The sequence below is a fragment of the Stegostoma tigrinum genome, unplaced genomic scaffold (genome assembly GCF_030684315.1).
Source record: "Stegostoma tigrinum isolate sSteTig4 unplaced genomic scaffold, sSteTig4.hap1 scaffold_55, whole genome shotgun sequence".
In the NCBI taxonomy this organism is placed as follows: domain Eukaryota; kingdom Metazoa; phylum Chordata; class Chondrichthyes; order Orectolobiformes; family Stegostomatidae; genus Stegostoma; species Stegostoma tigrinum.
Window position 1 is genome coordinate 751,524 of NW_026728483.1, and position 288,358 is coordinate 1,039,881.

The 288,358-nt window shown below is 44.8% G+C and overlaps 1 protein-coding gene, 1 long non-coding RNA gene and 1 pseudogene across 3 annotated transcripts; all 3 read right to left on the reverse strand.

The window, feature by feature from the left end:
* Positions 1 to 55,902: 55,902 nt before the first annotated feature.
* On the reverse strand, positions 55,903 to 199,311 carry LOC132208860 (utrophin-like; annotated as a pseudogene).
* A 4,352-nt stretch (positions 199,312 to 203,663) lies between these two features.
* Positions 203,664 to 217,900, reverse strand: LOC132208862 (uncharacterized). The gene is made up of 3 exons (XR_009444965.1): positions 217,259 to 217,900; positions 207,229 to 207,497; positions 203,664 to 204,001 (listed from the first exon to the last, which is right to left on the reverse strand). It is a non-coding gene; the product is annotated as an uncharacterized LOC132208862 (long non-coding RNA).
* Positions 217,901 to 262,417: 44,517 nt separating this feature from the next.
* LOC132208861 (utrophin-like) lies at positions 262,418 to 265,744 on the reverse strand. Of its 2 annotated transcripts, XM_059644175.1 has the most exons (3): positions 265,644 to 265,744; positions 264,441 to 264,697; positions 262,418 to 264,204 (listed from the first exon to the last, which is right to left on the reverse strand). In XM_059644175.1, the coding sequence occupies exons 1-3, from the start codon at positions 265,738 to 265,740 to the stop codon at positions 264,199 to 264,201; spliced, it is 360 nt and encodes a 119-aa protein (XP_059500158.1). In that variant the 5' UTR covers positions 265,741 to 265,744; the 3' UTR covers positions 262,418 to 264,198. The 2 variants fall into 2 exon arrangements, with proteins under 2 accessions (XP_059500158.1, XP_059500157.1); XM_059644174.1 differs by lacking the exon at positions 262,418 to 264,204 and having other exon boundaries at positions 264,285 to 264,697.
* Between the last annotated feature and the right edge of the window lie 22,614 nt (positions 265,745 to 288,358).

The window sequence follows — 288,358 nt, forward strand, 5'->3', positions numbered from 1 at the left end:
TATGTTGTCCAAGGAAGTCATTTGGTCAATTTCTTTCTTGATTGTAAATCTCAAACCTCTCGAATATCTCCTCATTCGTTTCACAGAGATGTACAGTTTGTGTGGACCTGGAAAACATGGGCACTGCCCTCAATGAATATTTTGTGTCAATCTTTACAATGGAAAAGGACACTGCAAGTATAGATATCAGGGCAGAGGGCCTAGGAACATCAGAGGTAAAGACACAGGGAGACGCAGCTGGTTTAGCAACTTTACAAGTGGATACATCCGCAGGCCTAACTGAAATGTATACCAGCTCGCAAGGGAAGTGAGGGAGGAGATATCTGGGCCCCTGGCAGCAATTTTCAAACCCTTGCCAATCAGAAATGAAGTGATGAAGGTCTATGAACATTGTTCTACTATTAACAAACAGAGAGAGGAACAGACCAGCAAATTAAAGGCCAGTCAGAATAATCTCAGCACTGGAGAAGCTACAAAGAGGCATTCTTAGGGGTAGAATGTACTTGCATGAATTAATCAGGGATAGTCAGGATGGATTTGTTAAGATGAGGTCATATTTCAGAAATTTGATCCTTTTTTGAGGAGATGTTGGAAAGCTGATGAGCTTATGCATTCGATGTGGACTTAGTAAAGACCCCTTGGCAGACTGATCAAGAAAACAACAGTCAACGAATCAAAGGCAAAGAGGCACACTGGAGCCAAAACTGGCTGAGGCAGAGAGCACAGGGTGATTGATGGTAGAGGGATATCTATGTGACAGGATGTGTGCTTTGATTGGGCTTGTGCAGTGCTTGCCACAAGGACCCTTGAAATTTGTCAACTCGATTCATCGTTTGGGCTTAAACACAGTGTGTATGACCGCGTCGCTAGCGAATGACTAATTTAGTGAGGAGGATATCGATGGAATGGTCATGTAAATAACAGCCATGGGATCAAAGGCAAAGTGGCACACTGGATCCAAAATTGGTTGACAGACAGGAAGGATGAACTTCAGGAGGAGATCAACAGACTGGTCAGCTGGGCACAGCAATTGGAACTCAACCAGGAAAAGTGTGATCTAACCAACTTGGGAGGGCTAACAAGGCAGGGGATCACACTATGAAGGGTGTGATCCTGGAGATTACTGAAAAACCAAGATGCTGCCTGGGCTGGGGGTTCTCATGGAATCATATAGTACAGAAGAGGTCCCACGGCCCACTAAGGATGTACCTCTGAAAATACACTGCGACATATACTAGTCCCATTTTTACACACTGGACCATTCTCTTAAATATTACAACATTTCAAGTGCTCATCCAAGTACTTTTCAAAAGTTGTGAGGTTTCCTGTTTCAACTTCCCTCCCAGGCAATGCATTCCAGACCTTCACCACACTCTGGATGAAAACGATTTTCCTCAAACCTCCTCTAAATTTCCAGTCTTTCTCTTGAAAATTATGCCCTACCGTTATTGATGCTTTAACTAAGGGGAACAATGCTTTCTGCTCAACCTATCTATACCTCTCATATTCTTATATGCCTCTATCAGGACCTCCACTCAACCCGCAAACCTTCTCTGCTTCACAGAAAATAATCTGACTTTTTCCAGCCTTTCTTCACAGCTAAAATGCTCCAACACTAGCAAAATACTTTTCATTCCCTCCAGTGAAATCACATCCTTCCTAATGGGTGGTGACCAAAACGCCACTCACGACTCCAGCTGTGGCCTAACCAAACTTTGAAACAGCTCCAAAGTGGCCTCCCCGTTGTTACAATCAATGCCATGAATGATAAAGGGAGATGTCCCATATGTCTTTGTAACAACCCTTACTAGCCTGACCTGACCTCTTCAGGAATTTATGAACAATCACCCCAGGATCCCTTTTCTCCTCTAAGCTTCCCAGTGTCCTGCTATGCATTAGATTTAGATTTAGGTTTTATTATCACATGTATTCAATACAGCGTACAAGAGTACAATGCCACCTCAGACGGTGCCACCTCAGGGACAAAGTACCGAGGTACGAAATTTTAGTTGCAGAAGTAGAAAATTTATCCATCTTTCTTTAATCAGAGTCTTAGGGGAGTGGAATGCAATGCCGGAGAGGGTCGTGGAGTCAGCCTCATTAGGGGCATTTCATCGGCTATTAGACAAGCACATGGATGACATTATAAGGTAGGGGTGGAGGTTAGATAGACCTTAGGATGAGGGTAAAAGTTCGGTACAACATCGTGGGCTGAAGGGCCTGTACTGTGCTGTGCTCTATGTTCTAAAAATAAATGAATAAGTTTAAAAGTTCAGCACTACAGTCTTCTTAGTATAACAGTAGAAAAATAAAAACAAAAGTTTAAAAAGTCAAACATTACAGTCCTTTCTGAAGCCACGAATGGTGGCTTAAGATTTTGAAGGGCATAGAAAGGATAACTGGAAGCTGCTTTTTCCATTCGTAGACATGTCAATAAACAGGGGACACAGATTGAAGTTCACAGGTAAAAGGCGAGGAGGGGAGTTGAGGAGAACCTATTTTCCGAGTGTGGTGGGAGTCCTGAGCTCACTGACTGAAAAAGTGTGACTGATTCAGAAAGTGTCTGAATATTTAAGCAGTATTTAAATGTTCACTTGTGTTGCCGTAGGCTCCAGGGCTATGGGCCAAACAATCAAAAAGGAAATCAATGTACTGTGAGTTCAATGTACACAGATCTTTGTTGAGCAGTGCACTAACGACAGACCGCATGGCCTCCTCCTTTGCAAAAAATATCCTTGAGTCTATAATTACACAGCTTTTCTTGGAGGCATTTCTCCACTTGACTGATTCTTTGTAAATGCAAGGTTGATAAAATAAATCCTTTTATTAGAAGCTTCCACCTCATTGAGAAAGCTTCAGGCCAATTTGATAATCTGCTCTCAAAAATCTGCTCATATTTTGATAGTTATGACAAATTCTACTATCAGGGCTGACACAATCCACAACATTCTAAATCAATCAACAATATTCTAGAAAGATGATCATTTGCCTATCCGACCAATTTTAACTGATGATTTAAAAAATAGAGAAATAAATCTGGATCTGGCATAAACTAATCAGTTCTTCCTTGGACCATATCTGTATGTACCAGCTTTCAATAAAATATGCCCATTAGTTGTGAGATACATTGTTGACAAACAGCACAACAAATGGGCAAAAACATGACCTCACATTAAGTGTTATCACTGCTGCAAGTGAGCAGTAGAGTCATACAGCACTTCTGAATATTTTTCCCAGTATTCTAATGACGAAAACATTATTGGTAACAAAAACAGCAGCTAAGGTTAGTGCCTTTGAGAAACAATAGCATCATACATATGTAGCGCATCCTTTATCTTGCAGGAATGTACTGTGCACGATCTGCACAGACCAAGTTATGACTTAACATTCATAGTGGCAGTGACTAAATACAGAAACATACTAATCCAGCAAACCTTTTGTTAAACAGCACCTGTGGTACCAAGAATGTGCTGAATAATCAACAATTCCATTTGATCAATCGGTCCACACACACAAAAAACACACACTCAATAATAGGAACATGATGCATGGGATATACGCATCATTGTTATACTTCATCTGCAGCATAAATAACTTGAGTAATGATGCAACTTTGCCTTAACTAAAACTTACTGGCAGAGAGCCTTCTCACTTGCACCCTCACCAGACATCACAGAGATTATGAGAATACAGTAAACATCTGGTATATAATTTTTGTCAGTTTATTGAGTGTGCCAGTTTGTTAAACAAAGTTTACCTCCAGTTAAACCTACAGTTTACATGTGTATCAGCAATGACAGATTTAGAACTGACACTTGTATATTTCCTCCAGATGACCCTTGGATCGACACATCAAGACAAATTTTCAAAGAAAGCACTCTGATTCTTCCACTCATACGCCTGGAAAAGGAAGTTGCAGAATGTCACTGACTGACTTGACTCATTTGAACACAGCATAAGATACATAGAACATCGAACAGTACAGGCCCTTCAGCCCACGATGGTGTGCCGAACCTTTATCCGAAACCTCAGGTCCATCTAACCTCCACCCCTATCTTATATTACCATCCATATGCCTGTCTAATAGTCACTTAAATGCCCCTAATGAGGCCGACTCCACTACCCACTCCAGCTGAAACAAAGATCTCTTTGAATTGTCATTTGTCAGACATGTATTGAATCAAAAAACAAATTTCTCACTTCCATAGATTTCTTTCGCATCTTAATATGATGTGAAGATTATACTTCACCCTATCATTTTATAAATACAACTTTGAACAAAATGCCATGATATAGAACTTGTAAGTTGGTATTTGTGCATATGCCATTTCAGTTTGTGTGATCTGTTTCGATGCAACGAGTAATAAACACTTCGATTGAAATGGTTGAAAGCAGTATATGTGGGATTTAATACCACGTCTAATCTACAGATAGTCCATCTGCAGGTTGTTATTCATGAGGCTCAACTGACATCATGTCTCAGGGGAGCTTGTGGCCTCTGGGTTAGGTACTGTTTGACCATTGCCTACTGGTCAGTGGTTGAGAGGAAAGAGAACTACTAGCTGCTATCCATTTTCAACAAGTGATCACGATAATCTACCTGTGTTTCAACGTCCCATCAACATTCAAGAATTGTTGCTCGAAGAGGCTTCTGTGTAACAAATAGGAGCAGAATCAAGATCAACCATGTTGTTTTCCCTCTCTGAACAAGCTGCCAACACCAGAAATATGGGACTGTCTTAATCATTCTTATACAATTAACTTTTACAATAGACAACAGGTGCAGGATAAGGCCATTCAGCCCTTCGAGCCAGCACCACCATTCATTATAATCATGGCTGATCATCCACAATCAGTATCCTGTCCCTGCCTTATCCCCATAAAGATAGTGGAATCAACGGTTAAGAGCTCTATCCATCTCTTTCTTGAAACTGTCCAGAGACCTGGCCTCCACTGCCTTCTGGGGCAGAGCATTCCACATATCCACCACTCTCTGGGTGAAGAAGATTTCCCTCAACTCTGTTCTAAATGGCCTACCCCTTATTTTTAAACTGTGTCCTCTGGTTCTGGACTCAACCATCAGCAGAAACATGCTTCCTGCCTCCAGAGTGTCCAATCCTTTAATAATCTTATACGTCTCAATCAGACTTCCTCTCATCTTTCTAAGCCATTAGCTTTCTTCACTGCCTGCTGTACCTGCATGCTCGCTTTCATTGACTCATGTACAAGAATACCTAGATTGCGTTTTACTTCCCCTTTACCAACTTGACTCTATTTAGATAGTAATCTGCCTTCCTGTTCTTGCCAGCAAAGTGGATCACCACACATTTGTCCACATGAAACTGCATCTGCCATGCATCCATCCACTCACCGAGCCTGTCCAAGTCACCCTGCATTCACATAACATCCTCCTCACATTTCACACTGCCTCCCAGCTGTGTGTCAGGAGCAAATTTGCGAATATTACTTTTAGTGCCTTCATCTATATCATTAATGTATATTGTAAATAGCTGCGGTCCCAGCTCCGAACCTGGCGGTCCCCCACTGATCACCGCCTGCCATTCCGAAAGGGACCCATTTATCACTACTCTTTGCTTCCTGTCAGCCAGCCAATTTTCAATCCAACTCAGTATTTGGCTCCCAATAACATGTGCCCTAATTTTGCTCAATAATCTCCTGTGTGGGACTTTATCAACGGCTTTCTGAAAGTCCAGGTACACGACATCCATTGGTTCTCCCTTGTCCATCTTCATAGTTATGTCCTCAAAAAATTCCAGAAGATTAGTCAAGCATGATTGCCCCTTTGTAAATCCATGCTGACTCTGACCTATCCGTTACTGCTATCCAAATGGTAGTAATTTCATCTTTTATAATTGACTCCAGCATCTTTCCCACTACTGACGTCCCGCTAACCGGTCTATAATTTCTTGTTTTCGCTCTCCCTCCTTTCTTGAAAAGTGGGACAACATTAGCCACCCTCCAATTCCCAGGAACTGATGCTGAATCTACAGAACATTGGAAAATGATTACCAATGTGTTCACGATTTCTAGAGCCACCTCCTTAAGTACCCTGGATTGCAGACCATCAGGTCCCGGGGACTTATCAGCCTTCAGACCCAACCGTCTATCCAACACCATTTCCTGCCTCATGTAAATACCCTTCAGTTCATCCATTACCCTACGTCCTTCAGCCACTATTACATCTGGGAGATTGCTTCTGTCTTCTCGAGTGAAGACAGATCCAAGGTACCTATTCGACTCTTCTGCCATTTCCTTGTTCCCATTAAATAAATTCACTCGTTTCTGTCTTCAAGGGCCAATTCTCGTCTTAACCATTTTTTTTCCACATACCTAAAAAAAGCTTTTACTATCCTCCTTTATATTTTTCGCCAGTTTTCCTTGGTACCTCATTTTATTCTCTGCGTATTGCCTTTTTAGTTATCTTCTGTGGCTCTTTAAAAGCTTCCCAGTCCTCCGGCTTCCCCACTCATCTTTGCTCTGTTATACTTCTTCTCTTTTATCTTTATAGAGTCCTTAACTTCCCTCGTCAACCACAGCCACCCCTGCCTCCCCTTCGGTTCTTTTTTCTTCTTTGGAATGAACTGATCCTGCACCTTTTGCATTATATCCAGAAATACCTGCCATTGTTGTTCCACTGCCATCCCTGCTACGGTATTGAACCATTGAACTTTGGCCAGCTCCTCCCTCATTGCTCCATAGTTCCTACAATACTGACACTTCCGATTCTCCCTTCTCCCTCTCAAATTGCTGATTAAAAATGATCATATTACGGTCACTACCTTTACTAATGGCTCCTTTACTTTGAGGTCCCTGATCAAATCCGGTTTATTGCACAACACCAGATCCAGAATTGCCTCCTCCCTGATAGGCTCCATACTGACTCTACATCTCCTGATTCTATGTCTCCACTCGCAAGGGACTGAAGATTTTATATTTCTTCATATTCATAATTTCATTTTTTTAACTATTTATGATTTCTTCATTTCATATTTCTTTACTTCTGACTATTTTAAACACTACACATTTTCTTATGCTGCATCAATGACGGCATTTCAAAAGTAGTTTAGCTGCCTATAGAGTACTTTTTATGCCTTAGACCATAAAATGTGCTACATAAATGCAGTTCTTTCTTTTATTAACTGCGGTAGTTGTGTGTTTACGCAGAGTAGCATAAGTGAAATACATTTCCATGACAAAATTCCAAACCTAAGTTACTAAATTAGAATAATAAAATATTGGCTGTTTGCAACCGAACACTGTAGATGAGCGAAGGTCACTTAGTCAGTAAAGTACCAATTAAGTATGTTCCCGAAATGGAGAATACAAATGAAAACTGCAGTAATGCTCTTAGGAAATTGGACAATGTTCTATTTTATGATCACAGAAATGCCATATCATCAACACTTGTTGCAAAAGATAATAAGTCACTGTGCGATATTTATTCATTTGTTTTATATCCTCAAGATCATCTTCGCAAATCCTGTGAACAGGGACCAGTGAACAGCCTACTTTGCCTTTTTTTTACACCTATAATAGGCATGTTTTATCCCTCTCCCCTCGATGTTTGTCTGCAGCAAGATGAGTTTACAGGGGGTTTGACAGCTTTAATTCGTACAGATATGTGTCCAATCTTTGTAAATATCTGTCTGATGCTAGAATCTACGCAGTTGTCATAAACAGGCATTCTTGTGAACAACAGAAATCTGGACCGTGGTGTCTATCAGTTTGGATTGCAAAGACAGGTAAATTAGGGAAATTTACATACTTTTCAAAATCTTCCACATTGGGATTACTCTGCAAACAGCAGGCTAGAATTGCAGCATGGTACCCTTCTGAATGTAACACCTGAAATCACGAAAGTAATAACTTCCTTGAAAATGAACATGGACTCTATACGTTAAGGTTACACAAGTCCACGAGCTACAACATGGGGAAAAATACAGTGGATGTTATTTTTAATGAACAGTGTGTCAACATCAACTGTTCTGTCTGAGAGTGAAATCTGAGAAATGAAAAATGAAAACGCCAGGTTAGAAAGTTCCAGCTATGTACTTACCTGATGGAAATGCATTGATTGTGATATTAATATATATATATATAATTGTTAAATGAGAGGACTGATGAATTTTTCTTATTGTTTCTGTGATGATCTAAACAATCCATTTGTCAACACAATAAAGTAGATATTGTTATTGTAAAACACCCCTGAAAATCCAAAGGAAATTTCAAGAGGGGCCAAATAAGTAGTGTTGGGAAACAAAGAAATGGCAGAGGAACTGAACAAATATTTTGCATCAGTCTTCAGGTTGGAAGGCACCAGTATTAGACCTTTAAGGGAGTCTGAAGCAGAAGTGAGTGTGGTGGCCATCACTAAGGAGAAGGTACAGGGGAAGCTGAAGGGTCTGTGTGGAATTTGTACATTCTCTCCATGTCTGCACGGGTCTCGGACAGGTGCTCTGATTTCCATCCACAGTCCAAAGATGTGCAGGCAAGATGGATCAGCCATGGCAAATGTGAGCTTGCGGGGAAACAGTACAGGGCTGGGTCTTGGTGGGATGTTCTTTGCGGAGGTGGTGCAGACCCAATGGTTTCTTTCCGCACTGTAGGAATTGTATAATTCCGAGAAGATGGTAAATTACATGGACCGGATGGACTGCCTCCAAGAGTTCTGAAGGAGATAAGTGAGAAGACCATGCAGGCATTGGTGATCTTTCAGGAATTACTGGAGTCAGGGTGGGTCCCAAGGAGTGCAAAATGGCAAACATAACACCCCTGTTTAAAATGGAGGGTGGCAAAAGACGAGAAATTATAGACCTGTTAGCCTGGCACTGGTCAGTGGGTCAGATTTTAGAGTCTATTATGAAGGATGAGACCGGAGAATACGTGGAAGTACATGGTAAACTGGGCTGAGAAAACACTACTTTGTCAAGGGAAGGTCTCTGTTAGATCCTTTGGGAATGTAACCAGTGAGTTAAAACCAAAGAGAGCCATTGAACTTTACCTATTTGGAATTCCAGAAAGCCTTTGGCAAGGTGACACACAGGAGGCTTCAAAATAAAAAATGAGCTTATGGTGTTCGAGAATAAGTACTGGCATGGATAGCGGATTGGCTAACTGGCAGAATGCAGAAAGTGGGAATAAAAGGGTCTTTTTCAGGATGGCAGCCAGCAACTACAGGAGTTCCGCAGTCATCAGAGTTCAGACGACAGCCATTCACGTTATACATTAGCAATCCGGACAAAGAAACTAATGGTATTGTCGTCCAAAGGGGGTTGCTGCTAAGTTTGCAGATGACATTTCAATAGAACAAGTCTCACATCTGTCGTGTGCAAGGTGTTAGAAAGGATTCTGAGGGATAGGATTTAAGACCATCTGGAAGAGCATGGCTTGATTAAATGCAGTCAACACAGCTTTGTGAGGGGCAGGTCATGCCTCACAAACCTTATCAAGTTCTTTGAGGATGTGACTAGAAAAGTTGATGAGGGTTGAGCTGTGGATGTGGTGTATATGGACTTCAGCAAGGCATTTGAGAATGTTCCCCATGGTAGGCTCATTCAGAAGGTCAGGAGGAATGGGATACAGGGGAACTTAGCTGTCTGGATACAGAATTGGCTGGCCAACAGAAGACAGCGAGTGGTAGTAGAAGGAAAATATTCTGCCTGGAAGTCAGCGGTGAGTGGTGTTCCACAGGGCTCTGTCCTTGGGCCTCTACTGTTGGTAATTTTTATTAATGACTTGGATGAGGGGATTGAAGGATGGGTCAGCAAGTTTGCAGACGACACAAAGGTTGGAGGTGTCGTTGACAGTATAGAGGGCTGTTGTAGGCTGCAGCGGGACATTGACAGGATGTAGAGATGGGCTGAGAGGTGGCAGATGGAGTTCAACCTGGATAAATGTGAGGTGATGCATTTTGGAAGGACGAACTTGAAAGCTGAGTACAGGATTAAGGATAGGATTCTTGGCAGTGTGGAGGAACAGAGGGATCTTGGTGTGCAGATACATAGATCCCTTAAACTGGCCACCCATGTGGACAGGGTTGTTAAGAAAGCACATGGTGTTTTGGCTTTCATTAACAGGGGGATTGAGTTTAAGCGTCGTGAGATCTTGTTGCAGCTCTATAAAACTTTGGTTAGACCGCACTTGGAATACTGCGTCCAGTTATGGTCGCCCTATTATAGGAAAGATATGGATGCTTTGGAGAGGGTTCAGGAGGAGGTTTACCAGGATGCTGCCTGGACTGGAGGGCTTTTATGAAGAGAGGTTGACTGAGCTCGGACTCTTCTCATTGGAGAAAAGGAGGAGGAGAGGGGACCTAATTGAGGTATACAAGATAATGAGAGGCATAGATAGCGTTGATAGCCAGAGACTATTTTCCAGGGCAGAAAAAGTTAACACGAGGGGTCATAGTTTTAAGCTGGTTGGAGGAAAGTAGAGAGGGGATGTCAGAGGCGGGTTCTTTACACAGAGTTGTGAGGACATGGAATGCGTTGCCAGCAGCAGTTGTGGAAGCAAGGTCATTGGGGTCATTTAAGAGACTGCTGGACATGCATATGGTCACAGAAATTTGCGGGTGCATACATGAGGATCAATGGTCGGCACAACATCGTGGGCTGAAGGGCCTGTTCTGTGCTGTACTGTTCTATTTTCTGTGTTCTATGTTCTATGATAGGTGGAGAGGCAAGTAGTGTTGAGGAAGTGGGGAGGTCACAGAGAGTCTGTGGAGAAGTGGAAGTACAGGCATAGACTATTTTCTAAATTGGGAAAGGCTTCAGAAATCTGAAGCACAAAGATGACCCAATTCAGGATTCTTTTAACATGCAGTTTCAGTTGGCAGTTGGGAAGGCAAATGCAATGTCAGCATTCATTTCAAGGCGGCAAAAATACAAGAGCAGAGATGTATTGCTGAGGCTGTGTAAGGCTCTGGTCATATTGCATTTGGAATATTAAGAGCAGTTTTTGGCCATCTATCTAAGGAAGGATGTGCTGGCCTTTGTCAGGGTCTAGATGAGGTTCTCAAACATAATCCTGGGGATGAAGTGAGGAGTGGCTGAGAACTCTGGGCCTGTACTTGAAGGAGTTTAGAAGGATGAAGGGGGTCACACTGAAGGTAATTCAGGCCTGGATAGAGTGGACATGGAGATGATGTTTCCACAAGTAGGAGAGACCAGGACCTGAGGGCACAGCCTCAGAGTCAAAGGGACCACCCTTCAGGATGGAGTTGAGGAAGAATTTCTTCAGTCAGAAAGTTGTGAATCTGTGGAACTCATTGATGCAGAAAGCTGTGGAAGCCAAGTCAGAGTTGATTTCAGGCATAGATAGACATGTTCTTGCTTAGTAAGGACACAGGAGGTTGAGAATGATAGATCCCACTCAATGGGCTGAATGGTCTAATTCTGTTCTGAAATCTGAAGGTCCAAAACACTGGAGTGAATCAGTTCAGTGTTATTTTTATTGCACTGCAAGGACAGTATCTCTCCAAAACACCTAACAAATTTTCTCACTCTGTTGTTGCAAACCTTTTCAATAACTAGCAACAATGCTCCTGTTGTGCCTCTCTCAGCCGACGCTCGTTAGTTTTCCACTCATCGTAACTGCAAGTGTTTGCCACCACTGAAACATCCCGGTATTACTGGCACTAGTGCCATGTTTAAAGGCTATTGTGAACCAGTAAAATGCCCAGAATCCAGAACTGCCTTATACAGTTCATAGCATTTGTCCCAGACAGGGCAGGAAAGGGGAAATTAGCACCTTACTTTACAGTTGGAGACCTGGAAATCCTGGTGGATGGATTGGTGCAGTGGAGGACTGTCCTCTTTCCCAAAGACAAGCACAGGAGGCCACGACACAAGACTCGGCCAGACTCATCTGAGTCTGTCCAGTGTCAATGCAGTCTCAACCACCAAAAGAGCCATACAGCAGTGCTGCAAGATCAGTGACTTCTGCTCCAACAGAAGAGGAGCCTCATTGGAGATAATGGGAACTGCAGATGCTGGAGAATTCCAAGATAATAAAATGTGAGGCTGGATGAACACAGCAGACCAAGCAGCATCTCAGGAGCACAAAAGCTGACGTTTTGGGCCTAGACCCTTCATCGGAGAGGGGGATGGGGAGAGGGAACTGGAATAAATAGGGAGAGAGGGGGAGGCGGACCGAAGATGGAGGGTAAAGAAGATAGGTGGAGAGAGTATAGGTGGGGAGGTAGGGAGGGGATAGGTCAGTCCAGGGAAGACAGACAGGTCAAGGAGGTGGGATGAGGTTAGTAGGTAGATGGGGGTGCGGCTTGGGGTGGGAGGAAGGGACGGGTGAGAGGAAGAACTGGTTAGGGAGGCAGAGACAGGTTGGACTGGTTTTGGGATGCAGTGGGTGGGGGGGGGGGCAAGAGCTGGGCTGGTTGTGTGGTGCAGTGGGGGGAGGGGAGATTTTGAAACTGGTGAAGTCCACATTGATACCATATGGCTGCAGGGTTCCCAGGCGGAATATGAGTTGCTGTTCCTGCAACCTTCGGGTGGCATCATTGTGGCAGTGCAGGAGGCCCATGATGGACATGTCATCTAGAGAATGGGAGGGGGAGTGGAAATGGTTTGCGACCGGGAGGTGCAGTTGTTTGTTCGGAACTGAGCGGAGGTGTTCTGCAAAGCGGTCTCCAAGCCTCCGCTTGGTTTCCCCAATGTAGAGGTAGCCACACCGGGTACAGTGGATGCAGTATACCACATTGGCAGATGTGCAGGTGAATCTCTGCTTGATGTGGAATGTCATCTTGGGGCCTGGGATAGGGGTGAGGGAGGAGGTGTGGGGGCAAGTGTAGCATTTCCTGCGGTTGCAGGGGAAGGTGCCGGGTGTGGTGGGGTTGCAGGGCAGTGTGGAGCGAAAAAGGGAGTCACGGAGAGATTGGTCTCTCCGGAAAGCAGACAGGGGTGGGGATGGAAAAATGTCTTGGGTGGTGGGGTCGGATTGTAAATGGCGAAAGTGTCGAAGGATGATGCGTTGTATCCGGAGGTTGGTAGGGTGGAGTGTGAGAACGAGGGGGATCCTCTTAGGGCGGTTGTGGCGGGGGCGGGGTGTGAGGGATGTGTTGCGGGAAATACGGGAGACGCGGTCAAGGGCGTTCTCGATCACTGTGGGGGGAAAGTTGCTGTCCTAGAAGAACTTGGACATCTGGGATGTGCGGGAGTGCCATGTTTTATTGTGGGAGCAGATGCGGCGGAGGCGGAGGAATTGAGAATAGGGAATGGAATTTTTGCAGGAGGGTGGGTGGGAGGAGGTGTATTCTAGGTAGCTGTGGGAATCGGTGGGCTTGAAATGGACATCAGTTACAAGCTGGTTGCCTGAGATGGAGACTGAGAGGTCCAGGAAGGTGAGGGATGTGCTGGAGATGGCCCAGGTGAACTGAAGGTTGCGGTGGAAGGTGTTGGTGAAGTGGATGAACTGTTCGAGCTCCTCTGGGGAGCAAGAGGCGGCGCCGATACAGTCATCAATGTACCGGAGGAAGAGGTGCGGTTTGGGGCCTGTGTAGGTACGGAAGAGGGACTGTTCCATGTAACCTACAAAGAGGCAGGCATAGCTGGGGCCCATGCGGGTGCCCATGGCCACCCCCTTAGTCTGTAGGAAGTGGGAGGAGTCAAAAGAGAAGTTGTTGAGGGTGAGGACGAGTTCAGCTAGGCGGATGAGAGCGTCGGTGGAGGGGGACTGGTCGGGCCTGCGGGACAGGAAGAAGCAGAGGGCTTTGAGGCCATCTGCATGCGGAATGCAGGTGTTTCGGGACTGGATGTCCATGGTGAATATGAGGTGTTGTGGGCCAGGGAATTGGAAGTCCTGGAGGAGGTGGAGGGCATGGGTGGTGTCACGGACGTAGGTGGGGAGCTCCTGGACTAAAGGGGAGAAAATGGAGTCCAGATAGGTGGAGATGAGTTCGGTGGGGCAGGAGCAGGCTGAGACGATGGGTCGACCAGGGCAGGCAGGTTTGTGGATTTTGGGAAGGAGATAGAAACGGCCGTGCGGGTTTGGGGAACAATGAGGTTGGAGGATGTGGGTGGGAGGTCCCCTGAGGTGATGAGGTCGTGAATGGTGTTGGAGATGATGGTTTGGTCATGTGGGTGTGGGGTCATGATCGAGAGTTGGCGTCTGGCCTCAGCGATGTAGAGGTCAGTGCGCCATACTACCACTGCGCCACCCTTGTCTGCGGGTTTGATGGTGAGGTTGGTTTTGGAGCGGAGGGAGCGGAGGGCTGCCCGTTCTGCGGGGGAGAGGTTGGAGTGGGCGAGAGGGGTGGAGAGGTTGAGGTGGTTAACGTCTCGACGGCAGTTGGAGATGAAGAGGTCGAGGGAGGGTAGGAGGCCTAGGGGTGGTGTCCAGGAGGAGGACTTGTGTTCGAAGCGGGTGAAGGGGTCAGTGGAAGGAGGGTTAGGTTCCCGGTTGAAGAAGTAGGCATGGAGGCGAAGACGGCGGAAAAACTGCTCTATGTCCAACCGTGACTGGTATCATTGGTCTGTGCTACCTCACATTCACACTCTCTCTAATTCTGCACCACCCTTCAGCACAGCTCATGTAATACCATTCTCACCAAAGCATTCAATGTCTGTCTTCACTTGCTCTCGCCTACTTGAGGGCCCAAGGCGATTAATCCTCTATGTTCTCTGTGCCTCTTGCTCTCACCCAGGAGACCTCACCTCCCTTCCCAAACATACATGAGCACTAACAAATGCACCAGCTCATTTCATCTCACTCAATCACTCCCTTTGTTTCATTCCAGGAAAAACAGCCCACCGTAGGGCAGAAAGAGCCAACACAGGTAGTGAGGTGTCTAACGTTTGACTTCTCACAACCTATGAGGACAGTGTCCTGACCATGATCATCCTGAGCAGCCAACTGATTGCATCCAAGCCCCTCGAGTGATATCAGACAATGCCCTGGAGTTACCTCGATCTGCTGCCTGGAACTGCCTCCCTTGACTACAGACCATTCCCCTCAGAACCTGAAGAACGACCATGTGGTTGGAGACAATGCAACGCGTTCTGTGCTTCTGCAGCTGGCACATGCTGCAGGTGTGAGATCAACATATCACGGTGCTGAACGGCAACACACCCACTCCTTTGATTGATGACTGCTGACAAACATGACAAGCTGTCTGGCTTTGTCTCGATGCCAAAAGGTTAATCAACATACTAGTGTTATGAGTCTGAGAGATGTGGCGGAGGGGGCAACCCATAAAAAGACAAAGCAAATGAAGACAAGGCAGAGGAGCTGTTAGCATTCATGCAGGGACAAAATGAGAGTGGAGAGCTCAAGCAAGGTGTCCTGATGTGTAACGTGGCCCAATACACGAATGGGTGCCTGTCCCTGCATATAAAAGTGCCCTGGCAGTAGCACTGCAATGAGGGGGGGCTGCTGCAATCCAAAATGCAGCAATGAAGTACAGAAGAGTACTGAAAGCAGATCTGAGATGTGCCATGATGTGCTGAGGCTGGAACATGCCACATGTCAAAACTGTGGACATGGGGTGCTACTGATGGGTGTGGCTGCAGATGCTGGTGACTACTGCCCAAGTTGGAGGTCCAGAGGAGCATTGAGCAATGTGCAAGCATCACACACCCACTCAGAATTTCATTTCGCTAATTCTGAGCGCCTAGTTTCTGTCTGGCAGGTACAAAAATGGAATAAGTATTAATGAGGGCGGTACTCAGAAATAATGCATGCCGTTCAGTGCTCCCTCGTGAGAATTTCAGCTCAATGTCTACAATTTCACTGGAAAATGCAACATTTTGGTTTTGACACCCTGAAGCACCTTGAGCCGCTATCAATATGAAGGGTACGTACCTAATGAAGAATGTCAAAATTTACAGTCGCAATAACGATTTAATATTGGAACACACCTCATGCAAACAAAGCTCAATTTTATATAAATGGAAAATTGGAGGTGATTTGGGGTTGATAGAAGGACACCGGAGGTTTAACCCTGGACGTTCATCTCCAAATCCTAGAATTATATCCAGCTTGGACTGAAAGAAAATAAAAATCTCTCCACTTGCAAGGATTCCCCAATATACTGTCACAGTCTTAATACATTTCCAAGTGAAGTGCATAACATTATTCCTAAATGGAGCTTACTAAACAATCTGACTGAGATAAGCTGAACGACAATTAGTCTGGAAAATACCACAATGGCACAGTTAATGCTCTTCAAGATACTGGCTAGATTAAAAAGTCTCAGTTACGAGATAGACTGGTATGCTGGATTTGTGTTTCTTATAGCAGAGGAAGCTGAGGTGGGGGTTGGGATATGATTGAGGCAGAAAAAATTATGACAGGCCCTGGCAGAATACATTGTGAGAATCCTTTCCCCATGGCACATGTGTCTAAGACCAGATGGCACAAGTTTAAGGTGAGGATTAAATGCTTTGGAGGAAGTCTGAGGAAAAGCTTTTTCATCAACAAAGTGGACATATGGAGCACACTGCCTGAGAGGGTAGTTGAGGCAGGTATTCTCAACATTTAAAAAGCATCTGGGATGAGCATTTAAAATGCTAGGTCAAAGTAGGCTAGGGACCAAGTGTAGATAAATGAGATTAGTGTAGTTTGGTGTTTGTTGGGAGGCATAGACATGGTGTTTCTATGCTGTATGACTCTACGAGATTGAGGGTCACATAAAAACTTATTCTGCATCTGGCTGTTTATTCCTTGACATTAACTGGATGATGTTCATATTGTGTACTTTATACACGTCTTTCTCCAGCACTCACATTTGTCACCGTGAAGAGCATTACAATCAGAGTGTCAAGATGTCTCCATGATCCTGTACAGATTTGACCAAATGGAATCAAAAGTATATGGTCGGCACAACATCGTGGGCTGAAGGGCCTGTTCTGTGCTGTACTGTTCTACGTTCTACGTTCTATATCAGTTTCAATTTTGTGATTTAAAACAAAAGTCGCTAAAACTTTCAACTACTTTATCACTTGCACTGAAATGAAATTAGAACATACTGAAACCTTATGTCAACAATACTAGGATTGATTTTAATCAGTTGACAATCTTCACATTTACTTAACTGATCAAAATCCAAAATGTAGGATGCAGTTTAATGCACCTTAGGACAATCTAAACATACTACATTCAAGTGTAAATCATACATACGTATCAAAGACGTTCAGCAGCCAGTTCAGACACATGTTGACACAGAGTGACACATTGACCTAGTCTTTGTGATTTTGTTCCAAACCATCATAAATGGACGTTAAACAGTTGATTACTTCAGTTACATTTAGAAGTTGCTCGTTTTGTGTCAATTTGTGTCGATCAAAGACGTGTTGTGCTGTGTGCAACTCCAACAGATCCACTACAAAGGAGGAAGAAAACTAACTTCAATTACAGTTTTAACTTATTGAGCTATCAAATAAAATTAATTCCTTTATTGGGCCGACAAATAAATACAATGATTAAGAAAAGTACTCTGGAATGATGGAAACAGGCCATTTCCTTCTCAAATGCAATATGTCAAATCTAACTAGGGAACCATCAGTGATAATGTATGGTTTAGAAGGGGTGGACGCTAGGAAGTTGTTTCCGTTAGGCGGGGAGAGTAGGACCCGTGGGCACAGCCTTAAAATTAGAGGGGGTAAATTTAAAACTGAAACGAGACGACACGTCTTCAGCCAGAGAGTGGTGGGCTTGTGAATTCATTGCCGCAGAGTGCAGTGGAGGCCGGGACGTTGGATGCCTTCCAGGCAGAGATCAACAAATTCTTGATCTCAAAAGGAGTCAAGGGCTACAGGGAGAGTTGAGGGAAGTGTCGTTGAAATGCCCATCAGCCATGATTTAAATGGCGGAGTGGACTTGATTGGCCGAATGGCCTTACTTCTACTCCTATCTTATGATGCTGGTCATATTCTGTCGTTTGATTCAGTAATTTCTGCAGAACAATGGTGGAGGAACAGCAGCTTTATAAATTATGAAGCCCTCCTTTATATTTATGAAGCAGGACTCAGAACAGTTTAAACTAAAACATCAATCTCTTTCAACCGACGTGCATTCTCATTACACCCAAATCCAAAGTACAATCGAATTGGCTCTTTACTCGTTTCAAATAGTGGATCTTACAACCCCTATTTAACTTCTAGTAATCAGCATTCTTTTAAATCACACTCGGTCGCAGCTATTAAGTGTGTTAATCACATGTTCTTGTTAATTTTAAAAAGGTCTCTGTCTGCCTGTCTGTCTCTGCCTGCCTGCCTCTGACTGTCTGTCTGTCTGCGTCTGTCTGTCTCCGACTGCCTGCCTGTCTATCTGTCTCTGTCTGCCTCCCTCTGTCTGTCTGTCTCTGTCTGCCTGCCTACCTCTGCCTGCCTGCCTCTGTCTGTCTGCCTGCCTGTCTGCCTGCCTGCCTGGCGCCGCCTGCCTGTCTGTCTCTGTCTGACTGTCGGCCTGTCTCTGTCTGACTGTTTGCCTGCCTGTCTCTGTCTGACTGTCGGCCTGTCTCTGTCTGACTGTTTGCCTGCCTGTCTCTGTCTGACTGTCTCTGCCTGCCTGCCTGTCTCTGTCTGACTGTCTGTCTGTCTGTGTCTGCCTCCCTCTGTCTGTCTGTCTCTGTCTGTCTGTCTGCCTGCCTGCCTGTCTCTGTCTGCCTGCCTGCCTGTCTGTGTCTGACTGTCTCTGCCTGCCTGCCTGGTGCCGCCTGCCTGTCTGTCTCTCTGTCTCTGTCTGACTGGGTGTCTGTGTCTGACTGCCTCTGCTTGCCTGCCTGTTTCTGTCTGACTGTCGGCCTGTCTCTGTCTGACTGTTTGCCTGCCTGTCTCTGTCTGTTTGTCTCTGTCTGACTGTCTCTGCCTGCCTGCCTGCCTGTCTCTGTCTGACTGTCTGTCTGTCTGTCTCTGCCTGCCTCTGTCTGACTGACTGTCTGCCTGCCTTCTGACTGTCTCTGTCTGCCTGTCTCTCTCTGCCTTGGCCTGTCTGTCTGCCTGCCTGCCTCTTTCTGTCTGACTGTCTTTCTATCTGACTGTCTTTCTGTCTGACTGTCTCTGCCTACCTATCTCGGTCTGACTGTCTCTGCCTGCCTCTGTCTGCCTGCCTGTCTCTCTGTGACTGTCTCTGCCTGCCTGACTGTCTCTGTCTGTCTGCCTGACTGACTGTCTCTGTCTGTCTGTCTGTCTGTCTGCCTGACTGACTGTCTCTGTCTGTCTGTCTATCTGACTGTCCGTGTCTGCCTGCCTCTGTCTGTCTTCTGACTGTCTCTGCCTGCCTGCCTGACTGTCTCTGTCTGTCTGTCTATCTGACTGTCTGTGTCTGCCAGCCTCTGTCTGTCTTCTGACTGTCTCTGCCTGCCTGTCTCGGTCTGACTGTCTGTCTATCTGCCTGTCTCTGCCTGTCTGACTGTCTGGCGGCCTGTCTCTGTCTGGCTGCCTGTCTGCCTTCTGCCTGTCTCTGTCTGACTGTCTCTCTCTGCCTGCCTGACTGACTGCGTGTCTGCCTGCCTGCACGTCTGTCTGACTCTCTGCGTGTGTGCCTGACTCTCTATCTCTGTCTGCCTCTGCCTGTCTAACTGTCTGTCTCTGTCTGACTGTCTCTGCCTGCCTGACTGGCGGTCTCTGTCTGACTGTCTGTCTGTCTCTGTCTGTCTGACTGTCTCTGCCTGCCTCTGTCTGACTGACTGCCTTCTGACTGTCTCTGTCTGCCCGCCTGCCTCTGTCTGCCTCGGCCTGACTGCCTCTGTCTGCCTGCCTGCCTCTCTGCCTCTGTTTATCTGACTGACTGTCTCTGTCTGTCTGTCTGTCTGCCTGACTGACTGTCTCTGTCTGTCTCTCTGTCTGTCTATCTGACTGTCCGTGTCTGCCTGCCTCTGTCTGTCTTCTGACTGTCTCTGCCTGCTTGCCTGCCTGACTGTCTCTGTCTGTCTGTCTGTCTGTCTATCTGACTGTCCGTGTCTGCCTGCCTCTGTCTGTCTTCTGACTGTCTCTGCCTGCCTGTCTCTGTCTGACTGTCTGTCTATCTGCCTGTCTCTGCCTGTCTGACTGTCTGGCGGCCTGTCTCTGTCTGGCTGCCTGTCTGCCTTCTGCCTGTCTCTGTCTGACTGTCTCTCTCTGCCTGCCTGACTGACTGCGTGTCTGCCTGCCTGCACGTCTGTCTGACTCTCTGCGTGTGTGCTTGACTCTCTGCCTGCCTCTGTCTGCCTGCCTCTCTATCTCTGTCTGCCTCTGCCTGTCTAACTGTCTGTCTCTGTCTGACTGTCTCTGCCTGCCTGACTGGCGGTCTCTGTCTGACTGTCTGTCTGTCTCTGTCTGTCTGACTGTCTCTGCCTGCCTCTGTCTGACTGACTGCCTTCTGACTGTCTCTGTCTGCCCGCCTCCCTCTGTCTGCCTCGGCCTGACTGTCTCTGTCTGCCTGCCTGCCTGCCTGACTCTCTGCCTCTGTTTATCTGACTGCCTGCGTCTCTGCCTGACTCTCTGTGTCTCTGCCTGACTCTCTGCGTCTCTGTCTGCCTGCCGGTCTCTGTCTGCCTCTGTCTGCCTGCCTCTCTGTCTCTGTCTGCCTCTGCGTGCCTGCCTGCCTGTCTCTGCCTGTCGGTGTCTGCCTGCCTCTCTGCCTGTCTGTGTCTGACTGTCTGTCTGCCTGCCTCCATCTGCCTGTCTGCCTCCGCCTGCCTGACTGTCTCTGCCTGTCCCTGTCTTCCTGCCTCTGTCTGCCGCGGCCTGCCTGCCTCTGTCTGTCTGCCTGTCAGACTGTCTCACTGCCTGCCTGTCTTTGTCTGTCTGACCGTCTCTGCCTGTCTGTCTATCTGTCTGCCTGCCTGCCTCTGTCTGCCTCTGTCTGTTTGTCTCTGCCTATCTCCGTCTGCGCCTCTGCCTGTGTCTGACTGTCTCTGTCTGCCTGCCTGCCTCCACCTGCATCTGCCTGCATCCGTCTGCCTGTCTGTCTCTGCCTGTATCGGTTTGACTGTCTGTCTGTATCTGACTGCCTCTGCCTGCCTGCCTGTCTCTGCATGCCTGTCTCTGACTGTCTCTCTCTGTCTGTCTCCGCCTTCCTGCCTCCGCGTGCCTGTCTCCGTCTGACAGTCTGCCTGTGTCTGACTGCCTGTCTCTGTCTGTCTGCCTGCCTCCGTCTGCCCGTGTTGGTTTGATTGTCTGTCTGTGTCTGACTGCCTCTGTCTGCCTGCCTGTATCTGTCTGATAGCCTGTCTCTGCCTGCCAGCCTGTCTCTGTCTGCTTGTGTCTGTGTGTCTGCCTGTCTCTGTTTGTCTGTGCCTGACTGTCTCTGCCTGTCTGCCTGACTGTCTCTGCCTGTCTGTCTCCGCCTGCCTGCCTGTGCCTGTTTGCCTGACTGTCTCTGCCTGCCAGTCTGTCCCTGCCTGCCAGTCTGTCTCTGCCTGCCTGACTGCTCTGTCTGACTGTCTCTGCCTGACTGTCCGTCTCCGCCTGTCTGCCTGACTGTCTGTCTCTCCGCCTGTCTCTGCCTGACTGTCTCCGCCTGCCTGCCTGCCTGTCTCTGTTTGCCTGTCTGCCTCGCCCTGTCTCTGTCTGCCTGCCTGCCTGTCTGTCTGTCACTGCCTGACTGCCTCTGCCTGTGCCTGTCTGCCTGTCTCTACCTGACTGTGTCTGCCTGTCTGCCTGCCTGTGCCTGACTGTCTCGGCCTGTCTCTGTCTGCCTGCCTGCCTCTGCCTGTCCGCCTGACTGTCTCTGCCTGTCTGCCTGTCTCTACCTGTCTGTATGCCTGTCTCTGTCTGCCTGCCTGACTGTCTCCGTCTGTCTCCGCCTGACTGTCTCCGCCTGCCTGCCTGTCTCTGTCTGACTGTCTCTGTCTGCCTGCCTGTCTCTGCTTGACTGCTTGTCTGCCTGTCTGCCTGCCTGTCTCTGCTTGACTGCTTGTCTGCCTGCCTGCCTGACTGTCTCTGCCTGCCTGCCTGACTGTCTCCGTCTGCCTATATCTGTCTGACAGTCTGTGTCTGACTGCCTGTCTCCGTCTTCCTATATTTGTCTGACAGTCTGTGTCTGCCTGCCTGCCGTCGGTCTCTGCCTGCCTGTCTCTGTCTGACTCTGACTCTGTCTCTCTGTGTCTGACTGTCTGTCTGTCTGTATGCCTGTCTCTGCCTGCCTGCCTGTCTCTGTCTGACTCCGTCTGACTGTCTCTGCCTGTCTGTCTGCCTGCCTACCTGTCTCTGCTTGACTGTGTCTGCCTGACTGCCTGTCTGACTGTCTCCGCCTGTGTGCCTGCCTGTCTGACTGTCTCCGCCTGTGTGCCTGCCTGTCTCCGTCTGCCTGTATCTGTCTGACAGTCTATGCCTGACTGCCTGTCGGTTTGCCTGCCTGTCTCTGCCTGACTGTCTCCACCTGTCCGTCTGCCTGACTGTCTCTGTCTCTCTGCCTGACTGCCTGTCTGTCTCTCTGCCTGTCTCTGCCTGACTGTCTCTGCCTGTGCCTGCCTCTGTCTGTCTGACTGTCTGCCTGTGCCTGCCTGTCTCTGTCTGCCTGCCTGCCTGACTGTCTCCGACTGCCTGTCTCGGCCTGTCTCTGCCTGCCTGCCTCTGCCTGTGCGACTGTCTGCCTGTGCCTGCCTGTCTCTGTCTGCTTGCCTGACTGTCTCTGTCTGCCTGTCTGTCGCTGCCTGACTGCCTCTGCCTGTCCACCTGACTGTCTCTGCCTGTCTGTCTGTCTCTACCTGCCTGCCTGTCCGCCTGACTGTCTCTGCCTGTCTGTCCCTGTCTGCCTGCCTGCCTGTGCCTGACTGTCTCGGCCTGTCTCTGTCTGCCTGCCTGCCTGTCCGCCTGACTGTCTCTGCCGGTCTGCCTGTGCCTGTCTGCCTGTCTGTCCCTGTCTGCCTGTCTCTACCTGCCTGACTGTCTCTGCCTGTCTGTATGCCTGTGTCTGTCTGCCTGCCTGCCTGACTGTCTCTGCCTGCCTGCCTGACTGTCTCTGTCTGCCTGCCTGTCTGCCTGACTGTCTCTGCCTGCCTGCCTGTCTGTCTGTCTGCCTGACTGTCTCCGTCTGCCTATATCTGTCTGACAGTCTGTGTCTGCCTGCCAGTCTCTGTCTGACTCTGACTCTGTCTCTCTGTGTCTGACTGTCTCTGACTGTCTGTATGCCTGTCTCTGCCTGCCTGCCTGACTGTCTCTGTCTGACTCCGTCTGACTGTCTCTGCCTGCCTGTCTGACTGCCTGTGCCTGACTGTCTGTCTGCCTGCCTGCCTGCCTGCCTGACTGTCTCTGCTTGACTGTGTATGCCTGACTGCCTGACTGTCTCTGCCTGTGTGCCTGCCTGTCTCCGTCTGCCTGCATCTGTGTCTGACAGTCTGTGTCTGACTGCCTGTCGGCTTGCCTGCCTGGCTCTGCCTCTCTGCCTGACTGTCTCGGCCTGTCTGCCTGACTGTCTCTGTCTCTCTGCCTGTGCCTGCCTGACTGTCTGTGTTAAACTGTCAGCCTGTGCCTGCCTGTCTCTGTCTGCCTGCCTGCCTGTGCCTGAAAGAAGCATTTCAGTGAAATCAGCATCACAAGTTGAGATGTTTAGTGAAGTTTAGATTTTGGCCTTCTGAAGTGCTTATCTCACTGAAATAAGCAATTCAGTGAAACCAGCATCAAAAGTTGAGTCGTTTGGTGAGGTTGGGATTTTGGCGTAGTGAAGTGCTTATCTCTCTGAAATAAGCACTTCAGTGAACCAAGCGTCGAAAGTTGAGTGGTTTGGTGAAGTTTAGATTTTGGTCTTCTGAAGTGCTTAACTCACTGAAATAAGCATTTGGGTAAATCCAGGATCGTAAATTGCGTGGTTTGTTGATGTTGAGATTTTGGACATCTGATGTGCATATCTGACTGAAAGAAGCATTTCAGTCAAATCAGCACCAAAAATTGAGTCGTTTAGTGAACTTTAGATTTTGGTCTTCTGAAGTGCTTATCTAACTGAAATAAGCCCTTCAGTGAAACCAGCATCATAAGTTTTGTGGTTTAGTGAAGTTGGGATTTTGGACTTCTGAAGTGCTTATCTCACTGAAATAAGCACTTCAGTGAACCCAGCATAGAAAGTTGAGTGGTTTGGTCAAGTTTAGATTTTGGTTTTCTGAAGTCCTTATCTCACTGAAATAAGCATTTGGGTAAATCCAGGATCGAAAGTTGGGTGGTTTGGTGAAGTTGAGATTTTGGCCTTCTGAAGTGCTTATCTGACTGAAAGAAGCATTTCAGTGAAACCAGCATCAAAAGTTGAGTCGTTTAGTGAAGTTTAGATATTGGCCTTCTGAAGTGCTTATCTCACGGAAATAAGTAATTCAGTGAAACCAGCATCAAAAGTTGAGTCGTTTGGTGAGGTTGGGATTTTGGCGTCGTGAAGTGCTTATCTCTCTGAAATAAGCACTTCCGTGAACCCAGCATCGAAAGTTGAGTGGTCAAGTGAACTATAGATTTTGGTCTTCTGAAGTGCTTATCTCACTGAAATAAGCATTTGGGAAAATCCAGGATCGAAAGTTGGGTGGTTTGGTGAAGTTGAGATTTTGGCCTTCTGATGTGCATATCTGACTCAAAGAAGCATTTCAGTGAAACCAGCATCAAAAGTTGAGTCGTTTGGTGAGGTTGGGATTTTGGCATTCTGAAGTGCTTATCTCGCTGAAAAAATCAATTCAGTGAACTCAGCATCGAAAGATGTGTGGTTTTGTGAAGTTGTGATTTTTGCCTTCTGAAGAGCTTATCTGACTGAAATACGCTCTTCAGTGAACCCAGCATCAGAAGTTTTGTGGTTTGGTGAAGTTGGGATTTTGGACTTCTGAAGTGCTTATCTCACTGAAATAAGCAATTCAGTGAACCCAGCATCGAAAGCTGGGTGGTTTTATGAAGTTGAGATTTTGGCCTTCTGAAGTGCTCATCTGACTGAAAGAAGCATTTCAGTGAAATCAGCATCAAAAGTTGAGTCATTTGGTGAGGTTGGGATTTTGGCATTCTGAAGTGCTTATCTCGCTGAAATAAGCACTGCAGTGAGCCCAGCATCGAAGTTGAATGGTTTCGTGAAGCTGAGATTTTGGCCATCTGAAGTGCTTATCTCACTGAAATAAGCAATTCAGTGAAAGCAGCATCAAAAGATGAGTCGTTTGGTGAGGTTGGGATTTTGGCATAGTGAAGTGCTTATCTCTCTGAAATAAGCACTTCAGTGAACCCAGCATCGAAAGTTGAGTGGTTTGGTGAAGTTTAGATTTTGGTCTTCTGAAGTGCTTAACTCACTGAAATAAGCATTTGGGTAAATAAGCATTTGGGTTGATGTTGAGATTTTGGACTTCTGATGTGCATATCTGACTGAAAGAAGCATTTCAGTGAAATCAGCACCAAAAGTTGAGTCGTTTAGTGAAGTTTAGATTTTGGCCTTCTGAAGTGCTTATCTCGCTGAAATAAGCAATTCAGTGAACTCAGCATCGAAAGATGTGTGGTTTTGTGAAGTTGTGAATTTGGCCTTCTGAAGTGCTTATCTGACTGAAATAAGCTTTTCAGTGACACCAGCATCATAAGTTTTGTGGTTTGGTGAAGTTGGGATTTTGGACTTCTGAAGTGCTTATCTCACTGAAATAAGTACTTCAGTGAACCCAGCATAGAAAGTTGAGCGGTTTGGTCAAGTTTAGATTTTGGTTTTCTGAAGTGCTTATCTCACTGAAATAAGCATTTGGGTAAATCCAGGATCGAAAGTTGGGTGGTTTGGTGAAGTTTAGATTTTGGCCTTCTGAAGTGCTTATATCACTGAAACAAGCAATTCAGTGAAACCAGTATCAAAAGTTGAGTCGTTTGGTGAGGTTGGGATTTTGGCGTCGTGAAGTGCTTATCTCTCTGAAATAAGCACTTCAGTGAACCCAGCATCGAAAGTTCAGTGGTTTGGTGAAGTTTACATTTTGGTCTTCTGATGTGCTTATCTCACTGAAAGAAGCATTTGGGTAAATCCAGGATCGAAAGTTGGGTGGTTTGGTGAAGTTGAGATTTTGGCCTGCTGATGTGCATATCTGACTGAAAGAAGCATTTCAGTGAAACCAGCATCAAAAGTTGAGTCGTTGGGTGAGGTTGGGATTTTGGCATTCTGAAGTGCTTATCTCGCTGAAATAAGCATTTGTGTAAATCCAGGATCGAAAGTTGGGTGTTTTGGTGAAGTTAGGATTTTGGCCAGCTGATGTGCATATTTGACTCAAAGAATCATTTCAGTGAAACCAGTATCAAAATTTGAGTCGTTTGGTGAGGTTGAGGTTTTGGCATTCTGAAGTGCTTATCTCACTGAAATAAGCACTTCAGTGAACCCAGCATCGAAAGTTGAGTGGTTTGGTGAAGTTTAGATTTTGGTCTTCTGAAGTGCTTAACTCACTGAAATAAGCAATTCAGTGAAAGCAGCGTCAAAAGATGAGTCGTTTGGTGAGGTTGGGATTTTGGCATAGTGAAGTGCTTATCTCTCTGAAATAAGCACTTCAGTGAACCCAGCATCGAAAGTTGAGTGGTTTGGTGAAGTTTAGATTTTGGTCTTCTGAAGTGCTTAACTCACTGAAATAAGCATTTGGGTAAATCCAGGATCGTAAGTTGCGTGGTTTGTTGATGTTGAGATTTTGGACTTCTGATGTGCATATCTGACTGAAAGAAGCATTTCAGTGAATTCAGCATCACAAGTTGAGTCGTTTACTGAAGTTTAGATTTTGGCCTTCTGAAGTGCTTATCTCACTGAAATAAGCAATTCAGTGAAACCAGCATCCAAAGTTGAGTCGTTTGGTGAGTTTGGGATTTTGGCGTACTGAAGTGCTTATATCACTGATATAAGCACTTCAGTGAACCCAGCATCGAAAGTTGAGTGGTTTCGTGAAGTTCAGATTTTGGTCTTCTGAAGTGCTTATCTCACTGAAATAAGCATTTGGGTAAATCCAGGATCGAAAGTTGGGTGGTTTGGTGAAGTTTAGATTTTGGTCTTCTGAAGTGCTTATCTCACTGAAATAAGCAATTCAGTGAAACCAGCATCAAAAGTTGAGTCGTTTGGTGAGGTTAGGATTTTGGCATCGTGAAGTGCTTATCTCACTGAAATAAGCACTTCAGTGAACCCAGCATCGAAAGTTGAGTGGTTTCGTGAAGTTTAGATTTTGGTCTTCTCAAGTGCTTTTCTCACTGAAATAAGCATTTGGGTAAATCCAGGATCGAAAGTCGGGTGGTTTTGTGAAGTTGAGATTTTGGCCTTCTGAAGTGCTCATCTGACTGAAAGAAGCATTTCAGTGAAACCAGCATCAAAAGTTGAGTCGTTTGGTGATGTTGAGATCTTGGACTTCTGATGTGCATATCTGACTGAAAGAAGCATTTCAGTGAAATCAGCATCAAAAATTGAGTCGTTTAGTGAAGTTTAGATTTTGGCCTTCTGACGTGCTTATCTGACTGAAATAAGCTCTTCAGTGAAACCAGCATCATTTGTTTTGTGGTTTGGTGAAGTTGGGATTTTGCACTTCTGAAGTGCTTATTCACTGAAATAAGCACTTCAGTGAACCCAGCATCATAAGTTTTGTGGTTTGGTGAAGTTGGGATTTTGGACTTCTGAAGTGCTTATCTCACTGAAATAAGCATTTGTGTAAATCCAGGATCGAAAGTTGGGTGGTTTGGTGAAGTTTAGGATTTTGGCCTTCTGATGTGCACATCTGACTGAAATAAGCAATTCAGTGAAACCAGCATCAATACATGAGACGATTGCTGGGGTTGGGATTTTGGCCTTCTGAAGTGCTTATCTGACTGACATAAGCATTTGGGTAATTCAAGCATCAAAAGTTGAGTCGTTTAGTGAAGATTTGATATCGGTCTTCTGAAGTGCTTATCTCACTGAAATAAGCAATTCAGTGAAACCAGCATCAAAAGTTGAGTCATTTGGTGAGGTTGGGATTTTGGCTTTCTGAAGTGCTTATCTCTCAGAAATAAGCACTTCAGTGAAACCAGCATGGAAAGTTGAGTGGTTTGGTGAAGTTTAGATTTTGGTCTTCTGAAGTGCTTAACTCACTGAAATAAGCAATTCAGTGAAAGCAGCGTCAAAAGATGAGTCGTTTGGTGAGGTTGGGATTTTGGCATAGTGAAGTGCTTATCTCTCTGAAATAAGCACTTCAGTGAACCCAGCATCGAAAGTTGAGTGGTTTGGTGAAGTTTAGATTTTGGTCTTCTGAAGTGCTTAACTCACTGAAATAAGCATTTGGGTAAATCCAGGATCGTAAGTTGCGTGGTTTGTTGATGTTGAGATTTTGGACTTCTGATGTGCATATCTGACTGAAAGAAGCATTTCAGTGAATTCAGCATCACAAGTTGAGTCGTTTACTGAAGTTTAGATTTTGGCCTTCTGAAGTGCTTATCTCACTGAAATAAGCAATTCAGTGAAACCAGCATCCAAAGTTGAGTCGTTTGGTGAGTTTGGGATTTTGGCGTACTGAAGTGCTTATATCACTGATATAAGCACTTCAGTGAACCCAGCATCGAAAGTTGAGTGGTTTCGTGAAGTTCAGATTTTGGTCTTCTGAAGTGCTTATCTCACTGAAATAAGCATTTGGGTAAATCCAGGATCGAAAGTTGGGTGGTTTGGTGAAGTTTAGATTTTGGTCTTCTGAAGTGCTTATCTCACTGAAATAAGCAATTCAGTGAAACCAGCATCAAAAGTTGAGTCTTTTGGTGAGGTTAGGATTTTGGCATCGTGAAGTGCTTATCTCACTGAAATAAGCACTTCAGTGAACCCAGCATCGAAAGTTGAGTGGTTTCGTGAAGTTTAGATTTTGGTCTTCTCAAGTGCTTTTCTCACTGAAATAAGCATTTGGGTAAATCCAGGATCGAAAGTCGGGTGGTTTTGTGAAGTTGAGATTTTGGCCTTCTGAAGTGCTCATCTGACTGAAAGAAGCATTTCAGTGAAACCAGCATCAAAAGTTGAGTCGTTTGGTGATGTTGAGATCTTGGACTTCTGATGTGCATATCTGACTGAAAGAAGCATTTCAGTGAAATCAGCATCAAAAATTGAGTCGTTTAGTGAAGTTTAGATTTTGGCCTTCTGACGTGCTTATCTGACTGAAATAAGCTCTTCAGTGAAACCAGCATCATTTGTTTTGTGGTTTGGTGAAGTTGGGATTTTGCTCTTCTGAAGTGCTTATTCACTGAAATAAGCACTTCAGTGAACCCAGCATCATAAGTTTTGTGGTTTGGTGAAGTTGGGATTTTGGACTTCTGAAGTGCTTATCTCACTGAAATAAGCATTTGTGTAAATCCAGGATCGAAAGTTGGGTGGTTTGGTGAAGTTTAGGATTTTGGCCTTCTGATGTGCACATCTGACTGAAATAAGCAATTCAGTGAAACCAGCATCAATACATGAGACGATTGCTGGGGTTGGGATTTTGGCCTTCTGAAGTGCTTATCTGACTGACATAAGCATTTGGGTAATTCAAGCATCAAAAGTTGAGTCGTTTAGTGAAGATTTGATATCGGTCTTCTGAAGTGCTTATCTCACTGAAATAAGCAATTCAGTGAAACCAGCATCAAAAGTTGAGTCGTTTGGTGAGGTTGGGATTTTGGCTTTCTGAAGTGCTTATCTCTCAGAAATAAGCACTTCAGTGAAACCAGCATGGAAAGTTGAGTGGTTTGGTGAAGTTTAGATTTTGGTCTTCTGAAGTGCTTATCTCAATGAAATAAGCACTTCAGTGAACCCAGCATCGAAAGTTGGGTGGTTTGGTGAAGTTGAGATTTTGGCCTTCTGAAGTGCTTATCTGGCTCTAAGAAGCATTTCAGTGAAACCAGCATCAAAAGTTGAGTCGTTTGGTGAGGTTCGGATTTTGGCCCTCTGAAGAGCCTATCTCACAAAGATAAGCACTTCATTCAAAACAACATCGAAATTTGAGTGGTTTGGTGAAGCTTAGATTTTGGTCTTCTGAAAAGCTTATCTCACGGAAATAAGCATTTGGGTAAATCAAGCATCAAAAGTTGAGTCGTTTAGTGAAGATTTGATATCGGTCTTCTGAAGTGCTTATCTCACTGAAATAAGCAATTCAGTGAAACCAGCATCAAAAGTTGAGTCGTTTGGTGAGGTTGGGATTTTGGCGTCGTGAAGTGTTTATCTCTCTGAAATAAGCACCTCAGTGAACCCAGCATCGAAAGATGTGTGGTTTTGTGAAGTTGTAATTTTTGCCTTCTGAAGTGCTTATCTGACAGAAATACGCTCTTCAGTGAACCCAGCATCATAAGTTCTGTGGTTTGGTGAAGTTGAGATTTTGGCCTTCTGAAGTGCTTATCTGACTGAAAGAAGCATTTCAGTGAAACCAGCATCAAAAGTTGAGTCGTTTAGTGAAGTTTAGATTTTGGCCTTCTGAAGTGCTTATCTCACTGAAATAAGCACTTCAGTGAACCCAGCATCAAAAGTTGAGTGGATGGTGAAGTTTAGATTTCGGTCTTCTGACGTGCTTATCTCACTGAAATAAGCATTTGTGTAAATCCAGGATCCAAAGTTGGGTGGTTTGGTGAAGTTGAGATTTTGGCCTTCTGATGTGCATTTCTGACTGAAAGAAGCATTTCAGTGAATTCAGCATCACAAGTTGAGTCGTTTAGTGAAGTTTAGATTTTGGCCTTCTGAAGTGCTTATCTCACTGAAATAAGCAATTCAGTGAAACCAGCATCAAAATTTGAGTCGTTTGGTGAGTTTGGGATTTTGGCGTAGTGAAGTGCTTATCTCTATGAAATAAGCACTTCAGTGAACCCAGCATCGAAAGTTGAGTGGTCAAGTGAACTTTAGATTTTGGTCTTCTGAAGTGCTTATCTCACTGAAATAAGCATTTGGGAAAATCCAGGATCGAAAGTTGGTTGGTTTGGTGAAGTTGAGATTTTGGCCTTCTGATGTGCATATCTGACTCACAGAAGCATTTCAGTGTAACCAGCATCCAAAGTTGAGTCGTTTGGTAAGGTTGGGATTTTGGCATTCTGAAGTGCTTATCTCGCTGAAATAAGCAGTTCAGTGAACTCAGCATCGAAAGATGTGTGGTTTTGTGAAGTTGTGATTTTGGCCTTCTGAAGTGCTTATCTGACTGAAATAAGCTCTTAAGTGTTTCCAGCATCATAAGTTTTGTGGTTTGGTGAGGTTAGGATTTTGGCGTCGTGAAGTGCTTATCTCACTGAAATAAGCACTTCAGTGAACCCAGCATCGAAAGTTGAGTGGTTTCGTGAAGTTTAGATTTTGGTCTTCTGAAGTGCTTTTCTGACTGAAAGAAGCATTTCAGTGAAACCAGCATCAAAAGTTGAGTCGTTTGGTGAGGTTGGGATTTTGGCATTCTGAAGTGCTTATCTGACTGAAATAAGCAATTCAGTCAACTCAGCATCGAAAGAAGTGTGGTTTTGTGAAGTTGTGATTTTGGCCTTCTCAAGTGCTTATCTGACTGAAATAAGCTCTTCAGGGAAACCAGCATCCTAAGTTTTGTGGTTTGGTGAAGTTTGGAATTTGGACTTCTGAAGTGCTTATCTCACTGAAATAAGCATTTGGGTAAAACCAGGATCGAAAGTTGGGTGGTTTGGTGATGTTGAGATTTTGGCCTTCTGATGTGCATATCTGACTGAAAGAAGCATTTCAGTGAAACCAGCATCAAAAGTTGAGTCGTTTGGTGAGGTTCTGATTTTGGCATTCTGATGTGCTTATCTGACTGAAATAATCTCTTCAGTGAAACCAGCATCATAAGTTTTGTGGTTTGGTGAAGTTGGGATATTGGACTTCTGAAGTGCTTATCTCACTGAAATAAGCACTTCAGTGAACCCAGCATCGCAAGTTGAGTGGTTAGGTGAAGTTTAGATTTTGGTCTTCTGAAGTGCTTATCTCACTGAAATAAGCACTTCAGTGAACCCAGCATCAAAAGTTGAGTGGATGGTGAAGTTTAGATTTTCGTCTTCTGAAGTGCTTATCTCACTGAAAGAAGCATTTGTGTAAATCCAGGATCGAAAGTTGGGTGGTTTGGTGAAGTTTAGATTTTGGCCATCTGATGTGCATATCTAAATGAAAGAAGCATTTCAGTGAAATCAGCATCCAAAGTTGAGTCGTTTAGCGAAGTTTAGATTTTGGCATTCTGAAGTGCTTATCTCACTGAAATAAGCAATTCAGTGAACCCAGCATCGAAAGTTGAGTGGTTGGGTGAAGTTTAGATTTTGGTCTTCTGAAGTGCCTATCTCACTGAAATAAGCATTTGGGTAAATCCAGGATCGAAAGTTGGGTGGTTTGGTGAAGTTGAGAATTTGGCCTTCTGATGTGCATTTCTGACTGAAAGAAGCATTTCAGTGAATTCAGCATCACAGTTGAGTCGTTTACTGAAGTTTAGATTTTGGCCTTCTGAAGTGCTTATCTCACTGAAATAAGCAATTCAGTGAACCCAGCATCGAAAGTTGAGTGGTTGGGTGAAGTTTAGATTTTGGTCTTCTGAAGTGCCTATCTCACTGAAATAAGCATTTGGGTAAATCCAGGATCGAAAGTTGGGTGGTTTGGTGAAGTTGAGAATTTGGCCTTCTGATGTGCATTTCTGACTGAAAGAAGCATTTCAGTGAATTCAGCATCACAGTTGAGTCGTTTACTGAAGTTTAGATTTTGGCCTTCTGAAGTGCTTATCTCACTGAAATAAGTAATTCAGTGAAACCAGCGTCAAAAGTTTAGTCGTTTGGTGAGTTTGGGATTTTGGCGTACTGAAGTGCTTATATCACTGAAATAAGCACTTCAGTGAACCCAGCATCGAAAGTTGAGTGGTCAAGTGAACTTTAGATTTTGGTCTTCTGAAGTGCTTATCTCACTGAAATAAGCATTTGGGTAAATCCAGGATCGAAAGTTGGGTGGTTTTGTGAAGTTGAGATTTTGGCCTTCTGAAGTGCTTATCTGACTGAAAGAAGCATTTCAGTGAAACCAGCATCAAAAGTTGAGTCGTTTGGTGAGGTTGGGATTTTGGCATTCTGTCGTGCTTATCTCGCTGAAATAAGCAATTCAGTGAACTCAGCAACGAAAGATGTGTGGTTTTGTGAAGTTGTGATTTTAGCCTTCTGAAGTGCTTATCTGACTGAAATAAGCTCTTCAGTGAAACCAGCATTATAAGTTTTGTGGTTTGGACAAGTTTAGATTTTGGTTTTCTGAAGTGCTTATCTCACTGAAATAAGCATTTGGGTAAATCCAGGATCGAAAGTTGGGTGGTTTGGTGAAGTTGAGATTATGGCCTTCTGAAGTGCTTATCTGACTGAAAGAAGCATTTCAGTGAAACCAGCATCAAAAGTTGAGTCGTTTAGTGAAGTTGGGATTTTGGACTTCTGACGTGCTTATCTGACTGAAATAAGCTCTTCAGTGAAACCAGCATCATTTGTTTTGTGGTTTGGTGAAGTTGGGATTTTGCACTTCTGAAGTGCTTATTCACTGAAATAAGCACTTCAGTGAACCCAGCATCATAAGTTTTGTGGTTTGGTGAAGTTGGGATTTTGGACTTCTGAAGTGCTTATCTCACTGAAATAAGCATTTGTGTAAATCCAGGATCGAAAGTTGGGTGGTTTGGTGAAGTTTAGGATTTTGGCCTTCTGATGTGCACATCTGACTGAAATAAGCAATTCAGTGAAACCAGCATCAAAAGTTGAGTCGTTTAGTGAAGTTGGGATTTTGGACTTCTGAAGTGCTTATCTCACTGAAATAAGCACTTCAGTGAACCCAGCATCGCAAGTTGAGTGGTTTGGTGAAGTTTAGATTTTGGTCTTCTGAAGTGCTTATCTCACTGAAATAAGCAATTCAGTGAAACCAGCATCAAAAGTTGAGTCGTTTGGTGAGGTTAGGATTTTGGCATCGTGAAGTGCTTATCTCACTGAAATCAGCACTTCAGTGAACCCAGCATCGAAAGTTGAGTGGTTTCGTGAAGTTTAGATTTTGGTCTTCTCAAGTGCTTTTCTCACTGAAATAAGCATTTGGGTAAATCCAGGATCGAAAGTGGGTGGTTTTGTGAAGTTGAGATTTTGGCATTCTGAAGTGCTTATCTGACTGAAAGAAGCATTTCAGTGAAACCAGCATCAAAAGTTGAGTCATTTGGTGATGTTGAGATCTTGGACTTCTGATGTGCATATCTGACTGAAAGAAGCATTTCAGTGAAATCAGCATCAAAAATTGAGTCGTTTAGTGAAGTTTAGATTTTGGCCTTCTGACGTGCTTATCTGACTGAAATAAGCTCTTCAGTGAAACCAGCATCATTTGTTTTGTGGTTTGGTGAAGTTGGGATTTTGCACTTCTGAAGTGCTTATTCACTGAAATAAGCACTTCAGTGAACCCAGCATCATAAGTTTTGTGGTTTGGTGAAGTTGGGATTTTGGACTTCTGAAGTGCTTATCTCACTGAAAGAAGCATTTGTGTAAATCCAGGATCGAAAGTTGGGTGGTTTGGTGAAGTTTAGATTTTGGCCATCTGATGTGCATATCTAAATGAAAGAAGCATTTCAGTGAAATCAGCATCCAAAGTTGAGTCGTTTAGCGAAGTTTAGATTTTGGCATTCTGAAGTGCTTATCTCACTGAAATAAGCAATTCAGTGAACCCAGCATCGAAAGTTGAGTGGTTGGGTGAAGTTTAGATTTTGGTCTTCTGAAGTGCCTATCTCACTGAAATAAGCATTTGGGTAAATCCAGGATCGAAAGTTGGGTGGTTTGGTGAAGTTGAGAATTTGGCCTTCTGATGTGCATTTCTGACTGAAAGAAGCATTTCAGTGAATTCAGCATCACAGTTGAGTCGTTTACTGAAGTTTAGATTTTGGCCTTCTGAAGTGCTTATCTCACTGAAATAAGCAATTCAGTGAACCCAGCATCGAAAGTTGAGTGGTTGGGTGAAGTTTAGATTTTGGTCTTCTGAAGTGCCTATCTCACTGAAATAAGCATTTGGGTAAATCCAGGATCGAAAGTTGGGTGGTTTGGTGAAGTTGAGAATTTGGCCTTCTGATGTGCATTTCTGACTGAAAGAAGCATTTCAGTGAATTCAGCATCACAGTTGAGTCGTTTACTGAAGTTTAGATTTTGGCCTTCTGAAGTGCTTATCTCACTGAAATAAGTAATTCAGTGAAACCAGCATCAAAAGTTTAGTCGTTTGGTGAGTTTGGGATTTTGGCGTAGTGAAGTGCTTATCTCTATGAAATAAGCACTTCAGTGAACCCAGCATCGAAAGTTGAGTGGTCAAGTGAACTTTAGATTTTGGTCTTCTGAAGTGCTTATCTCACTGAAATAAGCATTTGGGAAAATCCAGGATCGAAAGTTGGGTGGTTTGGTGAAGTTGAGATTTTGGCCTTCTGATGTGCTTATCTGACTGAAAGAAGCATTTCAGTGAAACCAGCATCAAAAGTTGAGTCATTTGGTGATGTTGAGATCTTGGACTTCTGATGTGCATATCTGACTGAAAGAAGCATTTCAGTGAAATCAGCATCAAAAATTGAGTCGTTTAGTGAAGTTTAGATTTTGGCCTTCTAACGTGCTTATCTGACTGAAATGAGCTCTTCAGTGTTTCCAGCATCATTTGTTTTGTGGTTTGGTGAAGTTGGGATTTTGCACTTCTGAAGTGCTTATTCACTGAAATAAGCACTTCAGTGAACCCAGCATCATAAGTTTTGTGGTTTGGTGAAGTTGGGATTTTGGACTTCTGAAGTGCTTATCTCACTGAAATAAGCATTTGTGTAAATCCAGGATCGAAAGTTGGGTGGTTTGGTGAAGTTTAGGATTTTGGCCTTCTGATGTGCACATCTGACTGAAGTAAGCAATTCAGTGAAACCAGCATCAAAAGTTGAGTCGTTTGGTGAGGTTCGGATTTTGGCCCTCTGAAGAGCCTATCTCACAAAGATAAGCACTTCATTCAAAACAGCATTGAAATTTGAGTGGTTTGGTGAAGTTTAGATTTTGGTCTTCTGAAAAGCTTATCTCACTGAAATAAGCATTTGGGTAAATCAAGCATCAAAAGTTGAGTCGTTTAGTGAAGATTTGATATCGGTCTTCTGAAGTGCTTATCTCACTGAAATAAGCAATTCAGTGAAACCACAATCAATAGGTGAGACGATTGCTGAGGTTGGGATTTTGGCATTCTGAAGTGCTTATCTCACTGAAATAAGCTCTTCAGTGAACTCAGCATCGAAAGATGTGTGGTTTTGTGAAGTTGTGATTTTGGCCTTCTGAAGTGCTTAACTGACTGAAATAAGCTCTTCAGTGAACCCAGCATCATAAGTTTTGTGTTTTGGTGTAGTTGGGATTTTGGACTTCTGAAGTGCTTATCTGACTGAAAGAAGCATTCCAATAAAACCTGCATCAAAAGTTGAGTCGTTCGATGAGGTTGGGATTTTAGCATCCTGAAGAGATTATCTCACAGAGATAAGCAATTCATTCAAAATAACATCAAAATTTGAGTGGTTGGGTGAAGTTTAGATTTTGGTCTTCTCAAGTGCTTATCTCACTGAAATAAGCATTTGGGTAAATCCAGGATCGAAAGTTGGGTGGTTTGGTGAAGTTGAGATTTTGGCCTTCTGAAGTGCTTATCTGACTGAAAGAAACATTTCAGTGAAACCAGCATCAAAAGTTGAGTCGTTTGGTGAGGTTGTGATTTTGGCTTTCTGAAGTGCTTATCTCTCTGAAATAAGCACTTCAGTGAACCCAGCATCGAAAGTTGGGTGGTTTGGTGAAGTTGAGATTTTGGCCTTCTGATGTGCATATCTGACTGAAAGAAGCATTTCAGTGAAACCAGCATCAGAAGTTGAGTCGTTTGGTGACGTTCGGATTTTGGCATTCTGAAGTGGTCATCACTCTCAAATAAGCTCTTCAGTGAACCCAGCATCATAAGTTTAGGGGTTTGATGAAGTTGCGATTTTGGCCTTCTGAAGTGCTTATCTGACGGAAACTCGTATTTCAGTGAAACCAGCATCAAAAGTTGAGTGGTTTGGTGAGGTTGGGATTTTGGCCTTCTGAAGAGCTTATCTCACAGAGATGAGCACGTCATTCAAAACAATATCGAAATTTGAGTGGTTTGGTGAAGTTTAGATTTTGGCCTTCTGAAGTCCTTATCTCACTGAAATAAGCAATTCAGTGAAACCAGCATCAAAAGTTGGGTGGTTTTGTGAAGTTGAGATTTTGGCCTTCCAAAGTGCTTATCTGACTGGAAAAAGCATTTCAGTGAAACCAGCATCAATAGTTGAGTCGTTTGGTGAGGTTCGGATTTTGGCATTCTGAAGTGGTTATCACTCTGAAACAAGCACTTCAGACAACCCAGCATGGAAAGTTGAGTGGTTTGGTGAAGTTTAGATTTTGGTCTTCTGCAAAGCTTATCTCACTGAATTATGCATTTGGGAAAATCCAGCATCAAAAGTTGAGTCGTTTAGTGAAGATTTGATATTGGTCTTCTGAAGTGCTTATCTCACTGAAATAAGCAATTCAGTGAAACCAGCATCAAAAGTTGAGTCGATTGCTGAGGTTGGGATTTTGTCCTTCTGAAGAGCTTATCTCACTGAAATAAGCTCTTCAGTGAACCCAGCATCATAAGTTTAGTGGTTTGGTGAAGGTGGGATTTTGGACTTCTGATGTGCTTATCTGAATGAAATAAGCATTTCAGTGCAACCAGCATCTAAAGTCGAGTCGTTTGGTGAGGTTGGGATTTTGGCCTTCTGAAGAGCTTATCTCACAAAGATAAGCACTTCATTGAAAACAACATCGAAATTTGAGTGGTTTGTATGAAGTTTTGATTTTTGTCTTCTGATGTGCATATCTCACTGAAATAAGCATTTGGGTAATTCCAACATCAAAAGTTGAGTCGTATAGTGAAGTTCAGATTTTGGTCTTCTGAAGGGCTTATCTCACTGAAATAAGCAATTCAGTGAAACCAGCGACAAAAGTTGAGTCGTTTGGTGAAGTTGGGACTTTGTCCTTTTGAAGTGCTTATCTCGCTGAAATAAGCACTTGAGTGAACCCAGCATCGAAAGTTGGGTGGTTTTGTGAAGTTGAGATTTTGTCCTTCCGAAGTGCTTATCTGACTGAAAAAAGCATTTCAGTGAAACCAGCATCAATAGTTGAGTCGTTTGGTGACGTTCGGATTTTGGCATTCTGAAGTGGTTATCACTCTGAAATAAGCTCTTCAGTGAACCCAGCATCATAAGTTTAGGGGTTTGATGAAGTTGCGATTTTGGCCTTCTGAAGTGCTTATCTGACGGAAACTCGTATTTCAGTGAAACCAGCATCAAAAGTTGAGTGGTTTGGTGAGGTTGGGATTTTGGCCTTCTGAAGAGCTTATCTCACAGAGATGAGCACGTCATTCAAAACAATATCGAAATTTGAGTGGTTTGGTGAAGTTTAGATTTTGGTATTCTGAAGTTCTTATCTGACTGAAAGAAGCACTTCAGTGAACCCAGCATTGAAAGTTGAGTCGTTTGGTGAGGTTGGGATTTTGGCCTTCTGAAGTGCTTATCTCGCTGAAATAAGCACTTCATTTAACCCAGCTTCGAAATTTGAGTGGTTTGGTGAAGTTGAGAATTTGGTCTTCTGAATTGCTTATCTGACTGAAAGAAACATTTCAGTGAAACCAGCATGAAAAGTTGAGTCGTTTGGTGAGGTTGGGAGTTTGTCCTTTTGAAGTGCTTATCTCGCTGATATAAGCACTTGAGTGAACCCAGCATCGGAAGTTGGGTGGTTTGGTGAAGTTGAGATTTTGGCATTCTGAAGTACTTATCTCGCTGAAATAAGCACTTCATTTAACCCAGCTTCGAAAGTTGAGTCGTTTGGTGAACTTGAAATTTTGGTCTTCAAAAAGTGCTTATCTCACTGAAATCAGCATTTCAGTGAAACGAGCATCAGAGATGGAGTCGTTCGGTGTTGTTGTCATTTTGGTCTTCTGAAGTGCTTATCTCACTGAAATAAGCACTTCAGTAAACCCAGCATCGAAAGTTGAGTGGTTTGGTGAAGTTTAGATTTTGGTATTCTGATGGGCTTATCTCACTGAAATAAGCACTTCAGTGAACCCAGCATCGACAGTTGAATCGTTTGGTGAAGTTGAGATTTTAATCTTCTGAACTGCTTATCTCACTGAAATACGCACTTCAGTGAACGCAGCATCACAAGTTGAGTGGTTTGGTGAAGTTGATATTTTTGTCTTCTGAATTGCTTATCTCACTGAAATAAGCATTTCAGTGAAGCCAGCATCAAAAGTTTATTTGTTTGGTCAAGTTGAGATTTTTGTCTTCTGAAGCGCTTCTCTCACTGAAATAAGCATTGCAGTGAACTCACCGTCATAAGTTGAGAGGGAGGGCAGTGTGGAGCGAACAAGGGAGTCACGGAGAGAGTGGTCTCTCCGGAAAGCAGACAGGGGTGGGGATGGAAAAATGTCTTGGGTGGTGGGGTCGGATTGTAAATGGCGGAATTGTCGGAGGATGATGCGTTGTATCCGGAGGTTGGTAGGGGGGTGTGTGAGAATGAGGGGGATCTTCTTAGGGCGGTTGTGGTGGGGGCGGGGTGTGAGGGATGAGTAGCGGGAAATACGGGAGACGCGGTCAAGGGCGTTCTCGATCACTGTGGGGGGAAAGTTGCGGTCCTTGAAGAACTTGGACATCTGGGATGTGCGGGAGTGGAATGTCTTATCATGGGAGCAGATGCGGCGGAGGCGGAGGAATTGGGAATAGGGGATGGAATTTTTGCAGGAGGGTGGGTGGGAGGAGGTGTATTCTAGGTAGCTGTGGGAGTCGGTGGGCTTGAAATGGACATCAGTTACAAGCTGGTTGCCTGAGATGGAGACTGAGAGGTCCAGGAAGGTGAGGGATGTGCTGGAGATGGCACAGGTGAACTGAAGGTTGCAGTGGAAGGTGTTGGTGAAGTGGATGAACTGTTCGAGCTCCTCTGGGGAGCAAGAGGCGGCGCCGATACAGTCATCAATGTACCGGAGGAAGAGGTGGGGTTTGGGGCCTGTGTAGGTGCGCAAGAGGGACTGTTCCACGTAACCTACAAAGAGGCAGGCATAGCTGGGGCCCACGCAGGTGCCCATGGCCACCCCCTTAGTCTGTAGGAAGTGGGAGGAGTCAAAAGAGAAGTTGTTGAGGGTGAGGACGAGTTCAGCTCGGCGGATGAGAGTGTCGGTGGAGGGGGATTGGTCGGGCCTGCGGGACAGGAAGAAGCGGGGGCCTTGAGGCCATCTGCATGCGGAATGCAGGTGTATCGGGACTGGACGTCCATGGTGAATATGAGGTGTTGGGGGCCAGGGAATTGGAAGTCCTGGAGGAGGTGGAGGGCGTGGGTGGTGTCATGGACGTAGGTGGGGAGTTCCTGGACCAAAGGGGAGAAAATGGAGTCCAGATAGGTGGAGATGAGTTCGGTGGGGCAGGAGCAGGCTGAGACGATGGGTCGACCAGGGCAGGCAGGTTTGTGGATTTTGGGAAGGAGATAGAAACGGGCCGTGCGGGGTTGGGGAACAATGAGGTTGGAGGCTGTGGGTGGGAGGTCCCCTGAGGTGATGAGGTCGTGAATGGTGTTGGAGATGATGGTTTGGTGCTCGGGTGTGGGGTCATGATCGAGGGGGCGGTAGGAGGTGGTGTCGGAGAGTTGGCGTCTGGCCTCGGCGATGTAGAGGTCAGTGTGCCATCCTACCACTGCGCCACCCTTGTCTGCGGGTTTGATGGTGAGGTTGGGGTTGGAGCGGAGGGAGCGGAGGGCTGCCCATTCTGCGGGGGAGAGGTTGGAGTGGGTGAGAGGGGTGGAGAGGTTGAGGCGGTTAATGTCTCGACGGCAGTTGGAAATGAAGAGGTCGAGGGAGGGTAGGAGGCCTGGGGGTGGTGTCCAGGAGGAGGACTTGTGTTGGAAGCGGGTGAAGGGGTCAGTGGAGGGAGGGTTAGTTTCCCGGTTGAAGAAGTAGGCATGGAGGCGAAGACGGCGGTAAAACTGCTCTATGTCCAACTGTGACTAGTATTCGTTGATGTGTGGTTGTAGGGGGACAAAGGTGAGCCCCTTACTGAGGACTGACCGTTCGTCCTCAGTCAGTGGGAGGTCTGGGGGGAAGGTGAAGATGCGGCAGGGCTCGGTGTGGCTGTCTCCTCTGGGGTTGCTGGCTGTGGAGGTTGTGGGCGGAGCAATGAGGTCGTCGGCCATGGGCGGGGTTCCATCGGCCGTGGGCGGGGTTCCGAAGTTTGGTCTGAGGAGCATTTGTTTTACTGCAAGAAGTGTGTAGTGAGCTATCAACGCAAGGTAGCTCAACTGTGGGGTCCTTACAAAAGTAATGTCAAAACTGAACAAGTTGAACTGCTGGGACAGGAGAGATTTAGCAAATATCATGTGTGGCACAGCACAATTTTTGACAAAAAAATCTGAATTCTCAGATAAAGATGCATGAAAACTGATGCTATAATAAATCATGAACTATATTCAGAATTTTCATAAAGCTCAATGATAAACTGTATTCATCAAGAACTACAGTAATATTTATATTTTATTATCGACAATTTGACAATTTCACAAACAATGAAAATGCATTTTTTTTTCACATTTTTCATTTCAATGGTTCAGCCAATTATTTTCTAACCACCATCTTTATCAGGCCGGAAAGCCATAACTAGTGGAGTGCCACACGGATCAGTCCTAGGACTACAATTATTTACTATCTACATTCATAACTTAGAGGAGGGGACAAGGCATAAATCCATCCAAATTTGCTGATGCTACAAAAATAGTGGGAGGGAATGTTCTCATGAGGACAAAGAATCTGCAAGGGGATAGACAGGTTGAGCAAGTCGGAAAAAGTTGGCAGATAGAGTTTAATGTAGGAAAGTACACTTTGGTAGGGAGTATCAAAAGATAGACTATTACTTAAATAGGGGGAAGACTCTAAAAAATTGCAGGGTAGGGGACTTGGATGCTGTAGTCCATGAAACACATACTAGCATGCAGGTGACTGATTGATTTATTGCTGTCTCATGTACTCAGATACTGTGAAAAGTGTTGATTTGCATGCTGTAGAGGCAAATCATACCGTACAACGTGCAGAATACAGTGTTACAGCCACAGAGAAGATGCTGAGAGAGAGAGGTCAGAATTAACATTTGAGAGGTCCGTTCAAAAGTCACAACAGAATAGAGGCTGTTCTTAAATCTATTTGTACGCGTTTTCAAACTGATGTCCTCTGCCTGACAGAAGAGGACGGAAGAGAGTATAACCAGAGTGAGGGGGTATTTTGATTATGTTGGTTGCTTTCCCAAGGCAGTGGGAAGTGTGGATGGAGTCAATGGATGGAACGCTAGTTTGCGTGATGGATTGGGCTGTGCTCATGATTCTCTTCAGCTTCTTGCAGTCTTGGGAACAACAACTGCCATACCACACAGTGATGCATCCAGATAGGATGCATCTACAAAAATAGGTAGGTTCCTCATGGACATGCTGAATTTCCTTAGCCACCTTGACCATTGCGTCGACATGGGTAGACCAGGACAGATTGTTGGTGAGCAACATTCCCAGGAACTTGACACTGTCAACCATCTCCACTTCAGCACCATTGCTGCAGACACAAGCTTCCTGAAATCAATGACCAGCTCCTTCATTTTGCTTATGTTGATGGAGAGAGAGACTGTTATCTTTCCATCATGCCAGCAAGCACTCAATTGCTTTTCCTGTAATCTGACTTATTGTTGTTTGAGGTCCGACCTACAATGGAAGCGTCATCAGCAAAATTATAAATAGAGTTGGGACCACACAGTCATGATTGCATAAGGAGTATAGAGTAGGGGCCTGAGTATGCAGCTTTGCTGGGCACCGGCGTTGAGGCTTACGGTGGAGGAAGTGTTGTCACCTATCCTTACTGATTGCGGCCTCTGGGTCAGGCAGTCGAGAATCCTGTTACAGAGAGGGATGCTGAGGCCGAGGTCTCAGAGTTCAGAGAGGAGTTTGTTTGGAATTACAGTGTGGAAGGTGGAGCTCTGATCAATAAGTAACAGCCTGATGTAGGTATCCTTGTTATCCAGACATTCCAAGGATGACTGTCAGGCCAGGGATCAGCTGTAGACCTGTTGCAGTGGTAGGTGAATTGCAGAGGATCAAAGCACTTTGGTAGGTTGGAGTTGATGTGAGCCATGATTATGGTGATGCAAGTAATTAAGAAGGCAAATGGAATTTTGGCCTTTATTGTAAGGAGGTTTTAGTTCAAAAAAGGGGAAGCTTTTTTGCAACTGATCAGGCTATTGAGGAGGTCACACTTGGAGAAATACAAGAAAGAATACACAGCCATGGGAAGCAGTTCAAAAGAGATTCACCGGGCTGATTCATCGGATCATGATTTATCAAGAATGGTTACACAGAACGTCTTTATTCATTCAAGTTTAGGAGAATGAGGGGTGATCTTACTGAAACACAAAATTTTGAGAGGGCTTGACAGGCTAGATGTGAAGACAATGTTTCCATTAGTGTGGAAATCTCAAACTCAGCGACATAGTTACAGAAGAAGGGAACATTTATTGAAACCTGAGATGCAAAGGAATTTCTTCTTTCAGCAGGTAGTGATTGTTTAGAATACAAGAGAATTGTGAAAGGTAGATCACTGAAAGTATTTAAAGAAGGTGGTAGATAAGATTTTTGAAATAGAGAAGTTGAGGGCTCTGAGAAGCTGGTATGGAAGAGGAGTTGAGTCCTGGGGCGGTCAGCCATGTTCTGGATGGTGAGTCAGGGTCGAGAGGTCGAACATCCAGATCCTGGTGCTATTTTTTATGTTTTTGTCTGCTTCCTAGAACCAGTAAGGAGTTTTATTGTGCTACATGGCCAAGCGAGCTACTGACACAGAACAAGACTGAAATAATTTGCTCAATAAAACATTTCATGAGGCTTTTTGGGATAAAGGAAATTTTCATGTACTACTTTGCTGACATCAATCAAAATCTGCTCAATTGAAAGAAATACATGCAGTTCATAAAATTTTATGTTGTTCTTCCCTTCAATGCATCAAGTATATCTTTGTTGTAATTCATTCAAGTTTGTCTTTCTCAGGGACTTAAAATATATGAAACAATACATAATACTGAAGTGCACAGCAGTTATCACAATGGTCCAATTCCAGATTCTTTTGGATGGATCGGGAAAAATATCTGCTACCTGCAGCTTCATTATGAATATATTCAAATTGTCCAGTCCTGAACCATTTCAGACTGTGGTTTGGATGCTCACATCTCTCACTATTTGGATTTTGTTTTGCGAATACATTCTAAAGTGCAGACTGCAGACCAGAACATTGTATTTTTGAAAAAGAAATATTATAAAATTGAATAACTTTATAAACCATGATAATAAAATATTAATTGCTTGCTTAAATTGAAAGGGTTCTTTATCTTGCTCATCTGTTTGAAGCCAAATTATTTGTACATGCTTTCTACAACAGATTGGCTGGCTTTGAAAATGTTTTCACCATTACCTGTATAAATTTCCACCTCATATTTCGGTCATCAAGCTGGTGAGAAATCCTTGGAGATAAAGAGACATCAAGTGGAGATAACTGATTGGGCAGGTCATTTAATATTTTGACTTCTTGTTTCACTGGGGCAATTTCTTCTTTAAAAGCCTAATGGAGAGGAAGCATATAAAATCTGAGAAACGTCCTGAAATTAATGATTAAATGTTAATAAGAAATTAAGTTAAAACTAACATCCTAATATTAAATACAAAATACAAAAGCATCTGCTGGAAATGACATTCAATTAATGAAGATTTCGAGCTCAAAGTAACAGTGTCGATGAAACTATCACAAATTGTTGTAACAGAAAACTGAATTCACTAATCTATTCTTGAGGGAAGGGAATCTGCTTTCCTGAGCAATTCTGGTATCTGACTTCAAATTCACAGGAATATGGCTGACTCTCTACTGACTTCCAAAATGGCCCACCAAGCCATTCCTGGATGGGAAACAAATGTTAGCCTTGCCAGCAGTGCCCTCATCCTGTGAAAGAATGCTTTAAAAAAAGTGGATTTAATAAATGTAGAAGTAAGTAACAAAACAGGGCAAATCAACTCAACAAGGCTTTGAAGGATAATTCTACTTAGTCCTGTTCTTCTTACGTTATGCTATCTATATGCAGAACTGTATTTGAAAATACAATTTGACACCTGCCTGAGGCACAGCATATATAAAGACATCCTGAGGCATCCCAAAACTCAATCTGTTAACCAGTTCCAATTCAAGCCATTAGGAAATCAACCTCTGGATGTCGGGTATGGGTTGCCTGAACAAGCAGAAACTGTTCCCTTTTTTTATATACCACCAAGCAAATAGCAGACAATTAGGTTTAATGTGGAAAGGGTTTTCGGTTTTGGTTGGGCACATCAGGGCAGAACTTATACACTTAATGGTAAGGTCCTCGGCAGTGTCGCCAAACAAACTTGGGGTGCAGGTTCAGAGTTCCTTGAAAGTGGAGTTGCAGGTAGTGAAGAAGGCGTTTAATATGCTTGCTTTTGTTGGTCACAGCACTCAATATAGAAGTTGGGAAGTCACGTTGCAGCTACAAAGGACATTGGTTTGGCCATTTTTGGAATACTGCACTCAATTCAGGTTTCCTTGCTTTTGCAAAGTTGTCGTGAAATTTGAAAGGGTTCAGAAAAGATTTACAAGAACATTGCCAGGGTTGGAGAGTCTGACTGTAGGGAGAGGCTGAATGGGTTGGGGCTGCCTTCTCTGAAGTACCTGCTTCAAAATCTTCCCACCACCAGCCTCATCTCATATCCAGCCCGACTGATCACAAGGTAAGAATGTAACCACCTCTGAATGGCACTTCTCACAAGACATTGGAAGAAAGTCGCTTAGCCACATAATTTCTTTTTCTGGCAATAGGAGTTTTTAATGCAATAAATTGCAAAGAATTCATGAAAAGAAAAGCATGCTGCCGTTTGACTCTTCAGAAATATGGCAAATCCCAAATTTCCACTGTTAAATCTTGGTAAAAATGGAGTGATGAAAATCATCTGCACACAACAAGGTGGCCAGCTTTTGAATCGATAGTATTTATGTAGCTGATCTTGTTCAGTTTCTGGTCAACAGTAACACCCGTGGTGTTGATGGTGGGGGATTCAGCGGTGGTAACAGCATTAAATGTCGAGAGATGATGGCTAAATTCTCCCTTGTTGGAGATGGCCATTGCTTGGCACTTGTGTGGTGCAAATGTTACCTAGCACTGTATCAGCCTAAGCCTGGATAATATATTTGGTCTTGCCACATTTGAACATGGACTGCTTTATTGTCTACGGAGTTGGAAATGGTCCTGAACATTGTGCAGTCATCAGCAAACATTCCCACTTCTGACTTTATAGAAGGAAGCTGAAGCAGCACAGATGTTTGGCCCTGGACACTGCCCTGAGGAACTCCTACAGAGATGTCCTGGAGGTGAGATGACTATGTCTAACAACCACAAAAGTTTTCCTTTGTGCTTGGTATGACTACAACTAATAGAGGCCTTTTCCCTGCCTTACAAGAATCGAAGTCCACCTTAAAATATTCAATGACCCCAACTCTATCATCTTAGGAGGCAGCTACTTCCAATGTCATACAACTATCAGAGAAAAAATGCTCTGCTCATCTGTCCTTGAGTGGCAACTTCAAATTTTGCATGTGTCCCTCGTTCTGCGCTCGCCAAAGTATAGGAAAAATCTTTCTACATATTCCTTGTGAAGACCATTCAGAATCATATATAGTTCAAGGAAATCACCTCCTTACTCTTCTCAATTTCAGCAAAAACAAGTCCAGTCCTTCTAAGATAACAAAGTGTGGAGCTGGATGAACACAGCAGGCCAAGCAGCATCTCAGGAGCACAAAAGCTGATGTCTCGGGCCTAGACCCTTCATCAGAGAGGGGGATGGGGGGAGGGAACTGGAATAAATAGGGAGAGAGGGGGAGGCAGACTGAAGATAGAGAGAAAAGAAGATAGGTAGAGAGGAGAGTATAGGTGAGGAGGTCCATCTAATCCTTCCAAGTCCTTCTGATCTTACTTCATAAGACAACCCATTAATTACAAGTATTGTTCTTGTAAACCTAAATCTGAACTGCCTCCTTAAATGAGGCAACTTATATTATATGCCATAATTGAGGTACGGCTTCAATGCTATGTATAACTGTGGCATAAAATCCTTACTTGTATGTTCATTTCCTTTTGTAATAACATATAGCATCCATTAGCATCCTTAATCACTTGCAGTTAATCAGAAAGCCTGGTACAAACACCAGATAACATGACAGTCCTAACAGGATGCATTTTCCAATGCTTTCAATATATAGTCATGTGTGTCTCAGTGAATAAAAATCCTCCTCATTTTACCCCAATTAAATCTCACAATAAAGGAAGTACGTCTGAAAGTCATCTCATCCTGAGGAAAACAGACTTGCTCCAGGAAAGCTGCTAAAATATATCAAGAAAAATATATATGAAATGGTTCTAGAAATTTCTGCAACACAAGTATCAAAGGAAACAATAGTTTGATGAACACACTGTTAAGTGTTGCACTTGCACATCACATTTTGGAAAACAAACAACACTGATTTTCTGCTTTTTTAAAAAAAGAATGTTGAATGTCTTCATTATGCAGCACTGCAGTGAACTGAAAAAGGTGTAGACTTTTAACCTGCAAAGAAAGTATGTGCAGAAGTTAAAACAAACAAAAAAAAAAGCCACTTCTGCCCTAAAAAGACAATATTACATCACAAAAAGACAGGGAAGTTGGAGAATGCAGCATCATGCTACCTGCAGAGATCAAGTTTTGTCTGTGTCATAAAAAACAAAAGAACTGTGGGCACTGTAAATCAGAAACAAAAGCAGAAGTTGCTGGAAAAGCTCAGCAGGTCTGGCAGCATCAGTGAAGAGTGAGATCTGAGGAAGGGTCACAGGACCCGAAACGTTATCTCTGGCATTGTCTACGTCAGAGTGAGTTATGTCTATTGCTTCAGCAAAATCCAACCAACTTTGAATGAAAATCAATGCTTAAGAAACATCCAAAACATCCGCTGTACCCGTTGTGGCTTCCTCTGCATTGGGGAAACGATGCGGAGGCTTGGGGACTGCATTGCAGAACACCTATGCTCAGTTTGCAAGAAACAACTGCACCTCCCAGTCACGAACCATTTCAACTCCCCCTCCCAATCCTTAGATGACATGTCCATCCTGGGCCTCCTGCAGTGCCATAATGATGCCACCCGAAGGTTGCAGGAACAGCAACTCATCGTCCGCTTGGGAACCCTGCAGCCCAATGGTATCAATGTGGATTTCACAAGCTTCAAAATCTCCGGTCCTCCCACTGCATCCCAAAACCAGCCCAGCTCGTCCCTGCCTCCCTCACCTATTCTTCCTCTCACGTATCCGCGCCCCCCACCTCATGCTGCACCCCCATTTCTTACCTACTAACCTCATCCCGCCCCCTTGACCTGTCCGGCCTCCCCAGACTGACCTAACCCCTCCCTACCTCCCCACCCATACTCTCCTCTCCACCATCTTCTCCTCTATCCATCTTCAATTCGCCTCCCCCCTCTCCCTATTTATTTCAGAACCCTCTCCACCTCCCCCTTTTCTGATGAAGGGTCGAGGCCCGAAACGTCAGATTTTGTGCTCCTGAGATGCTGCTTGGTCTGCTGTGTTCATCCAGCTCCACACGTTGTTATCTCACATTCTCGAGCATCTGCAGTTCGCATTATCTCACTAAAATAAAGGCTGATGTCTTTCAAAACCCAATGTCAGATTTTGCAGGTCGTCCTTACCCTGAAAAAATACCAAATAGGCATAAAGAAGAAAACTGGAGGTGAAACCATTCAAAAAATTTTCATTAGCATAATAAATGTTCAAACTGTAAAAGCAGGTTAAGCACCTGTACATAAGGAAACTGTACTCAAACTTTACACAGACACTTAGAGCTAACAAATGCGAGAAACCAATATCCATTTCTTTCTGGATTGCCAATTTTGCTGTTGGGAAAATAGGCCTCTACTGAGCAATGTAAATTCAAACAAGATAGCAACCTCTCAGAACTCAACACTCACAGTCGTAGAGTTCTGTTTTCACAGGTTGGAGTATAATAGGGTAAAGTACAATACACCAAATCTTCTTTGGCACCTTATCCTTCCATAAAGCTGCTTTTAGTAGATGCGCACAGAATTCATTTTATACACATTTAAATGTTTCTAAGTTCAAGAGGCCAGTTCCAGCACTTTGACTTGCATCTTCTTCATCATCACAACAGAACAAAATAAAAACTCACTCTTTGTAAGTCACGTTTTCAATTTTTATTGACAAGGTGAAGTGCGAGAACTGCTCACTTGATGTTAAAATGTCCTAAGTATGTACCTATATATTTCAATTCTGTGAAATAGGTGGAATGAGTTCGAGAAAAGGATTAATTTTGTTGCTCTGGGAGAGCGCTGGTACAGATAAAATAGGCTGAATGGCCTCCTCCCAGGCTAAAAATGTCCATAACTGTTCTTGGCCCTGCTAAATTGAAGTGGCCATCCTTTCATTATGAATGTGAGACGCAGCATGTTACGATAGATGGCATAATGGAGAAATCCTTTGTTATTAATGAACTTTTCAGCACTAGGCATCCTTTCGAAGTCAAATGTTCGACATATACCTGTTGCACTGACTTGGTTCCAAACACTTACAATATGGAGGTGCTGGTGTTGGACTGGGATGGACAAAGTCAGAAGCCACATGGCATCAGGTTATAATCTGACAGGTTTATTTGAAATCACACAAGCTTTTGGGATGCAGTCCCTTCATCAGGTGCAGTCAGAGAGGAAAACACACAGACACACAATTTATAAGCAGACAGATCAAAAGATCATACAACTGGTGTGAGTGGAGTGTCAGATAATAAGTCTTCATCCAGGCTGTCTGTTTATTTGCAGATGTTTTGTTGAAGAAACACACAACTTGTAGTTACAGTCAGTGTGGTATCTTATAAATTCCTGCTTTGGAAATAAAGCTTAAAACTCTAAGACAGATTCTGAACACAAGCCTCTAAACTACAAGTCAGAGTCTGACCCGAGATGTCACCTTTTGTGCATTCCTGTTGCGCTGCCTGATTATCATGACAGCACAGCACTGACATTGACTTTATAAACACTTTACTTGCCTCTAACACTCTTGGTCACCTGTAGAGAGTTATTATCTGACACTCCACTCAGGCCAATTCTATGATCTTTTGATCTTTCTGCTTATAAACTGTGTGTCTGTGTGGTCACCTCACTAACTGCACCTGATGAAGGGGCTGCACTCCAAAAGCTTGTGTGACTTGAAATGAGCCTGTTGGACTACAAGCTCGTGTCATGTGACTTCTGACTTCAAACAGTTATAGAATATGTTTTCAATCCTACCTTGACTTGATAATAAGACAACTTCCTAAAATTTATAAAATGAGAAATATGTCTAACCCTGAGCCTTTTAAAAAGGAAATATTACAACCATAGTACAGTCAGACAGTAAAGACAGAAGGAATGATTTAGTCAACTGTGTCTGACACCACACAATTAATCCCCCTGATGGAAGAAAGGTTGGCTGCGTTCTCTTTCTTCAGGAACATCCAGCTAATACCACCTTACTACTGCTTGTTTTATTCAGCTGGTGTTCCATCTAATTCCTTTCGGTCTTGGTCAACCCCTCATGTAATTTATTTAAATTTTCAATAAAATAAATTTAACTTTATATTCCACAATTTGAACATTTCCTTTTAAGGTTTGAATGGTTCACTTTGTACAGTGCACATGTGGTGTTCATAATTGGAGAACATGGTGGGAAAATCAAGATATATTGACAAGCTAACTTCTGCGTTCTTGTCAGTAATGCCCTTTGAACAGAATATGAAGTTGCGGAACTATGTGGAGACAACAATTTAAAACTGGGAAGACCACTGTTTGTGGTCCGACCACACATTCATGCAATCCCTAAAGCTGTCTCTTTACATCTTTTTAATACTGCCTACCTGTCTCTTGTCTTGGCTCATTAGCAGTGAAACCTTCATCTGGAACTACTTCACTTCTGGACCTGACAATTCCAATGCATTCCCTGCTGGAGTCCCACATTTGCCCATGGCATCTAAAACACTCTAAGGCTCAGGGTTAGACATACTTCTCATTTTATAAATTTTAGGAAGATGTCTTATTATCAAGTCAAGGTAGGATTGAAAACATATTCTATAACTGTTTGAAGTCAGAAGTCACATGACACCAGCTTGTAGTCCAACTGGTTCATTTGAAATCACACAAGCTTTTGGAGTGCAGCCACCTTCACCAGGTGCATTTTGTGAGGTGACCACACAGACACACAATTTATAAGCAGAAAGATCAAAAGATCATAGAATTGGCCTGAGTGGAGTGTCAGATAATAACTCTCTACAGGTGACCAAGAGTGTTATGAGGTCATCTAAAACTCCACTGCCTGAGTCTCATCTTGAAACAAATCCTATTCTCCGTACTTTCTAACTCACTGATACTATTAACAGTAATTTTATTAAATTCTCATTTTTGTTTACACATCGTTCCTTGGCTACGCCTATCGCTATTTTGGTAATCTCCACCAGTCCAACCATACTTCAGGATATCTGCACTCGTCTAATTATGTCCTCTTGCCCACTCTTGATTTTAAATGGCCCACGACTGGTTGTCAAACATTTAATTGTGTAGGCGTCAAACCCAACAAGAGACTTCCTCCACCTCTTAGCCGCTGTACCTTTCCTCTTTTAAGGCACTTTTTAAAACAATCCTCTTTGATCAAGCTCTTGATCATCAGAACTAAGAACTTAATAAGGCTCAGTTGTATTCTGGGATCGTTAATACTCCTTTCAGATGCCTTCAAAACTTTGCCTCCATTAAAGAGATATAAAGTGGTTGAAGACATTGCACAGCAGACGGGGATGAATTGGGGAGTTATTTCAAAGAGCTGTGATATGCCAGAAGACCTCCTTCCACACGCCAACTCTGATTCTACGTAACAAAAATGATTTTCAGACTTGGGAAGAGCCTTCAAAAATGTCACTGGTAACCAGCTTTTGGGCAGAGTAGAGCTGCTGAGATGATAGACCAGGAAAGAGGGGTACCAGTACTGATAATATGCTGAACACAATCAAATTTTGAGGTTGTAGAATGATGTGGTCTTCAGCATTTTTGAAACTTTGACCCTTTTCCTTCCTCTTCACGGAGCAAGTCAAATAGCGGCAGCACAATGTTGCATGGCTGCTCAAGCCTGCTCCACCGTTGATGATGATTGTGGCTGGTCTTCTCCATCAATTAAACTTTTGCTCGTATCTCATCCTCTTTTCAAAACATCGGTCTATTCACGTGTAGTATCCCTCTCGTTAATTTAATGAGAATTCATTCCAATCACTGAACTCCTAACGCTGACCCACCCCAGATCAAAAAATTCAGCTGAGATCAGGAACTTATCTAACCTGTATGGCTGAGCTGGCTTTTAAAAAGTTTGCCAGTGAGAGAGTCCCAGTTAGAAACATTCATTCAAAAAAATACAATTGCATGGATTACTCTACAATCCTAAACTCCATTCAAATTCAGTTGGCTGAACGGTTGGTTTGTGATGCAAAGTGATGCCCTGCAGAGAGGGCTCAATTGCCACACCAGTGAGCTGACCACAAAGGATCTTTGCCTCAACCCCTCTACTTGCCCGAGGCATGGTGATCTTCAGGTTAAATCATAACCAGTTGTCTCTCTCTAAGGAGTGGCCAAATGGCGTGCTAAGACTTTACCTTTAATCCTGATAACATAGCAACAAGCAGATAACTCAGCTGATGTCACTGACTAATAGAATCCTCAATTATACTAATATTACCGATGTGATATCATCAGAAGGCATGCTCAACTAAGTTTTAATTTTCAAATTAAGTTAACAACCATTCAATCAATATTACTTAAGTACTCATATTACTGATCGTCTCGATACAACATTGCGGTTACATCTGTTCATAAGTGAAGTGTAATGTAATTGCACTTAGTCTGGTTTTATCAATGTGATCCTGCAATGAGTCAATAAGCAGGTCACCCACAGGTTGCCAATCAGTGTGGACCCCCTCAGCTGTTATCACGAGCCTCAAGATCATCCAGAGCTTTCTGCAGTTCTTGAAGTTTCTCCAATGCCTTTTCCACCTGTTTCTGCCAGTTGCTTGCATGGGTTTTCAATTGCTCCCAATTTTCCTTCACTTTTATTGACTGTTTGAGGACAGCTTTGGCAATTCTCTGGGCTCTCTCTTCCGGGTTAGGTTCTGGAAATATGAAATGCAAATAATTTATCAACTATTCATGACTTTGATCGATGGAACTGAAGTTTTCTTTCGAAACCCCTTTCCTTTAAAAGGTCTCTCTGGACTTTATCCTGAAATTGGGAATATATAGTATTCGACTAAAGATTTTGTTACAGGCACATCAATGATAAATTCTGTAATGAGCTAGCAGGTCACGGAGCCATTAACAGAGAATCTCAGAGAACCAATACAAAGCCAAATAAAATTGTGCAGATATTTGAAATTTATGACTACCAAGGAAACTTTAAAAAAGGAAAAAGATTAGAGTGACTAAATGGGTTAAATTCTCAACAAAAGATTTGACATATCCTTTCAGGATATCTTTCATAGCTATTAAAACAAACATCCAACACAAACCAAGTTTCATCTTTCAGGACTGGCAAGTTAGAATGATAAACCCGAAGTCTACCCTGCACAATTCGCTCTAGAACTCACTCAATGAGGTTGTTACGTGATATAGAGATAACAAAGTGTGCAGCTGGATGAACGCAGCAGGCCAAGCAGCATCTTAGGAGCACAAAAGCTTACATGTTGGGCCGAGACCCCTCATCAGAAAAGGGGGAGGGGGAGAGGATTCTGAAATAAATAGGGAGAGAGGGGGAGGTGGATCGAAGATGGATAGAGGGGAAGATAGTTGGAGAGGAGACAGACAAGTTGAAGAGGTGGAGCTAGTAGAGGTGAGTGTGGGTGGGGTGGTAGGGAGGGGGTAGGACAGTTCAGGGAGGACGGACAGGTCAAGGGGTGAGGTTAGTAGGAAGGAAATGGGGGTGTGGTTTGAGGTGGGAGGAGGGGATAGGTGGGAGAAAGAACAGGTGAGGGAGGCGGGGACGAGCTGGGCTTGTTTTGGGATGCAGTAGGGGGAGGGGAGATTTTGAAGCTTGTGAAATCCACATTGATATTATTGGGCTGCAGGGTTCCCAAGCAGAATATGAGTTGCTGTTGCTGCAACCTTCGGGTGGCATTGTTGTGGCACTGCAGGAGGCCCAGGATGGACATGTCGTCGAAGGAATAGGAGGGGAAGTTGAAATTGTTCGCGACTGGGAGGTGCAGTTGTTTGTTGTGAACCGAGCATAGGGACTGCTTTGCAGAACACTTAAGTCTCTCCTTGGTTTCCCCGATGTTGAGGAGTCCACAGCGGGTACAGCGGATGCAGTATACCACATTGGTAGATGTGCAGTTGAACATCTGCTTGATGTGGAAAGTCTTCTTGGGGCCTGGGATGGGGGTGAGGGAGGAGGTATGGGGGCACGTGTAGCACTTCCTGCAGTTGCAGGGAAAATGTCGGGTGTGGTGGGGTTGGAGGGAAGCGTGGAGCCGACAAGGGAGTCATGGAGAGAGTGGTCTCTCCAGAAAGTAGACAAGGGTGGGGATGGAAAAATGTCTTTGGTGGTGAGGTCAGATTGCAGATGGTGGAAGTGTTGGAGGATGATGCGTTGTATCCAGAGGTTGGTAGGGTGGTATGAGAGGATGAGGGGGTTCTCTTTTGGTGCTTATTGCGGGGATGGGGTGTGAGGGATGAGTTGCAGGAAATGTGGGAGACATGGTTCTTGACCACTGTGTGTGGTTGGGTGGGGGGTGGGGGGTTGCGGTCGTTGAAAAACGAGGACATCTGACGTGTACGGGAATGGAATGCCTCATCCTGGGAGCAGATGAGGCGGAGGTGAAGGAATTGGGAATAGGGGATGGAATTTTTGCAGGAAGGTGGGTGGGAGGTGGTGTATTCTAGGTAGCTGTGGGAGTCGGTGGGCTTGAAATGGATATCGGTTTCTGGGTGGTTACCTGAGATGGAGACAGAGAGGTCCAGGAAGGTGACAGAGGTGTTGTAGATAGTCCAGGTGAACTTGAGGTGGGTGCCTGAGATGGGGACATATATAGCTCCATTCATATTCACAAATCTCTGTTTCAAATCTAATCTTCTTAAGCACGTACGTAATTTTTCATTGTCAATGAATGTTGTTATGTTGATTGCAGAGAGAAAGTGTTTCAAGAGACTGATTGGCCTCATACTTTTCATCCAATTGTATTTGGCAAGTTGACGTTCAGCACTTCTGTAACAAGTCCAATTCCAGTAAGTGGAGCAAATGGCATGGTCAACATTTCAATATATATACAAGAGAGAAAAATTAAGACAATGGCCTGAGTGTTTCGCCCGATTACAGCAGAGGCATTAACACATACTAGTTTACATTAATTTATCTCTGAATCTACCAAGCAATGAATTCTTTGACAATGTCACGACAACATTGAGACATTTGGCAAGCTCAGGGGCAAGGGGACTGGTTCAGAACTGTACACAGAAACGTAATGAACAGAAACACTGTATGGTGAGAATGGTACTAAAAAGGAAATGGTACAATTTCATCTGTATCAATCTGTAGTTGGAATACACATGGTTTGAACCGGCACCAATGCAAAATTGAATTGCCATTGCATGACATACCATGTGTTCAGAATGAGGAAGAGATGAAGCTTAGTTATGATTCATTTCATTAAAATGAATCTTAACTATCTAATCTAATTAAACGAAGCAGTTTTACATACAGAACGCTGGTTTACAAACAAAATCTGCACTGATTGACTTCCAGATAGTAAAATGAAAGCTGTTGATCTCAGACTTTGATTATACACAGAATTGAAAGATGAAGTGACAATCTTGGATTCAGGATTGCAAACTGACATCGGGGATTAAGCAACTGATAGAGACCATCCATGTAGTTAATCTTGAATTGGCAGCATTACAAGTGACCAGGACAATACCTGCTCTATAAAAATAAGAAAAAGTAGAAACAGAAGACAACTAAGATACAAAAATGCGACATTCAATTTGAATTACAAAATACTTTAAGCAAACAATTTTATTTAATTCACATATATTATCTGCAATAATATCCATTTAATATTGGTTCTTCCAAACTGTTGCAGCATTTTGACATTAAAAGAATATTCCATCACAAGTATTGCTTGCTATAAAAATCCCAGCATGTTCTGAAATTCTTAGAATAAAAGTATTTCAATCCGATGGTGCTCCTGCATTATTCATCAGTTCCCCACTCAATGGGTATGTTCTGATATGCAGGAAACTTCTATTGTTCGATATGGGGACGGGTATTTACTTGGCATTGTTCTAATAGAGGCAGCACTGACAGATTATAATTTTCTTCCTGTGGGCTCTGTAGTCCAGATTTTTCTCTCCTCCATTATATTGCATTAAAGATCAACAACATTCACCATTTCCTCAGTCTGAGAACCTACCATGTTAAAAAGTGACCAATTAAAGTGTTGCATTGCCTTCAATTTCACAAGGACTGAACTAATCTGCTGCTTACGACACTGATTGCAAAATTAAAAACCATGAATTGATAACAAAAACAGCGGGATTTTGTACTTTCCCTTGTGGCAAGTTTGAAAATAGAGGACATTTAATCAGGTGGAAGGATGGCACCACCTACAATTCTGCTTAGAGCCAGATTAAATCCATGGTGAGAAGACTTGTGCACAACTTCCCAACTTCATTGCGAGTTAAAGTCCCCAATTGAGCAACTGACGTACACATACATCATCCCACAACAACTGGTATTGACTCAACAGTGGGCAGGGGTGTCACCATTAAGAAATGTAACAGGCTTTCAAAGGCATTCAATGTGCAACATCAAGAAGGGGAAGTGGCGTGCTAATGGTGTTTCACTCAATCCTGGCCCGAGATCGAGCAATAATCGTAGGTTGGTTGCCAATGGTAACAGAGATCATCACCTCCCAAGTGACACTGCTGCTTACTACACCTGCTGGGTTCTGGTTAGCCAACCGCTCATGGAAAGTGGCATCCCACCAGGTTTGCCGCCGGTCTATTATGTGCCAGAGGGGAGAAAGATGTAGCTGCCTACGCATGAGAGGAGCAAGGTCAGGATGACGTACCCCTTGAGGGGAGCGACCTGAGGCTGGCGCTCCCCTGAAGGGAAGCTGGTTGGGGCAAGCCGTTCCCTCATCAGTTCTCGAGTCAATGGCCTAGACCCTCGTCGCTTCCACAGGATTACATCCAGAGGCTAAATAGCTGCCTATTCATCAGTGCTTGCAACTACTTCAACTCCGATTCACAGCTGGACCTGCAGGTAAATCTGCAAAACCACTGTCCCAGAGTACAGTTTCTTTGCATAAAAGGCACATTTTCAAGCTAGGAAGTCAAGGTAAACCAATCTCTTCCAACATTTAGAACTTTTGATGTTGGAAATCAGTCAAGTACAAAGTCGCAGCTCATCAGGAACTAAAACAAAGTTGCTGGAATAGCTCACCGGGTCTGGCAACATCTGTGACGGAAAACAAAAACAGCGTTAACGTTTCGGGTGCGGTGACCGTTCCGCAGCTCATCAGGGATGTTTATTACTGGAATATTAATTAAGTAGAAACTAAACAAAATTGGATAAAAGGCAGGAGATGGAGAGTGGTGATGCAAGGAAGTTTTCCATACTGGAGGCCTGTTGCCAGCGGTGTCCCACAGGGATCATTGCTGGGTCTGCTTTTGGTTGTCGTTTATATAAATGATTTAGATGAGAATATAGAAGGCCTGGTTAGTAAGTTTGCAGATGATACCAAAATCGGTGGTACAGTGCACAGCAAAGAGGGGAAATGCCAGTTATGAGGAAAGGTCACCGGACCTGAAACGTTAACTTTGTTTTTTCCTTCAAAGAAGCTGCCAGACTTCCTGAGATTTGACAGCAACTTTGTTTTTGTTCGTGATTTACAGCATCTGTAGTTCTTTCGGTAGTTAAGAAGGTGTTTCATGACTCAGACCTTTGAGGAGAAGAGTTGGAATGCCATGTTGAAGTTGTACAGGATATTGGTGAGGCCTCTTCTACACTGTTGTGTCCAATTCTGGTCGGTGTTCAAGGAAGGATATTATTAAGCTGGAGAGGGTTCAGAAAAGAATTACCAGGATGTTGCCAGAAATGGAGGTTTTGAGATTTAAGGTGAGAATAGACTGGGGCTTTTTTCACTGGATCTTAGGAGGTTTCGGGGTCACCCGATGAATGTTTATAAAATAATGAGGGATCTAGATAAGGTGAACGCCAAATGTCTTTTCCCTACTGTGGAGGATTTCAAAACTATGGGGCATAGTTTTAAGATGAGAGGAAAAAGATTTAAAAAGGAAATGAGGGGCAATATTTTTATACAGAAGATTGTTCATATGTGGAATGAACTTCCAGAAGAATTGGTGGATGCGGGTACAGTTTCACTATTTAAAAGACATCCAGGTAAGTACATGAATGGAGGGATATGGCCGAGCGCAGGAGGCAGGCAGGACTACTTTAGTTTGGGATTATGGTCAGCATGGACTAATTGGACTGAAAGGTCTGTTTCGTGTTGTATCACTCTATGACTCTATAAATACAATTTTATTTAAATGCTAGTCTATCTTCTTTAGCATTGATCAAGGGTAGGTTATGGACAAAATAGAGCTTTGTAATTAGTCTGATCTCAGCTGTTTAAGGAGACTGGTGAAGTCTTTGTTGTCAGAAAAGTGGCCTAAAAAGGAAACAAATACAAGATTGGGTTGCCTCTTGAGGTTAACCACAGATCTATGTAAATGTCTGGCTCACATTCAGGAGGACTTTGCAATGTGTGACTTACTAGTGTTTTATACCACTACAACAATCGAATATGATGGATTTGCTTTACAAGAAAAATGGTGAAGGGCTATTTTGTTTCACTTTATAATTTACAACACACTATCAAGGTCATTCATGTATGACAATTGAATGAATCAAATTCCATTTTAGTTGAGGAATCGAGTGGTAATATCAGGTTTGGCCTTTGAAATGACAAGTGTTATGATCCCAGTTGATGGTGATACTGGACAATTCAGATTCCAGGGTGAGATAAATTTTCATTCTCTTTACTGTGGTATTCAATTACTGAAAATGCTCACAAGCGGATGCCTATGTATATTTATAACAGAAGAACACAGAAAATTATTAGATTAAAACCCACGTCTTGTCCTTCTCACTACACACGGTATAGGTGTACAATTCAAACTTAAAACTTGCGCAGCATTCATAGAACATAGAACATAGAACATAGAACAGTACAGCACAGAACAGGCCCTTCAGCCCACAATGTTGTGCCGACCATTGATCCTCATTGATGCACCCTCAAATTTCTGTGACCATATGCATGTCCAACAGTCTCTTAAATGACCCCAATGACCTTGCTTCCACAACTGCTGCTGGCAACGCATTCCATGCTCTCACAACTCTCTGCGTAAAGAACCTGCCTCTGACATCCCCTCTATACTTTCCACCAACCAGCTTAAAACTATGACCCGTCGTGCTAGCCATTTCTGCCCTGGGAAATAGTCTCTGGCTATCGACTCTATCTATGCCTCTCATTATCTTGTATACCTCAATTAGGTCCCCTCTCCTCCTCCTTTTCTCCAATGAAAAGAGACCGAGCTCAGTCAACCTCTCTTCATAAGATAAGCCCTCCAGTCCAGGCAGCATCCTGGTAAACCTCCTCTGAACCCTCTCCAAAGCATCCACATCTTTCCTATAATAGGGCGCCCAGAACTGGACGCAGTATTCCAAGTGCGGTCTAACCAAAGTTTTATAGAGCTGCAACAAGATCTCACGACTCTTAAACTCAATCCCCCTGTTAATGAAAGCCAAAACACCATATGCTTTCTTAACAACCCTGTCCACTTGGGTGGCCATTTTAAGGGATCTATGTATCTGCACACCAAGATCCCTCTGTTCCTCCACTCTGCCAAGAATCCTATCCTTAATCCTGTACTCAGCTTTCAAATTCGACCTTCCAAAATGCATCACCTCGCATTTATCCAGGTTGAACTCCATCTGCCACCTCTCAGCCCATCTCTGCATCCTGTCAATGTCCCGCTGCAGCCTACAACAGCCCTCTACACTGTCAACGACACCTCCGACCTTTGTGTCGTCTGCAAACTTGCTGACCCATCCTTCAATTCCCTCGTCCAAGTCATTAATAAAAATTACAAACAGTAGAGGCCCAAGGACAGAGCCCTGTGGAACTCCACTCACCACTGACTTCCAGGCAGAATATTTTCCTTCTACTACCACTCGCTGTCTTCTGTTGGCCAGCCAGTATTCCTCCAGTATAGAATCCAAGCTCACAAATAACATTATTATGTGAAGCCTGTTCAATATTGCTCTCCAGAGAGAGAAAAATGTTTTCATTTTCTATTAATGTCCTCTTATCATTATTTTAATTTTACTTGGATGGATTTCATTTTAACAGCATTGAAGCCTTCATTTTTTTTAGTTTTATGAATCACAGAAACTCAGTAAGCAGGTACAGCAGGTATTAAGGCAGGGAAATGGAATTTTGGCATTTGTTGCTCAAGAAAGAGAGTATACAAATACAAAAGAAGGTTGCTGCAACTATGCAAGGCATTAGTGAGTCCACACCTGGAGCCCTGTGTACAGTTCTGGTCTCCTTACTTAAGGAGAGGTGTCATTGTATTGGAGGCAGTCCAGTGGAGGTTCACCAGGATGATTCCAGAGACGAGAATGCGTCTTAAGACAGACAGAGTAGTTTCGGCCTACATTCTCAGGTGTTCAGAACAATGAGAAGGGATCTAATTGAGGGATATAATATGTTCAAGCAGATTGATAAAGTTGACGTGGAAAGGATGGTTCCTCATGTGGGCAATAGAGCAAGAGGTCATAGTTTTAGCACAGGGAAAGAAGGTTTAAAGGGATGATGAAAAATTTCTACACCGGAAGGGTCATGAATCTCTGGAATTCACTCCCTGAGAAGGCATTGGAGGGCTGTGACATTGAGCAAATTTGAAGAGGAGATAGAACGATTTTTGAGTTCATAATGGGTTCAAGAATTATGGAGAGCAGGTAGGAAACTAAAGTTGCAGCAGAGATAAGATCAACCACAATCATATCAAACAGCGGGGCTCGAGGAGCTGAATTGTCTTACTCCTCCTAGTACTTAAGTTCATTATCATTTTTGGTTTGGAGCTGTGAACTGTGAGCTGAGAGTGACCTTTGGACTGTGAGCAGCAGCTTATGTGAAAAAAGAAGAAACAATTTGATATTTGTTTCTGAGGCTAGGTCTGGAGGTTAATTGCAGGTCAATTCTTCTTCCAAGAAAACTCTGTTGATGAGTCACTAGCAAAGAGAAACCAATATTGAACTGTCTTTAAATCAGAAGGATTGTCCCTGCAAAAGCTACAGGACAGACGTTTGATTGCCAACTGGTTGTCCTCCCATTATCAACTTATTCTAAGTTAAGAGGTCCTCTGTTACAAGTAATAATTAAATATCCCCCAAAGCCTACTGAAAGGTATTTGCATAGCTCAATGTTTTCAGAAACCAAGACAGAAGCTCAGAAATTACTGGAAATGCTCAGCGAGTCTGGCAGCATCTATGGACAGAAGTTAGAATTAACATTTCAGATCCTGTGACACTTAGAAATAAGGAATTCTGAGGAAAGGTAATACGACCCAAAATGTTAACTCTGTTTTCTCTCCATAGATGCTGCCAGATCTGCTGGTTTTTTACAGCAACTTCTGTTTTTGTTTCTGATTTACAGCATCTGTAGATTGTTCAGATTTTAACTTAACATACAATCTCATCTGACTGTGAGATTTTAGATGATGGACAAAAACAAAATTTCTGGAAAAGCTCAGCAGGTCTGAAAACATCTGTGAAGGCAAAAAAGAGGTACGATGTCAGACCTGGTGGCCCTTCCTCAGAGCTGATCAGAAGAAGGGTTGACAGATCTGAAATCTTACTTCTTTTTTTCCTTCACAGATGCTGCTGGACCTGCTGAGCTTTTCCAGCAGCTTTGTTTTTGTTCCTGATTTACAGCATCCACAGTTCTTTCCATTTTAAAGATCATGCAGTCTGGTTAAGTAAACTGGCCAGTTACACTTGATTTAGTTTTTTCCCTTTGATACATTCCTTAATTATATCTGTTTGTGTGTCTTTCTGTCTTTGCTAGAATTGGGGCTAGAATCAAAGAAGATGATGTTTAAGTCATAGGCGTTCGTCAGAATACCTTTTTGCTTAACTTTTTTTAAAAAAGATACTATATTGTTCATAAACTGTAAAATCTTTTGTTTTAGCTATAAACCTGGTGTCAGGTATTGTTATTCACAAAGTCTGGCACTGGCTTTTCAAAAAATCTGATTAGGAAACATTGGGATCAATTTTGAACGTCACTAAATACTTTATATCAATGAGTTGCAAATATAGACAGGGAAGCTGATTGAATACGGCTGTGACTTCAGGTCATAAAATCAGTCATAACATACTTATATTAAATAAATAAAGACATTCCATCACATTCTCTTACTAATCAAGTTCACTTTGATTGTGACATTAATTTCTCTCCGTATTTGTTCTTGATAAAGCAACCACATTGATATTATCTCTAATTCAGATAAGTGGGCAAGGTAAGGGCACTGTGACAGTCAGCCAGTGTCACTCAGAACAGCGGATGAGGGCTCTGTGACAGGCAGTGTTACTGAGAGGAGGGAGTGAGAGGCCTGTGACAGTCAGTCAGTGATTCTGAGAGGAGGGGTTTAGGGCCGGGAGATAGTCAGAGTTACCAAGAGGAGCAGTTGAGGGCCCTGTGACGGGCCGTGTTACTGAGAGGAGTGGGTGAGGGCCCTGCGACAGGCAGTCTTACTCAGAGGAACGGCTAAGGTCCCTGTGACGGGCAGTGTTACTGAGAGGAGCGGGTGACGGCCCTGTGATGGGCAGTGTTACTGAGAGGAGCGGGTGAGGGCCCTGTGACAGTCTGTCAGTGTTACTGAGGGCAACGGGTGAGCACCCTGTGACAGGCAGTCAGTGTTACTGAGAGGAGGGGGTGAGGGCCCTGTGCAGTCAGTCAATGTTACTGAGAGGAGCGGGTGAGGATCCTGTGACTGGCAGTGTTACTGAAAGGAGGGGGTGAGGGCACGGTGGCGGAGTGTGTTAAAGAGAGGAGGGGGTGAGGGCCCTGTGACAGTCAGTCAGTGTAACGGAGAGGAGCAGGTGAGGGCCCTGTGGCAGACAGTATTACTGAGAGGAGTGGGTGAGGGCCCTGTGATGGACAGTGTTACTGAGAGGATCGCGTGAGGGTTCTGTGACAGGCAGTGTTACTGAGAGGAGCGCGTGAGGGCCCTGTAACTGGCAGTGTGACTGAGCGGAGCGGTGAGCGCTCTGTGACAGTCTGAGGGCACTGTGACGGAGTGTGTTACTGAGGGGAGGGGGTGAGGGCCCTGTGACAGTCAGTCAGTGCATAACTGAGAGGAGCAGGTGAGGGCCCTGTGGCAAGCAGTATTACTGAGAGGAGTGGGTGATGTCCCTGTGACGGGCAGTGTTACTGAGAGGAGGGGGCGAGGGCCCTGTGACGGGCAGTATTACTGAGAGGAGGGGGTGAGGGCCCTGTGACGGGCAGACAGTGTTACTGAGAGCAGAGGGTTGGCCCAGTGACAGTCAGAGAATGTTATTGAGAGGAGTGGGTGAGATAAGGCTCTCCCTGAAAAGCAGGCATACCAGCAGAGACCTGAGAGTGAACACCGGTTTTTGTCCCCGACAATTAAGCAGGAGAATGAGTAAATTAAAAGCAAAGATCCGTGTTCTGTTGAGTTAAGGTATGCCTGGAATTAAGATCTGACCCATGATTGGTGCATCCTACGCTACATGTCAAATGCTGAGTGCTCCTGCTGGTTTGCATGACCATGTGTACAGCAGGTGCCTCTTATTGGAGCAATTTGAGCAACAAGTTGGAGCATTAGAGAGCATTGATGAGTCTGACAGGTTTAGTGATAAAAACCACAAGAACTGCGGATGCTGTAAACGACGAACAAAAACAAAGTTGCTGGAAAAGCTCAGCAGGTGTGGCAACATATGTTGGAGGAAAAAACAGAGTTTACATTTCCAGTCCGGTGACCCTTCCTCAGAACTGATGGTGGCTGGGAAAACATCAGTTTCTATGCCGAAAATAGGGAGGAGGGTGGGGAGGGAGTAAACAATAGGATAGAGCCCAAAGAGAGAGAAAGACAGGTGGACAGATAAAGGAGTTGCTAACGATCAGGCTGGGAAGTTGTCAATGGGGACTGTTAGTCACTAACAACAGGGAGTGTGTAGTGGCAGGCTGCGTGGTAACAAAGCCTGGTGTGTGGGGTGGGGGCGCTGGGATATGGGAGAGTTTAGGCCCTAAAATTGCAGAACTCAATATTAAGTCTGGAGGGCTGTCAGGTCCCCAAGTAGAAAATGAGGTGTTGTTCTGTCTGCTTGTGCTGGGCTTCACTGGAACACTGTAGCAAGCCGGAGACAGAGATGTTGGCCTGGTTGGTTGATAGTATATGTTTCAGGGTGTTGTTTTGTGATTGAATGCAAGTTTTATGAGGAGAAACTGGTAGGCTAAGTGCGTTTTCCATGCAGCAGAGGAGGCTGAGGGGAAATCTGATCGACGTATACAAAATTATGAGGAGGCATAGATTGATTGTGAGAACCAGTAGACGAGTTTAAGTCAGGGGGCATAGATTTCAGGTGAACTGTCAGCTATTTAGAGGGGATCTGAGGCAAGTGTTTTCACCAAAAGTGATACAAACATGTAATATGCTGCCTGACAAGGTGGAGAAGGCAGATACGCTTGCAATATTAAAGAAGCAACAGATGAGCATTTAAAGGGCCAGGGTATGGTAGGTAATGACTCAGTGCAGGTAAATGGGATCAGTAGTTTGATGTTTGTTAGTTGGCATTGATGTTGATCAAGTGAGCCTGTTTCTATACTGCATGACTTTATGAAGCAGGGGAGGAGATATCAAAGGTCCTGGCAAAGATTTTTCAAGTCATTTCTGGCCACAGCTAAGGTGCCAGAGGACCGCTCATACTTTTATATAAAAGAAGAAAGGACAGATCCAGAAGTTACAAGCCAGTCTAACCTTGGTGGTAGGGAAGTTATCAGAAAGAATTTTAAGGGACAAAATGTCGCTGCACTTGGAGAAACATGGAATGTTCGGGGATAGTCAGCATGGCTTTGTTGAGGTAATGCCATGGTTTGCAAATTTTATCTAATTTTTATTGAGGAGATATCAGAAGTGTTGAAGAGGGAAATTCATCTGATGTGGTCTATATGTTTTTGATAAGGTCAGTGATAGCAGACTGGTCAACAAAACAAGAGCTCATGGGATCTAAGGCTCAGTGGAGTGTTGGATCCAACATTGCCTGAAAGGCCAGAAGCAGAAGGCATGAACTCTTGCTTTTGGACATCAAGGTCCCTTTGTTTCTCAGTGCTCTCTAGGGATCTACTAGTCATTGTGAACATCTTTCACTTACCAGAGCTCCCAAAATGCATCACTACACATTTGCACTCTATCAATTGAGATTACCAGATCAAATTGTTATCCATTCAGATGCCACAAAGCTGTCAGATCAGAAAATAACTGGATTCATGAATGATTCTCCATTTCCCCAAAGTCATTTCATCTTCCCTGTCTCAGGCAAAGGCAGCATTTTGGTATGGCTGATATACATCTAGTGGCACGCAGAAAAGTGTCCTCTGAAAATGAGACACATCAATACATCACCAAAATATGGTAGGACAGTAAACACATGCTTTTTGCTTTTGAATATGGTAATTAAGAACACATTGCAGAACGTAAAGTCATGTAACGTTTTGTGAAAATGAAAAAAAAACATATTTCAAGATGCTGATCTATAAATTTTCTAATAATTTGAAGTTACCATAATCACTAGGTGAGTGGAAACATTTTCAATTGTTCCCACAACATACAATTCTAAGTAACTGTCACAGAATCTTCTGTCATGCGCTGTAACATGTTTCTTTAAATAACATACGAGTCCCTGCATTATTTCTCACTCTCCAGTTTAGCATTACTTGATTTCTAATCTCTTACTGCTCTATAAAGCCAAGTGTTCTGCAGAAAAGTGGTTGTTCCTGCAATAGATTAAGTGGCTGACCTGTTTAAACATGAAGGTGTCAGCGCGACTCCTCTGGCCCTTCTATGGGCTGAATCCAAAGCAGTTATGATTGTCTCCTCCTTATCCATTAGTTCATGTCTGAGTGCCTGCACGTGAAATTCCATTAAGAAATTATCACCATTTGAAAGCAACACTGTACATTTCCATTTAATAAATCCAATCAATCAGCACTGTCAAAAAAAAGAACACTGATAATTGTATTAGGTTCCAATGAAGTAGTCAATCACTTAAGTTTCTAATATTGAAAGTATATTTAATGCAGAAAGACTAATTACCACCGCAACCTTAAGCATCAGTCAAGCAATGCTGACACAACATGTTAATGCCCATTAGAAGGCCTCTATTTATCAGCTATCAGAAGTGTTGAAGAGGGAAATTCATCTGATGTGGTTTATATGTTTTTCATATTATGTTCTTCATATTAAATGTGCTAATCTGTGGATGGGGACAAAGGATGAAGATGGGCATATTTACAGAAAAACACCGTGACTGACAAATCACATCACTGGTTGGAAATGAGAATTGAGAGGAAGATACAAAGATGCTTCAAGAGGATTTGGAGTGACTAAGAGAGAGGGCAAAAAAAATTGTTTGATTCACGTTTTTTTTGAGCAGCTCATGCTGGGTTCATCCTCACCTTCACCAGCTCTCACCTGTGGCTCCAAATAGTTACTAGCATCTGACAGAAGCCACATAATTGTAAAAAAAATTTCAATAGTAAGGTCAAATGCAGGGAAGGTAAACACTGCATCTCTTACAATTGGTGACTTTATGATTGGTCTATTCTAGCAGGCAAAGGCTGATTCTCCAATACTGGACAGATGAGACCAATCTCAAGGCCAATGGTCACTAGTACAGAACCATGTTGTGGAACATCTGGTTACCGGGACAATTCACTCTAGATCTCCCAAACATACTGAAGAACTTGCAGCTTCTAATGTTGCTGTTCCAGTTTCAGAAAAACAGAGCTTGATTTTTGTTTTTTCATGAGGTAAGACCCCTAACAAACAAAAAAAAATTCTGAAGAGACACAGTTTGTTTCTTGTGATTCAGGCCAGGATTTGTTCACACAACAATGATGGGAAAGTTAGAGGAAAAGTTTCCATATAATGGAATAGGGAATGCTTTTACTGCAAGTGACTATTCAAGCAAAATCTAGTGCTTCACTTAAAAGGGAACTGGGTGAAATATTTACAAGAAAAGAAAATTAAAACAAAGGAAACAAGTAGGGAATTTGGATGAAAAGTCCCCCTTCCTCCATTAGGAGGGTAGCACCAGCACATGCAAGACTAAACTAATCATCCTCAGGGCAAATTTTGTTTTAAATCAATTAGAGAAGGAATATAAATGTGGTTCCATTGTTTATAAAGGGTACGAAGGAAATGCCAAACAATTAAAAGCCTGCTTGTCTTATGTTAGTGGTGGGAAAATTTTAAAATCGATCTGAGAGATCAAATAAACTAACTGAGAAAGGCATGGACTAGTCATGGATAGTCAGCACGGCTTTGTCAAGGTAAGGTCATTACTTACAAATTTAGTTGAATTCTTTAAGAAAGTGGCAAGGAGGATCGATGAGGGTTGCGCAATGAATTTGTCGACATGGATTTTAGCAAAGCAAATGATAACGTCCCACCTGAGAAGTGCAAAAAAGTGAAAGCTCATGGGTCATGGGATACGGAGTAATGTGTTGACTAATCGGCTTAGTGGCAGGAAACAAGGGTAATTGTTCATGGCTGTGCTTATGAACGGAAAGCAATTTCCATTGGTGTTTCACAGGGCTTGATTTTGGGGCCCCTTTAATTTATTTTATAGATGAACGATTCAGACTTGAACATGGGGGGCACAATTGGTAAATTGGCAGACAACTGAAAAATTGGATGTAAGGTGGATAGGACAGAGGATAGCTCCAAGTTCCAAAATGATATTAGATGGGTTGGCGGAGAAGGCAGGAAAGCGACAGATGGAGCACAACTCTGACAAGTGTGATGCATTTCTTTTCATGAGGACATAAAGGGAATACACAATAAATAGGAACATACTGAGAGGGGTAGATGAAGTGGGGGATCTAAGCATGGAAGTGAACAGGTTCCTAAAGGTAGCACTACAGGTCAGTAATGTTCTGAGGAAGGCACAGGGAATGCTTTGCCTCATTGGGAAAAGTGTAGATTACCAAAGTAAGGACATCATGATAAAACTGTACAGGATACTGATGATGCCACAACTGGAGTAGTGTGTGCAGTTGTGTTCATCACAATCCAGGAAGTATATAATAACTCTGGAGACAGTGCAGAAAAGATTTACTCAAATATTGCCAAAGCTGGAGAATTGTAAATCTGAGGCTGTTTTCCTTGGAACAGAAAAGTCTGAGGGATGACATGATTGAGGTATACAAAACAGTGAAGGGCAGAGATAGGGTAGAGTTAGTGTAGACAGGAGGAAGCTGCTTCCCTTGGCAGGGAATTCAAAAATCAGCAGTTACAGAGTCAAGCTAAGTGGCAGAAGGGTTAGAGGGGATGTGGGAAAATCCGTTTTATGCAGAGGGTGATGGGTGTCAGGAATTTGCTGCCTGAATTGGTGGTGGACTAAGAGATTCTAAACTCTTTTAAGAAGTACCTGGATCTGCACTTTAAGTGCTGCAGGTCCATGTACGTTTGTAACAATTTGGGATTAAAAAAGGCATCAGATGTCTATGGGTCAGCATGGACAAAGATCGCTGAATGGCTCCCTTCTGGTTTATATCATTTGTATGGCTCTATGTTGGTCCTGCGCAAGGCCAGCATACATTGGTCACACATTATCACTGTTGCAAAGGCACTGAACTAACTTCATGGACCGCAAGTGTTCATCTGGGATAGATACCCTGCACAAGGCTGATAGATAGGGATGGCCAGGATTCTGGCCCAGCATTTGATCTGATTTATTTGATTTATTGTAGTCACACGTACCCAATACAGGTGAACTACCCTTGTTTTTCTAGTGGGAACTGCTGTCAGATGAGTTATTGCAGTGCATTTTGTAGATGGTACACAATGCCCCCATTGTCTATCAGCAGTAGACAAACATCAATGTTGAGGTGATGGAAATGGTGCCAATCAAGCATGGATGGCATCAAGCTTCTTGAGTGTTACTGGAGCTGCGGCATCCAGGCAATCATATTCCATCACACTCCCAACTTTGCCTTGTCAGAGATGGACAAGCTTTGGGGAGAAAGGAGAGGAGATACTAACCACATGATTCCCAGACGTGCTCTTGTAGCCACAGTATTTATATGGCTTATCTCATGCAGGTTCAAGTCAGTAGTAACACCCATGAAGTTGATAACAGAATTTCAGTGTTGAAACTCAACAAAGGAAGATGGTGAGATTCTCTCTTGTTAGAGATGATCATTGCCTGGCACCTCTGTGGTGCAAACATTATTTGGCACTCATCAGTCCAAGCCCGAGTATTATCGACATCTTCCTGTTGATGCTAAACACTGTGCAATTATTAGTAAACATCCCCAAGATTCATCCTTGAGTTGACCATTTTGCCATCCTTCCACTGTGTCCTTCCACTGTGAAACAGTGAATAAATATAACTTAGATACATAAATGGAACTGTCCTGTTCAAAGGTCAAATCCAAAACTTCCAAAATATACAGCTTCTGTCTCACTGAGCTGAACCAGACACTTCATTCTTCCTCCTTGTAACCATGCAGCCAATGCACAGGAAGGGTCATGTGCTGGCTGATTGGTGACCTCAGTACAATTGTTTCACTTATTTAATTTTGATCAGCAAACAAGCAAGCATACAAGCATCCAAAGTTGGTGTATCATGTGATTTTATGAAGGGAAGGTTGTGCCTCAGAAACCTTATTGAGTTCTTTGAGAAGGTGACCAAACAGGTAGATGAGAGTAAACCGTTTGATGTGGTGTATATGGATTTCGGCAAGGTTCGATAAGGTTCCCCACGATAGGCTATTGTACAAAATGTGGAGGAAGGGAATTGTGGGAGATATAGCAGTTTGGATTGGAAATTGGCTTGCTGAAAGAAGACAGAAGGTGGTAGTTGATGGGAAATGTTCATCCTGGAGACCAGTTACTAGTGGTGTACCGCAAGGGTCGGTGTTGGGTCCACTGCTGTTTGTCATTTTTAGAAATGACCTGGATGAGGGCGTAGAAGGATGGGTTAGTAAATTTGCAGATGACACTAAGGTCGGTGGAGTTGTGGATAGTGATGAAGGATGCTGTAGGTTGCAGAGAGACATAGATAAGCTGCAGAGCTGGGCTGAGAGGTGGCAAATGGAGTTTAATGCAGACAAGTGTGAGGTGATGCACTTTGGTAGGAGTAACCGGAAGGCAAAGTACAGGGCTAATGGTAAGATTCTTAGCAGTGTAGATGGGCAGAGAGATCTCGGTGTCCATATACACAGATCCTTGAAAGTTGCCACCCAGGTTGACAGGGCTGTTAAGAAGGCGTACAGTGTTTTAGCTTTTATTAATAGAGGGATCGAGTTCCGGAACCAAGAGGTTATGGTGAAGCTGTACAAAACTCTGGTGTGGCCGCACTTGGAGTATTGCGTACATTTCTGGTCACCACATTATAAGAAGGATGTGGAAGCTTTGGAAAGGGTGCAGAGGAGATTTACGAGGAGGTTGCGTGGTATGGAGGGAAGGTCTTACGAGGAAAGGCTGAGGGACTTGAGGCTGTTTTCATTAGAGAGAAGAAGGTTGAGAGGTGACTTAATTGAAACATATCAAATAATCAGAGGGTTAGATAGGGTGGATAGGGAGAGCCTTTTTCCTAGGATGGTGACAGCGAGCACGAGGGGGCACAGCTTTAAATTGAGGGGTGAAAGATATAGGACAGATGTCAGAGGTAGTTTCTTTACTCAGAGAGTAGTAAGGGAATGGAACGCTTTGCCTGCAACGGTGGTAGATTCGCCAACTTTAGGAGCATTTAAGTCGTCATTGGACAAGCATATGGACGCACATGGAATAGTGTAGGTTAGATGGGCTTAAGATCGGTATGACAGGTCGGCACAACATCAAGGTCCGAAGGGCCTGTACTATGCTGTAATGTTCTATAAAAACTCTGTATTGCAAGAAAAGACAAATAAAACATTGTATCGTATTATCCTACATGACAAGGCAAAGGGATCCTTTTATCAAATGGAAAGAAAGAATAGATATAATGTTGCAAAGATTAATCACAAGCCAGAGGATCGAGAAATTCTTAAAAGGCAGAAAACAACCAAAAAAAGAAGGGGATTAGGTAAACTTTGAGGATGGACTTGCAAATAATATCAGGACAGGCAACTGGAACTTTGTTAAATATATAGAAAGGAGGACAGACCAAAGTTAATACAAGCCCCTAAGAGAATGAGGTTGGAGAAATAATATTGGGGAACCAGGAAATGGCTGAAGAGTTAAATAAATTCTTTGCATGAGTCCTCAAGGCCTACTGGTATTATCATTAACCTATTAATCCAGAAACCCAGAAAATGTTCTGGGGACCTGGGTTCGATGGTGGAAGTTTAATTTTAAAAAGAAGTCTGGACTTAAGAATCTACCGATCACCATGAATCCATTGTCACTAATGTCCTTCAAGGGAGGAAATCTGCCAACCTCACCTGGTCTGGCCCACATATGACTCCAGACCACAGCAATGAGCTTGACTCTCAACTGCCCTCTAAAATGGCCTCGCAAGCCACTCAGTTGGACCAACCACTACTTAGACTCAAAGAAATGAAACTGGATAAATCACACAGCATTGACCTAGGCACCAGAAAAGACAATGGCAGAAACTGCCCTGTCGACCATGCAAAGTCCTCCTCACTAACATCTGGGGGTTAGTGCCAAAATTGGGAGAACTGTCTCACAGATTAGTTAATCAACAGTCTGACACAGTCATAATATCTTTCACACAATGTCCCAGACTCCACCATCACCATCCCTGGATATGTCCTCTCTCACCGGCAGGACAGACCCAGCAGAGGTGGTGGCACAGTGGTGTGCAGTCAGGACAGTGTTGCTCTAGGAGGCCTCAGCATTGACTCTGGACCCCATGAAGCCTCATGGCTTCAAGTTAAACATGGCCAAGGAAAGCTCTTGCCGATTACCACGTACCGTCCTCCCTCAGCTGCTGAATCAGTACTCTGCAATGTTGAACAACACTTAGAGGAAGCACTGAGGATGGCAAGGGCACAAAATGTATTCTGGGTGGGGGATTTCAATATCCACTGCTAAGAGTAGCTCAGCACCAGTGCTACTGATCGAGCTGGTCAGATCCTAAAGGACACAGCTGCCAGACTGGGTTTGCGGCACGTGGTGAGGGAGCCAACAAGAGGGAAAAACATACTTGACCTCATCCTTACTAATCTGCCAGCTGCAGTTGCATCTGTCCATGTCAGTATCAGTAAGAGTGACCATCGCACAGTCCTTGTGGAACAACGTCCCGCCGTCACATTGAGAACAACCTCCATCATGTGTGTGGCACTATCACTGCAGTAAATGGGACAGACTTCACATAGATCTAGCAACACAAGGCTGGGCATCCATGAGGTGCTGTGGGCCATCAACAGCAGCAGAATTGAACTCTAGCACAATCTACAACCTTCGTGGCTCAGTATGTCCCTCACTCAACCGTTACCATCAATCCTGGTTTAATGGAGAGTGCAGGAGGGCATGCCAGGAGCAGCACCAGGCTTACCTGAAGATGAGGAATCAACTTGGTGAAGCCACCAAACAGGACTACTTGCATGCCAAATAGCGAAAGCAGCAAGTGATAGGCAGAGCTAATCAATCTCACCATGGATCTGATCTAAGTTCTGCAGCCCTGCCACATCCAGTCATGAATGGCAATGGACAATTAAACAACTCACTGGAGGAGGAGGAGGAGGCACCACAAATGTCCCCATCCTCAACGATGGAAGAACCAAGCACATCAGTGCAAAACATAAGGCTGAAGCATTTGCAGAAATCTTTAGCCACAAGCGCTGAATGGGTGATCAAACTCGGCCTCCTCCAGTGATCCCCACTATTGCAGATACCAGTCTTCTGTCAATTCAATTCACTCCATGTGATATCAAGAAATGGTTAGGGACACTGGATACCGCAAAGGCTATGGGCCCTGGCAACATTCCAGCAACAGTACTGAAGATTTGTGCTCCAGAACTTGCTGCTGCCCGAGCCAAGCTGTTCTAGTTTGTTTCAACACTGGTATCTACCCGACAATGTAGAAAATTGCCCCAGTATGTCCTGTACAGAAAAAGCAGGACAAAACCAGGCCAGCCAATTACTGCTCCATTAGTCTACTCTCAATCATCAGTAAAGTGATGGAAGGTGTCATCAACGGTGCTATCAGGCAGCACCTGCTCAGAAATAACCTACTCAGTTACGCCCAGTTTGGGTTCTGCCGTGGCCACTCAGCTCCTGACCCCATCACAGCCTTGGTTCAAACGTGGACAAAAGAGCTGAATTCCAGAGCTGAAGTGAGAGCGACAACCCTTCACATCAAGGCTGCATCTGACCGAGTGTGGCATCAAGGTGCCCTAGCAAAATGGGAATCAATGAGTTTCACAGGCAAACTCACCGGTGGTTGGACTTATACCTGACACATGGGAAGGTGGTTGTGGTTGCTGGCAGTCAATCATTTCAGCTCCAGAAGATCTCTGCAGGAGTTCCTCAGGGTAGTGTCCTCGGCCCAACCATCTTCGGCTACTTCATCAATGACCTTCCCGCCATCATAAGGTCAGAACTGGGGATGTTCGCTGATGTTTGCACAATGTTCAGCACCATTTGACTTCTCAGACACTGAAGCAGTCCAAGTTCACGTGCAACAAGATCTGGACAATATCCAGGCTTGGGTTGACAAGTACCAAGTGACATTTGCGCCACACAAATGCCAGGCTCTGACCATCTCTTGACATTCAATAGTGTTACCATCAATGAATCCCTCACTCTCAGCTGGGCGTTACCATTGACCAGAAACTCAACTGGTCATCACATTAAGATAGTGGCCACATGAGGAGGCCAGATGCTGGGAATATCACATCAAATAACTCACCCCCTGACTCCTCAAAGCCTGTCCGCCATCTAAAAGGCACAAGTCAGGAATGCGATGGAACACTCCCCCACTTGCCTGGATGAGTGCAGCTCCAACAACACTCAAGAAGCTTGACACCATCCAGGACAAAGCAGCCAGTACAACATCTACAAGTATCCACTCCCTCCATCTGCAATGCTCAGTAGCAGCGGTGGGTACTAACTACAAGATGCACTGCAGAAATTCACCAACGCTCCTCAGACAGCACCTTCTAAACCCAAGACCACTTCCATCCAGAAGGACAAGGGCAGCAGACATATGGGAACACCACCGCCTCCAAGTCCCTCACCATCTTGACTTGGAAATACATTGCCATTCCTTCCCCTCAAAATCCCAGAATTCCCTCCCTAATAGCGCTGCGGGTCAACCCACAGCAGGAAGAATGCAGTGGTTCAAGAAGGCAGCTCACCATCACCTTCTCAAGAGGCAACTCAGGATGGGCAAGAAATACTGGCCAGGCAGTGACACACATGTCCCACAAATGAATACAGTCACAGTAAAAGACACTGACAGTGTTCCAAAATTCCTGCATCATCAAAGGGCAAATGATAGGACAGGATATAAAACAACAACTATCCCTAAAGAAAAGATATGAGGGAAACTAACTGGGTTAAAGACCATTAGGTCCCCTGGGCCCGAAGTGCTGCATCCTAGGATATTAAAAGTAATAGCTATAGTGATAGTTGATGCACTGATCACAATCTCTCCAGTATCCTTGGCTTTTCAAAAAGTCCCAGTGCCCCACAGGGCAGTATGGTGGCTCAGTGGGTAGCATGCTGTTTCACAGTGGCAGGGACCTGGATTCAATCCCATCCACAGGTGACTTTCTGTGAGGAATCTGAACCTTATCCCCGTGTCTGTGTGGGTTTCTTCCAGCTGCTCTGGTCTCTTCCCACAATCCAAACATGCACAGATTAGGTGGATTAGCCATGGGAAATGCAAGGTTGCAGGGGCTGGGCAGCTGGTTGAATCTGGGTGCCATGCTCTTCCGAGAGTCAGTTTGGACACAATGGGCCAAGTGGCCTGCTCTCATGCTGCAGGGATTCTATGACTAGTACCTTTATTTTAGAAAGGAAAGGAGACAAAAAAGATAACTACTGGCCAGTTAGCTTAATGTCTGTTATTGGAAAATGCAACAGCCTATCAGAAAAGATGTAATTGCAGAGCACTTAAAATACATAATACAATCACAGTCACTACGGCTTGATAAACAGGAAATTGTGCATGACAGATTTATAAGAATTCCATGAGGAGATTACAAGTAGTACAAATAAAAGGGTGTAACATTCAAAAAGGTATTTGTAAAAATAATCACACTTCAAGCAGATAAGACTTTTAATAAGACCACATAGTTTTGGGGAAATATATTAACATGGATAGGGGATTGACCAAATAATAGAGAACAGACATTTGGTACAGGGGGAGTCATTTCCAGGTCGGCAAGCTGTAAACAGTGAACTGCCATACGGATCAATGCCACGGCCATTCTTGTTGCGAATAAATATTAATGACATAGTGATGAAAGTGAATGTACTATTACCGAGCTTACAGAAAACACAAAAATAGGTATGGAAGACAAGTGATGAGACTGCCAGACTGCCTGCAGAGGGATGTACAAAAGTTAAGACGCTCAGACTGGAGTATTTTTAACAGTATGAGAATCAAACGCTATAGGGAAACGGCAGGAAAGTGGTATCGAGGAATATCAGTATTTTATGATCTCATTGAGTGGCAGACTCAATGGACTGAATAGCCTTCTGCTCATTGATCATATTTCAAGAGTAAAACCTAGAGTCAATGAAATTCTAATTGAATTAAATATGGAAAATCAGCAAGGACATGTTACATTGCTTAACCCAAAGTCAAAGCACAAAAGCAGATTCCACAAAAGCACAGATAGCACATTCTTTGAGATGCCTCTTACTTCCAGACCAAAACGTTGCAACAAAAACTCACTAATGTAGAACCAAGAATACAAATATTCATGCAGCTACTTTCATGATGTGAAATGTCAATGTGATCTGTCACCCGCCAGTGACACAATAAGCAATGCTGCAGTAAGGTCAAGACAGACAATTAGGATGATTATTATTGATCAGTTTGGGTATTCAGAGACAGTGAGGGGGTTCTCAGACAATGTTGAAGCTCAAAGCACTTACAATCTGGGATTATGGTTTCCCTCCAGCACTACATTACAAAAGAAGAAGAAATGCTGAGAAATCAAAGGTCGAAAAACATGGTAACACAGGAAGAAACCAGAGTGTGTCCAAATTCTGTGACAGAATATAATTTTCATACAACGCTTTCCTTAACATTTGGAAATGAGAAAGTATCTTTCATCAATGTTGTGAATATGGCTGCATTATTTTCTCTCAAACTGTGTTCTGTCACTGCTGTGAACAAAACAAAAACAGTGTTCTGGAGAGATAGCAGGAACTGCACATGCTGGAGAATCGGAGTTAACGAGGTGTACAACTGGATGAACACAGCAGGCCAAGCAGCATCAGAGGAGTAGGAAAGCTGACGTTTCGGGCCTAGACCCTTCTTCAGAAACATCAGCTTTCCTACTCCTCTGATGCTGCTTGTCCTGCTGTGTCCATCCAGCTCTCCACCTTGTTGTCTCAGAAACAGTGTTACAGTGATTAGTATGGGTCCTAGCTCTGACCAACTTTTTGTGCGAAAGGTTGAATATTCATCATTCTAGTTCTTGTACTCATTTTGCAGGACCTAAATGCCACAGCACAGTGGCTGAGTGGTTAGCACCACTGCCTTACAGTGACAGGGCCCCAGGATCGATTCCAGTTGTGGACAACTGTCTGTGTGGAGTTTGCACATTCTCCCCATGACTGTTTGAATTTCCTCCAGTTACTCCCATTTCTTCCCACACTCTAAAAGATATTGCTGCTACGGGATTGTACGACATAATAAATGTGTTAGTGAGAATGGGGGGAAAAGAGTCCCTTAAGACACAAGGGTAGCCTTGGAGAAAGTCTCAAGGGCAACAAGGTGGTGCAGTGGTTGGCACTACTGCCTCACAGTACCAGGGACCTGGGCTCAATTCCACCCTTGGGTGACTCTTCGTTTACACATTCTCCCCATGTCTGTGAGGGTTTTCGCTAGGTGCTCCAGTTTCCTACCACAGTCCAAAGATGTGCAAATTAGGTGGATTGACCACACTAAATTGTCCATAGCTACCAGGTTTGTTAGCCTTGCAGGGGTAGGTGCGGACCTGTTGGGCTGAATGTTTCTACACTGTAGGGATTCAGTGAACCCTCTTTCTACCGATGTTGTTGGCAGCAATGTGCACAATGAGCTATGTAGGAATCCTGCTCATTGACTGCAGCTCCACCTTCAACACTATTATCCCCTCCAGACTGATCTCAAAACTCTATGACCTAGGTCTCTGCTCTGCCCTCTGCTACTGGATCCTCAACTTTCTGACCCAAAACCACAGTGAAGATAGGTAACTGCCCCTCCTCCACAATAACACTAGTGCCCTCTAAGGATGTTTTCTCAGCCCCCTACTGCACTCCTTGTGCACCCATGACTGTGTTGCCAAATTCCAAATTAACGCCACCTGCAAGTTAACTGACGACACCACTGCAGTGGGATGGATATCTAACAATGAATCAAAATACAGAAGGGAGGCAAAGGGTTTGGTGACGTGGTGCAGAGAACAACCTCTCTCTCGATGTCGGCAAAACTAAAGAACTGATCACTGATTTCAAAAGACAGGAGGAGAACACGCCCTGATGTATATCAATGGAACTGAGGTTGAGAGGGTGGAGCGTGTCATGTTCCCCGGTATGACGATAATCAACAACCCGTCCTGGACTTGCCACGAAAATACGTTGGTCAAGGCGGCACAACAATGCCTCTCCTTCCTCAGGCGGCTCAGGAAATTTGGCCTGGCCAATTTCTACAGATGCACCATTAAAAGCACATTGTCCAAGTGTATAATGGCCTGGTATGGCAACTATTCTGCCCAGGACTGTGAGAAACTACAGAAGCGGGTGTGCACAGCCCAGATCATCACGGAAGCCAACCTCTCATCCAAGGACTCCATTTACATGGCTCACTGCTGCGGAAAGGTAGCCAGCATCACCAAAGACCCATCGCACCTACGTAATGATCTCCTACATCCTCTTCCATCAGGCACCAGGTACAGAAGCCTGAACACACACACACCAACAGTTTTAGGAACAGCTTCTTCCCAGTTGTTATCAGACTGATGAATAGACTCTCTAGCCTGAAATAACGCTGATCTTGCTAACATTGATCTCACTGAGCGCATACTCTGTTCAGTGTAACCTGCATGCCTCTGTCATTTTCATCTGTATATCCTTCGCTTACTATGATCTGCCTGTACCACTCATAAATAAAGATTTTCACTCTACTTTGGTACACGTGACAATAAATCAATCAATTAGTCAACAACCTTAATATAAGTTTGAGGAACAAGACTTCATCATCTGTCTTGTCACTTTCTAGCCTTCTGGTCCAATATTAAGTTCAACCAATTTAGATCAGAACCTACGCTTCCATCTTGCTCCTGTATCCCTTTTTGCATTCAGATGCCTATGTAGCTATTCACACCTCTTCTGGACACAACCTTTGATTTTTTTTAAAAAAATTACCATTGTGTTACCAAGCTTTTGCAAAAAATAATGTTTCGTAACATAATTTCTTCTCCCCTCTACCTCATCACAAGCATTCCCTTGAGAATTTTTGGGAGTTTTCCGACCTCCTGTCTACCAGCCGGAAATACCTTACATTTGTGTCTTTCATTTCAGAGAGACTTTTATTACCAAAGCATTTTTGTCTTACACCCAATGGAACAAACGCAAGAACATGATATTTCAAACAACTGGAATAATTTATACGAGAAGAAAAACATGTCGTGTGGTTGATAAGTCCACTCTGAATGGTCGAGCTGTCAATAGAATCCCTGGCGGTGTGGAAACAGGCCATTTGGCCCTAGACGTCCACATCGACCCTCCAAAGAGCACGTCACCCAGACTCACCCCTTGCTTTAGCCCTGTAACCCTACATTTCTCATGGCTAATCCACCGAATACACACATCTTTAGGCTGTGGGACGGAATCAGAGACCTGTTGTAAACTCACGCAGAACCTCGTGGAAACCCACACAGGCACAGAGAGAATGTGCAACCTCCAGACAGACAGTTCCCCGAGAATGGAATTGAACCTGGGTCCCTGACAGGCAGCAGTGCTAACCATTGAGCCTCTGTGCCAATAAGGAGAAAGGAACAGGGAATACAGGCTGTACAATCTTCTGGCTAATTCAAAGAAGGTGGAAGTTTTAAAACATTTCTGTTTACAGAGAACAGGTCATTGAGTGTCAATGTATGTCACTTCTAGCAGGTGCAAATGAGCCCCGTTAAAAGTTCAACTGTTTATCTTAAACTGGTCATGACTGAACAGCCCCTGCTAATAGCAGGTGTTTCACTTTGGACTTCTGCAAGTGAAGGCTTGTTTGTTTGTCAGGGCAGATGTGATAGAGGCCAAGAATCAGGGAAGATGGAAGGGAGACCTTACAAGAAACAATATGTGTGGTAGTGTGGTTGAGGTAGCTTTGGGAATTTGGAGAATGTAGTGAATATTCATGAAATTGCATGAAATTCTTCAGGGGAAGGATGAACAGCCAAGGTCCAAGTGGGAGCAAAATAGAAAATGAAAACAGCAAGGAACAGGAACTGAGGTCATGCTTGTGGACTGAATGAGGGTGTACCGCAGGATAATCACCTAATCAATGTATCATTTCCCCTTTGCAGAGAAAACACTGGAAAAATTGAATATACCTGTATGTTTGAACAGATGAAGTACGGGTAAATCGCTGTTTCACTTTACAAGTGTATTTGGGACCTTGCTTGGTGACTGAGGAGTGGACTACAGAGGGAATGGTCACTTTGGAATGCTGAAAGGGGATACTGGTGAAGATGCTGGAAGATAATCTGCTGAACGCAGAGGTTGATGGAGGGACAAGCTGAGAATAAGGAGAATTTATGATTCTGGGATAGGTGGAATGGATGAGGGCCGAATTTTGTGAAATGGATCAAAGTGAAAGTTCTGCGAACCATGTTGGGGTCCTTGGTTGTGGAAAAGAGAAAGTATCTCACACGTGCCGGTGCGGTGTGCTCTGCTCATTACAAACAAGCAGTTTTCAGTCGGCCAATCATGATCACATATGACCTATATGTCTGGCATAATACTGGCTGCAAATTTCATAGACAATGTTGGTCAATGCAATGAGAATTATTTTTGGACTGACAACAGCATCCTGCTAGGGGAAAATACCATTCACATAACCACTATACAGCAGCAGCATGATTTACTTGCTTAAGCTCAAACTTTTGAGAAGCTTTGGTTTTCCATGGCAATTTGAGGTAGACCAGGCACTTTTCAGTTCTAAAATTTGAACCATTTGACAATGCACACTATACACATCAGTCATCTACTTGTGATATCCATTATAGAACATAGAACATAGAACAATACAGCACAGAACAGGCCCTTCGGCCCTCGACGTTGCGCCGACCTGTGAACTAATCTAAGCCCCTCCCCTGACACGATCCCATCATTATCCATATGCTTATCCAAGGACTGTTGAAATGCCCCTAATGTGGCTGAGTTAACTACTTTGGCATGCGGGGCATTCCGCGCCCATAGCACTCTCTGAGTAAAGAACCTGCCTCTGACATCTGTCTTAAATCTATCACCCCTCAATTTGTAGCTATGCCCCCTTGTACAAGCTGAAATCATCATCCTCTGAAAAAGACTCTCACTGTCCACAATATCTAATTTTCTGATCATCTTATATGTCTCTATTAAATCCCCCCTTTTCTCCAATGAGAACAAACCCAAGTCTCTCAGCCTTTCTTCATAGGGCCTGTGCTCCAGACCAGGCGGCATCCTGGTAAATCTCCTCTGCACCTTTTCCAATGCTTCAACATCTTTCCTGTCATGGGGCGACCAGAACTGCACGCAATATTCCAAATGAGGCCGCACTAGCATTTTGTACAGTTGGAGCATGACATCATGGCTCCGGAAGTCAATCCCTATAAATCCCGTGACTGTACAAAACGCTAGTCGAGTAGCCTGTATCTCAGTATTCTCCTCGACAACATTGTCGTTTTCCAGAGTGAATACTGTCAAAAAATATTCAATTAGTGCTTCCCCTATCTCCTCTGACTCCACACACAACTTCCCACTACTGTCCTTGATTGGCCCTCATCTTACTCTCGTCATTCTTTTATCTTTTATCTTACTTATCTTCATGATGTACTTTATGAACAATACCACACATCCCCACATCACTTTAAACCTTTGGAACCTTAACAAGTTGTAGATATCTCCAATTAGCTCACTTCTTCGCTTGAAGCAGAGCAAGGACTAAGTCCTACACGGTGAAAATGTTAGAAACAACAATGAGCACTGTCCTGCTGAGCCTTACCTAACTTCGTTACTGACCAAACTACCAGCACCCAGTTCAAAGTTGCACAATTGCTCAAGCTTTGCATTTCAGACAGTGACTATTGTAAACATGGAAGCTAGGAGCAGGGAGGAGGCCAAATGGCTCTTTGAGCCTGCTCCACCATTCTTCATGATCATGACTGTTCATCCAACTCAACAGCCTAATCCTGCTTTCTCTCCATAACTCTTGATCCCATTCACCCCAAGTGTTATATCTAGCCATATCTTGAATACGTTCAATGTTTTGACATGAACTGCTTGCTTTGGTAATGATTTCCACGGACTCACCATTCTTTGGGTGAAGAAATACCTCCGAAATCGTCTATCCTGAATCCTCATACTGTGACCCCTGGTTCTGGACACACCCACCACTGGGAACTGCATCTATCCTGTCCAGTCCTGTTCGAATTTTATAAGTCACCTCATTCATTTGAATTCCAGCGAAAACAATCTTAACCGAGTCAATCTCTGATCATACATCAGACCTGCCATTCCCGGAAACAGGCTGATAAACATGCGCTGCACTGATCAACTATGACAGCAACAGCATCCTTCCGCAGAAAAGGAGCACAAAACTGCACACACTATTTTAGGTGCGGCTTCACCAAGGTGCTGCGTAACTGCAACACCACATTCCGGCTTCTGTACTCGAAACCTCTCGGAACGAAGGCCAACAGACCATTTCAGAGATGGGAGGAACTGCCAATGCTCGAGAATCTGAGATAACAAGGTGTGGAGCCCGATGAACACAGCTGGCCAAGCGGTATCAGAGGAGCAGGAAAGATGACGTTTCGGGTTTGGGCCCTTTTTCAGAAATGGGGGAGGGGAAGGGGATTCTGAAATAAATAAAGAGAGAAGGGGAGGTGGATAGAAGATGGATAGAGGAGAAGATAGGTGGAGACAGATCAAAGAGGCGGCGCTGGAGCCAGTAAAGGTGAGTGTTGTTGGGGAGTTATGATGGAGGTTCGTCAGTCAAGGGAAGACAGACAGGTCAAGGAGGAGGGGATGATGCTGGTAGGTAGGAGGTGGGGTGGAGATTAGGGTGAGAGTTCGGGTTAGGGTTACACCCTAACCCCACCCCACCTCCTACCTACCAGCGTCAGCCCTGCCTCCTTGACCTGTCTGTCTTCCCTTGACTGGTCAACCCCCTTCCTAACATTTGTCTTTACCAGTCTCTTTCTCTTCACGTATCTATAGAAACGCTGTGTCAGTCTTTATGTTCCCTGTATGCTTACTTTACTGCATTTACCCCTTCTTAATCAATCCCTTGGTCCTTCTTTGCTAAATTCTACTATGCTGCCAATCCTCAAATGTTGTTTCCATGGATCAGATACTATCGCTAATTGCCTTTGTTAAGTCATGGATTGGTCCTCTTACCCATTTTGCTTTCATGCCAGACAGGAATAAACAGTTGTTGCAGTCCGCCCACGTGCTCCTTAAATGTTTGCCATTGCCTATCCACTGTCATCCCTTTAAGCAACTCTTTGTGATCTATCAAGGCTAATTTCATGCCTCATATCTTCAGCTTTCATTATTAAGATGCAGCACCCTGGTCTCCAAATCAACTCTCACACTCTCCATCTTGATTGAAAAAATTCTATCACGTTGCGGCCACTCATCTCGAAGAAATCTTGCACAGCTAGATTGGCAATGATTCCCTTCTCATTACACAGCACCCAGTCTTAGATGCACTGCTTTCCAGTTGGTTCCTCAACATATTGCTCAAGAAAACCATCCCGTCTCCATTCCAGGTCTGTTCTAGTTCTGTCATAAACTAGTAGAGCTCTCAACAATAAATTAGAAGGCTATGGCTTCAAGCTGTAATTTATATTTAAGCATAATTTTTAGGGTAATACTTCAATGAAGTACTGAGGAATTTGGATTGTCGGAGATGCCAGCATTCAGAAGAGGCATTAACTAGAGGCTCCATCTGCTGATAAGAGCTCAGATCAACTGAAGTCGTGACACACTTTGCCTGGGTCATAAATTCTAGTGACAAACCAGTCCATATCAATAGTGCAAGATAACAAAGTGTGGAGCTGGATGAACACAGCAGGCCAAGCAGCATCTCAGGAGCACAAAAGCTGACATTTCGGGCCTAGACCCTTCATCAGAGAGGGGCATGGGGAGAGGGAACTGGAATAAATAAGGAGAGAGGGGGAGGCGGACCGAAGATGGATAAAAAAGAAGATAGGTAGACAGGAGTGTACAGGTGGGGAGGTAGGGAGGGGATAGGTCAGTCCAGGGAAGACAGACTGGTCAAGGAGGTGGGATGAGGTTAGTAGGTAGGAAAAGGAGGTGCAGCTTGAGATGGGAGGACGGGATGGGTGGGAGGAAGAACAAGTTAGGGAAGCAGAAACAGGCTGGGCTGGTTTTGAGATGCAGTGGGGGAGGGGAAGAACTGGGCTGGTTTTGGGATGCAGTGGGGGAAGGGGAGATTTTGAAGCTTGTGAAGTCCACATTGATACCATTGGGCTGCAGGGTTTCCAAGCGGAATATGAGTTGCTGTTCCAGCAACCTTCGGGTGGCATCATTGTGGCACTGCAGGAGGCCCATGATGGACATGTCGTCTGAGGAATGAGAGGGGGAGTTGAAATGGTTCGCGACTGGGAGGTGCAGTTGTTTGTTGCGAACCAAGCGGAGGTGTTCTGCAAAGTGGTTCCCAAGCCTCTGCTTGGTTTCCCCAATGTAGCGGAGGCCACACCGGGTGCAATGGATACGATATACCACATTGGCACATGTGCAACTGAACAAAACGAAAATGAGCTCAAAATTCATACTGGCAAGTAGACCCGCTTGACATTATGAATTGGTGCAGAGCACACTTAGATGTTGGAAGCAACTGCGGACACTTGGTTCAATGGTGCTGCCTCCAAATGAAGCTACCTCACCCAGCTGCCGAGGGATCTGGACTGCATCGTGAAGCAAAAGGCTCAGGCTTCGTTGGTCACATAAATCTGTGGGTTCAGCTACTTGTTTGAAGATATCTGCAAAAGTTATCCAGAAGAAAAATACTGACATTCCTAAACTTAAGAGAGGTAGTTCAGAGTTCAATACATCCAATACATCTTCCTCAATTGCCTTGCTTTGTAAATTATCTTAAAACATTATTTTATGATCTTGATTGGCTATTTGCAAACAACTGTGGAAACAAAAACTTCTGTTTGTTTACAACAATGGACAATGGATGTTGTATGATTCTCCAAGGAAGTCATTTTGTCAATTTCTTTCTTGATTGTAAATCTCAAAACTCTCTAACATCTCCTCGTTCATTTCACAGAGGTAATCTTTGTGTGGACCTGGAAAACATCGGCACCGTCCTCAATGAATATTTTGTGTCAATCTTTACAATGGAAAAGGACACTGCAAGTAAGATATCAGGGCAAAGGACCTCGGAGCATCAGAGGTTAAGAGACAGGGAGATGCAGCTGGTTGAGCAACTTTAAAAGTGGATACATCTACAGGGCGAACTGAAATATATACCAGCTAGCGGGGGAAGTGAGGGAGGAGATATCTGGGCCACTGGCAGCAATTTTCAAAGCCTTGTCAATCACACGTGAAGTAATGAAACACTATTAACATTGACCCACTATTAACAAACGGAGAGAGGAACAGACCAGGAAATTAAAGGCCAGTCAGAATAATCTCAGCACTGGTGAAGCTAGAAAGAGGCATTCTTAGGGGTAGAATGTACTTGCAAGAAATAATCAGGGATAAACACTATGGATTTGTTAAGATGAGGTCACATTATGCATTTGATGTGGGCTTAGTAAAGTCCCCCTTGGCAGATTGAGCAAGAAAACAACAGCCATGGGATCAAAGGCAAAGAGGCACACTGGAGCCAAAACTGGCTGAGGCAGAGAGCACAGGGTGATTGATGGTAGAGGGATATCTCTTTGGCAGGATGTTTGCTTTGAGTGGGGTTGTGCAGGGCTTTCCACAAGGACCCTTGAAATTTGTCAAGTTAATTCATCATTTGGGCTTAAACACAGGATGTATGACTGTATCGCTAGCGAATGGCTAATTTAGTGAGGAGGATATCGATGGAATGGCCATGTAAATAACAGCCATGGGATCAAAGGCAAAGTGGCACACTGAATCCAAAATTGGTTGACAGACAGGAAGAATAAACTTCAGGAGGAGATCAACAGACTGGTCAGCTGAGCACAGCAATTGAACTCAACCAGGAAAAGTGTGAGCTAATGAACTTGGGAGGGCGAACAACGCAAGGGATCACACTACGAAGGGTGTAATCCTGGAGATGACTGAAAAAAACAGCTGCCTGGGCTGGGGGTTGTCATGGAATCATATAGTACAGAAGGGGTCCGATGGCCCACTCAGGCTGTACCTCTAAAAATACACTGCAACATATACTAGTCCCATTTTTACACACTGGACCATTCTCTTAAATATTACGACATGTCAACTGCTCATCCAAGTACTTTTCAAAGGTTGTGAGGTTTCCTGTTTCAACTTCCCGCCCAGGCAATGCGCTCCAGACCTTCACCACACTCTGGATGAAAACGATTTTCCTCAATCCTCTAAAATATTCCCGTCTTTCTCTTGAAAATTATGCCCTATTGTTATTGATGCTTTAACTAAGGGGAACAATGCTTTCTATTCAACCCATCTTTACCTCTCATAATCTTATATGCCTCTGTCAGGACCTCCATTCACCCACCAAACCTTCTCTGCTTCACAGAAAATAATGTGATATTTTCCAGTCTTTCTTCACAGCTAAAATGCTCCAACACATGCAACATCCTTTTCATTCCCTCCAGTGCAATTACATCCTTCCTAATGGGTGGTGACCAAAATGCCACACACGACTCCAGCTGTGGCCTAACCAAACTTTTAAACAACTCCAAAGTGACCTTCCCACTCTTACAATTTATGCCACAACTGATAAAGGGAGGTGTCCCATATGTCTTTGTAACAACCCTTACTAGCCTGACCTGACCCCTTCAGGAATTCATGAACAAGCACTCCAGGATCCCTTTTCTCCTCTAAGCTTCCCAGTGTCCTGCTATGCATTAGATTGAGATTTTATTATCACATGCATTCAATACAGGGTACAAGAGTACAAAGAAAAGAGTACAAAGTTGCCTTAGACGGTGCCATCTCAGGTACAAAGTACTTTGGTACGCAATTTTAGTTGCAGAAGTACAAAATTTATCCATCCTTCTTTACTCAGAGTCGTAGGGGAGTGGAATGCAATGCCGGAGAGGGTAGTGGAGTCAGCCTCAATAGGGGCATTTCATCGGCTATTAGACAAGCACATGGATGATAGTATAAGGGAGGGGCGGAGGTTAGATTGACCACAGGATTAGGGTAAAAGTTCGGCACAACATCGTGGGCTGAAGGGCCTGTACTGTGCTGTACCGTTCCATGCTCCATGTGATAAAAATAAATGAATAAGTTAAAATGTTCAGCACTACAGTCTTCTTAGTATAACAGTAGAAGAATAAAAACAAAAGTTTAAAAAGTCAAACATTACTCTCCACTGGAGTCGTACCTGAGGACTGGAGAGAGGCAAATGTAATTCCTCTCTTCAAGAAAGGAAATAGGGAAATCCCCGGCAATTACAGACCAGTAAGTCTCACGTCTGTCGTCTGCAAGGTGTTAGAAAGGATTCTGAAGGATAGGATTTACGACCATCTGGAAGAGCATGGCTTGATCAAATACAGTCAACACGGCTTTGTGAGGGGTAGGTCATGCCTCACAAACCTTATCGAGTTTTTTGAGGATGTGACTTGAAAAGGTGATGAGGGTCGAGCTGTCGATGTGATGTATATGGACTTCAGCAAGGCATTTGATAAGGTTCCCCATGGTAGGCTCATTCAGAAGGTCAGGAGGAATGGGATACAGGGGAACTTAGCTGCTTGGATACAGAACTGGCTGGCCAACAGAAGACAGCGAGTGGTAGTAGAAGGAAAATATTCTGCCTGGAAGTCAGTGGTGAGTGGGGTTCCACAGGGCTCTGTCCTTGGGCCTCTACTGTTTGTAATTTTTATTCATGACTTGGATGAGGGGAGTGAAGGATGGGTCAGCAAGTTTGCAGACGACACAAAGGTCGGAGGTGTCGTTGACAGTGTAGGCTGCAGCGGGACATTGACAGGATGCAGAGATGGGCTGAGAGGTGGCAGATGGAGTTCAACCTGGATAAATGCGAGGTGACGCATTTTGGAAGATCGAATTTGAAAGATGAGTAGAGGATTAAGGATAGGATTCTTGGCAGAGTGGAGGAACAGAGGGATCTTGATGTGCAGATACAGAGATCCCTTAAAATGGCCACCCAAGTGGACAGGGTTGTTAAGAAAGCATATGGTGTTTTGGCTTTCATTAACAGGGGGATTGAGTTTAAGAGTCATGAGATCTTGTTGCAGCTCTATAAAACTTTGGTTAGACCGCACTTGGAATACTGCGTCCAGTTATGGTCGCCCTATTATAGGAAAGATGTGGATGCTTTGGAGAGGGTTCAGAAGAGATTTACCAGGATGCTGCCTGGACTGGAGGGCTTATCTTATGAAGAGAGGTTGACTGAGCTCGGTCTCTTTTCATTGGAGAAAAGGAGAGGGGACCTAATTGAGGTATACAAGATAATGAGAGGCATAGATAGAGTTGATAGCCAGAGACTATTTCCCAGGGCAGAAATGGCTAGCATGAGGGGTCATAGTTTTAAGCTGGTTGGTGGAAAGTATAGAGGGGATGTCAGAGGCGGGTTCTTTACACAGAGAGTTGTGAGAGCATGGAATGCGTTGCCAGCAGCAGTTGTGGAAGCAATGTCATTGGGGTCATTTAAGAGACTGCTGGACATGCATATGGTCACAGAAATTTGAGGGTGCATACATGAGGATCAATGGTCGGCACAACATTGTGGGCTGAAGGGCCTGTTCTGTGCTGTACTGTTCTGTTCTATGTTCTATGTTCTATTACAGTCCTTTCCTAAGCCACGAGTTTGCAGACACTCTGAACGAGGCTTCCCCCGTGATGGTTTGTATTCCCTGCGCTGGGCTAAAACCCGCCCATCCTTGCCAGTGGACTTCACTGCTGACTGCCGTTGCTGACCTCCATCGGGCACGACAGGCTTTGCCACATTAAGTACTCTCTTATCTTATTCCTTCTTCAGGCTATATCAATCTGCCACTGACCTGCCCATCTGACCGATGCCAAGATTGGAGCAGACAAGGGGACCTGGTAAAAGGTGTTTAAGATTTTGAAGGGCATAGAAAGGATAACTGGAAGCTGCTTTTTCCATTAGTTGACATGAACTCACTGACGGAAAGTGTGGCTGATTCAGAAAGTGTCTGAATATTTAAGCAGTATTTAGATATTCACTTCTGTTGCTGTAGGCTCCAGGGCTATGGGTCAAACAATCAAAAAGGAAATCAATGTACTGTGAGTTCAATGTAGACAGATCTTTGTTGAGTCGTGCAGTAACGACAGACCACACGGCCTCCTCCTGTGCAACAAACATCCATGACTCTATAATTACACAGCTTTTCTTTGAGGCATTTCTCCACTTGACTGATTTTTTGTGCAGATTCTGCAAAGACCACGCTATAACTTAACATTAATAGTGGCAGTGACTAAATAGAGAAATATACTAAGACAGCAAACCTTTTGTTAAACAGTACCCGTGGTACCAGGAATGGGCTGAATAATCAAAAATTCCAGTTGATCGATATTTCCACACACACAAAAAACACACACTCAATAACAGGAACATAATGCATGGGATATACACATTACTGTTCTCCTTCATTTACAGCATAAATAACTTCAGTAATGATGCAACTTCGCCTTAACTCAAACTTACTGGCAGGGAGCCTTCTCACTTGCACCCTCACCAGACATCACAGAGATGATGAGAATACAGTAAACATCTGGTGTGTAATTTTTGTCAGTTTATTGAGTGGGCTAGTTTGTTAAACAAAGTTTACGTACAGTTAAATCTACAGTTTACATGTGTATCAGCAATGATAGATTTAGTACTTACACTTGTATTTTTTCCTCCAGATGACCCTTGGACAGACACATCAAGCCAATTTTCAAAGAAACACTCCTACCCCTGGAAAAGGAAGTTACAGAATGTCACTGACTGACTTTACTTATTTGAATACAGCATAAGATACTTAGAACATCGAACAGTACAGGCCCTTCAGCCCATGATGTTGTGCTGAACTTTTACCCTAAACCTCAGGTCTATCTAACCTCCACCCCTATCTTGTATTAACACCCATATGCCTGTCAAATAGTCACTTAAATGCCCCTAATGAGGTCGACTCCACAACCCACTCCAGCTGAAACAAAGATCTCTTTGAATTGTCATTTGTCAGACATGTATTGAATCAAAAAACAAATTTCTCACTTCCACAGATTTCTACAGCATGTTAATATGATTTGTGAAAGTTCATACTTCACCCTTTTATTTTACAAATACAACTTTAAACAAAATGCTACTGTATAGAACTTCTATGCTGGCATTTGTGCATATGCCATTTCAGTTTTGTGATCTGTTTCTATACAACGAGTGATAAATACTTTGATTAAAACGGTTGAGAGCAGTATATGTGAGATTTAATACCATGCTTTATCTGCAGATAGTCCATCTGCAGGTAGTTATTCATGAGACTCAACTAACATCATGTCTCAGAGGAGCTTGTGTCCTCTGGGTTAGGTACTGTTTGACCGTTGCCTACTGGTCACTAGTTGAGACGAAAGAGAACTACTAGCTGCTATCCATTTTCAACAAGTGATCACGATAATCTACCTGCATTTCAACGTCCCATCAACATTCAAGAATAATAAAATGTGAGGCTGGATGAACACAGCAGGCCCAGCAGCATCTCAGGAGCACAAAAGCTGACGTTTCGGGCCTAGACCCTTCATCAGAGAGGGGGATGGGGTGAGGGTTCTGGAATAAATAGGGAGAGAGGGGGAGGCGGACCGAAGATGGAGAGTAAAGAAGATAGTTTGTGGAGAGGAGAGTATAGGTGGGGAGGTAGGGAGGGGATAGGTCAGTCCAGGGAAGACGGACAGGTCAAGGAGGTGGCATGAGGTTAGTAGGTTGGAGATGGAGGTGCGGCTTGGGGTGGGAGGAAGGGATGGGTGAGAGGAAGAACAGGTTAGGGAGGCAGAGACAGGTTGGACTAGTTTTGGGATGCAGTGGGTGGAGGGGAAGAGCTGGGCAGGTTGTGTGGTGCAGTGGGGGGAGGGGAGATTTTGAAGCTGGTGAAGTCCACATTGATACCATTGGGCTGCAGGGTTCCCAAGCTGAATATGAGTTGCTGTTCCTGCAACCTTCGGGTGGCATCATTGTGGCATTCAAGAATTGTTGCTCGAAGAGGCTTCTGTGTAACAAGTAGGAGTAGAATCAAGATCAACCATGTTGTTTTCCCAATGTGAACCAGCTGCCAACACCATATATATGGGACCATCTTAATCATTCTTCTACAATTAACTTTTATAACAGACAACAGGTGCAGGAGTAGGCCATTCGGCCCTTCAAGCCAGCACCACCATTCATTATAATCATGACTGATCATCCACAATCCGTATCCTGTCCCTGCCTTATCCCCATAACCCTTGATTCCACTATCTTGAAGAGATCGATCCATCTCTTTCTTGAAACTATCCAGAGACTTGGCCTCCACAGCCTTCTGGGGCAGAGCATTCCATATATCCACCACTCTCTGAGTGAAGAAGGTTTTCCTCAACTCTGTTCTAAATGGCCTACCCCTTATTTTTGAACAGAACCTCTGGTTCTGGACTCACCCATCAGCAGAAACATGCTTCCTGCCTCCAGAGTGTCCAATCCTTTAATAATCTTCTGCATCTCAATCAGACCCCCTCTCATCCTTCTAAGCTAGGTCCCTGTACAGCTGCAGAAGGACGTCTTTGCTCCTATACTCAATTCCTCTTGTTATGAAGGCCAGCATGCCAATGGCTTTCTTCACTGTCTGCTGTACCTGCATGCTTGCTTTCATTGACTAATGTACAAGAACACCAAGATCACATTGTACTTCCCCTTTACCAACTTGACTCCATTGAGATAGTAATCTGCCTTCCTGTTCTTGCTACCAAAAAAGTGGATAACCACACATTTATTAACATTAAACTGCATCTGTCAGCCATCCGTCCACTCACCGAGCCATTCCAAGTCATCCTGTATTCTCATAACATCCTCCTCACATTTCACACTGCCACCCAGCTTTGTGTCATTGGAAAATTTGCTAAGATTACTTTTAATGCCTTCATCTCTATCATTAATGGATATTGTAAACAGCTGTGGTCCCAGCACCGAACCTTGTGGTACCCCACTGGCCACTGCCTGCCATTCCGAAAGGGACCCGTTCATCACGACTCTTTGTTTCCTGTCAGCCAGACAATTTATAATCCAAGTCAGTATTTTGCCCCCAATAACATGTGCCCTGACTTTGCTCACTAGTCTCCGAGGTGGGACTTTATCAAAGGCTTTCTTAAAGTCCAGGTTCACTACATCCACTGGTTCTCCCTTGTCTATCTTCATAGTTACATACTCAAAAAATTCCAGAAGATTCGTCAAGCACAATTTCCCCTTTGTAAATCCATGCTGACTCTGACCTATCCTGTTACGGCTATCCAAATGAGTTGTAATTTCATCTTTTATAATTCACTCCAGCATCGTTCCCACCACTGACATCAGGCTAGCCGGTCTACAATTCCCTGTTTTCTCTCTCCCTCTTGGACTCACCCATCAGCAGAAAAATGCTTCCTGCCTCCACAATGTCCAATCCATTAATAATCCTATCCATCTAAATCAGATCCCCTCTCATCCTTCTAAACTCGAGAGGACACAAGCCCAGTCGCTCCAATCTTTCAACATATGATAGTCCCGCCATTCCGGGAATTGACCTTGTGAACCTATGCTGCACTCCCTCAATAGCAAGAATGTCATTCCTCAAATTGGGAGACCAAAACTGCACACAGTATTCCAGGTGTGGTCTCACCAGGGCCCTGTACAGATGCAGAAGGACCACTTTGCTCTTATACTCAATTCCTCTGATCTGATTGAGGCATAGAAAATTATGACAGGCACAGGCAGAATACATTGTGAGAATTCTTTCCCCACGGCACATGTGTCTAAGACCAGATGGCACAAGTTTAAGGTGAGGATGAAACCAGATGGCACAAGTTTAAGGTGAGGAAGTCTGAGGAAAAGCTTTTTCATGTCAAAACTGGTAGACGTATGGAGCACGCTGCCTGAGAGGGCAAGTAGAGGCAGGTATTCTCAACATTTAAAAAGCATCTGGGATGAGCATTTAAAATGCTAGGTCAAAGTAGGCTCTGGACCAAGTGTAGATAAATGAGATTAGTGCAGTTTGGTGTTTGTTGGTAGGCATAGATATGGTGTTTCTATGCTGTATGACTCTACGAGATTGACGGTCACAAAATTTTATTCAACATCTGGCCGTTTATTCCTTGACATTAACTGGATGATGTTCATATTGTGCGCATTATACACGTCATTCTCCAGCACTAACATTTGTAACCGTGAAGAGCATTGCAATCAGAGTGTCGAGATGTCTACATGATCCTGTACAGATCTGACCAAAAGGAATCAAAAGTATATCAGTTTCAATTTTATGATTTAAAACAAAAGTCGCTAAAACTTTTAACTACATTATTTCTTTCACTGAAATGAAATTAGAACACACTGAAACTTTCTGTCAACAATGCCAGGGTTGATTTTAATCAGTCGACAATCTTCACATTTACTTAACTGATCATGCATATATCAAAATCCAATATGCAGGAAGCAGTTTAATGCACCTTAGGACAATCTAAACATACTACATTCAAGTGTAAATCATACATACGTATCAAAGACGTTCAGCAGCCAGTTCAGATACATGTCGACACAGAGTGGCACATTGACCTAGTTTTTGTGATTTTGTTCCAAACCATCATAAATGGTCGTTGAACAGTTGATTACTTCAGTCACATTTAGAAGTTGCTCGTTTTGTGTCAATTTGTGTTGATCGAAGACACATTGTGCTGTGTGCAACTCCAACAGATCCACTACAAAGGAGGAAGAAAACTAACTTCGATTACAGTTTTAACTTATTGGATCTATTAAATAAAATTAATTCCTTTATTTGGCCTAGAAATAAATACAATGATTCACAAAAGTACTCTGGAATGATGGAAACAGGCCATTTCCTTCTCAAATGTAAAATGTCAAATCTAACTAGGGAACCGTCAGTGATGCTGGTCATATTCTGTTGTTTGCTTCAGTAATTTCTGTGGAACAATGGTGGAGGAACAGTAGCTTTATATGTTATGAAGCCCTCCTTGATATTTATGAAGCAGCACTCACAACAATTTAACCTAAAACATCCATCTCTTTCAACCGGCGTGCATTCTCATTACATCCAAATCCAAAGTACAATCTAATTGGCTCTTCACTCGTTTCAAACAGTGGATCTTACAACCCCTACTTCACTTCGGGTTATCAGCATTCTTTTAAATCACACTATGTCGCAGCTATTAAGTGTGTTAATGACACGTTCTTGTTAATTTTAAAAAGGTGCTCTGTTACCTAGGTTTTGAACTAGATTTCTCTTGTAATTTTGCTATTTTGCCATACATATGGTATGTTCTACAGTGTCTACCAAAAACAATGAGTAGTTAAGCAAGTATCAATTCAATGTTAGTTCACAAGATGCCAACAAAATCTGGCAAACATTGTCAAAACATCGAATGCCAGGCAGAAACATTCACTGCTTTCAAAAAAATTCCTCTTTACATCCCCCTACATCTTTTCCCCAAAACATGAATGCATTCCCTTCTCCTTGTAACATCATCCATTAGCCATGGGAACACAGCTTTTCCACGTTTATCTTATCCCAACCTATCGTAATCCCTCATGTCTCGATTCACTACTTATTAATCCCCTGTACTCCAATGAAAACAGCATTAGCTAAATTTGATGATAAAATGTCACATTCTTAAAACAAGTTGGGTAAATTTCATTATTATTATTCAAGACTACCAAAATTATTAGTCTTGAAGTTTAGTCACCAGATTTGGCTGCATCATTCCAGTCCTATTTCAAGGCTCAGGATAACTTCTTATGAGCTCGATTATACAGCCCCATCCCACAGATACGAAGGTGGGAAGAACACACAAAATCTGGAGGGCACTGTGCGTACATGTGTGAAAGTTCTGGGGAACTGTCAAGCAGCCTGCCTATCCTTTGACCTCCTGAGACTAATTGATGGCAATTTAAGGGATCCCCTCTATTGTGTCAGGAGATAGATGTCAATCAGAAAGACAGTCAGCTTTACATGCACAATCCAGTCTAGAAAAAGTGAGTTGGTAGGGGAACATCGTTCACAGGCCCCTTGGCCTGATCCTAGGCACTTCATGCCCTTAAACTCTCATCCAACCTTTTAAAAACCCCTAACAACCCTCGACCACTCCGCACCTCTAGTCGGGGACCCGCCATCCAGCCATCAGCAACTTCAGACTCTTCTGGGCTCTAAGTGGCCAGGAGTTCTACAAGATAGAACTTCCATCCAAGAGGGTGCCCGCTGTCCTGCCTCCAGCCATTTAATGCTGCAGGGCAGCTGTGAAGAGCATGGGCAGGCTCACATTTGGCATTTCAACTGGGAGAGACCTGAGCAGGAGCGGAGGCAACAGCACCATGTCGAGTACTATTTATCAGACCAAAAATTTCATATCCTAAGCATTCTCTCCAATGTTCTGCCAATTCAACAGTCAGTGCCCAAGGTTAGTAGAAAACCAGAAATAAGGAAAGATTTCAAAGCCGAGAAATAGAAAAGAAACAGACAATAAGAGCTTATTTAAACAAATGAAGGAAGAGGTCAAAGTGAAAGCAGATCCCTTAAAGAATGGAGGCGGCAAAAATAATAATGGGGAATCAGGAAATAGCAAATGAGACAAATAAATACTTTATACCAGTCTGCACAGCAAAAGACACAAATAGCATCTCAAAATTACTTAATTAACAAGGGGCAAAAAGAAGACAGGAAATATCACCAGAGAAGAGGTGCTAGGGAAACTAATGGGGCTAAAGGTCAATAGGTATCCTGCACGCGATGTACTCTGTGCTAGTAAATTAAAAGATGTAGCTAGTGCAGCCTTACTTGGAATACTGCGTGCATTTCTGGTCACCCCATTACGGGAAGGATGTAGAAGCATTGGAAAAGGTTCAGAGGAGATTTACCAGGATGTTGCCTGCTCTGCAGCGAAGGTCTGAGGAAGAAAGGCTGAGGGTCTTGGGTCTGTTCTCATTGGAGAGAAGGAGGTTCAGAGGGGATTTAATAGAGACATACAAGATGATCAGTGGACTAGATAGTGTGGACAGTGAGAGTCTTTTTCTGAGGATGGTGGCATCAGCTTGTCTGAGGGGGCAGAGCTACGCATTGAGCGATAATAGATTTGAGATAGATGTCAAAGGCAGGTTCTTTAGTCGGAGAGCGGTAAGGATCGCCCTGCCTGCTGATGTAGTTCACTCAGCCACATTGGGGGCATTTAAACAGTCCTTGGATAAGCATATGGATGATGATGGGATAGTGTTGGGGGATGGGTTAAGATTAGTTCACAGGTCGGCGCAACATCGAGGGCCAAAGGAACACTGGCTTTGTGTCCCAGAAATAGGTCCAGCATTGCACTGTGCCTTACAAGCTCATCTCCATGTTCATGTAAAATAATCTATCAAATGTATTTAAAGAATTATTTCCCAAGTCAAACTTTTGTCTAATCTCAATTAATGTTGTGCAGTTGAAATCCCAGAATATAATTATTATTTTATTAGCTTCTCACCCCTCAGTGAATTCCCTGCTCTTCAACTGCCCACTGCTTGCAAGGCCGATAGCTTAAATTCCTCACAACATTAGCAAACCCTTGTGCAAGGATTTTGGTTCCTTTCTGCTGCAGCTGCAGACCAGCCCACTTGTAGAGGACATACCATCCTCACAAATTCTCCTTCAGATCCAGGAGTCTAAATCCCTCCCCAAACACAAACACTTGAGCCAAGCATTCATCTGTTTTCTTCCCCTTTTTCTTGCCTTCTCAGCATGTGGCACCAGGAATAATCCAGAGATTACAACTTTACAGGTCCTGCTATTTAATCCACTGCCTAGCTCTCGGAACGCTTGGTGCAAGCGTTACCCCAAACCAAATCACTCATCTTACCAATGTGTACATCGAGCTGTGTCTTAGGGTCCTCCTCCTTCAGGATCCCCTTAATGACATTGTTGACCTGGTTAATATGCCACAATGGAGTCACAGGTATGACTGTGCAAAATCTGGTCCACCCAGATCGTCGCAATGGGCAAAAAAGCACACCATTTGTCTCTACTTGCCAGGGGGCTAAGGCAGTTTGGTGTGTCCACAAAGACAACTTTCATTGATGTACCAGAGAAAGCATCCTATCTGGATGCATATCACAGCATGGTTCCTCTAGCTGAACAATCCCTATTTATTATGGCTCTTGCCTTTCTTCTTCCAGGCAGAATTGGAGAGAGCGAGCGCACGACAGACAGAGCGAGAGAGATGGGCGATGAGGGAGAGACAGACAGACAGACAGACAGAATGGGCGACAGAATGTGAGTGTGAGCGCGCCTGCATCAGACAGTGAGAGAGATGTTGCTGAGGTGGAGATAGTTGAGAGTGTTGATCACCAACGATCTCTCCTGGTCCACCCAGATCGTCACAATGGGCAAAAAAGCACACCAATGTCTCTATTTCCCCAAGAGGCTCAGGCAATTCAGTGTGTCCACAAGGACAACAATTATTGATGTACCATAGAAAGCAACCTATCACAGCATGGTTTGGCAACAGCTCTTCCTCAGGTCATAAGAAACTACAGAGTCGTGAACACAGCATTGTCCATTATGCAAACCAGCCTTCCATTCATTGATTCCACCTGTACTTGCCACTGCCTCGGGAAACCCACTGACAAAATCAAAGGCCCTTCTCACCCAACAATTACACTCTCTTCTACCTTTGACTGAAGGGAAGATGTAAAAAAGTTTGTATACATGTGTGAAAAGATTCAAGAACTGCATCTTCACCGCTGTTATTGGGGATCTGAATAGAACACTTAAAATTTTAAATCTAGAACATAGAACATAGAACAGTACAGCACAGAACAGGCCCTTTGGATCTCGCTCTCAGTGACAGCTACAGAGAAGATGTACAATGTTCCATTTCACGAATGCACTTTGTATGGTATGATCTGTCTGTACTGCATGCATAAGAAAACTTCTCAGTGTACCAAGGCACAAGTGACAATGATGACTCAAATCAAATTGACTGTGTGCGAGAGAGAGGTGAGCATATGATTGTGTTCAAGAGTGCAAAGATGGTGCATGAAAGTGTGAGTGTGCGCACGACAGAATGTGTGCGCCAGTGTCTGTGCTTGAGAGTGTGTGAAAAGAATTAGCACAAGGAGGGAGTGTTACAAGCATGCATGAGGCTGTGAGAGTGTCTGTGAGAGCGAGTGACTTTGAGAGCAAGCAAATTTGCAAGCATAAGTGTGTGAGGGAGAGATTTGTCGGGGGGGGGGGTGTGTCTGTGTGTACTTGAGAGTATGAGCATTGGCAAAAGATCCTGCGACAGTGCATGCAAGTATGCCACAGCATGTGTGCAAGACCGTGCTTGACTGTGTGACAGTACGGAGTATGAATGAGTGAGAATGTGACAGAATGTGTGAGTGAGAGACTGTGTTCCTGGTTCTGTGTGTGTATGGATAGTATGTTTGAGCATGAGGGATAGGATATGCATGTGCAACACAGTGTGACTGTGAACTTCTGTTTGTGCCTGTGAGTCAAGTGATGGGGGATAACAGGGAGAGGAGAGATAATGACAGAGAGAGAGAGAGAGAGAGAGAGAGAGAGAGAGAGAGAGAGAGAGAGAGAGCGTGAGAGAGAGATGAGATGAGGAAGAAGAAATGATGAGTGGTCAATACCTGGAGGAAAAAAAGAACCGTGTGTGAGCATTAAGAGAAGCCGCTGGCTGTAACATGGAGGCTATTGTTTTACTGATTGTACGAAACGAAAAGCAAGTGTCACCTCTTGGTGTTAGGGGACAGGAGATGCGCGTTAGAGAAGGAGATATAGTCAGCCTTGTTAGAGACAGCAGACACGTTGCAAATGCATAGAAACTAAAATTAAAGCTTTCTTGTCAATGTGTAAAGAGGTGAGACAAATATGACCGGCTAATATTGTACCTTTGCGCTCAGTAAAATGATAGAATCATGATTCAGGGAATCCTTACAATGTGGAAGCAGGTCCGTCAGCCCAACACGTCCACACTGCCCCTCAAAGCATCCCACCCAGACCCATCCACCTATAACTCACCTAACCTACACATCACTGAACACCTTGGGAAATTTAGCATGGCCAATCCACCTAACTTGCACCTAACTTGCACATCTTTTCACCGTGGGAGGAAACTCGAGCACCCGGAGAAAACCCATGCAGACACATGGACAATGTGCAAACTCCACACAGACAGTGACCCAAGGGCGGAATTGAACCCAAGTTGTTGGTGCCATGAGGCAGCAGTGTTAACCAGAGCCCCTGTGCTCTTTATTATGCTCATTAAGCTGCAAGCATTTTTTTTTTAAGAAAGTAAACTTACCATCGTCACAGGATGCGAGTGCTTTCAATTTCTGTCAGCTTGGAGAACTTTATCCGCATCTGCAAGGGCAAGGTGATGGCAATGGTGTGAGACTGGTTAATATTCTGCAGCTCGCCGTGCAAAAAATTAACAGCATTTCCAATGCTTTTTACCTCGGGGCATAACAGAAAGACAAGAACATGAAAAAATCCTGAAATCTCCCTCCAATTTCAATCTCAGATGGACCATCCCTTCATCAAAAGCCACAACCAAACTGAACAGTAACTTGGTTCACTCCAAATCAACTATAACGCTAATTTCCAAAACTCAATGTACTGTTTTTCGAAGATATCTGCATGTTCCATGTAAAATCATGTATTTTCCACTGCCTACCAGGCCAATCATTTGTTCACTATGATCTCTGTCTCTCTCTCTCTCTCTCTCTCTGTATCTTGCCCTCTTGGATTTCTGTAATTCACGCCCTCCCTACCCTCAGCTACCTGTGCTCATATGCTCGAGGCTTCTCCAATTTTCTGATGTTCGTGCTAATGCTTTAAGATCCCCGCACTGAATGTCAGCAATTTTTTTCAAAAGCCTCAATGACGACTGCCCAGTGGCTCTGACATCCATATTTATCACTATGAAGTGCTTTGAGAGGTTGGTCATGGGTCACATCAACTCCAGCCTCCCACATTACCTTGATCCACTGCAATTCACCTACTGATGCAGCAGATCCATGGCAGATGCCCTCTCCTTGGCTTTACACACATCTCTGGAACGTCCAGATAACAAGGGCATCTACGTCAAGCTTCTACTTATTGACCACATCTCCACCTTCAACACCATAATTCCATCTGCCCATCCTGGGCCTCTTGCAGTGCCACAACAATGCCACTCAAAGGTTGCAGGAACAGTACCACTTATTTTGCTTGGGAACCCTGCAGCCTAATTGTACCAGTGTGGACTTCACAAGCTTCAAAATTTCCCCTCCCCACCTACATCCCAAAACCAGCGCAGCTCATCCCCACCTCCCTAACCTGTCATTCCTCCCACCTGTCCACTCTCCCACCTCAAGCCCTACCCCCATCTCCTACCTACCAGCCTCAGCTCCACCCCCTTGGCCTGGTCGTCCTCCCTGGACTGACCGATCCCCTCCCTAACTGCCCACATACACTCATCTTTACTGGCTCTATCCGCCGCCTCTTTAACCTGTCTGTCTCCTCTTCACCTACCTTCTCCTTTATTCAGAGACAAAGGGAACTGCAGATGCTGGAGAATCCAAGATAACAAAGTGTGAAGCTGGATGAACACAGCAGGCCAAGCAGCATCCCAGGAGCACAAAAGCTGACGTTTCGGGCCGAGACCCTTCATCAGAGAGGGAGATGGGGACAGGGTTCCGAAATAAATAGGGAGAGAGAGGGGGAGGCGGACCGAAGATGGAGAGAAAAGAAGATAGGTGGAGAGGAGAGTATAGGTGGGAAGGTCGGGAGAGGATAGGTCAGTCCAGGGAGGACAGACAGGTCAAGGAGATGGGATGAGGTCAGTTGGTACGAAATGGAGGTGCAGCATGAGGTGGGAGGAGAGGATAGGTGAGAGGAAGAACAGGTTAGGGAGGCGGGACAAGCTGGGCTCGTTTTGGGATGCAGTGGCGGGAGGGGAGATTTTGAAGCTTGTGAAGTTCACATCGATACCATTGGGCTGCAGCGTTCCCAAGTGGAATATGAGTTGCTGTTCCTCTGCACCCTTCGGGTGGCATCATTGTGGCACTGCAGGAGGCCCATGATGGGCATGTCGTCTAAGGAATGGGAGGGGGAGCTAAAACCGTTCGCGACTGTGAGGTGCTGCTGTTTACTGCGAACCGAGCGGAGGTGTTCTGCAAAGCACACATGAGGTTTTTTTCTTCTAGCTTGCACTCACTGGAGCACTGCAGCAAGCCTGAGACAGAGATTTTGGACAGGGATCATGATGGGGCGCTCAGGTGACAGGCAATTGGAAACCTGGGGCCATTCTTACGGCCAGAATATAGGTGTTCTGCCAAGCGGTTGGTCAGTCTGTGTTTCGTCTCCCCGATGCAGAAGGAGACCATATTGTGAGCAGTGAATACAGTAGACTAGATTGAGTGAAGTGTGGGTAAATCGCTGCTTCCCCTGGAAGCCTTGGATAGTGAAGCAGGAGGAAGTAAATGGGCAGATGTTATGCCTTCTGTGGTGGCATGGAAAGTGCTGTTGGGTTATGGGGAGCTGTTGAGAATGGATAAGGAGTGGATCGAGGTGTCCCGACGGAATGGTCCCTGCGTAAGGCTCACAAGAGAGGGGAGGGGAATATATGCTTGGTGGTGGGATCTTGTTAGAAATCGTGGCTGATGTTCTTCTCGATGTGGATATTGATGGGTTGGTCATTGAGGACCAGGGTACCTCATCAGGGGTGAGGCCAAAGTGTAGGACATGGGTTGGACATGGCTGAGATCTCTGTCAACCACGAACGCAAGGATGCTCAGTTGAGGAAGAATGTAGACATTTCGGAATCCCTCCAGCAAAAGATGATATCATGAGAACAAGTGGATCTGTCTGGGCAGTCCTGTCTGAAGATTTTGTGATGTAAGACTGTTGTTTGTCATAAAGGATATGGTTGAGTGATCATATTCAAATAGAAGAGACCAAGAATGTGAGGCTGGAGAATGGGTTGAGAACCATGCCTCTCGGATTCCTCTGCATGTCTATGCTTGGCTTGGGCTACTATGGTTACCTTGACCCAGTTTTGTATGAGAGGCGTGATTCTCCACCCATAATGCAACCAACAAGCAGATACAATTGGGCCCCCACATACAAACCCAGACAGATCAAAACCCGAAATGACAGTACTCATGGTAACAGACCGGACAGTATAAATTCCAGACAGAGTAGAGTAACATTGTTTTGTTGGAGGCTCTAGTGATGATGTCATTGATCATGGTGACGAAACGTCTCAATGAAAACAAGCCAACTCGGCGAGCAAGTCAACAACCGCAATTTGAACTACCTTGTTCAAGTGTTTCATTTTTGATCTTGAATGTTAAATCTCGCTCCAACACAGGGATGGAAGATGACAGTCAACAGCTGCATTCTAACTAATTCATATCGAATCATTGTTTTGACCAGTCCAGAAACATGTAGGTTAGGTGGATTGGGAATGCTGAATTACCCACATTGCCCACGGATATGTAGGTTAGGTATATTCGCCATTGGAAATGCAGGCTGACAGGGATAGAGTAGGGAATGGGGATGGGTCTGGGTGGGATGCTCTTTGTAGGGTTGCTGTGGACTTGTGGAACTGAATGGCCTGTTTCCACACTGGGGATCCTATAAAACTAGGTTTTACTCAATTCAAGAGAGAGTGAGTTTATCAATTGCTAAACGCAAGAAGTCATAAGGCACCACAAATATGCACAAGTTAGACACAAGAAATTAGCTCAAAAAACATAAAAGTTAAGAGGGATACGGATAGTTCAGAATTTGGATTGTTTGTGAAGAATAGAAAGTGGGATGTTGTGGCCACTAAGTTGGGCGATCCCTGTAATGCTGATATGAATTCAGCAGTTAATTTTGAGATTCTTGTTGAAACTCTTTTGACCTTGTTTCTTTTTGACATCGCCCTGGTTTGCAGAGCTCAGAGCAAGAGATTGTCTTTTCTTCTTAGCTGCAGCAGAGGCCCATGAAATGGCTGTCCTAGAACTGCGACCTCCACAACTCCGTAGACCACACGAGCATATTCGCCCAGGAATACACACACACTGACATTAAAGAACTATTGGGATAACAATACTCAGCATGGGACTGGAAAAGACAGCATGTAGAAACAGAAAACAGCTGTAAATAGTGTCAAGAGGTCAAATAAAGTTATAAAGCTAAATTAATGACTCTTTGCTTGCGTGCTCATTGTATTCAGAACAAAATCAACAAATTAAGAGCACACATACAGGTTGACGGGCATGATTTGAGAGCTATTACAAAGACATGGCTATAAGGAGATCAACACTGGAGGTAAATGTGCAGGGCTACGTGACATTCCAAAAAGACAGGCAGGAGGGAAACTGACTGTAAGCGATGAAATTACTGAGAGAACAAGAAACAATCTTCAATCAGAAGATGTAGAATCCAATTTTATTTATTTGTTAATGGGAGGAGGACATCACTAGCTACGCAGTGTTTATTGTCCATCCCTCGTTGCCCAGGGGACAGTTCAGAGTCAATCATATGGCTGTGGGTCTTCAGTCACAAGTAGGCCAGACCTCGTAAGGATGGCAGTTTGCTTTTCTAAAGGACATCAGTGAAGCAGTTGGGTTTTTCTGACATTTGGCAATGGATTCATGGTCATCATTAGATTCTTCATTCATGATTTTCTTTGATGTTCAATTCAAATTCCACCATCTGCTGTGCTGTGATTTGAACACAGGTCCCCAGAATGTTATCTAAATCTCTGAATTAACAGTCCAGCAATACCACCACTGGGCCATTTCCTCCCCAAGCTTGGAACAAGAAAACCTGCAGCTGACTCCCACATGGGGAAAAACACTGAACCAGGAGCTTCTTCAAACAGGGTGATCACCTCGCCTTACATTTTAAGATAGCTATGAACAATCAGGAACTTGTGGGAAGCTACTAAATTGGGGGAAGGAGTATTAGGTAGGAGCTGAGCAGTATTCATTGGGAGGAGCTTTTATTGAACAAGTCGACATTTGATACACGGGAGTTATTTAAAGACCTACTGATCAGCGTTCAGAACTGGCCTATTCCAGGGAAGGAGGAATGACAAGGATGGCAATCTAAGGACATACGGACATAAGAAATAAAGCAGGAGTAGGTCATCTGTCTCTTTCAGCTCACTCCGCCATTCAATAAGGTCATGGCTGATCTTTGTGCGGACTCAGCTCCACTTGCCCCGCCATTCACCATAACCCTCAATTCCTTTCCTGTTCAAAGATCTATCTGTCTTGGCCTTTAAAACATTCAATCAGGGAACCTCAACTGTTTCACTGAGCAGAGAATTCCACAGATTCACAACCCTTTGGATGAAGCAGCTCATCCTCAACTCAGTCTTAAATCTGTTCACCCTTATTTTGAGGCTGTGCCCCCCAGTTGTAATTTCACCCATCAGTGGAAACAACTTCCGTGTTTCTTTCCTATCTATTTCTTTCATCATTTTAAAAGTTGCTATTAGAACACCCCTCATTCTTCGAAGTTTCAGTGAGTGCAATCCTAGTCTCCTCAATCTCTCCCCATACAGCAACATTTTCAATTCTGGAATCATTCTTGTGAAACTCCTTTGCACCCCCTCCAGTGCCAGCACATCCTTTCTAAAGTGAGGAGACTAAAACTGTACAAACTACTCTACATCAAGCTTTACCAGCACCCTAGACAACTGGAGCATCCCCTCCCGATTTTTAAACTGCATCACTCGAGCTATAAGGGACACTATTCCATTTGTTGCCTCAATTACCAGCTGCATCTGCAAACATTCTGTGATTCATACACAAGGTTGCCCAGCTCCCTCTGCATAGCAGCATGCTACAATTTTTCACCATTTAAGTAATACTCCATTTTGCCCTAATTGCTACCAAAATGGATAGCCTCACATTTACCATCATTGCACTCCATCTGCAAGACCCTTGTCCATTCACTTCAACTTTGTGTCCATCTGCAGATTTTCATTATCCTCTTTACTCTACCACTCATTTTAGTGTTAAATGTGATCTGTGAACTGTAATAGTACATGGAACAACACAGCGCAGAACAGGCCCTTTGGCCCTCCATGTTGCGCTGACCTGTGAACTAATCTAAGTCCATTCCCCTACACTGTCCCATCAGCATCCATATGCTTATCCAAGGGCTGTTTAAATGCCCTTCATGTGGCTGAGTTAACTACATTGGCAGGCAGAGCATTCCACCCCCGTACCACTCTCTGAGGAAAGAACTTGCCTCTGACATCTGTCTTAAATCCATCACCCCTCAATGTGTAGCTGTGCCCCCTTGTACCAGCTGAAGTCATCATCCTCGGAAAAAGACTCTCACTGTCCACCCTATCTAATCCACTGATCATCTTGTATGTCTCTACTAAATCCCCTCTCAGCCTCCTTCTCTCCAATGAGAACACACCCAAGTTCCTCAGCCTTTCTTCATAAGACCTTCGCTCCAGACCAGGCAACATCCTGGTAAATCTCCTCTGCACCTGTTGCAACGATTCCACATCCTTCCTGTAATGGAGCGACCATGCAATATTCAAAGCGAGGCTGCACTAGCGTTTTGCAGAGTTGCAGAATGACATCACGTCTCCGCAACTCAATCCCTCTACCAATGCAACCTAAAACACCATCAGACTTCTGAACAGCACTATCAACCTGGGGGGCAGTTTTCAGGAACCTATGTACATGGACACCAAGATCCCTCTGTTCATCTCCACTACCAAGAATCTTTCTGTTGACCCGGTGTCCTGCCTTCCTATTATTTCTCCCAAAGTGAATCAACTCACATTTATCCGTATTCATCTCCATTTGCCACCTTTCGGCCCAATTTTGCAGTTTATCCAAGTCTCCCTTCAACCTGCAACATTCTTCCACAATGTCCACCACTCCATTGTCTTTAGTGTCATCTGCAAACTTACTAACCCATCCACCAATGCCTGCATCCAAGTCATTCATAAAAATGACAACAGCAGTGGTCTCAAAACAGATCCTTGAGACACACCACTAGTAATCAGACTCCAGGCTGAATATTTTCCATCAACCACCACTCATTGCCTTCTTACTGAGAGCTAGTTTCTAATCCAAATGGCTAAATCTCCCTCAATCCCGTGCCTCTGTATTTTCTCCAATAGCCTACCATGGGGAAACTTATCAAAGGCTTTACTGAAGTCCATGTACACCACGCCAACTGCCCGACCCTCATCCACATGATTGGTCACCTTCTCAAAACACTCAATGAAGTTTGTGAGACACGACCTGCCCTTGACAAATCCATGTTGACGATCTCCAATCACATTGTTGCTTTCTAGATGATTATAAATCCTATCTCTTATAATCCTTTCCAAAATTTTTCCTACAACAGACGTAAGGCTCACAGGTCTTTAATTGCCTGGGTCATTCTTACTGCCCCTCTTGAACAAGGGCACAACATTTGCACTTCTCCAGTCCTCTGGTACTAAATCTGTAGACAATGAGGACTCCAAGATCAAGGCCAAAGGCTCCACCACCTCCTCCCTAGCTTCCCAGACAATCCTCGGAAAAATCCCATCAGGCCCAGGGGTTTTATCTACCTTCACACGTTGTCAAATTGATAACACTTCATCCTTACTAACCGTAACCTTTTCAATTCTAGTAGCCCGTAACTCAGTCACCTCCTCTGCAATATTCTCCTGTCGCTCAGTGAAAACAGATGAGAAATATTCATTTAGCACCTCTCCAATCTCCACAGCGTCCACACACAACTTCCCACTTCTGTCTTTGACTGGCCCTTTGCCTAACCCAGTCATCCTCTTATTCCTCACATACCTATAGAAAGCTTTAGGGCTCTCCTTTATTTACCTGCCAATGTCTGCTCATGTACCCTCCTTGCTCTTCTTAACTCTCTCTTTAAATCCTCCCTAACTAATCTGTAGCTCTCCATCACCTCATCTGAACCATCTGGTCTCGTCACATCAGCCTCCCTCTTCAGCTGAACAAGAGATACAATTTTTTTAGTAAACCACGGTTCCCTTAGCTTATTGCTTCCTCCTTGCCTGACAGGGACGTACCTCTCAAGGACACGCAATATCTGTTCCTTAAACCAGCTCCACAATTCAATTGTCCCCATCCCCTGCATTTTGCTAACCCATTCTATGCCTCCTAAGTCTTGCCTAATCGCACTACAAGGGAGGAATGGAGAAGCAGATAGTGAAGGGGACTATCAGAGATTACAACAGAACAGAGATAGACTGGAGAGTTGGGCAGATAAATGGCAGATGGAGTTCAATCCAGGCAAATGCGAGGTGATGCATTTTGGAAGATCAAATTCAAGGGCAAACAAAACAGTAAATGGAAAAGTTTTGGGGGAAATTGATGAACAGAGAGATCTGGGTGTTCAGGTCCATTGTTCCCTGAAAGTGACAATGCAGGTCAACAGGGTGGTCAAGGCGGCATATGGCATGCTTTCCTTCATTGGACAGGGTATTGAGTACAAGAGTTGGCAGGTCATGTTGCAGTTGTATTGGACTGTGGTTCGGCCACATTTAGAGTACTGTGTCCATTACCAAAAGGACGTGGACGAGAGGAGGAAAATTTAGGGGAGATATGCATGGCAAGTTCTTTACACAGAGGTTGGTGGGCACCTGGAACGCATTGCCAGCAGAGGTGGGCAACGCAGGCACATTAGCATCTTTTAAGATATATTTGGACAGGTACACGGACGGGCAGGGAGCAAATGGACACAGACCGTGAGAAAATAGGTGACTGGTCAGACAGAGGATCTTGGTCGGCGCAGGCTTGGAGGGCTGAAGGGCCTGTTCCTGTGCTGTAATTTTCTTTGTTGTTTTGACTGACTGGAGTGAGGGAGGGAGGGTGCGACGGCTGGAGCGAGGGAGGAATGGATGGCTGGAGGGAGGGAGCGAGGACTGACAGGAGGAAGGAATGGATGAATGGAGGGAGGGAGCAGGAGGAGGGGGCGGGGGGTAGGAGGAGGGGGTTGGGGTGAAGGAGGAGGGGCGGGTGGGGAATGGAGGAGGGGGCGGGGAGAGAGGAGGGGAGGAGAGGGGGTGGGTTCGGTGCCAGGCAGCTGTTCAGGCAGGTACCAGAGATAGTGGGAACTGCAGATGCTGGAGAATCCAAGATCTTGGCCTGCTGTGTTCATCCAGTCTCACATTTTATTGTTCAGGCAGGTAGCTGTGCCCAGGAGCCGGGCGAAGAGGCCTTCTCCCACCTCGGATCCCCGCTCCCGGCCAAGGCGGCGCAGGGCCGAGCCACTGAGCAGCGAGCGCTCCAGCAGACTGGATGCCTGCTCCTCGCCCAGTGGTCATGCTGGAGGCTGTAGGGGTCCCGGATCGTGGTACGCTGATCCCGATGCAGAACAGCTGGGTCCTCAGTCCCCTCCCGGGAAAAGGGTTCCAGACAGTGGACTCGTCACCGAGGCATGGGCCCCCCCGCCGGCGTGAGTAGGAACAGGAGAGGAAGGGGATTGACTGAGAAGGAGAAAGAGACAGACTGTGTGTGTGAGAGAGAGAATTAGAAATGCAGTCTGATTGCGGATGGGTTGGGTTTAAACAGATTTTTAAACTTTTAAAAAAAAACTCAATGCTGCCTGCTGAGCGGGTGGAGATGCACGGATAGATAAACACACGGCGAGAGGAAGAGAGACACAGAGAAAGACAGAGCGCCGGGGGCGGGGGCAGGGGAGAGGGAGAAGTTCACAGGGAGAGACGGAGAGACAGGGGAGAGACAACGGCAGAGCACACACAGAGGGAGGCAGAGACAAGACGAGAGACAGAGAGGAGCGCGCGCACACACACACACATGCACACACAAGAGACAGAGTGAAAGAGAAAGAAAGAGACAGAAGTGCACAGCGAGGTGGCAGAGACAAGACAACAGAGAGAGAGAGAGAGACATAGACACAGAGTGAGGCACACACAGAGAGATGGAGAGACAGAGATTGTGTGTGTGGCGAGGGGTGGGTTTGGAGAAAATGGGAGGGGGGAGCGAGGGCGAGAGAGAGAGACACAAAGAGACAAAGACAGAGTCGTAGAGTTGTGCAGCAGGGAAACAGACCCTTCAGTCCAACTCCTCCATGCTGACCAGATATCATAAATGACTAGTTCCATTTGCCAGCATGTTGCCCATATCCCTACAGACCCTTCCTATTCATGTGTCCATGCAGGTGACTTTTAAATACTGTGATTCTCATAGCCTCTGGCACTCCTCTGGCAGTTCATTCCATACACAAACTACACTGGGGAGAACACATTTTCTCTGAGGATGGTAGATGGATTTGGAGCCAAAGAACAGGAAATAACATGACCAACCCAAGGAAACCTAAACACTTGAATAGAAAGCGGGACCGAACACCAGCGCTTCACTGGAGGCTCACTGATGATTTCGCCTGGAATGGTGACGAATCATCTGAAAACTAACCTTCCAGCTCAGTGAGCAATCTTACATCCAAAACCTCAATCCTGAGCTAAAAATCTTCTCAAAACTCGATAATACTTGGCCACTTGATTGACAGATGCATCCTATTTTTTTTAAAAAATAAACTTTTTTTGTTCGATGTATGACTGACTGACCAGTGTTTATTGTCCTTCCTTAACTGAGACTTGGGAACTCTGCAGCCCAATGGTATCAATGTGGACTTCACAAGCTTCAAAATCTCCCCTCCCACCACTGCATCCCAAAACCAGCCCAGCTCGTCCCCACGTTCCTAATCTGCTCTTCCTCTCCCCGATCCCCTCCTCCCAGCTCAAGCCAAACCCCCATTCCTGACCTACTAACCGCTTCCCGCCCCCTTGACCTGTCTGTCCTCCCCAGACTGACCTCTCCCCACCTACACTCACCTCTATTGGCTTCATGTCCGACCCTTTAACTTAAGACCATAAGATATGAGTCTAAGTAGGGCCATTCGACCCATCAAGTCCACTCCGCCATTTAAATCATGGCTCATGGGCATTTCAACTCCACTTCCCAGCACGCTCCCCGTCGCCCTTGATTCCTGTGAGATCAAGAATTTGTTGATCTCTGCCTTGAAGGCATCCAACGTCCCGGCCCCCACTGCACTCCGTGGCAATGAATTTCACAAGCCCGCCACTCTCTGTCTTAACAAAAGTCATCTCATTTCCGTTTTAAATTTACCCCCTCTAATTTTAAGGCTGTGCCCACGGGTCCTAGTCTCCTGGCCTAACAGAAACAACTTCCTAGCGTCCACCCCTTCTAAGCCACACGTTATCTCGTAAGTTTCTGTTAGATCTCCCCTCAACCTTCTCAGCTCTAATGAGTACAATCCCAGGATCCTTAGCCGTTCGTCGTATGTCAAACCTACCATTCCAGGGATCATCCGTGTGAATCTCCGCTGGACACGCTCCAGGGCTAGTATGTCCTTTCTGAGGTGTGGGGCCCAACATTGGACACGGTATTCTCAATGGGGCCTAACTAGACCTTTATAAAGCCTCAGAAGCACATCACTGCTTCTATATTCCAACCCTCTTGAGGTAAACAACAACATTACATTCGCTTTCTTAATCATGGACTCTACCTGCAAGTTAACTTTTAGAGAATCCTGGACCAAGAATTCCAGATCCCTTTGTACTTCTGCTTTACGAATTTTCTCACCATTTAGAAAATATTCCATGTCTGTATTCTTTTTACCAAAGTGAAAAACCTCACATTTACTCACATTGAATTTCATCAGCCATTTCCTGGAGCACTCTCCTAAACTGTCTCAATCTTACTGCCGCCTCTCCACCTCCTCAGTACTACCTGCCTGTCTACCTATCTTCGTACCATCGGAAAACTTCGCCAGAATGCCCCCAGTCCCTTCATCCAGATCATTAACATATAAGGTGAACAGCAGCGGCCCCACCACTGAACCCTGCGGGACACCAATCGTCACTGGTTGCCATTCTGAAAAAGAGCCCTTAATCCCAACTCTCTGCCTTCTGTCAGACAGCCAATCCTCAATCCAGGCCAGTATCTCACCTCGAACACCATGGGCCCTCACGTTGCTCAGCAGCCTCCTGTGAGACACCTTATCAAAGGCCTGTTGGAAGTCTTGATAGATAACATCCGCTGGGTTTCCCTGGTCTAACATACCTGTTACCTCTTCAAAGAATTCTAACAGGTTTTTCAGGCACGACCTCCCCTGACTAAATCCATGCTGACTTGTTCTAATTTGACCCTGCACTTCCAGGAATTTCGAAATCTCATCCTTGACAATGATTCAAGAATTTTAATCAACTACCGAGGTCAGGCTAATCGGCCTGTAATTTTCCATCTTTTGCCTTGATCCTTTCTTAAACAAGGGAGTTACAACAGCAATTTTCCAATCATCTGGGACTTTCCCTGACTACAGTGACTTTTGAAAGATCATAGCCAAAGCCTCTGCTATTTCCTCAGCCACCTTCCTCAGAACTCTAGGATATAGCCCATCGGGGCCAGGAGATTTATCAATTTTTAGACCTTTTAGCTCTTCTAGCACTTGCTCTTTTGTAATTCCTACCATCCTCAGCTCTGCCCCCTGGCTCTCCCTAATTGTTGGCATATTACTCATGTCTTCCACTGTGAAGACTGACGCAAAGTACTTATTAAGTTCTTCAGCTACTTCCTTATCTCCCACCACTTGCCTTCCAGCATCAATTTGGAGTGGCCCAGTGTCTACTTTTGCCTCACGTTTGTTTCTTATGTATTGAAAGAAGCTGTTACTATGATTTCTGATATGACTAGCTAGCCTACCTTCGTATTTGATCCTCTCCTTCCTTATTGCTTGTCTGTCTCCTCTGCACCTATCTTCCCCTCTATCCATCTTCAATCTGCCTTCCCCTCTCCCTATTTCTTTCAGAGCCCTCTCCTCCTCCCTCTTTTCTGAAGAAGGGTCTAGGCCCGAAACGTCAGCTTTTGTGCTCCTGAGATGCTGCTTGGCCTGCTGTGTTCATCCAGCTCCACACTTTGTAATCTTGGATTCTCCAGCATCTGCACTTCCCATTATCTCTGATGCCAATTGTTTTTATTTTGTGGACAGATGCTATCAATAGCAAACCAAACAAAAGCTTCATTTGTCATTGTCAAAATTGGTAATAGCCCACGAGCTGCAGAGTGAACAAAAAAAAGTTACCCATTTGCTTGTGACTCTCAGATGGATTTCTTTCCGATTTATTTATTCTTTAATGAGACATAGCTGTTGCTGATTGTCCAGCACAAATTGACTTCTTGAACAGCTTCATGTTGCTGTAGACAGGCCCACAATGCTGTTCCAAAAGAGATTACTAATATTGACTCACGAACAATCATTCATTTCCAAATCAGTTTGAGAGTAGCTTGGAGGTGATTTTTACTGGGATTAGTGCTACCATGTCTGATGTCCTTGACCTTGAAGATGAGTTTTCTAAGTCTGGAAAGGCGGGTGTAAGAATAGTTGGAAAAAAAATGTGGCAGTGCATCTTGTATATGGACACATTATTGTGTCTTGGAGTTAGTTGTGGAGAGAATGGATACGGTGCCAATCAAGGGGCTGCTTTGGTCTAGACTCAAGATCGTTTCCAGTGTTGTTGGATCTGCACCATCATTGACACACTTCTGACTTGAGAATTGGAGGGCGGCTGCAGGCTTCGGAGTCAGGAGTTTCTACATCAAATCGCAGAGTCGTTTTGCTTTGTTCCTTTGTCTGTTAGTCTGTGGTCCCAAGTGATATCTAAAACCAGGTCATCTTTCTTGTGAGCTTGTTATTCCAAACTTAAAATTTATGTTGAATATCAGATGGAATTTGTTTTATTGACTCCATTCTGCAATCATGTCGATCTGAAAATGTTAACTGCATTAATTAATACTAAGCAGAAACAGACTTTGTAGTAAATGGTTTGACGATTTTCTGTGTCTGGAACATCCCTCTTCCTTCTTGAACGAAGATCGTACCAACCTATGGTACCAAACTGCGAGTCAAACGGACGGGGCTCATAATCTTTAAATTCCTAATCAAAATTAGTGTAATCGTATGGTTCTGTGCAATAAAAGAGAAAGAATAAACAGGTTCCCACAATTTTGCTGATGTTTATGAACAGAATGCACAAATTCAAAAGTTTGCGCTGGCATGTCTGCTTCCTCCAGCCTGTTTAAACTGCTCCATTCAATGTGAAATTTGTGATAAGTTTTAGCACACAGGTCTGTTTCATCTGTGCCACCGCCTTCAGAGTGTATTCAATTCTAATAGACATACATGCTTTCCCCCTTTTCCAGTAATACATTCCTTGAAGAGTTCAATGATATTTGGATGTTAAATCTTATCCTCATATTCTTTAGATTCTCAATCATCACTGAATCTGATGTCACCGCCATTCCATACAGTGTCAAACAGGAGTCAACTGGCATATCCAAATTTTAATTTGAGTTTAGTGCTACACAAATATATTACTTTTTTAAAAATTATATTCAAGTCAACATTAACATTTCATTCCCCGACAGCGGATGAACTTACTTTTAAACTCCAATTTTCCTTCAGTATTAAGAGAGGTGAGCCTTTTTGCAAGCGCCGAAAGTCTCCACCAGTTTATGCTAAAGCTTGAGGAACTGTAAGTTTCACAAATATGTTCCTATTAAACACTAATTCCTATTGAAGCAGTATTCAGCTACACTTGTTCAACTAGACAGCAGAAATGGTCAAGATTTTAAAAGCGACTAAGTACTTTGAAGAGGAGTCACTCTTTGAATTAAATTCCATGTTGGTGTGTGTGAGTCCATAGGTTCCTCACTCTCAATGAACCATTCAAACTGACATGCAACTACTGAAACACACAGACAAAAAAAACATGAATGTTAACAGTCACTAGGATTTTGAGAGTGATTTGGAACTTGTATTCAATACCTTCTGGGGTAAATCTGTTCCAATCTGGATAGTACTCATTTATCACCATCCCACCTACCTTCCCCAGCACCTCCTCCCTCTCCACACTATTTGTTTCTGAGCTCCCGTCCACCCTCCATTTTGGAGGAAGGGTCCTGACCCAAAACATCAACTTTCTTGAGCCTCTGATGCTGCCTGCTTTCCCCCAGCTCCACAATGTGTTATCTCAGACACCAACTTTGGCAGTTCTTACTATCTGGATAACTCATTCTCACCTTGTAACAAGTGATTTATCGTCATTTTCTTTTCAGATTACACATGTACATGTATATACATAAATATACATGTGACACCTTTATGCCTGAACCACGAACCGAGAGGATTTTTAAAATAGTCTCTTCATATCTGCATGCAAGAGAAATCAAGGTCATAATTTTCATTTTAGGAGTCACTTAAACACTCAAAGTACTCACAGTCAGTGTCCCATTTCCTTCACCAGTCAATTTGATGAGAATATTTCGTCCAAGAGGAAACCGTAACAGTAATTATATTTTATCATCAAACTCTTCATTGCATCACCAATATTTCCTTGTCTGTTTGAAATGTAAGACAATGAAATAATCATGGACAGATTGGCCAACAATGTAATTTAATGTGTGTTATGGCAACTGAAAATCACAACCATTGAAGAGTGTTCTTTAAAATGCTGTTATCATACAACAGAGTACTTTTTGAGATGCAGTGATGAATATAATTCCTGAGATGCAAAAATATATGCTGAATTAATTCCAAAGAATAACTTGACAATTAAAAAGAAGCTAAGAATCTCTTTACATCGTGATGCTTGTCAGATTGCCACTAGTCAATGGAAATCGTTCAGAACGATTATTTATTGCCAGATGAAAAGGAAGCGTACACATTTCATTTTTACATCTCATCCAAGAGACAAAAAAAACACCTTTACGAATTCATTGTCAAACAACAAGACTCACTCAAAAAGTCATTTGGCCCATTGAATTTCCTCCACCATTCGGTGAGATCATGGTTGATCTCATTACATTTATTATTATACAACATTTCCACCAAGCCCTCCTGAAAGCTAATACATTCCAATCCAAGTAACATCCTGGTAAATCTCTGTTTCTGTGCCATGCCTTGTCTTTCCAAATATTTTTGAGTCATCTACAAATTTAGCCACAGCACATTCACCTCTTCCTCCAAGTCATTAATAAACAAGCTCAAGACCTGTGGTTCCTTCAGCGTTGCCCCATTTCTTACTCACAAGCCAACCCTGGCATCTCTGTCCATTTGTCTGTTCTTTCTATAGGACATGTATCATTGGATATTTAGTTCCCAACACTTATCCCCTTACAACCTCATGTCTGTGATACCCAGAACAATACATCTGTCAATTTCAATCTGCACCACAAACTCATTCACTTGGTTTTATACACTCCCTACAATTAAATAAAAGACCTTCAGTCTGGCATTTACGGCCACCCTTCTTATCTGCTGCACCTGAATTGAGACTCCTGACTATTTCCATACTTTTTGTCCTATTACTTGCTCTGGAAACTTTGCTGAGCATTTACTAGCTTCTAACTTTTTCCATGCAACTGGACTCACCCGCTCCACACTTTTCACTTTGATGCCCTACCCCCAGACCTAGCTATGTCTTTTGCCAGGATACTTGTCCCAATATGATTCTCATCAAGCCTATGCCACCGGAACAACTCCCTCCTTCCCCATACCAATGCCAATGTCCCATGAATTCAAACACATTTCTGCCATGCCATCATTTGAACAATGCATTGACATCTTCAGTTTTGTTCACACCGTGCCAAATTGCTCAGATAAGAATCCCGAGATTATTACCTTTTGGTTCTGCCTTCTCACTCAGCACCTCAATGCTCATAATCCCTCAGCAGAACCTCTTTCCGCTTTCTTCCATATCAATGGTACCTGTGTCCACCACGATAGCTGGATTTCTACACCTCCCACTTCAAATTCCTTGGTAGCCAAGACGGAATATCCTAAACCTGGGCGCCAGGCAGGCAACACTACTTTCGAGACTCTCGATCCTAGTCACAACCAACAATGTTCATTCCGCTAACTATACTACCTCTGATTATAACTACATTTCACTTTTTATCCCCTCTTGAATGTCCCCCTGTACCACCGTGCTATAGTCAGTTTACTCATCTTCCATATACCCTGACCTCTCATCCACACAGGAAGAAAGAATCTCAAACCTGTTCGATAAGATCAAAGGCCAAGGTTCCTTCTGCACGACATCCTGGATCCTTCCACCTGCCCTGTCCTTAGTCACAGTCCCACGTCCCTGGCCACTGACCGAGCTTCAGGTAGTTAATCTAAGGTGTGTGACTGCCTCCGGAAACAGAGCATTCCCTGGTAACTCTCCCCCGCATGATTTGTTGATTGGTCGAAACTGAGATTCCAGTTCATCAACCCTGAGCTGGAGTATGGTGTCTGACCACTCCCCCGTCATGGAGGTTTAAATCATCATTGGCCCGGCATCTCCATTTCAATTACTTAAATCTTAATTTGATTTAAAAACATTAGTTTGTAGCCTGTATATATTTCACCGATTTACTTTCAATCTGAAAGTTACCGATAATAGATTCTTAAACCAGTAGCTATCACCAACCAATGAACCGGGTTCACCTTCTGGGTCCCCGCTTCTGGCTTCAATTCGCCCTGTCTCAAAAAAAAAAGCTGACCAACTATCAGGCAAAAAAAGCAAGCAAATAGCACCTCTTACCCTCTGCACTGACTTACCACATTGCCACCAAATTCCCCAAAATATCTATTCACTTGGTGCATTTCACTGTAGATGTGATCTCTCCTTCCTGGCCATGCAAAGCCTACTGATCCATAGCAATATACTACCTTCAAAACCTCAGCTCTTAGCTTATTACTTTTGAGTACATTCTCAAATGCTTGCTCAAAGTCCAAATACAACACATTTACTGGTTTTCCTCTACTAATTCTGGTTGGGACTTCCTTGAAAAACCCAAACAAATTAGCCAGACATAATTTCACTTTCGTCAGGCTATGGTGATTCTGTTTGATTAGATTCTGATTTTCCAAATGTCCTGCTATTATTTTCTTCACAGTTGATTGCCACATATTTCCAACAATTTGCCTCTCTCCTTTTTAAATAGGGATGTCACATCGGCAGTTTTCCAGCCCTCAGATGCTTCTCGAGAATCGAAACCTTTTTCAGAAATTACAATCAATGCATATACCAACTCTGAAGCTCCTTTGTTTGGAATCATAGAAAGTAAACCATCAGGGCAAAGAGTCTGATCTGCTTTTACTCCATTAGATTGTCTACTACTACTTCTGTAATGGTAGTGATGGTGTGGTAGTGATGTATTTAATTCATTACTAAAGAATACAGGGATAAGGGGATCCTTGAAGTATCTTCCACTGTGAAGACTACCCTTTCCTCATTATTGTTGTTTCTTGATTTGAAAATTAAACGGGCCATCTCAGCCTAGCATATAATTGATGGCATTACCTCGAAAACCTTCTCTGCTAAAGTGTTGAATAGATTGCTACCACCTGAAAGAAGTAATTCTTCCCCTGAATTAACAGGCAACTAATATGAAAATGTGGCCTCTGGTCATAAAATATTTCACAAATGGGAGCATTCTCTACGGATATACACTATCAAGCCTCTTAAGAATCTTAAATGCTGAAAAAATAAGATTTCTTTCAATCTTATAAATCCCATCCGCCCAACATTCCTAAGCATGGCAATCCCCTCCTCCATTTCCGAAATCAACCCAGGGAACATTAGGTGTACGGCCTCCGCAGCAGGGACCCTGTGGCCGGACACCAGTTATAAGTTACCATCCTGCTGCCCCTTCTCTACTTCTGTTTGCGATGCAGTCCTCTGTCCATCCTAATATACTACCCTTGAACCCATGGGCTGCTTTCTTTTGAGTCACCTTATGAGTTGTAATTTATCAAATGCTTTTTTGAAATCTAAACGTACTACATCAACTGGTGGACCTTCATCAGTCATGTTTGTTTCCATCTCAAAGCACTGTAGCAGGACCGCGGGGGCACATCGCCGCGAGCGGCTCAGGACCAGTGAATTCAAATATGAAATTACACGAAAGACAGCATTGAATTTAAAGCATCAAGAGAAAAGGGATTTGGAATCGAGCATTAGTTTGTGGGGATGGAGCAGCGCTTGGAATATTGAGTTCAATTCTGGTTGCTTCATTATAGGAAGGATGTGGAAGCTTTAGAGAGGGTGCAGAGGAGATTTAGCAGGATGCTGCATGGAATGGACGGCACGTCTTATGATGAAACATTGAGGGGGCGAGGACTTTTTCCATTGGAGCAAAGAAGAATGAGAGGTGACTTGATAGAGGTATGCAAGATGATGAGAGGCATAGCTGGAGTGGATAGTCAGATTTTTTTTCCCAGGGCAGAAATGACTATTACGAGGGGGAGAAATTTTAAGGTGACTGGAGGAAGGAATAGGGGAGATGTCAGAGGTAGGTTCTTTACACAGAGAGTGGCGGGTGTGTGGAATGCGCTGCTGGCAGTGGTAACGGAGTCAGATACATTTCAAGACTTTTAAACGGCTCTTGGATCGGCACATGAAGGATAGTAAAATGAAGGGTATGCAGGGTAGTTTGATCTGAGTGGGATAATAGGTCGGCATAACATCGTGGGCCGAAGGGCCTGTACTGTTCTTTGTTCTCTGTTCAGCCAAAGGTTCTTTCCTTTTGAGGAGAGGGTAATTGATTGTAGTTTTTAAAGACAGAACTGGAGGACAGAGAAAGATATCAAGGAAGGTTGCACGTTAGTGACAGTATCAACAAGTCCACAGCAGATGCACTCTGAGTAACTACACTGCTTTCAAGGCGAGAGGGCCGATGATATCAGTTAAGCCCCTCTTGTTCTTGTATTGTGTACTTCTGATATCGGCGCAAATGGACAACCTCACTCTCCTGCTAAGCTGCAGAACGAATAATGCTGCAATATTTGTCAACCCCCAAATGGGCATTGATACATTAGTAAATCTCACATCAATAAACTTACATCTCAAGGTTCTCACCTTCTAGGACTGTTTGTAGTGGTAAATAACCCAAGCGAGGATGTTTGGCAAAGTATTTCTTTGATCTGAAGTTATTTTTCAGCACCTTGGTGAAATCACGCACATCTTCACCTGATGTCTAAAAATGTAAAATAAATCAAATTTAGTTAAGAATTAATAATGAACCAATCTACTCAACTCACTCTGTAATCCATGCTATTCCTGCTAAATGTCTTTGAGGATGTAAAATTGAAGAGTCTGCAACTCTGAGGGATAAAGTCGGCTATCTTTCTGTAAGATTATGATCAAGGTTAGATATGTCTGAATGTGAGTTTCGGACAATTAAGCTTGAGTTTCATAGAGTCATACAGCATGAAAACAGATCCTTTGGTCCAACCAGCCTGTGCTGATCACAATCCCAAACTGAACTAGTTCCACCTGCCTGTGCTTGGCCCATATCTCTCCAAACATTTCTATCATCTTTCTATCTTCTGGGTACATCACCTCAGCAGATTTCTCCATCTTGTGGCCAAATACTGAAACTATCCAATTAAATAATTTCAAATGATACACAGATCCAGGATTCACATTAGTGGCCTTTCTGGTTGAATTCCTAATTATTTTAACAATAGTGCATTTTGTTGTCCAATTATGCTATGTAATCCAGTGATCCAAAATTCATCTCATTGGGTTTAATTTGTTTGTTTTTTTGTCTTGTGTCAAAGATGAGATCAATACATTGGTGAGAAATTATCTTGGTTTGGAGATTCAAAGTCACTATAGTCCCAGATGGGACCACAGGTCTGCTCTCACAGTCGAGAGAGATAACTGGAGGTGGTTGAAATTGAAGGTTACCACACCTCAGATGAGGAGAGAGGTTGAGAAGAAGATTCCTTGATTGTAACTTCAGACAGTGTCGGATCCCAGGCTGTTGGTATCACTCTGAATTACAAACCAGCCAACTGGCTCCCAGGCAAAATAGACAATCAGTTTGGGTAGAGATAAGGAACAGCAAAGGAAAGAAGTCACAGCTGTGACAGTTTCAGATTCATAGATCCCCTGACAGAAGATACAGTCCAGGATAGCATACAGTCGATAGACCAAGAAGTAATGGGATCTTGTAAGAAAGATGTTACCATAAACTGTGAGTCCAATTGGCACAGATAGCCTGGAAGATTCTTTTTTATTCACGGGATGTGGATGTTGCTGGCTAAGCCCAATTACCCTGGAGAAGGTGGTGGTGAGCTGCCTTCTTGAATAACTGCAGTCCTTAGAGTAGTGCTGTTCAGAAAGAAGCTCCAGAATCTTCACTCAATGACTATTAATGAACAGCGATATAGTTCCGAGTCAGGATGGTGTGTGGCTTGGAGGGAAACTTGCATGGGGCACTAATTATACATTACTGATGATAGAACAGATGTTGAAGGTGGTGGGTGGGGTACCAATCCAACAGGCTGCTTTGTCCATATGATTCAAGCTTCCTGAGTGTTGATGGAGCTGCACCAGTCCTGACCAGTGGAGATTACATTCCTGACTTGGGCTTTATAGATGGTGGACAGGCTTTGTGTAGGTAGGGGGCTCATTATTCACTGCAGAATTCTTAACCTCTGACCTGCTCTTGTCGTCACAATAATTACAAGTTTGGTCCAATTCAGTTTCTGGAAACCTGATAAGCCTCAGCATATTGGCAGTAAAGGAGTGTAAGTCATGGGGCAATGGTTAGATTCTCCTTAATGGTGACGTTCATTGCCCGTAAGTTGCACAGCACAACTACCACTTGCTTCTCATCACTTATGTTCCGTGGACATGGACTACTTCAGCATCTGAGGAGCTATGAGTGGTGCTGAACATGACACAATCAACTGAGAACATCCCCACGTATGGCATTCTGACGGAGGGATGGCATTTGGCATTTGATGAAACAGTTGAAGATGGTTGAGCTCAGGGCACAAATTTACGTAACCCCCGCAGTGATGCTTTGGAGTTGGGGCAACTGACTTCCAACAACCACAACCACTTCCTTTATGGTAAGGTTCCAGCCGGCAGAGGGTTTTTCACCTGATTCTTACTGACTGCAGCTTTGCGACGGCTCCTTGATGTCATATTTGGTTGAACGGCACCTTGATGTTAAGAGCAGTTATCTACCCCTCAGGATATATTCATAGAGTGCATTTGGAGTCTTAAAACTGTACCACTGGAACCAAGCAGGGATTAAGATATTTTAGACCTGGTAGTATGTTTTGAGATACAACTCATCAACCATAACATAGTACAGGATTCTCTGGATAAGAATGATCAGGATGTGGTAGAATTTTACATCAAGGACGAGGATGAGAATTTGGTCTGAAACTGTTTAATATCTTTAACTTTCATTGAAGATAACTCAGGAGTATAAAGGCAGAGTTGAACTGGGAAAATAGTTTAAAAGGTAAGACCATAGAGAAGCAATGGCAGATGTTTCAGGGGATATTTCATAACTCTGAACAAAAATATTGTCAATTTAGAATGAAAGGATGTACAGCTAGAATGCACCATGGTGCCATCTGTTGCTATCTAAGAAAGTTAAAGATAGTATAAATTGAAAGAAAGATTCGAAAATTGTGGAACTGAAACTATTTCAGATGTGAACAAAAGATGACCAAAATAATAATGAGGGAGACATTAATATAAATACAGTAAAAGCTTCCACAAATCTATAAAAAGGAAAAGAGTAAATACAGTGAATAATGGCTCATGAGAGGGTGAGACTGGGGAATTGATGATGGGAAATGAAGGTAATGGCACAAGCTTTGAACCAATATTTTCTATCTGATTTCACAGTAGAAAACATACAAAAAAAAATCAATGGGCGAAAAGTAGGGAGCGAAAGGGAGAAGGAAATCCTCAAGAAAACATTGAGGAAAACTGAGAAGACTAAGTTAATAGGTTCCCTGGACCTGAAGAATTGGATTCCAGGTACGCAAAGAGTCCAACCCAACATCGTACCATCAGAGCTTTATTTCTTTTAAAAATACTCCATAAACGTCAACCCCTAATTACTAGCTCCCATATTTATACAGCCAACTCACAATCAATTCATCCTCAATTAATACAGACATAAAGCCTGTTCCCTCACTTCATTAGTTGTCAGGCATCCCTTCAGACTAAATTAGATGATAACATGGAGGATTATAAGAGTTGACTGCAGACATTAGATTAGATTCGGTTCCCTACAGTGTGGAAACAGGTCCGTCGGACCAACAAGTCCACTTCGCCCCTTGCAGCATCCCATCCCACCCCTATAACCCACACACACCCCTGAACACTACCGGCGATTTAGCATGGCCGATCCACCTAGCCTGCACATCTTTGGACTGTGGGAGGAAATTGGTGCACATGGAGGAAACCCATGCAGACACAGGGAGTATGTGCAAACTCCGCACAGACAGTTACCCGAGGCTGGAGTCGAACCCGGGCCCCTGGCGCCGTGAGGCTGCAGAGCTAACCACTGAGTCACCGTGCTGCCCAAATGGATGTATTGGCTGTAATCTTTTCTAGATTCTTAAAAGATCCCAGCAGAACGCAGCAAGAGGCATGTACATGAAGCACAAAAATTTAGCTTCTATGCACAGCATGTATTTTAGAAGGCACGTGAGGTGCAAATCTTTATTTCAAGGAGGGGAGGAGTGAAAATCTTTCCACACAAGACTGGTGACGCCACTCAAGGTGCACAGCATACAGTTTTGGTCTATTAAGCTAGGATATGCTTACAACAGCGTTCTCAGAAATCCCCTCCCTAATCGTATTGTATCTACCGAAAGCAAATGTACTTGTAGCAGTTCAAGAAGGCAGCTCACCACTACCTTCCTAAGGGCAACTAGGGACAGATAATAAATGCTGGCCGAGCCAGTGATGCCCACATCCACAACAGAGTTTTCAAAAAAAACGTCCATATAAGTGACAGATAATGACCAGCTCCGACAAGTGAGCATCCAACCGTCCCCCCTCAACATTACCTTTGCTGAAATCCCAGCCTCAATATTTTAGCAGTTACAACTGACTCTCTGCTCCACCATCCAATCTCCCGCTTTCTCCCCCTAACTCTTGATCCCCTTACTAACCAAGAGCCTATCCAACTCATATCTTCAACAGACTCAATGACTTGGCCTTCACAGCCTTCCGCAACAATGAATTCCACAGATTCACCATCCACCGGCTGAAGAAATTCCTCATCTCAGTTCTAAAGGGTTATCCATTCGACTCTGAGGGTGTGCCCGAAGATTTAAGTCTCTCCTACTCATGGAAACATCTTCCCCACATCCATGTCTCTCCAGGCCTCTCCACATTCTCCCCTCATCCTTCTAAACTCCACCGAGTACAGACCCAGAGTCCTGAACTACTCCTCGTAAGACAAGCTCGTCATACTCAGAATGATTCTTGCCAACTTCCTCTGGACTCCCTCCAATGTCAGCAGATGGAGGGACAAATAGTAGTGAGGAAGTGGGGAAGCTGCAGAAGGACTTGGACAGGCTAGGTGAGTGGGCAAAGAACTGGCAGACTCCTTGTTTCGATATGGAGCCAAACATTGGTCACAATGTTCCAAATAGGGTCTGACCAGAGCCATATACAGCCTCAGCAGTACATTCCTGCACTTGTATTCTAGCCCTCTTGAAATGAATGCTAACATTGCATTTACATTCCTAACTGTCAACTGAACCTGCATGTTAACCTGAAGAGGACTTTGAACAAGCTTACAGTATTGGTCTATTAAGCCTATTAAGATATGCTTACAACAGCGGTTTTCAGAACGTTCATAATGTTAATTCCAGGGGTAAAAAAAGGGTTGTTTTGTGCAGATTGACCCTAGTGGCATTGTATCTATCTCGAGCAAATGTACTTGTAGCAGTTCAAGAAGGAAACTCACTAGTACCTTCTCAAAGGCAACGAGGGACAGTTGTGCTTCAGACTTCAAATGCCCTTTCTCATTTAGAAAATAATCTATGCCTCCATTTTTCCTACCAAAGCACATAACCTCACAGTGTCCCACACAGTATTCTGTCTGCCACTTCTTTGCCCACTCTCAGAGTCTATGCAAGTCCTTCTGCAACTTCCTCACTGCTATCTCTCCCTCCATCTGTCACTGTGCCAACTGTAAACTCAGCAAAAATGTCTCAGTTGCTTCATCCATATCATCAATGTATTACATGAACTATTGTGGTACCAACATTGATCCCTGTGGGACTCTACTCGTCACTAGCTGCCATCCCGAAAAAGACCCCTTTATCTACACTCTCTGCCTTCTGCCAGTCAGCCAATGCTCAATGCCAATGGCAGTAACTTGCCCAAACACTATGGGCTCTCATCTTATTTGATACCTTCTCAACAGCATTCTGGAAATCCAAACAAATCCCATTCACTGGCTCCCTTTTGTCTAACTTGCCCACTTTCTACTCAAAGAATTCTAACAGATTTGTCAGGTATAACTTCCCCTCGATGAAGCTATGCTGAATCAGCCCGATTTTGTCATTTACTTCCAAGGTCTCTGCAATCTCAACCTTAAGAACGGACTCTAAAATCTTACCAATGATTGAGGTCAGGCTAACTGACCTATAATTTCCCTTCTTCTGTCTCTCTCTTTTCTTAAGCAGGGGGGTTGCTTTAGCCATTTTCCAAACCCCCAAGATCCTCCCTATCACCACTGATTCCTGAAAGATCACCACTAATGCCTCAACAATTTCCTCAGCTATCTCCTTCAGAAGTCTACAGTACAGTCCATCTGGTCCAGGGGTGATTGGTCCACCTTCAGACTTTTCTGCTTCCCCAGCACCTTTTCCTTAGTTACGGCTATTATATTCACCACTGCCCCTAACTCTCAAAGTTCTAGTATGCGATTGGTGTTTTCCACCATGAAGTCTGATACAAAGTACCTGTTCAGTTCCTCTTCCATTTCTTCATTCCTCATACTGATTCTTCAGCCTCCTTTTCCAGTGATCTACTGTCTACTATTTAATGTTAGTTGCAATACTGGTCGAAGACCATATCACAGCTGTACTGAACGAGGGCCCCATGGAGGGCTCAAGCATTGAGGCAATATGGGTAGAACTCAGAAATAGGAAGGATGCAGTAACAATGTTGGGGCTGTACTACAGGCCTCCCTACAGCGAGCGTGAGATAGAGGTACAAATATGTAAACAGATAATGGAAAGGTGTTGGAGAAACAGGGTGGTGGTGATGGGAGATTTTAATTATCCCAACATTGACTGGGATTCACTCAGAACTAGGGGGCAAGATGGAGCAGAATTTGTAAGGTGTGTCCAGGAGGGTTTTCTAGAGCAGTGTGTGCGTAGTCCAACTCGGCAAGGGGCCATACTGGACCTGGTGTTGGGGAATGAACCTGCCTGGTGGTTGAAATTACAGCAGGGGACGACTTTGGAAATAGCGACCACAATTCCCTAAGTTTTACAATACTCATGGACAAGGATGGGAGTGGTCCTAAAGGAAGAGTTCTAAACTGGGGGAAGGCCAACTATACCAAGGTTCAGTAGCATCTGTGGAATTTAGATCGGGAGAAAATGTTTGAAGGTAAATCCACATTTGATATGTGGGAGGCTTTTAAAGAGCGGTTGATTAGTATGCAGGAGAGACATGTTCCTGTGAAAATGAGGAACAGAAAAGGCAAGATTCAGGAACCATGGATGACAGGTGAAATTGTGAGACTAGCCAAGAGGAAAAAGGAAGCATAGATTAGAGGCGACTTAAGAGAGATGAAGCTTTGGAAGAACACGGGGAATTTCGAGCGCATCTGAAACAAGGGATTAAGAGGGCGAAGAGAAGACATGAGATATTACTGGCAAGCATGGTTAAGGAAAATCCCAAAGCCTTTTATTCATATATAAAGAGCAAGAGGGTAACTAGAGAAAGGATTGGCCCACTTAAGGACAAAGAAGGAAAGTTATGCACTGAGTCAGAGAAAATGGGTGACATTCTTAACGAATACTTTGCATCGGTATTGATGAAGGGGAGGGACATGACAGATGGTGATGTGAGGGATAGACATTTGCTTACTCTAGGTCAAGTTGACACAAGGAAGGAGGAAGTGTTGGGTCTCCTAAAAGGCATTAAGGTGGGGATCTATCCCAGGTTATTGAGAGAAGCGAGACAGGAAGTAGCCGGGGCCTTAACAGATATCTTTGCAGCATCCTTAGACACGGGTGAGGTCCCGGAGGACTGGAGACTTGCTAATGTTGTCGCCTTGTTCAAGAAGGGTAGCAAGGATAATCCAGGTAATTATCGACCGGTGAGACTGACGTCAGTGGTTGGGAAGCTACTGGAGAAGGTACTGAGGGATAGGATCTATTCCCATTTGGAAGCACATCAGCTTATCAGTGATAGGCAACATGGTTTTGTGCAGGGAAGGTCATGTCTTACCAACTTTATAGAATTCTTTGACGACATGACAAAGTTGATTGAAAGGGAAAGGCTGTAGACGTTATTTACATGGACTTCAGTAAGGCGTTTGATAAGGTTCCCCATGGCAGGCTGATGGAGAAAGTCAAGTCGCATGGGATCAAGGGTGCGCTCGCTCGACGGACACAAAAAAAAAAGGGCTAGGCAACAGGAGACAGAGAGTAGTGGTAGAAAGGATTTTCTCAAATTGGACACCTGTGACCAGTGGTGTTCCACAAGGTTCTGTGCTGGGACCACTGTTGTTTGTGATATGCGTAAATGATTTGGAGGAAGGGGTTGGTCATCTGATCAGCAAGTTTGCAGATGACACTAAGATTGGTGGAGCAGCAGAAAGTGAGGGGGACTGTCAGAGATTACAGCAGAATATAAATAGACTCGAGAGTGTGGCAGATAAATGTCAGATGGAGTTCAATCCGGGCAAATGCGAGGTGATGCATTTTGGAAGATCTAATTCAAGGGTGAACTATGCAGTAAATGGTAAAGTCCTAGGGAAAATTGATGAACAGAGAGATTTGGGTGTTCAGGTCCATTGTTCCCTGAAGGTGGCAAGCCAGGTCAATAGGGTGGTCAAGAAGGCATACGGCATGCTTTCCTTCATCGGACGGGGTATTGAGGACAAGAGTTGGCAGGTCATGTACAGTTGTATGAGACTTTGGTTCAGCCACATTTAGAGTACTGTGTACATTACCAAAAGGACGTGGACGCTTTGGACAGGGTGCAGTGGAGGTTCACCAGGATGTTGCCTGGTATGGAGGATGCTAGCTATGAAGAGAGGTTGAGTAGATTAGGATTATTTTCATGAGAAAGATGGTGATTAGGGGGGACCTGATTGAGGTCTACAAAATCATGAGGGTATAGACAGGGTGGATAGCAAGAAGCTTTTTCCCCCCCAGAGTGGGGGACTCAATTACCAGGGGTCATGAGTTCAGAGTGAGAGGACGAACGTTTATGGGAGATATGTGTGGAAAGTTCTCTACACAGAGGGTGGTGGGTGCCTGGAACGCGGTGCCAGCGGAGGTGGTAGACACAGACACGTCAGTATCTTTTCAGATCTATCCGGACAGACACCTGCAACAGGTATGAGATTCTTGCTCCCTGTACGGTTGAGGGAATGGACTGTGGACAGGATGAGCCAGCTGACCATGGCACCGTGGGGCACAAGGTCATTCAAGGGGGGGGGGGAGCAAAAAGACAGGTAGGTGTTATAAGGGATTCTATAATTAGAGGGACAGATAGTATCCTGTGCAAGCCGCATCGGGAGACCCGCATGGTGTGTTGCCTGCCCGGTGCCAGGGTGCGGGACATCTCCAACCGGGTTGAAAGGATATTAGAGCGGGAGGGGGAGGATCCAGTTGTTGTGGTCCACGTTGGGACTAACGACATGGGCAAAGCTAGGGTAGAGGACCAGTTCAGGGATTATGAAACACGAGGAAAGAAATTGAAGTACAGGTCCTCAAGGGTCATAATCTCCGGATTACTGCCCAAGCCACGTGCCAATTGGAGTAGGGAAAAGAAAGTTAGGGAAGTCAACACATTGGTAAGGGATTGGTGTGGGAAAGAGGGATTTCATTTCATGGGGCATTGGCATCAGTTTTGGAACCGGGGGGATCTGTACCGTTGGGACGGTCTCCACCTGAACCGATCTGGAACCAGTGTTCTAGCGAAAAAGATAAATAGGGTGGTCAGTAGGGCTTTAAACTCGTGAGTCGGGGGGGGAAGGGAAAGTGAAAGAGACAGGGAGTATGGAGTTAAATGGAAAGATAAGCAACAGGATAGCATGAGTACAGGTGGATTTAAGCTCGAGGCAGACTAGGAATACAGCAAAAAGGAAGGATAACTTAAGACATCTTGGGATTTCCAACCTCTCTCATAATGATAAGAAAGCTAGCATTAAGACACTTCATCTAAATGCTCTTAGCATTCGCAACAAAGTAGATGAATTAACAGCACAAATCCTCTTGAATGATTATGATGTGGTAGGCATCACAGAGACATGGTTGCAGGGAGCTCAGGGCTGGCAGTTAAATATCCAAGGATTCACAACACATCAAAAAGACAGGGAGGTGGGCAGAGGGGGTGGGGTTGCCTTGTTAATTAAGAATGGAATTAGATCTACGGCACTAAACGACACAGGGTCAGAAGATGTGGAGTCTGTGTGGGTGGAATTGAGGAAACACAAGGGCAAAAAAAACTGTAATGGGAGTTTTGTACAGACCTCCTAACAGTGGTCAGGACCAGGGGCGCAAGATGCACCGAGAAATAAATAGGGCATGTCAGAAAGGCAAGGTCACGGTGATCATGGGGGACTTCAACATGCAGGTGGATTGGGTGAATAATGTTGCTGGTGGATCCAAAGAAAGAGAATTCATGGAATGTTTGCAGTATGGCTTTTTGGAACAGCTTGTGATGGACCCCACAAGGGAACAGGCTATTCTGGGCTTTGTGCTATGTAATGAACCAGACTATATAAAAGACCTTAAAGTAAGGGAACACGTAGGAGGCAGCGATCATAATACAGTAGAGTTCGGTCTGCAGTTTGAAAGAGAGAAGGCAAAATCGGATGGAATGGTATTCCAGTTAAATAAAGGTAATTACAGGGGCATGAGAGAGGAATTGATGAAAATCGACTGGAAGCAGAGCCGAGCGGGGAAGACAGTAGACCAACAATGGCAGGAGTTTATAGGTGTAATTGAGGACACAGGGCAGAGGTTCATCCCAAAGAAAACAAAGATTATCTGGGGTGGGATTAGACAGCCATGGCTGACAAAGGAAGTCAGGAAATATATCAAAGAAAAAGAGACAGCCTATAAAGTGGCCAAGAGCACTGGGAAATCAGAAGATTGGGGAGGCTACAAAAACAGACAGAGGATAACAAAGAGAGCAACAAGGAAGGAGAAGATCATATATGAAGGTAGGCTAGCTCGTAATATTAGAAATGATAGTCAAAGCTTCTTTCAATACATAAGAAACAAACGAGAGGCAAAGGTAGATATTGGGCCGCTCCAAATTGATTCAGGAAGGCCTGTGACGGGAGATAAGGAAATAGCTGAACAACTTAATAAGTACTTTGCGTCAGTCTTCACAGTGGAATACATGAGTAGTATGTCAACAATTAGGGAGAGCCAGAGGGCAGAGTTGAATACGGTAGGCATTACAAAAGAGAAAGTGCTAGAAAAGCTAAAGGGTCTAAAATTTGATAAATCTCCTGGCCCCGATGGGCTACATCCTAGAGTTCTGTGGGAGGTGGCTGAGGAAATAGCGGAGGCTTTGGTCGTGATCTTTCAAAATTCACTGGAGTCAGGGAAAGTCCCAAATGATTGGAAAATTGCTGTTGTAACCCCCTTGTTTAAGAAAGGATCAAGGCAAAAGATGGAAAATTATAGGCCGATTAGCCTAACCTTGGTAGTTGGTAAAATTCTAGAATCCATTGTCAAGGATGACATTTCTAAATTCCCGGAAGTGCAGGGTCAGATTAAAACAAGTCAGCATGGATTTAGTCAGAGGAGGTCGTGCCTATTAGAATTGTTTGAAGAGGTAACAAGTATGTTAGACCAGGGAAACCCAGTAGATGTGATCGATCTAGACTTCCAAAAGGCCTTTGATACAGTGCCTCACGGGAGGCTGCTGAACGAGGTGATGGCCCATGGTGTTTGACGTGAGCTACTGGCTTGGATTGAGGATTGGCTGTCTGACAGAAGGCAGAGAGTTGGGTTAAAAGGCTCTTTTTCGGAATGGCAACCAGTGACGAGCGGTGTCCCGCAGGGTTCAGTGTTGGGGCTACAGCTGTTCACCATTTTCATTAATGATCTGGATGAAGGGACTGGGGGCATTCTGGCGAAGTTTTCCGATGATACGAAGATAGGTGGACAGACAGGCCGTGCTGAGGAGGTGGGGAAGCTGCAGAAAGATTTAGACAGTTTGGAAGAGTGCTCCAGGAAATGGCTGATGAAATTGAATGTGAGTAAATGTGAGGTTTTGCACTTTGGAAAAAAGAATACAGGCATGGACTATTTTCTAAATGGTGAGAAAATTCGCAAATCAGAAGTGCAAAGGGATCTGGGAGTGTGGTCCAGGATTCTGTACAAGTTAACTTGAAGGTCGAGTCCATAATTAAGAAAGCAAATGTAATGTTGTCGTTTATCTCAAGACAGTTGGAATATAAAAGCAGCGATGTGCTTCTGAGGCTTTATAAGGCTCTAGTTAGACCCCATTTAGAATACTGTATCCAATTTTGAGCCCCACACCTCAGGAAGGACAGGCTAGCCCTGGTTCGTGTCCAGCGAAGATTCACACGGATGATCCCTGGAATGGTAGGTTTAACGTATGATGAACGGCGAAGGATCCTGGGATTGTCCTCGTTAGAGTTTAGAAGGTTGAGGGGAGATTTAGAAACTTACAAGATAATCTATGGTTTAGAAGGGGTGGACGCTAGGAATCCGTTAGGCGGCGAGACTAGGACACGTGGGCACAGCCTTAAAATTAGAGGGGTAAATTTAAAACTGAAATGAGACGACATTTCTTCAGCCAGAGAGTGGTGGGCTTGTGGAATTCATTGCCACAGAGTGCATGGAGGCCGGGACGTTGGATGCCTTCAAGGCAGAGATCGACAAATTCTTGATCTCGTAAGGAATCAACGGCTACGGGGAGAGTGCGGGGAGGTGGTGTTGAAATGCCCATCAGCCATGATTTAAATGGCGGAGTGGGCTTGATGGGTCGAATGGCCTTACTTCCACTCCTATGTCTTATGGTCTTATGGACAGGTACATGGATGGGCGGGGAGCAAATGGACACAGACCCTTAGGAAATAGATGGCAGGTTAGACAGAGGATCTCGATCGGCATAGGCTCGGAGGGCCGAAGGGCCTGTTCCTGCGCTGTAGTTTTCTTTATTCTCTTTATTTGTACTCTTGCCTCTCTCTTACCTTTTATAGCTGAAAGAAACTCCTGCAATTTTTTTTAATATTACCCTCATTAATATTGCCCTCATATTTCATCATCTTCCCCCTTATTACCTTTTTACCTGTCCGCTGCTAGTTTTCGAAAGGCTTCCCAATTCACTGGCTTCCCACTAACCGCAACACATTTTATGCTTTTTCTTTTGCTTTCATCCTGTCCTTGACTTATCTTGTTAGTCGTGGTTGCTGATCTTTTCCTGATCTCAACTCCACTCTCCTGCCTGCTCCCCATGGCCCTTTCTCCCTATTTTTCATCAGAAATATATTTATTTCTTTCTTGAATCGGTCGATTGGTGCTGCCTCCATTGCATTCAGGGGCAATGAATTCCATAGATTCACAACCCACTCCTCGTCTCTATTTTGTACATGCCATGCCTCACTCGATAGCTACAGCTTCTTGTTTAAGAATGTCCCACAATGCAGAACATTTGCTCAATGCCAATCTTTTCAATCCCCTTTACTATTTTATATACCTCAATCAGAACCACCCCGCTCATTCTTTCCAACACCAGCAAGTACAAGCCCAAGCTACTCAGCCACTTCTCATATGACAGCCCTTTCATCCCTGGAATCAATCAGTTCAACCTCCTCCGAACTGCCTCCAGTGCAAACGCATTCATCCTCAGTGAGGGGATCAAAACTGGACACAAGACTCTGGTCTCACCAACACCCAATGTGTTCGGAAAAACACTTTGTTACTTTAATGATCCAGTCCTTTTGTGATAAATGCCAGAGTTCCATCTGTCTTCCTTGTGCTATGCCTAACCCGCATACCAACTTTCAGCTATTCATGCACAAAGACAGCCAGACAACTTTGCACTGACACACTTTGAATCTTCCCTCCATTTAAATAATAATTTGCCCTTTTTTTCCTGGACAAAATAGGCAAGCCTCATGCTTATCCACATTAACCACCTGCCAGATTCTGGTCCATTCTCCTCCCCTATCAATATTCAGCTGTGTATGTTCTATTTCACATCACAGGCTGTTTTCCCACCTCTTTCAAAATCATCCATGCATTCTGTTACATTACACTTTGTAACATATACAAATGATATGTAAGCAGAGACAAATAGTTGAGGTCAGAGAACTGAACCCCGCAGCACCCCACTCGTAACAATTCACCATCCGGACAAAGACTCATTTATCCTGACCCTCAGCTATCTGTCAGTTAGCCAGGCCTTTATTCAAACCAATATTCTACCCTTAATCCCCTTGGATCTAACCTTCTGGTTCACTTTTTTATGCAGCAACTGGTCAAATTCTTTCTGGAAATCTCGATTTGCCACATCCCTCAGATCCCGAGACAAAATCCTCAATTCTGCTACCTCATCAGTTCCTGACTTCATTACAGCTGTTGTTCAAACATGGTCAAAAGAGTTGAATTCCGGAGGTGAGCTAAGGATGGCTACATTTGACCGAGTGTGGCATCAAGGAGCGCTACCAAAACTGCAGCTGATGGGAATCCAGCAGAAACTCACCACTGGTTCGAATAATATCTGCACAGAGGACGATGCTTTTTCATTCTTTCATGGGAAAGAGGGCATTGCTGGTTAGACCAGCTTTTATTGCCCATCCCAAATTGCCTAACTGATATCTGGAGTTCCATGTAGGCCACACCAGGCCTAGCCCAGTTTCCTTCCCTAAAGAACATAAGTGAATCAGATGGGTTTTTCCAACAATTGGCAATGGATTTACGATCATCATTAGACTCTTAATGGAATTTGAATTCAATGAAAATCTGGAATTATGTGCCATCGTGGAATTTGAACCAGGTCCTCAGAACATTACCTGAGTGCTTGGATTAATAGTCTAGTCATAATACCATTAGGTCATCGCCTCTCCTAATGGGAGGCATTTTGGTTGTTGGAGGTCAGCTGCAGGAGGTCCTGAAGGTACAGTCCTAAGCCTAACCATCTTCAGCTGCTTTATCAATGACCTTGTCTCCATCATAAGATCAGAAGTGGGGATGTTCACCAGTGATAGCAGAATATTCAGCATCATTCACCACTGCTCAGATACTGAACCTGTCCATGTCCAAATGCAACAAGGCCAGAACGATATCTCGGCTTGGGCTGCTAAGTGGCAAGTCGCAATTATACTACACAAATACCAGGTAATGACCATCTCCAGTAGGAGAAAATCTATAAATTGTCCCTTGACATTCAATGGTGTAACCATCACTGAATTGTCCGCTATCAAAATCCCGGGTTTTACCAGTGAACAGAAATTCAACTGGACTTCCTATTTAAATGCAGTGGCTACAGGAGCAGGCCTAGGCCCAAAGCTCGGATTACTGCATCAAGTAACTCACCTCCTGATTCCCCAAGCCTGTCTACCAGCTACATGGAACAAGTCAGAAGAATGATGGAATAATCCCCACTTGCCTAGATGGGTGCAGATACAAAAGCACTCAATAAGTTCAACACCATCCAGTAAAAAGCAGCCTACTCCCTCCAGTGCTCATTAGCAGCAGTGTGTACCATCTATGAGATGCACTGAGAAATCTGCAAAAGATCCTGAGATAGGACTTTCCAAACCTATGACAAATTTCAGCTGCAAGGGCAAGTGTAACAGATATATGAGAACAGCACCACCAACAAGACCCTGTGTCTAAGCCACTCACCATCTCAACTTGGAAATATATTGCTGTTCTTTCACTATCACTGGGTCAAAGTCCTGGAAATTCACCCCTGACTGACTGAGTCTACCTACAGCACATGGACTACAATGATTCAACAATTACAAGGCTAACTAAGGATGGGAAATAAATGCTGCCCCAGTTAGCGATGCCAGTGGCCCAGAAACAAATAAAAATTAACTATCACCTACCTCCTCTTAATTCCAGTTTCTCATGCTGCACCATTCTGATTATTCTATAAAACCTGGTCTTTCCATAGCAATGCTCAAAGCTACATACAGTACTTGTTTGAGATCAAATTATATTCTGCACAATATTAAGAGCCATCACTGGCTGATGAGTATGATTGCCCAGCTAGGAAATTCCGTATCACGGGTCATGAGCTCTGTGCGGGTTGATTAGCCTGAACTAGAGCCACACGTTTAGCAGGTCTTTCAGGGTGATGGAAGTGGTCTTGGCCTAGAGAACACTAGCATTCCTTTCTCCAGTTCCTTTCCCACACTTCAACTTCTTGCCTGTGTTCATAAAGAATTATGTGTCTTTAGACAGGAGATTCCCCCAAGTTGGTTTCTTCTGAATGGGGATATCCCATACTTTGACCTCGATGTAGTATTTCTTGCAGGAACATTTCAAGGTCTTTGAAATCAGTTGGCAAAAATTTACTTTGGTAGTCATAACTTAGGCAGCCCAATGGGGTTTGTTTCAAATCATCATGGCGTCAATGCTGATGCTAGGAGGTTTTTCCTCCGAGCTCATGTGGAGAATCCATGACAAAACTGTGCTGAAAGGGTCTTGAAGTGGCAGCTGGATGTTATCCAGGTTTCACAGTCATATAGGAGAGGATGAACGATGCATGCCTTGAACTCAAGGATCTTGCGATCAGCACAGATGTCACAATTGAGCATTCTCATCCTTAGGAGGCCAAAGGTGCCACTCGCAGATTGGACGTAATGTTAGAACCTCTGTATCGATGTCAGCCTTAAAAGAGAGAGAGCGACCCATGTAAGGGAAATGTTCTACATTTGGGAGGATTTCTCCATTAATTTTGATGAAAAAATGGGCCACAACTTGAGATTGGTAAAGGATTTGAGTCATCTTGAGGTTCGAACATAGAACATAACAGCCCAGTACAGGCCCTTTCGGCCTTGATGTTGTGAAACCAACCTGAAGCCCATCAAACCTACACTATTCCATTATCATCCATATGTTTATCCAACGACCATTTAAATGCCCTTAAAGTTGGCAAGTCTACTACTGTTGCAGGCAGGGCATTCCATGCCCTTACTACTCTCCAAGTAAAGAACCTACCTCTGACTTCTGTCCTATATCTATCACCCCTCAATTTAAAGCTATGCCCCCTGACCGTGTCAAACATGGCCATCCGAGCCAAAAGACTCTCACTGTCCACCCTATCTAATCCTCTGATCATCTTGTATGGTTCTATTAAGTCACCTGTTAATCTTCTTCTCTCGAACGAAAACAGCCTCAAGTCCCTCAGCCTTTCCTCATAACGCCTTCCCTCCATACCAGGTAACATCCTGGTAAATCTCCTCTGCACCCTTTCCAATGCTTCCACATCCTTCCTATGATGCTGCGACCAGAACTGTACGTAATACTCCAAGTGCAGCTGCACCAGAGTTTTGTACAGCTGCAACATGCCCTCATGGCTCCGAAACTCAATCCCTCTACCAATGAAGCCTAACACACCGTATGCCTTCTTAACAACCCCATCAACCTGGGTGGCAAATTTAAGGTTGAGGCTAATTCTTCAGTATACTTTTGCAAAAGCCTGAAGGGAGATTTGAAGACTTCTGAGAGTGGAAATGACATTGTGAACCACATACTGAAGCTCCATAAGCGAGGTCAGTGTCATTTTCTTCCGTGATTTTAACTGGTTGAGGTGAAAAGGTTTTCCATCCATCCTATCCAAGTCACTGGGAAGCTTGTTCTTGATGAGATTAAGAATGGTGGTGACAAAGTTGGAGAAAAGGGTGGGCATGATGACATATCCCTCCTTGAGCCTCAACTTGACATCAAAGAGCTTCTGCACAATATTGTATTCCTGGTATTGAAGCCTGATTTAAGCTGTTGGCCTTTTATCATTTTAGCAAACTACTTCAACTTTGAGGGAAGATTGTATTTAAATGGTAAAATCCCTAAGTTTCAACAGATTGGAACAATTCTATCAAGTGGAATAATACATTACTCACTGGAGTGCAGTTCTCCACCACTGGGTAATGTAACTTGTGCCCCTTTGACGTGCGCCCCGAAAAGAAACAGCTTCGGCACATGTCATAATTCAAGTGTTTGAGGCTGCGGTACCTATAAAGGAAGAACAAGTAGTAAGAGAAATGTTCATTTTTGTTTGGATATTTTTAACCATCGAAGGAATGCAAGTTAAGTAGTTAAATTATGTATTTTTTTTTATTTTGAAGAAACGGCAAATTACGTGGGGAGAAACAAATGCTAGCAAAGTCGAGGAAAACTGTCCCAACTCCCCCAGTCGATTTTCATAATGGGATATCACATCCCTGGAATTATTGTAAATTGCTTCTGCTCTGCATCCAACGTATTCACAACATTCCCATTGTATGGAAGGTTTTCATCTGCCACGGTGGCATAAACCTATTTAGAAGTAACCTTGCCAGAATCTTCCTGGAAAAGGTCAATCTGACGAGCAGCGATTGTAACACGTGAAGCTGTAAAGGCCACAATAAACGAGGAGGATACACATTTTCAGCTCAGACTGCAGAAGGGAAGTTCTCCAAGCAAAGAGAAAAAAAAGTCAAGAAATTAACTGTAATAATGGCTGAGAGACAGTGGGCAAGTGGCAAATACATTGAACTAAAAATCCAGAGACCCAGGCTGATGCTCTGGGGAATGTAGGTTCATGTTCAAACACTGTAGCTGGTCAAATTTACATTTCATTAAAAAAATACCCAGAACTAAGAGTCATTTCCAGTAACGCTATCATGAAACTATCAACAATTGTTGGTAAAAATCCATCTGATCCACTCATGTCCTTTCGGGGAGTATTCGATCATCTTTACCCCATCTGATCTACATGTGGCTACAGAGCCACAGCAATGTAGGTAGCTCTGAACCACCCGCCCAGCCATCCACTCAGTTCAACGGCAATTAGCGAAGGACAACAAATGATAACTTCACCGGTGATAGCCAAATCCCTTGCAAGAATGGAAAATGTCATAATGAAATGGAAGGACTTGATCAATGTCGTGTGAAATTATCAACAGATGAATGGATGGAACTGCATACAGAATGCAGGTCATCAATATGATGAGATGGTGCAAAACAGAGAATATTGCCTTCAGATTCCTGTCATGAAGCCAAACTCTGAGACTCAGCAAGCAGTCATAAATGTATGAGCAGAAACTAAATAGCCATGAAAACCAACATAAAAGTACAAACAGCAGGCTCTTAAAATTTTTGGAGCTATGCAAGGCAATATTAAATTATGCACTGAAGTGGTTAAGTTCAGTTAATCCTCTTATAAATAGCACTGCTAACAGGAAACTCACTGTCAATTACAGATTAGTCCAGAATTTTCAAGGCAATAGATAAACTGAAGCAGAATACCAGTTTCCGTGAGGAACAAACATAATTTGGAAGTGAAAGGGATGAAAGGAATTACTTTTCTGAACAACAGTCGGAAGAAATACAGACAGACGGTAGATTGAGAAGATGAAACATTGAGGAGATGTTAAGGAAAGAAATAGATTTGGAAGTAACAGTGTGGTAGAATTGTGGAAGTTCACTGGCCTCACGCAACATCAGGAACCAATACATTTGATCTTTATAGAACAGAATGTCAGAGAAGGGGGGCTCTCTTCCCAAATGGTCAAGCTGACAAAATGTAGGAAAAAGGCTGCCTTCCTCTTGGTGCTTCTCACTGGATGAACACTCGAGGAAATTTGTGTTTATTGGTTGCGGACCTATTGGTGGTTGGTTCATTCATATCAGGCAGATTCTCCCACAGCGGGTGAAGGTGTGGTCACAGTCTTCACTGGAGGCAACTGAATCGATTCCTCTTCTTTGTTCATTCATGCAAGTTCTGTGTTTGGATTCCTGATTGCGGCTACAAAATCTCCTATCTGCCCCTCCAACTATCAAGTCTCCGATCACTCATGTCCTGTTTACCTTATCCTTTTCCACCGTGTCCCAGAGCCAAACACACTTTACTTTTAATGAATTTTAACTTCAAATCACAGTAAAAGGAAGCCATTTGGTCCATCATGTTTGAACTAGCTCTCCAAATACATGTCACAAATTAGTGCCTTTTCCTTAACCTGCACATTATTTCTCTTTAATTAATCAACTAACGCTTTCTTGCATCTTTTACTGAAACTGCCTCCTCTAGGTAATGCATTCTATAGACTGTGATAAAGCTATTTCTTACACTGCAGTTACTTCTGTAGTCAATCACTTCAAACCTCTGCATCTTATTCTCAATTCTGTCACAAGTAGGAAAGTCTTCCCCTTGTCTACTCTGACCAGACTTCAAATGATTTTGCAAGATTCAAAATAATCTCTTCTAAGTCTCAGCATCTTCGAGGAAAGCTGTCCCAATTCCTCTAATCAATTTTCATAATGAGATATCTCAACCCTGGAATCATTATTGTAAATTGGTCCTGCTCTGTCTCCAACATTTTCACAAAGTTCCCTTCGCATGGAAGGTTTTCATTCGCCATGGTGGTATAAACCTATTCAGAAGTAACCTTGCCAGAATCTTCCCAGCAATGGAAAGGCTGGTGATCCCATGGTTCTTTGAGCAATCTGACATTTCTCCTTCAGTTTTGTATAAGATATGGCATCTTAAAGATTTTGTGAAATCCTGCCCTGTTCCTCATAGTCCATGAAAAGCTAACAGATCTTGGCCTTCAGAGTTAGGCCACCATTCCTCAAGCTTCAGATGGAATTCAATTGACTCCGGGTCGCTGTTGCTCTTTACTTAGTTATGGCAGTCATAGTTTCATCCACAGTTGGGGTCTCACTCCAGTTCTTCTTAGACAGGGAGTTGTTTGATCAGATCAATGGCAGTAACACGCACCTTCTCCAAGATGGCCAATCTTAGAAATGTAGGAGAATAGTTAACTGAAAAGGGTCAATTTACCCCTTAGAAATCCTGTCCAAATATGCAATTTAATTTACTAATTATGGACAAGAAGTTTTATCGATCATTTAGCAACAACACAGCAATCACTTTCATAGGATGCACACACACTGATTACAGGACTAATAAAAAGGCCTTTCTGTAAATTCTCAATAATTGCAAATTACAGAACCAACCGGAAGTCAAGTCACAATCCATTCTGAGCCACAGTGTCTGTGATCAATGCAACGGTGAACAAAATACCAAAAGCATGCAGCACTCACCTCTCACAAAAAATTAAGTTAAAGAAGTTGATACTTAATTTGTCCTAATTACTTCTCTGGTCCATGAGTTTGTTGGGATTTTTGATGATTTCAGTTGTGTTGTTGACTGATCGAGTTTCTAATAGAACATCTAAAGTTAAAGCTTTCTTTAAAAACTAACTCCCACTAACTTTCTGCTGGTTTGCACATCTCACCTGAAACCTACGAATGGGTACTCTTTGCAGATGTTACACTTCGCCTGATGTTTTGCAGTTTCAGCAGCTGCCACATGGTGTAGAACAGGCAGCCAGACCATGGATCGAGGCTCCAATCTCATCCACTCTACAAAGTGTTTAATATCAATCTCTGTTTTTGTTAAGGCCCGAGAGGGAAATAAAAGATCAGCTGCATGACTAATTATGTCAAGTTTACATCCGCTATCCTCAGTGATATCTAATACACTATCACTGGGGTTTCTGACATTGTTTTTAATCATTAATTTAATACAAACATTGACTATTTATAAACATGATAGCCTTGGATTAGTCGTGGTACATGTTGGCCTCTGGAACTAATTCAAACCGAAAATGAGCACAAAATTCACACTGGCAAGTAGACACGCTTGACCTATTGAATTGGCGCAGAGCACACTTACATGTTGGAAGCAACTGCAGACACTTGGTTCAATGTTTCTGCCTCCAAATGAAGGTACCTCACCGAGCTGCCGAGGGATCTGGACTGCATTGTGAAGCAAAAGGCTCAGGCTTCGTTGGTCACATAAATCTGTGGGTTCAGCTACTTGTTTGAAGAGATCTGCAAAAGTTATTCAGAAGAAAAATATTGATATTCCTAAACTTAAGAGAGGTAGTTGAGAGTTCAATACATCCAATACATCTTCCTCAATTGCCTTGCTTTGTAAATTATCTTAAAACATTATTTTATGATCTTGATTGGCTATTTGCAAACAACTGTGGAAACAAAAACTTCTGTTTGTTTACAACAATGGACAATGTATGTTGTCCAAGGAAGTCATTTGGTCAATTTCTTTCTTGATTGTAAATCTCAAACCTCTCGAATATCTCCTCATTCGTTTCACAGAGATGTACAGTTTGTGTGGACCTGGAAAACATGGGCACTGCCCTCAATGAATATTTTGTGTCAATCTTTACAATGGAAAAGGACACTGCAAGTATAGATATCAGGGCAGAGGGCCTAGGAACATCAGAGGTAAAGACACAGGGAGACGCAGCTGGTTTAGCAACTTTACAAGTGGATACATCCGCAGGCCTAACTGAAATGTATACCAGCTCGCAAGGGAAGTGAGGGAGGAGATATCTGGGCCCCTGGCAGCAATTTTCAAACCCTTGCCAATCAGAAATGAAGTGATGAAGGTCTATGAACATTGTTCTACTATTAACAAACAGAGAGAGGAACAGACCAGCAAATTAAAGGCCAGTCAGAATAATCTCAGCACTGGAGAAGCTACAAAGAGGCATTCTTAGGGGTAGAATGTACTTGCATGAATTAATCAGGGATAGTCAGGATGGATTTGTTAAGATGAGGTCATATTTCAGAAATTTGATCCTTTTTTGAGGAGATGTTGGAAAGTTGATGAGCTTATGCATTCGATGTGGACTTAGTAAAGACCCCTTGGCAGACTGATCAAGAAAACAACAGTCAACGAATCAAAGGCAAAGAGGCACACTGGAGCCAAAACTGGCTGAGGCAGAGAGCACAGGGTGATTGATGGTAAAGGGATATCTATGTGACAGGATGTGTGCTTTGATTGGGCTTGTGCAGGGCTTGCCACAAGGACCCTTGAAATTTGTCAACTAGATTCATCGTTTGGGCTTAAACACAGTGTGTATGACCGTGTCGCTAGCGAATGACTAATTTAGTGAGGAGGATATCGATGGAATGGTCATGTAAATAACAGCCATGGGATCAAAGGCAAAGTGGCACACTGGATCCAAAATTGGTTGACAGACAGGAAGGATAAACTTCAGGAGGAGATCAACAGACTGGTCAGCTGGGCACAGCAATTGGAACTCAACCAGGAAAAGTGTGATCTAACCAACTTGGGAGGGCTAACAAGGCAGGGGATCACACTATGAAGGGTGTGATCCTGGAGATTACTGAAAAACCAAGATGCTGCCTGGGCTGGGGGTTCTCATGGAATCATACAGCACAGAAGAGGTCCCACGGCCCACTAAGGATGTACCTCTGAAAATACACTGCGACATATACTAGTCCCATTTTTACACACTGGACCATTCTCTTAAATATTACAACATTTCAAGTGCTCATCCAAGTACTTTTCAAAAGTTGTGAGGTTTCCTGTTTCAACTTCCCTCCCAGGCAATGCATTCCAGACCTTCACCACACTCTGGATGAAAATGATTTTCCTCAAACCTCCTCTAAATTTCCCGTCTTTCTCTTTAAAATTATGCCCTGTTGTTATTGATGCTTTAACTAAGGGGAACAATGCTTTCTACTCAACCTATCTATACCTCTCATATTCTTACATGCCTCTATCAGGACCTCCACTCAACCCGCAAACCTTCTCTGCTTCACAGAAAATAATCTGACTTTTTCCAGCCTTTCTTCACAGCTAAAATGCTCCAACACATGCAACATACTTTTCATTCCCTCCAGTGCAATCACATCCTACCTAATGGGTGGTGACCAAAACGCCACTCACGACTCCAGCTGTGGCCTAACCAAACTTTGAAACAGCTCCAAAGTGGCCTCCCCGTTCTTACAATCTATGCCACGAATGATAAAGGGAGATGTCCCGTATGTCTTTGTAACAACCCTTACTAGCCTGACCTGACCCCTTCAGGAATTCATGAACAATCACCCCAGGATCCCTTTTCTCCTCTAAGCTTCCCAGTGTCCTGCTATGCATTAGATTGAGATTTAGGTTTTATTATCACATGTATTCAATACAGCGTACATGAGTACAATGCCACCTCAGACGGTGCCACCTCAGGGACAAAGTCCCGAGGTATGAAATTTTAGTTGCAGAAGTAGAAAATTTATCCATCTTTCTTTAATCAGAGTCTTAGGGGAGTGGAATGCAATGCCGGAGAGGGTCGTGGAGTCAGCCTCATTAGGGGCATTTCATCGGCTATTAGACAAGCACATGGATGACATTATAAGGTAGGGGTGGAGGTTAGATAGACGTTAGGATGAGGGTAAAAGTTCGGTACAACATCGTGGGCCAAAGGGCCTGTACTGTGCTGTACCGTTCCATGCTCTATGTTATAAAAATAAATGAATAAGTTTAAAAGTTCAGCACGACAGTCTTCTTAGTATAACAGTAGAAAAATAAAAACAAAAATTTAAAAAGTCAAACATTACAGTCCTTTCTGAAGCCACGAATTTGCAGACACTCTGAACGAGGCTTCCCCCGTGACGGTTTGTGTTCCCCTGTGCTGGGCTGAGGCCCGCCCATCCTTGCCAGTGGACTTCACTGCTGGCTGCCGTTGCTGACCTCCATCCGGCACGACAGGTTTTGCCACATTAAGTCTCTCTTATATTATTCCTTCTTCAGGCTATATCAATCTGCCACTGACCTGCCCGTTTGACCGATGCCAAGATTGGAGCAGACAAGGGGACCTGGTAAAGGTTTTTAAGATTTTGAAGGGCATAGAAAGGATAACTGGAAGCTGCTTTTTCCATTCGTAGACATGTCAGTAAACAGGGGACACAGATTGAAGTTCACAGGTAAAAGGCGAGGAGGGGAGTTGAGGAGAACCTATTTTCCCAGTGTGGTGGGAGTCCTGAGCTCACTGACTGAACAAGTGTGACTGATTCAGAAAGTGTCTGAATATTTAAGCAGTATTTAGATGTTCACTTGTGTTGCCATAGGCTCCAGGGCTATGGGCCAAACAATCAAAAAGGAAATCAATGTACTCTGAGTTCAATGTAGACAGATCTTTGTTGAGCAGTGCAGTAACGACAGACCGCACGGCCTCCTCCTGTGCAAAAAATATCCTTGAGTCTAGAATTACACAACTTTTCTAGGAGGCATTTCTCCACTTGACTGATTCTTTGTAAATGCAAGGCCGATAAAATAAATCCTTTTATTAGAAGCTTCTACCTCACTGAGAAAGCTTCAGGCCAATTTGATAATCTGCTCTCAAAAATCTGCTCATGTTTTGATAGTTATGACAAATTCTACTGTCAGGGCTGACACAATCCACAACATTCGAAATCAATCAACAATATTCCAGAAAGATGATCATTTGCCTATCCGACCAATTTTAACTGATGCTTTAAAAAATAGAGAAATAAATTTGGATCTGGCAAAAACGAATCAGTTCTTCCTTGGACCATACCTGTACGTACCAGCTTTCAAAAAAATATGCCCATTAGTTTGTGAGATGCATTGTTGACAAACAGCACAACAAGTGGGCAAAAACATGACCTCACATTAAGTGTTATCACTGCTGCAAGTGAGCAGTAGAGTCATACAACACTTCCAAATACTTTTCCCAGTATTCTAATGATGAAAACATTATTGGTCACAAAAACAGCTGCGAACTTGGTGTCGTTGAGAAGCAATGGCATCATACATATGTAGTGCATCATTTATCCAGCAGGAATGCACTGTGCAGATTCTGCACAGACCAAGTTATGACTTAACATTCATCGTGGCAGTGACTAAATACAGAAATATACCAATACAGCAAACCTTTTGTTAAACAGCACCTGTGGTCCCAGGAATGTGCTGAATAATCAACAATTCCATTTGATCAATCGGTCCACACACACAAAAAACACACACTCAATAATAGGAACATGATGCATGGGATATACACATCATTGTTATACTTCATCTGCAGCATAAATAACTTCAGTAATGATGCAACTTTGCCTTAACTCAAACTTACTGGCAGAGAGCCTTCTCACGTGCACCCTCACCAGACATCACAGAGATTAGGAGAATACAGTAAACATCTAGTGTATAATTTTTGTCAGTTTATTGAGTGTGCTAGTTTGTTAAACAAAGTTTACCTCCAGTTAAACCTACAGTTTACATGTGTATCAGCAATGACAGATTTAGTACTGACACTTGTATTTTTCCTCCAGATGACCCTTGGATCGACACATCAAGACAAATTTTCAAAGAAAGCACTCTGATTCTTCCACTCATACCCCTGGAAAAGGAAGTTGCAGAATGTCACTGACTGACTTTACTCATTTGAATACAGCATAAGATACATAGAACATCGAACAGTACAGGCCCTTCAGCCCACGATGGTGTGCCGAACCTTTATCCGAAACCTCAGGTCCATCTAACCTCCACCCCTATCTTATATTACCATCCATATGCCTGTCTAATAGTCACTTAAATGCCCCCAATGAGGCCGACTCCACTACCCACTCCAGCTGAAACAAAGATCTCTTTGAATTGTCATTTGTCAGACATGTATTGAATCAAAAAACAAATTTCTCACTTCCATAGATTTCTATAGCATCTTAATATGATGTGAAGATTAGACTTCACCCTATCATTTTATAAATACAACTTTGAACAAAATGCCACGATATAGAACTTGTATGTTGGTATTTGTGCATATGCCATTTCAGTTTGTGTGATCTGTTTCGATGCAACGAGTGATAAACACTTCGATTGAAACGGTTGAGAGTAGTATATGTGAGATTTAATACCATGTCTAATCTACAGATAGTCCATCTGCAGGTAGTTATTAATGAGGCTCAACTGACATCATGTCTTAGGGGAGCTTGTGGCCTCTGGGTTAGGTACTGTTGGACCATTGCCTACTGGTCACTGGTTGAGAGGAAAGTGAACTACTAGCTGCTATCCATTTTCAACAAGTGATCACGATTATCTACCTGTGTTTCAACGTCCCATCAACATTCAAGAATTGTTGCTCGAAGAGGCTTCTGTGTAACAAATAGGAGCGGAATCAAGATCAACCATGTTTTCCCTATCTGAACAAGCTGCCAACACCAGAAATATGGGACCGTCTTAATCATTCTTATACAATTAACTTTTACAACAGACAACAGGTGCAGGATAAGGCCATTCAGCCCTTGGAGCCAGCACCACCATTCATTATAATCATGGCTGATCTCCACAATCAGTATCCTGTCCCTGCCTTATCCCCATAACCCTTGATTCCACTATCTTTAAGAACTCTATTCATCTCTTTCTTGAAAGTATCCAGAGACTTGGGCCTCCATTGCCGTCTGGGGCTGTGCATTCCATACATCCACCACTGTCTGGGTGAAGAAGATTTTCCTCAACTCTGTTCGAAATGCCCTACCCCTTATTTTTAAACTGTGTCCTCTGGTTCTGGACTCACCCATCAGCAGAAACATGCTTCCTGCCTCCAGAGTGTCCAAAACTTTAATAATCTTATACATCTCAATCAGACCCACTCTCATCCTTCTGAGCCAGGTCCCTGTACAGCGGCAGAAGGACCTCTTTGCTCCTATACTCAATTCCTCTTGTTATGAAGGCCAGCATGCCATTAGCTTTCTTCACTGCCTGCTGTACCGACATGCTTGCTTTCATTGATTTCTGTACAAGAACACTTAGATCTCGTTGTACTTCCCCTTTACCGAACCTGACTCCATTTAGATAGTAATCTGCCTTCCTGCTCTTTCCACCAAAGTGGATAACCACACATTTATCCACATTAAACTGCATCTGCCATGCATCCGTCCACTCACCTAGCCTGTCCAAGTCACCCTATATTCTCATAACATCCTCCTCACATTTCACACTGCCGCCCAGCTTTGTGTCATTGGCAAATTTGCTATTATTACTTTTAGAGCCTTCATCTATATCATTAATGTATATTGTAAACAGCTGCAGTCCCAGCACTGAACCTTGTGGTACCCTATTGGTCACCGCCTGCCATTCCAAAAGGGACCCGTTTATCACTACTCTTTGCTTCCTGTCAGCCAGCCAATTTTCAGTCCAAGCCAGTATTCTGCCCCCAATACCATGTGCCCTAATTTTGCTCACTGATCTCATATGTGGGACTTTATCAAAGGCTTTCTGAAAGTCCTGGTCCACTCCATCCACTGGTTCTCCCTTGTCCAACTTCATAGTTACATCCTCAAAAAATTCCAGAAGGTAAGTCAAGCACAATTTCCCCTTCGTAAACCCATGCTGACTCTGACCTATCCTGTTACGGCTATCCAAATGAGTTGTAATTTCATCTTTTATAATTCACTCCAGCATCATTCCCACGATTGACGTCAGGCTAACCGGTCTGTAATTTCCTGTTTTCTCTCTCCCTCCTTTCTTGAAAAGTAGGACAACATTAGCCACCCTCCAATCCGCAGGAACTGATCCTGAATCTAGAGAACATTGGAAAATGATTACCAATGTGTTCACGATTTCTAGAGCCACCTCCTTAAGTACTCTGGGATGCAGACCATCAGGTCCCGAGGACTTATCAGCCTTCAGACCTAACAGTCTATCCAACACCATTACCTGCCGAATATAAATACCCTTCAGTTCATTCATTACCCTACGTCCATCAGCCATTATTACAACTGGGAGATTGCTTGTGTCTTCCCGAGTGAAGACAGATCCAAAGTACCTATTCAGCTCTTCTGCCATTTCCTTGTTCCCCATAATAAATTCACTCGTTTGTCTTCAAGGGCCCAATTCTAGTCTTAACCTTTTTTTTTCACATACCTTTTACTATCCTCCTTGATAATGGGAACTGCAGATGCTGGAGAATCCAAGATAACAAAGCGTGGAGCTGGATGAACACAGCAGGCCAGGCAGCATCTCAGGAGCACAAAAGCTGACATTTCGGGCCAAGACCCTACACCCAGGCCCGAAACGACCCTTTGGTATCCTTACTATCCTCCTTAATATTTTTGGTCAGTTTTCGTTCGTACCTCATTTTTTTCTCTGCGTATTGCCTATTTAGTGATCTTCTGTTGCTCTTTAAAAGCTTCCCAGCCCTCCGGCTTCCCACTCATCTTTGCTCTGTTATACTTCTCTTTTATCTTTATAGAGTCCTTAACTGCCCTCGTCAGCCACGGCCGCCCCTGCCTCCCCTTAGGATCTTTCTTACTCTTTGGAATGGACTGATCCTGCACCTTTTGCATTGTATCCAGAAATACCTGCCATTGATTGTTCCACTGCCATCCCTGCTACGGTATTGAACCATTGAACTTTGGCCAGCTCCACCCTCATAGCTCCATAGTTCATACAATACTGACACTTCCGATTCTCCCTTCTCCGTCTCAAATTGCTGATTAAAAATTATTATATTATCGTCACTACCTCCTAATGGCTTCTTTACTTCAAGGTCTCTGATCAAATCCGGTTCTTTGCACAACACCAGATCCAGAATTGCCTCCTCCCTGGTGGGCTCCATACTGACTCTGCATCTCCTGATTCTATGTCTCCACTCACAAGGGGCTGAAGATTTTATATTTCTTTACATTCATAATTTCATATTTTACTATTTTTTATTTCTTTATTATGTCATATTTCTTTACTTCTGACTATTTTAAATACGACATGTTTTCTTATGCTACATCAGTGACGACATTTCAAAAGCAGTTTAGCTGCGTATAAACTACATTTTATGCCTGAGTCCATAAAATGTGCTACATAAATGCAGTTCTTTCTTTTATTAACTTCTGTAGTTGTGTGTTTCTTTGCCAATGGAGGATTGGCTACAATTTCGCAGAGTAACATAAAGTGAAATACATTTCCTATGACAAAATTCCAAACCAAAGTTACGAAATTAGAATCATAAAATATTGGCTGTTTGCAACTGAACACTGTAGATGACCAAAGGTCACTTAGTCAGTAAAGTACCAATTAAGTATGTTCCCGACATGGAGAATACAAATGAAAACTATGGTAATGTTCATAGGAAATTGGACAATGTTCTATTTTATGATCATAGCAATGCCATATCATCAACACATGTTTTAATAGATAATAAGGCACTCTGGGATATTTATTCATTTGCTTGATATTCTCAAGATCATCTTCGCAAATCCTGTGAACAGGGACCACTGAACAGCTTACTTAAGCTTTTTTTACACCTATAATATTTTATCCCTCTACCATCGATGTTCGTTTGCAGCAAGATGAGTTGACAGGGGGCTTTACAGCTTTAATTTGTACAGCTATGTGTCCAATGTTTATAAATATCTGTCTGTAGCTAGAATCTATGCAGTTGTCATAAATAGGCATTCTTGTTAAGAACAGAAATCTGGACTGTGGTCTCCATCAGTTTGGATCTAAAAGACAGGTAAATTAGGGAAATTTACATCCTTTTCAAAATCTTCCACATTGGGATTACTCTGCAAACAGCAGGCTAGAATTACAGCATGGTACCCTTCTGAACGTAACACCTGAAATCACTAAAGTAAGAAAAAATGAACATGGACTCTATGTGTTAAGGTTACACAAATCCACGAGCTACAACATGGGGAAAAATACAATGGATGCTATTTTTAATGAACAGTGTGTCAACATCAACTATTCTGTCCCAGAGTGAAATCTGAGAAATGAAAAGTGAAAACTGCCGGGTTAGAAAGTTCCAGCTACGTGCTTACCTGATGGAAATGCATTGATTGTGATATTAATATATATATGATTGTTACATGAGAATACTGATGAATTTTGCTTATTGTTTCTGTGATGATCTAAACAATCCATTTGTCAACACAATAAAGTAGATATTCTTATTGTAAAACACCCCTGAAAATCCAAAGAAAATTTCAAGAGGGGCCAAATAAGTAGCGTTGGGAAACAAAGAAATGCCAGAGGAACTGAACAAATATTTTGCATCAGTCTTCAGGTTGGAAGGCACAGTAGTAGAACTTTAAGGGAGTCTGAAGCAGAAGTGAGTGTGGTGGCCATCACAAAGCAGAAGGTACAGGGGAAGCTCAAGGGTCTGTGTGAAATTTGTACATTCTCCCCATGTCTGCACGGGTCTCGGACAGGTGTTCTGATTTCCTTCCACAGTCCAAATATGTGCAGGCAAGGTGGATCAGCCATGGCAAATGCGAGCTTGCGGGGAAACAGTACAGGGCTGGGTCTTGGTGGGATGTTCTTTGCAGAGATGGTACAGACTCAATGGCCTCTTTCCGCACTGTAGGAATTCTATAATTCCGAGAAGACGGTAAATTACATGGACCAGATGGACTGCCCCCCAGAGTTCTGAAGGAGTTCAGTGAGAAGACCACGCAGGTATTGATGATCTTTCAGGAACTACTGGAGTCAGGGTGGGTCCCAAAGGAGTACAAAATGGCAAATATAACACCCCTGTTTAAAATGGAGGGAGGCAAAAGGTGAGAAATTATAGACTTGTTAGCCTAGCACTGGTCATTAGGTCAGATTTTAGAATCCATTATTAAGGATGAGACCGGAAAGTACTTGGAAGGACATGGTAATACTTGGAAATACATGCTAAATTGGGCTGAGAAAACACAACTTTGTCAAGGGAAGGTCTCTGTTAGATTCTTTGAGAAGGTAACCAGTGAGTGAAAAACAAAAGAGAGCCATTGAACTTTATCTGTTTGGATTTCCAGAAAGCCTTTGACAAGGCTTCGACGCCAACGGCCTTTTTGAGTGCGAGCAGCAGCGGAGGCAAGACGGACCCGGAAGACTGCAGCTAAGAGAAGGAGCGGGAGCATCAGAGGAAGTGACGAGGACCAGAGGGGCAGCCGGGAAGGAAAGCAGTGACCATATATATCAGCAAGGCGGCTTAACCCGAGACTCTACAACTGTAGTGTCTCCCACCCGCCCTCCTCCTCTAACCTAGTTAATAAGGTAAGGTTCATTCTAAACTTTCTCTATTGAACATAAGTTTGTTATTAATTTGTTATTATTACTTGAAGTGAGCTTTCTGCTTTAGTATTGAGTGGGTGTTCAGATAAGTGGGGTATGGATGCTAGGGCAGTTGCTTGCTCCTCCTGCAAAATGTGGCAGTTGGGAGATGTGGCACACGTCTCCGCTGGCTACATCTGCGGGAAGTGCACCCAGCTACAGCTCCTTGAAAACCGTGTTAGGGAAATGGAGCTGGAGCTGGATGAACTACGGATCATTCGGGAGGCAGAGGGGGTAATTGAGAGGAGTTATCGGGAGTTGGTCACTCCTAAGGCTCAGGACGAGGATAGATGGGTTACAGTTAGGGGGAGGAAAGGGGACAGACAGACAGTGCAGAGATCCCCTGTGGGCATTCCCCTCAGCAATAAGTATACCGTTTTGGATACTGCTGGGGGGGTTGACCTACCAGAGGAAAGCCATAGTAGTCAGTTCTCTGGCACTGAGCCTGACACTGTGGCAAAGAAGGGAAGGGGGCAGAATAGAAAAGTACTCGTGGTAGGGGACTCGATAGTTAGGGGAATCGACAGGAGATTTTGTGGGCAAGATCGGGATTCCCGGAAGGTATGTTGCCTCCCTGGTGCCAGGGTCCGGGACGTCTCCGATCGGGTGTATAAAGTTCTGAAAGGGGAGGGTGAACAGCCAGAAATCGTGTTACATATTGGCACAAATGATATAGCCAGAAATAGGTTTGAGGATATAAAAAGTGATTTCAGGGAGTTAGGATGGAAGCTGCAGAGCAGGACGAACAGAGTAGTGTTCTCTGGTTTACTACCGGTGCCACGAGATAGCGAGGTGAGGAACGGGGAGCGGGCGCAGCTGAACACGTGGCTACGCAGCTGGTGTAGGAGGGAGGGTTTCAGATATGTTGATAATTGGGATGCCTTCTGGGGAAGGTGGGACCTGTACAAGAAGGACGGGTTGCATCTGAACTGGAAGGGGACCAATGTCCTGGGTGGAAGGTTTGCTCGAGTAGTTCGAGAGGGTTTAAACTAGTATGGCAGGGGGGTGGGAACCTGAGCTGTATACCAGAGGTGAGCGTTGATGCAGGTGAGGCAGTAGCAAGAGGTCGACCAGCTAGTGGGAAGGATTTTCCTGGGAAGGAACCAAGGGATCGGTTAAAGTGTGTTTGCTTTAATGCAAGGAGTATCAGGAATAAAAGTGATGAACTTAGAGCATGGATCAGTACCTGGTGCTATGATGTTGTGGCCATAACAGAGACATGGGTTTCTCATGGGCTGGAATGGTTGCTAGATATTCCAGGGTTTAGAACATTTAAAAAGAATAGGGAGGGGGCAAAAAGAGGAGGGGGTGTAGCACTACTAATCAGAGAGGGTATCACAGCTGCAGAAGCTTCCATTGTCGAGGAAGATCTGCCTACTGAGTCAGTATGGGTGGAAATTAGGAACAGCAAGGGAGTAGTCACCTCGTTAGGGGTTTACTACAGGCCCCCCAATAGCAGCAGGGAGATTGTAGAAAGCATAGGTCGACAGATTTTGGAAAAGTGTGGACGCAGTAGGGTTGTTGTAATGGGTGACTTTAACTTTCCTAATATTGATTGGAACCTCCTTCGAGCAGAAGATTTGAATGGAGCTGTTTTTGTAAGGTGTGTTCAGGAGGGTTTCCTAACGCAGTACGTTGACAGGCCGACGAGGGGAGAGGCCATTCTAGACTTGGTGCTCGGAAACGAGCCGGGGCAGGTATCAGATCTTGTGGTGGGAGAGCATTTTGGTGATAGTGACCATAACACTCTCTCATTCTACATAGCTATGGAGAAGGAGAGGATTAGGCAGAATGGGAGGATATTTAATTGGGGAAGAGGAAACTATGATGCGATTAGACACGAGTTAGGAAGCATGGACTGGGAGCAGTTGTTCCATGGTAAGGGAACTATAGACATGTGGAGATGGTTTAAGGAACAGTTGTTGGGAGTGATGAGTAAATATGTCCCTCTGAGACAGGCAAGACGGGGTAAGATAAAGGAACCTTGGATGACGAGAGCGGTGGAGCTTCTAGTGAAAAGGAAGAAGGTAGCTTACATAAGGTGGAGGAAGCTAGGGTCAAGTTCAGCTAGAGAGGATTACATGCAGGCAAGGAAGGAGCTCAAAAATGGTCTGAGGAGAGCCAGGAGGGGGCACGAGAAAGGCTTGGCAGAAGGAATCCGGGAAAACACAAAGGCATTTTACACTTACGTGAGGAATAAGAGAATGGTCAAAGAAAGAGTAGGGCCGATCAGGGATAGCATAGGGAACTTGTGTGTGGAGCCTGAGGAGGTAGGGGAAGCCCTAAATGAGTTTTTTGCTTCTGTCTTTACGAAAGAAACGACCTGTGTAGTGAATGAAACCTTTGAAGAGCAGGTGTGCATGCTGGAATGGATAGAGATAGAGGAAGCTGATGTACTGAAAATTTTGTCAAACATTAAGATTGACAAGTCGCCAGGCCCGGATCAGATTTGTCCTCGGCTGCTTTGGGAAGCGAGAAATGCAATTGCTTCGCCACTTGCGAAGATCTTTGCATCCTCGCTCTCCACTGGAGTCGTACCTGAGGACTGGAGAGAGGCAAATGTAATTCCTCTCTTCAAGAAAGGAAATAGGGAAATCCCCGGCAATTATAGACCGGTAAGTCTCACGTCTGTCGTCTGCAAGGTGTTAGAAAGGATTCTGAGGGACAAGATTTATGACCATCTGGAAGAGCATGGCTTGATCAAATACAGTCAACACGGCTTTGTGAGGGGTAGGTCATGCCTTACAAACCTTATCGAGTTTTTTGAGGATGTGACTAGTAAGGTTGATGAGGGTCAAGCTGTGGATGTGGTGTATATGGACTTCAGTAAGGCATTTGATAAGGTTCCCCATGGAAGGCTCATTCAGAAGGTCAGGAGGAATGGGATACAGGGGAACTTAGCTGCTTGGATACAGAATTGGCTGGCCAACAGAAGACAGCAAGTGGTAGTAGAAGGAAAATATTCTGCCTGGAAGTCAGTGGTGAGTGGGGTTCCACAGGGCTCTGTCCTTGGGCCTCTACTGTTTGTAATTTTTATTAATGACTTGGACGAGGGAATTGAAGGATGGGTCAGCAAGTTTGCAGACGACACAAAGGTCGGAGGTGTCGTTGACAGTGTAGAGGGCTGTTGTAGGCTGCAGCGGGACATTGACAGGATGCAGAGATGGGCTGAGAGGTGGCAGATGGAGTTCAACCTGGATAAATGCGAGGTGATGCATTTTGGAAGGTCGAATTTGAAAGCTGAGTACAGGATTAAGGATAGGATTCTTGGCAGCGTGGAGGAACAGAGGGATCTTGGTGTGCAGATACATAGATCCCTTAAAATGGCCACCCAAGTGGACAGGGTTGTTAAGAAAGCATATGGTGTTTTGGCTTTCATTAACAGGGGGATTGAGTTTAAGAGTCGTGAGATCTTGTTGCAGCTCTATAAAACTTTGGTTAGACCGCACTTGGAATACTGCGTCCAGTTCTGGGCGCCCTATTATAGGAAAGATGTGGATGCTTTGGAGAGGGTTCAGAGGAGGTTTACCAGGATGCTGCCTGGACTGGAGGGCTTATCTTATGAAGAGAGGTTGACTGAGCTCGGTCTCTTTTCATTGGAGAAAAGGAGGAGGAGAGGGGACCTAATTGAGGTATACAAGATAATGAGAGGCATAGATAGAGTCGATAGCCAGAGACTATTTCCCAGGGCAGAAATGGCTAGCACGACGGGTCATAGTTTTAAGCTGGTTGGTGGAAAGTATAGAGGGGATGTCAGAGGCAGGTTCTTTACGCAGAGAGTTGTGAGAGCATGGAATGCGTTGCCAGCAGCAGTTGTGGAAGCAAGGTCATTGGGGTCATTTAAGAGACTGCTGGACATGCATATGGTCACAGAAATTTGAGGGTGCATCCATGAGGATCAATGGTCGGCACAACATTGTGGGCTGAAGGGCCTGTTCTGTGCTGTACTGTTCTATGTTCTATGTTCTATGTTCTAAGGTGCCACACAGGAGGCTTCAAAATAAAAAAAAATGAGTTTATGGTGTTAGGGAGTAGGTACTGGCATGGATAGAGGATCGGCTAACTGGCAGAATGCAGAGAGTGGCAATAAAAGGGTCTTTTTCAGGATGGCAGCCAGCAACTACAGGAGTTCCGCACTCATCAGAGTTCAGACAACAGCCATTCACGTTATACATCAGCAATCTGGACAAAGGAACTAATGGTATTGTTGTCCACAGGGCGTTGTTGCTAAGTTTGCAGATGACATTTCGATAGGTGGAGAAGCAAGTAGTGTTGAGGAAGTGGGGAGGTCACAGAGAGGCTGTAGAGAAGTGGCAGTACAGGCATAGGCTATTTTCTAAATGGGGAAAGGCTTCAGAAATCTGAAGCACAAAGATGACCCAGTTCAGGATTCTTTTAACATGCAGGTTCAGTTGGCAGTTGGGAAGGCAAATGCAACGTCAGCATTCATTTCAAGACGGCAAAAATACAAGAGCAGAGATGTACTGCTGAGGCTGTGTAAGGCTCTGGTCCCATTGCATTTGTAATATTAAGAGCAGTTTTTGGCCATCTATCTAAGGAAGATGTGCTGGCCTTTGTCAGGGTCTAGAGGAGGTTCTCAAACATAATCCTGGGGATGAAGGCACTGTCATGTGAGGAGTGGCTGAGAACTCTGGGTCTGTACTCGATGGAGTTTAGAAGGACGAAGGGGATCACACTGAAGGTAATTTAGGCCTGGATAGAGTGGACATGGAGATGATGTTTCCACGAGTAGGAGAGGCCAGGACCTGAGGGCACAGCCTCAGAGTCAAAGGGACCACCCTTCAGGATGGAGATGAGGAGGAATTTATTCAGTCAGAAAGTTGTGAATCTGTGGAACTCGTTGATGCAGAAACCTGTGGTGGCCAAGTCAGAGTTGATTTCAGGCATAGATAGATATATTCTTGCTTAGTATGGACACAGGAGAATGGGATTGAGAATGATAGATCCCACTCAATGGGCTGAATGGTCTAATTCTGTTCTTCAATCTTCAGGTCTAAAACACTGGAATGAATCAGTTCAGTGTCATTTTTATTGCACTGCAAGGACAGTATCTCTCCAAAACACCTAACAAATTTTCTCACTCTGTTGTGGCAAACCTATTCAATAACTAGCAACAATGCTCCTGTTGTGCCTCTCTCAGCCGACGCTAGTTAGTTCTCCCGCTCATCGTAACTGGACCATCCCGGTATTACTGTCACTGGTGCCACGTTTAATGGATATTGTGAACCAGTAAAATGCTCAGAATCCAGAACTGCCTTATACAGTTCATAGCATTTGTCCGAGACAGGGCAGGAAAGGGGAAATTAGCAACTTATTTTACAGTTAGGGGCCTGGAGGTCCTGGTGGATGGATTGGTGCAGTGGAGGACTGTCCTCTTTCCCAAGGACAAGCACAGGAGACCACGACACAAGACTCGGCCAGACTGATCTGAGGCTGTCCAGTGTCAATGCAGTCTCAACCACCGAAAGAACCATCCAGCAGTGCTGCAAGATCAATGACCTCTGCTCCAACAGAGGAAGAGCCTCATTGTTCTGTGCTACCTCTGCAGTTCCTACTATCTCTGAAGAGATTTTCTTTCTCTTCTCCCACAGCAGTCTTGGAAACAACTGGGGATTTGTTCACTTTTAAACCAGCCAATAATTTCAATTTCACACTGCATCTTCCTGCTTTATACAATTCAATGCTCCTCCTTGAAGGGAGGACAGATGGGAGGCACTTGTCTACTGTATCAATGCCCTTCACTTCCAAACACAGATTGCCCCATCACCCCTCGTACACCACGGTTTCTAATTGGCCCTACTCTTTCCCTGGTTATTCTCCTGCTTGATATGCCTGTAGAATATCTTGATATTCTTTCCAATCTTGGCCACCACCGTTTCTTCACGCTTCATTTTTATACGTCACTAGTCATCCATTCATTTGCTCCCTTTGCACTTGTCATAAACATGTCCTGAACATTCCTCAAGATCCAGGGTTCTCCAGGCTTGTTGATCATAAATTTCACCCAAAACGGAATATAACTGGCCTTTACTCTCCCAGTTCCTTTTCTGGACGTATCCAACTATACAGCTGTAGATTCGCCCGCAAGTCACTTCCCAAAATATTTTACCCAGATCCTGCCTTGTTTCAATAAAATATGCCTTACCCTAAGCCAAAAACATTTGTTTTAAACAGATCTCCTCTCCCATGTTGAAAAGTCTGTTGTCATGGTCACAGGGACTTATGCACTTAGCCACTGTCACCCTGAACACTGGCTTTGTGTCCCAGAAATAGGTCCAGCATTGCACTGTCCCTGACAAGCTCGTCGACATGTTGATGTTAAATCATCTCTCAAATGTATTTAAAGAATTATTTCCCAAGTCAAACTTTTATGTTATCTCAATTAATGTTGTAAAGTTCAAATCCCCTAATATAATCTTTATTTTATTAGTTTCTCACCCCTCAGTGAATTACCTGCTCTTCCATTGCCCACTGCTTGCAGGCCTCTCGCTTAAATTCCTCACCACATTAGCAAACCCTCGTGCAAGGATTTTGGTTCCTTTCTGGTTCAGCTGCAGACTAGCCCACTTGTAGAGGATATACCATCCCCACAAATTGTCCTTCAGATCCAAGTGTCTAAATCCACCCCCAACACAAACACTTGAGCCAAGCATTCATCTGTTTTCTTCCCCTTTTTCTTGCCTTCTCAGCATGTGGCACCACGAATAATCCAGAGATTACAACTTTACAGGTCCTGCTATTTAACCCACTGCCTAGCTCTCGGAACGCTTGATGCAAGACCTCATCACTCATCTTACCAATGTGTACATTGAGCTGTGTCTTACGGTCCTCCTCCTTCAGGATACCCTGAATGACATGGTTGACCTGGTTAACACGCCATAATGGAGTCACATCAATGACTGTGAAAAATCTGGTCCACCCAGATTGTCGCAATGGGCAAAAAAGCACACCAATGTGTCTACTTCCAAGGAGGCTAAGGCAATTCAAATATAAAGGGCAACTTTCATTGATGTACCAGAGAAAGCATCCTATCTGGATGCATATCACAGCATGGTATGGCAGCTGCTCTTCCGAAGAAAACAACAAACTCCAGAGTCATGAAAATAACATAGTCCACCATGCAAATCAGCCTTCCATTCATTGAATCCACCTATACTTACCGCTGCCTCAGGAAAGCAACTGACATAATCAAAGGCCTTTCTCACCCCCCAATTACACTCTCTTCTACCCTTTTCTGAAGGGAAGATGTCAAAAAGTTAGTATTCACGTGTGAACAGATCCCAGAACAGCTTCTTCACCGCTGTTCCTGCACATCTGAATAGAACACTTAAAATTTTAAAACTAATTTTGATCTCGCTCTCTGTAGCTGTCACTATGTTCCATTTCACTAATGCACCTTGTATGGTATGATCTGTCTATACTGCGTGATCTATAGACAGATCTCTGTACCTAGGCACATGTGATAATGATGACTCAAATCAAATTGACTGCGTGCAAGAGAGAGGTGAGCATATGATTGTGTTCAAGAGTGCAAAGACAGTGCATCAAAGTGTGAGCGTGCGCACGACAGAATGTGTGCGCCAGTGACTGTGCTCGAGAGTGTGTAAACGAGAGTCAGCACAAAAGGGAGTGTTACAGCATGCATGAGGGAGTGAGTGTGTCTGTGAGAGCGAGTGAGCTTGAGAGGAAGTGAATTTGTCAGCCTAAGTGTGTGAGGGAGAGTTTTGTGGGAGTGTGCGTGTGTCTGTGTGGTGAGAGTATGAACATTGGCAAAAGATCCTACGACAGGGCATGCAAGTGTGCCACGGAATGTGTGCAAGGCCATGCATGATTGTGTGACAGTATGGACTATGAATGAGTGAGAATGTGACTGTGTGCCTGTGTGTGCGTGTGTGCCTCTGTGTGTGTGTCTGTGTCTGTGTGTGGATAGTACGTTTGTGCATGAGGGATAGGATATGCATGTGCAACATAGTGTGACCGTGAACTTCTGTTTGTGCCTGAGTCAAGTGTTGGGGGAGAATAGGGAGAGGAGAGATACAGACAGAGAGCGAGAGAGACAGTGTGTGAGAGAGAGATGAGATGAGGAATAAGAAATGACGAGCAGTCAATACGTGGAGCCAAAAAAGAACAGTATGTGAGCGTTGAGAAGCCGCTGGATGTAATATGGAGGCTATTGTTTTACTGATTGTACTAAGTGACAAGCAAGTGTCACCTCCTGGTGTTAGGGGACAGGAGATGCGCATTAGAGAAGGAGATCTAGTCAGCCTTGTTATAGACAGCAGACACGTTGCAAAAGCATAGAAACTGAAATTAAAGCTTTACTGTCCATGTGTAAAGAGGTGAGACAAATATGACCAGCCGATATTGTACCTTTGCGCTCAGTAAGATCATAGAATCATGAATCAGAGAATCCTTACAGCGTGGAAACACGTCCGTCAGCCCAACATGTCCACACTGCCCCTCACAGCATCCCACCCAGACCCATCCACCTATAACTCATCTAACATACACATCACTGAGCACCTTGGGAAATTTAGCATGACCAATCCACCTACGTTGCACATCTTTTGACTGTGGGAGGAAACTGGAGCACCCGGAGAAAACCCATGCAGACACATGGAGAACGTGCAAACTCCACACACACCAAAGGGTGGAAGTAAACCCAAGTTGCTGGTGCCGTGAGGCAGCAGTGTTACCCAGAGCCACTGTGGTCTTTATTATGCCAACTAAACTGCAAGCATTTTTTTTTAAAGAAAGGAAACTTACCATCGTCACAGGATGTGAGGGCTTTCAATTTTCTATCAGCTTTGAGAACTTTATCCATGTCTGTCTTCACAAGAGCAAGGTGATGGCAATGGTGAGAGACTGGTTAATATTCAGCAGCTCGCCGTGCAAAAAATTAGCGGCACTTTCATTGCTTTTTCGCTCGGGGCATAACAGAGAGACAAGTAGAAGGAAAATATTCTGCCTGGAAGTCAGTGGTGAGTGGGGTTCCACAGGGCTCTGTCCTTGGGCCTCTACTGTTTGTAATTTTTATTCATGACTTGGATGAGGGGATTGAAGGATGGGTCAGCAAGTTTGCAGACGACACAAAGGTCGGAGGTGTCGTTGACAGTATAGAGGGCTGTTGCAGGCTGCAGCGGGACATTGACAGGATGCAGAGATGGGCTGAGAGGTGGCAGATGGAGTTCAACCTGGATAAATGCGAGGTGATGCATTTTGGAAGATCGAATTTGAAAGCTGAGTACAGGATTAAGGATAGGATTCTTGGCAGTGTGGAGGAACAGAGGGATCTTGATGTGCAGATACGGAGATCCCTTAAAATGGCCACCCAAGTGGACAGGGTTGTTAAGAAAGCATATGGTGTTTTGGCTTTCATTAACAGGGGGATTGAGTTTAAGAGTCATGAGATCTTGTTGCAGCTCTATAAAACTTTGGTTAGACCGCACTTGGAATACTGCGTCCAGTTATGGTCGCCCTATTATAGGAAAGATATGGATGCTTTGGAGAGGGTTCAGGAGGAGGTTTACCAGGATGCTGCCTGGACTGGAGGGCTTATCTTATGAAGAGAGGTTGACTGAGCTCGGACTCTTCTCATTGGAGAAAAGGAGGAGGAGAGGGGACCTAATTGAGGTATACAAGATAATGAGAGGCATAGATAGCGTTGATAGCCAGAGACTATTTTCCAGGGCAGAAAAGGTTAACACGAGGGGTCATAGTTTTAAGCTGGTTGGAGGAAAGTAGAGAGGGGATGTCAGAGGCGGGTTCTTTACGCAGAGTTGTGAGGACATGGAATGCGTTGCCAGCAGCAGTTGTGGAAGCAAGGTCATTGGGGTCATTTAAGAGACTGCTGGACATGCATATGGTCACAGAAATTTGCGGGTGCATACATGAGGATCAATGGTCGGCACAACATCGTGGGCTGAAGAGCCTGTTCTGTGCTGTACTGTTCTATTTTCTGTGTTCTATGTTCTATGATAGGTGGAGAGGCAAGTAGTGTTGAGGAAGTGGGGAGGTCACAGAGAGTCTGTGGAGAAGTGGAAGTACAGGCATAGACTATTTTCTAAATTGGGAAAGGCTTCAGAAATCTGAAGCACAAAGATGACCCAATTCAGGATTCTTTTAACATGCAGTTTCAGTTGGCAGTTGGGAAGGCAAATGCAATGTCAGCATTCATTTCAAGACGGCAAAAATACAAGAGCAGAGATGTGTGGCTGAGGCTGTGTAAGGCTCTGGTCATATTGCATTTGGAATATTAAGAGCAGTTTTTGGCCATCTATCTAAGGAAGGATGTGCTGGCCTTTGTCAGGGTCTAGATGAGGTTCTCAAACATAATCCTGGGGATGAAGTGAGGAGTGGCTGAGAACTCTGGGCCTGTACTTGATGGAGTTTAGAAGGATGAAGGGGGTCACACTGAAGGTAATTCAGGCCTGGATAGAGTGGACATGGAGATGATGTTTCCACAAGTAGGAGAGACCAGGACCTGAGGGTACAGCCTCAGAGTCAAAGGGACCACCCTTCAGGATGGAGTTGAGGAAGAATTTCTTCAGTCAGAAAGTTGTGAATCTGTGGAACTCATTGATGCAGAAAGCTGTGGAAGCCAAGTCAGAGTTGATTTCAGGCATAGATAGACATGTTCTTGCTTAGTAAGGACACAGGAGGTTGAGAATGATAGATCCCACTCAATGGGCTGAATGGTCTAATTCTGTTCTGAAATCTGAAGGTCCAAAACACTGGAGTGAATCAGTTCAGTGTTATTTTTATTGCACTGCAAGGACAGTATCTCTCCAAAACACCTGACAAATTTTCTCACTCTGTTGTTGCAAACCTTTTCAATAACTAGCAACAATGCTCCTGTTGCGCCTCTCTCAGCCGACGCTCGTTAGTTTTCCACTCATCGTAACTGCAAGTGTTTGCCACCACTGAAACATCCCGGTATTACTGGCACTAGTGCCATGTTTAAAGGCTATTGTGAACCAGTAAAATGCCCAGAATCCAGAACTGCCTTATACAGTTCATAGCATTTGTCCCAGACAGGGCAGGAAAGGGGAAATTAGCACCTTACTTTACAGTTGGAGACCTGGAAATCCTGGTGGATGGATTGGTGCAGTGGAGGACTGTCCTCTTTCCCAAAGACAAGCACAGGAGGCCACGACACAAGACTCGGCCAGACTCATCTGAGTCTGTCCAGTGTCAAGGCAGTCTCAACCACCAAAAGAGCCATACAGCAGTGCTGCAAGATCAGTGACCTCTGCTCCAACAGAAGAGGAGCCTCATTGGAGATAATGGGAACTGCAGATGCTGGAGAATTCCAAGATAATAAAATGTGAGGCTGGATGAACACAGCAGGCCAAGCAGCATCTCAGGAGCACAAAAGCTGACGTTTTGGGCCTAGACCCTTCATCGGAGAGGGGGATGGGGAGAGGGAACTGGAATAAATAGGGAGAGAGGGGGAGGCGGACCGAAGATGGAGAGTAAAGAAGATAGGTGGAGAGAGTATAGGTGGGGAGGTAGGGAGGGGATAGGTCAGTCCAGGGAAGACGGACAGGTCAAGGAGGTGGGATGAGGTTAGTAGGTAGATGGGGGTGCGGCTGGCGGAGGGAGGAAGGGATGGGTGAGAGGAAGAACAGGTTAGGGAGGCAGAGACAGGTTGGACTGGTTTTGGGATGCAGTGGGTGGGGGGGGGGGAAAAGAGCTGGGCTGGTTGTGTGGTGCAGTGGGGGGAGGGGACGAACTGGGCTGGTTTAGGGATGCAATAGGGGAAGGGGAGATTTTGAAACTGGTGAAGTCCACATTGATACCATATGGCTGCAGGGTTCCCAGGCGGAATATGAGTTGCTGTTCCTGCAACCTTCGGGTGGCATCATTGTGGCAGTGCAGGAGGCCCATGATGGACATGTCATCTAGAGAATGGGAGGGGGAGTGGAAATGGTTTGCGACTGGGAGGTGCAGTTGTTTGTTCCGAACTGAGCGGAGGTGTTCTGTAAAGCGGTCTCCAAGCCTCCGCTTGGTTTCCCCAATGTAGAGGTAGCCACACCGGGTACAGTGGATGCAGTATACCACATTGGCAGATGTGCAGGTGAATCTCTGCTTGATGTGGAATGTCATCTTGGGGCCTGGGATAGGGGTGAGGGAGGAGGTGTGGGGGCAAGTGTAGCATTTCCTGCGGTTGCAGGGGAAGGTGCCGGGTGTGGTGGGGTTGCAGGGCAGTGTGGAGCGAACAAGGGAGTCACGGAGAGAGTGGTCTCTCCGGAAAGCAGACACGGGTGGGGATGGAAAAATGTCTTGGGTGGTGGGGTCGGATTGTAAATGGTGAAAGTGTCGGAGGATGATGCGTTGTATCCGGAGGTTGCTAGGGTGGAGTGTGAGAACGAGGGGGATCCTCTTCGGGCGGTTGTGGCGGGGGCGGGGTGTGAGGGATGTGTTGCGGGAAATACGGGAGACGCGGTCAAGGGCGTTCTCGATCACTGTGGTGGCAAAGTTGTTGTCCTAAAAGAACTTGGACATCTGGGATGTGTGGGAGGGGAATGTCTTATCGTGGGAGCAGATGCGGCGGAGGCGGAGGAATTGAGAATAGGGAATGGAATTTTTGCAGGAGGGTGGGTGGGAGGAGGTGTATTCTAGGTAGCTGTGGGAGTCGGTGGGCTTGAAATGGACATCAGTTACAAGCTGGTTGCCTGAGATGGAGACTGAGAGGTCCAGGAAGGTGAGGGATGTGCTGGAGATGGCCCAGGTGAACTGAAGGTTGCGGTGGAAGGTGTTGGTGAAGTGGATGAACTGTTCGAGCTCCTCTGGGGAGCAAGAGGCGGCGCCGATACAGTCATCAATGTACCGGAGGAAGAGGTGTGGTTTGGGGCCTGTGTAGGTACGGAAGAGGGACTGTTCCACGTAACCTACGAAGAGGCAGGCATAGCTGGGGCCCATGCGGGTGCCCATGGCCACCCCCTTAGTCTGTAGGAAGTGGGAGGAGTCAAAAGAGAAGTTGTTGAGGGTGAGGACGAGTTCAGCTCGGCGGATGAGAGCGTCGGTGGAGGGGGACTGGTCGGGCCTGCGGGACAGGAAGAAGCAGAGGGCTTTAAGGCCATCTGCATGCGGAATGCAGGTGTACAGGGACTGGACGTCCATGGTGAATATGAGGTGTTGTGGGCCAGGGAATTGGAAGTCCTGGAGGAGGTGGAGGGCGTGGGTGGTGTCACGGACGTAGGTGGGGAGTTCCTGGACCAAAGGGGAGAAAATGGAGTCCAGATAGGTGGAGATGAGTTCGGTGGGGCAGGAGCAGGCTGAGACGATGGGTCGACCAGGGCAGGCAGGTTTGTGGATTTTGCGAAGGAGATAGAAACGGCCGTGCGGGGTTGGGGAACAATGAGGTTGGAGGATGTGGGTGGGAGGTCCCCTGAGGTGATGAGGTCGTGAATGGTGTTGGAGATGATGGTTTGGTCACGTGGGTGTGGGGTCATGATCGAGGGGGCAGTAGGAGGTGGTGTCGGAGAGTTGGCGTCTGGCCTCAGCGATGTAGAGGTCAGTGCGCCATACTACCACTGCGCCACCCTTGTCTGCGGGTTTGATGGTGAGGTTGGGGTTGGAGCGGAGGGAGCGGAGGGCTGCCCGTACTGCGGGGGAGAGGTTGGAGTGGGTGAGAGGGGTGGAGAGGTTGAGGTGGTTAACGTCTCGACGGCAGTTGGAGATGAAGAGGTCGAGGGAGGGTAGGAGGCCTAGGGGTGGTGTCCAGGAGGAGGACTTGTGTTGGAAGCGGGTGAAGGGGTCAGTGGAAGGAGGGTTAGGTTCCTGGTTGAAGAAGTAGGCACGGAGACGAAGATGGCGGAAAAACTGCTCTATGTCCAACCGTGACTGGTATCATTGGTCTGTGCTACCTCACATTCACACTCTCTCTAATTCTGCACCACCCTTCAGCACAGCTCATGTAATACCATTCTCACCAAAGCATTCAATGTCTGTCTTCACTTGCTCTCGCCTACTTGAGGGCCCAAGGCTATTAATCCTCTATGTTCTCTGTGCCTCTTGCTCTCACTTAGGAGACCTCACCTCCCTTCCCAAACATACATGAGCACTAACAAATGCACCAGCTCATTTCATCTCACTCAATCACTCCCTTTGTTTCATTCCAGGAAAAACAGCCCACCGTAGGGCAGAAAGAGCCAACACAGGTAGTGAGGTGTCTAACGTTTGACTTCTCACAACCTATGAGGACAGTGTCCTGACCATGATCATCCTGAGCAGCCAACTGATTGCATCCAAGCCCCTCGAGTGATATCAGACAATGCCCTGGAGTTACCTCGATCTGCTGCCTGGAACTGCCTCCCTTGACTACAGACCATTCCCCTCAGAACCTGAAGAACGACCATGTGGTTGGAGACAATGCAACGCGTTCTGTGCTTCTGCAGCTGGCACATGCTGCAGGTGTGAGATCAACATATCACGGTGCTAAACGGCAACACACCCACTCCTTTGATTGATGACTGCTGACAAACATGACAAGCTGTCTGGCTTTGTCTCGATGCCAAAAGGTTAATCAACATACTAGTGTTATGAGTCTGAGAGATGTGGCGGAGGGGGCAACCCATAAAAAGACAAAGCAAATGAAGACAAGGCAGAGGAGCTGTTAGCATTCATGCAGGGACAAAATGAGAGTGGAGAGCTCAAGCAAGGTGTCCTGATGTGTAACGTGGCCCAATACACGAATGGGTGCCTGTCCCTGCATATAAAAGTGCCCTGGCAGTAGCAATCCAAAATGCAGCAATGAAGTACAGAAGAGTACTGAAAGCAGATCTGAGATGTGCCATGATGTGCTGAGGCTGGAACATGCCACATGTCAAAACTGTGGACATGGGGTGCTACTGATGGGTGTGGCTGCAGATGCTGGTGACTACTGCCCAAGTTGGAGGTCCTGAAGAGCATTGAGCAATGTGCAAGCATCACACACCCACTCAGAATTTCATTTCGCTAATTCTGAGCGTCTAGTTTCTGTCTGGCAGGTACAAAAATGGAATAAGTATTAATGAGGGCGGTACTCAGAAATAATGCATGCCGTTCAGTGCTCCCTCGCGAGAATTTCAGCTCAATGTCTACAATTTCACTGGAAAATGCAACATTTTGGTTTTGACACCCTGAAGCACCTTGAGCCGCTATCAATATGAAGGGTACGTACCTAATGAAGAATGTCAAAATTTACAGTCGCAACAACGATTTAATATTGGAACACACCTCATGCAAACAAAGCTCAATTTTATATAAATGGAAAATTGGAGGTGATTTGGGGTGGATAGAAGGACACCGGAGGTTTAACCCTGGACGTTCATCTCCAAATCCTAGAATTATATCCAGCTTGGACTGAAAGAAAATAAAAATCTCTCCACTTGCAAGGATTCCCCAATATACTGTCACAGTCTTAATACATTTCCAAGTGAAGTGCATAACATTATTCCTAAATGGAGCTTACTAAACAATCTGACTGAGATAAGCTGAATGACAATTAGTCTGGAAAATACCACAATGGCACAGTTAATGCTCTTCAAGATACTGGCTAGGTTAAAAAGTCTCAGTTGCGAGATAGACTGGTATGCTGGATTTGTGTTTCTTGTAGCAGAGGAAGCTGAGGTGGGGGTCGGGATATGATTGAGGCAGAAAAAATTATGACAGGCCCTGGCAGAATACATTGTGAGAATCCTTTCCCCATGGCACATGTGTCTAAGACCAGATGGCACAAGTTTAAGGTGAGGATTAAATGCTTTGGAGGAAGTCTGAGGAAAAGCTTTTTCATCAACAAAGTGGACATATGGAGCACGCTGCCTGAGAGGGTAGTTGAGGCAGGTATTCTCAACATTTAAAAAGCATCTGGGATGAGCATTTAAAATGCTAGGTCAAAGTAGGCTAGGGACCAAGTGTAGATAAATGAGATTAGTGTAGTTTGGTGTTTGTTGGGAGGCATAGACATGGTGTTTCTATGCTGTATGACTCTACGAGATTGAGGGTCACATAAAAACTTATTCTGCATCTGGCTGTTTATTCCTTGACATTAACTGGATGATGTTCATATTGTGTACTTTATACACGTCTTTCTCCAGCACTCACATTTGTCACCGTGAAGAGCATTACAATCAGTGTCAAGATGTCTCCATGATCCTGTACAGATTTGACCAAATGGAATCAAAAGTATATGGTCGGCACAACATCGTGGGCTGAAGGGCCTGTTCTGTGCTGTACTGTTCTACGTTCTATGTTCTATATCAGTTTCAATTTTGTGATTTAAAACAAAAGTCGCTAAAACTTTCAACTACTTTATCACTTGCACTGAAATGAAATTAGAACATACTGAAACCTTATGTCAACAATACTAGGATTGATTTTAATCAGTTGACAATCTTCACATTTACTTAACTGATCAAAATCCAAAATGTAGGATGCAGTTTAATGCACCTTAGGACAATCTAAACATACTACATTCAAGTGTAAATCATACATACGTATCAAAGACGTTCAGCAGCCAGTTCAGACACATGTTGACACAGAGTGACACATTGACCTAGTCTTTGTGATTTTGTTCCAAACCATCATAAATGGACGTTAAACAGTTGATTACTTCAGTTACATTTAGAAGTTGCTCGTTTTGTGTCAATTTGTGTCGATCAAAGACGTGTTGTGCTGTGTGCAACTCCAACAGATCCACTACAAAGGAGGAAGAAAACTAACTTCAATTACAGTTTTAACTTATTGAGCTATCAAATAAAATTAATTCCTTTATTGGGCCGACAAATAAATACAATGATTAAGAAAAGTACTCTGGAATGATGGAAACAGGCCATTTCCTTCTCAAATGCAATATGTCAAATCTAACGAGGGAACTGTCAGTGATAATGTATGGTTTAGAAGGGGTGGACGCTAGGAAGTTGTTTCCGTTAGGCGGGGAGAGTAGGACCCGTGGGCACAGCCTTAAAATTAGAGGGGGCAAATTTAAAACTGAAACGAGACGACACGTCTTCAGCCAGAGAGTGGTGGGCTTGTGAATTCAGGCAGAGATCAACAAATTCTTGATCTCAAAAGGAGTCAAGGGCTACAGGGAGAGTTGAGGGAAGTGTCGTTGAAATGCCCATCAGCCATGATTTAAATGGCAAAGTGGACTTGATTGGCCGAATGGCCTTACTTCTACTCCTATCTTATGATGCTGGTCATATTCTGTCGTTTGATTCAGTAATTTCTGCAGAACAATGGTGGAGGAACAGCAGCTTTATAAGTTATGAAGCCCTCCTTTATATTTATGAAGCAGGACTCAGAACAGTTTAAACTAAAACATCAATCTCTTTCAACCGACGTGCATTCTCATTCCACCCAAATCCAAAGTACAATCGAATTGGCTCTTGACTCGTTTCAAATAGTGGATCTTACAACCCCTATTTAACTTCTGGTAATCAGCATTCTTTTAAATCACACTCGGTCGCAGCTATTAAGTGTGTTAATCACATGTTCTTGTTAATTTTAAAAAGGTCTCTGTCTGCCTGTCTGTCTCTGCCTGCCTGCCTCTGACTGTCTGTCTGTCTCCGACTGCCTGCCTCCGCCTGTCTGCCTCTGTCTGTCTGTCTGCCTGCCTGGCGCCGCCTGCCTGCCTGTCTCTGTCTGACTGTCGGCCTGTCTCTGTCTGACTGTTTGCCTGCCTGTCTCTGTCTGACTGTCTCTGCCTGCCTGCCTGTCTCTGTCTGCCTGCCTGTCTCTGTCTGACTGTCTGTCTGTCTGTGTCAGCCTCCCTCTGTCTGTCTGTGTCTGACTGTCTCTGCCTGCCTGCCTGGTGCCGCCTGCCTGTCTGTCTCTCTGTCTCTGTCTGACTGGGTGTCTGTGTCTGACTGCCTCTGCCTGCCTGCCTGTTTCTGTCTGACTGTCAGCCTGTCTCTGTCTGACTGTCTCTGCCTGCCTTCTGACTGTCTCTGTCTGCCTGTCTCTCTCTGCCTTGGCCTGTCTGCCTGCCTGCCTGCCTCTTTCTATCTGACTGTCTTTCTATCTGACTGTCTTTCTATCTGACTGTCTTTCTATCTGACTGTCTCTGCCTACCTATCTCGGTCTGACTGCCTCTGTCTGCCTGCCTGTCTCTGTGTGACTGTCTCTGCCTGCCTGACTGCCTGTCTCTGTCTGTCTGTCTATCTGACTGTCCGTGTCTGCCTGCCTCTGTCTGTCTTCTGACTGTCTCTGCCTGACTGTCTGTCTATCTGCCTGGCGGCCTGTCTCTGCCTGGCGGCCTGTCTCTGTCTGACTGTCTCTCTCTGCCTGCCTGACTGACTGCGTGTCTGCCTGCCTGCGCGTCTGTCTGACTCTCTGCGTGTGTGCCTGACTCTCTGCCTGCCTCTCTATCTCTGTCTGCCTCTGCCTGTCTAACTGTCTGTCTCTGTCTGACTGTCTCTGCCTGCCTGACTGGCGGTCTCTGTCTGACTGTCTGTCTGTCTCTGCCTGCCTCTGTCTGACTGACTGCCTTCTGACTGTCTCTGTCTGCCCGCCTGCCTCTGTCTGCCTCGGCCTGACTGTCTCTGTCTGCCTGCCTGCCTGACTCTCTGCCTCTGTTTATCTGACTGCCTGCGTCTCTGCCTGACTGTCTCTGCCTGCCTGCCGGTCTCTGTCTGCCTCTGCGTGCCTGCCTGCCTGCCTGTCTCTGCCTGCCTCTCTGCCTATCTGTGTCTGACTGTCTGTCTGCCTGCCTCCATCTGCCTATCTGCCTCCGCCTGCCTGACTGTCTCTGCCTGCCTCTGTCTGCCGCGGCCTGCCTGCCTGTCAGACTGTCTCACTGCCTGCCTGTCTTTGTCTGTCTGACCGTCTCTGCCTGCCTCTGCCTGCCTGCCTCTGTCTGTTTGTCTCTGCCTGTCTCCATCTGCGCCTCTGCCTGTGTCTGACTGTCTCTATCTGCCTGCATCCGTCTGCCTGTCTGTCTCTGCCTGTATCGGTTTGACTGTCTGTCTGTATCTGACTGCCTCTGTCTGCCTGCCTGTCTCTGCATGCCTGTCTCTGACTGTCTCTCTCTGTCTGTCTCCGCCTTCCTGCCTCCGCGTGCCTGTCTCCGTCTGACAGTCTGCCTGTGTCTGACTGCCTGTCTCTGTCTGTCTGCCTGCCTCCGCCTGCATCTGCCTGTCTCCGTCTGCATCTGCCTGTCTCTGTCTGCCCGTGTTGGTTTGATTGTCTGTCTGTGTCTGACTGCCTCTGTCTGCCTGCCTGACTCTGTCTGTCTCCGCCTGCCTGTATCTGTCTGACAGCCTGTCTCCGCCTGCCTGTATCTGTCTGACAGCCTGTCTCTGTCTGCTTGTGTCTGTCTGTCTGCTTGTGTCTGTCTGTCTGCCTCCGCCTGTCTGCCTGACTGTCTCTACCTGCCAGTCTGTGCCTGCCTGCCAGTCTGTGCCTGCCTGCCTGACTGCTCCGTCTGACTGTCTCTGCCTGACTGTCCATCTCCGCCTGTCTGCCTGACTGTCTGTCTCTCCGCCTGTCTCTGCCTGACTGTCTGTCTCTCCGCCTGTCTGCCTGCCTGCCTCGCCCTGTCTCTGTCTGCCTGCCTGCCTGCCTGTCGCTGCCTGTCTCTACCTGACTGTGTCTGCCTGTCTCTGTCTGCCTGCCTGCCTGTGCCTGACTGTCTCGGCCTGTCTCTGTCTGCCTGCCTGCCTGTGCCTGACTGTCTCGGCCTGTCTCTGTCTGCCTGCCTGCCTCTGCCTATCCGCCTGACTGTCTCTGCCTGCCTGCCTGTCTCTACCTGTCTGTCTGTCTGTATGCCTGTCTCTGTCTGCCTGCCTGTCTCTGTCTGTCTCCGCCTGCCTGCCTGTCTCTGTCTGACCGTCTCTGCCTGCCTGACTGTCTCTGCCTGCCTGACTGTCTCTGCCTGCCTATATCTGTCTGACAGTCTGTGTCTGACTGCCTGTCTCCGTCTGCCTATATCTGTCTGACAGTCTGTGTCTGACTGCCTGTCTCCGTCTTCCTATGTTTGTTTGACAGTCTGTGTCTGCCTGCCTGCCGTCGGTCTCTGCCTGCCTGTCTCTGTCTGACTCTGACTCTGTCTCTCTGTGTCTGACTGTCTGTCTGTCTGTATGCCTGTCTCTGCCTGCCTGTCTCTGTCTGACTCCGTCTGACTGTCTCTGCCTGACTGTCTCTGCCTGTCTGCCTGTGCCTGCCTGCCTACCTGTCTCTGCTTGACTGTGTCTGCCTGACTGCCTGACTGTCTCTGCCTGTCTGCCTGCCTGACTGTCTCCGCCTGTGTGCCTGCCTGTCTCCGTCTGCCTGTATCTGTCTGACAGTCTATGTCTGACTGCCTGTCGGTTTGCCTGCCTGTCTCTGCCTGACTGTCTCCACCTGTCCGTCTGCCTGACTGTCTCTGTCTCTCTGCCTGACTGTCTCCGCCTGTCTGTTTGACTGCCTGCCTGACTGCCTGAGCCTGTCTGTCTCTCTGCCTGACTGTCTCCGCCTGTCTGTTTGACTGTCTCCGTCTGCCTGTATCTGTCTGACAGTCTATGTCTGACTGCCTGTCTCTGCCTGACTGTCTCCGCCTGTCTGCCTGACTCTGTTTGACTGTCTGCCTGTGCCTGCCTGACTGCCTCTGCCTGTCCGCCTGCCTGTCTCTGCCTCTGCCTGTCTCTGTCCCTGTCTGCCCGTCTCTACCTGCCTGCCTGTCTCTGCCTGTCCCTGTCTGCCCGTCTCTACCTGCCTGCCTGCCTCTGCCTGTGTCTGTCTGTCCCTGTCTGCCCGTCTCTACCTGCCTGTCTGCCTGTGCCTGCCTGCCTGTGCCTGACTGTCTCAGCCTGTCTGTCTCTCTGCCTGACTGTCTCCGCCTGCCTGTATCTGTCTGACAGTCTCTGCCTGACTGTCTCCGCCTGTCTGCCTGACTGTCTCCGCCTGTCTGCCTCTATCTGCCTGACTGTCTGCCTGTGCCTGCCTGCCTGTGCCTGCCTGCCTGCCTGTCTGTCGCTGCCTGACTGCCTCTGCCTGTCCGCCTGCCTGTCTCTGCCTCTGCCTGCCTGCCTGTCCCTGTCTGCCCGTCTCTACCTGCTTGCCTGTCTCTGCCTGTCCCTGTCTGCCCGTCTCTACCTGCCTGCCTGCCTCTGCCTGTGTCTGTCTGTCCCTGTCTGCCCGTCTCTACCTGCCTGCCTGTCCCTGTCTGCCTGACTGTCTCGGCCTGTCTCTGTCTGCCTGTCTGTCCCTACCTGCCTGCCTGTCTCTATGTCTGTCCCTACCTGCCTGCCTGTCTCTATGTCTGTCCCTACCTGCCTGTCTCTGCTTGACCACCTGTGTGCCTGACAGTCTCCGCCTGCCTGCCTGCGGTCTCTGTCTGACACTGATTCTGTCTCTCTGTGTCTGACCGTCTCTGTCTGTCTGTATGCCTGTCTCTGCCTGCCCGCCTGACTGTCTCCGCCTGACTGTCTCCGCCTGACTGTCTGCCTGCCTGTTTCTGCTTGACTGTGTCTGCCTGACTGCCTCCGCCTGTGTGCCTGCCTGCCTGTGCCTGCCTGACTGTCTGCCTGCCTCTGCCTGTCCGCCTGACTGTCTCCGCCTGTGCCTCTGTCTGTCCCTGTCTGCATGTCTCCACCTGCCTGCCTGTCTCTGCCTGACTGTGTCTGCCTGTCTGTATGCCTGCCTCCGCCTGACTGTCTCCGCCTGCCTGCCTGTCTCTGCTTGCCTGTCTCTGCCTGTCAGCCTGACTGTCTCTGTCTGCCTATATCTGTCTGACAGTCTGTGTCTGACTGCCTGTGTCTGTCTGTCTGCCTGCCTGTCTGTCTCTGTCTGACTCTGTCTCTGTGTCTGACTGTCTCTGTCTGTCTGTCTGACGGTCTCTGCTTGACTGTGTCTGCCTGACTGCCTGAGTGTCTCTGCCTGTCTGCCTGCCTGTCTCCGTCTGACTGTATCTGTCTGACAGTCTGTGTCTGACTGCCTGTCGGTTTGCTTGCCTGCCTGCCGTTGGTCTCTGCCTGACTCTGACTCTGTCTCTGTCTCTCTGTGTCTGACTGTCTCTGCCTGCCTCCGTCTGCCTGTATCTATCTGACAGTCTGTGTCTGACTGCCTCTGTCTGCCTGTCTCTGCCTGTCTCCGTCTGCCTGTATCTATCTGACAGTCTGTGTCTGACTGCCTCTGTCTGCCTGCCTGCTTCTGTCTGACTGCCTGCCTGTCTGTGTCTGTCTCTTCGCCTGCCTCCGCGTGCTTGTCACTGTCTGCCTGTATCTGTCTGACAGTCTGCCTGTGTTTGACTGCCTGTCTCTGTCTGTCTGCCTGCCTGCCTGCCTCTGTCTGACTCTGCCTGTCTGTCTCTGCCTGTCTGCCTGCCAGTCTCTGACTGCCTGCCTGCCTGTCTCTGTCTGTCTGCCTGCCTGTCTCTGTCTGTCTGCCTGCCTCTGCCCGTCTGCCTGACTGCCTGCCTGACCGTCTCCGCCTGTGTGCCTGACTGTCTCTCTCTGACTGACTGTCTCTGTCTCCGCCTGCATCTGCCTGCATCCGTCTGCCTGTATCAGTTTGACTGTCTGTCTGTGTCTGACTGCCTCTGCCTGCCTGCCTGTTGCTGTCTCCGTCTGCCGGTCTCAGTCTGCCTGCCTGCCTGCCTATCTCTGTCTGCCTGTCTGTCTGCCTGCCTGTCTCTGTCTGACTGTCTCTGTCTGCCTGCCTGCCTGTCTCTGCCTCTGTCTGCCTGTCGCTCTCTGCCTGCCTGTGTCTGACTGTCTGTCTCTGCCTGCCTATCTGCCTGTCTCTGCTTGACTGTGTCTGCCTGACTGCCTGTCTGCCCGTCAGCCTGACTGTCTCTGACTGCCTGCCTGACTGTCTCCGCCTGTGTGCCTGCCTGTCTCCGTTTGCCTGCCTGTGTCTGTCTGTCTGCCTGTGTCTGTCTGACTCTGACTCTGTCTCTCTGTGTCTGACTGTCTCTGCCTGCCTGCCTGCCTGTCTCTGCCTGTCTCTGTCTGCCTGTATCTATCTGACAGTCTGTGTCTGACTGCCTGTCTGTGTCTGTCTGCCTGACTGTCTCTCCGCCTGCCTGTCTCTGTCTGCCTGTATCTGTCTGACTGCCTGTCTCTGTCTATCTGCCTGTCTCTGTCTGTATGTCTGCCTGCCTCCGTCTGCTTCTGTCTGCCTGCCTGTCTCTGCCTGCCTCTGCCGGTTTGTCTGTCTCTGCCTGCCTGACTGTCTCTGTCTGTTTGTCTGCCTGCTTGTGTCTGACTGTCTCTGCCGGCCTCTGTCTGTCTCCACCTGCTTGCCTCTGTCTGCCTGTGTCTGTCTGCCTGCCTCTGTCTGTTTCTGTCTGCCTGCCTGTCTCTGTCTGACTGTCTCTGCCTACCTCTGCCGGTCTGACTGTCTCTGCCTACCTCTGCCGGTCTGTCTGTCTCTGCCTGCCTGACTGTCTCTGTCTGTCTGTCTGCCTACTTGTGTCTGACTGACTCTGTCTGCCGGCCTGTCCCTGTCTGACTGTCTGTCTCTGCCTGCCTGCCTGTGCCTGACTGTCTCTGCCCGTCTGCCTGAGTGTCTCTGTCTGTCTGTCCGCCTGCTTGTGTCTGACTGTCTCTGCCAGCCTCTGTCTGTCTCTGTCTGCTTGCCTCTGCCTGTCTGCCTGTCTCTCTGTCTCTGCCTGACTGTGCCTGACTGTCTCTGCCTGCCTGTCTCTGCCCGCCTGCCTGCCTGTCTCTGCCCGCCTGCCTGCCTCCGTCTGCCTGACTGTGTCTGCCTGCCTCTGTCGGTCTGCCTGCCTGCCTGTCTGTCTCTGTCTGCCTGTATCTGTCTGACAGACTGTGCCTGACTGCGTCTGCCTGTCTCCCTGCTTGCCTGTCTGTGTCTGCCTGTATTCCGTCTGACTGCCTGCCTGCGCCTGACTGTCTCTGCCTGTCTGTCTGTCTCTCTGTCTGCCTGACTGACTGTCTCCGTCTGCCTGCCTGCCTCCTTCTGTGTCTCTGTCTGCCTGTGGCAGGGGAAGAGGGACGGGGGGTGGAAGAGGGAGGGGGTGGAAGAGGGAGGGGGTGGAAGAGGGAGGGGGGAAAAGAGGGAGGGGGGAAAAGAGGGAGGGGGGAAAAGAGGGAGGGGGAAAAGAGGGAGGGGGAAAAGAGGGAGGGGGAAAAGAGGGAGGGGGGAAAAGAGGGAGGGGGGAAAAGAGGGAGGGGGAAAAGAGGGAGGGGGGAAAAGAGGGAGGGGGGAAAAGAGGGAGGGGGGAAAAGAGGGAGGGGGGAAAAGAGGGAGGGGGGAAAAGAGGGAGGGGGGAAGAGGGAGGGGGGAAGAGGGAGGGGGGAAGAGGGAGGGGGGAAGAGGGAGGGGGGGAAGAGGGAGGGGGGAAGAGGGAGGGGGGAAGAGGGAGGGGGGGAAGAGGGAGGGGGGGAAGAGGGAGGGGGGGAAGAGGGAGGGGGGGAAGAGGGAGGGGGGGAAGAGGGAGGGGGGAAGAAGGAGGGGGGAAGAAGGAGGCGGGGGAAGAGGGAGGGGGGGGAAGAGGGAGGGGGGGAAGAGGGAGGGGGGGAAGAGGGAGGGGGGGGAAGAGGGAGGGGGGGGAAGAGGGAGGGGGGGGAAGAGGGAGGGGGGGAAGAGGGAGGGGGGGAAGAGGGAGGGGGGGAAGAGGGAGGGGGGAAGAGGGAGGGGGGGAGAGGGAGAGGGGGGGAGAGGGAGAGGGGGGGGAGAGGGAGAGGGGGGGGAGAGGGAGAGGGGGGGGAGAGGGAGAGGGGGGGAGAGGGAGAGGGGGGGAGAGGGAGAGGGGGGGAGAGGGAGAGGGGGGGAGAGGGAGAGGGGGGGAGAGGGAGAGGGGGGGAGAGGGAGAGGGGGGGAGAGGGAGAGGGGGGGAGAGGGAGGGGGGGGGAGAGGGAGGGGGGGAGAGGGAGGGGGGGGGAGAGGGAGAGGGGGGGAGAGGGAGAGGGGGGGGGGAGAGGGAGGGGGGGAGAGGGAGGGGGGGAGAGGGAGGGGGGGGAGAGGGAGGGGGGGGAGAGGGAGGGGGGGAGAGGGAGGGGGGGGAGAGGGAGGGGGGGAGAGGGAGGGGGGGGAGAGGGAGGGGGGGGGAGAGGGAGAGGGGGGGAGAGGGAGAGGGGGGGGAGAGGGAGGGGGGGAGAGGGAGGGGGGGAGAGGGAGGGGGGGGAGAGGGAGGGGGGGGAGAGGGAGGGGGGGAGAGGGAGGGGGGGAGAGGGAGGGGGGGGAGAGGGAGGGGGGGGAGAGGGAGAGGGAGGGGGAGAGGGAGGGGAGGAGAGGGAGAGGGGGGGAGAGGGAGAGGGAGGGGGGGAGAGGGAGGGGGGGGAGAGGGAGGGGGGGGAGAGGGAGGGGGGGAGAGGGAGGGGGGGGAGAGGGAGGGGGGGGAGAGGGAGGGGGGAGAGGGAGGGGGGGAGAGGGAGGGGGGGAGAGGGAGGGGGGGAGAGGGAGGGGGGAGAGGGAGGGGGGAGAGGGAGGGGGGAGAGGGAGGGGGGGAGAGGGAGGGGGGGAGAGGGAGGGGGAGGGGTGTGAGGGAGGGGGGGAGAGGGAGGGGGGGTGAGGGAGGGGGGGTGAGGGAGGGGGGGTGAGGGAGGGGGGGTGAGGGAGGGGGGGTGAGGGAGGGGGGGGAGGGAGGGGTGTGAGGGAGGGGGGGTGAGGGAGGGGGGGTGAGGGAGGGGGGGTGAGGGAGGGGGGGTGAGGGAGGGGGGGGAGAGGGAGGGGGGGGAGAGGGAGAGGGGGGGAGAGGGAGAGGGGGGGAGAGGGAGAGGGGGGGGGAGGGAGAGGGGGGGGAGAGGGAGGGGGGGGAGAGGGAGGGGGGGGGAGAGGGAGGGGGGGGAGAGGGAGGGGGTGAGAGGGAGGGGGGGAGAGGGAGGGGGGGGAGAGGGAGGGGGGGAGAGGGAGGGGGGGAGAGGGAGGGGGGGAGAGGGAGGGGGGGAGAGGGAGGGGGGGGAGAGGGAGGGGGGGGAGAGGGAGGGGGGGAGAGGGAGGGGGGGAGAGGGAGGGGGGTGAGGAGGAGGAGTGTCAGGGGAAAGGAGGTGGAGGAGGAGGGTGGGGGTAAAGGAGGGCGTGGGGGCAAAGGAGGTGGAGGGCGTGGGGGCAAAGGAGGTGGAGGGCGTGGGGGCAAAGGAGGTGGAGGGCGTGGGGGGGAAAGGAAGAGGAGGGTTTGGGGGGTGAAAAGGAGGACGGGGGTGGGGGGGGAAAAGGAGGAGGAAGCTGGGGGGGAGAAAGGAGGAGGAAGCTGGGGGGGGGGGAGGAGGACGGGGGTGGGGGGGGAGGAGGACGGGGGTGGGGGGAGGAAGGAGGACGGGGGTGGGGGGGCAGGAGGAGGGCGGTGGGGGGGGGGAAGGAGGACGGGGGTGGGGGGAAAGGAGGACGGGGGTGGGGGGAAAGGAGGGGGGGTGGGGGGGGAAAGGAGGGGGGGTGGGGGGGGGAAAGGAGGGGGGGTGGGGGGTAAAGGAGGGGGGGTGGGGGGTAAAGGAGGGGGGGTGGGGGGTAAAGGAGGGGGGGTGGGGGGGTGGGGGGGTAAAGGAGGGGGTGGGGGGGAAGAGGAGGAGGAGGAGGGTGGGGGAAGAGGAGGAGGAGGGTGGGGGGGAAAGGAGGAGGCGGCGGTGGGGGGCAAGGAGGACTGGGCTCACGGGGGAAAGGAGGACAGGGGAAGGAGGAGGGGGGGAAGGAGGAGGGGGGAAGGAGGAGGGGGGGAAGGAGGAGGGGGGGAAGGAGGAGGGGGGGAAGGAGGAGGGGGGAAGGAGGAAGGGGGGAAGGAGGAAGGGGGGAAGGAGGAGGGGGGGAAGGAGGAGGGGGGAAGGAGGAGGGGGGAAGGAGGAGGGGGGGGAGGGGGGGGAAAGGGGGGGGAAGGGGGGGCAAGGAGGGGGGGGGAAAGTGGGGGGAAAGGGGGGGGAAGGGGGGGAAGGGGGGGAAGGGGGGGAGAAAGGGGGGGGAAAGGGGGGGGAAAGGGGGGGGGAAGGGGGGGGGAAGGGGGGGGAAGGGGGGGGAAGGGGGGGGAAGGGGGGGGAAGGGGGGGGAGAAGGAGGGGGCAGAAGGAGGGGGCAGAAGGAGGGGGCAGAAGGAGGGGGCAGAAGGAGGGGGCAGAAGGAGGGGGGAGAAGGAGGGGGGAGAAGGAGGGGGGAGATGGGGGGGGAGATGGGGGGGGAGATGGGGGGGGAGATGGGGGGGAGATGGGGGGGAGATGGGGGGGGAGAAGGGGGGGGAGCAGGGGGGGGAGCAGGGGGGGGAGCAGGGGGTGGAGCAGGGGGTGGAGCAGGGGGGGGAGCAGGGGGGGGAGCAGGGGGGGAGCAGGGGGGGAGCAGGGGGGGAGCAGGGGGGGAGCAGGGGGGGGAGCAGGAGGGGGGAAGGAGGGGGGAAGGAGGGGGGAAGGAGGGGGGAAGGAGGAGGAGGGTGGGGGAGGAGGAGGAGGGTGGAGGGAAAAGGAGGAGGAGGGAGGTGGGAGGAGGAGGAGGAGGGTGGGGGGGGTGTACTTTTAAACTCCAATTTTCCTTCGGTATTATTGGAGAGGTGAGCCTTTTTGCAAGCACGGAAAGTCTCCACCAGTTTATGCTAAAACTTGAGGAACTGTAAGTTTCACAAATATGTTCCTATTAAACACTCATTCCTATTGAAGCAGTATTAAGCTAAATTTGTTCAACTAGACAGCAGAAATGGTCAATATTTTAAAAGCAACTGAGTACTTTGAAGAGGAGTCACTCTTCGAACTAAATTCCATCTTGGTGTGTGAGAGTCCATAGGTTCCTCACGCTCACCGAACCATTCAAACTGTCATGCAATTACTGAAACGCACAGACAAAAAACATGAATGTTCACAGTCACCAAGATTTTGACAGTGAGTTGGAATTTGTATTCAATACCTGCTGGGGGAAATCTGTTCCAATCTGGATCGTACTCACTTATCGCCATCCCACCTACCTTCCCCAGCACCTCCTCCCTCTCCACACTATTTGTTTCTGAGCTCCCTTCCACCCTCCATTTTGGAGGAAGGGTCCTAACCCAAACCCTCAACTTTCTTGAGCTTCTGATGCTGCCTGCCCTGTTGTGTTCCTCCAGCTCTACAATGTGTTATCTCAGACACAAACATTGGCAGTTCTGACTATCTGAATAGCTCATTCTCACCTTGTAACAAGTGATTTATATTCATTTTCTTTTCAGATTACACATGTACATGTATATACATAAATATACATGTGACACTTTTATGCCTGAACCACTAACCTAGAGGATATTTCAAAATATTCTCTTCAAATCTGCATGCAAGAGAAATCATCAAGGTCATAATTTTCATTTTAGGAATCACTTCAACATTCAAAGTACTCAGTCAGTGTCCCATTTCCTTGACCAGTCAATTTGTTGCGAATATTTCTTGCAAGAGGAAACTATAACAGCAATTATATTTTATCATCAAGTTCTTCATTGCATCACCAATATTTCCTTGTCTGTTTGAAACCTAAGATAATGAAATAATCATGGACAGATTGGCCAACAATGTAATTTCATGTGTGTTATGGCAACTGAAAATCACCACCATTGAAGAGTGTTCTTTCAAATGTTGTTATCATACAAGAGCACTTTTGGAGATGCAGTGATGAATTTAATATATGCTTAATTAATTCCAAAGTATAACTTTACAATTAAAAAGAAGCGAAGAATCTCTTTACATCGTCATGCTTGTCAGATTGCTACCAGTCAATGGAAATCGTTCAGAACAATTATTTATTTCCAGATCAAAAGGAAGGGTGCACATTTCATTTTTACATCTCATCCAAGAGAGAAAAAAAAACACCTTTACCAATGCATTGTCAAACAACAAGACTCACTAAAAATGTCATTTGGCACATTGAATTTCCTCCACCATTCGGTGAAATCATGGTTGGTCTCATTGCATTTATTATTATACAACATTTCCACCAAAGCCTCCTTATACCTCATACATTCCAATCCAAGTAACATCCTGGTAAATCTCTGTTTCTGTGTCATGCCTTGTCTTTCTAATATTTTTGAGTCATCTACTAATTTAGCCACAGCACATTCACCTCTTTCCTCCAAGTCATTAATAAACAAGCTCAAGAGCTGTGGTTCCTTCAGCGCTACCTCATTTCTTACTGACAAGCCAACCCTGACATCTCTGTCCATTCGCCTGTTCTTTCTAGAGGGCATGTATCATTGGATATTTAGTTGCCAAAACGTATCCCCTAACAACCACCTCTCTGTGACACCCAGAACAATGTATCTGTCAATTTCAATCGGCACCACAAACTCATTCACTTTGTTTCATACACTCCCTGCAATTAAATACAAGACCTTCAGTCTGGCATTTCCAGGGTGGACACTCTTCTTGTTTGCTGCACCTGAAAGGAGACTCCTGACCATTTCCATACTTTTTGTCCTATTACTTGCTCTGGAAACTTTGCTGAGCACTTACCAGCTTCTAACTTTTTCCATAATTTTCCATGCAACTGAACTCACCCACTCCACACTTTTTACTTTAATGCCCTACCCCGAGACCTAGCTATGTCTTTTGCCAGGACACTTGTCCCAAAATGATTCTGGTCGAGTCTGTACCACCGGAACAACTTCCTCCTTCCCCAAAGCGATGCCAATGTCCCATGAATTCAAACACATTTCTGCCATGCCACCATTTGAACAATGCATTTACATCTTTAATTTTGTTCACACCGTGCCAAATTGCTCAGATAAGAATCCAGAGATTATAACCTTTCGGGTTCTGCTTTCTCACCTCAGTGCTCATAATCCCTCAGCAGAACCTCTTTCCTCTTTCTTCCATATCAATGGTACATGTGTGTACCACGATAGCTGGATTTCTACTCCTCCCACTTCAAGTTCCTTTGTTGCTGAGATGGAATACCCTGAACCTGGGCACCAGGCAGGCAACACTACTTTCGAGACTCTCGATCCTAGTCACAACGAACAGTGTTCATTCCCCTAACTATACTGCCTCTGATTATAACTACATAGAACATAGAAAAGCACAGCATAGTGCAGGCCCTTCAGCCCACGATGTTGTGCCGTGGAATATTCCTAATCCAAAAATAAAATAACCTAACCTACATTCCCCTCAATTCACTGCTGTCCACGTGCATGTCCAGGAGTTGCTTAAATGTCACTACCGACTCCGCTTCCACGACTACCACTGGTAAACTATTCCATGCGCTCACAACTCTCTGGGTGAAGAACCTCCCTCTGACGTCTCCTCTATACCTTCCTCCGACCACCTTCAAACTATGACCCCTCGAGGCAGGCAAACCTGGCCTGGGGAAAAGTCTCTGCCTATCGACTCTATCCATGCCTCTCATTATCTTGTGATCAGGTCACCTCTCTTCCTCCTTCTCTCCAGAGAGCAAAGTCCAAGCTCAGTCAACCTCTCCTCGTAAGACAAGCCCTCCAGTCCAGGCAGCTCCTGGAAAGCCTCCTTTGCATCCTCTCCAAAGCCTCCACATCTTTCCTATAACAGGACGACCAGAACTGGACACAATAATCCAAGTGTGGTCTCACCAGGGTTTTGTACAGCTGCAGCATAACCTCGCGGCTCTTAAACTCGATCCCCCTGTTAATGAAAGCCAAAACACCATATGCCTTCTTAACAACCTGATCCACTTGTGTGGCAACTTTGAGGGAGCTATGCACTTGAACACCAAGATCCCACTGTTTCTCCACAGCGCCGAGAATCCTGCCTTTAATCCTATATTCAGCATTTAAGTTCAACCTTCCAAAATGCATCACTTCGCATTTATACAGGTTGAACTCCATCTGCCATTTCTCAGCCCACCTCTGCATACTGTCAATGTCTCGCTGAAGCCTGCAATCGCCCTCAATACTATCAACGGCACCTCCAACCTTTGTGTCATCAGCAAACATACTAACCCACCCCTCAACCTCCTCGTCCAAGTCATTCATACAAACTACAATCAGCAGAGGCCCAAGAACAGAGCCTTGCGGGACACCACTCAGCACTGACCTCCAGGCAGAATACTTACCATCTACAACCACTCTCTGCCTCCTGTCAGCCAACCAATTCTGAATCCAGACAGCCAAATCACCCTGTATCCCATACCTCCTGGCTTTATTAATGAGCCTGCCATGGGGAACCTGATCAAATACCTCGCTGAAGTCCATGTACACCACATCCACTGCTCGACCCTCGTCAACCTGTCTCGTGACTTCCTCAAAGAATGCAATAAGATTTGTAAGGCATGACCTGCCCCTCACAAAGCCATGCTGACTCCCTTTAATCATGCTAGGCTTTTCCAAATAGTCATCAATCCTATCCCTCAGAAATCTCTCCAAAATCTTGTTGAAAACAGACCTAAGACTGACGACTGACTGGTCTGTAATTTTCAGGGATTTCCCTATTCCCTTTCTTGCAAAAAGGAACAACATTTGCCTCCTTCCAATCTTCCGATACGACTCCCATGGAGAATGAGCAAGCAAAGATCTTCGCCAGCGGCTTAGCAACCTCCTTTCTCGCTTCCCGGAGCAACCTAGGATAAATCTGATCTGGTCCTGGGGACTTATCAATCTTAATGTCGGCCAAAATTCCAGCACATCAACTTCCTCAATCTTGATCTGTTCAAGCCTGTTTTCCTGCTCCTCAAAGTTCTCATTCACAACAACGTCCCTTTCCTTAGTGAAAACCAAGGCAAAAAACTCATTTAGGGCTTCCACTATCTGCTCAGACTCCACGCACAAGTTCCCTACGCTATCCCTGATCGGCCCTACCTTCTCCCTGATCATTCTCTTATTCCTCACCTATGAGTAAAATGCCTTCGGGTTCTCCCTAATCCTTCCTGCCAAGCCTTTTTCCTGCCCCCTTCTGGCCCTCCTCAGCCACTTTGGAGCTCCTTCCGAGCAAGCCTGTAATCCTCTAAAGCTGTGCTGGACCCTTGCTTCCTCCACCTTACGAACGCTGCCTTTTGCTTTTTGACAAGAAGCACCTCTGTACCCGTCATCCAAGGTTCTTTAATCTTACCCCTTCTTACCTGTCTCAGAGGAACAAATTTATACATCACTCGCAACCACTGCTCCTTAAACCGCCTCCACATGTCTGCTGTGCCCTTTCTGTGTAACAATTGGTCCCAATCTCTACTTCCCAACTCCTGTCTGATAGCGTCATAGTTTCCTTTTCCCCCGTTAAATATCTTCCCCTGGTAACTGCTCCTTTCCCTTCCCATGGCTATGGTAAATGTCAGGCTGTTGTGGTCACTGTCGCCAAAGTGTTCTCCCACCACGAGATCTGACACCTGTCCTGGCTCATTGCCGAGCACCAAATCCAAAATGGCCTCCCCCATCGTCGGCCTGTCCACATACTGAGTAAGGAAACCCTCCTGAACACACCTGACAAAAACGGCTCCATCCAAACCATCTGCACGAAGGAGGTTCCAATCTACATCGGGAAAGGTGAAGTCACTCATAACAACAACCCTGCTACGTTTGCACTTTTCAACAATAGGCCGGCCAGTGAGGTCTTCGATCTCCCTACTGTGATTTGGGGGTCTGTAGAACACCCCCAGTGAGGTGGCTGCTCCCTTGCTGTTCCTAACTTCCACCCATACTGACTCAGTCGATAACCCTTCCTCGGCAACCTCAGTCCATACCACCTCAATAGACGAGTCCTCCTCAAAAGTTCTTTCAGCCACCGTTATACTGTCATAGAACATAGATCATTACAGCACAGCACAGGTCCTTTGGCCCTCGATGTTGTGACGACCTGTCATACCGATCTGAAACCCATCTAACCTACACTATTCCATGTACGTCCATATGCTTATCCAATGATGACTTAAATGTACCTGAAGTTGGCAAATCTATTACTGTTGCATGCAAAGCATTCCATTCCCTTACTACTATTATAGTATATACTATTAGGCGCCCTATTATAGGAAAGATGTGGATGCTTTGGAGAGGGTTCAGAGGAGGTTTACCAGGATGCTGCCTGGACTGGAGGGCTTATCTTATGAAGAGAGGTTGACTGAGCTCGGTCTCTTTTCATTGGAGAAAAGGAGGAGGAGAGGGGACCTAATTGAGGTGTACAAGATAATGAGAGGCATAGATAGAGTTGATAGCCAGAGACTATTTCCCAGAGCAGAAATGGCTAGCACGAGGGGTCATAGTTTTAAGCTGGTTGGTGGAAAGTATAGAGGGGATGTCAGAGGCAGGTTCTTTACGCAGAGAGTTGTGAGAGCATGGAATGCGTTGCCAGCAGCAGTTGTGGAAGCAAGGTCATTGGGGTCATTTAAGAGACTGCTGGACATGTATATGGTCACAGAAATTTGAGGGTGCATACATGAGGATCAATGGTCGGCTCAACATTGTGGGCTGAAGGGCCCGTTCTGTGCTGTACTGTTCTATGTTCTATGTTCTACTCTCTGAGTAAAGAAACTACCTCTGACATCTGTCCTATATCTTTCACCCCTCAATTTAAAGCTGTGCCGCCTCGTGCTCGCCGTCACCATCCTAGGAAAAACACTCTCATATCCACCCTATCTAACCCTCTGATTATTTTATATGTTTCAATTGTCACCTCTCAACCTTCTTCTCTCTAACGAAAACATCCTCAGGTCCCTCAGCCTTTCCTCCATACCAGGCAACATCCTAGTAAATCTCATCTGCACCCTTTCCAAAGCTTCCACATCCTTCTTATAATGCAGCGACCAGAACTGTACACAATACTCCAAGTGCGGCCGCACCAGAGTTTTGTACAGCTTCACCATAAGCTCTTGGTTCCGGAACTCGATCCCTCTGTCAATAAAAGGTAAAACACTGTATTCCTTCTTAACAGCCCTGTCAACCTGGGTGGCAACTTTCAAGGATCTGTGTACATGGACACCAAGATCTCTCTGCTCATCTACAATACAAAGAATCTTACCATTAGCCCAGAACTTTGCCTTTCGGTTACTCCTACCAAAGTGCATCACCTCACACTTGTCTGCATCAAACACCATTTGCCACCTCTCAGCCCAGCTCTGCAGCTTATCTATGTCTCTCTGCAACCTACAGCATCCTTCGTCACTATCCACAACTCCACCGACCTTAGTGTCGTCTGCAAATTTACTAACCCATCCTTCTGTGCCCTCATCCAGGTCATTTAAAAAAATGACAAACAGCGGTGGACCCAACACCGCCCCTTGCGGTACACCACGAGTAACTGGTCTCCAGGATGAACATTTCCCACCAACTGCAGCCCTCTGTCTTCTTTCAGCGAGCCAATTTCCGGTCCAAACTGCTATATCTCCCAAAATCCCATTCCTCTGCATTTTGTAAAATAGCCTACTGTGGGGAACCTTATCAAACGCCTTGCTGAAATCCATATACACGACATCAACCGGTTTACTCTGATCTGTTTTTCACCAACAAAGCCACACCTCCCCCTCTTTTACCACCTTCCCTTACCTTAATGAAAGATCTAAACCCTGGAACCTGCAACATCCATGTCTCTGAAATGGCCACAACATCGAAGTCGCTGACTTGGGAGCAGGTCAGGACTGCAGAGTCATGCTGCTGTGAGCGGGTCAGGGCTGGAGGGGCAGGTCGCTGTGAGCGGGTCAGGACTGCAGGGGCATGTCGCTGGGAGCGGGTCAGGACTGCAAGGGCATGTCGCTGGGAGCGGGTCAGGACTGCAGGGGCATGTTGCTGGGAGCGGGTCAGGACTGCAGGGGCATGTCGCTGTAAGCGGGTCAGGACAGAGGGGGCAAGTCGCTGCAAGCGGGTCAGGACAGAGGGGGCAAGTCGCTGTGAGCGGGTCATGGCTGCAGGGCAAGTCGCTGTTAGTGGGTCAGGGCTGCAGGTGAAATTTGTTCAGGTGAATTCAAATATGAAATTATACGAAAGACTGCAAGGAATTTAAAGCATCAAGAGGAAAGGGATTTGGAATAGAGCATTAGTTCGTGGGGATGGAGCAGCGCTTGGAATATTGCCTTCAGTTTTGGTCGCTTCATTATAGGGAGGATGTGGAAGCTTTAGATGGGGTGTAGCGGAGATTTAGCAGGATGCTGCATGGAATGGACGGCACGTCTTATGATGAAACATTGAGGGGGCGAGGACTTTTTCCATTGGAGCAAAGAAGAATGATAGGTGACTTGGTAGAGGTATGCAAGATGATGAGAGGCATAGCTGGAGTGGATAGTCAGAGATTTTTTCCCAGAGCAGAAATGACTATTACGAGGGGGAGAAATTTTAAGGTGACTGGAGGAAGGAATAAGGGAGATGTGTTGGCTTTCATTAACAGGGGGATTGAGTTTAAGAGTCGTGAGATCTTGTTGCAGCTCTATAAAACTTTGGTTAGACCGCACTTGGAATACTGCGTCCAGTTCTGGGCGCCCTATTATAGGAAAGATGTGGATGCTTTGGAGAGGGTTCAGAGGAGGTTTACCAGGATGCTGCCTGGACTGGAGGGCTTATCTTATGAAGAGAGGTTGACTGAGCTCGGTCTCTTTTCATTGGAGAAAAGGAGGAGGAGAGGGGACCTAATTGAGGTGTACAAGATAATGAGAGGCATAGATAGAGTTGATAGCCAGAGACTATTTCCCAGAGCAGAAATGGCTAGCACGAGGGGTCATAGTTTTAAGCTGGTTGGTGGAAAGTATAGAGGGGATGTCAGAGGCAGGTTCTTTACGCAGAGAGTTGTGAGAGCATGGAATGCGTTGCCAGCAGCAGTTGTGGAAGCAAGGTCATTGGGGTCATTTAAGAGACTGCTGGACATGCATATGGTCACAGAAATTTGAGGGTGCATCCATGAGGATCAATGGTCGGCACAACATTGTGGGCTGAAGGGCCTGTTCTGTGCTGTACTGTTCTATGTTCTATGTCAGACCTAAGTTCTTTACACAGAGAGTGGTGGGTGTGTGGAATGCACTGCTGGCAGTGGGAGTGGAGTCAGATACATTTAGAGACTCTTAAGCGACTCTTGGATAGGCACATGAAGGATAGTAAAATGAAGGGTATGCAGGGTAGTTTGATCTGAGTGGGATAATAGGTCGGCACAACATTGCGGGCTGAAGGGCCTGTACTGTTCTTTGTTCTACGTTCAGCCAAAGGTTCTTTTCTTTTGAGGAGAGGGCAATTGATTGTAGTTTTTAAAGACAGAACTGGAGGACAGAGAAAGATATCAAGGAAGGTTGCACGTTAGTGACAGTATCAACAAGTCCACAGCAGATGCACTCTGAGTAACTACACTGCTTTCAAGGCGAGAGGATCAATGATATCAGTTAAGCCCCCCTTGTTTTTGTATTGTGTACTTCTGATGTATGCGCAAATGGACAACCTCACTCTCCTGCTAAGCTGCAGAATGAATAATGCTGCAATATTTGTCAACCCCCAAATGGGCATTGATACATTCGTAAATCTCACATCAATAAACTTACATCTCAAGGTTCTCACCTTCTAGGACTGTTTGTAGTGGTAAATAACCCAAGCGAGGATGTTTGGCAAAGTACTTCTTTGATCTGAAGTTATTTTTCAGCACCTTGGTGAAATCACACACATCGTCACCTGATGTGGTCTAAAAATGTAATATAAATCAAATTTAGTAAAGAATTAATAATGAAACAATCTACTCAACTCACTCTATAATCCACGCTATCCCTGCTAAATGTCTTTGAGGATGTAAAATTAAAGAGTCCAGGCGGAATATGAGTTGCTGTTCCTGCAACCTACGGGTGGCATCATTGTCGACTGCAGGAGGCCCATGATGGACATGTCATCTAAAGAATGGGAGGGGGAGTGGAAATGGTTTGCGACTGGGAGGTGCATTGTGGCACTGCAGGAGGGAACCTGGGAACCCTGCAGCCTAATGGTATCAATGTGGACTTCACCAGTTTCAAAATCTCCCCTTCCCCCACCGCATTCCTAAACCAGCCCAGTTCGTCCCCTCCCCCCACAGCACCACACAACCAGCCCAGCTCTTCCCCTCCACCCACTGCATCCCAAAACCAGTCCAACCTATCTCTGCCTCCCTAACCTGTTCTTCCTCTCACCCATCCCTTCCTCCCACCCCAAGCCGCACCCCCATCTACCTACTAACCTCATCCCACCTCCTTTGCCTGTCCGTCTTCCCTGGACTGACCTATCCCCTCACTACCTCTCCACCTATCTTCTTTTCTCTCCATCTTCGGTCCGCCTCCCCCTCTCTCCCTGTTTATTCCAGAATCCTCACCCCATCCCCCTCTCTGATGAAGGGTCAAGGCCCGAAACGTCAGCTTTTGTGCTCCTGAGATGCTGCTTGGCCTGCTGTGCTCATCCAGCCTGACATTTTATTATCTTGGATTCTCCAGCATCTGCAGTTCCCATTATCCTTGAAGATGGCAGGACAGGTTAACACGATGATTAAGAATGCAGACTCAGAACTTGCCTTTATCAGTCATGGCACAGATGGTTTCAGCTGGAAGGTTACGTTGGAATTGTATAGAACTTTGGTTAAGCCAAAGTTGGAATACTGTATGCAGTTCTCATCACCACACTGTTGGAAGGATGTGATTGAATTGGAGACGGTGCAGAGATTATTCACTCCGATATTGCCTGGGGCGGAGCACTTCAGCTATGAAGACTGGCTGGATAAGCTCAGTTTGTTGTCTTTAGAGCAGAGAAGGCTGAGGAGGGACGTGACTGAGGTGCAGAAGATTAGGAGGGGCAAGGTTAGCAAGCAGCTGTATCCTTAGTTGAAGGGTCAATAACAAGGAGACACAATTATGAGGTGAAGGGCAGGAGATGTAGAGGGGATTTGAGGAAAAATATTTTTACCCAGAGGGTGGTGGTAATCTGGAATGCACTACCCAGAAGGGTCATTGAGACAAGAGAGCTCACAACTTGTAAAAAAGTACTGGGATGAGCACATGAAATTAAAGGTTATTCTCCAAGTGCTGCAAAGTGGGATTCGTGCAGTTAAGTTTGCATAGACTTGATTGGCTGAAGGGCCTTCTGTATGCCATATTCCCAAATTCAAATCATGTATCTATCTCCAAAAATCAGTGTCCTAATACTTGGGAAACTGCTAATAGCGATCTTCTAATCTATTTATCATAACTTGCTGCTTCTGTCCTTCAGCCATCTTTTTTAACCAAATTTGATAGTGACCTATATATTCCATGAATCTCAATTTTATAAATCAATCAGTCTTTTATGTGCACCTTCCCCTCATCCTTATCTAGGAAAGATTGCACTGCTTCATGAAGGCAGGCTAAAGTAATTCAGCATTACAGCCATACTCTGGTAGTATAATGACAGCATCAGTGACAGTACAATAAGTGCCTTATATCAATTGTTTCAAAACTGGGTTCTACAGTAGACAGGTAATTGGAGATCTACAAACCAAATCATCTGTCATAACTTTAGATTAAATATATTGGAAAAAAGCATACTAACTAACGCGAGCTTCAATGGTGATAAATTAAATGTAACTAATTGGAACAGTAATATTCCTCATCCAACCTTGCTAAGCAATGCCTTTCTGCGCTGATAGGCTGGAAAGCTGCAGTCAAGAACAGATATTCACTATTTATCATCAAGTCGAAACAATTCTGGAATGCTTTTATCTGTCATGAATGTTTAATTACTGCAGTTTGAAACTCTCAACTATATGTAAATCATGAATATGTGATGTGAAAAATATACAAAAGGATCCAGCCCTTTTCTTGATTTATCAGGCTAACAATAGAAGAGCATTTGGATCAAGTGGATATACATTATGAGTGCCCGTATCAAACACCAGTCCAGCGACTGACAGATATCACAGTTAGAAGCAAATACACACATCGGGGCAGCACAGTGGCTCAGCGGGTTAGCACTGCAGCCTCACAGCACCAAGTACCCGGGTTCGATTCCAGCCTCAAGTAACTGTCTGTGTGGAGTTTGCACATTCTCCCCGTGTCTGCGTGGGTTTCCTCCGGGTGCTCCGGTTTCCTTCCACAGTCCAAAGATGCGCTGACTCGGTGGATTGGGCATGCTAAATTTCCCATGGTGTTCAGGGTGGTGTGTCGGTGATAGGGGGATGGGTCTGGGTGGGATGCTGCAAGGGCCGGTGTGGACTTCTTAGGCTGAAGCGCCTGTTTCCACACTGTAGGGAATCTAATCTCATCTCCATGATAAGCGTCAGGAAGGAGCTTTTTAAAAAGATGATTGGAACACTTCTTTACACGTAGCCCTTTGTATTATGAATATGCAATTAATAATAGATAGGTTAGTGATTGCTATTAATAGGTAGGCATTCAATCAAAAAGGTTTGGGAACGATTGCCTACCTTAAAAGGTTAAACACTGGAAGGAGCTCACATTTAGAAGGTAGAAGGAACTCTGCAAAACCCATCAGATACTTGGAGAATCACCAAGCAATACAAAATATACACTGCTCCTCAAACGGATTCAAAGAGGAAATTGGTTAATATGTTAGAGCATGTACGGTCATAGCAACAAGGAGCAGGAATAGCAAGGACAGTATTTGCTGCCCATCCATAGTTCCTCCAAATTGTTTGATATTTCAGAGTGCAGTTAAGTGTCAACCACATTATTGTGGATCTGGAGTTATATGGAGGTGAGATCAAATAAGAATGGCAGAGCTGCTTTCTTAAAGAACATCAGTGAATGAGTCAAGTTTTTATAACGGTGAATAGTTTAACAGTGACAGTGTAACCATCACTGAGACCAGCTTTGTTTATGATTATATCAATTTCAGCATGTGTTGGATAACTGGCCCCCTCAAGCCTGCTTCACCATTCAAGAAGGTCGTGGCTGACTTGACTGCAATGTCAGCTCCACATTCCCACCTACCCCCAAAATTATATTGAACTGAATTCAAATTCCATCAGCTGTTACAGTGGAATTTAAGCCTATACTCTACAGCATTGTCCCAGGCCTCCGGATTACTAATCCTGTGACATTAACAGTGCTTCACTGACTACCCCAGCATGTCAATCCCCGTTCTGAGCATACTTCTTGGCTGAGGCGCCACATTTTCTGGAGTACAGAATTACAAAGTTCACCTCTCTGTGAGTGAAGAGGTTCCTCATCTATCGCTGTTGTTACATTTTATTCTGAGATTGATCTCAGGTTCTACAGCCTGATCTCTTAATTCAAATTACAATAACTTGGCTTTTCAAATGCCCTGTCACATTATCCTTGCCAAGAGATTGAATGTTAATGTTATATATACAGCAGAACAAATGTCCATGTTGATTTTTCTTCATTAAAGTGCCGTCAACAATCTTATAGTCACCAATCTTATACAAGTGCATTTTGTCATGGGAGAGGTTGAATGAACAAAATCGGACCTTCATTTCTTCCCCACCCCAGCCTCAAAAAGTTTTGTCTTCATTTCAAATTTTTCACATCCAATGGATAATTCTGTACCTTTCTGGTCCCTTCAAGAAGTGCATCCTACCCAAATTGTCCCGAGTGTCTCATCTTAAAAATCGGAATATTTTTTGATATCCTCACTCTCGAACCAATCCATTATATACTTAACATAGGATTCAGGTCAAGTTTGTTTTCCCCCCCACTGCTGTTTAACTTCCTGGCCAATGTCCCACGATTTCTCAAGAAACTATTAGTCTCTCTCTGTATCAGAACATTCTTCAAAAAACTAATACTTTCTCCAAATCTTGATATAACAACTGGCCAGTTTCGGTGCGAGATGAGTTCCACAGCGCAAACTCATACTTGAACCTTTTAGCCATATAAATCATTTGACAAGCAGATTCTAGGGAGTCAATCTGCAGGATCAAGTGACATCTGAAATGCTGTACATTTACTGCAAACAGTCAAGTTCAGTTTTTCTGGCTTCCACAAATCTTTGACAGCATGGCCGTGGGTGTGAATCACCGAGGTCTGGCCAAAATCAGTAAAATCCCTCTCCTTTTCTCATCTGAACACTGCCCCAGAGCAATATCATGTGAATGCACTGCACTTTCCACAGACATGGTGGCAATGCCCAGGTCTATCTCACCACCCCCTCATTCATTTCTTCCACTGTCTCTACAGAACCGGACAGTTTCCATCTATTAAATCTGGTACAGAACAAAGCCATTATCTTTGGTCCTTGAAAGGACGTCTGCTTGCTAGCTACTGGTTTTCGTTGTACCCTTTGTTATTTTGACCCAGAGTTTAAATTCCGGCCACATAGGCCTGATGTCACAAAGTCTACTTATTTTCACATCCACAACATTTGGCCCCAGGTTAAGTCCGTTAGTTTTGAAACCCGACCGCATTGATTAACTCTGAACATGACCATTCTGATGAATATCAAGTTGGCCTCCCAAGTTCTCCTTTTCTTTAACATGGCATCATTTCAAAGTCCATTGACTCTGTCTTAACACGCACCAAGTTCCATTCACCCATCTTTCTCTGCGCACTCTGATCTACAATGGCTCACAGTTAAGCAGTGCCTTGGTTTTCACATTGCTGTCCTGGCTTTCAAATCCCTCCCTGACCTGGCAACACCCATGCACATCCCCTGACAATGTCCAACTCATAGCCCCTCTAGGCACATTTACGCCTTTAATTCCAGCCTCTCAACACAATTTGTGCTGTTCCATCATCGACAGCTTTACATTCAACTTCTTGGAGCCTAAGCTTTATAGAATTACCTTGCTGAACCTCTGCATCGTTCTTTCCTCCTTCAAAACAGTCCTTAAAATCTATCTCTGATGTGGTTTTAATCATCTACCTTCGGATCTCTTTCAGTACTCAGTATCAAATTTTACTCTATAAAGCTCCTATGACATGCTTTGGGATGTTTTATAAAGTCATGTCATAGAAGCTGTTGTGGCAATTGCTCAGAATATGGTTATATTCTGGGCTGAAATTCTCCATGACACTCATCATTAAAGTATTTTTCTGTTATAAAATGGGTAAATAGTACAGTGACTTCAGGCCAAGGGATGATGTGGTTAAACGCCAAAGTTGCACTCCGTGCTATTGGCATCATGAAGACAGTGTCTCCCTTTCATTTGAAGAAATCTTCTGTATTTTCTCAAATACTTTCTTCATTGTACTTTTGTTGTTGATGGTTTCCAATGAACATAAACCATTACTTGCCTTTTCAATTTCAACCTTCCTCACGTTCTCTTAATTTCTTTTGCTATACCTGATTTGAAACAAACCATTCCTCTTTTAATTCACTGTCCTCCTCAGTCCTTCATGTGGTTGTTTCCCAATCGTTAAGAAGACATCCTGTTGCTTTCCTCATTCACTCTAGTCTAAGATGCCTGGCTGCCCTTATCAGATTGCATTTTCAGCAACTTTATAGACAAACGTCCTTTGAGTGGAAGGTTGTAAGGTCATGCCGAACTGATGTCTCAACAACTGCAAAACCAAGCTAATTGTAACCAATGACATCTGACAACAGGCAAGCAAGGAAGCTCACAACAAAACACAGCACGAGATTACAAATTCTGCAATGTGTGAATGTACTCACAACAGAGCGCTTTCTGGAGTCGGCGGATCTTCATTGCTGGCCGAGAGGCAGAAAAACGCACGGTGTTTAAATCACCTGCATTCAAAAAAATCTTTAGATACATTTTTCCTAACTGTTAGTACAAACCATTTCAATTGGAACACATTCTCAACTACTCTGCAATGAATACAGGGGGATAAATATCTGCTGAAGAATACAAGGCACAGTAAAAGGAAATGATAACTACTAGGTTCAATTTATTTCCACATATTTTCAAGGATGGGAACATCACTGACAGGACCAGCATTTGTTACCCATTCCTCATGTAGGTGGTCAAAAGCTACATGAAATTCATGTCATAACTGGCAAACAGCATCTGGTGAATACAGTGGAACTCACGGAAGTCTCACTGTCAGCTTTATAGTAGGAGAGAAAAGATTCGGATAATCATGCTTGGTGTAAAGTCTGCAATCTCGCCGCCTGGTTTTTCAGGGCCACAAAGGGTTTTGAGATCTGAAATGGTATATATGACTCATGAGCACACATCAAATGCAAGTTGCCATGGATGCTATTCTGACAATTCTATGTTGCATGCAGCAAATACCTGATGAAAGGATGTCGAGGAGGCAAGATATTGCCAATACTGTGATATCAGAGCTCAATGCTTCAAGTCCCTCAATGACACATTGCTGAACGTATGATCACCAGGAACATGAATAACCCCTCTGCCAGAGTTATTTAAAGACACTGTCAGCTACTTGCAGATCAATTACTGATGGATTCATAGAGCATACAAACATATAACAGTACAGCACAGGACAGGCCCTTCAGCACACTGTGTTGTGCTGAGCTTTTACCCTCAACCTAACGTCGAGCTAACCTCCACCCTTACCTTATACTATCATCCATATGCCTGTCTAATAGCTGCTTAAATGCTCCTAATGAAGCTGACTCCACTCCCCTCTCTGGCAATGCATTCCACGCTTCTGCCACTCTCTGAGTAAAGAACCTACTTCTCACGTTTACCCGATATCTACCTCCACTTACTTTTAAACTATGCCTCCTCATAAGAGCTACCTTCACCCTCGGAAAAAGTCTCTGGCTATCCACTCTCTATCGATGTTCATACCAGTCATTGCCAAAATGTATGTGTGTTGATATTTTTTAGACTTCTTTAAAGTTGCCAAGGTCCACATCTAAGTTCTGAAGGACTCTGTGAAAACATCAAGGCTGCTACGCAAATCATTCACAGACATGGATGCAGTAATAGACATCTGCAAAAAACCATGTAGGTCAATGCTTCACATCCTGGCCAGTGTCATAATGCTTTCAAGTTGCAAGTCTGCTTTGCCAGCCACTTTTGGCCATCAAAAAATTAAGGGGTAGCTACTGAGCTAAAGAGCCAAGCCACTAACAACTGGGCTTCTGACTCTTACACACAACATAGAACATAGAAAAGTATAGCACAGTACAGGCCCTTCGGCCCACCATGTTGAGCCGTGGAATAATCCCAATCCAAAAATAACCTAACCTAATTTACATTCACCTCAATTCACTGCTGTTCATGTGCATGTCCAGCAGTTGCTTAAATGTCACTAATGGCTCTGCTTCCACCATTACCACTGGCAAAGTATTCCATGCACTCACAACTCTCTGGGTGAAGAACCTCCCTCTGACATCTCCTCTATACCTTCCTCCTAACACCTTAAAACTATGCCTCGCGGCAGTCAATCCTGCCCTGGGGAAAAGTCTCTGGCTATCGACTCTATCCATTCCTCTCATTACCTTGTATACCTTGAGCAGGTCACCTCTCTTCCTCCTTCTCTCCAGAGAGCAAAGTCCAAGCTCAGTCAACCTTCTCAACCTGGTAAACCTCCTTTGCACTCTCTCCAAAGCCTCCACATCTTTCCTATAATAGGGCAACCGGAACTGGACACAATATTCCAGTGTGGTCTCACCAGGGTTTTGTAGAGCTGCAGCATAACCTCGCGGCACTTAAACTCGATCCCCCTGTTAATGAAAGCCAAAACACCATATGCTTTCTTAACAACCTTATCCACTTGTGTGGCAACTTTGAGGGAGCTATGCACTTGAACACCAAGATTCCGCTGTTCCTATACACTGCCGAGCATCTGCCTTTAATCCTAGATTCAGCATCTAAATTCGACCTTCCAAAATGCATCACCTCGCATTTATCCAGGTTGAACTCCATCTGCCATTTCTCAGCCCACCTCTGCATACTGTCAATGTCTCGCTGAAGCCTGCAATAGCCCTCAATACTATCAACGGCACCTCCAACCTTTGTGTCAGCAGCAAACATACTAACCCACCCCTCAACCTCCACATCCAAGTCATTTCTAAAAACTACAAACAGCAGAGGCCCAAGAACAGAGCCCAGCGGGTCACCACTGAGCACTGACCTCCAGGCAGAATATTTACCATCTACAACCACTCTCTGCCTCCTGTCAGCCAACCAATTCTGAATCCAGACAGCCAAGTCACCCTGATTTCCATACCTCCTGACTTTATGAAAATGCCTGCCGTGGGGAACCTTATCAAATGCTTTGCTGATGTCCATGTACACCACATCCACTGCTCGCCCCTCGTCAACCTGTCTCATGACCTCCTCAAAGAACTCAATCAGATTTGTAAGGCATGTCCCGCCCATCACAAAGCCATGCTGACTCCCTTTAATCACGCTCTGTGCATGTGCAACAGCACATCCACATGAAATTTGACAGGGCATGTCCTCGTCTTCCTGAAACAAATTTTCTGCTGTCTGGATAACGCTGGGGAGGCTTCCAGCGCTTGGCAGGGGCAGCAATTGACAGAGTTGCATGATTGGGACTACAGTAGGTGAAAATAAAGGCATCACCTACTCACTAACACTCAGTTGGGTTTCTACCAGGGCCACCCAGCTCCTGGCCTCATTGATGCCCTGGTTCAAAAATGGACAAAAAAGAGGTGAGGGAGTGAGGGCGACAGTGATTGTTCTTGACATCAAGGCCACATTTGACCAAATGTGGCATCCAGGGAACTGAGCAAAACTGGTTTTAACGGGAATGGGGGGAAAGCTCCCTGCTCGTAGGAGTCAGATTGAGCGCAAAGAAGATGGATATGTTTGTCTGGAGTTAGAATCTTGGTGGCACACTGCATGGAAATAAGCCTTTCTGCCCAACACATTAAGCATCCAGAGATTGTGACATTGAAGGCTCTGCTTCATGGTGCCAAATTCCTCATTACAACTATTCACAAACTCCTTTTTTGTCCTGCCTACAATGTCTGGATTCTCCACCTCCCACCGCAAGGTCTTTTCCCGTCTGAGCAAATAAGACCCTAAGATATATGAGCAGAATTAGGCCAGTCTGCACACTGAGTCTGCTCTGTCATTCAAGCACGGCTGACATACTTCTGAACCCCATTCTCCTGCCTTCTCCCCGTAACCCTTGATGCACTTACTAGTCCACAAACCTATTTATCTCTGTCTTAAATACACTCAATGACTTAGCCTTCGCAGTCTTCTGTGGCAATGGCTTCCACAGTTACAGACTCTCACTCTTTGCTGCACAGAATAGTGTCAATCCCACTGATTATACTACGTTGCGTTTATCAAGCCCCTTTGAAAGTGTGTTTTTTACCACAGTGCGATAGTCAATTTGCACATCCACCCTAAAGCTCATGCATTCTAGTTCCGCTATCAGCCTCATTCAGTCACAGAAGAACATGGAAACTAGAAGCAGGAATAAGCCAATCAGCCCTTCAAGCCAAGTCCACCATTCAATAAGATCATGGCCGATCTTACATCTCGATATCATATTCCCACTTTCCTGTATACTTATTGAATCTTTTAACATCTAAAAATCTATCACAAAATCAAAGAATCCCTACAATGCAAAATGTTTTCAGCTGATTAAGTCGACACTGACCCTTCGAAGTGCATCGTGTCCAAGACTGGCCCCTCCATCCTTGCTCCATAACTATGCATTTACCATGCCTTATCCACTTGGCCTGCATATTTTTGGACTGTGGGAAGAAACCGGAGCACCTGGTGGAAGCCCACACTGACACAGGGAGAATGTACAAACTCCACATGGATAGTTACCCAAGGGTGGAATCAAAACAGGTCACTGGCACTGTGAGGCAGCGGTGGTGAGCCACCGAGCCACCTTGTCTTGTTCTTGAATACATTCAGTGATGGCTCCCATGGTCTTCTGTGGTTGAAAATTTCACAGATTCACTCTGCTTGAATGACGAGATGTTGTCCTCATCCTAGTCCTAACTGATCTACCCCAAATTCTGAGACTGTGACCCCTGGTCCCAGCACCACAAACAGGGAAAATAGCTTCCCTGCATTGAGTTCATCTGGCTCAGTTCCAACTTTCTATATTTCAATCAGATCCCCCCCTCATCTTTTTAAACTCTCATGAACACAGGCCCAGTTGAATCCATAACTCACCACAGGACAGTCCTACTTTCCCCAGTATTAGCGTAATGAACCTCCACCATCGACCTCTCCTGTGCCTGAAGACTGACCAAATCAGACAAACACAAACTTAAGGGCTGTGACTGCCTCTTGGTGCAAAGAATCCAGGTCACTTGCTCCCCTCCTGATGTGTCCCAGCATCCCTAGATCAGCCTCCAGCTCATAAACACAAGCTACTCAAACATTAAGTGCTTACAGCAAACATGCTTGCACCAGACCATACTGGAACACAGGAGCTCTTACATGTTGTAGCCGAGTTCTAATTAATGACTTTGCTATTTTTATTTAATTATATATATTTACTTATGTTTTCATAAAGCTTATTAACTTTACCATCAGTTGCATCATGTTAAACCTTGGGAATAGAATAAGCCACAGTCACCACTTCTTCTCTAGCACTGGGAGAATCAATTACTGAAGGCTGAGAAGTTAGAAAAGGCAATCGTAATTTTTTTTCTTGATTCAATCTCGTCGAGGGCGTCACTGGCGAGGCAGCATTTATTGCCCAGCCCTGATTACCCAGAGGGCAGTTAAAAGTCAACCACATTGCTGTGGGTCTGGAGTCACATGCAGACCAGGCCAGGTAAGGATGACAGTTTCCTTCCCTAAAAGGCATTCGTGAACCTGATGAGCTTTTCCAACAAGCAACAACAGATTCATGGTCATCATCAGATTGTGAATTCCGGATATTTATTGAATTCAAATTCCACCATCTGCCACAGCGGGATTTGAATCCAGGTCCCCAGAACATGATTTGTCTCTCTGGATGAACAGTCCAGTGACAATACCGTGAGGCCATCGCCTCCCCTAAGATGGATAATTTATACATCCCTAACACAAAAGGCTGAGTTAACTCAGTTGAGACTTGGGTTCATCAAGCCCAAACGCTCTTCAAAGGTGAATTTGTTAAAACTCCACTTAAAATTGGGAACTTCTGAACTTAAACTGCACAATTCAGTTATTGCTAATAAATTACAAATAAAATTAGGTTTGTCCAAAGGGTTAAGACTTTCTTACCCACAAACCACCTGTATTCAGTTCAGTGGATCTACATTCTGGCCAACACTTAGCATTCAATCAATATCACAAAGTAAGTGGTCATTTTTACAGTTCTGTTTGTGAAAGCCTTCTGCGCATATATTTGTTGCTGTGTTTCCGACATTACAAACATACTTCAAAAACTTACTTCATTGGTTATACAGTGCTTTTAGTTGTTTAGTGCCTGTCGAAGCTGAAATATGAACCAAAGTTCTTTGTTCTTGTTTTTCATTTAATGTCACAGATGTTGTCTGTCACTCCTAATTATACATTATTTCAAGTATTTTTAGCCTACATGAATGCATCTAAATAGATCTAAACACATAGGTATATTTGCCTAGAATCCAGAATTTACTTTGGTACCTTTTGGAGTCGCAATGATCTGACAGTGGCACAGAACCAGAGTCCTATTATCAATCTACTTACCTAATGAGTGAAAATGTTCAGTCATTTTTGGATGGTCCCAACAGGTACTCTGAGTCTGGTGGCTAGATAGAGGATGCACAGAACATAGAAGCTTCCACTATAACACTCTGAAAACATTTCTTATCAGAAGTATTATCTATTAATATATGAGATTCAATGGCAAGCCATTCAGAACTGAAATCAGGAAGCACTTTTATCTTAATACAAACAACAGTCAAGATCTCAAATACTCTCTCATAAAAGAATGTGGGTGCTGGATCAATAAGAATGAGTGTGACTGAAATTATTTTTGATAGCTAAGGCTATGAAAGGATATAGAAGAAAGGGAGGTAAACAGACTGACGACAAAAAATGCCGGAGACCACAGTAGGTCAGGCAGCAGCCATGGAGAGAAAGCAAGCTGATGTTTTCAGTCGACATGCCTTTTCAGCAGGTAAACAGAGTTGAAGCTCAGACTAGCTGTGGTTTAACTGAATGGTTTATGCACAGAACAGCAAAACCGATCTGCTTCTGCACCCATTTAGAATGGTTCCTTCTGTTTTATGTACTGTTTTTCGAACCAAACTTCACAATTTTCTGTATTACATTTAATCTACATCATCAACTGGTGCCTCTCCTCACCTTGACCTCCAACTTGCAGCCTCTCTCCACTCCCAAACCTCTGGGTTGTGCCCTCTCCTGCTTCTCAATCTCCAAGTAAGAGCCTCTTTTCCTTCCCTCCGTGACCTCAGGGTTGCAGTCTCTGCCTCCTCACCTCCTGCTGCTATTCAACAATAAATAAAACACAGAACACAGAACATTACAGCACAGTACAGGCCCTTGGGCCCTCGATGTTGTGTCGACCTGTCGTACCGATCTCAAGCCCATCTAACCAACACTATTCCATGTACGTCCATATGCTTATCCAACGACGACTTGAATGTACCTAAAGTTGGCAAATCTACTACCATTGCAGGCAAAGCGTTCCATTCCCTTACTACTCTCCGAGTCGAGAAACTACCTCTGACATCTGTCCTGTATCTTTCACCCCTCAATTTAAAGCTATGCCCCGTCGCGCTCGCCGTCACCATCCAGAAAAAAGGCTCTCCCTATCCACCCTATCTAACCCTCTGATTATTTTATATGTTTCAATTAAGTCACCTCTCAGCCTTCTTCTCTCGAATGAAAACAGCCTCAAGTCCCTCAGCCTTTCCTCGTAAGACCTCGTAATGTGGCAGGGGGATGGGAGCCAAATGCACAGGTTAGTGGGCAGTAACAAGATAATAACTACAGCCTGTAAGGAACTAGATAATGAAGTCAGTGTGACCAAGAGGAAGAGTAGACACAGAGCAGATGATGAATGCTGACGGACAGGTGGTCTGAGGTGCATTTGTTTCAATGCAAGAAGTGTGTAGTGAGCTATCAACGCAAGGTAGCTCAACTGTGGGGTCCTTACAAAAGTTATCTCAAAACTGAACGAGTTGAACTGCTGGGACAGGACAGATTTAGCAAATATCATGTGTGGCCACAGCACAATTTTTGACAAAACAAATCTGAATTCTCAGACAAAGATGCGTGAAAACTGATGCTATCATAAATCAGGAACTATATTCAGAATTTTCATAAAGCTCAATGATAAACTATGAAGAACTACTGTAATATTTATATTTTATTATCTACAATCTGATTTAACTATTTCACAAACAATGAAAACGCATATTTTTTCACATTTTTCATTTCAGTGGTTCAGCCAGTTATTTTCTAACCACCATCTTTATCAGGCCGGAAAGCCATAACTAGTGGAGTGCCACAGGGATCAGTCCAAGGACGAGAATTATTTACTCTCTATATTCATAACTTAGAGGAGGGGACAAGGCATAAATTCATCCAAATTTGCTGATGCTACAAAAATAGAGTAAGGGAATGTTGTCATGAGGACAGAAAGAATCTGCAAGGGGATAGACAGGTCGAGCAAGTCGGAAAAAAGTTGGTAGAGAGAGTTTAATGTAGGAAAGTACACTTAGGTAGGAAGAATCAAAAGATAGACTCTTACTTAAATAGAGGGAGACACTAAAAAAAAAATGCAGGGTAGGGGACTTGGATGCTCTCGTCCATGAAACACATACTAGCACGCAGGTGAATGATTGCTTTGTTGCTGTCACATGTACTGAGATACTGTGAAAAGTGTTGATTTGCATGCTGTGTAGGCAAATCACACCGTACAAAGTGCAGAATAGTGTTACAGCCACAGAGAAGAGGCTGAGAGAGAGAGATCAGAATTAACACTTGAGAGGTCCGTTCAAAAGTCACAACAGGAAAGAGGCTGTTCTTAAATCTATTTGTACGCTTTTTCAATCTGATATCCTCTGCCCGACAGAAGAGGACGGAAGAGAGTATAATCAGAGTGAGGGGGTATTTTGATTATGTTGGTTGCTTTCTCAAGGCAGTGGGAAGTGTAGATGGAGTCAATGGATGGAAGGCTAGTTTGCGTGACGGATTGGGCTGTGCTCATGATTCTCTTTCGCTTCTTGCAGTCTTGGGAACAGCAACTGCCATACCACACAGTGATGCATCCAGATAGGATGCATCTCCAAAAACAGGTAGGGTCCTCATGGACATGCTGAATTTTCTTAGCCTCCTTGACCATCATGTCGACATGGGTTGACCAGGACAGATTGTTGGTGAGCAACATTCCCAGGAACTTCACACTATCAACCATCTCCACCTCAGCACCATTGCTGCAGACAGAAGCTTCCTGAAATCAATGACCAGCTCCTCCATTTTGCTTATGCTGATGGACAGATTGTTATCTTTCCATCATGCCAGCAAGCACTCAATTGCTTTTCCTGTAATCTGACTTATTGTTGTTTGAGGTCCGACCTACAATGGAAGCGTCATCAGCAAACTTGTAAATGGAGTTGGGGCCACACAGTCATGATTGCATAAGGAGTATAGAGTAGGGGCAGCTTTGCTGGGCACCGGTGTTGAGGTTTACGGTGGAGCAAGTGTTGTCACCTATCCTTGATTGTGGTCTCTGGGTCAGGAAGTCGAGAATCCTGTTACAGAGAGGGATGCTGAGGCCGAGGTCTCAGAGTTCAGAGAGGAGTTTGTTTGGAATTACAGTGTGGAAGGTGGTGGTCTGATCAATAAGTAACAGCCTGATGTAGGTATCCTTGTTATCCAGACATTCCAGGGATGACTGTCAGGCCAGGGAGACGGTATCAGCTGGAGACCTGTTGCAGTGGTAGGTGAATTGCAAAGGATCAAAGCACTTTGGTAGGTTGGAGTTGATGTGAGCCATGACGATGGTGATGCAAGTAATTTAGAAGGCAAATGGAATTTTGGCCTTTATTGTAAGGAGGTTTCAGTTTAAAAATGGGCAAGTTTTTTTGCAACTGATCAGGCTATTGAGGAGGTCACACTTGGAGAAATACAAGAAAGGATACACAGCCATAGGAAGCAGTTCAAAAGAGACTCACTGGGCCGATTCATCGGATCATGATTTATCAAGAATGGTTGCACAGAAGGTCTTTATTCATTCAAGTTTAGAAGAATGAGGGGTGATCTTACTGAAACACAAAATTTTTTGACAGGCTAGATGTGAAGACAATGTTTCCATTATTGTGGAAATCTCAAACTCAGCAACATAGTTACAGAAGAAGGGAACATTTATTGAAACCTGAGATGCAAAGGAATTTCTTCTTTCAGCAGGTAGCGATTGTTTAGAATACAAGAGAATTGTGAAAGGTAGATCACTGGAAGTATTTAAAGAAGGTGGTAGATAAGATTTTTGAAATAGAGAAGTTGAGCGCTCTGAGAAGCCGGTATGGAAGAGGAGTTGAGTCCCGGGCAGGTCAGCCATGTCAGCCAGGTCTTATCGGATGGTGAGGTAGGGTCAAGAGGTAGAACATCCAGATCCTGGTGCTATTTATGTTTTTGTCTGCTTGCTAGAACCGATAAGGAGTTTTATTGCGCTACATGGCCAAGCGAGCTGCTGACACAGAACAAGACTGAAATAATTTGCTCAATAAAACATTTCATGCGGCTTTATGGGATAAAGAAAACTTTCATCTACTACTTTGCTGACATCAATCAAAATCTGCTCAATTGAAAGAAATACATGCAGTTCATACAACTTTATGTCATTCTTCCCTTCAATGCATCAAGTATATCTTTGTTGCAATTCATTAAAGTATGTCTTTCTCAGGGACTTAAAATATGAAACAATACATAATACTGAAGTGTACAGCAGTGAGCACAATGGTCCAATTCCAAATTCTTTTGGATGGGTCGGGAAAAATATCTGCCACCTGCAGCTTCATCCTGAATATATTCAAATTGTTCCAGTCCTGAACCATTTCAGACTGTAGTTCGGATGCTCACATGTCTCACTATTTGGATTTTGTTTTGCGATTACATTCTAAAGTGCAGACTACAGACAAGAACATTGTATTTTTGAAAACGTAATATTCTAAAATTGGATAACTTCATAAACTATGATAATAAAATATTAATTGCTTGCTTCAATTGAAACGGTTCTTTATCTTGCTCATATATTTGAAGCCAAATTATCTGGACATGCTTTCTTCAACAGATTGGCTAGTTTAGAAAATGTTTTCACTGTTACCTGTATAAATTTCAACCTCATATTTAGGTCATCAAGCTGGTGAGAAATCTTTGGAGAGAAAGAGACATCAAGCAGAGATAACTGACTGGCCAGATCATTTAATATTTTGACTTCTTGTTTGACTGGGGCAATTTCTTCTTTAAAAACCTAATGGAGAGGAAGCGTATAAAATCTGAGAAACATCCTGAAATTAATGATTAAATGTTAATAAGAAATTAAGTTAAAACTAAAATCCTAATATTAAATATAATATACAAAAGCATCTGCTGGAAATGACATGTAATTCACAAAGATCTCGAGTTAAAAGTAACAGTGACGATGAAACTATCATAAATTATTGTAACAGAAAACTGAATTCACTAATCTATTCTTTAGGGAAAGGAATCTGCATCCCTTCACAATTCTGGTATCTGACTTCAAATTCACAGGAATATGGCTGACTCTCTACTGACTTCCAAAATGGCCTACCAAGCCATTCCGGGATGGGAAATGAATGTTAGCCTTGCCAGCAGTGCCCTCATCCTGTGAAAGAATGCTTTTAAAAAAGTGGATTTAATAAATGTAAAAGTAAGGAACAAAACAGGACAAATCAACTCAACAAGGCTTTGAAGGATAATACTACTTAGTCCTGTTCTTCTTTCTTACGTTACGTTCTCTCGCATGAAGGGTCGAGGCCCGAAATGTCAGCTTTTGTGCTCCTGAGATGCTGCTTGGCCTGCTGTGTTCATCCAGCTCCACACATTGTTATCTCGCATTCTCTAGCATCTGCAGTTACCATTATCTCTCGCAAGCAAAGGTTGATGTCTTTCAAAACCCAATCTCAGATTTTGCAGGCAGTCCTTACCCTGAAAAAATACAAAATATGTATAAAGAAGAAAACTGGAGGTGAAACCATTCAAACAATTTGCATTGGCACAACAAATGTTCAAACTGTAAAAGCAGGTTAAGCACCTGTATATGAGGAAACTGTACTCAAACTTTAAACAGACACTTACAGCCAACAAATGCGAGAAACATCCATTTCTTTCTGCATTACCAATTTTGCTGTTGGGAAAAGAGGCCTAGACTTAGCAATGTAAATTCAAACAAGATAGCACCCTCTCAGATCTCAACACTCACAGTCGTAGAGTTCTGTTTTCAGATGTTGGAGTATAATAGCATCAAGTACAATACACCAAATCTTTTTTGGTACCTTTTCCTTCCATAAAACTGCTTTTAATAGATGCGCACAGAATTCATTTTATACACATTTAAATGTTTCTAAGTTCAAGAGGCCAGTTCCAGCACTTGGACTTGCATCTTCTTCATCATCACAACAGAACAAAATAAAGACCCACTCTTTCTAAGTCACGTTTTCAATTGTTAGTGACAAGGTGAAGTGCGAGAACTGCTCACTCGATGTTAAAATCTCTTAACTATGTACCTATATATTTCAATCCTGTGAAATATGTGGAATGAATTCGAGAAAAGGATTAATTTTGTTGCTCTGGGAGAGAGCTGGTACAGATAAAATAGGTTGAATGGCCTTCTCCCATGCTAAAAATGTCCATAACTGTTCTTGGCGCTGCTAAATTAAAGTGGGCATCCTTTCATTATGACTGTGAGGCGCAGCATGTTATGATAGATGGCATAATGGAGAAATCCTTTGTTATTAATAAACTTTTCAGCACGAGGCATCCTTCTGAAGTCAAATGTTCGACATATACCTGTTGCACTGACTTGGTTTCAAACACTTATAATGTGGAGGTGCTGGTGTTGGACTAGGATGGACAAAGTCAGAAGCCACATGGCATCAGGTTATAATCTGACAGGTTTATTTGAAATCATACAAGCTTTTGAAGTGCAGTCCCTTCATCACGTGTGGTCAGAGAGGAAAACACACAGGCACACAATTTATAAGCAGACAGATCAAAAGATCATACAACTGGTGTGAGTGGAGTGTCAGATAATAAGTCTTCATCCAGGATGTTTGTTTATTTGCAGATATTTTGTTGAAGAAACACACAGCTTGGAGTTACAGTCAGTGTGGTGTGTTATAAATAGTATCAGAGATAATGGGAACTGCAGATGCTGGAGAAGTCCAAGATAATAAAATGTGAGGCTGGATGAACACAGCAGGCCAAGCAGCATCTCAGGAGCACAAAAGCTGACATTTCAGGCCTAGACCCTTCATCAGAGAGGGGGATGGGGAGAGGGAACTGGAATAAATAGGGAGAGAGGGGGAGGCGGACCGAAGATGGAGAGTAAAGAAGATAGGTGGAGAGAGTATAGGTGGGGAGGTAGGGAGGGGATAGGTCAGTCCAGGGAAGACGGACAGGTCAAGGAGGTGGGATGAGGTTAGTAGGTAGATGGGGGTGCGGCTTGGGGTGGGAGGAAGGGATGGGTGCGAGGAAGAACTGGTTAGGGAGGCAGAGACAGGTTGGACTGGTTTTGGGATGCAGTGGGTGGGGTGGGGGGGAAGAGCTGGGCTGGTTGTGTGGTGCAGTGGGGGGAGGGGACGAACTGGGCTGGTTTAGGGATGCAGTAGGGGAAGGGGAGATTTTGAAACTGGTGAAGTCCACATTGATACCATATGGCTGCAGGGTTCCCAGGCGGAATATGAGTTGCTGTTCCTGCAACCTTCGGGTGGCATCATTGTGACAGTGCAGGAGGCCCATGATGGACATGTCATCTAGAGAATGGGAGGGGGAGTGGAAATGGTTTGCGACTGGGAGGTGCAGTTGTTTGTTGCGAACTGAGCGGAGGTGTTCTGCAAAGCGGTCCCCAAGCCTCCGCTTGGTTTTCCCAATGTAGAGGAAGCCGCACCGGGTACAGTGGATGCAGTATACCACATTGGCAGATGTGCAGGTGAACCTCTGCTTAATGTGGAATGTCATCTTGGGGCCTGGGATAGGGGTGAGGGAGGAGGTGTGGGGGCAAGTGTAGCATTTCCTGCGGTTGCAGGGGAAGGTGCCGGGTGTGGTGGGGTTCGAGGGCAGTGTGGAGCGAACAAGGGAGTCACGGAGAGAGTGGTCTCTCCGGAAAGCAGACAGGGGTGGGGATGGAAAAATATCTTGGGTGGTGGGGTCGGATTGTAAATGGCCGAAGTGTCGGAGGATGATGCGTTGTATCCGGAGGTTGGTAGGGTGGTGTGTGAGAACGAGGGGGATCCTCTTAGGGCGGTTGTGGCGGGGGCTGGGTGTGAGGGATGTGTTGCGGGAAATCGGGAGACGCGGTCAAGGGCGTTCTCGATCACTGTGGGGGGAAAGTTGCGGTCCTTAAAGAACTTGGACATCTGGGATGTGCGGGAGTGGAATGTCTTATCGTGGGAGCAGATGCATCCCTCACACCCCGCCCCCGCCACAACCGCCCGAAGAGGATCCCCCTCGTTCTCATCCGCTTTTCAAAACATTGATCTATTCACGTGTACTATCCCTCTCGCTAACTTCATGAGAATTCATTCCAATCACTGAACTCCTCACGCTGACCCACCCCAGATCAAAAAATTCAGCTGAGATCAGGAACTGATCGAGCCTGTATGGCTGAGCTGGCTTTTAAAAAGTTTGCCAGTGAGAGAGTCCCATTGAGAAACATTCATTCAAAAAAAATATAATTGCATGGATTGCTCTCCAATCCTAAACTCTATTCAAATTCCGTGGGCTGAACGGTTGGTTTGTGATGCAGAGTGATGCCCTGCAGAGAGGGCTCAATTGCCACACCAGTGAGCTTACCACAAAGGTTCTTCGCCTCAACCCCTCTACTTGCCCAAGGCATGGTGATCTTCAGATTAAATCATAACCAGTTGTCTCTCTCTAAGGAGTGGCCAAATGGTGTGGTAAGACTTCACCTTTAGTCCTGATAACATGGCAACAAGCAGATAACTCACCTGATGTCACTGACCAATAAAATCCTCAATTATACTAATATTACCAATGTGATATCATCAGAAGGCATGCTCAACTAAGTTTTAATTTACAAATTAAGTTAACAACCATTCAATCAATATTACTTCACTACTCATATTACTGATTGTCTCGATACAACATTGCGGTTACATCTGTTCATAAGTGAAGTGTAAAGTAATTGCACTTACTGTGGTTTTATCAATGTGATCCTGCAATGCGTCAATAAACAGGTCATTCACAGGTTGCCAATCAGTGTGGACCCCCTCAGCTGTTATCACATGAGACTCAAGATCATCCAGAGCTTTCTGCGGTTCTTGAAGTTTCTCTAACGCCTTTTCCACCTGTTTCTGCCAGTTGCTCGCATGGGTTTTCAATTGGTCCCAATTTTCCTTCACGTCAATTGACTGTTTGCAGACAGCTTGGGCAATTCTCTGGGCTCTCTCTTCCGGGGTAGATTCTGGAAATATGAAGTGCAAATAATTTATCAACTATTCATGACTTGGATCTATACAACTTAAGTGTTCTTTCTAAACCCCTTTCCTTTAAAAGGTCTCTGGACTTTCTCCTGAAATTGGGAATACATAGTATAAGACTAAAGATTTTATGACAGGCACATCAATGATAAATTCTGTAATTAGCTAGCAGGTCGCGGAGCCATTAACGGGGAATCACGGAGAACCAATACAAAGCCGAATAAAATTCGGCCGATATTTGAAATTTATGACTACCAAGCAAACTTTAAAAAAGGAAAAGGATTAGAGTAACTAAACGGGTAAAATTCTCAACAAAAGATATGAAAAATCCTTTCAGGATATCTTTCATAGCTATGAAACAAACATCCAAAATAAACCAACTTTCATCTTTCAGGACAGGCAAGTTAGAATGACAAACCCTAAGTCTCCCCTGCATAGTTCTCTCCAGAACTCACTTAATGAGGTTGTTAAGACACTTAGAGATAACAAAGTGTGCAGCTGGACGAACACAGCAGGCCAAGCAGCATCTCAGGAGCACAAAAGCTCAGATGTTGGGCTGAGACCTTTCATCAGAAAAGGGGGAGGGGGAGAGGGTTCTGAAATAAATAGGGAGAGGGGGGGAGGCGGATCGAAGATGGATAGAGGAGAAGATAGGTGGAAAGGAGACAGACAAGTTAAAGAGGTGGGGATGGAACCAGTAGAGGTGAGTGTAGGTGAGGAGGTAGGGAGGGGATAGGTCAGTCCGGGGAGGACGAACAAGTCAAGGAGATGGGACGAGGTTAGTCGGTACGAAATGGAGGTGCGGCTTGAGGTGGGAGGAGGGGATAGGTGAGAGGAAGAACAGGTTAGGGAGGTGGGACAAGCTGGGCTGGTTTTGGGATGCAGTTGGGCTCGTTTTGGGATGCAGTGGGGGAAGGGGAGACTTTGAAGCTTGTGAAGTTCACATTGATACCATTGGGCTGCAGGGTTCCCAAGCGGAATATGAGTTGCTGTTCCTGCCCCCTTCGGGTGGCATCATTGTGGCACTGCAGGAGGCCCATGATGCACATGCCGTCTAAGGAATGGGAGGGGGAGTTAAAGGAGTTAAAATGGTGGGTGACTGGAAGGTGCTGTTGTTGATTGCGAACCGAGCGGAGGTGTTCTGCAAAGCAAACATGAGATTTTTGTCTTCTACCTTGCACTCACTGGAGCACTGCAGCAAGCCTGAGACAGAGATTTTGGCCAGGGATCATGATGGGGTGCTCAAGTGATAGGCAATTGGAAACCTGGGGCCATTTTTATGTACAGAATATAGGTGTTCAGCCAAGTGGTTGGTCAGTCTGTGTTTCGTCTCCCCGGTGCAGAGCGAGACAATATTGTGAGCAGTGAATACAGTAGACTAGATTGAGTGAAGTGTGGGTAAATCGCTGCTTCCCCTGGAAGCCTTGGATAGTGAAGCCGGAGGAAGTAAATGGACAGATGTTCTGCCTTCTGTGGTGGCATGGAAAGTGCTGTCGGGTTATGGGGAGGTGTTGCGAATGGATAAGGAGTGGACCGAGGTGTCCTGATGGAATGGTCCCTGCGGAAGGCTGACAAGGGAGGGGAGGGGAATATATGCCTGGTGGTGGGATCTTGTTGGAAATCGTGGCTGATGTTCTTCTAGATGTGGATATTGATGGGTTGGTCATTGAGGACCAGGGTACCTCATCAGGGGTGAGGCCAAAGTGTACGAGATGGGTTGGACATGGCCGAGAGCTCTGTCAACCACGAACGCAAGGAATGCTCAGTTGAGGAAGAATGCAGACATTTCGGAATCCCTCCAGCAGAAGGCGATATCATGAGAACAAGTGAATCTGTCTGGACAGTCCTGTTTGAAGATTTTAGGAAGTAAGACTCTGTTGTTTGTCATAAAGGATATGGTTGAGTGATCATATTCAAACTGAAGAGACCAAGAATGTGAGCCTGCAGAATGGGTGGTGAACCATGCCTCTAGGAATTCCTCTGCGTGTCTACACTTGGCTTGGGCTACTATGGTTACCTTGTCCCAGTTTCGTATGAGTGGCGTGATCCTCCACCCATAATGCAACCAACAAACAGATACAATTGGACCGCACATACAAACCCATACAGATCAAAACCCGAAATGACAGTACTCATGGTAACTGACCGGACAGTATAAATTCCAGACAGAGTAAAGTAACATTGTTTCGTTGGAGGCTCTGCTGGTGATGTCACCAATCATGGTGACGAAACGTCTCAATGAAAACAAGCCAGCTCGGCGAGCAAGTCAACAACCTCAATTTGAGCTACCTTGTTCAAGTGTTTCATTTTTGATCTTGAATGTTAAATCTCGCTCCAACACAGGGACGGAGGATTACTGTTAACAGCTGCATTATAACTAATTCAAATCGAATCATTGTTTTGACCAGTCCAGAGATGTGCAGGTTCGGTGGATTGGGAATGCTGAATTACCCACAGTGCCCACACACGTGTAGGTTAGGTATATCAGCCATGGGAAATGCAGGCTGACAGGGATAGAGTAGGGAATGGGGATGGGTCTGGGTGGGATGCTCTTTGTAGGGTTGCTGTGGACTTCTTGAACTGAATGGCCTGTTTCCACACTGGGGATTCTATAAAACTAGGTTTTACTGAATTAGTGAGAAAGTGAGTTTATCAATTGCTAAATGCAAGAAGTCAGAAGGCACCACAAATACACACAAGTTAGAAACAAGAAATTAGCTCAAAAAACGTAAAAGTTAAGAGGGATACGGATAGTTCAGCCTTTGGATTGTTTGTGAGGAATAGAAAGTGGGATGTTGTGGCCACTACATTGGGCGATCCCCGGAATGCTTATGTGAATTCAGCAGTTAATTTTGAGATCCTTGTTGAAATTCTTTTGACCTTGTTTCCTTTTTGACATTGCCCTGGTTTGCAGAGCTCAGAGCAAGAGATTGTCTTTTCTTCTTAGCTGCAGCAGAGGCCTATGAAATGGCTGTCCTAGAACTGTGACCTCCACAACTCCGTAGACCACACGAGCATAGTCGCCCAGGAATACACACACACTGACATTAAAGAACTATTGGGATAACAATACTCAGCATGGGACTGGAAAAGACAGCATGTAGAAACAGAAAACAGCTGTAAATAGTGTCAAGAGGTGAAATAAAGTTATAAATCAAAATTAATGACTCTGTGCTTGTGTGCTCATTGTATTCAGAACAAAATCAACAAATTCATAGCACACATACAGGTTGACGGGCATGATTTGAGAGCTATTACAAAGACATGGTTATAAGGCGATCAACACTGGAGGTAAATGTGCAGGGCTACGTGACATTCCAAAAAGACAGGCAAGAGGGAAACTGACTGTAAGCGATGAAATTACTGTGAGAACAAGAAACGATCTTCAATCGGAAGACATAGAATCCAATTTTATTTATTTACTAATGGGAGGAGGACATCACTAGCTCGGCAGTGTTTATTGTCCATCCCGAATTGCCCAGGGGACAGTTCAGAGTCAATCATCTAGCTGTGGGTCTGCAGTCACATGTAGGCCAGACCATGTAAGGATGGCAGTTTCCTTTCCGAAAGGACATCAGTGAAGCAGGTGGGTTTTTCTGACATTTGACAATGGATTCATGGTCATCATTAGATTCTTCATTCATGATTTTCTTTTGTATTCAATTCAAATTCCACCACCTGCTGTGCTGGGATTTGAACACCGGTCCCCAGAATGTTATCTAAGTCTCTGAATTAACAATCCAGCAATAATACCACTCGGCTATTTCCTCCCCAACCTTGGAACAAGAAAACCTGTAGTTGACTCCCACATGGGGGAAAACACTGAACCAGGAGCTTCTTCAACGGGGTGATCGCCTCTCCTTACATTTTAAGATAGCTATGAATAATCAGGACCTTGGGGGAAGCTACGAAATTGGGGGAAGGAAAATTACATCAGTATTAGGTAGGAGCTGAGCAGTATTAATTGGGAGGAGCTTTGATTGAACAAGTCGGCATTTGATACGCGGGAGATATTTAAAGACCTACTGATCAGCGTTCAGAACTGGCCTATTCCAGGGAAGGAGGAATGACAAGGATGGCAATCTAAGGACATATGGACAGAAGAAATAAAGGAGTAGGTCATCTGTCTCTTCCAGCTCGCTCCGCCATTCAATAAGGTCATCGCTGATCTTTTGGCGGACTCAGTTCCACTTACCCTCCCATTCACCATAACACTCAATTCCTTTCCTGTTCAAAGATCTATCTGTCTTGGCCTTTAAAACATTCAACCAGGGAACCTTGACTGTTTCACTGAGCAGAGAATTCCACAGATTCACAACCCTTTGGATGAAGAAGCTCATCCTCAACTCAGTCTGAAATCTGTTCACCCTTATTTTGAGGCTGTGCCGCCTAGTTGTAATTTCACCCATCAGTGGAAACAACTTCCGTGTTTCTTTCCTATCTATTTCTTTCATCATTTTAAAAGGTGCTATTAGAACACCCCTCATTCTTCGAAGTCTCAGAGAGTGCAATCCAAGTCTCCTCAATCTCTCCCCATACAGCAACATTTTCAATTGTGGAATCAATCTTGGGAAGCTCCTTTGCACCCCCTCCACTGCCAGCACATCCTTTCTCAAGTGAGGAGACTAAAACTGTACAAACTATTCGACATCAAGCCTCACCAGCACCCTATACAACTGGAGCATCCCCTCCCGATTTTTAAACTCAATTCCTTTGCTGTTCAAAGATCTGTCTGTCTTGGCCTTTAAAACATTCAGCCGGGGAATAGCAGCATGCTACAATTTTTCACCATTTAACTAAAACTCCATTTTGTCCTAATTGCTACCAAAATGGATAGTCTCACTTTTACCATCGTTGCACTCCATCTGCCATTGTCCATTCACTTACACTTTCTGCGTCCTTCTGCAGATGTTCATTATCCTCTTCACACAACACTAAAATGAGTGGTAGAGTAATCTGTGAACTGTAACTGAACAGAGAAGAACACAACGCAGAACAGGCCCTTCGGCCCTCCATGTTGCGCCGACCTGTGAACTAATCGAAGCCCATTCCCCTGCACTATCCTATTGTCAACCATATGCTGATCCAAGGGCTGTTTAAATGCCCCTCATGTGGCTGAGTTAACTTCATTGGCAGACAGGGCATTCCACACCCTTACCACTCTCTGAGTAAAGAACCTGCCTCTGACATCTGTCTTAAATCCATCACCCCTCAAAGTGTAGCTGCACCCACTTGTACAAGCTGAAGTCATCATCCTCGGAAAAAAACTCTCACTGTGCACCCTATCTAATCCACTGACCATCTTGTATGTCTCTATTAAATCCCCTCTTGAGCCTCCTTCTCTCCAATGAGAACAGACCCAAGTTCCTCAGCCTTTCTTCATAAGACCTTCGCTCCAGACCAGGCAACATTCTGGTAAATCTCCTCTGCACCTGTTCCAATGATTCCACATCCTTCCTGTAATGGAGCGACCACGCAATATTCAAACTGAGGCCGCACTAGCGTTTTGTAGAGTTGCAGCATGACATCACGTCTCCGCAACTCAATCCCTCTACCAATGAAACCTAAAACACCATCAGACTTCTGAACAGCACTATCAACCTGGGTGGCAATTTTCAGGAATCTATGTACATGGACACCACGATCCCTCTGCTCATCTCCACTGCCAAGAATCTTTCCGTTGACCCGGTGTTCTGCCTTCCTATTATTCCTCCCAAAGTGAAACACCTCACATTTATCCATATTAATCTCCATTTGCCAAATTTCGGGACAATTCTGCAGTTTATCCAAGTCTCCCTGCAACCTGCAACATTCTTCCACACTGTCCACCACTCCACCGACTTTAGTGTCATCTGCAAACTCACGAACCCATCAACCAATTCCTGCGTCCAAGTCATTTATACAAATGACAAACAGCAGTGGTCACAAAACAGATCCTTGAGGCACACCACGCGTTACCGGACTCCAGGCTGTATATTCTCCATCAACCACCACTTGTTGCCTTCTTACCGAAAGCCAGTTTCTAATCCAACTGGCTAAATCTCCCTCAATCCCGTGCCTCTGTATTTTCTTCGAGAGCCTACCATGGGGAAACTTATCAAAGGCTTTACTCAAGTCCATGTACACCACGCCAACTGCCCGACCCTCATCCACATGCTTGGTCACCTTCTCAAAAAACTCAATGACGTTTGTGAGACACGACCTGCCCTTGACGAATCCATGCTGACTATCTCCAATCAAGTTGTTGATTGTTGGATGATTATAAATCCTATCTCTTATAATCCTTTCCAAAATTTTTCCTGCAACACACCTAAGGCTCACAGGTCTATAATTGCCTGGGTCATTCCTACTGCCCCTCTTGAACAAGGGCACAACATTTGCAATTCTCCACTCCTCTGGTACTAAACCTGCAGACAATGAGGACTCCAAGATCAAGGCCTAAGGCTCCACCACCTCCTCCCTAGCATCCCAGACAATCCTCGGAAAAATCCTATCAGGCCCAGGGGCTTTACCTACCGTCACACGTTGTCGAATTGATGACACTTCCTCCTTACTAACCTTAACCCTTTCAATTCTAGTAGCCTCTAACTCAGTCACCTCCTCTACAATATTCTCCTGTCCCTCAGTGAAAACAGATGAGAAACATTCATTTAGCACCTCTCCAATCTCCACAGCGTCCACACACAACTTCCCACTTCTGTCTTTGACTGGCCCTATGCCTACCCAAGTCATCCTCTTATTCCTCACATACCTATCGAAAGCTTTCGGGTTCTCCTTTATTTACCTGCCAGTGTCTGCTCGTGTACCCTCCTTGCTCTTCTTAACTCTCTCTTTAAATCCTTCCTAGCTAATCTGTAGCTCTCCATCACCTCATGTGAACCATCTGGTCTCATCGTCACATCATCCTCCCTCTTCTGCTTAACAAGAGATACAGGTTTTTTAGTAAACCACGGTTCCCTTAGCTGATCGCTTCCTCCCTGCCTGACAGGGACGTACCTATCAAGGACACGCAATATCTGTTCCTTAAACCAGCTCCACAATTCAATTGTCCCCATTGCCCTGCATTTTGCACACCCATTCTATGCCTCCTTAGTCTTGCCGAATCGCACTACAAGGGAGGAATGGAGAAGCCGATAGTGAAGGGGACTATCAGAGGTTACAGCAGAACATAGATAGACTGGAGAGTTGGGCAGATAAATGGCAGATGGAGTTCAATCCGGGAAAATGCGAGGTGATGCATTTTGGAAGATCAAATTCAAGGACGAACTATACAGTAAATGGAAAAGTCTTGGGGAAAATTGATGAACAGAGAGATCTGGGTGTTCAGGTCCATTGTTCCCTGAAGGTGACAACGCAGGTCAATAGGGTGGTCTCGAAGGCATATGGCATGCTTTCCTTCATTGGATGGGGTATTGAGTACAAGACTTGCCAAGGTCATGTTGCAGTTGTATCGGACTTTGGTTTGGCCACATTTGGACTACTGTGCACAGTTCCAGTCGCCACATTCCCAAAAGGTTGTGGATGCTTTGGAGAGGGTGCAGAGGAAGTTCACCAGGATGCTGCCTTGTATGGAGGGTGCTAGCCATGAAGAGAGGTTGAGTAGGTTAGGATTATTTTCATGAGAAAGATGGAGATTGGGGGGGACCTGATTGAGGTCAACAAAATCATGAGGGTATAGACAGGGTGAACAGCAAAAAGCTTTTTACCCCCAGAGTGGAGGACTCAATTACGAGGGGTCATGAGTTCAAAGTGAGAGGAGCAAAGTTTAAGGGACATATGCATGGAAAGTTCTTTACACAGAGGTTGGTGGGCACCTGGAACGTGTTGCCAGCGGAGGTGGGAGACGCAGACACGTTAGCGTCTTTTAAGATATATTTGGACAGGTACGTGAATGGGCAGAGAGCAAATGGACACAGACCGTGAGAAAATAGGTGACAGGTGAGACAGAGGATCTTGATCGGCGCAGGCTTGGAGGGCTGAAGGACCTGTTCCTGTGCTGTAATTTTCTTAGTTGTTTTGACTGACTAGAGGGAGCGAGGGAGGGAGGAATGGATGGCTGGTGGGAGGGAGCGAGGGAGCGAGGACTGACTGGAAGAAGGAATGGATGACTGGAGGGAGCAAGAGGAAGGGGGGGCAAAGGGGCAGGAGGAGGAGGGGGGCAAAGGGGCAGGAGGAGGATGGGGGCAAAGGGGCAGGAGGAGGAGGGGGGCAAAGGGGCAGGAGGAGGAGGGGGAAAAGGGGCAGGAGGAGGAGGGGGAAAAGGGGCAGGAGGAGGAGGGGGAAAAGGGGCAGGAGGAGGAGGGGGAGGGGGGGCAAAGGGGCAGCAGGAGGAGGGGGGCAAAGGGGCAGGAGGAGGGGGGGCAAAGGGGCAGGAGGAGGGGGGGCAAAGGGGCAGGAGGAGGGGGGGAACGGAGGAAGGGAGATGAACACAGCAGACAGGCTGACATCAGCTTCCCTGGCCTCTGATGCTGCATGTCCTGCTGTTTCATGCTCATGAACACCTCGTTACCTCCCATTCTCTTTTGTTTGTGTTTTATCACTCTTCCTCCCTCACTCTGATTCTCTCCCCCTCTCTCACCTCTGCTGGCCCTAATTTCACTCCCTTGTCATGCTCCTTTATTTCCATCTTTCTGTCCCTTTTCTCTCTCCCACCACAAACTCTCTCTCTTTCTCACTCTGGCTTTATTCACAGGGGGAGAGAGTACAAGATCAAAGGAAACCAAAGCACGCAGCGCCTTCGGCTGAGAGAGAAATGAAGCACTGCCGGAGATTTTCCAAACCCTGACACGGGGGTTGCCTCTCTCTCTCTCTCTCTCGACAGTCTCTGTGACTGCCCCATCAAACCCCACACCCATTCCCTTACCATGGTGTCTCTCCACAAACCCACCTCCGGGTAGAAATGCAAACACAAGTTGCTGAAAATGCTCAGCATCTGTCAAGAAAAAGTCCCGAGGTAGCGTTTTGGGTGCGATGACCCTTTCCCTCAGAGCTCCGGCCAGAAATGCTCTGAGACAGGGTCCCCTTGTAGTCGGAGAGCTGCGGGTCGATCTCGGCTGGTCGCTTGGCGCAGGGCATCAAGAGCTCCCCTCAGCCCCTGGAAGGGGTCTGTTCAGCCCCTAACCTTATACTGACCCTGGTTCTGTCCTTTCCTCATCCCTGGGAGCCCCTCCTGCCTTCCCACCTTGTCGTCGGAGTGCTATTCGGCTACGGAGGGTTGTGCGATAAAGATCCTACTTCCCACAGCGGCGGGGCGAGGGGGCATCCCCTCGCTCCGAAAACACCTCCTCCCATCTCATCTTGTGGCAGTGGCTGTTCGGCTGAAGAAAGCAGCTCTGCCCGTGACCCCAAACCTCCCTACAACACCCCTCTCCTAAACCAACCCCCACCACGACCCTTTTGCAGTAGCTGTAAGCCATTCAGTCACTGGGCTGTACGATAGTGACTCTCCCCATGTCCTCTCACTTCCAAGACGGCTATCCTCGAAACCCCACCCCATTCCATCCCCCGCCTTCCCTTTACCTTGTAGGACGAGAGCAGTAGGCTGTTCGGCTACGGAAACCCGCGCAGGGCTGTATAATGGACACCCTCCCAATGTCCCCAGCCTTCTCTCACCCGGGGAGGGCTATTCTCACCCCCAAAACATACATTCCCAACCCCTCGCTTTGTGATAGGAGCGGCGCAGGATGTGAAACAGGGACCGTGCTCATGTCCCCAGTCCTCCCTTCACCCCAAACCCCGCTCTCACCTTGCAGTAGGAGATAGTTTTCGGCTACTCAGCCCCGGAAGGCGTCGCGGACCCGCGGCCGGGTGCTCGGGGAGCGCAGGCTCGGTGCCAGGCAGCTGTTCAGGCAGGTAGCTGTGCCCAGGAGCCGGGCGAAGAGGCCTTCTCCCACCTCGGATCCCCGCTCCCGGCAAAGGCGGCGCAGGACTGAGCCACTGAGCAGCGAGCGCTCCGGCAGCCCGGATGCCTGCTCCCAGCCCGGTGGTGATGCTGGAGGCCGCTGGAGAACAGGAGGTTGTAGGGGTCCGGGAGCGTCGTGCGATGATCCCCGCTGCCGAACCGCTGGGTCCTCAGCCCACGCCTGGGAAAAGGGATCCAGACAGCGGACTCATCGCCGAGGCAGAGTCGGGGGTGGGAAAAGGCTTGAGTAGGACCAAGAGAGGAAGGGGATTGACTGAAAGGGAGAAAGAGACAGACTGTGTGTGTATGTGTGAGGGAGGGAGAGAGGGAGGGAGGATTAGAAATGCAGTCTGATTGCGGATGGCTTGGGTTCAAACAGAGATCTTTAAACTTTGTTCGAAAGAAACTCACAACGCTCCCTGCTGAGCGGGTGGAGAGGCTCGGATAGAGAGTAAGAGAGATGGAGGAAAAGGCGGGGGGAGGGGCGGCGCAGAGACAGCACAGAACAGGCCCTTCAGCCCACAATGTTGTGCCGACCATTGATCCTCATGTATGCACCCTCAAATTTCTGTGACCATATGCATGTCCAGCAGTCTCTTAAATGACCCCAATGACCTTGCTTCCACAACTGCTGCTGGCAACGCATTCCATGCTCTCACAACTCTCTGCGTAAAGAACCTGCCTCTGACATCCTCTCTCTACTTTCCACCAACCAGCTTAAAACTATGACCCCTCGTGCTAGCCATTTCTGCCCTGGGAAATAGTCTCTGGCTATCAACTCTATCTATGCCTCTCATTATCTTGTATACCTCAATTAGGTCCCCTCTCCTCCTCCTTTTCTCCAATGAAAAGAGACCGAGCTCAGTCAACCTCTCTTCATAAGATAAGCCCTCCAGTCCAGGCAGCATCCTGGTAAACCTCCTCTGAACCCTCTCCAAAGCATCCACATCTTTCCTATAATACGGCGACCAGAACTGGACGCAGTATTCCAAGTGCGGTCTAACCAAAGTTTTATAGAGCTGCAACAAGATCTCCTGACTCTTAAACTCAATCCCCCTGTTCATGAAAGCCAAAACACCATATGCTTTCTTAACAACCCTGTCCACTTGGGTGGCCATTTTAAGGGATCTATGTATCTGCACACCAAGATCCCTCTGTTCCTCCACGCTGCCAAGAATCCTATCCTTCATCCTGCACTCAGCTTTCAAATTCGACCTTCCAAAATGCATCACCTCGCATTTATCCAGGTTGAACTCCATCTGCCACCTCTCAGCCCATCTCTGCATCCTGTCAATGTCCCGCTGCAGCCTACAACAGCCCTCTACACTGTCAACGACACCTCCGACCTTTGTGTCGTCTGCAAACTTGCTGACCCATCCTTCAATCCCCTCATCCAAGTCATTAATAAAAATTACAAACAGTAGAGGCCCAAGGACAGAGCCCTGTGGAACCCCACTCACCACTGACTTCCAGGCAGAATATTTTCCTTCTACTACCACTCGCTGTCTTCTGTTGGCCAGCCAATTCTGTATCCAAGCAGCTAAGTTCCCCTGTATCCCATTCTTCCTGACCTTCTGAATGAGCCTACCATGGGGAACCTTATCAAATGCCTTACTGAAGTCCATATACACCACATCCACAGCTCGACCCTCATCAACTTTTCTAGTCACATCCTCAAAAAACTCGATAAGGTTTGTAAGGCATGACCTACCCCTCACAAAGCCGTGTTGACTGTATTTGATCAAGCCATGCTCTTCCAGATGGTCATAAATCTTATCCCTCTGAATCCTTTCTAACACCTTGCAGACGACAGACGTGAGACTTACCGGTCTATAATTGCCGGGGATTTCCCTATTTCCTTTCTTGAAGAGAGGAATTACATTTGCCTCTCTCCAGTCCTCAGGTACGACTCCAGTGGAGAGCGAGGATGCAAAGATCTTCGCAAGTGGCGAAGCAATTGCATTTCTCGCTTCCCAAAGCAGCCGAGGACAAATCTGGTCCGGGCCTGGCGACTTGTCAATCTTAATGTTTGACAAAATTTTCAGCACATCAGCTTCCTCTATCTCTATCCATTCCAGCATGCACACCTGCTCTTCAAAGGTTTCATTCACTACAAAGTTCGTTTCTTTCGTAAAGACAGAAGCAAAAAAACTCATTTAGGTCTTCGCCTACCTCCTCAGGCTCCACACACAAGTTCCCTATGCTATCCCTGATCGGCCCTACTCTTTCTTTGATCATTCTCTTATTCCTCACCTAAGTGTAAAATGCCTTTGTGTTTTCCCGGATTCCTTCTGCCAAGCCTTTCTCGTGCCCCCTCCTGGCTCTCCTCAGACCATTTTTGAGCTCCTTCCTTGCCTGCATGTAATCCTCTCTAGCTGAACTTGACCCTAGCTTCCTCCACCTCATGTAAGCTACCTTCTTCCTTTTCACAAGAAGCTCCACCGCTCTCGTCATCCAAGGTTCCTTTATCTTACCCCTTCTTACCTGTCTCAGAGGGACATATTAACTCATCACTCCCAACAACTGTTCCTTAAACAGTCTCCACATGTCTATAGTTCCCTTACCATGGAACAACTGCTCCCAGTCCATGCTTCCTAACTCATGTCTAATCGCATCATAGTTTCCTCTTCCCCAATTAAATATCCTCCCATTTTGCCTCATCCTCTCCTTCTCCATAGCTATGTAGAATGTGAGGCAGTTATGGTCACTATCACCAAAATGCTCTCCCACCACAAGATCTGATGCCTGCCCCGGCTCGTTTCCGAGCACCAAGTCCAGAATGGCCTCTCCACGTACTGCGTTAGGAAACCCTCCTGAGCACACCTGACAAAAACAGCTCCATTCAAATCTTCTGCTCGAAGGAGGTTCCCATCAATATTGGGAAAGTTAAAGTCACCCATTACAACAACCCTACTGCGTCCACACTTTTCCAAAATTTGTCGACCTATGCTTTCTTCAATCTCCCTGCTGCTATTGGGGGGCCTGTAGTAAACCCCTAACGAGGTGACTACTCCCTTGCTGTTCCTAATTTCCACCCATACTGACTCAGTAGGCAGATCTTCCTCGACAATGGAAGCTTCTGTAGCTGTGATACCCTCTCTGATTAGTAGTGCTACACTCCCTCCTCTTTTTCCCCCCTCCCTATTCTTTTTAAATGTTCTAAACCCTGGAAGACCCAGCAACCATTCCTGCCCATGAGAAACCTATGTCTCTGTTATGGCCACAACATCATAGCACCAGGTACTGATCCATGCTCTAAGTTCATCACTTTTATTCCTGATACTCCTTGCATTAAAGCAAACACACTTTAACCGATCCCTTGGTTCCTTCCCAGGAAAATCCTTCCCACTAGCTGGTCTACCTCTTGCTACTGCCTCACCTGCATCAACGCTCACCTCTGGTATACAGCTCAGGTTCCCACCCCCCTGCCATACTAGTTTAAACCCTCTCGAACTACTCGAGCAAACCTTCCACCCAGGACATTGGTCCCCTTCCAGTTCAGATGCAACCCGTCCATCTTGTACAGGTCCCACCTTCCCCAGAAGGCATCCCAATTATCTACAGATCTGAAGCCCTCCCTCCTACACCAGCTGCGTAGCCACGTGTTCAGCTGCGCTATATGATTGTTAATTGAGAGTACTGATGAATTTTGCTTATTGTTTCTGTGATCATCTCAACAATCCATTTGTCAACACAATAAAGTAGATATTGTTATTGTAAAACACCCCTGTAAATCCAAAGAAAATTTCAAGAGGGGCCAAATAAGTAGTGTTGGGGAACAAAGAAATGGCAGAGGAACTGAACAAGTATTTTGCATCAGTCTTCAGGTTGGAAGGCACCAGTAGTAGAACTTTAAGGGAGTCTGAAGCAGAAGTGAGTGCGGTGGCCATCACTAAGGAGAAGGTACAGGGGAAGCTGAAGGGTCTGTGTGGAATTTGTACATTCTCCCCATGTCCGCACGGGTCTCCGCCAGGTGCTCTGATTTCCATCCACAGTCCAAAGATGTGCAGGCAAGGTGGATCAGCCATGGCAAATGTGAGCTTGCCGGGACACAGTACAGGGCTGGGTCTTGGTGGGATGTTCTTGACGGAGATGGTGCAGACCCAATGGCCTCTTTCCGCTCTGTCGGAATTCTATAATTCCGAGAAGATGGTAAATTACATGGACCAGATGGACTGCCCCCCAGAGTTCTGAAGGAGATAAGTAAGAAGACCATGCAGGTGTTGATGATCTTTCAGGAATTACTGGAGTCAGGGTGGGTCCCAAAGGAGTACAAAATGGCAAATATAACACCCCTGTTTAAAATGGAGGGAGGCAAAAGACAAGAAATTAAAAGACGAGAAAAACCTGTTAGCCTGACGCTGGTCATTCGGTCAGATTTTAGAATCCATTATTAAGGATGAGATCGGAGAGTACTTGGAAGGACATGGTAATACTTGGAACTACATGTTAAATTGGGCTGAGAAAACACAACTTTGTCAAGGGAAGGTCTCTGTTAGATTCTTTGAGAATGTAACCAGTGGGTAAAAACAAAAGGGAGCCATTGAACTTTATCTGTTTGGATTTTCAGAAAGCCTTTGACAAGGTGCCACACAGGACGCTTCAAAATAAAAAAAATGAGCTTATTGTGTTAGGGAGTAGGTACTGGCATGGATAGAGGATCGGCTAACTGGCAGAATGCAGAGAGTGGCAATAAAGGGTCTTTTGCAGGATGGCAGCCAGCAACTACAGGAGTTCCACAGTCATCAGAGTTCAGACAACAGCCATTCACGTTATACATCAGCAATCTGGACAAAGGAACTAATGGTATTGTTGTCCACAGGGCGTTGTTGCTAAGTTTGCAGATGACATTTCGATAGGTGGAGAGGCAAGTAGTGTTGAGGAAGTGGGGAGGTCACAGAGAGTCTGTAGAGAAGTGGCAGTACAGGCATAGGCTATTTTCTAAATGGGGAAAGGCTTCAGAAATCTGAAGCACAAAGATGCCCCAGTTCAGGATTCTTTTAACATGCAGGTTCAGTTGGCAGTTGGGAAGGCAAATGCAATGTCAGCATTCATTTCAAGACGGCAAAAATACAAGAGCAGAGATGTATTGCTGAGGCTGTGTAAGGCTCTGGGCATATTGCATTTGGAATATTAAGAGCAGTTTTTGGCCATCTGTCTAAGGAAGGATGTGCTGGCCTTTGTCAGGGTCTAGAGGAGGTTCTCAAACATAATCTTGGCGATGAAGGGACTGTCATGTGAGGAATGGCTGAGAACTCTGGGTCTGTACTCGATGGAGTTTAGAAGGATGAAGGGGGCACACTGAAGGTAATTCAGGCCTGGATAGAGTGGACATGGAGATGATGTTTCCACGAGTAGGAGAGACCAGGACCTGGGGGCACAGCCTCAGAGTCAAAGGGACTACCCTTCAGGATGGAGATGAGGAGGAATTTATTCAGTCAGAAAGTTGTGAATCTGTGGAACTCGTTGATGCAGAAACCTGTGGAGGCCAAGTCAGAGTTGATTTCAGGCATAGATAGATATGTTCTTGCTTAGTATGGACACAGGAGAATGGGATTGAGAATGATTGATCCCACTCAATGGGCTGAATGGTCTAATTCTGTTCTTAAATCTTCAGGTCTAAAACACTGGAATGAATCAGTTCAGTGTCATTTTTATTGCACTGCAAGGACAGTAGCTCTCCAAAAGACCGAACAGATTTTGTCACGCTGTTGTGGCAAACCTATTCAATAACTGGCAACAATGCTCCTATTGCGCCTCTCTCAGCCGATGCTAGTTAGTTCTCCTACTCATCGTAACTGGACCATCCTGGTATTACTGGCACTAGTGCCATGTTTAAAGGCTATTGTGAACCAGTAAAATGCTCAGAATCCAGAACTGCCTTGTACAGTTCATAGCATTTGTCCCAGACAGGGCAGGAAAAAGGAAATTAGCACCTTATTTTACAGTTAGGGACCTGGAAGTCCTGGTGGATGGATTGGTGCAGTGCAGAACTGTCCTCTTTCCCAAGGACAAGCACAGGAGGCCATGACACAAGACTCGGCCAGACTCATCTGAGGCTGTCCAGTGTCAATGCAGTCTCAACCACCAAAAGAACCATCCAGCAGTGCTGCAAGATCAGTGACCCCTGCTCCAACAGAAGAGCCTCATTGTTCTGTGCTACCTCACATTCACACTCTCTCTAATTCTGCACCACCCTTCAGCACAGCTCATGTAATACCATTCTCACCAAAGCATTCAATGTCTGTCTTCGCTTGCTCTCGTCTACTTGAGGCCCCAAGGCTATTATTCCTGTATGCTCTCTGTGCCTCTTGCTCTCACCCAGGAGACCTCACCTCCCTTCCCAAACATACATGAGCACGAACAAATGCACCAGCTCATTTCATCTCACTCAATCCCTCCCTTTGTTTCATTCCAGGAAAAACAGCCCACAGCAGGGCAGAAAGAGCCAACACAGGTAGAGATAATAAAATGTGAGGCTGGATGAACACAGCAGGCCAAGCAGCATCACAGGTAGTGAGGTGTCTAACGTTTGACTTCTCACAACCTATGAGGATAGTGTCCTGACCATGATCATTCTGAGCAGCCAACTGATTGCCTCCAAGCCCCTCGAGTGATATCAGACAATGCCCTGGAGTTACCTAGATCTGCTGCCTGGAACTGCCTCCCTTGACTACAGACCATTCCCCTCAGAACATGAAGCATGACCATGAGGTTGGAGACAATGCAACGCGTTCTGTGCTTCTGCAGCTGGCACATGCTGCAGGTGTGAGATCAACATATCACGGTGCTAAACGGCAACACACCCACTCCTTTGATTGATGACTGTTGACAAACATGACAAGCTGTCTGGCTTGGTCTCGATGCCAAAAGGTTAATCAACATACTAGTGTTATGAGTCTGAGAGATGTGGCAGAGGGGGCAACCCATAAAAAGACAAGGCAAATGAAGACAAGGCAGAGGAGCTGTTAGCATTCATGCAGGGACAAAATGAGAGTGGAGAGCTCAAGCAAGGTGTCCTGATGTGTAACGTGGCCCAATACACGAATGGGTGCCTGTCCCTGCATATAAAAGTGCCCTGGCAGCAGCACTGCAATGAGGGGGGCTGCTGCAATCCAAAATGCAGCAATGAAGTACAGAAGAGTACTGAAAGCAGATCTGAGATGTGCCATGATGTGCTGAGGCTGGAACATGCCACATGTCAAAACTGTGGACATGGGGTGCTACTGATGGGTGTGGCTGGAGATGCTGGTGACTAGTGTCCAAGTTGGGGGTCCAGAGGAGCATTGAGCAATGTGGAAGCACCACACACCCACTCTGAATTTCATTTCGGTAATTCTCAGCATCTAGTTCCTGTCTGGCAGGTAGAAAAAGGGAATAATTATTAATGAGGGTGGTACTGAGAAATAATCTATGCCTTTCAGTGCTCCCTAGCGCGAATTTCAGCTCAATGTCTGCAATTTTACTGCAAAATGAAACATTTTGGTTTTGACATTCAGTGGGAACTTGAGCTGCAATCAATATGACGGGTACGCACCAAATGAAGAATGTCAAAATTGACAGTCGCAAAAATGATTTAATATTGGAACACATCTCATGCAGACAAAGCTCAACTTTATACAAATGAAAAATTGGAGGTCACGTGGGGTGCAGAGAAGGACACCGAAAGATTAACCCCGGACTTTCATCTCCAAGTCCTAGAATTATATCCAGCTTGGACTGAAGGAAAATAAAATTCTCTCCGCTTGCAAGGATTCCCCAAAATACTGTCACAGTCTTAATACATTTCCAAGTGAAGTGCATAACATTATTCCTAAATGGAGCTTACTAAACAATCTGACTGAGATAAGCTGAACGACAATTAGCATGGAAAATACCACAATGGCACAGTTAATGCTCTTCAAGATACTGGCTAGGTTAAAAAGTCTCAGTTATGAGATAGACTGGTATGCTGGGTTTGTTTTCCTTGGAGCAGAGGAGGCGGAGGTGTGGGTGGGGATCTGATTGAGGCATAGAAAATTATGACAGGCACGGGCAGAATACATGGTGAGAATCCATTCCCCATGGCACATGTGTCTAAGACCAGATGGCACAAGTTTAAGGTGAGGATTAAATGCTTTGGAGGAAGTCTGAAAGCTTTTTCATCTAAAAAGTGATAGACATATGGAGCACACTGCTTGAGAGGGTTTTTGATGCAGGTATTCTCAACATTTAAAAAGCATCTGGGATGAGCATTTAAAATGCTAGGTCAAAGTAGGCTCTGGACCAAGTGTTGACAAATGAGATTAGTGCAGCTTGGTGTTTGTTGGTAGGCATAGATATGGTGTTTCTATGCTGTATGACTCTATGAGATTGAGGGTCATATGAAAATTTATTCTACGTCTGGCCGTTTATTCCTTGACATTAACTGGATGATGTTCATATTGTGTATTTTATACATGTCATTCTCCAGCACTAACATTTGTCACCGTGAAGAGCATTACAATCAGAATGTCAAGATGTCTACATGATCCTGGGCAGATCTGACCAAATGGAATCAAAAGTATATCAGTTTCAATTTTATGATTTAAAACAAAAGTCGCTAAAACTGTCAACTACTTTATCTGTTGAACTGAAATGAAACTAGAACATACTGAAACCTTATGTCAACAATACTCGGATTGATTTTAATCAGTCCACAATCTTCACATTTACTTAACTGATCCTGTACATATCAAAATCCAATATGTCGCATGCAGTTTAGTGCACCTTAGGACAATCTAAACTTACATTAAAGTGTAAATCATACATAGGGATCAAAGACGTTCAGCAGCTAGTTCAGACACATTTCGACACAGAGTGGCACGTTGACCAAATCCTTGTGATTTTGTTCCAAACCATCATAAATGGTCATTAAACAGTTGATTACTTCAGTCACATTTAGAAGTTGCTCATTTTGTGTCAATTTGTGTTGATCCAAGACGCGTTGTGCTGTGTGCAACTCCAACAGATACACGACAAAGGAGGAAGAAAACTAACTTCGATTACAGTTTTAACTTATTGGAGCTATTAAATAAAATTAATTCCTGTATTTGGCCCAGAAATAAATACAAGGATTCACAAAAGTACTCTGGAATGATGGAAACAGGCCATTTCCTTCTCAAATGCAACATGTCAAATCCAACGAGGGAACCGTCAGTGATGCTGGTCATATTCTGTTGTTTGGTTCAGTAATTCCTGCAGAACAATGGTGGAGGAACAGTAGCTTTGTAAGTCATGAAGCCCTCCTTTATATTTATGAAGCAGGACTCAAAACAATTTAACCTGAAACATCCATCTTTTTCAAGCGATGTTCATTCTCACTACATCCAAATCCAAAGTACAATCTAATTGGCTCTTTCTCCGTTTCAAATAGTGGATCTTACAACCCTTATTTCACTTCTGGTCATCAGCATTCTTTTAAATCACACTATGCCACAGCTATTAAGTGTGTTAATTATATGTTCTTGTTAATTTTAAAAAGATGCTCTGTTACCTCGGTTTTGAACGAGATTTCTCTTGTAATTTTGCTATTTTGTCATACATATGGTATGTTCTACAGCGTCTACCAAAAATAATTAGTAGTTAAGCAAGTATCAATTCAACGTTAGTTCACATGATGCCAACAAAATCTGGCAAACTTTGTCAAAACATCGAATGCCAGTCAAACCACTCTAAATATAACAGAACCTCCATAAATAAAATCTAATGGCAATATGAGGAATGAAGCTCCCAGAGATATGCATTCATGTGACTGAAATCATTTATTTTCTCGGCTTCTAACCCTTCCACATGCAGCAAGATCCTGGCCCATGAACCTTCACTGCTTTAAAAAAATTCCTCCTAACATCCCCCTACATCTTTTCCCCAAAACATCAATGCATTCCATTCTCCTTGTAACATCATCTATCAGCCATAGGAACACAGACTTTCCACGTTTATCTTACCCCAACCAATCATAATCCTTTATGTCTCCATTCACTACTTATTAATCCCCTGTACTCCAATGAAAATAGCATTAGTTAAATTTGTTGATAAAATGTCACATTCTTAAAACAAGTTGGGTAAATTTCATCATTATTACTCAACACTACCAAAATTATTACTCTTTAAGTTTAGTCACCAGATTTGGGTGTATCATTCCAGTCCTACTTCAAGGTTCAGGATAACTTCTTTGTTTTAGCACTGCATGAGCTACATTATAAAGCCCCATCCCACAGATACGAAGGTGGGAAGAAACACATAAAATCTGGAGGGCACTGTGTGTACATGTGTGGAAGTTCTGGGGAACTGTCAAGCAGCCTGCCTATCCTTTGACCTCCTGAGACTAATTGATGGCAATTTAAGGGATCCCCTCTATTGCGTAAGGAGATAGATGTCAATCAGAAAGGCAGTCAGGTTGAGATGCACAATCCAGCCTAGAAAAAGTGAGTTGGTAGGGGAACATCATTCACAGGTCCCTTGGCCCGATCCTAGGCACTTCACGCTCTTAAATGCTCATCCACCCTTTTAACAACCCCTAACAACCCTCAACCACTCCGTACCCCTCGTCGGGGACCCGCCATCCAGCCAACAGCAACTTCAGACTCTTCTGGGCTCTAAGTGGCCAGGAGTTCTACAAGGTAGAACTTCTATCCAAGAGGGCGCCTGATGTCCTGCCTCCAGCCATTTAATGTTGCAGGGCAGCTGTGAAGAGCATGGGCAGGGTCCCATTTGGCATTTCAACTGGGAGAGACCTGAGCAGGAGCTGGGGCAACAGCACCATGTTGAGTACTATTTATCGGACCAAAAATTCCATATCCTAAGCATTCTCTCCAATGTTCTGCCAATTCAACAGTCAGTGCCCAAGGTTAGTGGAAAACCAGAAATAAGGAAAGATTTCAAAGCCGAGAAATAGAAAAGAAACAGACAACAAAAGCGTATTTAAAGAAATGAAAAGAAAGAAAGAAGTCAAAGTGAACGCAGATCCCTTCAAGGATGGAGGCTGCAAAAATAATAATGGGGAATCAGGAAATGGCAAATGAGACAAATAAATACTTCATATGAGTCTCCATAGCAAAAGAAACAAATACAATCTCAAAATTACTTACTTAACAAGGTACAAAAAGCAGACAGGAAATATCACCAGAGAAAAGGTGCTCGGGAAACTAATGGGGCTAAAGGTCAATAGGTATCCTGGACCTGATGTACCCTGCACTAGGATATTAAAAGATGTAGCTACAGAGATACTGGATGCACTAGCAGTAATCTTCCAAATATCCCGGGAATCTGGAACATTTCAAGCAGTAGATTGGAATACTGCCAATGTAACAACTTCATATGAAAAGGAAGGATGACAAAAAATAGGCAACCTCTCATTAGGAAAATATTGCAGTCTGTTATAAAAGATGCAACAGCAGGTCATGTGGTCTGGCAATACTATGGCTTTAAGAGGTGTATTTTGTCCTGGTTTGTGTTCTTCTCTAAAGGCCCGAGAGGCCTTGGGGTTTTATTTTTTGAAGTTGTAACAACAAAAGCAGCATGAATGGGTAACTTCCGAAGAAGGGGCTCGACCCAAAACATCAGCTTTCCTGCTCCTCTGATGCTGCTTGGCCTGTTGTGTTCATGCAGCTCGACACCTTGTTATCTCAGATTCTCCAGCATCGGCAGTTCTTACTATCTCAGTATGAATGGGTCATGTCAGGCTCCCACAGAACCAAGGTTTTAGTTTAGATTTCGACAGTTGTTGAGGTTTGAAGTTGGCCGTGGAAGCTGTTATCTCTCTCCATATCTCCCCATCTCTCTCTGTGTTACAGCTAAAAGCAGGGGTTCTCTTTCTGTGACCAGAATCATGTGAGACAATCTGTTTTACTGTCTTTGCCTTTGCCAAGGTGTGTTTATGGGATATTATTATATTGGAACAGTTGTTGTTTGGTAGTTAAGTAATATATTATTCAATTAAGTTTTCCAGTAGAGTTAAACTAATCTCAATTCTTCTTTCTTTTGTCTGCATTTTAACTAGGGGGAAAGTGGTTTTGCTTAAATCTGAGTGGTGTGCCGAATCGATTTACATCTAGAACACAGCACCCTAGACTTGTCTTTAAATAAAAGTTGGAGTCTAGGTTATCTCCTTGATACATATTTGTTGGGGACTTGGTCTAGTCCATAACTGTGGAAGTAGATAATATAATCAAGCAAAGTCAGCATGGCTTCATGGTGGGGAAATTGTGCCTGACAATTTTTTAAAAATTCTTTGAGTAAGTAACAGACAGGATGGATAAAACAGAACCAGTAGAAGTATTGTGTTTGGATTTTAAAATGGCACTTGAAAAAATATCGCCCTAAGTTTACCTAATATAAGAAAAAAAACACATAATTTTGGGATAGTATATTAGCATGTTTTCAGAATTGGTCAAAGAATAGAAAATAGGCAGTTGGGCTGAAGGGAGAGATAATGGGAACTGCAGATGCTGGAGAATCCAAGATAACAAAGTGTGAAGCTGGATGAACACAACAGGCCAAGTAGCAGTGACAATGGGAACTGCAGATGCTGGAGAATCCAAGATAATAAACTCTGATGAAGGGTCTAGGCCCGAAACGTCAGCTTTTGTGCTCCTGAGACGCTGCTGGGCCTGCTGTGTTCATCCAGCCTCACATTTTATTGTCTAGGCCAAGTAGCATCTTAGGAGCACAAAAGCTGAAGTTTTGGGCCGACACTGTTCATCAGGGATGCGGAGAGGGTTCTGAAATAAATAGGGAGAGAGCGGGAGGCGGACCGCAGATGGATAGAGGAGAAGATAGGTGGACAGGAGAGTGTAGGTGGGGAGGTGGAGAGGGGATAGGTCAGTCCAGGGAGGACAGACAGATCAAGGAGGCTGGATGAGGTTACTAAGTGGTAAATGGAGGTGTGGCTTGAGGTGGGAGGAGGGGTTAGGTGAGAGGAAGAACAGGTTAGGTAGGCGGGGATGAGCTGGGCTGGTTTTGGGATGCAGTGGGGGGAGGGGATGAGCTGGGCTGGTTTTGGGGTGCAGTGGGGGAGGGGGAGATTTTAAAACTCATGCAGCCCACATTCATACCATTGGGCTGTAGGGTTCCCAAGCGGAATATGAGTGGCTGTTCCTGCAACCTTCGGGTGGCATCATTATGGCACTGCAGGATGCCCATGATGGACATGTCGTCTAAGGAATGGGAGGGGGAGTTAAAATGGTTCGCAACTGGGGGGTGCACGTGTTTATAGAACAGAGAACATTACAGCACAGTACAGGCCGTTCGGCTCTTGATGCTGTGCCGACCTGTCATACTGATCTGAAGCCCATCTAACCTACACTATTCCATGTATGTCCATATGCTTATCCAATGACGACTTAAATGTCCCTAAAGTTGGTGAATCTACGACTGTTGCAGGCAAAGCGTTCCATTCCCTGACTACTCTCTGAGTAAAGAAACCACCTCTGACATCTGTCCGGTATCTTTCACCCCTCAATTTAAAGCTATGCCCCCTCGTGCTCGCCGTCACCATCCTAGGATAAAGGCTCTAACTCTCTGATTATTTTATATGTTTCAATGAAGTCACCTCTCAAACTTTTTCTCTCTAACGAAATTGCGAACCGAGTGGAGGTGTTCTGCAAAGCGCTTCCCAAGCCTCCGCTTGGTTTCCCCAATGTAGAGGAAGCTACACCGGGTACAGTGGATACAGTATACTACATTGACAGATGTGCAGGTGAGCATCTGCTTAATATGGAAAGTCATCTTGGGGCCTTGGATGGGGGTGAGGGAGGAGGTGTGGGAGCAAGTGTAGCACTTCCTGCGTTTGCACGGGAACGTGCTGGGTGTGGTGGGATTGGAGGGGAGTGTGGAGTGGACAAGGGAGTCACTCCGGAAGGCAGACAAGGGTGGGGATGGAAAAATGTCTTGGGTGCTGGGGTCGGATCGTAGATGGCGGAAGTGTTAGTTGGGCTGAAGGGAGGTGTAACTAATGGAGTACCACAGGGATCAGTGCTGGATCCATACTTATTGCCAATAAAATATTACTGACTTATATACTTGAAGCAAACATACTATTGCCAGGTTTGCAGATGACAGAAAAATAAGTGGGAAGGCTATTCAGTTCCAAGAACGACCAGGAGGCTGAAATGTTCAAAAGCAGAAGCTTGATTATGAAACAAAAAAACTCAACAGGTCTGGCAGCATCAGTGAAGAGAAAACAAAGCCAATGCTTTGAGTCCAACAATCCAAAGTTAGAACATAGAACAGACAACAGTACAGCACAGAACAGGCCCTTCAGCCCACAATGTTGTGCCGGCCATTGATCCTCATCTATGCACCCTCAAATTTCTGTGACCAGATGCATGTCCAGCAGTCTCTTACATGTCCCCAATGACCTTGCTTCCACAACTGCTGCTGGCAACGCATTCCATGCTCTCACAACTCTCTGTGTAAAGAACCCTCCTCTGACATCCCCTCTTTACTTTCCTCCAACCAACTTAAAACTATGACCCCTCGTGTTAGCCATTTCTGCCCTGGGAAATAGTCTCTGGCTATCAACTCTATCTATGCCTCTCATTATCTTGTATACCTCAATTAGGTCCCCTCTCCTCCTCCTTTTCTCCAATGAACAAAGTCCGAGCTCAGTCAAACTCTCTTCATCAGATAAGCCCTCCAGTCCAAGCAGCATCCTGGTAAACCTCCCCTGAACCTACTCCAAAGCATCCACATCTTTCCTACAATAGGGTGACCAGAACTGGATGCAGTATTCCAAGTGCGGTCTAACCAAAGTTTTATAGAGCTGCAACAAGATCTCACAACTCTTAAACTCAATTCCCCTGCTAATCAAAGCCAAAACACCATATGCTTTCTTAACAACTCTGTCCACTTGGGTGGCCATTTTCAGGGATCTATGTATCTGCACACCAAGATCCCTCTGTTCCTCCACGCTGCCAAGAATCCTATCCTTAATCCTGTACTCAGCTTTCAAATTCGACCTTCCAAAACGCATCACCTCGCATTTATCCAGGTTGAACTCCATCTGCCACCTCTCAGCCCATCTCTGCATCCTGTCAATGTCCCGCTGCAGCCTACAACAGCCCTCTATACTGTCAACGACACCTCCGACCTTCGTGTCGTCTGCAAACTTGCTGACCCATCCTTCAACCCCCTCATCCAAGTCCTGTATCCAGACAGGTACGTTCCCCTGTACCCCATTCCTCCTGACCTTCTGAATGAGCCTACCATGGGGAACCTTATCAAATGCCTTGCTGAAGTCCATATACACCACATCCACAGCTCAACCCTCATCAACGTTTCTAGTCACATCCTCAAAGAACTCGATAAGGTTTGTGAAGCATGACCTGCCCCTCACAAAGCCGTGTTGACTGCATTTAATCAAGACATGCTCTTCCAGATGCTCTTAAATCCTATCCCTCAGAATCCTTTCTAACACCTTGCAGACGACAGGCGTGAGACTTACTGGTCTGTAATTGCCGGGGATTTCCCTATTTCCTTTCTTGAAGAGAGGAATTACATTTGCCTCTCTCCAGTCCTCAGGTACGACTCCAGTGGAGAGCGAGGATGCAAAGATCTTCGCGAGTGGCGAAGCAATTGCATTTCTCGTTTCCCAAAGCAGCCGGGGACAAATCTGGTCCAGGCCTGGCGGCTTGTCAATCTTCATGTTTGACAAAATTTTCAGCACATCAGCTTCCTCTATTTCTCTCCATTCCAGCAAGCACACCTGCTCTTCAAAGGTTTCATTCACTACAAAGTTCGTTTCTTTCGTAAAGACAGAAGCAAAAAACTCATTTAGGGCTTCCCCTACCTCCTCAGACTCCACACACACAAGTTCCCTATGCTATCCCTGATCGGCCCGACTCTTTCTTTCATCATTCTCTTATTCCTCACCTAAGTGTAAAATGCCTTTGTGTCCTCCCTAATCCGTTCTGCCAAGCCTTTCTCGTGCCCCCTCCTGGCTCTCCTCAGACCATTTTTGAGCTCTTTCCTCGCCTGCCTGTAATCCTCTAGAGCTCAGCTTGCCCCTAGCTTCCTCCACCTTATGTAAGCTACCTTCTTCCTTTTGGCGACAAGCTCCACCGCTCTCGTCATCCAAGGTTCCTTTATCTTACCCCTTCTTGCCTGTGTCAGAGGGAAATATTTATTCTTCACTCGCAACAACTGTTCCTTAAACAGTCTCCACATGTCTATAGGGCCTTTACCATGCAACAACTGCTCCCAGTCCATGCTTCCTAACTCATGTCTAATCGCATCATAGTTTCCTCTTCCCCAATTAAATATCCTCCCATTTTGCCTAATCCTCTCCTTCTCCATAGCTCTGTAGAATGTGAGGCAGTTATGGTCACTATCACCAAAATGCTCTCCACCACAAGATCTGATACCTGCCCCGGCTCGTTTCCGAGCACCAAGTCTAGAATGGCCTCTCCCCTCGTCGGCCTGTCAACGTACTGAGTTAGGAAACCCTCCTGAACACACCTTACAAAAACAGCTCCATTCAAATCTTCTGCTCGAAGGTAGTTCCAATCAATATTGGGAAAGTTAAAGTCAGCCATTACAACAACCCTATTACGTCCACACTTTTCCAAAATCTGCCGACCTATGCTTTCTTCAACCTCCCTGCTGCTATTGGAGGGCCTGTAGTAAACCCCTAACGAGGTGACTACTCCCTTGCTGTTCCCAATTTCCACCCACACTGACTCAGTAGGCAGATCTTCTTCGACAATGGAAGCTTCTGTAGCTGTGATATATCTCTGATTAGTAGTGCTACACTCCCTCCTCTTTCTCCCCCCTCCCTATTCTTTTTAAATGCTCTAAACCCTGGAACATCCAGCAACCATTCCTGCCCCTGAGAAACCCATGTCTCTGTTATGGCCACAACAACATAGCACCAGGTACTGATTCATGCTCTAAGTTCATCACTTTTATTCCTGATACTCCTTGCATTAAAGCAAAAACACTTTAACTGATCCCTTGGTTCCTTCCCAGGAAAATCCTTCCCACTAGCTGGTCTACCTCTTGCTACTGCCTCACCTGCATCAACTCTCCCCTCTGGTATACAGCTCAGGTTCCCAACCCCCTGCCATACCAGTTTAAACCGTCTCGAACTACTCGAGCAAACCTTCCACCCAGGACATTGGTCCCCTTCCAGTTCAGATGCAACCCGTCCGTCTTGTACACGTCCCACCTTCCCCAGAAGGCATCCCAATTGTCTACATAACTGAAGCCCTCCCTCCTACACCAGCTGCGCTGCCACGTGTTAAGCTGCGCCCGCTCCCTGTTCCTCGCCTCGCTATCTCGTGGCACCGGTAGTAAACGAGAGAACACTACTCTGTTCGTCCTGCTTTGCAGCTTCCATCTTAACTCCCTGAAATCACTTTTTATATCCTCAATCCTTTTTCTGGCTTTATCATTAGTGCCAATACGTAACACGATTTCTGGCTGTTCGCCCTCCCCTTTTAGAACCTTTTTCACCTGATCGGAGACGTCCCGGACCCTGGCACCAGGCAGGCAACATACCTTCCGGGAATCCCAATCCTGACCTTTAAACATGCGTTTCCTTAGCTGTGATGGAGTGATGACCCTCATTCCCCACAGGAGACCTCCTCCTTGTATAGATAGTTCTAGCTTCCACGTGACAAATGGTTTCAGTTCCGGTTGCTCCCTTTGCAGTACCACACCCACCACTCACGTAGTCGTGGGTCATTTTGACTGTCTCTCTTAATTTGTCCTATCGTTGCCAGAGTGTTCCCTACTTGCTCGAAGTAGAAAATGTCGACATAGGGACTGTTCGTTGTCAACTCATTTGGCAAAGGTAATCTAAAATCCTTCAGCAATCTCTAAGTTTCTGATTTACAGCATCCCACAGTGAACTTCAGTTTTTACTTTTGAAGGGGGCTTGTATAATCCCACGGCATCAATGATATGGCCTTAGTATTGTATGGAAATTATTTTTAAAAATCATAGTCATTTTTCCTCACTTCTTCAAATCGAACTTGTGAGGATGCTCTTTTTTAGGTTCTCCCTGTGAGTAAAATATTGTCTTGGCAACACTAGACTCCTTTCAATCCACTTCAAATCTGATCCATGGCATGTTAGAATAATCCAAGCAAGGATGGATTTCAAATGGAAATCTCTTGTTATTGAATACTACTTTACGTGTTACAATAATCAAGTATTTCCGTGACTCAGGAACTCTATTAATCTGGAGATAGATTTGACTAAGTTCAATCTTACTGAAAAGCAGACCTCTAGCTGGTCCAACAAGTAGGTCATCGATTACAGGCAAAGCATACTGCTCAGCACATAATGCTGGATTAGTAGCAAACTTGTAAGCAGCGCAGATGTATACTCCATCTATCAGTGGAATGATGGGTGTGGGCCAATCATTTTTGGATTCAAGGATTCCCATCTTGACCAGTGTCACTCAATTATGGTCATAGTGTCATAGAGACGTACAGCATGGAAACAGAACACTTTGGTCCAACTCATCTACGTGAACAGAATATCCTTATTTTTCTAATCCCATTTACCAGTATTTGGCCCATATCCTCTAAACCCTTCCTATTCATGTACCCATCCAAGTGCTTTTTAAATATTCTAATTGTACCTGCTTCCGCCAGTTCCTCCAGCAGCTCATTCCTTACACACACCATCCTCGGCTTGGAAAACGTTGCCCCTTATGTTCATTTTAAATCTTTCCCCCTCACCTTAAAGCTATGCCCTCTAGTTTTTGACTCCCCTACTCGAAGGAAAAGACCTTGGCTATTCATCCTCTCCATGCCCCTCATGATTTCATAAACCTCCAAGTTCACCCCTCAGCCTCCAAAACTGCAGGGAAAGTAGTCTATTCAGCCTCCCCATAGCTCAAATCCTCCACCCTGGCAACATCATTGGAAATCCTTTCTGAGCCCTGTCAAGTAGGTTTAATTCTGCCTCAAGCTTTAGTCTGATTGCACGAGGCACTGATCTTGCCTTGCAACATTTTGCTGGACTCTCACACTTGATTTTCAATTCGACAGATGTCTTCTCCATGTCTCCCAGATCCCGATGAAAATAATTGCACGCTTCTTTAGAATTTTGCAATGAATCAGTTTCAGAATCTGACAAGCAACTTAGTTCAACCCAAATGAGTTTGATTTTTTTTCCAGCCATGGTCCTCCCAGTGAAACTAGCAGATTATCCATGCTGTCATTGTTATATGTAGATTTTTTTCCAACTCTTCACTTTCAGTACTTTTGCTGTACACTGTTCATATTTCTTTCTCAAACACACCCATTCAATGGGCCCTTTATTGCCGCAGTTTCTGCATACGACTAATTTATACCAGCAATTTGCTGTTGAGTGAAGTGCTCTTTCACACCAATGGCAGTTGTGAGTCTGTGTTGGTGCTCATCTCTCAGCTGCCACTATTCCTACTATTTCTTCATAAGTTTTGAAACCCGGTTTCTCTAGCGGTACCAGGCTCCTCAGGCAACGAAGGACATTCCCACACCCTGCCATAATACCAGGAACAATGGATTCTCTGGGTGGAGGAATTTCAGGTCTCTTTACTATAAAATATTTAACAGCTGAACTGTGGCAAGATCAAACAGGGACAGCATGGATTTATGAAAGGGATAGAGGGAAATCATACTTGACAATCTTTTGGGATTCTTTGTGGATGTAACTCATTCAGTTGATGAGGGGGGAACCACTAGATGTGGCTTCTTTGGGCTTTCAGAAGGCTTTTAACAAAATCCCACATAAGAGATTAGTGCTTTAAATTAAAGCCCGTGGGATTGTCGCAATATACTGAGATGGAAATAAAACTGGTCAGCAAGTATCAAAGGATAGGAATAAATGGTCTTTTTCCAAAGGCAGAGACAGGTGGTGTGTCGCAAGGATCTGTGCTCAGACTCCGGCTACCCACCTATTCAAACAAAGGAATCAAATGCACTATCTCCACATCTGCAGATGACACAAAGCTGGATGAGAGGGTGAGCTGTAAGGAGGATGCAGAGATGCTTCAGTGTCATTGGGACAAGCTGAATGACTGGGCAAATGTGAGACAGATACAGTATTACACGGATATATGTGAGATTATTCACTTTGGGAGCAAAAACGGAAAGGTAGATCATTACCTGAATGGATATAAATTAAGACATGGGAATGTAGAATAAGATCTGGGCAAACCTGTACTTAAGTCATTGAAGGTAAGCATGCAGGTGCAGCAAGCAGTAAAGATGGCAAATAGCAGAAGGGCCTTCATAGTGAGAGAATTTGCATTCAGGAGTGGGGATGTCTTGCTGCAATTACATACCAAGAATATTACGTGCAGTTTCGGCCTCTTTATCTGAGGAAGCACACTCTTGTTCTAGGGACAGTGCAGCAAAGGTTTAGCAGACTGATTCCTGGAAGGCAGACTGGCATATTAGGAGAGGTTGCGTCAGATAAGATTATACCACTGGCATTCAGAAGAATGAAGGGGCTTCTCATCGAAGCTTAAAATTCTTACAGGACTAAACAAGTCAAATGGAGTGCAGATGTTCTTGATGGCAGGGATGTACAGAACAAAGGAGTCACAGTCATTCTTCATACCCTTAAACTAAGATGAGGAGATATTTCTTCACCCAGAGACTGATGAGCCTACAGAATTCACTACCACAGAAATCAATCAATGCTAAAACATTGCACAGTTTCAAAAAGGAGTTTGGGTTTAGCACTTGGAACTAAGTGGATCACAGGATATAAGGTTAAAGGAGGAACAGGCTACTGTGTTGGATGATTGGATATATTCATAATGAATGATAAAGCAAGCCTGAAGGGCCAAATGGCCCATTTCTCATTCTACTTCTTATGTTTCCGTGCAAAGTGAATGGCCACAAACTTGGCGGATAGAATATAATGTGGAAAATGTCAGTTGTGCACTTTGGCAAGAAGAATAAAAGAGCTATATGTTTTTAAAATGGAAAAAAGATTGCAGAAAGCTGCAGTGCAGGAGGAATTTGAAGCTCCTTGTGCATGAATCATAAGAAGTTAGCAACCATGCTCAGCAACTAAGAAGGAGGTGTCCTGTTGGCCTTTAAAAGGAATGGAATAAAAGAAGAGGGAAGTATTGCTAAAACAATACAAAGTACGAGACAGACCACATATCAAACACAGCAAATAGTTTTGGCCCTTCATCAAAGGAAAGAAATCTCAACATTGGAGGCAGTCCAGAGAAGGTTAACTAAGTTGATTCTAGGTACAGAAGGATCTTCTTTCTAAGGAGGTCAAATAGGTTGGACTTGTACTCTTTAGAATTTAGAAGAGTAAAAGGTTACCTTATTAAAACATACAGGATTCTTAGGGGGCCTGTTAGTGTCGATGCAGAAAGTTTGGTTCCTCTTGGAGGAGAATCTACGACCAAAAGGGCATCATCTCAGAATAAGGTGTGACATATTTAAGACAGGGATGAAAATGAATTTATTTCCTCTGAGGGCTTGATTTTGTGGCATTGTTTACTCCAGAGGCCTGTTGAAGCTGGGTTACTAAGAATATTCAAAACAGAGATAGCCATGATCTGATCGAATGGTGAAGCAAATTCAATGGGCCAAAAAGCCTACTTCCATTCCTTCATTTTATGGCTTTATGACCCCTACATTCCTGGGTTTTTCAGTCCTCACACACTCTTTGGAACAATGTCTTTCAAGTATTTATTGTTTGCCACTATCCCTTTAGTTAAACTGCTTCACCTCATGCATCGTTTTGTTTTGCTTTTGACATTTCACATTTTATATGGGGTAACACAATGCAAGTTGATCAACAACAAAAAGAACAAGAGCAAAGTTGCTGGAAAAATCCCAGTAGGTCTGGCAGCATCCGTGAAGGGAAAAATAGAGTTAACGTTTCGGGTCTAGTGACCGAACTCAGAACAGTGAGCAAAGATCACCACTCTTTGCAATTATCATCTTTTGATTTCGTAGATATATCTGCCACTAACCTAACCCGTCGATCCAGGCTGAGGATTCATTACCACACAAGTTTGCTTTCCTGCACTGAATACTGGGTCCTTCTGTCTCGGAGTGAGAATCACACCAACATTTCTGACTCAGGAGGAGGGCCACTGCTGACTAAACCACACTGTATCCCAGATCCCCTCACGTTTTGCTGTATTGAACTCTATCTGCCGTGTCATTTCCCATTCTGGTGGCCTATTGCAGCTGATCAGAATCATCCTCATTGTTTGGGCTCCTGCAAGCTTGGCAATCGTGGTAAATTTTGGAACTTCACGCTCTATTACTCATGTTGAGGTGTGCAATAATAAGATGGTAACTATACCAGGGGATTTCAACTTCCTCAACATTGCTTGAGATAGTCATAATCAGTGAATCACACAATATATGAGGCCCTTCAACCCACTGAGTCTGCACTATCAAGGACATACTACTATATACACTAGACCCACTGTCAACACACTAGGTCATAGCCTTGAACGTAATGACACGTCAAGTGCTTTTTAAAGATTCTGAGATTTCCCGTCTCAACTATAATCCCAGAGAGTGCATTTTAGACCCCTCTGGGTGAAAAAGATCTTCCCCTAATCCCCTTTAAACCTACTGCCTTTCATTTTAAAATAATGTCCACCTTGTTATCGAGTGTAAAGTGCATAGTGTAAAGAGGAGTTGGATTTCTAATTACGCGTTCAGCAGAGTTTATTGTGTCAACATATAGAAGGTCCATCAAGGGACAGTCCAGTCCCAGATCTAATTCTTGGGAACAAAGTTGCCAAGTTGTTTAAGGTGGTAGTGGGCAGAATTTATTGATAACAACCACTGTTATGAAAAAGAAAATGGTAGTTTGCAAAAAAAATAATTTTGGATTGGAGGAAGGCAGATGCTATTAAAATAAAGCAGGATCTGACCAAAGTAGACCAGGTTCAGCTACGTCTGGCAAATTCTACAGTAGAAAGTGAAGGTGTGATTGAGAAGAAAATGGGGAAAGCACAGGCCCAACATGTTTCCTTTGGGATGAAATTTGGAAATAACAAGACAAAGAACCCTGGATGTGTAGGAATATTCAGAATTGGTTAAGAACAAAAAAAAGGCTTTCAGTAGGTGCAAAGGGAGCAAATGATGGAGGCCCCAGTGGAGTATAGAAAGCTCAGAGGGAACTTAAAGCAGTTCGGAGGAAACAGGCGCATGAAAAAACATGAAGATAAAATTTGACAGATCCCAAGATATTTCACAAGTACATGTAGGGGAAGAAGATAACCAGAGAAAGAATGGGGCCCATTAGGGTCCGGGGGCAAACTTTATACCGTACAGAAGGACACTGGTAGAATGTTTCACTTTAGTCTACATTCAAGAGGAGGAAGATGGAGGTAGAGAACTTGGGGACAGGGACTGAGGTACTTGAGCAGACTGACGGAGGGAGTGAGGCTTGGCCAGGCCTAAAAGTAAATAATTCTCTCGGTCTGAAGGGGTTGTATCGTATGCTGCAATGAGAGATGAGAGGAAATTACAGGGGCTCTGACCCAAACTTTCAATTCTTCTCTGGCTACAGGGGAATTGGTAGAGGACAACTAATGTGGTACCATTTTTCAAGGAGCGAGAGAGAGATATATCAGGAATTACAGACCAATGAATCTCACATCAGTGGGAGGGAAACAACTGGGGAAATTCTGGAGGAGAGAATTCATCTCCACTTGGAAATGCAAGGTTTGATCAGCATGGCTTCATCAAAGTGAGGTCACACTTCACAATTTTGATACAATTTTGCAAGGTATGTAGGTGCCCAGATTTTCACAAGGGTTTTGATAAGCTATAACACATTAGGCTACTTAATAAGATAATAGTCCATGATGTTGCTGTCGTATATTATCATGAACAGAGGACTGGCTCACTCATAGAAGACAGAATTGGGACAAGGGAAGCATTTGCAGACTGGCAACCTGCAGCTAGCAGAGCGCCGCACAGATTAGTGCTGGGGACACAATTATTTATGAAATACATTAATGCCTTGAATGACGAAAGAGAATATACTGTAGCTGATGACACAAAACCATGTGGGAAGGCAATTAGTAAGGATTAATCAAAAAGTCTGCAGAGAGATATTGACAGGCTAAGCAAATGGGCAAAAACTTAGCAGATGGAATATAATGTAGGGAAATCTGAGCGAATGTATTTTGGCAGGAAGAATAGAAAAGCTGGCTATTATTTAATGGAGAATGACTGCAGAAAGCTACAGAACAGAGGGATTTAAATATTCTCGTCTACGAATCACAAAAAGCAAGTATCCAAGTTCATTGGGTAATGAGGAAGGCAAATGGAATGGAATATAAAAGTATAGAGGTTTTGTTAAAATTGTACGAGGCAATTGTCAGATCTCAGCTGTAACACCGGAACAGTTTTGGGACACATATCTAAGGATGTGGAGGAAGTTCAAATAAGTTCCAGGAGGTTAAGAAGATTGAGTCTGTTCTCGTTGTAATACAGAAGAATGAGACGCCACCTTATTGAAACTTACAAGATTCTTGACAGGTTAGATGCAGAGAGTTTGTTTTCCCTTGTGGGAGAATCTAGGACCAGAGGGCATAATCTCAGAATAAGGGGTCACACATTTAAGACAGAGATTGGGAGGAATTTCTTCCCTCTGAGGGTTGAAAATCTGTGGAATTCTTTGCCACAAAAGACTATTGAGGCTGGTCATTCAGTAAATTTAAGGTTGAGATAGACAGCGGATATTGGGAAAAGGCAGGAAAGTAGACTTGAGAATTAACTGTTCTGCCATGGTCTCTTTGAATTGCAGGGCAGATTCAAAGGGCTGAATGGCCTATTTCTGCTTCTGTGCTCTATGCTTACATTGCAGCTGATGTAGTTTGTATGGATTTCAAAAACGCCTTTGACAAGGTCCCACATGTGAGACTGATAATAAAGGTAAACACATCTGGCACCACTGGCTGTTGCGATAAGGTAGTTCTAAAATGGCATAGTGGTAAGAGACAGAGCACAGAGGTAGAAGGCTGTTTGTGCGACTGGAAGCTTGTGTCAAATGGCGTACTGCAATGTTCCATATTGGGTCCCTCACTGTTCGTGATATATATAGCATAATGAGATATAGATGGGTTGGTCAGATGAGCAGATCAGTGGCAGACAGAATTTAATCCTGAAACATATCAGGTGATGCACATCGGAAGAAGTCACAAGACAAGGAGGTACTCAATGAATGGCAAGACACTAGGATGCTTAGGGGACACAGACGGATCATGGGGTGCTTGTCCACAGAACCTTGAAGGTGGCAGGACAGGTTAACAGGATTATTAAGAATGCGTGCTGAGAACTTGCCTTTATCAGTCATGGCACAGATGGTTTCAGCTGGAAGGTTACGTTGGAATTGTATAGAACTGTGGTTTCGCCAAATTTGGAATACTGTATGCAGTTCTCATCACCATGCTGTTGGAAGGATGTGATTGAATTGGAGGGGGTGCAGAGATTATTCACTAGGATATTGCCTGGGGCGGAGCACTTCAGCTATGAAGACTGGCTGGATAAGCTCAGGTTGTCGTCTTTAGAGCAGAGAAGGCTGAGGAGGGACGTGACTGAGGTGCAGAAGATTAGGAGGGGCAAGGTTAGCAAGCAGCTGTATCCTTAGTTGAAGGGTCAATAACAAGGAGACACAATTATGAGGTGAAGGGCAGGAGATGTAGAGGGGATTTGAGGAAAAATATTTTTACCCAGAGGGTGGTGGTAATCTGGAATGCACTACCCAGAAGGGTCATTGAGACAAGAGAGCTCACAACTTTTAACAAAGTGCTGGGATGAGCACATGAAATTAAAGGTTATTCTCCAAGTGCTGCAAAGTGGGATTAGTGCAGTTAGGTTTGCATAGACTTGATTGGCTGAAGGGCCTTCTGTATGCCATATTCCCAAATTCAAATCATGTATCTATCTCCAAAAATCAGTGTCCTAATACTTGGGAAACTGCTAATAGCGATCTTCTCATCTATTTATCATAACTTGCTGCTTCTGTCCTTCAGCCATCTTTTTTAACCAAATTTGATAGTGGCCTATATATTCCATGAATCTCAATTTTATAAATCAGTCTTTTATGTGCACCTTCCCCTCATCCTTATCGAGGAAAGATTGCACTGCTTCATGAAGGCAGGCTAAAGTAATTCAGCATTACAGCCCTACTCTGGTAGTATAATGACAGCATCAGTGACAGTACAATAAGTGCCTGAAATCAATTGTTTCAAAACTGGGTTCTGCAGTAGAGAGGTAATTGGAGATCTACAAACCAAATCATCTGTCATAACTTCAGATTAAATATATTGGAAAAAAGCATACTAACTAACGCGAGCTTCAATGGTGATAAATTAAATGTAACTAATTGGAACAGTAATATTCCTCTTCCAACCTTGCTAAGCAATGCCTCCCTGCACTGATAGGCGGGAAAGCTGCAGTCAAGAACAGATATTCACTATTTATCATCAAGTCGAAACAATTCTGGAATGCTTTTATTTGTCATGAATTTTTACTTATTGCAATTTGAAACTCGCAACTATATAGTGATGTGAAAAATATACAAAAGGATCCAGACCTTTTCTTGATTTATCAGGCTAACAATAGAAGAGCATTTGGATCAAGTGGATATACATTGTGAGTGCCCGTATCAAACACCAGTCCAGGGACTGACAGATATCACAGTTAGAAGCAAATACACACACCGGGGCAGCACAGTGGCTCAGCGGGTTAGCACTGCAGCCTCACAGCACCAAGTACCCGGGTTCGATTCCAGCCTCAGGTAACTGTGTGGAGTTTGCACATTCTCCCCATGTCTGCGTGGGTTTCCTCCGGGTGCTCCGGTTTCCTCCCACAGTCCAAAGATGCGCTGACTCAGTGGATTGGCCATGCTAAATTGCCCATAGTGTTCAGGGGTGTGTGTGGGTTATAGGGGGATGGGCTGAAGTGCCTGTTTCCACACTGTAGGGAATCTAATCTCATCTCCATGATAACTGTCAGGAAGTAGCTTTTTAAAAAGATGATCAGAACACTTCTTTACATGTAGCCCTTTGTATTATGAATATGCAATTAATAATAGATAGGTTAGTGATTGCTATTAATATGTAGGCATTCAATCAAAAAGGTTCGAGAACGATTGCCTACCTTAAAGGTTAAACACTGGAAGGAGCTCACATTTAGAAGGTAGAAGGAACTATGCAAAATCCATCAGATATTTGGAGAATCACCAAGCGATACAAAATATACACTGCTCCTCAAATGGATTCAAAGAGGAAATTGGTTAATATGTTAAAGCATGTACAGTCATAGCAACAAGGAGCAGGAATAGCAAGGACAGGATTTGCTGCCCATCCATAGTTCCTCCAAATTGTTTGACTATTTCAGAGTGCAGTTAAGTGTCAACCACGTTATTGTGGACCTGGAGTCATATGGAGGTGAGATCAAATAAGAATGGCAGAGCTCCTTTCTTAAAGAACATAAGTGAATGAGTCAAGTTTTTATAACGGTGAATAGTGTAACAGTGATGGTGTAACCATCACTGAGACCAGCTTTGTTTATGATTATATCAATTTGAGCATGTGTTGGATAACTGGCCTCCTCAAGCCTGCTTCACCATTCAATAAGGTCGTGGCTGACTTGACTGCAATGTCGGCTCCACATTCCTACCTACCCCCAAAATTATATTGAACTGAATTCAAATTCCATCAGCTGTTACAGTGGAATTTACGCCTATACTCTACAGCATTGTCCCAGGCCTCCGGATTACTAATCCTGTGACATTAATAGTGCTTCACTGACTACCCCAGCATGTCAATCCCCGTTCTGAGCATACTTCTTGGCTGAGGCGCCACATTTTCTGGAGTACAGAATTACAAAGTTCACCTCTCTGTGAGTGAAGAGGTTCCTCATCTATCGCTGTTGTTACATTTTATTCTGAGATTGATCTCAGGTTCTACAGCCTGATCTCTTAATTCAAATTACAATAACTTGGCTTTTCAAATGCCCTGTCACATTATCCTTGCCAAGAGATTCAATGTTCATGGTTTATGTACAGCAGAAGAAATGTCCATGTTGATTTTTCTTCATTTAAGTGCCGTCACCAATCTTATAGACACTACAAGTGCATATTGTCATGGGAGAGGTTGAATGAGCAAAATCGGACCTTCATTTCTTCCCCACCCCAGCCTCAAAAAGTTTTGTCTTCATTTCAAATTTTTCACATCCAATGGATAATTCTGTACCTTTCTGGTCGCTTCAAGAAGTGCATCCGACCCAAATTATCCCGCGTGTCTAATCTTAAAAATGAGAATATCTTCTGATATCCTCACTGTCGAACAAATCCATTGTATACTTAACATAGGATTCAGGTCAAGTTTGTTTTTTTCCCCACTGTTTGTTTAACTTCCTGGCCAATGCCCCACGATTTTTCAGGAAACTATTAGTCTCTCTCTCTGTATCAGAACATTCTTCAAAAAACTAATACTTTCTCCAAATCTTGATATAACAACTGGCCAGTTTCGGTGCGAGATGAGTTCCACAGCGCAAACTCATACTTGAACCTTTTAGCCATATAAATCATTTGACAAGCAGATTCTAGGGAGTCAATCTGCAGGATCAAGTGACATCTGAAATGCTGTACATTTACTGCAAACAGTCAAGTTCAGTTTTTCTGGCATCCACAAATCTTTGACAGCATGGCCGTGGGTGTGAATCACCTAGGTCTGGCCAAATCAGTAAAATCCCACTCCTTTTCTCATCTGAACACTGCCCCAGAGCAATATCATGTGAAAGCACTGCACTTTCCACATACATGGTGGCAATGCCTAGGTCTATCTCACCACCCCCTCATTCATTTCTTCCACTGTCTCTACATAACCGGATAGTTTCCATCTATTAAATCTCGTGCAGAACGAAGCCATTATCTTTGGTCCTTGAAAGGAGGTCTGCTTGCTAGCTACCAGTTTTCATTGTACCAGTTGTTATTTTGACCCAGAGTTTAAATTCTGGCCACATAGGCCTGATGTCACAAAGTCTACTTATTTTCACATCCACAACATTTGGCCCCAGGTAAGTCCGTTAGTTTTGAAACCCGACCGCATTGATTAACTCTGAACATGACCATTCTTATGAATATCAAGTTGGCCTCCCAAGTTCTCCTTTTCTTTAACATGGCATCATTTCAAAGTCCGTTGACTCTGTCTTAACACGCACCAAGTTCCATTCACCCATCTTTCTCTGCGCACTCTGATCTACAATGGCTCACAGTTAAGCAGTGCCTTGGTTTTCACATTGCTGTCCTGGCTTTCAAATCCCTCCCTGACCTGGCAACACTCATGCACATCCCCTGATAATGTCCTACTCGTAGCCCCTCTAGGAACATGAGCTCCTTTAATTCCAGCCTCTCAACACAATTTGTGCTGTTCCATCATCGACAGCCTGACATTCAACTTCCTCGGGCCTAAACTTTAGAATTACCTTGCTGAACTTCTGCATCATTGTTTCCTCTTTCAAAACAGTCCTTAAAATCTACCTCTTTGGTGAGGTTACAATCATCTACCTTCGGATCTCTTTCAGTACTCAGTATCAATTTTTACTCTATAAAGCTCCTATGACATGCCTTGGGATGTTTTATAAAGTCATGTCACAGAAGCTGTTGTGGCAATTGCTCAGAATATGGTTATATTCTGGGCTGAAATTCTCCATGACACTCATCATTGAAGTATTTTTCTGTTATAAAATGGGTAAATAGTACAGTGACTTCAGGCCAAGGGATGATGTGGTTAAACGCCAAAGTTGCACTCCGTGCTATTGGCATCATGAAGACAGTGTCTCCCTTTCATTTGAAGAAATCTTCTGTATTTTCTCAAATACTTTCTTCATTGTACTTTTGTTGTTGATGGTTTCCAATGAACATAAACCATTACTTGCCTTTTCAATTTCAACCTTCCTTACGTTCTCTTAATTTCTTTTGCTGTACCTGATTTGAAACAAACCATTCCTCTTTTAATTCACTGTCCTCCTCAGTCCTTCATGTAGTTATTTCCCAATCATTAAGAAGACATCCTGTTGCTTTCCTCACTCACTCTAGTCTAAGATGCCTGTCTGCCCTTATCAGATTGCATTTTCAGCAACTTTATAGACAAACGTCCTTTGAGTGGAAGGTTGTAAGGTCATGCCGAACTGATGTCTCAACAACTGCAAAACCAAGCTAATTGTAATCAATGACATCTGACAACAGGCAAGCAAGGAAGCTCACAACAAAACACAGCACGAGATTACAAATTCTGGAATGTGTGGATGTACTTACAACAGAGCGCTTTCTGGAGTCGGCGGATCTGCATTGCTGGCCGATATGCAGAAAAACGCACGGTTGTTTAAATCACCTGCATTCAAAAAAATCTTTAGATACATTTTTCCTAACTGTTAGTACAAACGATTTCAATTGGAACACGTGCTCAACTACTCTGCAATGAATACAGGGGGATAAATATCTGCCGAAGAATACAAGGCGCAGTAAAAGGAAATGATAACTACTAGGTTCAATTTATTTCCACATATTTTCAGGGATGGGAACATCACTGACAGGACCAGCATTTGTTACCCATTCCTCATGTAGGTGGTCAAAAGCTACATGAAATTCTTGTCATAACTGGCAAACAGCATCTGGTGGAACTCACGGAAGTCTCACTGTCAGCTTTATAGTAGGAGGGAAACGATTCAGATAATCACGCTTGGTGTAAAGCCTGCATTCTTGCCGCCTGGTTTTTCAGGGCCACAAAGGGTTTTGAGATCTGAAATTGTATATTTGACTCATGAGCACACATCAAACGCAAGTTGCCATGGATGCTATTCTGACAATTCTACGTTGCATGCAGCAAATATCTGATGAAATGATGTCGAGGAGGCAAGATATTGCCAATACTGGGATATCAGAGCTCAACGCTTAAAGTCCTTCAATGACACATTGCTGAAAGTATGATCACCAGGAACATGAATAACCCCTCTGCCAGAGTTATTTAAAGACACTGTCAGCTACTTGCAGATTAATTACTTACGGATTCATAGAGCATACAAACATAGAACAGTACAGCACAGGACAGGCCCTTCAGCACACAGTGTTGTGCTGAGCTTTTACCCTCAACCTAACGTCGAGTTAACCTCCACCCTTACCTTATACTATCATCCATATGCCTGTCTAATAGCTGCTTAAATGCTCCTAATGAAGCTGACTCCACTCCCCTCTCTGGCAATGCATTCCACGCTCCTGCCACTCTCTGAGTAAAGAACCTACTTCTCACATCTTCTCTATATCTACCTCCACTTACTTTTAAACTATGCCTCCTCATAAGAGCTACCTTCACCCTCGGAAAAAGTCTCTGGCTATCCACTCTCTATCGATATTCATACCAGTCATTGCCAAAATGTATGTGTGTTGATATTTTTTAGACTTCTTTAAAGTTGCCAAGGTCCACATCTAAGTTCTGAAGGACTCTGTGAAAACTTCAAGGCTGCTGCACAAATCATTCACAGACATGGATGCAGCAATAGACATCTGCAAAAAACCATGTAGGTCAATGCTTCATATCCTGGCAAATGTCATCATGCTTTCAAGTTGCAAGTCTGCTTTGCCAGCCACTTTTGGCCATCAAAAAATTAAGGGGTAGCTACTGAGCTAAAGAGCCAAGCAACTAACAACTGGGCTTCTGACTCTTACACACAACATAGAACATAGAAAAGTATAGCACAGTGCAGGCCCTTCGGCCTACGATGTTGTGCCGTGGAATAATCCCAATCCAAAAATAACCGAACCTAACTTACATTCCCCTCAATTCACTGCGTCCATGTGCATGTCCAGCAGTTGCTTAAATGTCACTAATGGCTCTGCTTCCACCACTACCACTGGCAAAGTATTCCATGCACTCACAACTCTCTGGGTGAAGAACCTCCCTCTGACATCTCCTCTATACCTTCCTCCTAACACCTTAAAACTATGCCTCGTGGCAGTCAGTCCTGCCCTGGGGAAAGGTCTCTGCCTATCAACTATATCCATGCCTCTCATTACCTTGTACACCTCGATCAGGTCACCTCTCTTCCTCCTTCTCTCCAGAGAGAAAAGTCTGAGCTCAGTCAACCTCCTCAACCTGGTAAACCTCCTTTGCACCCTCTCCAAAGCCTCCACATCTTTCCTATAATAGGGCAACCGGAACTGGACACAATATTCCAGTGTGGTCTCACCAGGGTTTTGTAGAGCTGCAGCATAACCTCGCGGCTCTAAAACTCAATCCCCCTGTTAATGAAAGCCAAAACACCATCTGATTTCTTAACACCCTTATCCACTTGTGTGGCAACTTTGAGGGAGCTCTGCACTTGAACACCAAGATCCCGCTATTCCTAAACACTGCAAAGAATCTGCCTTTCATCCTATATTCAGCATTTAAGTTCGACCTTCCAAAATGCATCACCTCGCATTTATCCAGGTTGAACTCCATCTGCCATTTCTCAGCCCACCTCTGCATACTGTCAATGTCTCGCTGAAGCCTGCAATAACCCGATACTATCAATGGCACCTCCAACCTTTGTGTCAGCAGCAAACATACTAACCCACCCCTCAACCTCCACATCCAAGTCATTTCTAAAAACTACAAAGAGCAGAGGCCCAAGAACAGAACCCTGCGGGTCACCACTCAGCACTGACCTCCAAGCAGAATATTTACCATCTACAACCACTCTCTACATCCTGTCAGCCAACCAATTCTGAATCCAGACAGCCAAGTCACCCTGATTTCCATACCTCCTGACTTCATGAAAGTGCCTGCCGTGGGGAACCTTATCAAATGCTTTGCTGATGTCCATGTACACCACATCCACTGCTCGCCCCTCATCAACCTGTCTCATGACCTCCTCAAAGAACTCAGTCAGATTTGTAGGGCATGACTCGTCCCTCAGAAAGCAATGCTGACTCCCTTTAATCACGCTCTGTGCATGTGCAACAGCACATCCACATGAAATTTGACAGGGCAGGTCCTCGTCTTCCTGAAACAAATTTTCTGCTGTCTGGATAACGCTGGGGAGGCTTCCAGCGCTTGGCAGGGGCAGCAATTGACAGAGTTGCATGATTGGGACTACAGTAGGTGAAAATAAAGGCATCACCTACTCACTAACACTCAGTTGGGTTTCTACCAGGGCCACCCAGCTCCTGGCCTCATTGATGCCCTGGTTCAAACATGGACAAAAGAGGTGAGGGAGTGAGGGCGACAGTCATTGTTCTTGACATCAAGGCCACATTTGACCAAATGTGGCATCCAGGGAACCGAGCAAAACTGGTTTTAACGGGAATTGGGGGAAAGCTCCCTGCTCGTAGGAGTCAGAATGAGCGCAAAGAAGATGGATATGTTTGTCTGGAGTTAGAATCTTGGTGGCACACTGCATGGAAATAAGCCTTTCTGCCCAATACATTTTGCATCCAGAGATTATCTATTAATATATGAGATTCAATGGCAAGCCATTCAGAACTGAAATCAGGAAGCACTTTTATCTTAATACAAACAACAGTCAAGATCTCAAATACTCTCTCGTAAAAGAATGTGGGTGCTGGATCAATAACAATGTGTGTGACTGAAATTATTTTTGATAGCTAAGGGTACGAAAGGATATAGAAGAAAGGGAGGTAAACAGACTGACGACAAAAAATGCCGGAGACCACAGTAGGTCAGGCATCAGCCATGGAGAGAAAGCAAACTAATGTTTTGAGTCGACATGACTTTTCAGCAGGCAAATAGAGTTGAAGTTGAGACTAGCCGTGGTTTAACTGAATGGTTTATGCACATAACAGCAAAACCTGTCTGCTTCTGCACCCATTCAGAATGGTTCCTTCCATTTGATGTACTGTTTTTCCAACCAAACTGAACCACTTCACAATTTTCTGTATTACATTTAATCTACTACATCAACTGGTGCCTCTCCTCACCTTGACCTCAAACTCGCAGCCTCACTACACTCCCAAACCTCTGGGTTGTGCCCTCTCCTGATTTTCAATCTCCAAGTAAGAGCCTCTTTTTCCTTCCCTCCGTGACCTCAAGGTTGCAGTCTCTGCCTCCTCACCTCCTGCTGCTGTTCAACAATAAATAGAACACAGAACATAACAGCACAGTACAGGCCCTTCGGCCCTCGATGTTGTGCCGACCTGCCATACCGATCTCAAGCCCATCTAACCAACACTATTCCATGTACGTCCAAATGCTTATCCAATGACAACTTCAATGTACCTAAAGTTGTCGAATCTACTACCATTGCAGGCAAAGCGTTCCATTCCCTTCCTGCTCTCTGAGTAAAGAAACTACCTCTGACATCTGTCCTGTATTTTTCACCCCTCAATTTAAAGCTATGCCCCCTCGTGCTCACCGTCACTATCCCAGGAAAAGGCTTTCCCGATCCACCCTATCTAATCCTCTGATTATTTTAGATGTTTCAATTAAGTCACCTCTCAACCTTCTTCTCTCTAATGAAAACAGCCTCAAGTCCCTCAGCCTTTCCTCGTAAGACCTTCGCTCCATACCAGGCAACATCCTAGTAAATCTCCTCTGCACCCTTTCCAAAGCTTCCACATCCTTCTTATAATGCGGTGACCAGAACTGGACGCAATACTCCAAATGCGGCTGCAGCAGAGCTTTTACAGCTACACCATAACCTCTTGGTTCCAGAACTCGATCCCTCTATTAATAAAAGCTAAAACACTGTATGCCTTCTTAACAGCCCTCTCAACCTGGTTGGCAACTTGCAAGGATCTGTGTACATGGTACAATTTTATTTCATTTCATTCATCTAATATTTGATGTTATAGCAGCACCAAGTAGATCTTAAGACTAAAAATGGTAGGAGATCCCAGACCCGTGTTATGCTGCTCTTGCTCAATGTGGGAGCTCAGGGACGTGTCTGATGTCCGTGACTCCTTCACGGGCAGGAAGCGTGTCCAGCTGCAGCTCTCGTTAGACCGCATGATGGCTCTGGAGCTGTGGATAGACTCACTTTGGAGCATCCGCAATAGTACATTCAGCAAATTGGTCATTTCGCTAATGAGGATAGCTGAGGGAGAAAGGGAATGGGTGACCAAAAGGCAGAAAAAAAAGCAGGAAGGCAGTGGTGTCCCCTGTGGTCATATCCCTCCAAAACAGGAAGGGCAAGAAAAAGAGTGGAAGGGCTATAGCCACAGGGATTCTATTGTAAGGGGAGGAGATAGGCGGTTCTATGGTCAAAAACATGCTATGTTGCCTCCCAGGTCCACCGGTCAGAGATGTGTCAGATTGACTGTAGGACATTCCGAAGGGGGAGGGTGAACAACCAGCTGTCATGGTGCATATAGGCATCAATGATATGGGTTAAAAAAACACACAATGAGGTGCTACATGCAGAATTTAGGGAGTTCGGAGCCAAGTTAAAAAGTAGGACCTCAGAGGTAGTAATCTCAGGATTGCTACCAGTGCCACATGCTTGTCAGAGTAGAAATGAAGAAATAGGCAGGATAAATGAGTGGCTTGAGAGATGGTGCAGGAGGGAGGGGTTCAGATTTTTGGGACATTGGGACCGGTTCTGGGGGAGGTGGGACTATTACAAATTGGACCGTCTACACCTGGAGCCAATGTCCTCGGGGCTGCTTTTGCTAATGCTGTTGGGGAGGATTTAAACTAGTGTGTCAGGGGGATGGGAGCCAAATGCACAGGTTAGTGGGCAGTAACAAGATAATAACTACAGCCTGTAAGGAACTAGATAATGAAGTCAGTGTGACTAAGAGGAAGAATAGACACAGAGCAGATGATGAATGCAGACGGACAGGTGATCTGAGGTGCATTTGTTTCAATGCAACAAGTGTGTAGTGAGCTATCAACGCAAGGTAGCTCAACTGTGGGGTCCTTACAAAAGTTATCTCAAAACTGAACAAGTTGAACTGCTGGGACAGGACAGATTTAGCAATTATCATGTGTGGTACAGCACAATTTTTGACAAAACAAATCTGAATTCTCAGATAAAGATGCATGAAAACTGATGCTATCATAAATCATGAACTATATTCAGAATTTTCATAAAGCTCAATGATAAACTGTATTCATCAAGAACGACTGTAATATTTATATTTTATTATCTACAATCTGATTTAAGTATTTCACAAACAATGAAAGTGCATATTTTTACACATTTTTCATTTCAGTGGTTCAGCCAATTATTTTCTAACCACCATCTTTATCAGGCCAGAAAGCCATAACTGGTGGAGTGCCACAGGATCAGTCCTAGAACTACAATTATTTACTATCTACATTCATAACTTAGAGGAAGGGACAAGGCATAAATCCATCCAAATTTGCTGATGCTACAAAAATAGAGTAAGGGAATGTTGTCATGAGGACATAAAGAATCTGCAAGGGGATAGACAGGTCGAGCAAGTCAGAAAAAAGTTGGCAGATCGAGTTTAATGTCGGAAAGTACACTTTGGTAGGAAGAATCAAAAGATAGACTCTTACTTAAATAGAGGAGGACTCTTAAAAAAATGCACGGTAGGGGACTTGGATGCTCTAGTCCATGAAACACATACTAGCATGCAGGTGACTGATTGCTTTTTTGCTGTCACATGTACTGAAATACTGTGAAAAGTGTTGATTTGCATGCTGTATAGGCAAATCACACCGTACAACGTGCAGAATAGTGTTACAGCCACAGAGAAGATGCTGAGAGAGAGACAGAAAGATCAGAATTAACATTTGAGAGGTCCGTTCAAAAGTCACAACAGGTAAGAGGCTGTTCTTAAATCTATTTGTACGCTTATTCAACCTGATATCCATTGCTGCAGACAGAAGCTTCCTGAAATCAATGACCAGCTCCTTCATTTTGCTTATGTTGATGGACAGATTGTTATTTTTCCATCATGCCAGCAAGCACTCAATTTCTTTTCCTGTAATCTGACTTAATGTTGTTTGAGGTCCGACCTACAATGGAAGCGTCATCAGCACAATTGTGAATGGAGTTGGGGGCAACAAGTCATGACTGCATAAAGAGTCTAGAGTAGGGGCCTGAGTACGCAGCTTTGCTGGGCACCGGTGTTGAGGCTTACGGTGGAGGAAGTGTTGTCACCTATCCTTACTGTTTGCAGTCTCTGGGTGAGGAAGTCAAGAATCCTGTTACAGAGAGGGATGCTGAGGCCTAGGTCTCCGAGTTCAGAGGAGATTGTTTGGAATTAGTGTGGAGGGTGGAGCTCCGATCAATAAGCCTGATGTAGGTATCCTTGTTATCCAGACATTCCAGGGATGACTGTCAGGCCAGGGAGACGGTATCAACTGGAGACCTGTTGCAGTGGTAGGTGAATTGCAAAGGATCAAAGCACTTTTGTAGGTTGGAGTTGAGGTGAGCCATGACGATGGTAATTCAAGTAATTAAGAAGGCAAATGGAATTTTGGCCTTTATTGGAAGGAGGTTTTAGTTCAAAAATGGGGAAGCTTTTTTGCAACTGATCAGGCTATTGAGGAGGTCACACTTGGAGAAATACAAGAAAGGATACACAGCCATGGGAAGCAGTTCCAAAGAGACTCACTGGGCTGATTCATCGGATCATGATTTATCAAGAATGGTTACACAGAAGGTCTTTATTCATTCAAGTTTAGAAGAATGAGGGGTGATCTTACTGAAACACAAAATTTTGAGGGGGCTTGACAGGCTAGATGTGAAGACAATGTTTCCATTAGTGTGGAAATCTCAAACTCAGCAACATAGTTACAGAAGAAGGGAACATTTATTGAAACCGGAGATGCAAAGGAATTTCTTCTCTCAGCAGGTAGTGATTGTTTAGAATACAAGAGAATTGTGAAAGGTAGATCACTGAAAGTATTTAAAGAAGGTGGTCGATAAGATTTTTGAAATAGAGAAGTTGAGCGCTCTGAGAAGTTGGGATGGAAGAGGAGTTGAGTCCTGGGCAGGTCAGCCATGTTCTTATCGGACGGTGAGGCAGGGTCGAGAGGAAGAACATCCAGATCCTGGTGCTATTTCTTATGTTTTTGTCTGCTTTCTAGAACCGATAAGGAGTTTTACTGTGCTCCATGGCCAAGCGAGTTACTGCCACAGAACGAGACTGAAATAATTTGCTCAGTAAAACATTTCATGAGACTTTTGGGATAAAGGAAATTTTCATGTACTACTTTGCTGACATCAATGAAAATCTGCTCAATTGGAAGAAATACATGCAGTTCATACAATTTTGTGTCATTCTTCCCTTCAATGCATCAAGTATATCTTTGTTGTAATTCATTCAAGTTTGTCTTCCTCAGGGACTTAAAATATATGAAACAATACATAATACTGAAGTGTACCGCAGTTATCACAATGGTCCAATTCCAAATTCTTTTAGATGGATTGGGAAAAATATCTACTACCTGCAGCTTCATCATGAATATATTCAAATTGTTCCAGTCCTGAACCATTTCAGACTGTGGTTTGGATGCTCACATCTCTCACTATTTGGATTTTGTTTTGCGACTCCATTCTAAAGTGCAGACTACAGACCAGAACATTGTATTTTTGAAAAAGAAATATTATAAAATTGAATAACTTCATAAACCATGATAATAAAATATTAATTGCTTGCTTCAATTGAAAGGGTTCTTTATCTTGCTCATATGTTTGAAGCCAAATTATTTGTACACGCTTTCATTTGTACATTCTACAAGAGATTGGCTGGCTTTGAAAATGTTTTCATTGTTACCTGTATGAATTTCCACCTCATATTTAGGTCATCAAGTTGGTGAGAAATCTTTGGAGATAAAGAGACATAAGTGGAGATAACTGACTGGCCAGATCATTTAATATTTTGACTTCTTGTTTGACTGGGGCAATTTCTTCTCTAAAAGCCTCATGGAGAGGAAGTATACAAAATCTGAGAAACATCCTGAAATTAATGATGAAATGTTAATAAGAAATTAAGTTAAAACTAAAATCCTAATATTAAATAGAAAATACAAAAGCATCTGCTGGAAATGACATTTAATTAATAAAGATCTCGAGTTAAAAGTAACAGTGACGATGAAACTATCATAGATTCTTGTAACAGAAAACTGAATTCACTAATGTATTCTTTAGGGAAGGGAATCTGCTTTCCTTCGCAATTCTGGTATATGACTTCAAATTCACAGGAATATGGCTGACTCTCTACTGACTTCCAAAATGGCCCACCAAGCCATTCCTGGACGGGAAACAAATGTTAGCCTTGCCAGCAGTGCCCTCATCCTGTGAAAGAATGCTTTAAAAAAAGTGGATTTAATAAATGTAGAAGTAACAAAACAGGACAAATCAACTCAACAAGGCTTTGAAGGATAATTCTACTTAGTCCTGTTCTTCTTTCTTACGTTATGCTATCTGTATGCAGAACTGTATGTGAAATTACAATTTGACACCTGCCTGATGCACAGCATATATAAAGACATCCTGAGGCATCCCAAAACTCATTCTGTTAAGCAGTTCCAATTCAAGCCATTAGGAAAACAACCTCTGAATGTCGGGTATGGGTTGCCTGAACAAGCATAAACTCTTCCCTTTTTATACATACCACCAAGCAAATAGCAGACAATTAGGTTTAATGTGAAAAGGGTTTTAGGTTTTGGTGGGCAAATCAGGGCAGAACTTATACACTTAAAGGTAAGGTCCTCAGCAGTGTCGCCAAACAAACTTGGGGTGCAGTTTCAGAGTTCCTTCAAAGTGGAGTTGCAGGTAGTGAAGTAGGTGTTTAATATGCTTGCTTTTGTTGGTCACAGCACTCAATATAGAAGTTGGGAAGTCACGTTGCAGCTACAAAGGACATTGGTTAGGCCATTTTTGGAATACTGCATTCGATTCAGGCTTCCTTGCTATAGGAAAGTTGTCATGAAACTTGAAAGGGTTCAGAAAAGATTTACAAGAACATTGCCAGGGTTGGAGGGTTTGACTGGAGGGAGAGGCTACTTTCCCTGAAGTACCTGCTTCAAAATCTTCCCACCCGCAGCCTCATCTTATTTCCTGCCCGACTGATCCAAACTGATCACAAGGTAACAATGCGTAACCTTTGAATGGCACTTCTCACAAGACATTCGAAAGAAGTCGCTCAGCCACATAATTTCGTTTTCTGGCAATAGGAGTTTTAAATGCAATAAATTACAAAGAATTAACGAAAAGAAAAGCATGCTGCCGTTCGACTCTTCAGAAATATGACAAATCCCAAATTTCCAGTTAAATCTTGTTAAAAATGGAGTGATGAAAATCACCTGCACACAACAGGGTGGCCTGTTCTTGAATCCATAGTATTTATGTGGCTGATCTTGTTCAGTTTCTGGTCAATACCAACACCCGTGATGTTGATGGTGGGGGAGTCAGCGATGGTAGCAGCATTAAATGTCAAGAGATGATGGCTAAAATCTCCCTTGTTGGAGATGACCATTGCTTGGCACTTGTGTGGTGCAAATGTTACCTCGCACTGTAACAGCCTAAGCCTGGATAATATATTGGTCTTGCTGCATTTGAACATGGACTGCTTTATTATCGAGGGAGTTGGAAATGGTACTGAACATTGTGCAGTCATCAGCAAACATCCCCACTTCTGACTTTATAGAAGGATGCTGAAGCAGCATAGATGTTTGGGCACTGGACACTGCCCTGAGGAACTCCTACAGAGTTGTCCTGGAGGTGAGACGACTATGTCTAACAACACAAACCTTTTCTTTTGTGCTTGGTATGACTCCAACTAATAGAGGCCTTTTCCCTGCCTTACCAGAATCTAAATCCACCTTAAAATATTCAATGACCCCAACTCTATCATCTTAGGAGGCAGCTACTTCCAATGTCATACAACTATCAGAGAAAAAAATGCTCTGCTCATCTGTCCTTAAGTGGCAACGTCAAATTTTGCATAAGTGTCCCTAGTTCTGCGCTCGCCAAAGTATAGGAAAAATCCTTCTACATATTCCTTGTGAAGACCATTCAGAATCAAATATACTTCAAGGAAATCACCTCCTTCCTCTTCTCAACTTCAGCAAAAACAAGCCCAGTCCTTCTAAGATCACCAAGTGTGGAGCTGGATGAACACAGCAGGCCAAGCAGCATCTCAGGAGCACAAAAGCTGATGTTTCGGGCCTAGACTCTTCATCAGAGAGGGGGATGGGGAGAGGGAACTGGAATAAATAGGGAGAGAGGGGGAGGCCGACCGAAGATGGAGAGAAGAGACGATAGGTAGAGAGGAGGTCCTTCTCATCCTTCCCAGTCCTTCTGATCTTACTTCATAAGACAACCCATTAATTGCAAGTATTGTTCTCGTAAACCTAAATCTGAACTGCCTCCTTAAATGAGGCAACTTATATTATATGCCATAATTGAGGTATGGCTTCAATGCTATGTATAACTGTGGCACAAAATCCTTACTTGTATGTTTATTTCCTCTTGTAATAACATATAGCATCCATTAGCATCCTAAATCATTTGCACTTCATCAGAAAGCCTGGTACAAACACCAGATAACATGACAGTCCGAACAGGATGCATTTTCCAATGCTTTCAATATATAGTCATGTGTGTCTCAGTGAATAAAAATCCTCCTCGCTTTACCCCAATCAAATCTCATAATAAAGGGAGTATGTCTGAAACTAGTCTCATCCTAAGGAAAACAGACTTGCTCCAGGAAAGCTGCTAAAATATATCAAGGAAAATATATATGAAATGATTCTAGAAATTTCTGCAATACAAAGATCAAAGGAAACAATAGTTTGATGAACACACTGTTAAGTGTTGCACTTGCACATCACATTTTGGAAAACAAACAACACTGATTTTCTACTTTTTTAAAATAAGAATGTTGAAAGTCTTCATTATGCAGCACTGCAGTGAACTGAAAAGGCACAGACTTTTAACCTGCAAAGAAAGTATGTGCAGAAGTTAAAACAAACAAAAAAAAAGCCACTTCTGTACTAAAAGGACAATATTATATTACAAAAAGGCAGGGAAGTTGGAGAATGCAGCATCATGCTACCTGCAGAGATCAAGTTTTGTCTGTGTCATAAAAACAAAAGAACTGTGGGCACTGTAAATCAGGAACAAAAACAGAAGTTGCTGGGAAAGCTCAGCAGGTCTGGCAGCATCAGTGAAGAGTGAGTTCTGAGGAAGGGTCAAAGGACTCGAAACGTTATCTCTGACATGGTCTACGTCATAGTGAGTTATGTCTATTGCTTCAGCAAAATCCAACCAACTTTGAATGAAAATCAATGCTTCAGAAATATCCAAAACATCCGCTGTACCCGTTGTGGCTTCCTCTACATTGGGGAAACGATGCGGAGGCTTGGGGACCGCTTTACAGAACACCTACGCTCAGTTTGCAATAAACAACTGCACCTCCCAATATTGAACCATTTCAACTCCTCCTCCCAATCCTTAGAGGACATGCCCATCCTGGGCCTCCTGCAGTGCCATAATGATGCCACCCGAAGGTTGCAGGAACAGCAACTCATAGTCCGCTTGGGAAACTTGCAGCCCAATGGTATCAATGTGGATTTCACAAGCTTCAAAATCTCCGGTCCTCCCATTGCATCCCAAAATCAGCCCAGCTCGTCCCCGCCTCCCTAACCTATTCTTCCTCTCACCTATTCCCCTCTCCCACCTCATGCTGCACCCCCATTTCCTACCTACTAACCTCATCCCACCCCCTTGACCTGTCCGGCCTCCCCAGACTGACCTATCCCCTCCCTACCTCCCCACCCATGCTCTCCTCTCCACCTATCTTCTCCTCCATCCATCTTCGATCCGCCTCCCCCTCTCTCCCTACTTATTTCAGAACCGTCTCTCCCTCCCCCTTTGCTGATGAAGGGTCGAGGTCCGAAATGTCAGCTTTTGTGCTCGTGAGATGCTGCTTGGCCTGCTGTGTTCATCCAGCTCCACACGTTGTTATCTCGCATTCTCCAGCATCTACAGTTACCATTATCTCTCCAAAATAAAAGCTGATGTCTTTCAAAACCCAATATCAGATTTTGCAGGCAGTCCTTACCCTGAAAAAATACCAAATATGTATAAAGAAAAAAACTGGAGGTGAAACCATTCAAAAAACTTTCATGGGCACAACAAATGTTCAAACTGTATAAGCAGGTTAAGCACCTGTATATAAGGAAACTGGACTCAAACTTTATACAGACACTTACAACCAACGAATGCGAGAAACCAATATCCATTTCTTGCTGGATTACCAATTTTGCTGTTGGGAAAATAGGTCTAGTCTTAGCAATGTAAATTCAAACAAGATAGCACCCTCTCAGAACTCAACACTCACAGTCGTAGAGTTCTGTTTTCACAGGTTGGAGTATAACAGCATCAAGTGCAATACACCAAATCTTCTTTTGTACCTTTTCCTTCCATAAAACTGCTTTTAGTAAATGCGCACAGAATTCATTTTATAAACACATTTAAAAGTTTCTAAGTTCCAGACGCCAGTTCCAACACTTTGTCTTGCATCTTCTTCATCATCACAACAGAACAAAATAAAGACTCACTCTTTCAAAGTCACGTTTTCAATTTTTAGTGACAAGGTGAAGTGCGAGAACTGCTCACTTGATGTTAAAATCTCTTAACTATGTACCTATATATTTCAATCCTGTGAAATATGTGGCATGAGTTTGAGAAAAGGATTAATTTTGTTGCTCTGGGAGAGAGCTGGTACAGATAAAATAGGTTGAATGGCCTCCTCCCATGCTAAAAATGTCCATAACTGTTCTTGGCGCTGCTAAATTAAAGTGGGCATCCTTTCATTATGACTGAGAGACGCAGCATGTTACGAAAGATGGCATAATGGAGAAATCCTTTGTTATTAATGAATTTGTCGACACTAGGCATCCTTCCGAAGTCAAATGTTCGACCTATGCCTGTTGCACTGACTTGGTTCCAAACACTTATAATGTGGAGGTGCTGGTGTTGGACTAGGATGGACAAAGTCAGAAGTCACATGGCATCAGGTTATAATCTGACAGGTTTATTTGAAATCACACAAGCTTTTGGAATGCAGTCCCTTCATCACGTGCGGTCAGAGAGGAAAACACACAGACACACAATTTATAAGCAGACAGATCAAAAGATCATACAACTGGTGAGAGTGGAGTGTCAGATAATAAGTCTTCATCCAGGATGTTTGTTTATTTGCAGATATTTTGTTGAAAAAGCACACAACTTGTAGTTACAGTCAGTCAGTGTGGCATCTTGTAAATTCCTGGTTTTGAAATAAAGGTTAAAACTCTGAGACAGATTCTGAACACAAGCCTCTCAACTACAAGTCAGAGTCTGACCTGAGATGTCACCTTTTGTACATGCCTGTTGCGCTGCCAGATTATCATGACAGCACAGCACTGATATTGACTGTATAAACACTCTCCTTGCCTATAACACTCTTGGACGCCTGCATAGAGTTATTATCTGACACTCCACTCAGGCCAATTCTATGATCTTTTGATCTCTCTGCTTATAAGCTGTGTGTCTGTGTGGTCATCTCACTAACTGCACCTGATGGAGGGGCGCACTCCAAAAGCTTGTGAGATTTCAAATGAACCTGTTGGATGACAAGCTGGTGTCATGTGACTTCTGACTTCAAACAGTTATAGAATGTGTTTTCAATCCTACCATGACTTGATAATTAGCCAGCTTCTTAAAATTTATAAAATGAGAAGTATGTCGAACCTTGAGCCTTTAAAAAAGGAAATATTACAACCATAGTACAGTCAGACAGTAAAGACAGAAGGAATGATTTAATCGAATGTGTCTGACACCACACAATTAATCTCCCTGATGGAAGAAAGGTTGGCTGTGTTCTCTTTCTTCAGGAACATCCAGCTAATACCACCTTACTACTGCTTGTTTTATTCATCTGGTGTTCCATCTAATTCCTTTCAGTCTTGGTCAAACCTTCATGTAATTTATTTAAATTTTCAAGAAAATAAATTTAACTTTCTATTCCACAATTTTAACATTTCCTTTTAACGTTTGAATGGTTCACTTAGTACACTGCACAGGTTTTGGAAATAATTGGAGAACATGATGGAAAAATCAAGATATATTGACAAGTAAACAAATGGCTAACTTCTGCGTTCTCGTCAGTCATGCTCTTTGAACAGAACATAAAGTTGCGGAACTATGTAGAGACAACAATTTAAAACTGGGAAGACCACTGCTTGTGGTCCCCACACCAATCTCTATTCACTACCTACTGACTGCATTACTCCCCCTTGGCAACAATGTAATGTTACGCTTGTCTCAGCACAACCTTGGCATCTTGTTTATCCCATGATGAACGTCCGACCACACATTCATGCAATCCCTAAAGCTGTCTCTTGTCTTGCCTCATTAGCAGTGAAACCTTCAACTAGAACTACTTCACTTCCGGACGTGACAAGTCCAATGCATTCCCTGCTAGAGTTCCACATTTGCCCATTGAACACTTGAGGTCGTCTAAAACTCCACTGCCCGAGTCTCATCTTGAACCAAATCCTATTCTCTGTACTTGCTACCTAACTGATAGTATTAACAGTAATTTTATTAAATTCTCATTTTTGTTTCCAAATTGTTCCTTGGCTCTGCCTATCGCTATTTTGGTAATCTCCACCAGTCCAACCATACTTCAGGATATCTGCACTCATCTAATTAAGCCCTCTTGCCCACTCTTGATTTTAAATGGCCCACTACTGGTTGCCAAACATTTAATTGTGTAGGCTTCAAACCCAAGAAGAGACTTCCTCCACCTCTTAGCCTCTGTACCTTTCCTCTTTTCAGGCACTTTTTAAAAGAATCCTCTTTGATCAAGCTCTTGATCATCAGAACTAACAACTTAATAAGGCTCAGTGGTATTCTGGGATCATTAATACTCATTCCGGATGCCTTCAAAAGTTCCCATCCATTAAAGAGATTAGAAAGTGGTTGAAGTCAGTGCACAGCAGAGGGGGACGAATTGGGGAGTTATTTCAAAGAGCTATGAAATGCCAGGAGACCTCCTTCCACACGCCAACTCTGATTCTACAAAAAGAAAAAATGATTTTCAGACTTGGGAAGATTCTTCAAAAATTTCACAAGTAACCAGCTTTTGGGCAGAGTAGAGTTGCTGAGATGATAGACCAGGATTTAAGGGTACCAGTAGTGATAATATGCTGAACACAATCAAATTTTGAGGTTGTAGAATGATGTGGTCTTCAGCATTTTTGAAACTTTGACCATTTTCCTTCCTCTTCACAGAACAAGTCAAATAGCGGCAGCACAATGTTGCATGGCCGCTCAAGCCTGCTCCACCGTTGATGATGATTGTGGCTGGTCTTCCACATCAATTAAAAACATTTGCTCATATCTCATCCGCTTTTCAAAACATTGATCTATTCACGTGTAATATCTCTCTCGCTAAATTCATGAGAATTCATTCCAATCACTGAACTCCTCACGCTGACCCACCTGAGATCAAAAAATTCAGCTGAGATCAGGAACTGATCTCGCCTGTATGGCTGAGCTGGTTTTTAAAAGTTTGCCAGTGAGAAACATTCATTAAAAAAAATACAATTGCATGGATTGCTCTCCAATCCTAAACTCTATTCAAATTCAGTTGGCTGAACGGTTGGTTTGTGATGCAGAGTGATCCCCTCCAACAGAGGGCTCAATTGCCACACCAGTGAGCTTACCACAAAGGATCTTCGCCTCAACCCCTCTACTTGCCTGAGGCATGGTGATCTTCAGGTTAAATCATAACCAGTTGTCTCTCTCTAAGGAGTGGCCAAATGGCGTGGTAAGGCTTTTCCTTTAATCCTGATAACATGGCAACAAGTAGATAACTCAGCTGATGTCACTGACTAATAGAATCCTCAATTATACTCATATTAACGATGTGATATCATCAGAAGGCATGCTCAACGAAGTTTTAATTTGCAAATTAAGTTAACAACCATTCAATCAATATTACTGAAGTACTCCTATTACTGATCATCTCGATACAACATTGTGGTTACATGTTCATAAGTGAAGTGTAATGTAATTGCAGTTACTGTGGTTTTATCAATGTGATCCTGCAATGAGTCAATAAACAGGTCACCCACAGGTTGCCAATCAGTGTGGATCCCCTCAGCTGTTATCACATGAGCCTCAAGGTCATCCAGAGCTTTCTGCAGTTCTTGAAGTTTCTCCAACGCCTTTTCCACCTGTTTCTGCCAGTTGCTCGCATGGGTTTTCAATTGCTCCCAAGTTTCCTTCACTTCTATTGACTGTTTGCGGACAGCTTTAGCTCTCTCTTCTGGGGTAGGTTCTGGAAATATGAAGTGCAAATAATTTATCAACTATTCATGTCTTTGATCAATGGAACTTAAGTTTTCTTTCTAAATCCCTTTCCTTGAAAAGGTCTCTCTGGACTTTCTCCTGAAATTGGGATATACAGTATAAGACTAAAGATTTTATGACAGGCACATCAATGATAAATTCTCTAATTAGCTGGCAGGTCGCGGAGCCATTCACGGGGAATCACAGAGAACCAATACAAAGCCGAATAAAATTCCGCAGATATTTCAAATTTATGACTACCAAGGAAACTTTAAAAAAGGAAAAGGATTAGAGTGACTAAGTGGGTAAAATTCTCAACAAAAGATATGAAAAATCCTTTCAGGATATCTTTCATAGCTATGAACCAAACATCCAACATAAACCAACTTTCATCTTTCAGGCCTGGCAAGTTAGAATGATAAACCCTAAGTCTACCCTGCATAGTTAACTCAAGAACTCACTTAATGAGGTTGTTAAGAGATATAGAGATAACAAAGTGTGCAGCTGGATGAACACAGCAGGCCAAGCAGCATCTTAGGAGCACAAAAGCTTACATGTTGAGCCCAGACCCTTCATCAGAAAAGGGGGAGGGGGAGAGGCCTCTGAAATAAATAGGGAGAGAGGGGGAGGCGGATCAAAGATGGATAGAGGAGAAGATAGTTGGAGAGGAGACAGACAAGTTAAAGAGGTGGGCTAGAGCTAGTAGAGGTGAGTGTAGGTTGGGGAGGGAGGGAGGGAGGGGATAGGTCAGTCCGGGGAAGACAGACAGGTCAAGAGGTGAGGTTAGTAGGTAGGAAATGGGGGTGTGGCTTGAGGTGGGAGGAAGGGGTAGGTGAGAGGAAGAACAGGTGAGGGAGGCGGGGACGAGTTGGGCTTGTTTTGGGATGCAGTAGGGGGAGGGGAGATTTTGAAGCTTGTGAAATCCGCATTGATACCTTTGGGCTGCAGGGTTCCTAAGCAGAATATGAGTTGCTGTTCCTGCAACCTTCGGGTGGCATTGTTGTGGCACTGCAGGAGGCCCAGGATGGACATGTCGTCTAAGGAATAGGAGGGGAAGTTGAAATTGTTCACGACTTGGAGGCGCAGTTGTTTGTTGTGAACCGAGCATAGGGACTGCTTTGCAGAACACCTAAGTCTCTCCTTGGTTTCCCCGATGTTGAGGAGTCCACAATGGGTCCAGCGGATGCAGTATACCACATTGGTAGATGTGCAGTTGAACATCTGCTTGATGTGGAAAGTCTTCTTGGGTCCTGGATGGGGGTGAGGGAGGAGGTGTGGGGGCACGTGTTGCACTTCCTGTGGTTGCAGGGAAAATGCCGGGTGTGGTGGGGTTGGAAGGGAGTGTGGAGCGGACAAGGGAATCATGGAGAGAGTGGTCTCTCCAGAAAGTAGACAATGGTCGGAGGAAAAATGTCTTTGGTGGTGAGGTCAGATTGCAGATGGTGGAAATGTCAGAGGATGATACATTGTAGGCAGAGGTTGGGAGGGTGGTATGTGAGGATGAGGGGGTTCTCTTTTGGTGGTTATTGCGGGGACGGGGTGTGAGAGTTGAGTTGCAGGAAATGAGAGAGACACGGTCGAGGGCGTTCTTGACCACTGCGGGGGGTTGCGGGGGTGTGGGATGGGTTGGGGGGAGTTGCGGTCCTTGAAAAATGAGGACATCCGAGGTGTACGGGAATGGAATGCCTCGTCCTGGGAGCAGATGTGGCGAAGGCAAAGGAATTGGGAATAGGGGATGTAATTTTTGCAGGAAGGTGGGTGGGAGGAGGTGTATCCTAGGTCGCTGTGGGAGTCGGTGGGCTTGAAATGGATATCAGTTTCGAGGTGGTTGCCCGAGATGGAGATAGAGGGGTCCAGGAAGGTGAGGGAGGTGTTGGAGATAGTCCAGGTGGACTTGAGGTTGGTGCCCGAGATGGAGACATATATAGCTCCATTCATATTCACAAATCTCTGTTTCAAATCTAATCTTCTGAAGCACGTATGTAATTTTTCATTGTCAAATAATGTTGGAATGTTGATTGCACAGCAAAAGTGTTTCAAGAGACTGATTGGCCTCATACTGTTTAGCCAATTGTATTTGGCAAGTTGACGTTCAGCACTTCTGTAACAAGTCCAATCCCAGTAAGTGGAGCAAATGGCATGGTCAACATTTCAATATAAATACAAGAGAGAAAAATTAAGACAATGGCCTGAGTATTTCGCCCGATTACAGCAGAGGCATTAACACATACTAGGTTACATTAATTTATCTCTGAATCTACCAAGAAATGAATTCTTTGACAATGTCATGACAACATTGAGACATTTGGCAAGCTCAGGGGCAAGGGGGCTGGTTCAGAACTGTACACAGAAACGTAATGAAATGCCGAAACACTGTACGGCGAGAATGGTACTAACAAGGAAATGGTACTATTTCATTTGTATCAATCCGTAGTTGGAATACACATGGTTTGAACCGGCACCAATGCAAAATTGAATAGCCATTGCATGACATAGCATGTGTTCAGAATGAGGAAGAGATGAAGCTTAGTTAGGATTCATTTCACTAAAATGAATCTCAACTAACTAATCTAATCAAACAAGGCAGTTTTACATACAGAACGCTGGTTTACCATCAAAATCTGCACTGATTGACTTCCAGATAGTAAACTGAAAGCTGTTGATCTCAAACTTTGATTATAAACAGAACTGAAAGATGAAGTGACAATATTGGATTCAGGATTGCAAACTGACATTGGTGATTAAGCAACTGATAGAGACCATCCATGTAGTTAATCTTGAATTGGCAGCATTACAAGTGACCAGGACAATACCTGCTCTGTAAAAATAAGAAACAGAAGACAACTGAGATGCAAAAATGCGACATTCAATTAGAATTACAAAATACCTTAAGCAAACAATTTTATTTCATTCACATATATTATCTGCAATAATATCCATTTAATATTGGTTCTTCCAAACTGTTGCAGCACTTTGACATTAAAAGAATATTCCATCACAAGTATTGCTTGCAATAAAAATCCCAGCACGTTCTGAAATCCTTGGAATAAAAGTATTTCAATCCGATGGTGCTCCTGCATTATTCATCAGTTCCCCACTCAATGGTTATGTTCTGATATGCAGGAAACTTCTATTGTTCGATATGGGGATGGGGATTAACTTGGCATTGTTCTAATGGAGGCAGCACTGACAGATTATAATTTTCTTCCTGTGGGCTCTGTAGTCCAGATTTTTCTCTCCTCCATTATATTGCATTAAAGATCAACAACATTCACCATTTCCTCCGTCTGAGAACCGACCATGTTAAAAAGTGACCAATTAAAGTGTTGCATTGCCTTCAATTTCACAAGGACTGAACTAATCTGCTGCTTACGACACTGATTGCAAAATTAAACCATGAATTGAGAACAAAAACAGCGGGATTTTGTACTTTGAGAGATAATAGGAACTGCAGATGCTGGAGAATCCAAGATAATAAAATGTGAGGCTGGATGAACACAGCAGGCCAAGCAGCATCTCAGGAGCACAAAAGCTGACGTTTCGGGCCTAGACCCTTCATCAGAGAGGGGGATGGGGGTGAGGGTTCTGGAATAAATAGGGAGAGAGGGGGAGGCGGACCGAAGATGGAGAGAAAAGAAGATAGGTGGAAAGAGTATAGGTGGGGAGGTGGGGACGGGATAGGTCAGTCCAGGGAAGATGGACAGGTCAAGGAGGTGGGATGAGGTTAGTAGGTAGATGGGGGTGCGGTTTGGGGTGGGTGGAAGGGATGGATGAGAGGAAGAACAGGTTAGGGAGGCAGAGACAGGTTGGACTGGTTTTGGGATGCAGTGGGTGGAGCGGAAGAGCTGGGCTGGTTGTGTGGTGCAGTGGGGGGAGGGGAAGAACTGGGCTGGTTTAGCGATGCGGTGGGGGAAGGGGAGATTTTGAAGCTTGTGAAGTCCACTTTGATACCATTAGGCTGCAGGGTTCCCAGGCGGAATATGAGTTGCTGTTCCTGCAACCTTCGGGTGGCATCATTGTGGCACTGCAGGAGGCCCATGATGGACATGTCATCTAACGAATGGGAGGGGGAGTGGAAATGGTTTGCAACTGGGAGGTGCAGTTGTTCGTTGCGAACTGAGCGGACGTGTTCTGCAAAGCGGTCTCCAAGCCTCCGCTTGGTTTCCCCAATGTAGAGGAAGCCACACCGGGTACAGTGGATGCAGTATACCACATTGGCAGATGTGCAGGCGAACCTCTGTTTCATGTGGAATGTCATCATGGGGCCTGGGATAGGGGTGAGGGAGGAGGTGTGGGGGCAAGTGTAGCATTTCGTGCGGTTGCAGGGGAAGGTGCTGGGTGTGGTGGGGTTGGAGGGGAGTGTGGAGCGAACAAGGGAGTCACGGAGAGAGTGGTCTCTCCGGAAAGCAGACAGGGGTGGGGATGGAAAAATGTCTTGGGTGGTGGGGTCGGATTGTAGATGGCACAAGTGTCGGAGGATGATGCGTTGTATCCGGAGGTTGGTGGGGTGGTGTGTGAGAACGAGGGGGATCCTCTTTGGGCGGTTGTGGCGGAGGCAGGGTGTGAGGGATGTGTTGCGGGAAATATGGGAGACGCGGTCAAGGGCGTTCTCGATCACTGTGGGGGGAAAGCTGCGGTCCTTGAAGAACTTGGACATCTAGGATGTGCAGGAGTGGAATGCCTCATCGTGGGAGCAGATGCGGTGGAGGCGGAGGAATTGGGAATAGGGGATGGAATTTTTGCAGGAGGGTGGGTGGGAGGAGGTGTATTCTAGGTAGCTGTGGGAGTCGGTGGGCTTGAAATGGACATCAGTTACAAGCTGGTTGCCTGAGATGGAGACTGAGAGATCCAGGAAGGTGAGGGATGTGCTGGAGATGGCCCAGGTGAACTGAAGGTTGGGGTGGAAGGTGTTGGTGAAGTGGATAAACTGTTCGAGCTCCTCTGGGGAGCAAGAGGCGGCGCCGATACAGTCATCAATGTACCGGAGGAAGAGGTGGGATTTGGGGCCTGTGTAGGTGCGGAAGAGGGACTGGTCCACGTAACCTACAAAGAGGCAGGCATAGCTGGGGCCCATGCGGGTGCCCATGGCCACCCCCTTAGTCTGTAGCAAGTGGGAGGAGTCAAAAGAGAAGTTGTTGAGGGTGAGGACGAGTTCGGCTAGGCCGATGAGGGTGTCGGTGGAGGGGGACTGGTCGGGCCTGCGGGACAGGAAGAAGCGGAGGGCCTGGAGGCCATCTGCATGCGGAATGCAGGTGTGTAGGGACTGGACGTGCATGGTGAATATGAGGTGTTGGGGGCCAGGGAATTGGAAGTCCTGGAGGAGGTGGAGGGCGTGGGTGGTGTCACGGACGTAGGTAGGGAGTTCCTGGACCAAAGGGGAGAAAATGGAGTCCAGATAGGTGGAAATGAGTTCGGTGGGGCAGGAGCAGGCTGAGACGATGGGTCGACCAGGGCAGGCAGGTTTGTGGATTTTGGGAAGGAGATAGAAACGGGCCGTGCAGGGTTGGGGAACAATGAGGTTGGAGGCTATGGGTGGGAGGTCCCCTGAGGTGATGAGGTCATGAGGTCATGAATGGTGTTGGAGATGATGGTTTGGTGCTCGGGTGTGGGGTCATGATCGAGGGGCGGTAGGAGGTGGTGTCGGAGAGTTGGCGTCTGGCCTCGGCGATGTAGAGGTCAGTGCGCCATACTACCGTTGCGCCACCCTTGTCTGCAGGTTTGATCGTGGGGTTGGGGTTGGAGCGGAGGGCTGCCCGTTCTGCAGGGGAGAGGTTGGAGTGGGTGAGAGGGGTGGAGAGGTTGAGGCGGTTAATGTCTCGACGGCAGTTAGAGATGAAGAGGTCGAGGGAGGGTAGGAGGCCTGGGGGTGGTGTCCAGGAGGAGGACTTGTGTTGGAAGCGGGTGAAGGGGTCAGTGGAGGGAGGGTTAGGTTCCCGGTTGAACAAGTAGGCATGGAGGCGAAGACGGCGGAAAAACTGCTCTATGTCCAATCGTGACTGGTATTCGTTGATGTGTGGTTGTAGGGGAACAAAGGTGAGGCCCTTATTAAGGACTGACCATTCGTCCTCAGTCAGTGTGAGGTCTGGGGGGATGGTGAAGATGCGGCAGGGTTCAGTGTGGCTGTCTCCTCTGGGGTTGCTGGCTGTGGAGGTTGTGGGCAGAGCGATGAGGTCGTCAACCGTGGGCGGGGTTCCATCGGCGTCGGCCGTGGGCGGGGTTACGTTGGCGTCGGCCGTGGGCGGGGTTCCTTCATCAAATCCAACCTGTTTTGATGAGATACTTTTGACTGTATAATCATCCCTCCATACGAAAGCCTCTTCCTCTCCATCCATTGAATTCAATACTCTCTGACTTTGCAATGAACTGCACATTAATTGCCCTGGGCAATCTAAAAACATTTCCGAGTTGAAAACTTATGGCCAACTCCCAATGTGAATAGATTCCTAAATGTACAGTTATTAGCTGAGAAAATGGAAGCAGGTTCACTTACATGCCAATGTACAGGCCTAAACATGCACTTTAGTTTTGAAAAACTGAATGGTGGCTGGGAAAACGTCAGTTTGTATAGGTAGAAAATGGGGAGGTGGGTGGGGTCAGGAGCAATCAACAGGGTGGAGCCCAAAGAGAAAGACAGTTGAACAGATTTAGGAGTTGCTAATGATCAGGCTGGGAGGGTGAATAGTTGTTAATGGGGACTGTTAGTCATGAACAATAGCGGGTGTGTCGGGGGAGGCTACGTGGTAACAAGGCCTGGTGTGTGGGGTGGGGGAGGCTGGGACATGGGAGAGTTTCGGCCCAAAAATTATTCAACTCAATATTGAGTCCGGAGGGCTGGAGGGTCCCCAAGCACAAAATGAGGTGTTGTTCCTCCAGCTTGCACTGGGCTTCACTAGAACACTGCAGCAAGTCGGAGACAGAGATGTTGGTCAGGGAGAAAGGTGGTGCATTGAAGTGGTAGACATATTTTTCAAAAATCTGATCTCAGATTTAGTCAAACCCTTCCCTCCACCAGTTTGTCACTGTTAGAAAATTTGGCCAGTTCATTAAACCCCTGAGTCCATGTTGTTGGTGGTAACTACAAATAGGCAAGATCCTAACATGATCCTCGGACGCCACAGCAAGTACTCTTACCAGTCTCAATCTTGATACCACTTCTCAACTGAAAACTCACCGCTTCAGCCAGTTTCAATCCATTCCTGTGTTTTGTTTTAATTCTACCACAATGAGCTTCAATAGCTCTGTTACATGGAACTTTGCTGAAGTTTCTTTTTTAAAGTCTAGATATATGTCAAATCAGGTAATGATCTAAATGAATTGCGAAGCAGACTCATAGATCCAAATGACCTTCTCCTATTTCTGCATCTTGGAATTCCCACAGTCTACCTGGAACATGATTTCCTCTAAAAGTTCAAAGTGGTTCGTCAGCCAGACTGCCCCTTCCAAACCTACATGTTGGCCAATGTTAATTAGATTAGCTGTTCGACCCTCACTCCTCACAATCATTTCCAGTATTTTACTCCGACCTTGGTTAAGTGTAATGAACTTTAAGTTTTAGAATCCTTACAATGTGGAGACAGGCCCTTCGGTCCAAAATGTTCAGTTGGATCCTTGGAACATCCCACCCAGACCCATCCCCCTATAACACACCTAATCTACACATCCCTGGACACGATGGGCAATTTAGCATGGCCAGTCCACCTAACCCGCACATCTTTGGACAGTTGGAGTAAACCGAGCACCCGGAGAAAACTCACACAGACACAGGGAGAACTTGCAAACTCCACACAGACCGTCACCCAAGTCTGGAATCAAACCCGGGTCCCTGGTGCCAAGAGGCAGCGGTGCTAACCACTGCACCACCATGCCGCCCTTAAAGACATGTCCTTTGAGTCAGAAACAAACCAGCAACCAGAGGATCTTTTTGGATCTTTATTTGAAAGTTAACCTGTTTCCAATTTGTATTACCAAGATATTCCCAGAATATAATTTCCTCGTAACAATTACCAGCACATCACAAATAAAATCCCTTGGCTCCCTCAACACCTGAAATACACGCTATTAAAGCCACTTGCAAAACTGAAGACTGCATTCTCAACAAAGCGACTGATAGATTGCCACAGCACATACCAGTAGAAATCAGGAACCATAGACAAGAGTGATCTTTATCGTTACTATCCCAAGGTCCCACAGACAAACTACTCTTATGTTGAGTTGATACAATGTAGCCCCTGATTATTAATTCAACCTGGAACTATTTTGTTACAAATCGACGAGACACTTTCATCACAATGGGAGCAGATTAAATGCTGTCTCATTTCAATGTATTTCAATGCTGTCTCATTTTTGAATGTTTTTTTATTACGTCATTATCGTGTGTTACTGCTTTAGTGCATCAGCAGCCAGGTAACCAACAAATTCTCTGATGTATCACTGGCAATTATGGACTTCGGGCCAGGTTCATTAATGCTTTGATTTTTCTCTCTCCTTCTACTTTCAGGAATCCCAGTGTTTCTTGGCCTTCCAACTGACCTACCAGTGTTCAAGGATATTCTTTTCCATACAGCAAGATATTATTTTCAGAATTATATCCCCAAAACATAATCTAGCAATTTAACACAAGAAATTCAACTGGCATACGCCAGCTAGAGTTATCACATTCGTAACCCTTATGACAATTGTTTGTAGATTCTCTACATCCTCTCAGCATTGTCTGGCCAATACTTTCCTCCATGTACTGTGTTAACAGCAAAGTCACAAAGTGAAATTATATTCTATTTGTGTCAAATTTCAGAAGTACAATGGATTCACTGGTAAAGAAATACTAACTCAAATACAGCAGCTATAGGTAATCAGTTTAACCTTCCAACCAAAGCAGAACAACAACCAAATGACAGACTGCCAAACTATACAACCAAAACAACAGCAAATTCAAAATAAGAAAAGCCATGATTAAACTGCTCTCATGAGAATGCACTTGATAACTGCACTCGGATACAGGGAAAAATGCCAAGCCTGGAGGAAAAGTGCAGCACACCCCTAAGGTAAACTCAGGTTGTTGAAGGCATGCTTCACAAGAAATAAATTAAAGAAATTTTGGCTTTACTGCTGGCAAACACAGCAAATGGCTGGTGAAAACAAATGAGACGTTTCTGAAGGAAGGCTCAACTTCAAAAACATGTGCTCCAAAGAATCAACATGACAAAACAAAATAAGAAAATCAGATGACACCAAAAACAGAAGTTGCTGGACAAGCTCAGCAGGTCTGGCAGCATCTGTGAACAAAAATCAGAGTTCACATTTTGGGTCGGGTGACCCCTCCTCAGAACACAACCGTCTTGTTTGTCCGTTTCTATGCATAATGCAAAATGTAAAACAGTTGTCTAATTGCAAAGATTTTCATCATGTTTTAGTATTTCAGCCAGAACATACTGCTTATTAGATGATTAAATTGGTCTTTCATGACAAGCCTGCTCATAAAGTTGTGTCTAAACTGCAGTGGGTAATCACTTGAGCAATGCTGGATGTGTCAAAATGTCAAAATGCTGCTTGGCCTTCGGTGTCCATCCAGCTCCACACTTGGTTGTCTCTGATTCTGCAGCATCTGCAGTTCCCATCATCACTGATACAATTTTGTGACTTACCCATTTACAAACCAAATATTTCAGAAGATATTCTAGACAATAGAAGAAATCTGTTGAATTACTTTATGTTGAATCTTTCAGGGTAATGCTAAGAGTATGTTTTTGCATGTTTCAGTTTTCAAATCAGATGCACAGCAACAGGACGCCTCCAAGTATTTCTAAACAAGACAGATTTGATTTTTTGTGGTGGCACAGAAGCAGAACAGTTGTTGCCAGTCTCCAAAAGTCTATTACTTTAGCATATCAGAGTCTCTGGGGTAATCTCACAGCATACTCACGACAAGATCACTCTCAAAGCCACACACAAATCAAATCTAATTCTAGACGGATTCTTCTCTTTACTTCTGTTTATTTTAAAGCAAACATTTGTACGGAAAAGAATTTTACAATCAGACTGTTTGAATCAACTGCTTTAGAAAAAGGCCGACAAACAAACACACAGCACGCAGTTCTGGGCAAATTATTGAGGGTCTGTCTACCAGTCCTAACCATTTCTTCATGAGGACCATAAATCTTTTTGAATCCTTATATTTCCTTGTTGACCTTGTCAGCATTTCATGATAAAGTACATATAAATGCTTAAAACAAGTCAAAATCCTGGAATTCCCTCCCTAATGTCATTGCGAGAGTAGCTATATCACATGGCATGCAGCGGGTTAAGAAAGCAACTCACCACCACTTTCTCAAGGGCAACTCAAGACAGGCAGTGATGTCCATATCGCAAAAGTGAATAAAAATTGTATGTTGAAATAAAGATACACAAAAGTAAGTCTCACCTCAGGTGAGGAAACTACTGGAAGCAATTCTGTGGGACAGAATTAATCCACACTTGGAAAGGCAGGGCAGTCATGGTTTTATTGAGGGGAGGCCATGTCTGAATAACTTGATTGCATTTTTTGAAGAAGTAACCAGGTGTGTACAAGAGGGGATTACATTTGAAATAATCTACTTGGGCTTTAGCAAGGCTTTTGTCAATGTCCCAAATGGAAGACTAATAGTGAATAGCCCAAGGGGTCTGAGGAAATTTGGCTACTCGGATCCGGAATTGGTCGAATGGCAAAGAACAGAGGATGATGATTGCTTGGTGTTTTGGTGATTGGAATTCTGTGTTCAGTGCAGGGATCAATGTTGGACTTTTTGCTGTTTGTGTTATTTATAAACAATTTAGATATCTATACAGCAAGACAGATCAGTTAGTTTGCAGATGGTGCAAAAATTGGTGGTGTAGTCATTCATGAGGAGGTTAGCTTTAGATAACAGGGGAATATAGATAGGCTAATCAGCAGCAAATGGAATTCAATCTGGATACACGTGAGAGAATGCACTTCAGCAGGACAAATAAGGCATAGGAATATATGATGAAAGGTGGAAGCACTGAGGATCCCAGGGATTTTAATATACATGTACACCAGTCCCTTAAGGTATCAGGTCGGGTAGATAAAGTAATGAAGAAGGCATAAGGGACACTTATCTTTACTAACTAAGGCATTGAGTTTAAGAGTAGGGTGGTTATGCTGGAACTCTGCAAAACATTGTTTAGGACACAGCTAGCGTAATGGGCACAGGTCTGGAATCCACAGTGAAGGGTTGGGGGGATGTCACTGCACTGGAGAAGGTGCAGGGGAGATTTATCAGGATGCTGTCCAAGGTGAAGAGTTTTTGAAATGAAGAAAGATTGAACAGTCTAAAGTTGTTTTCCATAGAACAGAACAGATGAAGGGAGAATATGATTGAAATGTATAAAATTATGAGAGACATAAACAGAAAGAAACTTTTCGCTTTGGTGCAGGGATCAATGACTGGTCACGTAGATTTAAGGTAAGGGGCAAGAGATTCATAAGGGATGAGAGGAAAAATGTTTTTACCAAGAGGGTGCAGGGATCACTGCCAGTAAGGGTGGCTGAGGCAGAAACCCTCGTAAGATTTACGAAATAAAGGTGGATACTTGCTACGCCAAGGCATACAAGGCAAATGGTACAAATGCCGTAAAATGGGATTAGAATAGTTCGGTGGCTGTTTTTCACAGGCACAGTGCCAAAGGTTCCTTTCCTGAGCTAGAGGCCTCTATGAGACAATAACCAATTCATGAGCATAATAGGTAGTTCATAACATCAATAACTTTGGTTAAAGATATTGGCTGAGAAATTCAAATTCGATTGCCTAACATGACCATTTCTGGGAAATAGCTCAGAATGACTCCCGAAGTGAGCAGTGAATAAAGAAAAGGATTTAATCTAATTACCATTAGATACTGTTTCAACAAATCTCCTGTGCTGTGTTAAAAACCTGCCTGCCCTGCCCAAAATCCACAAGCCTGCCTGCCTGGGTCGACCCATTGTCTCAGCCTGTTGTTGCCCCACCAAACTCATCTACACCTATCTGGACTCCATTTTCTCCCCCTTGGTCCAGGAACTCCCCACCTACGTCTATGACACCACCCACGCCCTCCACCTCCTCCAGGACTTCCAATCCCCTGGCCCCCAACACCTCATTTTCACCATGGACGTCCAGTCCCTATACACCTGTATTCCGCATGCAGATGGCCTCAAAGCCCTCCGCTTCTTCCTGTCCCGCAGGCCCGACCAGTCCCCCTCCACCGACAGCCTCATCCGCCTAGCCAAACTTGTCCTCACCCTCAACAACTTCTCTTTCGATTCCTCCCACTTCCTACAGACAAAGGAGATGGCCATGGGTACCTGCCTGGGCCCAAGCTATGGCTGCCTCTTTGTAGGTGACATGGAACAGTCCCTCGTCCGCACCTACACAGACCCCAAACCCCACCTCTTCCTCTGTTACATTGATGACTGTATCGGCACCGCCACTTGCTCCTCAGGGCAGCTCGAACAGTTCATCCACTTCACCAACACCTTCCACCCCAACCTCAAGTTCACCTGGGCCATCTCCAACACATCCCTCACCTTCCTGGACCTCTCAGTCTCCATCTCAGGTAACCAGCTAGAAACTGATGTCCATTTCAAGCCCACCGACTCCCACAGCTACCTAGAATACACCTCCTCCCACCCACCCTCCTGCAAAAATTCCATCCCCTATTCCCAATTCCTCCGCCTCCGCCGCATCTGCTCCCAGGATGAGGCATTCCACTCCCGCATACCCCAGATGTGCACGTTCCCCAAGGACCGCAACGTTCCCCCCGCAGTGGTCGAGAACGCCCTTGACCGCGTCGCCTGCATTTTCCGCAACACATCCCTCACACCACGCCCCCACCACAACCGCCACAAGAGGATCCCCCTCGTTCTCACACACCACCCCACCAACCTCCGGATACAACGCATCATCCTCCGACACTTCCGCCATCTACAATCCAACCCCACCACCCAAGCCATTTTTCCATCCCCACCCTTGTCTGCCTTCTGGAGAGAGCTCTCTCTCCGTGACTCCCTTGTTCGCTCCACACTCCCCTCCAACCCCACCACACCCGGCACCTTCCTCTGCAACCGCAGGAAGAGCTACACTTGCCCCCATATCTCCCCCCTCACCTGCATCCCAGGCCCCAAGATGACCTTCCATATTAAGCAGAGGTTCACCTGCACATCTGCCGATGTGGTATACTGTATCCATTGTACCCAGTGTGGCTTCCTCTACATTGGGGAACCAACCGGAAGCTTCGGGACCGCTTTGCAGAACACCTCTGCTCGGTTCGCAATAAACAACTGCACCTCCCAGTTGCAAACCATTTCCACTCCCCCTCCCATTCTTTAGATGACATGTCCATCATGGGCCTCCTGCAGTGCCACAATGATGCCACCTGAAGGTTGCAAGAACAGCAACTCATATTCTGCTTGGGAACCCTGCAGCCCAATGGTATCAATGTGGACTTCACAAGCTTCAAAATCTCCCCTTCTCCCAATGCATCCCAAAACCAGCCCAGTTCTTCCCCTCTCCACAGTGCATCCCAAAACCAGCCCAACTTGTCTCCGCTTCCCTAACCCGTTCTTCCTCTCACCTATCCCTTCCTCCCAGGTCAAGCAGCACCTCCATTTCCTACCTACTACCTCATCCCGCCTTCTCGACCTCTCCATCTTCCCTGGACTGACCTACCCCCTCCCTACCTCCCCACCTATACTCTCCTCTCCACCTATCATCTTTTCTCTCCATCTTCGATCCGCCTCCCCTTCTCTCCCTATTTATTTCAGAACCCTCTCCCCATCCCCCTCTCTGATGAAGGGTCTAGGCCCGAAACGTCAGCTTTTGTGCTCCTGAGATGCTGCTTGGCCTGCTGTGCTCATCCAGCTTCACACTTTGTTATCTTGAATTATCCATGTAATGGATTATAAAGTAATTTGAATGAAAGAGAGAGCATAACCCAGGAATATGGGTATAAATTACATAGTTGAGATTATGTTACGAATACTGAGATTCATAAAGCTTTCCCTGGACAAAGAATTCACTAAGCATGTTGGTCACAAATCTGTAAATAGTTTTTTAAGCCACTCAACTCAGAATCACACTGTGTGCTGAACTAAATCTTTTCACATTTTTGACACATGCAATACAATTCATCAAAAGGTATTGCTTTCAGCAGAAACACACACGGCTGTAAAAATTGCACAGCTCTTAATAAAAGTCAGTCAACTCACTGTATCTCCTTGAACATAATGAAAACTTGACTGAAATTAACTGCATAGAGCTAATTATAAGCCGAACTCTGGCAGCTCCCGTTCATATGACAGCACCACACAATTAATAAAACAGCTCCACAAAGTGTTCACAATCAAAAGACTGAGATAAGTACTGAATGACCTGGGTAACTGGAGGTCGAGTCTAGAATTTTAACTCATTGTACGAGTCAAGGTTGCGCTTGGTTATATAAATTAATGTTATGATTGGAATAGCGTAGTTTCTCTAACTGTGTGTGACTGAAATTAATCAGAGCTAACATTTCGGGTCCAGTGACTGTTCCTCAGAACTGGACCCGAAACTGGACAATAACCGGCTCGTTGTTGCTCATTTTGGGTTCCATCAGGGCCAACGTAGCTTCTAACTTTAATACAATCTCGGTCCAAACAGAGACAAAAGAATAGTTTTCCAAAGGTGACAGAAAAGTAACTCACCTTGACATCAAAAAGCCTTCCGAAAACTGAAGTCAATTGGGAATCAGGTGGGAAATGGCCGACTAGTTGGAGATATAGACAGCAAAAGGCAGGATTGGTTGTGGTTGCCGGAGATCCATCAGCTCAGTACTAGGTCATCGCTGCAAAGTTCCTCAGTCTGGCCAGCTTCAGCTGCTTTATCAATGAACGTAACTCCTACACAAAGTCAGAAGTGGGTATAGGCACTGATTACTGCAGTCCATGTCCATATGCAGCAAGGCCTGGGCAAAGTTTAGGCTAGGGCTGACAAGTGGTACGAATTATGCATTACAAAAAAGTGTCAGGCAATGACAATCTCCAGTAAGGGAGAATCTAAATCTCTTTACTTGACAAAAACAGAAGTTGCTGGAAAAGATCAACAGGCCTGACAGCATCTGTGAAGTGAAATTGGAATTAACATCTAAGGTCCGGTGACCCTTCCTGAGATATATATTTGAAAGTGCTGAATTTAGAGGCCTACAGAGACACAGCTGGGTAGCTCTTTCAGGAGCCAGTACAGACAGAGTGGGCCAAATGGCCACCTTCTATACTGTAAAATTCTATGATTCTTCAGTTCAGAAATATTAGAATTTGATTGTGATGCAGGATAATGGAGTCGAAGTTGATCACCAAAAAAAAAATCGCTGAGCTCACATTTTTCCGCACTTCAGTTAAAGAATAATTTACCAAAAAATCTCACTCAAATTTTACTAGTTACTTGCGCAATTTTCCTGAAAGGCTGTTACCTTGCTGGAGATGTACCCAACAGTTCCTCCATACTCATCTGTTTTTCAGCTATACTCTACAACAGTGGGTGGCAGTCGCTACATTAATTCAACACAGCACATAACTCTCAACCAAAATGTCTTTGCTGAGGACTTTCTGGCCCAAAATCTTTTCAGCATACACAAATCAAACTTGTGTTAGAATGCCTACAGTGTGGAATCAGGCCTTTTTCTGATCCAAGCCCAGACATAGGTTCAATTGATCAACTGTCAAATTGAGGATCAATGTGGTGATCGGTGACACGACACCATTGTCAAAAAGCAGAGGAACTGTGAGAAAGTCACCTCATTTACCCCGCTTTTGGCTGAGAGTCTTGTTCTGCAGGGTTTGTTCTTTTTACTGATATCTCCCACCCACGATACTGCAGAATAACTGTTCGTCTTGACTATCCTGCCACCTTATTGGTGACAAGTGTATGCATGTCTGCACCTGAATGTAGAATGGTTTAAGTTTACATGTTCATCATTAATAATCCACTTTGTCACTTGTTAAAGAATACATTTAAAATAATAAATGTACTTTTTCCCCCATTAATTGATGAAGCCTGGAGAAAATTTCTTTTATCCTCAATAACGGTAACAGTCAGACATTCACAATCCTTGAGATTACACTCGTCATATTTACAATTATTTATGGAATAGTGGGGTTCAATCTCTAGTAGGCTCTTCCAATATAGATTGTGACAAATCAAAAAAAAATTTACGTCCCAAGAAAATGCTGCTCAAAACAGGTTCATAATGATAAAATCAAATATATATCAAGTGTTTTCACTGAATGTACTTAAGAACAAAATTTACCTTCATTCTCTCAGGGAATCGAGGGACTCAGGGAGCAAGCAGGAAAGCAAATTTGAAGCCCAAGATGAGCCACGATTGTAGTGAATGAGGAAGCAGGCACAGTGGGCTGCACAGTCTTCTCCTGCCCTTGGTTCTTATATTCCTTTACAGTATTATTAGATTGGATCCAAAGCCAAATTGAAACTAAGCACAGCCCTGGATCCTAGCTGAACCTGTTAAAACGAGTGGAAGGGATGCACTGTCTTTAAGTTTTTCACAAAGCCTTTCTTTATTGTTCACAGGAGTGCATCAAAATATTCTGGACAGCTTTTAGTGAAAGAGCATTCCAACTAATATCAAATAGGCAATCAGTATCAAACACCAACAAATCTTAAAAGAAAGGCAGTAAACCTTTAGCAGAATATTGCTGGCCTACTTTATAAAGTACATTGTTGCATACAACATGGATACAAAGTTCCAAAGTTCTTGTCTTGACTAAATCAAGCTTTGTACAGCTTCATTTACTGTTCAGGTTTCATACAAAGTTCCGCTAAATCCTTTCACCATGTATATTTCGTAATCAAACAACAAACTAAAAGGAATTTGTGATTAGTTGCAAATAATTAGTAGCGTGTTATGAAAGTAAAGAGTCAAAATTCATAGTTTCAATGTGCAAGAGTCCACAACACAAATAACCCACAACTCTACAATCTGTGAAATATCAATTGGAATGCAAGCTGATTAAAAAAGCTCAAAGGCAACAGAAATGAGAATTAATGCTATTGGTGAAACTCCAAAGGTTAACATATCACACTGCATGCACCTTTGTATACATGGGAAGGTAATAAATGAGATTTGATTTGACATATTACCGTCACATGTAGACAGACACAGTGAAAAGTATTGTTTTAAATGCTAACCAAACTAGGTTGATACGGCATCAGGAAAGCCAGTGCCAGACATGAGACTGCTGAGTGAGAGAGTTTATTTCAGGGGATAATGTTTGGTGTAGGAACCAGAGGAATGTACCTGCATGAGTAACGGGCATGGTCAATGTGAGGTCAGGTCGAATGACATATAAAGATCAAGTAGATGCAACAGCCCTGAACGAGAATGTCACCAAGACCATACGAATGCTGCAAACTCGCAAACAGTGCAGGGGCACAACGTGCCCAGCTCCTCGACAGCCTTTCCAATAGTTTGGGAACATGTGTGTTCGACTTCTCGGTCAAGATTCTCGGAATCTGAGATGGTCACTGCCTCGACGCCTTTTCCGCTTGCAGAATAAAACTGATTTCTTGCGAAATACTCTCGGTGCAAGAGGCAGGCTACTGCACATTACACTCTGCCCGTATCCGAGACAGGATTAGAGGAACCTGACCCGACGCTAGAACATCCAGAAACCACAAAAGAAAAAGAACCAGCCTGTGTCCTTGAACTCAGAAGGGGAGGAATATATTGAATGTAATGAGGTCAGCCAGATGGACAGCACAGAGTGAGTTTCCTGAATGGGGCTTAATCTGGTCCAGTCAGGAAGCCCTGGCTGATTGATAAGAACTGGAGTGTCGGACATCCTGCTCACTCTGAAAGAGTCGGTTGAGTGTCAAGGACTCTCAGTTTGTAAATAAAAGGTGACTTGGTGACAGGATACCAGCTCTGCGGAATTATTTCAGGTCCCTCTTAAAAACAAAATTTTTGATCCCTTCCACTGCGACAAATTAAAAATTCTGAGTGAAAACCCAAGAGGACAGCGGATGCTGTAAATCAGAAATAAAAGCAGAAGTTGCTGGAAAAGCTCAGCAGGCCTGGCAGCATCTGTGAAGGAAAATCAGAGTTACCATTTCAGTGACCTTTCCTCAGTTCTGAACAAGTACATTCATCATATGAATGCTGCAAACTCGCAAACAGTGCGGAAGCATGACATGCCCAGCTTCTCGACAGACTTCCGATAATTTTGAGCATCTTGCTAAATCTCCTCTACACCCTCTCTAAAGCTTCCACATCTCTCCTATAATGAGGCGACAAAAGCTGAACATAAAAATACAAGTGTGGAGGAACCAGAGTTTCAGAGAGCTGCAGCATAACCTAATGGCTCTTAAAATCAATTCTCCTGTCAATGAAAGCCAACACACCATATGCCTTCTTAAAAACCCTCTCAACTTGGGTAGCAACTTGGTGGGAGCTTTGGATATGGACCCCAAGATCCCTCTGTTTCTCCATACTTCCATTAACCCTGTAATCTACATTGAATTTGAACTTACAAAATAAATCAGTTCACACTTTTCTGGTTTGAATTCCATCTGCCAGTTCTTTGCCCAGCTCTGCATCCTGTTGCAACCTGCAACAGCCCTCCACACTATCCACAACTCCAACAACCTTTGTGTCATTGGCAAACTTACTAACCCACCCTCCCACTTGCTCTTCCAAATCGTTTATAAAGATCACAATCAGCAGGCGTCCCAGAACAGATCCCTGCGGAACACCACGAGTCACCGAGCTCCAAGCTGAATACTTTCCATCTACTACCAACCTGTCTTCTATTGGGCAGCCAGCTATGTATCCAGACAGGCAAATTTCCCTGAATCTCATGCCTCCTTACTTTCTGATTGAGCCTACCATGTTGAAGCTTATCAAATGTCTTGCTAAAATCCATAGACACCACATCCATGGTCTACCTTCATCGATGTATTTTGTCACATCCTCAAAGAATTCAATAAGGCTTGTGAGGCCTGACCTACCCCTCTGAAAGCCATGCTATTTCGAATCAAACTGTGCTTTTCCAAATAATCATAAATACTATACTATTCATATTGGGATATACCCACATCACATGGACTGCAGTGACTTATTCTCACCTTCTCAAAGGCAATTAGAATTGGACAATGGACACACTCCATGAATGATTTAAGGAAAAAAAAAACTCCGTGTCTGTCATTTTTGTTCCACTGACACAGTCAACCTCTTCTTTCCACCCTCTACCCAGTTAGAAATTTTAGGTTGAAGCTCCAAACCAGGACTTGAGCACAAAATGATGGCAATGTTGAGGGAATGCTGCAATGCTGACGTACCTACTCTTGGCATTCTTTCCGAAGCCTGAATTCAATGGAAGTCTGCAATAAAAAAGTTAGCCAGAACGTGTCCATTAAACCATTCTCAATTGCCATTTGGTTCACTAATGCCCGACACAGAAGGAAACCTGGCCTAGGATACACGTGATTCCAGTCTTCGCATTCATAAAATCACAGAATCATATGGTACAGAACAAACCCTTCAGTCTAGGCCATGCATCATAGTTTACGCTTAACTGCCTTCTAAGCAATTTGGCATGAGCAATAAACAGTCACCTAGCCAGCAACACAAGGCCCATTTAGAAAAAGTACTGATAATATTGGCTTCCAAGAGTTACTGACGTCGACACCATCAAGAAGCTGAAATAACATAAATATAGTGATGCAAAAATTGACTCAGCGGCACCTAACTAAGCTCCTTGATAATGAGCAGAGACTCAGAATCTCTAAGCTGGTAAACTCAATGTCATTACTAATCAAAGCAAAGGATGCAGAGGTACATGCTGTTAATCTTAGTTGTGTGTCACTGGTCAAGTTCAAAAAGGGGGCCACAATGATGATTAAGAGCGTCTAAGTTGGCGGTTGGTTGGCTGACTGTCATAAGCCAAGCTCATTATGTGCTGAGGATACAGAATGACTTGTATGAAAATAAATTAATTTTAAAAATTATATTTCCTCATTAGAAGTACAGGATAGTGTTAATAGCCCTGAAGGGAACATTATAAAGAGTCACTTTAGGCTTTATGTTTGTTTTGCTTCTGTCCTACAGGGGTTATGCGTGTAGAACATAGAACATAGAACAGTACAGCACAGAACAGGCCCTTCAGCCCACAATGTTGTGCCGACCATTGATCCTCATGTATGCACCCTCAAATTTCTGTGACCATATACATGTCCAGCAGTCTCTTAAATGACCCCAATGACCTTGCTTCCACAACTGCTGCTGGCAACGCATTCCATGCTCTCACAACTCTCTGCGTAAAGAACCTGCCTCTGACATCCCCTCTATACTTTCCACCAACCAGCTTAAAACTATGACCCCTCGTGCTAGCCATTTCTGCCCTGGGAAATAGTCTCTGGCTATCAACTCTATCTATGCCTCTCATTATCTTGTATACCTCAATTAGGTCCCCTCTCCTCCTCCTTTTCTCCAATGAAAAGAGACTCAGCTCAGTCAACCTCTCTTCATAACATAAGCCCTCCAGTCCAGGCAGCATCCTGGTAAACCTCCTCTGAATCCTCTCCAAAGCATCCACATCTTTCCTATAATAGGGCGCCCAGAACTGGATGCACTATTCCAAGTGCGGTCTAACCAAAGTTTTATAGAGCTGCAACAAGATCTCACGACTCTTAAACTCAATCCCCCTGTTAATGAAAGCCAAAACACCATATGCTTTCTTAACAACCCTGTCCACTTGGGTGGCCATTTTAAGGGATCTATGTATCTGCACACCAAGATCCCTCTGTTCCTCCACGCTGCCAAGAATCCTATCCTTAATCCTGTACTCACCTTTCAAATTCGACCTTCCAAAATGCATCACCTCGCATTTATCCAGGTTGAACTCTATCTGCCACCTCTCAGCCCATCTCTGCATCCTGTCAATGTCCCGCTGCAGCCTACAACAGCCCTCTACACTGTCAACGACACCTCCGACCTTTGTGTCGTCTGCAAGTGTAATTTTCATCAAAAATGATTAGCTGCTCTAGGCCGGCCCAGATTAAAATTCTAGCAGTTTGGTAGTGGCTTGACCACTCGACCATAAATATAGCATAAAGACCCATTCATTCCTTGGCAGTTTTATTAACTCCAATACCGTTTGTTATTAGAAAGGCTGTCAAAACATATCAGAAAGAATCCTTCAAAGGAATCAGCTGAGAATACAATACTGCAAAGATAATTTTCTCTTCAAGTTGTCAAATCATTTTATTTTTAAGGGTGGACAACTATCGTGGACAAACAAGAGACACAAAATTCTACAGGTGGGGGTGGAGTAGTGATATCATCGGACTATTAATCCAGACCCACAAGCTAATGTCCTTGGGACTTGGCTTCAAATCTCACTATGACAGACGATATAACATATTTACTCTCTCCTAATGTCCCCTTAACTCCTCAATACCTTGTACCTAAACATTGGAAATTAATTCCCTTTATACAATTACAGGAATAAAAATAATTTACATTTTCGATAGTCAAATATCAAACTTCTAGTTAGATATATGTCACAACCAACTCATACCTGACCTGATCAGAATTATAAAACTTTCAATGAATGTTTAAAACAAAACCAGTGTTATGACAGTGGATCAGAGCTTCAAAATACAAACAGGCCTCTTTTCACTTCGCATTTCAAAATTACTCACTTTTGAAAGAAAAACAGGACTGCTACAGAAAGTATAAACTGTAAATGTGAACTCACTGAAAAGATCCTACAAGAAGCCCACGTAATGCTGTAAAGAATCACAGAAATTTCAAACAGGGACAGACCTCCTAAAAAGACAGACCGAGGGGCTGACTGCACCCCTGTCAGCAAACAGCCACCTCTTTCAGGCATATCTGTGTTAGCCTCCAGAAATGTATGAAAAAGAGGTTAAAAAGTGAATGCAACAATGAGCCTGTCACTATTAGCAGAAAATGTCCTGGTATATGGCCCAGAGTGCTGAGGGACACAGCTTTGAGAATAGCGATTTTTAACAGCCCTATCCTACCAGAAAAAACATAGAATCACCCCTTCTTCCTCCACATGCTGTCAGTGAGTTCAAAAGTAATCACAAAGGAATTTTGATTACAAAATCAACATCAAAACTGTCAGCTCAACTATCAAGGTCAACGCTACTGGCCCAATCCAATCACAGCTGCTACATCTTTGCACTTGCTCCTCACAAATAATTCAGAGGCTCATCTGCATTTTGCTTTTACTTTTATCCAGTTGCACTCATCGCTTACTTTTATAAGTTTAGTAGTTTAATTATGTATTTTTTTATTTTGAAGAAACTGAAAAATGTTTGGGAGGAAACAAATGCTAGGAAAGTCAAGGAAAACTGTCTCAACTCCCCTAGTCAATTTTCATCATGGGATATCACATCCCTGGAATTATTGTAAATTGCTTCTGCTCTGCATCCAACATATTCACAACATTCCCATAGTATTGGAGGTTTTCATCTGCCATGGTGGCATAAACCTATTTAGAAGTAACCTTGCCAGAATCTTCCTGGAAAAGGTAAATCTGACGAGCAGCAATTCTAACATGTGAAGCTGTAAAGGCAACAATACACATTTTCAGCTCAGACAGCAGAAGGGAAGTTCTCCATGGAAAGAGAAAAAAATAGCAAAGAAATAAACTGTAATAATGGCTGAGAGACAGTGGGCAAGTGGCAAATACAGTGAACTAAAAATCCAGAGACCCAGGCTGATGCTCTGGAGAATGTAGGTTCATGTTCAAACACTGTAGCTGGTCAAATTTACAATTCATTAAAAAAATACCCAGAACTAAAAGTTATTTCCAGTAACGCTATCATGAAACTATCAACAATTGTTGGTAAAAATCCATCTGATCCACTCATGTCTTTTTGGGGAGAATTTGATCATCCTTACCCCATCTGATCTACATGTGGCTGCAGAGCCACAGCAATGTAGGTAGCTCTGAACCACGCTCCCAGCCATCCACTCAGTTCAACAGCAATTAGTGAAGGACAACAAATGATACCTTCACCGGTGATAGCCACATCCCTTGCAAGAATGGAACATGTTATAATGAAATGGAAGGACTTGATCAATGTAGTGTGAAATTATCAACAGATGAATGGATAGAATTGGACACAGAATGCAGTTCATCAATATGATGAGATGGTGCAAAACAGAGGATATTGCTTTCAGGATTCCTGTCATTAAGGCAAACTCGAAGACTCAGCAAGCAGTTAGGGCACTCATTAATGTATGAGCAGAAACTAAATAGCCATGAAAACCAACATAAAAGTACAAACAGCAGGCTCTTAAAATTTTTTGGAGATGTGCAAGGCAATATTAAATTATGCCCTGAAGTGGTTAAGTTCAGTTAATCCTATTATAAATAGCACTGAAACTCACTGTCAATTACACATTAGTCCAGAATTTTCGAGGCAATAGATAAAGTGAAGCAGAATACCAGTTTCCATGAGGAACAAACATAATTTGGAAGTTAAAGGGATGAAAGGAATTACTTTTCTGAACAACGTTCTGAATAAAGACAGGCAGAGGGCAGATTGAGAATATGAAACATTGAGGAGATGGTAAGTAAAGAAACAGGTTT

What these genes read in the sequence shown, in the direction of transcription:
- LOC132208861 (XM_059644174.1), bottom strand. Translation starts at nt 265,740, where the DNA reads ATGTCCATCCTGGGCCTCCTGCAGTGCCACAACAATGCCACCCGAAGG. An exon ending in AGGAACCCTGCAGCCCAAAG is followed by an intron (nt 264,698 to 265,643) that starts GTATCAATGCGG and finishes TCATATTTCCAG; the next exon opens with AACCTACCCCAGAAGAGAGA.